The 288,358-nt window shown below is 46.3% G+C and overlaps 1 long non-coding RNA gene across 1 annotated transcript; it reads right to left on the reverse strand.

The window, feature by feature from the left end:
* Nucleotides 1–57,764: 57,764 nt before the first annotated feature.
* Nucleotides 57,765–238,941, reverse strand: LOC144819627 (uncharacterized). The gene is made up of 3 exons (XR_013607486.1): nt 238,804–238,941; nt 168,521–168,679; nt 57,765–57,895 (listed from the first exon to the last, which is right to left on the reverse strand). It is a non-coding gene; the product is annotated as an uncharacterized LOC144819627 (long non-coding RNA).
* Between the last annotated feature and the right edge of the window lie 49,417 nt (nt 238,942–288,358).

Genomic DNA, 288,358 nt, shown 5'->3' on the forward strand with positions numbered 1-288,358 from the left:
AGTTAGTGGGATTTCAACGTCCTCGAACGGAGCGTATTCATCCGGAGGTTCCTCTATTTTGTAATAGTGGAAATCTTGTGTCACAGCGTTTGCTCCTGAAAATTGTATCCACGAATAGAATACCTCTGTCTGCCGATATTCATGGGCCTCTACCACAAATATGACTGTACCACCTCTCGATGATAGTCCATTTTCTATAAGTTTAATAGTTATAGTTCTTCTTACATTGACCGGAATGATTATAGCATTCGGGTCTTCATCTCGGAGACTTGTGTCATCCGCTAGAAGTTGAGCTCCTATTTTAGCTCTCTACCTTTCTTCGTCACTTTCCGTCATTTTTACTAACAGAAAGTTTGTGTTGCAGATCAAGTTTCAAGAAAACAAAGATTAGGTGCACAATATTTTGGAACACTGTATCCTTCAACGTTGACTAAACCAAAAACTAATACATAGGAATCTCTTCCTACTAAGTTCCGGCGGATATGAACCTTTTACCCACTCCAGACGTCTATTGGAGTTTTTACGGGAAAAAGGGTCTGTGTGAAAAAGCACGACTGAGTTACTCTAATGTCTTGCGTTAGATTATCGCCTTACCGAACGTTGGGCGCCATGTAGTGTAGTTCCTATATTCCCAATAGGCTCTGCGCATTGGAATAATATAAACAGCAGTTTAGACGTAGGACTGAGGTCATCTAGGTCTCTACTGACTATATTAGACTTAATTAGATTTGCCAGCTAGCTCAGAGGTCACTAGAAACTTTCTAGAATGAACAGGAAGGAGTTAACTTTCCTGATTAGACAAGAAGGGATTAGCTTCTGACAACCGCATAAACATGACAACTTTGCTCCCTCAGAATAAAGAGTATATCTCCAGAGTCGTGTGAAAACAATAGACAGTTATTTCACTCAGTCAATCGTGCATACTTAGTTTCACCAGAGTGCAGAGAAATAGAGAGACAGGCGTTTTCAATAAAAGGTGTTATTTATTGAGCAATCTTCTTTCTCATGCAAGAGAAGTGAGTTGCCACAATTGCAATACTTGTCAAGAAGTAAAGTGCGTACAGTAAAAGGAGTATAATAAAATAATACTGTAAAAGCATTGATATGGTTTCTGAGCCATATGATACTTGAAAATGGATAAAATATATACATACATAAAATCATTGACTAAACGTACTCAACTGGTGCTTCTAAGATACGCCTACCCCGGTGTACCTGACCTATGCCTAATACGTGGGAAGGAGTAAGTAAGTTGCAGTTTAAGTTAAGTTAGGTTTTTGCCAAGAATCTGAATCAAGAATTCTCTTAAGGTTTTAATCAGCTCCATACCTTGGTTCTAGAATGAAGGAGGTCTTGTATCTCTCTCTCAGGACTCGATCTCCCAGAAACCCGCAAGGGTGACTGTAAACACCGGAGCTGGAATTTCTCGGCAGGAGAAAAGACAGCGTCTCTCTTAGTGCGTCAAATGGGAGGGTCGGCTTCCTTCGGCACTCGCATCAGCTGGGCGTCGGGCAAGTAGATAGCCGCTCTGCTCCAAACCACCGTGTGTTTGCTTAAGGCAATGTTGGTAAATTTATACCTGGAAGGTGCCGGGTTTGATGTAAGCTTGGACATAAGACGTCACTAAGAACTTACAGTTCTTTCTGGACTCCAGGAGTTCTTGTGCAAATCAAAACAAAAGCAGGGGGAATTCCCGGGCTGCTGGAGGCTTGGTTTGTTGAAAGAACGCGTTGTACTTTCTAGGAGTCTATGGGAGTAGCCTTGCCGTATTTGGACTGCATTGGCTATTACTAAATATGGACATGATTCTTATGCCTTTATAAGGATATGTTTCGCTATAACCACATAAGGGCATGAATCGGGGATATTTAATTGGGGTCTTAGATACATTCACAACAAAGTAAGTACCCAACTTGAGCGCTTGCTCACATGTGCTGACGGACCCTGGGTCGCCACGTAGAAAGGGGGGCGAACTAGGCGGGTCCCGGGACTTCGACGCTCCCTCCCGTTCCCCCCTTTTGCTTAGGACTTAGTCCGTTTACGTCCGCTGCTCCTGAAGGGAACCACAGAGTAGCAGGGGGCGGAACCTGAGCACTTGTATGAGCAATGTCTTTCCCCAGGGGCACGCTACTACTTTGGGGACGGGGCAGACTCAAAAGGACAGAGCGCGTGCACTTTACCAGTGACTAGCTCACAGTCTTGGGACATGGGGGAGCAGCCGCTTACCGTGCGCTGGTAATTGTACTAATTAAACGCGGGCCCAAGGTATGGGGTTATGTTCCTTGTACAATGCTACAGGGAAGAGGCATTTCTCACTTTTTCTGGAAGTATTTAGAGCAAAAATTCCTGCAACTCTACTATATGGAATTGAATTAGTGGAGTTGAAACAATGGGGATTTTTGCAAAAGATGGAAGGAAAGGTATTAAGGAAAATTTCTTCCCTTAATACTGCATGTTCTACATCCTCATGCAGGCTGGAATTCGGACTTCGAAGTTGTTGGGTACAGGGGTTGGTAGCCCTCGTAAGATGGGTCACCTGTCTGGCTAGAGGTAAACCGGGTTCCCTACGAGAAGCCATCAAAAAGGAACACTTGGGCAATTTTAATGAGTTCTCCTCGTTAGTAAAAAACTTCAGAAAAGCATTACTTTTGCTAGAAGTGGATGAAAGCACTTTATTTCTACTTTCACCTTCTGAGCTAAAGTCTACATTAAAATGTGCATCTTGGGAACTCTGTTATAAATTGGATATACTTGCCCAACCCAGACATAAAGAAAGGGAAACACTGGTAAAGACATATATCCCAAAGCTGGCCCAACAGTACCTTACCTGGAATATCCCTCATAGAGTCCGTAGACTATGGTACCTTTTAAGACATGATTTGCTTCCACTAAATCTCCTTTTAGCAAAATGGTATGGGGTATCCCCAATATGTAATTTCTGTAATAATGCTGTACAGGATCGTAACCATGTCTTGTTTATTTGTCCCGTATTGCGCCCATTGCGCTATAAATGGTTAAAACCAATTTGTCTACAACTAGGAATTCTAAATGTAAGAATGTTCTTCCATGCACTTTACTGTCCTCCTAATGAAATGTTCTGTTTTAGAGTTTTTAATTTTTTTAAAGGGTTTTTAGATATTTATTAATGATGTACAGGGAGATGTTTGATGATCGCTTGACCAGTAGATAAGTAGTGTTCCTTTTGTCTTGTTTTGTGATTCATTCGTTGTGAATATTGTATAAATTGTGTGTTTATTTTTATGTGGCCCTCACGCAGAGCCAAAACATAATAAACTTTTGACTTATGCCTTTATAAGGATATGTTTCGCTATAACCACATAAGGGCATGAATCGGGGATATATAATTAGGGTCTTAGATACATTCACAACAAAGTAAGTACCCAACTTGAGCGCTTGCTCACATGTGCTGACGGACCCTGGGTCGCCACGTAGAAAGGGGGGCGGACTAGGCGGGTCCCGGGACTTCGACGCTCCCTCCCGTTCCCCCCTTTTGCTTAGGACTTAGTCCGTTTACGTCCCCTGCTCCTGAAGGGAACCACAGAGTAGCAGGGGGCGGAACCTGAGCACTTGTATGAGCAATGTCTTTCCCCAAGGGCACGCTACTACTTTGGGGACGGGGCAGACTCAAAAGGACAGAGCGCGTGCACTTTACCAGTGACTAGCTCACAGTCTTGGGACATGGGGGAGCAGCCGCTTACCGTGCGCTGGTAATTGTACTAATTAAACGACCAGGGACTAGCTCATAGAAGGTGGGCACGGGGCCTATCTAGTTACCAGGCATTGGCAATCAACAGGAACATGCTGCAGGGCTATAGCTCCAGCGTATTCCATTGCACCCTGTGATACGCAGTCCACAGGTGATTTTCTGAATGCATGGCACATAGCGGGGGATCCACCTAAGCAAACAAACGCAAGGCTGCAAACATGAGACATGCTCCACAAGTCCTAAGCAGGGGAGGGCGTCAACAGCAGAGCAGTGCTCACAACCATTGACAATGTAAGGCCTGTTCTGGGTAAAAGAGCCACAGCGTATCTGAAACCTCTCAAGACCTCAAAAGGGAAGCTCATCTCGGGCAAACCATCCCTTAAGAAAAAGCAGCTGAACCCTGTACCCCAAACAGGTCCTTTAAACCTCAAGAAGAATATGGTCCCTGTGTCCTAAGCAGACCCTTTAGACCTCAGCAAGAAACCTGTGGTCCCTGAACCCCTGACAACTCCTTTAGATCTATCTTTAAAAATGTTGCTAAGCAAGGGAATGTTCCCTCTACCCCAGTGCTCTCTAAGAACCAGCCGACTGCAACGCCGGTTGCGGAAGCTCTGTTACAACCCCAAACCCCTAAAGTCAACAGGCTTTCAAGAAAATATCTTAAGAATAAGCATAGGTTAGAGGCATTAGAAGTAGAAACACCTGAAGTGTCCTTAATCAAACCTGGTACACCTCAGACCCCTTCTCACCCTCTGAAACCTTCGGAAGTTTCAAACAAACTAATGAAGCCTGCAGAGGAATGCCCCATAGACCAACCCCCAAAAACTTCTATAGTCGCTCTTGCCGTATTTAGGGACAACGTGTCTGAAAATGGGTGCCCCTTAGGAGGAAGTTATACTGACAGACAAAGGTGTCTCAAGACGGTGACAGGGTCGGTAGACAGCCTTGATGGACCCTCAGAAGCAGCGTACGGAGGACCTTCTAACACATACAACGGGGTTTTGCAGATGTCTGTTACACATTCACCCACCCTCCACCGTGACAGGGCCTTAGCCGCTAGGACCCTCAATTATTGCGACAGTCACTTACACTCACCGTGCCTTATGTCACCTATCACCCCTTCGGAAGCGTACGACCCCACCACCCATGTGATCAGTGTAAACCACGTATCACCCCCTGAAATACACACCCATAACAGTACGGGCTGGGATGACTGGGCAAATCATAGTACAGAGTGTTCGCATTGGGATCCTATTTCTATGATCCCCCCAGGCCCGCAGTTACAGAATGATGCTGGTTTTGAAGGACCGAGAGAGGCCCCTGGGGTGTTAGAGGCTGTTATACACCCAAGCCATGTATTCATCCCCAACCTTCCACAATATGACTCTGTAAAACCAACACCGGTACTAGATGCGCATGTAAAGGATATAAAATTGGCGATCAGAAAACTAAAACGCCAAGCAATCACAGCAACCTTTAAACTGGGGCTGGAGGGTAGCGGTGGCAGGTCCATGGTGGAGGCACAGCAGAAGATATTGCATAGGGTTGACCTGTGTAAAAGAGTGATCCTCCAAACGTGCCAGGAAGCAGGATCTGACATATGGTTTGTACATACATGACTAGGACAATGCCATCTCCTAAAGAAACGCCAGACCCATGGTGTTAATAAAACACGCACCTCAAAATATAGCCGTAAGGTCCAAACACTCCTGACAAAATCCCTGGGTTTCTTACACTTACGCGGGCATAAAGAGTACATAAAGCACCGCAAACAGCTTCATACCGTTTCACAAGCTACATCCGAACCATATAGAGCAGTACCATCCACACACCAGTACATAAGTTCAGGAGAGGACAGACCAGTTGATGAAGGGCTTTGTTGTTAGAGTACCAACACTACCCCTTCCGGAACCCCTAGAGGAGTCGCGGTGTGGGTCTGTAGCAATGGAATCCATGAGTACGCCACACATAGGTACAGCCCATACTGTTCTGATAGGCATGGGGTTCTGTTACCAAGAATAACCTGGTCCCGTAAAAAACAAAAGTGGGCTAATAGCGCTAAGCACCGGCGGCTTTTAATAAGTAAACGAAAGAAAGCCAGAATATGCGCTACCCAGATGCTTAAAAGACACCCAGAACCCTTACTAAACCAGAATCCCCAAAATGATACAGCAGAAAGCTCCCCATCAAGTCAAAGACCTCAAGATGAGGATTCAGAGGCCATATATTTAGAGACCATTGGAAGCTACAGGAGGGATGTAGAGAGCTTTAATGCCACCAAGCACTACGAGGAGTTTAGGTTTGCTAACCTTCACCAGATAAGGTCCTCCAATCAGGGTGTTTTAGCTATACATCAGGCGGTGCAAACGCTCATAGAAATGTTATTACGTGATGTGGGTCCTAATGATTTTTTCCAACTACGTTTCCACGGGCAGGGTTTTGACAGTCCTTTGTTCACCAAAAGGAGGTCCTGAGATGCGTTTGACGCCGTGGAATTTTTAGAATACCTTTCGAGGCTTTTACAGAGCAAGGCTTAACTAGTCGCCTATGGCACTTTCCGAGTCATAGCCCTCATTGTACAGGGCCATGAGGGGGGTGTTTACTGACTTTTAAATGAGCATTCTATACAGCAAGATAATTGGTAAGAAACAACGTTGGCTGCTCGACTTTAACAACAACACATCCAACACATGTCTGGCGGCCAGCATCGTAGGGTTGTTGATGGGGCACAACACCACTGACGCGGCCATCCTGTCTAGAGCGGCTGAAGCCCATGAGGTTCTTGAAATACCTTCAGACCGCCTGGTCGGCTTTGGTGACATAAGTCTTTTTGAGAACTATTTCGTTGTGACTGTGAAAGTTTTTTATCACAACAGCTATTGGAAGTACTTTACAACAGGGGCCCGTGTGGGAAACAAGACCGTATATGTCCTTCATCACGAAAATCACTTTTACGGTATCTTGAACCTTAAAGGTTTTCTGGGAGTCAAGTACGTGTGCACACATTGTGACCACATATACAGTAGTAAGGAACGCCATCAGTGTGAAATGCATTGTAAGATGTGCCAGAGGGATGGGTGAGTCGTAGACGCAACCCTGAAGGTGAGGTGTCGCACCTGTAAGATTTTTTGTTGCTCTCAAGACTGTTTGAGCATCCATAGGAAAGCTGTTATATGCAGCCCTAAAATGGATTGCTTTGAGTGTGGTCGGTATGTGGCTGATGATCACAAATGCAAGGGCATGAAATGCCCCCGGTGTCAGGCGTCTTTTGAGGCGGGTACCAACCATTGGTGCTACATGGTTAAAGGCAGACCCCAGACCAAGACTGAAGCTTACATCATGTTTGATATAGAGTGCACACAAGAGACGGGAGTACACCAACCTAACTATATTTACGCACACCATCTAACTTCTGACGCCAGCTGGGAGTTTGAAGGTAGAACATGCGTTGGTGATTTCCTTAACACTTTCATTCAAACCGAATTCAATAGGTACACCATGTTGGCCCACAACTCAAAAGCCTATTACTCATTCTTTATTTTACAAAATATGATTCGTGAAAAGGTACAAGTAGAACTCATCACTCAGGGTTCCAACAGCCGGTCAGTTACAAATAAGGTTTATAGACACCCTGAAATTTCTACCCATGAAATTGAGCAAGCTTCCAAAAGCCTTTGGATTCCCTGGGTGTAAAGGTTATTTTCCACACTTTTTTAATACCTGGGCTAACCAGAATTATGTGTGCCCCATGCCACCTCCTGACAGTTACGGGGTTGAATAGATGATGCCAGCCGAGAAAGAGAACTTTCTACAATGGTACTCTGAAAACCGTGAAAAGGAGTTTCATTTTCAAACAGAGTTGAAAGCTTATTGTCAGGCTGATGTAATGATCCTACGACAAGCGTGCAACCTCTTCAGAGAAGTTGTGGTGGAGATGACTAAGAAAGTCAAGATGCTGAAACCCAAGAAGCCTCAAAGGACAAAGAAAGTTAGGGCTTTCAAACCCATGAAGCCTCAATTGACAAAGAAAGTCAGGCCTTGAAACCCAAGACATCTCATATGCTAAAGGAGGTCGAATACATCGACCCTTTTCAAAACATCATTTTGGCCTCCATGTGTATGTCCATCTACAAACACATGTTTTTAAGACCAAAAAGTATTGCTCTAGTCCCTCCAGACCTCTATAATGGCAAACAGAAACGTTATTCAACCCCCTCTATCCGGTGGCTCATGTACATCTCTGAGAAGGAAGACATACAGATTCAGCACGCCTTACAGGGTGTCGAACACCGTGTGGGTCCCAATTACCTGGACAGGTTCGCTTTAATCAATGGAGTACCGACGGCCTTTGAATACAACAGCTGCCCTCAATGTTAAAAGCTTCACGAGTGTAACAGATTGCTGGGTGCCAAATTTGAACACTTACACAGACAAACTCTGTTGAAGGCCCAGTATGTTGAAAAATGTGGCTTTGCTGTGAGGGTTATTTGGGAGCACGAGGAGTTAGAGATGTTAACAAATGACACCGAGCTCTGCTCTTTCCTTCAGAGTTGTGATTTACCAGAACCCCTGGAACCTCGCGACGTCTTATTTGGGGGTCGTACAAATGCCATACAATTGTACAGGGCCACGGGTGCGGGTGAGAAAATACACTACTATGATTTCACCAGTCTGTACCCATTTGTGAACAAAATGAAGGTATACCCCTTAGGGCACCCCACCATCATCTATAGAGATTTTAAGCCCATATCCGAATACTTTGGGCTAGTCAAATCCAAAATCTGTCCGCCGAGGCAGCTTTACTTTACTGTGTTACCATACAGAGTCGATGGTAAACTAATGTTCCCCCTCTGTCGAACATGTGCTATGTTTAAAGAGGTTGTCTGTTGTAGACACACCGACGAGCAAAGAATGCTCACAGGGACCTGGTGCAGCATCGAGGTAGAAGCGCCCTAGAGAAAGGTTACACGCTCGGGAGGATACACGATGTATGGCATTTTAAGAGGACCACTACACAACTCTTTGCCCCGTACATTAATCTGTTTCTCAGAGACAAGCAGGAGGCCTCTGGGTATCCCCAATTGTGAAATGAGGGAATGGATAACTTTATTGTTTGGTTACTCAAAACCATTACATTAAAACAAACGTATAAAAAGTTACAAAAGTTAAAACGGGAAATGTGTTAGCAAAATAGTCTATGCATCTACGGAGTCTCTATTCATTTAAGCCCTGAGTGGCCATCAACTTGGACCGTGTCTCTTGAATGAACTTGCCAAATGAGGCCATATCTTTTACTGTGGACAGTGTATATAATTAATGGACCGCCTCCTTTGCGGTGCGGGTCCCCGCTTGTCTTAAGATGGGCCTAAGGTAAAGACTGCGTGCTGCGCGCAGAGCCGGGCAGCAGAGTAGCAGATGAGCATGGGACTCGCGTTTGTAATTGCAGAGCCTGCATTCCAATACACCCAGTTCTGCCCGTTCAACGGCATATAGTTCTTTAAGGGGCAGAGGGTGTAGTCTGTAGGCTAGAATCTTATGGAGAGCTGTGCGGCCCACAGCCTGCGTAAGATGGTGTTTGGGATTATACACAGTGTGCGGCAGGCATAGGGTCTCGTGCAGGTCTCTTGTCACTAATGACTCCAAATCCAATTCGCGGGAGAGAGCCCGAACTTGTTTCTTAATTGCGTGTTTGATCGCCATGTAGTTAACTAGTTCGGGGTCCCAAAGCTCAGTGGCCAGGTTGAGGTGAACTTTTGCCACGATAAGGGTGGCTGACCAAGGATTCCCGGGTTCCATAAAGATATGTTTGAAAACTGCCTTAAGTGTCTTATCTTTTGCAGCTGTAGCGAGATAATAGTACTTACTTAAGGCCGCCATCTCTTCCAGATTTTGTAGGTTGAGCGAGAATTCTGGGCGGATAAGGGTGTTTCTAGTGCACTTCGGTAGATGAAATATTCTCTTGTATGCTGCAATGGATTTTTTCAAGTTCCTTATTGAGTTTGCCCGGGTACGCTTGCTGAGCGTAGTTGAGGGTCGGCATTAGTTTAGCCTTTAATACTCTTCGAATGGCAGTTGTAGATGGGCTGTGTAAGGTAGCTTGTAGTTTGCAGAGTGCATAAGTGATGGTTTTCCCTTTGCCTTGGATTTTCTTTAACTGGGCACCGGAGAGACCTGACTCGTGGTAGCAGACTCCCAAGTAGGTATATCGCTGTGTGCTTTCCAAGGAGAGATGACCAAGATTCCATTTTGCTCGTTTTTTATGTGGGTAGTGCCCAAAAAAAACTATTTTAGACTTGGAAGGATTTGCCACCAACCTGTTTTCGTTGTTGTATATTGCCAGGGCGGTCAGCACCTTTTGTAGTCCTATTTTAGTGTGGTCCAGGAGTACCAGATCGTCTGAGTACTGCATAAACTGGATTTTGATCCTCCCAATCCTTGGGGTTGCTAGGGCTGCCCCCAACAGGGCTGTCTCCATGTCTGCTGTATATAGATTGAACAGCAGTGGCGCTAACACGCACCCTTGCTTTAGACCTCGGTCCGTGTCGATCTTCTCAGATACGGAGTCACTCGAGAGTTTAATTCTCACCCACGTTTTTTGATAGAGTGACTGAATCGCTCTTAGCAGGGTCGGATTGATGTTCCATTGTGCCAGCTTTCTCCATAAAATTGCGCGGTCTACCCCATCGAAAGCAGCAGAGTAATCGATGAAGCAGGCGAATAAAGGGAGGGTTTTACGCGACGGAGCTTGATAGGCCAAATAGGAGAGTGCAGTGATGTTATCCACGGTCGAAAGACCCGGGTCTGAAGCCAGTTTGGCAGAAAGGCAGAAGACCTTCTTCACACGCCCAATCTGCAAGGTCCGTCAATATTGCACTAGCATAGGCTTTGCCCTCGATGTCCAAGAGGGCAATCAGTCTGTAGTTGGACGGGTCTGAATTAGGCCCCTTCTTATGGATTGGGTGTAAAAGCGAGCCTCTCCAGGAATCTGGCACATCCCCCAAGAGCCAGCATTCGTCATTTAGGTGGGTCAGATTTTCGGACCAGAATTCGATGTTCGCTTTAAACAATTGACCAGGAAGATCATTTGGACCCGGTGCGCCATTTTTCCTGATTTTTTTTAGGATTTTTGAGACTAGCAATTTACAAGGCGGGGCCTTCTTGTCAGTGGTGAAGTATTGCTCGTCTCTTACTATGAGTCCATTGTTTGACTGGGAGGCCGGTTTGTCTTCGTTGTTTAGAGCTTTTACGTGGGCTACCCAAGTTAAGGCCTCATGGGAGTTTTCTCTGTGATTAGTACCTCGGCCAAGATTACTTAGGTAGCTCCAGAACTCTTGAGTTTTCCCGGGGCTCAGCAGGTCAAAGATCTTCAGCCATTGTCCATCGCAGTAGTCGCGTTTTGCAGCCCACACTTTCTTGGAATGGCTTTTTGCAGCCTCTTGTAGTTGTTTTTTATCTGAGGCTGTGCCATTTTTACGGAAAGCTTTTAGTTTCATATTCAAGTGTTTGGAACTATTTTTGATTACCCGGTTGAATCCGAATGTAGATGGTGGGTGCCAATGGGGAGTCCTGTTTGAATCCTCTCGAAGTATCGCCGCTAATGTCCCAGTGATGCCATCCCATGTTTTTATAGTGCCCTTCTTCTGTTCACACGGTGGCCAACCCGCCCATGAGTTTATCCAGTTATTAAATTTGGAGGTCGCTGCGTGCCCCCATTTAATTCTTCTGGGGAGCTTTATCAGTTCGTCTCCGTCAGCAGCCCCCTTGCATTGCAGCCTGTGGCGTATTTCTGCTGTCAGGTTCAGAGTGATTGTTAGGGTGGCATGGTCGCTGTCACTGCGCGGATGGACTGTATAATCTGACATTAGGGGTTGCAATTTGTCGCTTAAAATGATATAATCGATCGTCGTCTGGTTATTATACGTGGGGGCGGCAAAAACCCTTGGATTGTTGTTTATATGGACTGAATGTGCTGTGGCCAGTTTGTAAGATTTTAATAGTTTGTTCATTGCCTTAGTAGCACCAGACTGGTGGTTTTGTGTAGTCAGGACCGCTATATTGTGAAAGTTAAGGTCACCAAGGATAATGCAATCTAATGCCGGAAATTGTAGCAACAAAGACTCTAGATGGTTTATTAGCATGGGCGGGTTTGCTGTGTGCCCATACGGGTTATGATAGATGTTAATTACTAGAATTGAAGATGTTCCATTTGACGGGTAGAGGCCTTTCAGAATGCCCGCCTGGAGCGTATTTGGTAGATTGTTTATTTCCGTAAATTCTAGTTTAAGCGAGTGCTTTATGTAGATGCATGTCCCACCTGATGGTCTTCCAAATATGTTGGTCTTTGTTGCTGCTTTGCCATATTCTGCATATCCTCTTAATGAGAGTGGGTTAGTCAGCCAAGATTCTTATATACAGATTATGTCCGCCTCCTCCAGAAAAGTCACCGCAGCTTGATTATGTAACAGCTTTTTTAAACCTGCAACGTTCCAAGTCATGATTTTCAGGGTCTTTGTGGTTCCGGCTTTATTTAAGAGTTTCACCTGCTCGTTGGTCATGCGTTGGTGTGCGTGACCTGTGTCTTCAGGGAGGTGCCTGTTAGGAGCGGGGGTTTAATGCTAGTGGCAGCCAGGACCAGTCCTTGTTCGCGCAACCCCTTGTTACGCATGAGCGTTTTCCTTGGCTCAAATTTGTAGTTATCTTGATTGGGGTGCCGTTGATTAGGCCTGTGTTCATGCTGCCCTTGGACCCTTGAAGAATAGACGCTGCATCTTGGGCGTGGGCAGAGGAAGCGTTCAAGCATGGATGCCCCCCGACGTGCTGTTCATGATTTTCCAAGTAGCAGAGTGGATGATGAGCTTTTAAAATTGAGGGGTATTTTTGTACTGGCTGCTGCTTTATTTTTATGCCCCAGTTTTCCAGTAGCGTTTGTTGGCTCTTCAGTGTCTCCACCATATGTGGGCTGATGAAAGTTATCTCCGTGGTTTCATTTTTCTCCTACGGGTCTGGCGGAAGGAAGGAGATGGTCTCAATGTCTGTGGTTTTTGTCCCTTCCAGCCCTGGGATATTTGCGCAGAGTGTCAGGAAGTTGCTGCGGTTAAGAATGTCCCACTTGCCCTGAGAGGCATAATCAGGATACATCCTTATTTTCCGATCCTGAGTTGTTATTTGAGTTGAGTGGTGTACGGAATCCACGTCTTTCTGCTTCTAAGACTGAGTGCCAGCGAATAATGACTGGACCATGCCGGGCCAATGAAGGGTTGCCTGGTTTGATGGCCTTGTGGTTTGCTGGGCTACCATCACACGGGGGGGCTAAGCGGCTTGGTGTTAAATGGCCTGTTCTCTGCGTAGTCGAGTGTGGGGGCCAGAGTCCCATTAGAAGGGCGCTGGGAGGTTTCCATGATTGCAATGGTCACCAAGGGTTTTTTGGCGTCTGGTGACACTTGCGTCACTCTGCTCGATGTGGTCTTTGTGTGAGTGGGTTGCTGAAAGCTTATTGGACAGGGATCGCGGTCGCTTAAAGGGGCATGATTTACTTCCCCATTGTTTTGTCCTTGCGGGTCGGTTACTTGGTTTTCTGTTTTCAGAGCAGGAGTATGCCGGAATACTGCCAGTTGGACCGGCGTCATCGGATCTGTTGCTGAGTTGGTTATGTACGGAGCTTCTGCGACTGTCGCCTTTTTTTCTGCTGTTTTAGTAGTAGCTGCCAGTTGGATCGTTTTCTGGATCTCGATGTGACCGGGAGTCTGTGTGTCAGGACATAGCCAATGCCGAATGGAGCAGGTAGCAAGTGATTTGTTTTTGTTCGCCTTGTTGAGTTTTCTTAGTTTTTTTTTATTCTTCCGGGATAGATTTGGGCATGCTGGGCTATTCAGTTTGGGGTTATGTTGAGAGTCATGGTTTTCAGCCTGATCCGGGATAGCGTTAATTCCGCTCCCAGTGAACGTCGCTGGGGGCACCGAGCAGGCGGTTTTTTCACTTTTGTGGGTTTCTGTGCTACAAATTTGATGTGTTATTATGCCTTTTGTTTTTGAAGATGCCTGGACGGTGTCCTGTACGGGCGGTTTCTGGTGCTTGCTTGCTTCGTTCTTGAGATCCTCGACTAATGTAGTCATGATGTTTGGTAGATTTTCTAGACTGTGCAGAATTGGGATGCAACCACAAGGCTCTAGATTTAAGTTTGTTCTATCCTGTACTCTTCGAATCAATGAATTCAGATTGTCCAATTTGGAGTCTATCCCGGCAATCAAACTTGCAACAATTTGCAGGATGTTGATTTGTGCGTCAAGCTTGTCTGCATGCATTATGGCTGCGCCTGTCATTGAAGTGAGGGTCTCATTGATCAGTGATAGATGATTAGAAATCACTGGTGTCTTCTCCCCCTTATCCGCGCGGCTGCTCGCAGACATTGGAGACTGGACCGTTTTGACGTGTTCTGGAGTGCTCCATCTTGACAAATTTGGGGGCTGTTTTTGTAATAAGCCAGGTGAGTTTCGAGTTCCTCCTTCGTTTGCTGCATAGATGCTATCAGGCACATCGGGCATGATTGCTTCATTTGCAGTGGTTCTTCCTTCGCTGACAGCGTGTGTGCTATCAAGCTCGTCAATCGTGGGTTCTCCGTTTGGGGTAGGACACAGCTGAAGGCCCTCCAGTTGTTGATGGGTCAGGGCTGTGGTAATTATATAAGAAGGCTTAAGTAAATCTGTGTTCGAAGCTGCAGATTTGGAGAGTGTTCCGCCCCATTGCATGGTTATTGTTGGTGAAAGAGGAATGCCAAGTCCCCGGGAGGCTGTAGGTTTTGAAGGCTGCCCGTCCTCTGTTGCCCTATTGGTGGGTGGGCTATTTTTTGGAATCCGGTGGGATTCTGCTGGGTTGGATGCTTTGAGGTTGAGAAAGTCTCTTATGTCTCTGTTGCCTGCAGTCCCATTAGGAGTGTCTTTCACGCTGGGATAAGGCTTGTGAGCAGATGGCTTAGGAGTCCTCCATGGTGAAGCTGCTTGGCCCGGAACTGAGAGTTCTGCCGGTGCTCCAGGGGACGTGGGCGTTGCTCCGGTTGCTCCGGCTATGCCTGTTTGTTCCCCGTCCAGGGGCTCTGGCCCTAGCCCTAGGTAGGAGCTCCCTGTTCCTGGGGGGTAGAATAGCTTCGCCTTCTGTCTCCTGGCTGATCTATGGGGGCGGAACCTCTCCTGTAGTTGTATTAAATTCGAGTTTCTGGTCCTCATGGTTTACCAAGTTGATTGACTTGCCCGATTCAGCTGGGCGCAGTGCCTTCTACTTGATGTGGTGGGGGCGGTGGGAGCGGTGATGAGATAGTGAGTGCTGGGTGACCAAGTCAGTCTCCCCTCCAGTAGTGCCGAGGTCTTAGTGTTCTCCTTGCGGTGGCCAGCGCAGGTAGGCAGAGGGACCTCTACATGAGTGATGGAACTTTCGCACCCCTCCTGTAGCTTGCCTCACGCTACTGCTGCTGCTGGTATGCTGGTACCGATGCTATTCTCTCCTGTGGAGGGGCAGGATGTAGTCCTTCCTGCGTTTGCCTGCGTTGATTATCTTGCCCCTACTCCCAACTCCCTGCAAAGGAGAGTATCTTGCTTTGATGAAAATGAAGGTGGCGATCGGCTCCTGCCGTCAAATCGCCTCTGTGCCTCTACCACGGGTTGTCTCTATCGCCCAGGTGCCCAGGTGCCAGCAGATGCCAGCAGCTCCGGGCCACAGCTGGTTACAACTGGTGTTGAAAGGAGATGGTGGCTTCACTTTTTCTCCTTGCTTTTGTTCTTTGCACTGTGAGCTACCACTGCGGCTCTCGCCTTCTGCCACTACAGCTCCCTTTGCTTAGGCTGGGCTAAGGCAATCCGCTGCGGCACCCAGAGCCCTTTCCCAGTAGTGGGCAGTAGCGCCGACCCCCGGGCCCCCCAAACCCCCCGAGCCCTCAAACCGTGGGATGCCTCTGCCTCTGGAATACAGCCGAATACGGCAGAATGCGGCCGGGAGCAGGGAGCCGGGAGTCGGGTGAGAACGGAGCAGTTATTCACCGCTCACCCACTGTCCAGACGTACCGAGCCCACTCCACTGCACCATCAGGGACCGCACAGAACAGAGCCCGAGACCGAACCCACCTCACCTGCGAAGCGGGGAATCGAGAAGCCGCACGGGGAGTGGCCGGGCGGGACGAAGGCTGCGAGTGGAGCAGTGCAGAAATTCTTCGCGTCACAGGGCTCACAGTGATCTCGATGGTTTTCGGCTGGCTTGTTATGGCTCGTTGTGGTTCGGTTACGACAAACAGAGAGCTGGCAGCCCGATTCTGTAGCTGCCAACTCGTAATGGAGTCTCAGGCATTCTGGCGTGCTGGAGCTCTGGTGACCTCTGCTGGCTACAACCTCTGCTGAGAATTCTAGGATGAGAATAGCGCTTTGAATTAGCAGGGTCAGGGTATCCCCAATTGTGTACTAGTCAGGATGCAAAGCAGAAATACATCGATGACTACTACGTTCACAAGGGTATCCATTTACGACCCCATTTGATAGAGGTCAACCCAGCACGTCGACAGTTAGCCAAACTCTGCCTCAACTCCTTATGGGGGAAATTCGCACAGCGTACAAATCTGTCAAATACGACCTTAATAACACAGCCTGACGAGCTGTTTAAGTACCTATTTGCCCCTTGTTACGAGGTGTCCAGCTGCAAGTTTATCGGTAACGAGACCGCAGCATTGTGTTGGAAATACACAAAAGCATACCCCACAACGTGTAACAAAATAAACATCTCCATAGCATGCTTCACAACCGCCCACGCTTGTCTAGAGCTTTATAGGGTTATGGATAAACTCCAAGACCACTGCTTGTATCACGATACCGACTCTGTGATTTTTCTGAGTAAACCAGGGGATGAAGAGCCTACTCTTAGGGATTATCTGTGTAATTTGACCAGGGAGCTCGATAAGGATGAGCGTATAATAGAATATACCTCATCCGCACCTAAGACATACTCCTACCGCACAAACGAGAACAAAGTGTGTATGAAGGTCAAAGGCATAACCCTAAATGTCAGCAACACCCTAAACACCCTAAAAATCAATTTTGACAGTCTAAAGAATCTGGTGCACGAATACGCGGCATCAGCCGATTGTGAAAATGCTAAAACCATAGCTGTAAACCAGCCATGCATAGTCAGATCCAAAAAAGAATTGGGAAATTACAACACAGCCCTTACATAAAACCTTACGCGTTGTTTTTAATAAAAGGGTCCTGACCCCTGACTATAAAACACTGCTGTATGGTGAATAGCCCCATTAGAGAGACAAACCCCACACCATGGACACCAGATTACAGCATCCATTCTTCTGCATGTTAGAAGGGCGCTCGAACTGCGGTAAGAGCTATTTTATTAAAAAGCTCTTAGAAAGTGCTGCCACTGTTTTATCCCAGACCCCTAATAACATTGTGTGGCTTTATTCATGCTGGCAGCCTCTTTATACAACCTGGCCCTTAGTTTCCCCCATATCAGATTTATAGAAGGTATACCAGATAATTTCAACGATGATGAGTTACTGCCACCGTCCCGTGTAAACATGATAATTGTCGATGGCCATATGCGTGAAGGGGGCGATCATCCGGAGTTAGAGATAGCTTTTACTCAATATTCACATCATCGCAATCTAAGCATATGCTATATTGTGCAGAACTTGTTTTACAAGGGTAGGAACAGCAGATCTATAGCTCTCAACGCTTCATACCTTGTTTTATTTAAAAATCCCCGTGACAAACAACAAATATCCGTCATAGCTAAACAAATGTACCCCGGAAACACCCACTTCTTCATGGAAGCCTTTAACGAGCCTACAGCAAAACCCCACGGTTACCTACTAAAAAATGAAACTATAGAAAACTATAGACTGAGGGCTGATATTTTTCCCCCCGAGCTACCAGTCATTTACACCCCAAAGACCAAGCCCTGGTCCTATAAAAAGCAGCTTTGAGGACTTTTAGAGACATTTACAGCCAGTCCCCTATAATACAAGGTGTTGGCCATGTCGGGCAGTCTACGACGTAATTTAGCTCTCCTGAAAATGCTTGTTACAGCTAGTCCCCATTACAGAAAGGCCATCCTGTGTGCTGCTTCTGACGACTTAGTGGCTGCCATTGCAGAAATAGCCCTAAACACCCTAAAAGGCAAAATCCCTATATCAACGAGTCAGTTACAGGTGCTGAAGGAGAAGAGGGATCTTATCAAGAAGCTCAGTAATAAAAGGGCCTCACTCATTACCAAGAAGAAACTGGTGAAACAGTCTGGGGGTTTATAGGCGCTTTGCTGGGTATAGCTATACCTGTAATTACAAGCCTCCTCTCGGGACGGTGATGGAGCATGCCACAAAAATGTATTTGGTTCCTAAACAGCTAATGGACCAGCTGGGCTCATCCGCGGACAACGCCTGGGATATACGCAGAAATGAGACTCTGTGACTGGATGCTGAAATTAAAGACATTTTGAACCGTACTGATCTAAACCCCTACGACAAGGCTAACCTTTACACCAGCAACCTTAAAAACTTTTTAAGTTACTACAACCAGTGGAATACCGAAAAAAACAAGCTGACTCTATATACCCCGGACTCTGAACAACCAGAAGCCCCTACGAATGTCCCTCAACCCCTGCAAACACCGCCGGGCCTTGCGCCACCCTCAGATGCCTTTGTTGACGACCTCTTAAAAAATATAAGTCAAAGGCATAGAGGGGCCATGCAAATGTTGATGAGTAAACTATCCGCTTCTAAAGACCTAACAGCCTGGAATGAGCGAGGAGAATTTCTCTACAAGGGACAGCCGGTTGCCGGGTCGCACATGTACGATCTAGTCAAAGGTCTAACACACCCCAAAATCCTAACACCTCAAAATGCACCTCGCGACTGGGATCAGTTTCTTCGAGCCGCTGCTGAACTCAACATCCCTTCCACGCTCGTAGGTAATAACGATCACAGGCTTGAAAATCTAAAGACATCCCTCCCGCCATCGCCTGCAGGCTCTGACGCTCCACTGTTATCCCCCTCTTGCGTACCCCTCTGGCGCCATCTGTACGGCAAAAAAGACTGTTGTCCAAAGCCCATACATGGATTCATCCTTAATGTTTTAAAAAAAATAAAAAATGTACCTATTATGTGTATAAGTGTGCCTAATTTTTCTTCATATATTTCTCCAACCACGTTTGTCAATGTAATGCGCAACCTACATCCATGTTTGTAATAAACACTTTTATAACTTTTCAACCCATCTCACGCGTCTTTTTAAAACATTTTTTAATTATGGTGCATGTATAAGCAATAAAATACAGAGTCTGAATGCCTGTTTTTAAAAACAATGTCTTTATGTTTAAACGTTCATCATTAAACACATACACGTTATAAGACCTTACAATTTTGACAAGCTACATATTCTGTTTTCACAGGCCTGACTGATGCCCTTGTGTTTTCTTTTTTTTGAAAAATATTTTTATTGCGAAAACATAGAAGGCACAGGTCCTCATAGCCTCTTCGACCGACCAAGGGCAAAGATCATTTACATGCAAGGTTCAGGACAGAACACAGCCATATGGGCCCACATCCCGGAGGTTGGGCGGCGTAGGTTCAGAGCATGTCTCAAGTAATCACAGCCATACATGAATAATATGTATACATCATTGTATCCGCTGGGTTTCATATATATACACTCTCTCCCATGTCCTTCATGCAATCCCACTCCTATCCCTCTGGATAGCTACACTTTTCAATAAAACACAATTTCAACATAGATCAAAAAACAAACCCCCCGTGCGTGGCATCAGTGATAAAGTGCGTGAATAAGTCAGGCTATCCATGTGAGGCCCGAAAAGGCGCAGACATCACATCTAGAAGTAGACCTTCGGGAATCTAAGCAAATCACGGCTATATACAACAGGGAACATTGGCGTGCGTCCAGCAGGGCACTACCCCGGACCAGGGCCCTCCAACCCGTCTCCCTCCCCGTCACTCTCGGAACCAGACCCCCCAGGGGTGAACAACTCGGCACTGGTGGCATCTGAATCATCATCTGTCAACCCCTCTAGACACATCAACCTCCAGGCGAGCAGGTCATCCTGAAGTTTCTCATCACGGCGAGTGCGCTGCATATGCGTCTCCTCAGCCAGGGACCACTCTCTAACATCCCTCAGCCAGAGGGATATCTCGGGAGCCCTCTGCCCCATCCAAGTTATAGCCACACGCCGCCTTGCCAGCACCAACAATAATTGTAAAAACTTGTAGGACAAGTTCCTCTTCTTGGGCTTGGGTACCAGGGCCAAGAGACAATGGAGCGGATCCAAAGTGATCCTGAGTTTTGTAGCACGACCAATATGGTCTACCACCTCCCTCCAAAAGGTACTGACCTGCGGGCACTCGCAGGCCAGATGGAAGAATCCCGCCCTCTCCGCCCCACACCTAGGGCAGTTGTGTCGCCTATCCGCAGAAATGCGATGCAGAGAGACCGGGGTCATATAGGTGCGGTGGACAAAGTTAAAATGTATCAGCTTGAACCGTGCATTACACGAGACTTTCCGGGTCAGGAGCCCAATCCGCTTGCGTGTCCTGGCTCCAGAGCCATCCCCAAGTCTGCTTCCAAGGCCGCCCAGGACGGCGTGGTCGGCGGGGTCGAATCCCGTCGCATGGCCGAGTACAACAGGGAGACCAGCCTCCTTCCCCTACCACACGATAAGAGGATGTCGAGGGTGTGAGTCAGCGGAGGAGCCTCCGGGAACTGAGGCCACCTTGTTCTAGCTACTTCCTCGAGCCCTCTGTAGTGCAGGTACTGCCCCCTGCTCAATCCGAAGGACTCCGTGGCGCGTTCAAAGGACACAAAGGAGTCATCCGGGTAGAGGTCCGCCAAGGTCTCACATCCGCCGTCCCGCCAGTCCCGGTAGGACACACTTTCCTCCATCCGGAGCACCAGGGCTAAAATCCACACTGGCAGCTCTCTATGGAAGGGGGCCCATCTTAATACCTTCTCAACAAATCGCTGCCAAATTTCCGCTGTGTGTCGTACTACATAGGGCAAGGCCTCATCCGCTCCCTCTCCCTGCATCAAAGCCTCTCTCAGAGTTCTCTCGTTAGCTCTGCCCATCAGTAGTTGCAGCTCCCAGTTATCCTCATCAGCGAACCACCGTGCAGCCGGGAGGAGATGCGCCGCATAATAATAGAGGTCAAACCTCGGGGCCTCCAGGCCTCCCTCCTCCCAACTCCGGACCACCGTGCACAGAGCAACTCTGCTACGCCCGCCTGCCCAGAGCAGAGATGTGAGGAGCGAATCGAGCGTGCAAAATATTCGAGAAAGAAGTGGGCACAGGGTATTTTGCAAAATATACAACATCCTAGGGAGCATCACCATCTTGGCGACCGCCAATCGTCCCATAAGGGAGAGAGGAAGCGTGCTCCAGAAGGACACAGACTGGTGAAGAGTCCGGAGCATGCGGTCGGCGTTGTGAGCCAGTAGGTGCTCGTCGATCGAGGCCACCTGAATGCCGAGATAGCGGAACGCCTCGCGCTCCCATCTGAGCCCCAGATATGGGAGATCTACGCCCGGGTCAGCAGCACAGTCCGCCAGCGGGAAAATCAAAGATTTACCAAGGTTGACGCGCAATTCAGAGGCTGCGCCAAAGCGGTCCAAAATCCGCATCAATGCGGGAAGCGAGTCGCTGGGGGACGTCAAGTAGAATAAAGCATCGTCGGCATAGAGGGAAACCACGTTTACGGTATCGCCCACCCTGATGCCCCACCGTGCCAACTCGGCGCGAACGGAGACCGCCAAAGGTTCTATTGCCAAGGCAAACAGGAGCGGGGAGAGGGGGCACCCCTGACGAGTGCCCCTCCCCAGGGACCATTCTTCCGAGCGGGCCGACCCAAGCCGAACTCTCGCTCGGGTGCCCCATAGAGCACTCGGATCCAATTACAGAACACCGGCCCGAACCCCGTCCTCCGGAGCATCTCCAGTAGATACCCCCAGTTAAACGTGTCAAAAGCCTTAGCCAGGTCAATTGACACCAGTACATGAGAACCCTCTCTCCCACGCACCTTGTGAAGGACATGATTCAGGCGCCGCAAGTTCATCGCCGTATTACGGCCGGGGATAAACCCACATTGGTCCGGGTGGATCAAATGGGCCATATGTGGGGCCAGGCGGGTGGCCAATAGTTTAGTGAGGATCTTTGCGTCCGTATTGATCAGGGTGATAGGCCGGAACGCTGCGGGGTCACAACTGTCCCCGCCCGGTTTCAAGATCATGCAGACCTCTCCCTGGTTCATAGTAGGCGGAAGAACGCCAGACTCCAGGGCTTCATTGTAAACCTGCAACAAGAGGGGGGCCAGGACATCCCCGAACGAGTGGTAAAATTTGGGCAGGAACCCGTCGCCGCCTGGGGTCTTAGCACGTGGCAGGGCAGCTAACGCAACGCTGATCTCCCGGAGCGTCAACCCCGCATCTAGTTCCTCCGCCGCTTCCCTCGAGAGGGTCTGGAGACCCAAGTCCTGAAGATAGGGCTGATAGGAAGCCTCCATGATCGAGGGGTCAGCTGCATATACAGTCTGCAAGTGAGCTCGGAGGACCTCCAGAATAGCAGACTCCGAGTGCACCACAGTACCATTTGGGGCACGTAGGGCAGCTATCCGCTCAGGTGCGAACTCCCGTTGAAGGATCCAGGCCAGTAGTCGGCCAGGTTTGTCACCCTCGCGGTGAAGACGCTGTCTGTACTGGCCAAAAGTGTATTTATCGAGGCGGGTGAGAATGTCATGCACAGACATCTGGGCCGCCTTCTCCGCCTCCTGATCCGAAGTGTCAGGATCCGGTCGAGTCTGGCAGTGCCGGAGCACGTCCTCTGCATCCTGTAAGTTAGATAATAGCTGTTTCCGGACCCCATATGTGAGGCCCATACAGGCTCCGCATACCACCGCCTTCAGGGCATCCCATCTGGTGGAGTAGAGTAAATCACCACTCCCCCAGTTCAAATCTATATAATCCGATAGGGCAGTCGCCACATGGTCTCTTCCCACCTGGTCTTGTAGGATGTCCATCGGCATCCGCCAGGTACGGGGACGGGTAGCCTGATCAGCCCACTGTGCCGTGCTTGACACCGGGGCGTGATCCGACAGGTACCAGGCCTGGTGTGTAACCGTCAAAGTAAGAGACGGAGTGAGATTGGCCGCAAGGACGCGGTCCAATCTACTATGGGTTCTGTGCATCGGGATATAACAAGTATATAGCCTCAGTGTGGGGTGGCTCACAATACATTGGATGCCAATAACATTTTCCGCACTTATCCCAACCCACCCTCCAAAAACCCTCAAACTCAGAACCCCTTCAGAAACACTCCCCCCAGCCCCACCCACGAGCAAGAGGACAGCAACAATCAAAAACGTCACCCCGCCCTTCCCTTGCCAGTGCCAGGACGTACACAGTCACCCCATTCAACCCACTCAGCACACACTCACACACAACCAAACCAGTTCCGCCCACCCTCCCCTCCCAGCTCCCCAAGGGACCCAGCTTTCCAGGACAGTCACTAGGCATGTCTGCCGGTATCAGTCTCAGGTCTGGCCGATCAGCCGTCCAGGAAATGTGGACCCCACTCTTCATACCTCTGTCCAAAGGGATGCAAGTCCTCCGCTCTACCCAGCCATCCAAGGACTCCAAGCACAAGTTAGGAATAGCAGTGGGCCAGCAATAACCTAACAGAGGGCCCCCCAAAGCGGAGGGCATCAAACCATTAACAAGACAGTACCTCAAGGTGGAGCCTACTCCAGCCGTGGCTCGGAGAGGCCAGTTTCCGGGATCACCGGAGCCGTAGAGTCTGTATCCGGCCGAGTGTCTTGCAGGGTATCCGGGACCAAAACCTCCCCAGGGGCGGATGCCCCGGGGGACTCCGGGGCGGCCCCCATCGGTGAGGATCCCATGCGGAGGGCACCATCCGCTCCTACTGTAACTCGAGGTTCCACGGAACCCCGGGATCCGGAACGGCGCCTCCCTCTACCCCGACGTCGTCGCTGGGGCGGGTCCCCCATGTCTCACGGGGACCGCCGCGCTCACCGGGGGGCAGATCGTCCCCCCTTATCTCCAGCCACTCCCACACTTCCGCCGGAGATTCAAAGAAGTGCGCACGGCCTTGTGAGAGCACTTTGAGCTTGGCCGGGTATAGGAGCATGTATTGGATCTTCATTTCCCGGAGTTTTTGCTTGACTCCCAGGTAGTTTTTCCGCTGCTCCTGGACTTGTTGGGTATAATCAGGATAGATGGACACTCGGCTATTCTCAATTGTGAGAGACTCCGCTTCCCTTGCAGCCTTCAAGATACAATCGCGATCTTTATAGTTCAGGATCTTCGCGATTAGAGCTCTAGGGGGTTCACCTGGGCGCGGAGGGGGGACCAGGGCCCTATGCGCCCGCTCGATGACGAAAACACTGGACAGGCCATTCGGGCACAGCTGGGTGCGGGTCCAGGTCTCTAGGAAGCGCTCAGCATTTCCCGCCTCCAGCCGTTCCAGTACTCCCAGGACCCTGATGTTGCTGCGACGGGCCCTACCTTCCGCGTCCTCAGCCCGTCTGTCCAGCGCTCGCGTAGTGGCCGTAAGGTGTGCGACCGACTTCTGCAAGGAGGCCACCTCCCCCTGCAATTGAGTAATATTACCCTCAGCGTCCGAGACTTTGTCCGCCACCTTTCGGAGATCCGTTCGTAGCAGATTGACATCTATTGATACCGTCTCCATCTGCCTCTCTAGGGTGGAATGGGATCCTTGTATAGCCTTCAGGATCTCTGCTCGGGACGGCTCTGCTGGACCATGTCCACCGTGTTCCGGATCCGTCTCCCGCGTAATCCTCTGTGAGGGCAGGCGCGGAGTAGTATATTGCACAATGGTGTTAGGCTGGGAAGACTTAGAGGTCCTATCCTTGCGGGTCGCCATCAGGAAGAGTAAGTCACGTAGCTGCTCAATACGTCTCAGAGGGCTCTCCCCAGTCACTACTGGTCCGGTAATCAGTGTAAGGACGCCCCGAAGATGGGAATGGCAGGTGATATGGCTTTGCCCCAGGTAGCTTCAGGCAAATGCAACCTGGGAGGCGTCTAGACTATTCAGAGGGTCAGTAGGGTCAAGCGAGGGCGGAGGGGCAGTCCACTCCTCTTAGTATAGCTGCGACTGCAGGCGCAGGAGTCCAGCACTCCAGCTAGCGCCCAACGAAGGAGCGTTCAGCGGTGTACAATCCACCCGATGGATCTGGCGGTGGGAGCCCAAGCAATCCGGCTGATATAGTTGGCAAGGTCCTCGCGCCGACTGGGGGGCCCGGAACGTCGTCGCTCACCCCCAAGAAGCAGCAGCACGACCCATTATACTCCAGGGGCGTCCTGTCAGAGGGAGCGCCCGATGATAGTGCGGTGCGGGCCAGCGAGCCTCCAGCTGGTGTGCTGCCACGGCGCAGGGAGACAAGCGCCACGGCGTCAGGGCAAGATGGCGGCTCAGTGGGGGAAGGTCGCCGATCCAATCGCGCATGTCCCCCGCTGTCCGGCACCTCGGCCCGTCTCAGGCCGCTCGCCAGCCCCCCAGGGCCCCGGAGAGTAGATGGAGGCTCACCGCATGGGCGCTCTCCCAGCGGGAGGCTACGGTCCAATATAGCGTCAGGGGGAGGGGTGGGCGCTGCGATTCCTCTGCACGGGAGTAAGGCACTCCAGATCGCCGAGGCCGCCCGGTGACACCCAGCCGCAAACCAACGCTCGCCAGACGCAGCCCCAGACGAGAGCAGGCTCCGCCGAGGCTGGGCCCGACTCTGGGCTAGCTGAAAGGCGCGTATGAACGGGACGCCTCTGCTGCGACGCTCCGGTGTAGGACCAGACCTCGGCCTCACGTAGGTCACTCTGGAGCCCTCAGAGCGCCCACAGGATCTCCGGTGCAGTTTGCGGGGATTCCGCGATCTGCCCCCCTCAGCGCGGGGGCCCCCTAGTATGAGGGAAACTTCAGATTCGTAAATCCAGGGAAAAACAGCCCAGGTAGGATCTATGTGAAGGATAACTGGGTCCTCGGACTGCTTGGCCACGCCCCCCTGCCCTTGTGTTTTCTTTTACGTATTTCACAACTATACTGTCATTGTTAACAAGGTCCCTCGAATAAATAAATTTAAGAAATTTCTAAACGAAACACCCTCTGACATTTTACTGATAAAATAAATACAGTGTTCCCCGCATGTCATGGGTACAGAATCCTGTACCCGCACCTTATTATACACCACTCGCTCTGCACCTTTTTTCATCACAAACTTGAATATGGGTTGGGTATATTGACGGTGTTCAGGGAACTCTTCTGTACTGTCAAACACTGTAACCTTATCATTATCTAGAAACACGGCCACCCAGTGTGTTCCACCCTTGTAATGCGGATCGGTGTTAAGGACTAGGGTGCGTGGTCTTTCTGCCCCTATTTCAGCCGGTAGCCCATCGCTAGGGAAAACACCTAAAAAAGTATTTCCTAGCTTGGAGAAGGTAGTAGCACGCACGCGCGCTATTCTGCTGATTTATAATCCTCAGCGCTGCTATTATTTTAAAATACCGCTTTTGTATTTGTGTTCATCTAATTTGCATTTGCCCTGTTTTTAAAACCAATCTTTGTCAGCCCTCTCACCTGCACCTTAAATTGGGCCCCCCACCGCGCTTTTCGCGGATCTGTCACACTTTCCCTTCAGCCTTCGTGTTTGGCGCTGGGCGCCATCTTGGGGGTGTTGTGTTGCGAGTGTGCCACCTGTTTGAGCGCTCTAGCGCTCACTTGGAACACAGGTGAGCCCTATTTAAGGCGAGCTAGGCAGCAGCTCTGCCTTGGAGAAGGTAGTAGCACGCACGCGCGCTATTCTGCTGATTTATAATCCTCAGCGCTGCTATTATTTTAAAATACCGCTTTTGTATTTGTGTTCATCTAATTTGCATTTGCCCTGTTTTTAAAACCAATCTTTGTCAGCCCTCTCACCTGCACCTTAAATTGGGCTCCCCACCGCGCTTTTCGCGGATCTGTCACACTTTCCCTTCAGCCTTCGTGTTTGGCGCTGGGCGCCATCTTGGGGGTGTTGTGTTGCGAGTGTGCCACCTGTTTGAGCGCTCTAGCGCTCACTTGGAACACAGGTGAGCCCTATTTAAGGCGAGCTAGGCAGCAGCTCTGACTTGGAGAAGGTAGTAGCACGCACGCGCGCTATTCTGCTGATTTATAATCCTCAGCGCTGCTATTATTTTAAAATACCGCTTTTGTATTTGTGTTCATCTAATTTGCATTTGCCCTGTTTTTAAAACCAATCTTTGTCAGCCCTCTCACCTGCACCTTAAATTGGGCCCCCCACCGCGCTTTTCGCGGATCTGTCACACTTTCCCTTCAGCCTTCGTGTTTGGCGCTGGGCGCCATCTTGGGGGTGTTGTGTTGCGAGTGTGCCACCTGTTTGAGCGCTCTAGCGCTCACTTGGAACACAGGTGAGCCCTATTTAAGGCGAGCTAGGCAGCAGCTCTGCCTTGGAGAAGGTAGTAGCACGCACGCGCGCTATTCTGCTGATTTATAATCCTCAGCGCTGCTATTATTTTAAAATACCGCTTTTGTATTTGTGTTCATCTAATTTGCATTTGCCCTGTTTTTAAAACCAATCTTTGTCAGCCCTCTCACCTGCACCTTAAATTGGGCCCCCCACCGCGCTTTTCGCGGATCTGTCACACTTTCCCTTCAGCCTTCGTGTTTGGCGCTGGGCGCCATCTTGGGGGTGTTGTGTTGCGAGTGTGCCACCTGTTTGAGCGCTCTAGCGCTCACTTGGAACACAGGTGAGCCCTATTTAATGCTCGCCTCATGCGCGCAGCGGTGACGCGCAGCGGTAGCGCCGGACTCTCGCCGGAGTCAAGCCAGAGTCCTGCCCGTCTGCGCCCGTCAGCGTCCCGGAGGCGGACGGTGCGGCGGGTGGGATTCTACCACCAGGGATGTGTCCCCCAGGGACTCCTGTCCTGCATTACTCCCCTTTTGAACTTCGTTCTCTCATCCCTCACGGCTTAGGCTGTCGCACCGTTTTTCCCGGACGTCATCTCGGGAAATCTTGCTGCCCGGGCTGTGGCTGGCGTCCGACCCGCTCGCTCTCTCCACGGCAGATCAATAACACCCTTAGCGTGGACTTTGGTTGCATGCTATTAAACACCAGGTCAGCATGTAAACATGCGCAAGACATCTTTGAGCTGTTAGATATAGAGAAGCCACTATGTCTTATGCTCACGGAGACCCTGATGTCGCCATGGCTATCCCGCCTGATTACAACATTTTCAGGAAGGATAGAGCCAAGGGAAGGGGCGGCGGAGTGGCACTGTTGGTCAGGAAAGGCACTTTGTGCACGATCTTGCCAATAATGGACATCCGAGGCTCGGAGACTCTAGCCTTTTCTATCACTCTATCGCCGCATCAATCCGTCAAGGGACTGCTCGTGTATAGGCCACCTGGCGCACCCGGCACTTTCTTTGAAGATCTGGATTCGGTGCTGGTTGGGCTGGCCCTGAAAGCGGAACACTGTATTGTGGCAGGGGATTTCAACTTTCGGATGGATGATCCGTCCGACCCTGCTGCCATTAAACTTTCTGAGGCGCTTACCCCGCTGGGGCTGATCCCTTATGTACAGGAGCCCACGCATGAGAAGGGGCACACTCTTGACCAGATATTCTCGTCCTCCCCTCTTGAGGACATCAAGATTACTCCCGTCCTATGGTCAGACCATTTCCTTGCCAAATTTGTGATCAAGGGCATAGGTAAACCATTGCCTATCTTGGCATATGAACAGGGTCGTGTCCACAGGGCATATCACCGAGTAACCTCAGAGATGCTGGTTCAGGCAGCAGTACTCCATCCTTGCCCCCTCTCCGGCGATTTGGACAGGGATCTGCAGACCCTGCAGGACTGGCTTCTTGACAGGCTAAATGATCTTGCCCCGGAGCTGACATCTCGCCCGACACCGAGAAGGGTCTCTGCGCCTTGGTTCACCGTTGCACTGTCGGCTAAGCGGCAGCAGTGCAAGGTAGCCGAAAGAGCCTGGCGGGCACAATATGATACTGGTGCCAAGCAGACCTACAAAACGGTGGTTAAGGCTTATCACCGGGACATTCGTCTGGAAAAAAAAGCATATTTAGCCAGGAGAATAGAAGCCGCTTCGAACTCCTGTAAGGAGATTTTCTCCATTGTGAGAGAATTCACTTCTTCTTGGTCTAATTCCTCGGACGAGAAGCCATCAGGCACCTGGGCTACGGATCTTGCAGTTTTTTTTACGAGCAAGATTCAACGCATCCAGGAGGCATTCCTGATACCAGTGTCCGCGGTCCAGATTGAACCGGACTTCACCGCATCACCACTGGCTAGGCCAGGTGTGACGCTGAGTGTATTTCCACCGATCTCCGCTACCGACTCCTTGGTTCTAATGGGCAATTTAAAATCAGGCTCACCTCTTGACCCGTGCCCGGCTAAATTTTTAGCGAAAGTGGCGGAGGTGATCAATCCACTGGCCAACCCGCTGTTAAATCTATCATTAAAGCATGGAGTGGTCCCACAAGCTTGGAAACAGGCGATGGTGATCCCCTTGCTTAAAAAGCCTGGCCTTGATCCGAAGGCCCCAGTTAATTATAGGCCCATCTCTCTGTTGCCGGCTCTCACGAAGATTTTGGAGAAACACGTACAAGGTGTGTTGTCCAATTTTCTTGAAACTAACGAGATCCTGCATGCCACCCAATCGGGCTTTCGTCCCCATCTTAGCACAGAGACTGCGCTCCTCGAGGTCTCAGAAACCATTAAAGGGGTTCTGGACTCGGGGGGCAAAGTCATGCTGGTGATGTTAGATCTGTCGGCGGCGTTCGACACCGTTCCCCATGATGGTCTTCTCGCCAGACTCTTCGAGATAGGCCTTCGGGGGACGGTGTTCGATTGGTTTTCCTCCTTTCTAGCCGGCCGCCGGCAAACGATCTGGGCGCCGCCGGATTCCGCCGTGATGCCGCCTCTGGGAGTCGGGGTCCCACAGGGCTCTATTTTGAGCCCGACCCTCTTTAACATCATTATGACCCCTCTGGCGGCGCTGGTGGAGTCGTTGGGCGCCCGGATCGTATCCTACGCGGATGACACCCAGCTCCTCTTCTCTTGTACGAGAGGAGGTGACTTTGATGGGGAGAGTATTCGGGATTGCCTTGGGGCTGTTTTTCACTGGTTCCATCTGAACAGCCTCAAGTGCAATTCCGATAAGTCCGAGGTACTTTTCTTTGGGTGTGATACAGAGCCAGACTGGCAGGCCTGGTGGCCACCGAATATGTTCCCCCCGTCTTGTTCCTCTCAGGTTGCCAAGAATCTGGGGGTCAAGATGGATAATAGGCTAACCTTGAAATCCCAGATCTTGGGGGTGTCGGGCACTTGCTTCGGCATCCTTAGGATGCTGCGGAGGTTTCTGCCCCTGCTTTCCGAGGAGCATAGGAGATTGACAGTCCAGGCTCTGATTGGGTCCAGGTTGGATTATTCCAACATTCTTTACCTGGGCCTACCAGAGTACTTGCTGCAGCGGCTTCAAGTGGTGCAGAATGCCGCTGCTAGGGCAATCTATGGTTTGAATAGGCGTTCCAGTGCGTCGGGCTTGCTAGAAACTCTGCACTGGCTCCCCATCCGCAAGCGGATTGCCTTTAAGGCTCTAACTTTGGCCTATAAAGCTCTTCACAAGGGGGGAGCCAAGTACCTCCAAAAGAGACTGGTCTTTTATCAACCGACCAGGTCTCTGAGGTCGGAATCCCTGTACTTGGCAGTTGTTCCTCGTGTAAAGAAAGCGCGCCTTGGAGGCCGCTCTTTCGGATTGCTGGCGCCACGGCTGTGGAATTCTTTGCCGCTTGCTCTGCGGGGAGCCACTAGCTTGTTGGCCTTTAGAAAAGGCCTTAAAACTTGGCTGTTTACTCAGTAGCCTGTTTATTGTGAGTTTTTGTCTGGCATCTTTGTTTTCTTTCTTTTTATCTGGTGTTATGTTATTATGTTGCAGCGTTTCCTTTCTCCAATAAAGCGCCGGGACACTCTTTTTGAGTAGCCGAGCGCTATATAAATAAATAAATAACATAACATAACATAACTAGCGTATTTATCCCTGCTTAAGAAGTCACGTATCTGCACAGTGTCCATTCCACAAATGTTTTAAAGATAGTCAAACAAAATCTGTCTGGCGTCGTTGATCTGAATGACATTGTGGAATACCGAGAATACGACCATGTTCACATTCGTAGGCATCAGATTACTGAATCGTATTTCAGCTTTTAGATTTCAGTTTTTGACCAGGTTGTAGTGATCCCCGTCTGCCATGTCGGGTGTCAGGTTGAATGCGAGCAGCGTGTATCTGGCCCCATAGCCTTCTCGTGACACGGCTACACCGCAGTCCCTTAGGTGCTTCCCGGTTATCAAAACCAGCCCCTGATATTCCCGGATGTAGTTGGAGGTTATAAAACTGGGGGTGTAGGGTATTGCAGGAATCACATTGCCCTCGTGGACCAACGCAGCATAGTTGATGCCGTAGTGTTTACAATTGAAGGGGTTTGAGGCATAGGTTCCACTAAAAGCTGTATTGTCCACAAAACCGATGATGATGAGTTTGGCTAGTTGCCCCGGAAATAAATTCTGCTGTTGTGTTAAGCAGGTAAGTGCGGGGATACTGAATACTTTCAGAGCTACTCTTTCCACAGCGTACTTGGCGTTTGGTATTTGTAAAGCTTTAGTGTGCGCTAACCTGACGCTTGGGGACACTTTCACTCTCTTTACAAACAGACTCGCAGACAGTATATCCAGTTTGTACTGTTCCGCATCCCCGCTGATGAGGCAGAATGAGTCCTTGTTACGAGTGAGTTTGATCTTCAGATCAATTCCGTTGATGAGCAGTATATCTTGGAAGAAGAGGTCTGAATGTATGCGTCCCAGGAGGTCAAAGTTGCGAATGCCTACTGCCAGCCCAGCTCTTTTTACAAAACCCTTATTGGCACCGTCCAGAGCCGTGACTTCAAACTGGGCGTATGTATCCCTGTAGAAGAGACCCGTTGAAAGCTGTGTGTCAAGGGCGTCGCTGCTGTAATTTAGAATACTCTCGAGGTAGGCTCTGTAGGTGTACATGTTGTCGTTCTGTGTGATGAGCCGATCGCCCAGGGTGATGTCCACCTGATTAAACATTGTAGCTATGGGATAAGCGATTGTTGCCACTTTAGCGTCTGCTGCTATGGAGGACCCATCCGCTTTCATGATTTTACACACAAGATGCAGCAAAGTGTTGTTGAGATCCAAATACATATCCGTGGACCCTGACACATAAAACTCTATAGGGGCCAGAGGCGTCAATGCGGCTAAAGGCGATACCTCCATGAAGAAGCTGTTTTCGATGCTTGTCTGCTTTGGTTTTAGAGTGAACAAGTCTAACTCAGATTTGGCGCACTCACCAACCAGATGCGCAATGTACGAAGGCCATGGTTTAGTTTACAATGCTTTAAAAAATATTTACTTTAGAGCCGATTCTCTTCTTCTTCGTAGCTCTCTTCTGTCTTGGAGCTCTTCTTTTCTGAGTGTGTTTTGCAGAGCTCCTTTTTCTTATAGGGGGCTGGCGGGCCCCGGCGTCTCAAAGAACAACGCTTCCTTTTAACACACGCGCGCGGTGTGTACACCAACCCCGATCCTTCTTGCGGCTGTTTGTTCATGCGTTCTGCAACTGCCGAAGTAACAGACCCAACCACATCCTGGGCAATGCTCGTAGCAGCCGCCTTAACATACAGTTTAGCAATTTCACAGCATCTCCTCAAGAAGGGCATCAATCTTCTAAACAGACTCCTGAAGAATCCCCCTAAAACAGCCCCGTACATAACTGATGACCCTTCAAAGTACGGCGGCCCTCCATATCCGACTTGGTTTCTGTGATAATCCCGGTACATGAAAGGGTCCTCGTATGTTTTCTCGACCACCATGATGCCGACTTAATAGCCGCTGTCGCACCTTGGTCTTAAATTAAGCTTAACAATAACTTTCCCATATTTAAAGGCAACCGGCTCAGACTGATCATCGTAGATCATAATTGAAATAGTGTCAAAATGATTTTTAGAAACTACAATGTAGTCGGGTTTATTAAAATGAATATTGACCATCGTATTATTTTTACCCAGTACATGGACCCATCTTAACAACGGCGAGTAACTATCGCCGATCCTCTGGGCCTCTACAATATCGCTATACACATAGAGAATATAGAACCCACCTTTAATATCGGGACATGGGTGATCCTGTTCTGCCAGACCGTTCGCATTCAACATGGTGCCTAAAACCCTTTTTAATTTACCGGAGCAGTTAAACGTCGTGCCACGACCCGGGGCTTTAAGAAACACCTTCTTTCTGACGTTATCTAGTGACAGATAAATATTCGCATATCCTTTGAGGCCTGCTATGGATTTGTTGATGGCGTCGACAACACTTGAAACGGTTGGGTAGTAACCGTACGGGATGCCAGCGTGTATGTTCACATTGTCCTGCTCACGCTTTATGTAAAATTTGCTTCGCGTGATGTAAATGGATTCCAATTTCTAGGGTATTGAATTTCTGTTAGGGCCACCTCCCAATCCCCTTTCAAGTTGACTGGCTTTGCCAATTTCACCTGCTTGTAGACAGTCCTTAGCTCACACACCCTTCAGCGAGGTGGCCAACACCCAACTGTTAAATTTCTCCTCCCCTCCATTTGACATATGCCTGGTTGTTAACCCCTCTACCTTTCCTTTTCAGAACCTTTTCGACCCTATACACGCGGTTCGGGTCATCAAGTACCAGTTGTAACTCTTACTTGTAAAAGATCCCCGACACCGCTTCCCCGGCGTAGTCCTTTAAATATTTAGTCGCTAAAAGTCTGTTGGTAGCCCTTCGTGACAATACCTTTCAATTTTGAAATTCTCACGTGTTCTCCTTTTTTAAAAATAGGCTTCTTCACCTTTGTAGCAAAATTACGCCCATACACCGTTCTCCAAACATCTAAAGAATTACTAGGAGTCACCTCTATGGGGATGTTTTGATAGTCCGGTGATAGCTGGCATTATATACATCTAAAAAAGCCTTTAGAACATCGGCGTATCTGTAGGTGTTGTTGGCCGTAAAATACCGCCGCATCTTAGACTTTAAAGTTCTGTTAAACCGCTCTACAACCGCAGCTTTTACCTTCGTGTGTGATACAAAATGCTGAAAACCGTGGTGGTTTAATAATTTCGAAAAATGCCTTGTTTAAAAATTATTTACCAGCATCTGTTTGTAGTTTTTGTGGAATTCGGCCCTTCTCGAAGATAGCTTTAAAAGCGGCTGTGACGCTCGTCCCACTTCTGCTTCTGCGTAGGCATACTTGGACAACACGTCTATAACGATTAATATATAATGTGCGCTGATGTTATGTTTTGCTATATCTTGAAGGCTAATGATATCAGTCTGCCATTGATAATCTATTTGCGCATTAACGATTGTAGGGCGTCTCTTAAAACGTCTTCTGCCGGGTTTATGGAGTGAATACGCCTCTTCTCTTGAGAGCCATTTCTTGACCAGGGCTCTGGTTACAGGTCGTTTTTAGCTACAGCTCTTCTATATAGAGCTTCGGTGCTTCCCAAACTACCAACTCCCCCTTTATCGTAATAAAATGTTCTTAGCTGAGCCCCATGCATGTTATCTTTCGCTACACCACAGGCAATGAATGACAAGTGTTCTACATAAGGCCATTTTATTAAAAATAAAGAATCTTAACAAAACATAAACAGAAGGAACTTTACATTTTCAAAGTAAACGGCGTAACGACTGATTAAACCATAGTCACCACTAGGTGTAACATTCTACTACTTGGTTCTAACTACACGCTATCATGTCACGTTAAGTAAGACATTATTTATTTAAAATAGTCTTCGGGCCCAGGGACCCTATTCTTCTATTTTTTAGATACAGCTTACACATCCGTCTTACTACAAGTCTTTCTATCATCTTTCTTTAATTAGCCGTGCACCCCCCGCATACACAACAGTTTTAAGCCCGGATGATGGGCGTGTTGGACTTTCTCGAGTGTCACTGTCAAGATCTTCAGCATATCAGGGTGAACATATTTCTTGTCAGCGGACAACCCGTAAACTACCCATAACAGTTTATACACCTTGTACGGGTCTCACAAACTACATATATAACGCATTACCCGGTCTCTGTATGCAACGCCCAAACACTCATGCGCGTCCTGCTGAGGATCATTCATCTTATGCCCGTAACAAAGGCCGTAATAGTCATGCTTGACACAAGCTTGTACCATAGCCACTGCGTAACCTTTAACAGCCTTCATATCCCTCATAGGATACTGCTTGAATTTCTTGTACATCCACGTCGCTCTTAGAGACATAGTCAAGCTTCACAGGAACATCAGCACTTTGACTTGTGGAACTTTCAGTCTGTTATGCACAACATAGACAGTACAAAGTTACGCTGTCCGCTTTTGTAGGAGGCTCCAGGGCCTTAGTTCTTTTTGGGGTTGCTCCCTAGGAGTAAAAGAAGAAAGATTGACAGGCCGTTAGTTTAGTTGGAGAAATAAAATACACCAGTATGTAACAGCCGTATCATAACATTTTCTTACTAACATCAGCATTTTCACCGCTCTCTGCGGTGGCTCTGAAATCTTGAGAGTCGCTAATGTCCTGCGAAGCCCCATCATCTTCGAGGCTTGTACCCGGCTGTTGCAGAACGACCTTCTCAGCAGTCGTATTCTCCTGAAGGTCCATGTCTTCATAGACGGATGGGTTAGGCGGTGCTACAGCTTTTTTAACATAGTTTATGAAGTAGGTGCATCCAGCTGAGGCTGCTCTCTAGGGTCAAAAAGAAGAAATATTGGCATGTCAATAGTTGAAGACATAAAAATACATCAGTATGTAACTGTCTATGCATAACATTTTTACTAACCACCACATTTTCACCGCCCTCTGCGATGGCTCTGAAATCTTGAGAGGCGCTAATGTCCTGCGATGCCCCATCATCTTCGACGCTTGTGCCCGACCGTTGCACAACGCCCTTCTGAGGAGCCGCTTCCTCCTGAAAGCCCAGGTCTTCATAGACGGGGGAGTCAGGTGGAACTATCGTATCTTCCAAACCATCCAGCCCCACAAAACTGAGTCCTTCATACGCGCTGTCATTACACGCTGCCTCACTCCCTCTGCTATCACCCTTAATAGGGGACATACAGATTGATTGATTGATAAAAATTTATAATGCGCAGAACAATGACCCGCAGGTATCAAGGCGCCTAACAATAAAATCAGAAAGTTTGAACAATTCATCCTTACACATAGGCTTGCAAAAAGAGGCGAGTTTTAGTCAAGTCAAGTCAAGTCAAGTCATAACATTTATATAGCGCACTACATACCCAGAGGGTTTCAAGGCGCTTAGGAAGGGGAGGAGGATTATTTGTCAAATATCCACGTTTTAAGCTGCTTTCTGAACGCTAGGTGATTCTGGGTGAGGCGAAGGTAAGCGGGGAGTGAGTTCCATGTTTTGGCAGCCAGGTATGAGAAGGATCTGCCTCCCATGGTGGTCTTGTTGATGCGAGGTACAGTGGCGAAGGCTTGGCTGGAAGAGCGAAGTTGTCGGGAGGGGGTGTAAAAGGACAGTCGAGAGTTGAGGCAATCTGGTCCGATGTCGTAGAGTGATTTGTGTGCGTGGGTAAGCAGTCGGAAAGTAATCCTCTTATTGACGGGTAGCCAGTGGAGGTCTTTAAGGTGACCAGAGATGTGTTCGTAGCGTGGGATGTCTAATATGAGCCTGGCTGAGGCGTTTTGGATTCGTTGTAGTTTCTTCTGGAGTTTAGCGGTGGTACCTGCGTAGAGGGTGTTTCCGTAGTCCAGTCGGCTCGTGACTAGAGCGTGGGTGACTGTTTTCCTTGTATCGGAGGGGATCCAGCGAAATGTTTTTCTGAGCATGCGAAGAATGTTAAAGCAGGAAGAGGATACGGCGCTGACTTGTTTGTTCATTGAGAGTGAAGAATCCAGGATGACGCCAAGGTTCCGTGCGTGGTCTGTCGGGATGGGTGCATTTCCGAGGGCTTCCGGCCACCAGGAGTCGTCCCATGCAGAGGGGGATTTACCTAAGATGAGGACTTCTGTTTTGTCTGAGTTCAGTTTCAGACGGCTTTGTTTCATCCATTCGGCGACTTCTTTCATTCCTTCGTGTAGGTTAGTTTTGGCGGTGCTGGGGTCCTTGGTGAGAGATAGGATCAGTTGAGTGTCATCCGCGTAAGAGATGATGTTGAGGTTGTGTTGGCGGGCGATGGCCGCGAGGGGGCTCATGTATACGTTGAAGAGGGTGGGACTGAGTGAGGATCCTTGTGGTACGCCGCAGATGACTTCGGTGGCCTCGGACTTGAAAGGTGGGAGGCGGACTCTCTGGGTTCTTCCGGTGAGGAACGAAGTGATCCATTCCAGTGCCTTTCCTTGGATTCCGATGTTTCTGAGGCGTTGTAAAAGGGTGCTGTGGCAGACTGTGTCGAAGGCTGCAGAGAAGTCGAGGAGGATGAGGGCGACTGTGTCTCCATTGTCCAGCAGAGTTCGAATGTCATCTGTTGCTGCGATGAGGGCGGTCTCAGTGCTGTGTTTGGCTCGGAAGCCAGATTGTGAGGGGTCGAGGGATTTGTTGGCTTCGAGGAAGGCGGCGAGTTGGTTGTTGACGGCTTTCTCGATGACTTTGGCCGGGAATGGAAGAAGCGAGATGGGGCGGTAGTTTTTGAGTTCGGTGGGGTCTGCTGTTGGTTTTTTCAGAAGGGCGGTGAGTTCAGCGTGTTTCCAGTCTTCTGGGAAGGTAGCGGAGTTGAAGGAGCAGTTGATGACGTCTCGGAGGTGCGGAGCTATGACGGAGTCTGCTTTGTTGAAGATGTGGTGAGGGCATGGGTCTGTGGGGGATCCAGAGTGGATGGAGTTCATCAGGCGGATGGTGTCCTCAGTGGAGATTGGCTTCCAGGCGTTAAGGGTGTTAACGGGGGGAAGATGGTCAGCTGATGGTAGGGTGGGTTGGCTTCCGGGTTGGTTGACAAAGCTGTTGTGGATGTCAGCAATCTTGTTGTGGAAAAAAGAGGCTAGGGAATCGCAGAGGGTTTGAGAGGGGGTGATGTCGTTGGAGTTGAGTTTTAAGGGCACTGCGGAATGTCTGTAGCGATGGCAGGGACCTAAGATCGAGAGGGAGATCATTCCACCACTTGGGAGCTAGAGTGGAGAAGGCCCTACCACCCCATTTGGCTCTTCGTATGCGAGGAGCAGACAAAAGCAGTTTCCCGGAGGAACGCAGGTTCCTTCCAGGAGTATAGTGGGAGATGATGGAGCCCACTCCCGAGTCACTGTTTTTTTGTGATGGCTCTGTATGTCATGCATAGGACTTTGAACCGTACTCGGCATTCTACCGGAAGCCAGTGCAATGTTTTCCTGGCTAACGTGGCCGAGCTGCGTCTGGGAACATCCAGGACGAATCTGGCTGTGGCATTCTGAACCACCTGTAAGCGCTGCAGGAGGCTCCTGTTTAGCCCCGCATACAGCGCATTACAGTAGTCTAGGCGTGAGCCAATGAGTGCAACAGCTATTTGTTTTCTGGACTGTAACGAAAGGTATTTCCTGATCCTTCGCAGGGTATGGATTAAGCCCCAACAGGTGGAAATGGTTCTACTCACCTGTCTGCCCATATCCAGGGCAGGATTATCATCACCCCAAGATTTTTAGCAGATGTTGTGGGGGAAGGGCACACTCCAAGCGAGTCAGGCCACCAGCTGGCTGACCAGATGTTTTCGTTCCCTCCAAACACCATCACCTCAGTCTTCTCCCCATTCAGTTTAAGAGAGTTCTGAATCATCCAGTGACCAACCGCCTCCATACAAGATCTAGACTTGGAGGCGGTCTGCACATCTGAATGGGAGAGAGAGACGAGTATTTGGGTGCCATCGGCATAAGAGACTACCTCCATCCCGAAAGTTCTTCTTAGTCTGGCCAGTGGGGTCATGTAGATGTTAAATAGGGTCGGACTAAGAGCCGACCCTTGAGGGACCCCACATAGCACAGATCGGGATGGAGATAGAAACTCACCCAATTTGACTCTCTGTTCCCTCCCAACAAGGAAAGAGGTCAGTAGATCTAGAGCTGCGCCCCTCACCCCCACATCCCTCAGACGAGATGTAAGTACTGAGGGGGAGAGGGTATCGAAGGCCGCAGTTAGATCCAACAAGACCAGGAGGGTGGTCTGGCCCCCATCCACTGTCGTGCGGATGTTGTCAAGCACGATGGTGAGGGCCGACTCGGTACTATGTTCCCTCCTAAATCCATGCTGGGAGGAGTCCAAGCAGCCCGAGCATTCCACAAAGGCCGCTAGGTGCTTGTTCAGATGTACCTCAAGCATCTTCGCAGGGGCGGGAAGCAACGAGATCGGACGGAAGTTTTTTAGGACCTCCGGATCAAGGGAGGCCTTCTTTAGCAGAGGTTTAACTACTGCTTTCTTCCACTCCGAGGGGAAGACACCTTTTCTTATAGCTAGATTCATTATTTCTAGCAGCGGTGGTAAGAGGGTCTCCCTACACTGCTTGAAGATTTTCAGAGGGCAAATATCCAGGGGGGAGCCAGATTTGATCTTATCAGTCAAGATTTCTAGATCTTGCAGAGTCAGAGGTGGAAAGGAGTCCAAAGTGCCCAATGGGGAGACGTCGGTGGTAGGCAAATTCGTCTCAGCCAAGACAGTAGACACACTAATACAGGCTCCTTGTTTCTCAAGAGCTAGGTGGATATCCTGTATTTTAGTGTGGAAAAAAGAGGCAATCCTATCACATAAATCCTGCGAAGGTGCGACAGGGTCAGGGACTTGTAGATTGATTAAGGAATCTACGATTTTGAAAAGCTCCTTCGGTGAAGCCAACGAGGTTGTCAGGGTTACAAAGTAGTCTTGTTTAGCCTGCACAATCTCAGCCTTATATTTCCTAATAAGGAGTTTGTGAGCTTCTTTATTCTTAGGGTCCCAACTCGAATGCCAGAGCCTCTCCTTCCTTCTCACTTCTTGCCTGAGCAGCCTGAGAGAATCTGAGAACCATGGGGCAGATGGTCTCTTTCTGGCTCGACGGCCGGTCTGCATTGGGGCCAATTCATTCAAGGCCTCCGTGATAGTCTGTTCAAAATGGCCAGCTGCGGTCTGTACACTGTCCATACCCATAGTACAGAGGCTGGCAGCCCATGGCGCAAAGGAGTGGCTGTTGGTGTTCCTGAAGTTTCTAGCCATTTCCATTATGTGATTCCCTTTTTTGTTTCCATCCTCCCTGTAATACTCCAAGTGGAAAGGAACTGCAAGGTGATCGGACCAGGATAGATGCACCGGGTCTTTGATGGTTAGGCGACGGTCATTAGAAAAAATGCCATCTAACGTATGACCTGCCCGATGAGTGGCCCCGCTGACTAACTGCGTAAGTCCACAGGACGCCAGAGCCTCAATGAGACTTGAAGTATCAGAAGCATCGTGCCGTTCTAAGTGGTAGTTGAAGTCACCCAAGATGGAAAAATTCTCTCGGCCAAAGTATGGTTCCAGTGCATGAAGAAAATTGGAAGTAAACCCAGCCCGTGGGCCTGGTGGTCGATATAATAAAATACCATTAAGGAAGGGGCACTGTGCTTCCTTTATTGTGAAATAAAAGGCTTGGAAGCAATCCGGGGAATCAGGAATAGGTACAGTATGACATTGCAAGTGGTCTTTGTGAAGGATCGCTATGCCCCCTCCCACTCGACCCTGTCTGTCAAGTCTAACCAGGCAGTACCCTTCCGGGACTGCTTCAATTAGATCGGGACCAGACGAATCTTTGGCCCATGTTTCGGTAACAAATACAAGGGCAGGCTTTCTATCTAAGACCATCTCCCTAAACATTATCTTGTTTTTAACAAGGGAGCGGGCATTGACCAAAATGCCTTCTACTCCCTTAGCCCTAGATCTAATAGTATCGGAGTAGCCAAAGGGAAGAGGGTGAGAGGAATTGATTAGCCTAGGCTTGTGATGACAGCCACAGCGTAAAGGGGTGAGAAATGCATCAGGTTCAATAGAATGCATACAACCTGATATACGAGGTTTCAGGCGCAGCATTTCCTGTAGGGAATAACTAAAGGGGGGTGCTGTAGTGTCGTCAGAGTCCAAAGCCCAGCCGCCCAGCGCGTCCTCAGCGCGGACGGGCGCAGACGGGCTGGACTCTGGCGTGACTCCGGCGTCACCACGGCGTCCACGATGCGCGTACACGCTGCGCGTCATATCCATACAATTATAAAGGGCTCTAGCGAGTCCACGTGATTGGGCTCAGCGAATGGCTGAGGAGCAACTAGCTCGACCCACCCAATATGGCGCCCCAAGTAAACAAACCGCGGGGACCGGCCCGCCAAAATGGCAGTGAATGCGGCGTAATACCACTGTGCAAGGATGCGGTCCGTGAATAAGAGCACAGGTAGGGGGACTATGAAATTTTTAAACAGTTCTAAAGTACATTTAAAAACAGGGGAAAAAGGACAAAATCAGGTAAATAAAACGACAAAACGGGACAGTTAAAATAGCCGGTAGCAACAAGCTTCTAACGAGAAGCGCTATGTGCACAGCGAAATTTACGCTTACAGCGTACAGCATACGCAATCCTTGAAACTGTGAGCTTCCATACACCGAAACCAGTCATCGCCAAAACCCGTAACGTCGCAGCCCATATCCCTAGGTGTTTCTTGTTGAGCATTCTCATCCATCACCAGGGGTGTTAAGCTGCGGTAATATTTATCGATAGTGGTCTGGGAGCCACCCCACATTGGGCTTTTCATGACTGGGTTGTATTTTGTTGCTGTAAAATCCTCTTAAGGATGCCTTATATGTATCCTAAACAGATCCTAAAAAGAGGCGTGCCCCTCTACCCACAACAATGACATACACGCGTCATAGGGCTATGGTTCGCCGATGTCTCTAAAAGAAGCACCGCCCTATGCAAGCCCCTTGGTGTTAGGGGTGCTACTGGTCGTCTTACTTAATCTGGTGTAATTTAAGTTCAGTTCATGTTCAAATTAAACTATCAGTTCAATTATTTGTTAGTTTGAAACACAGGAATAGTTTTATGTACGTAATCTTTTATTTTCAGTTAATGTAATTAGCTGTTTAGGAATTTGCATTAGACAATGCTTGTTGAATTCTAGCCTAAGTGTTTAGTCCTTGAGTTTAATCTGCTAGAATGTGCGCTCATGACGAGAGAGGCTCGCGCTGGCTCTCGTGACTGGAATCTAATTGGAGAGAGAGCTCGCGCTGCTCTCGTGACTGTGTTTGCCTATAAATAGATTTCTCTCCCAACGGTTTGGCGCTTCGTCTCTCGTTGGTTTGCTGACGAGCGCTTCTGTCCTTGAGTTGCTGGATCGAGTAAACGATCATTTTACCCTTTTTAAAATGCTCTCTGCTGGTCCTTAAAAAACTAATCACTCAATTCCCAGCCCCTAGACGAGTCTTTCCAAGCAGTTGGTTTCCTGCTGATTAGTGGCTTCGCTGAAACCGAAGCTCCGTGTATTTCCCTTCGAGTCGGCTGGAAGATCAAGTTTTGTTTTCTTCACGCCGGAAGGCAGTTCGAGGCTCCAGTCACCGCGTCAAAGCTAGAAGGACAGTAAGATTTATTGTTTTCAGCAGTTGAGAACTGAAGATAAATAGCGCAACCAAAGAACAAACATTTATTATTAGAATCAGAAGATCTACGCTGTTTAAATGTAAAAAGGTTTATTATTAGCAGCCAGGGAAAAAACAAACCTTGGCAAAGACAAGGATTCATTTGAAAAAACAGAAGGGTCTAATAAAGAGTCTACAAAGTACTTTTAAGGCAAAAGACAAGACTCCTGTGAAAGAAGCAAGCCTTGGCAAAGGCAAGGAACAATTGTTATTAACCTGTAATGCCTGAATTAATGTGTTAATTGAAATTTGTAAAAGATTCAGGAAAGAAGGGTTTATGTTACAAGTAGTTTGCTGACTTTTCAACTAGATTAACTTCTGTAAAGGAGTAGGATGTTGTATTCTCTTCTATCATCCTACTGCAGATTTTCCATAGATTTGAAGAATTGCTGAAGTCTCCAGGTATGATTCTTGCATGAAAGAAATCAGTTCAGTTCACTAACCTAATTAACAACTAACGTGTTATTAGGAGAAGTTTTTTCTGACTTATAACTTTCATTTTAAAGGAGTCTTGAGATTGAGGCAAAGCAATTTCTGATACAAATTGAGTGTGAACAAAGGCCACAGAAATCTATGGTCAGTAAATGGTGTGTTTAATAATTTTTAAGTTTGAGAAGTTAGCTAAGAAGAATTATTTACTGTAAACCTTGAACTACAGAATTGCGTGGAACCTGAAGCGCATCCTAAGAAAAGGTCAACGGCCTGGAACACTGTCAAGAGAAACAACAGCAGAAGCCAATGTTTATTTATATGTTGTTAGTTTCTCTGTCCACTTCCCCTTTCCCTTAGGGGGAAGTTGACTCAGCCAGAGTTGAATTCCTGATTGAGTTGATTGATCCTTGAGGGAGTTGGGAGTTTGCAGCTTCAAGAGGAAACGTCAGAAGTGACTCTCAGGACTTTCTCAACTTTCTTAATTTGGGGCCAGATGGCATCTACAGCCATCCTGGGGGGCTTGAGGCCTGTCACTTTTGAGGACACACAGCTGGCACTTTCAAGGACACACAAACATGTCACTTTGCAGCCACACATGTCACTTTTAAGGACCCACTATAGGGGCCGGGGCCTGCGAGGGGACCTGTCACTTTTAAGGACACGAATGGTGATTAATGGTATCTGTTCTTACTACTCAAATTGTTCCGAAGAAGTCAGAGATTGCGTGAAACCTAAGCTAATATTTTATCACTGTTTCCATACATTTGTAATTTGTAATTTGTAACTGGGTTTTGTATCGCGCCAACTCACCGACAGGTCTCAAAGCGCTTCTGACAAAGTACAGCAACAAAAGTAGAGGTGAAGGATGTTAGCGTAAATTACGGGAGTGTGAACGCGTCCTTGAAAAGCAGAGTTTTCAAGGTTTTCCTACAATGGAGAAGATTGGATTCTCTGCGAAGCACCTCCGGTAGCTTGTTCCAAATAGTAGGGGCTTGGACTGAGAAAGCTCTGCCTCCTTTTGTTGCCAGTTTGAAACGAGGACAAGATAACAGGAGGGAATCGGAGGATCTCAAAGCACGCTTGGGTTCATAAATTTTGAGCCTATCTTTTATGTAGGCTGGCGCCTGACCATGAATTGCTTTATGGCAGATGCACCTGCTCTTGAATTCGACTCTTTGTTTCATAGGGAGCCAGTGCAGCCTATAAAGAAGGGGAGATGCGTGGGTCCGCCTGGGTACTCCGAATATCAAGCGAGCTGCGTCATTCAAGGTGACCTGTAGACGGTTAAGGGAATTTTTTGGGAGGCCTAGGTATAATGCATTGCCATAATCGATTCTAGACACAATAGTGGCTGAAACAATGGTTCGAAGCATATTTCTTGAGAGTAAGGGGGCGAGCTTGCGTAATTGCCTAATCAGGTTAGTACATGAGCCGACCACAGCAGATACTTGGTTGGTCATTGATAATTCTTGATCAATTTTAATTCCGAGGCTCTTTACACTAGGGCATGGTTTTGGGGTAGGTCCAAGTTCTTGTGGCCAGAATAAATCATTCCAGGGGGAAGTAGCGGTTGAGACCACAAGGACCTCCGTTTTATCTGGGTTGATTTTCAATAGGTTGAGAGACATCCAGTTTACGGTGAACCGTAGTGTGTCTTGGGCCATGGACTGAGCCGATGTTGTGTTATCGATACTCAGCAGTAGCTGAGTATCATCGGCATAGTTAAAGATTTTGCAGCCCATGTTTGCCAGGGATTCTATCAATGGTTGTAAGTATAAATTGAATAAAAGTGGGGAGAGCGCGGACCCTTGCGGGACTCCACAAACTAAAGCACCCTCTTTGGAGACCTGATCGGCCAACTGGATCCTTTGCGTCCTCCCTGATAAGAAGGCTGTCAGCCATTGGAGAGCTTGTCCTCTTATCCCGGATCTGGCCAATCTGTCCAGGAGCAGTGCATGCCTTCTTCTTAAGGCCTGTTTTTCCAATAAGCTTCTATAAAGGTAAATTCCTAATGTATAGATTTAAGGCCATTCACATTGTACATATAGGTCCCTAATACTGCTTTTATTTATAGCGCCTTGGCTTTAATTACAAGGCACTTGTATTATTTTTTTCCAGAAGAACTTCCCTTTCCCTCCTCCTCCTCTCCTTCCTTTATGCTCCAGGTCACTTGCCCACGAGCCATGGAAGGTAGTAGGTGTTCCTCTTGGCGGAGTAACAAGAATTCTGCCAGTCTTCACCATACTCCTATTTGTGGTCTGTCTCTTCGGCATCTTAAGTCTCCTCAGTGGCGCACTCTTCTCTGCAAATCGGATTCTTCCCTCTTATCTTGGGTTGGTCCTTTGTGCAGCATGCCTAGACTCCTCCTTCACAGTTCTTTTGTTGCCCATGAAGTGGGTGTTCCAGCTTCCTTGTTCCAGCTACCTCGCAGTCATGAGTGATGAACTCTTTCCAGGTCTCAGCATGCTTCCTCCCCTGTGTGCTTACCAGTTTTTCTTTAGTTTTTGCTTTTAAAACCCATAATTCTTCCTTTTTCCTGTTTTTTATCTGTGTTTCTTCCTGTTCCTGTTCTTCCCTGTCTATTATACCTTTCTCCAGTCTTTCATCTGTAATTAAATTTTGTATTTCTTTTCCTTGATCTGCCATCAGATCCCCCGAAATCATGTCCTTGCTTCTGGATGAAGATAACTAACTTATAGGCCATGATGACCACCCTCCATTTAATCTCTTTAAGATACTTCCGGTGATTTTAACATGCTTTTTCTTTTTCTTTGTTCCTCTCCACTTTCTCACAGATGCTTTCCATTTTTACCACTTCTCTCTTTCTGTCAATACACCAGGGTTGAAGTTGGTACAGGCCTTCATGCTCTTAGGAACAAAAATGGAGATACACCACTGACTGTGTTAGTTGAAGTGCGGTATCCTCATTTTATTTTGTGAAAGGCTTACTTATCAGAACACTATTCAACTGTGCTACACTGCAAGCATTCTTGATCCATTCTATTTATTCTTTCAACCAACCCATTTGCTCTCGGACAGCAAAGACTGACCTGAGATTTGTTTTTTACATTTCTCGACAGAAGCCTTTCATGCACTCTGAGGTTAGCTATCCACCGTTATCTGTGATTAGAATCTCAGAAATACCTTCCTGGTAACCATCCATCTATTATGGTAGTCTATTAGAACAATGTTGAATTTCCTCTTTGCTCCTAGACAAACATACTGTTCCAATGATGTCAAGAGATAGCATACTCCAAGGTTTATCTAACAGTCTAACAGGTAAAATGGAGGGAGAAAGGGTGTGCACACCACTCTGATCCCAGGCTGCACAATAAATGCACAATCTGAATTTCTGTTCTATAAGCGAATCCATTCTTCATCACAATACCGTGACCTAACTTTATTCTTAGTTAAATTCCCCTCTGTGTGTCCTCCATGAGTAGGATCAGTAATATTGTTCATTGAAGTTGTTGGCACTACCTTCTGCCCAGGGAGCACCTCCTCACTGTCTAAGCTGAACTCATCCCTTACCTGCCAGTAGCACATGAACATCCATTGGCACGTTATCTTTACCAGGCCGGCAATTTTTTAACCCATTCTTTAAAAGTCTTTGAATTCATATCTGCCTCTTCGCTGGCTTCCCCTGTACACTCAAAAATCTCTTTGAGAACCACGGCCAGGAGCACATCATTGATAGACTTGTCCACTGTCACTGGTAATTATAGGCATGCATGACAGGCAGTCTGTGGCAAGGTTACTTAGCCTATGCAACTGTTCAATCCACAAATTACAACAACCAAGCCACACACTGGGTGGTTTGTTCAGCACCTTTCATGATGAAAGCAAATACTAACTCTTTGTATTCTGCACATACAACAAAATGTAAAAACCGCAGATACAATTTAAAATTTTATATAGCCCAGAAACACACCAAAGCTTCAGGTTCAGGCTATCGATTCTCCATGAAGTGGGAACTGTGAATAAAACCTGTTTGACCTTAGAGAGTGCCACGTGGCAGCTATCTGACCACAACATGCGCAATGTTTCTAAGAACAGCCCAAAAAAGTTCCCCAAAGTGTTTAAAACCTTTTTAAAAATGTTAATACTAAGGTAAGCCTAGAACGATTTAAGCTTATCTTTATCTGCAGGAGAACGAGCTTTCCCAAAAGCTTCAACCAAGTCAACTTATGCCATCCTTGAATAAAGAATGGTATAAATAAGACACAGAACACATATCAATCTGGCATTAATCCTCCTCGACGCAAGACCAGCCTTCCTATGCTTTGCCTAAAGTAATGTAATGTTGGTCAATGTCATCCCTATAAACCGGGATGTCATCCCTGGAAAAAACACATTCAGGAGACCTTCAAGAATCTTCAGCATAATCTGTTGCAATACTGCTGCAGCTAGGCCAACACGAACAGCATTCAACAGAACCTAAATACTTCTAAAGGTGTTGTCAGATACCATTCTGGTGGCACCAGGGGCTTACTTGGCTACAGTTGCAGGGGCTGGAGTCATTTGCCTTCACTATTCCGAAGTTGGATCTACTATGGCTCTACAAAATGTGCCAAGTAGTACAACCAGTTCAGCACTTGACTCTCAGCAGGCTTGAAAGTGATCATCCACAGGCTCCTCAGGCAGCTTAATGTGGAAGTACGGCAGGCTCAAAATTGAAAAATGCACCTAGCAGCTCAATAATGTGATTGCCCAGTCCAGTGCTTCTCTTAAGTAAATAAAAGTACTTTATTCTGCTTAAGGAACAATACCACACACAACCCAAGAAGGTATCAGATACCCTATATACGGGTGCAAGTCCAATAGGCTTCAAATTGGTCATTGTTCACAATTTACCCTTCCCCATTCTGACAGTCTTTGGTCTAGTAGCATAGTAGCTAGTACATGTTCTGACCTTCCCCTCTGTTAGCATGTAGTCTCTCTCTAGCTGGAAGAACCAATTAGTGTCTGGCTGCAGAGGATCTTCTGCTCAAAGTCTGGCTCACTGGAGTTCTGCTGAGAAGAAATGCTCCAGGCAGGCAGGCACAGGCAGCTTGGCACAATCCTGAAGACATCTGCGGGAGTGACTGGATTCTGATGGTGGCCCTGTTCTGTGCTCTTGGTGGACAGTGACAGATGGGCCTGGCAGATACAGAGGTCCTGGTTACTCCTATCTGATCTGATGAAACTCAATATAAGCTGCACTTGGGCTGACTGGGATGTAGTGATGTCACAGTCCTCCTTCAAGGTGCAGAACTCTGTCAGAGATTTAAAAACATGAATTGCTTAGGGGGCACAGATGTCCAAATCAGATCGGCCACAGCAGCCACTCAGTGCTTCGGCACAGTGTCCCTCAAGGCAGCACCATTGCTCTTTAGAGTGGTGAAGTCCATTCAGCACGCTCTGGATCAGTGCAAGGCTAGCTACTCAGGCAGGTCAGCAGGGTACCCAGGCGTGGGCTTCAAGGGTTTGCAGGATTCTTCTTGGGTAGACAGCTTGGGCCAGGGTCAGTTGGTGCCATGGTCACATCAGCCCTAATTATAGATGCAAAGCAGGAGCTGCAGGACATCCTCAATCTCTTCTTCAGTCTGGAAGACCGATCTGACACAATTGGGTAAGTACCATGGTTGCGACTATGGTAATAATAGCAGAGACTACTAGGACATGATCCAGAAGTGCTGTGATTCAGCTAAGGAGTTCAATGACTGGCTATCAGGCTATAGTGTACCAGTAACATGAGCTTTGAGTCTCTGATGAAAGGACCACAGCACAAGGGTCCATTTCGCCTGTCCACACCACTTATGTAGGGTCAGTTTTCTCCTTCCCCCTCACTCAGGCAGGACTCCTCAATCTTCCAGGACAAGCAGCACATCTTCAGATCAGACACCAGGTGATGTCCCATCACCTTTGGGAAGCTGGCAGTCAGGCAGACCTCAGCTCTGTTTGCACAGTAGTATTCTGGGTACTCTGTGAAGCTCTCCCCCCTGGCCCAAAAGAACATGGGAATGGACCCACTAGTCGGTCAACACGTACTCTTATAAACGAATGGCAGAGGATGTGGATTCTCTGTCTGCCCTTTCAAAACCAGTTTGGGACAGATCTCTTTTCATGTGTCCTTGTCAGGCTGTCTACCAGACTCCAGAGAGGTAAAAGACTGATGTTCAAAAAGTGACATTCACACTCTTACTACAGGACTTACAGTCAAAACCCCTGTCGCTAACATATGCCAAATGGCAGTCTCAGGAAGACTAATTAGCAGCCCTCTGTATTGTAAAATACTTAATTGTAAGTAAGGGGAGAACACTGTCTCACCAAAGGAAAATCAGAGCAAATTGCCATGGTCACAGTACCTGTAATACCCTTATGATTGATAGGCATGACAGTAAGATTTTCTCTCAATGTCTTCTTCCTTGTATAACTGGGTCACAAGTCCTGCTGGCTCACTGGGCACAACAAGAACAGTCTATAAGGGAAGCAGAGAGAAGGAGCTGGAAGAGGACAGGGTAAAGGGGAAACAGCTATCACTGTATTATAATAAAGGGCTTTAGACCAGCTCTCTTCATCCAGTGGTCTGTTTAACTGTTACTTACATCTTGCTTCTTCTGCCCACCATGGCATACAGCATGGGGCAGTGGATCACTCCATTTCAGCAATTTAGTTCTCTTGCACTGTGACCTGATTACATGTGCGCATCTGCCTAAAAAGAAGTGTGCTTCAATGCCAGGGCTGTTTGGTTGACACACTACATTGCCAGTGCATTTTTCTTTCCATTCGTTATCCTTTTTAAACTTTCTTTAACCAATAGTAACTTTTGTTTACACCAATAAGAATCCTATTTTCCTGTGATATGCAATAGAAGTCAAAAGTATTTCTACACTGCCTGAGATCCGGGAAACAATATGGCACATTCTTTCATACCCTGTGGAAGTGCCCCGACATTCAAGTATATTGGGGAAACCTACTAGATGAGCTAACCAAGATCCTTTCAGCACCCCTCCAGGCAGACCCTAAATACATCCTCCTTGGCATTCCTACAGAGGTAGATCTCCCAAGAACCCAGCTTCTCTTCTGCAACTTAAGTTTGGTGGTCCCAAAGTGGAATCTGGCCAAACACTGGGGAGCCACAGAGCCTCCACGCTACAGGAAGGGAGAATGGGAATGGACCTCTACATGGCAGCAGAGAAAGATACATATATGATTAAAGGTTCCACAAATACGTTTGCTAAGATCTGAGGTCTTTGGTGAAAATACCATGGAATGGATATAGTTGATGGGGATAATGTGCACTCAATGGAGTGAGTATAGTCTTAACTGTGTAATCCTATGCATGGCTACATGTTTTACTGCTTGTTAGAATAACAAGGATTTTTGTGCACTGCACCGTACTGCTCTGTGTGCTTATGGATTACTACTGACACACTGTAACTGTTTGTTATGGTTTAAAAAATAAAATATTTATTTCCTAAAAAGTGTTTAAGTCGGGGAGGGCGGAATGTTTCATTCCACCCATGGAATTGGTGGAATTTGGCAATTGGAACTCAAGCCAAATTCCTCCACTAGCCACGTGATTAACTTTTTACCTACAAGGCTCCAAAAATGTGTGTGAGATTTGGAGTTCCCTAGCACCATTTTCTGATGCCTACGGTCGTAAGCTTTTGCAGTAGGAGGGCTGCTTCCCGAGTGCATTTGCAGTGCTCAAGTAGATTTTCTACTCGAGCAGCATCAGAATCAACTCACTCAACAGTTTGTGCTGATTTTCAGCACTGCTTGCACTAGTGGCGCTAAATTGGCATGTATAATTCCACTCATTGGCGGAACGCCATAGGTTCTCGCAGAGTTTTTATGTAACCCAACAGAATTCCGCAGAGTGAAACTCCACAAGTAATGCCCACCCCTAGTTTTAAGTATGCTTGTGTTGAGAAGCACCCATATTATTCTATTAAATAACATGTAATGGTATTTTTTTTTACTTTAAAGTTTTTATTTTAAGAATGGGGCTTTCATGATTAGGCTGTAGCATGTGTTTTCCTTCTTTTTTTGAGGCGTATGATTGCGTGCAAAATATTTTTTTAATTCAGCAGCGCCAGTAGGCAAAAGCAAGACCCTATTGGCTTTGAAAATGATTTTTTAACTAATAGTTTTGGAAGAGGGTTCTCTTCCAGTCACCTAAAAATTCTGAGGATAACTCCCTAAATGATGCAACTCACATGTTACTGCTTGTAAACCATCAGGGTTGCTTTACAACTCCTTTAGTTTAACATTCTTACTTCATAAACAAACCATTAGCATTGGCAGATGCTTGTTGATGCCTCTTATAAATCATACATGTTAAACATGCTGCATCCATGCCTTTCCCCAAAATATTGTTTAACTAACATTGTCTAAGTCAATAGTTGTGTTTGTTGTATAGTGAAAAGGTTTTCTAATGCTTGACTGCAAATGAAAGATATATTATGTCCAGGGCAGCACCAGTGCACTGTCCTCACAACCACAACAGAAATAGTACAGGCAGAAGCAATGTATGGCTCCCTCAAACAATGAATGGGCAGGCATGGTACAACCCAAGATTCCCACGCAAACACTAAAAAGATACAGTACAGACAGGAGAAATGTAAGCTTCTAAAGCAGAGAGAGATGGTACAGGAGAGAACGTGTGGCACAAACACACAATTGATACTATGTTGTAGTAGCAATTAAAGCTCCCCTCACAAACAAGTGATACTGCAGGGCAGAAGCACCACAAACTTTTCTCACATTCCTAAAATGGCACAATGAGGAAGCTAAATTTGTGTGACGTGTTAAGACAACCCTGGGATGCCTTGTAAAACTGATTAACACTGGTTCGGATTTGATCAAGGCGTTCTATTTGATGTGGGATAGCAAATTTGATATGTTTATTATTAATTTTTATAATAATAATTTCACGTCTGTGACTAACCCTAATCTTATCCAGCTTTTTGATTTTGTTGATAATTCTATTGATGGGCATGTTAATACAAATAGGGGGTCCAATGTGATGTTAGCTGGTGATTTTAATGGTAAGCTAGGTAGTGAATCCAAAATCTTTGATGAAAGGCTGTTTGAGGAAGCCAGCCTCCAGGAACAAGACCATTGTGGAAGCTGTCTGTCTCTATACATCTCCAAGTTTGAATAGTGTAATGCTATGGAGCTTATAGGTTACTCATATCATAACATCCTTACCTATGCTTCTGGTGACCGCCAGTCAGTGATTGACTATATATTTGTCTCCAGGCAACTTGCGACCCGGTTAGTCGATGGAGCAATTGAACTCAGTGTGCACAATGACCATAATCAACTAACAATTGCTGTGGTAATTCCAGTAGGGAAACAGCCTGATTTGAAGGGAGGCTCGAGTGATCTGGATACCAAAGACATTGGCAGAAGATTAATTTGGAGGAGGGTAAATATGGATGGGATTCTGCTTAGACTCAGCACAGCGCACCTGATTCTTATTAACAGCAGGTTAACACCTAATTTAGAGGGCCTGCAGTGGGTGTCGGGATATAAAGTTGAGTCAAGTTGTCAGACCTTTAAATGAAATCTGCCAGTGGTCAGGTGGTAGGGTCCCATCCTGGCTAGAGGATAGTTGTAGAATGGCTGGTGTCCAACTCCACTGGGCTCTCCAGGCTGAACCTAGGGTTTGTGTTTCTATTCCCAGGTCTAGGAAGGAGTATACATCAAGTCTGAAGAAAAGAAAACTAGAATTCCAGTGTGATGAATGAATGAATGATTTAAATGAATGAGGGGTTTGTAGAGCGCTGAGCTCACCCCATCAGTGGTATCTTCACGCTAGTAGTAGATAGCAGCGAGGAGGTAGTGAGGGCAAGCATTCTTTGAAAAGTTCTGTTTTTAATAATTTTCTGAAATTAGCCAAGTTAGAGCACATACGCAAGGCACTGGGGAGCGAGTTCCAGAGACGCTGGGCTACGTAGGCAAAAGATTTGCCCCCAGTTTGGAGTTTGTTGACCCGAGGCACTACTAACAGGGCCTTCCCACTTGAACGCAGGGATCTACAGGGTCGATTGGGGACAAGGCTTTCAGTCATATACTTGGGCCAGCTATCGTTGATGGTTTTGTGAATCAGATAGCATATTTTAAACTTGATTCGGCCACGGATGGAAAGCCAGTGAAGGCCTTTCAGTAAAGGCCTTCGAAAAATTAGTAAACACCTGTAAAATGAAAGATGTTAAACTACTCTGGCATACTGCTAATAATTCCAGACTGTCGAAAGGTGGTCACAGTACACTAGATGTTTATATGAGCCCTGATCAGTGGGATAGCCATTTCAGCAAGATTTATACCTCTGGTGAGTTAAAAAAAATCCAATTTGTGCACAGTTGCTGCCACTCTGTCCTCTTGATATCTAATTTTCTTTGAAAGAAGTGATTGAGGCCATTAATATTAGTCCAGGAAAAAAAAGTGCATGGGCCTGGCGGGGTCCCAATGGACCTATATATATCCATTTTAAAACTGGTTAATTACAGTCTTGGAAAATGCTCATCATAGTATCAGTCTTTAAAAAGGGGAAGCCCAATGATACAAGCTGCTGTAAGCCAATATCCCTTTTAGATTCTATGGTCAAGATCGTAAGGATGATTGCCTTTGAAAGGCTGGTCACTTGTGTTGAGGATATGTGTGTACTTTTGAAACTGTAGTATGGGTTTGGAACCGGTCTATGGAGATTGGAACAACTGGAGACTATTGGGGTCAAAAACACCTCCTGGGATTCCTCTGGGCTCTCCATTATGATCTCTTGGCTGTGGTGAGATACTGATAAATAAAAGTAGTGCACTGACCTGTTAGGCATAGGTCAAGGGGGACACCAAGTGTGTGTGCTCGTACCAATTCCTTTTTTTATGATATGTCACTGGGTTGGAGAAGGCACTGACGGCCAAGGCATAGATGCCCTAGCTTTAAAAACAATGCACCGATCTCACTGCTAACCTATGCGTACAATGCCGTCTTGATCTCTACGACACCCCAGGGGCTCAAAATCCTAATAGTGAGTTACATTGAAATTTTGACTAATCTGAAGCTGGAGGTTAATGACAATGAAACTTACATGATGGCATGTCATCTGAGGAGTGCTAAAATGAGGCCACTGTCTATAGACGATAAGCCCCTTCTAACATCATGTGAGTTTTCATATTTGGGGTCACCAGTGATTCTCTAGGTTCTTTGTCCTCATGTATCTCCAAGTCTGGGTCACATTTTATGCACAGAGTTGGGTTACTGACCAACTTAGTTTCCAGTATTGGCAAGAAGCTGATGGCCCCCTTTTAGAGGTTTACAGGAGAAATTGTATTCTGGTTTTAACATATGGGTCAAGCATTTGGGTTTTTCCAAAGTCACCAGGCAGAGGAGAACAGGGTCTGTAGAAGAAGACTACTTGGCCTCCCGCCCAGCTGCTTTCCTATATATTGCACGAGGAATTAGGGCCTGAGTATGTCAAAGACCATATAAATCTCGTTCTCTTTTGTTGTGGTGCTCTGTCTGGAGCAATCACCCATGCTGTGTTTAATAGAGAAAGTATTGAGGATTGCTTATCTTGTGCCAGGGGCAATTTCATTCCAGAGCTAGAATATATTAGGAAGACATGCATTTCTCTGGGTCAGGCGAACTACTTTTTTTAAACCGGAGAACCAGCCTGAAGATGAAAGACTATGGATAGAAAAGCCTTTAAGGATCTTAGACAGCGAGAACAGGAGTCGGTTGAATTAGTCAATACCCAAAACAATGAAGACAATTGATTCCAAACTATCCTAGGGCTAGAGCCCTATCTAGATTCTACATTTCACTCTTGGGATTGGATTCTCCTTATTAGATTCCCATTTGGGTTTATTAGATGGCAGCTGTGCTTCTCACTTCAGGCATCCATCCTCCCTGCTCGGGTGATGAATGCTCTCCACAAAACCTTCTCCATTTTGTATTTTTCTGTAGATTTTACTCATGATTCACCAGCCATTTTCTAATTCCTGTCTTTTAAGGGGCTCAGTATTGTTGAAGTGTAAATTGGCCTTAGTGTACTTACAGAAGCAGTGCACCCCAGTGTTTCATGACACTGTCTGTTTCTTAAAAATTGTTTACGTGTGAGGAATTGAATGTGTTTTTTTAAATGGGGTAGGGATGATGAATGTAACATTTTAATGCACTTGTTTTTTTATGATTTTCATTTTTTATTGTGGTTATTTTTTTAACAAGTGTTCTTGTAATGTACTGCTATTATGATCATTGTATAATGTTCGAAAAAAGCTTATTGTAACGTGTGAAGTATGTGACCACATTTCAATAGGGTCCAAATGACCATTAGCAAGGATAAGGGTCACGTGCCTCTGCTTCTTTGGTGTTTGGATATTTTTTTTTACCAAATTGCAGCATATTTACTTTCACATTTCTCCGGCATTGACATAACACAGAGCAGGTACAGCACCGATACTAGCTTGAACAGAGCATTTTGAATTCAACAGAGCCCCATACCTTCTGCAATACTTAAACGTAGATTTCAGCCATACTGCCCAAACAAATCCATTTAGATGGGATAATTATTGGTATTTACTGGCCATCAAAAGGGTAATGATCGCCATGTAGCATGAACAGTATACAATACAACCAAAGGACATGGAAAGGAGCAAAGCAAGAGCTATTTGCTAAACTGCCATAAGATAGTTGGCTTTAAATTACGCAATCATGCTAAACAGCAACAACTTCCGGTTTGTGAAGTATGAGTAGGCTGTCCTGTTATAGGTTTAAACCTATAATAACTGATAAAACCCCACCGAAAGGAAAATAGCCCTCACCAGTGTAAATATATAAACACTGAAAAAACACCTTCGCCACCACAAACTAAATACCATTCAAAGAGAGGAAAAGGTGAGTGAAAGAGTCATTTGTATTGCTTTCTGAAGGGGCCGATACAATGCAACTTTGTTATAAAAGACAGCAGCAAGAAAGACTGGGCTAACATTATTCTGCTTAAGTTTTGTTGTTTAGGGATGTCACTAAAATATTGTTGCTTCTTCCTTTTGCTTTTTTCAGTTTTGCGATCTCTGGTCTAAAGATGCAGAGATTAGAAGCATGCTTTAGGTCTTATTTATTTTATAAACTGTAGAGAATCTGGAAATATCAAAATCATGTTTGATATTTTGACTAGTTTGATTCTTTCACTGCTAGGTAAAATGGCTAGTTTCATAAGAATCTTTCCCAATATGTAGCATCACATTTACCCACATACAGAGTATGGGTAAAACCCTTGATACATCAGTCCCCTTTTCCAGTGAGTTAGTATTAATAGTAGGTAAATTGCCAAACACCCCATGCTTTAAACATTCAATGCAAGGTGTAATGACCAGCCGCGGCCCTTGGAGGGAGTTGCGGTGGGGCAGGCAGGCAGGCGGGGCGGGGCAAGGGCAGGGTGGGGAGTGATAAACACTGGAATATGGATGATTACAGGTAAGTAAACAATTAAATTAATAAAACGAATTTGGTTCCGTGCCCTGCATCGCAAAATGCAATGCAGGGTGCGCTACGAAATTTGTTTTATTAATTTAACTAGAATGCAAATATTTCTAATTTTGTGCTTTGTGTAGCATCAAAGAAAAGAGTCATCCCTAGCGCGTAATTCTGCTTGTGGTTCTCAGTCCTAGAGGCCGTGAATGCTACATTATCCATGTGGTGATGACTGTTTACAGAGTTTCTGCTTAGTGGTGATGCCAAAGGCAAGAAATGTGAGGATCATTGGTTCCATACTGATAGTAATGTAAAAAAAGTACACTCTACTGCATTCTTAGATTTCTACAGGAAAACATGACTGCTGTAGTTGACATGATCAAAAAACTAGAGTCTGAAAACACCCTTGTCTACCAAGCATTCATTGCAATTGGTGTAGATTGGAAATATCTCCTTGAGAGTAGGCTGAGCGACACTTTTAGTGACTTTGGCACCGCAACATGTTCCATGTTAGAATTCTTGCCACTTCGGAAGCAAAGAAATGTTGAGGAGCAATGCAGGGGATTTTATTTTACAGTGCATGAGAAATGGTGTGCAATGATGCCTAGACATGCCCCTTCACCAACCATGACATTTGAAGTCAATAACGCCTCACTAAGGTATTCTGCACAAGTTCTAGATCCCTTCCATAAAGGGGAATTTTTCCCAGACTTTGAAAAGTAATGCTTAATTTTTGACTGCTTTCATAACTGAGGCACATGTGCTTAGCTCAATGCATATGCTGCAGAACCTGTCCCAGAGAATTGCAATCTTCAGGTGCACCAATATTGGCAAGGGCTATGTCAGTGGCCAGAGTTAGAAAATTGTGTACTGGCGGTTTTGGCGTTGCCCATCTCAAGTGCCAAATTTGAGAGGGCTTTTTCACAGATAAATGTTTACATGGGAAGGAAAGAGCGAGCACGCATGGCCGAAGACTTACCAAAGAAGTACTGTTTGTGTACTACAGTAATTTTGATTTGTAAAAATATATTTGGACCTCACATACCCCTGACTATACACGAGCACAATCAGTGCAGAAAGCAAGCAATAACAAAAGCAAAACATTCTATAAACATTGGAAAAACACTGGTTTTGTTTTTTTAAATGCCGCGAAAATGTGTAACCACTGATAACCACTGTTTTTTTTAAAGTATTGAAGAAGATGAAAAACCCCCACCAGAATTGACCAATAATAGGAACTGAAAACAGGAACTATGACCTAAAAGATCCATTTAAATAACTAAAATAAAAATTCATTATAAACTTTTGATGGGGGTAGAGCTATAGGATTTATCTTCAAAAACACTCATTCTCATGCTTTTAGTGTACTACCAAGGATGAGATTAAATAAACCTACCTTATAAACTGACCTGTAGGAGAGTCTGGTGATGATGCAGACGCCATCTTCACTAACTAGGCTGATGTCTTTGTGCGGGGTTTCACTTTTTAATCCACTAGCAATATATAGCCAGACAGGCAGGGGTGTCCGGTTTACTGACAAATGCAATACAATCATACATGAATAAAAAGGTCATTTTTTTCTTCCAGTAGAATTTGCAATACTGTAAAAAGATACACGTGGTGTAAATACTTTTAATGTAATTCTATCACAGCTCACAGGAATTAAACTGTATGTATATCTTTCATAGTATGTTAAAAAAAAATACTGCATACCTGTAACTACTGGTATCATTTATAAATTCGCCTGCTTTCATTATTCATTGCCATAAGACTGCTGTAAGCACCTGTGAAATAATAGGCAACAGTGTTTCGTAGCCTATCGACCACATTGTTGTGTATGCACTTCACCAACGATGAGCAGGGGCTAGAAACACCACCTTGAGAACATCAAACCTTCTTTTTCTCTAGTGCCCACTAGGGGATAGATCAAACCCTCGTAGAAAAGGAGAGGTCGCACATGAATCTTTCAATGATACAATAATAACATAAATCAGGAATAAGTGGGATGAAAAAACTGGGGGGATGTCTCTCAAAGGGGTGTGGCCGATGTAATCAGGGGCGTGGCTTAAAACACATAGGCTAAAAAACGGTTGGCTTAGCATAGAGTGCAGCCCAACTGGTAGTTTGATGTTTCTGTAATTGCATCCAGATATATGACACAAGTAGCATTATAAATACAACACGCCAGGACTATTAGCTTTCTCCATGGTTGTTAGTTGCATAAGATAAATAAGCAACAATGAAATGAAATGTAATGAAAACCAATTTTATTAAGCGCTAACAGCTGCCCAGAGGCGTCCAGGCGCTAAGACTACAACCAATGCCTTCAGAGAAAAAAGAACAGGGAGGACCCTATTAATTAAAAAGGAAAGTTTTGAGCTATTTACGGAAGCTCAACAAGTTGGAGTCAGCTCTGAGATGGAGGGGTAGAGCGTTCCATAGTTTAGGGACTTTATAAGCAAAAGATCGACCTCCAGCCCTTGCTCTATAAATCCTTGGAACTTGAGCTAAGAAGGCATGTGAGGAGCGGAGGGCTTTAGTGGGTTGATATGGTGATATCAGAGAGTGGCTAATTTCTGGGCCAGATTTCCAGTAAGCTTGATGTGCAATGTTCATAGATTTAAACTTAACTCTCTCTCTAATGAGGAGCCAATGCAACGCTCTTAAGCCAGATTTTATTGAGGTTCTACGAGGAATGCCAAGCAATGTGCGAGCTGCACAGTTTTGGGTGCGCTGTAATTTTTGTAAAGTGTACTCCGGCGCCCCCAGGTACAGAGCATTGTTGAAGTCAAGGCGAGATTGAATTAAGCCCTGTATAACTGTCTGACTGGCCTCAAAGGGAAGAAGCGGAAGGATTTTTTTAACCATCCTCAAGAGGCCAAAACAGGTCGCTGAGACTTTAGTTGCCTGCATATCGAAGGTCAGTGATTTATCCATCCACACCCCAAGGCTTTTGATGTTGTCTCTTGGGGTGGGGGCTGTGCCCATGCTCAGAGGCCATGCCAGCTCTAAGGTGGAAGGAGTTGGGGGGCCTAGGAGCATGAGCTCAGTTTTATCCTCATTGAGCTTCAGACAGGACTTTGTCATCCAACTCTTGACCTGTTCCAGGCATGTAGTTAAGTTGGGCTGTGGTAGTGGGCTGCTCTTTTGCACAAGGGAGACCACTAGCTGGGTATCGTCCGCATAGGTAATGATGTTAATGCCATGCGGACGGACAATCCCAGCCAGCGGTCTCATGTAAGCGTTAAAGTGCGTAGGGCTCAATGAGGAGCCCTGCGGCACCCCACAACCCAATGGCTTGCTAGAAGAAACCGATGTACCTTCAAAAACCTGGAAGGTTCGATCACTTAAAAAAGACCTGAGCCATGCCAGGGCTTCTCCCGATATTCCCAAGTCGAAGAGACGGTTTAAGAGTATTTTATGATTAACCGTGTCAAAGGCGGCACTCAGATCAAGGAGGATCACTGCCACTGACCCTCCCTGATCGAGGATCCGCCTTGTCTCTTCTTTCACCGCCAGTAGGGCAGACTCCGTGCCGTGTTTGGGGCGGAAGCCTGTCTGGGAGACGTCGAGCAGATGGTTGTGCTCGAAAAACTGAGTTACAATGATGTTAATATGTTTCTCTAAGATCTTGGTTACCCAGGGGAGAAGTGATATCGGACGATAGTTATTAAAATTCGTCGGATCAAGAGTGTGCTTTTTCAAGAATGCTCGAACCATGGCATGCTTCCAAGCCTGTGGTACTATCCCACTTACCATGGAAGAGTTCAACAACTCCATAAGAGTGGGAAGGATGACTTTATTGGCTAGGATTAGCGTGCCAGGGGGAGCAGGGTCACATGGAGAACCCGATTTTATTTGATTTATTAGGGGCTCAAGAGTGTTAAGATGCAACATAGGGAAATGGTCCAAATAGTTTTTTTGAGGGGAGGCCTCTGGCTCTAAAGGGAAGTCCGATTTTTGAGTGGACAATTCTACATCTGGATCTGAAAAGGAGAGATAAATTGTATTTACTTTCGAAAAGAAAGAATTAGCTAGTTCCTCACATCGAGAGGATGAATTCTCATTACCTATCGACGGAGGTGGCAGCCTGGTCAGTGTTTTCATTATCTGATAGATCTCTTTAGGCTTAGACTTGGCCAATCTAATCTTTTCAGTGTAGTATGTAGACTGTGTAATTCTTATTTCATTTTTATAAGTCCTAATGGCTTCCCTATCAGTCGCTTTGTCCATTGAATCGTAGGACATGCGCCACTTCCTTTCTAATCTTTTGCAAAAACGTTTTTTATCCCTGAGCTCTTCTGAGTACCAGGGCGCTGTTTTTTGCTTCCTCTTTGTGCCAGAGGCACGAAGAGGAAGTGCGGAGTCCAAGGCGCTCGTTATCCAGTTGTTAAAAAGCCTATTATTAGTACAAGGGTCACAGGAAAAAGAGGGGCTAGTGGTAGTAAGAATACTGGTCCATTTATCTATATTGAGCTTAGGCCAATTTCGAATTGTACGAGAAGAGGGGGTGGAGAGTGAAGGTTTAGAAGTGGTCCAGATTAAGGGGATCAAAAAGTGATCAGTCCACGGAAGATGGCTAATACTGCCCACTTTTAGATGTTCGCTATTACTAAATACTGGGTCCAGAAGATGACCCTTAATATGCGTTGAACCCAGGACAAGTTGCTCTAATTGAATAGCGGCCAAGCTGGCAATCATTCTTGTGGTAATAATGTCTGAAGTATTATCGAAATGAATGTTAAGATCTCCGAGTAGTGTAAAATTTGAGGGAGACATAACCAATTCTGCCACAACAGACGGAAGGTCTGTTAAAAATTGTTTCATAGGACCGGGGGGACGGTAGATGAGAATGCCGGAGAAGCTGTTATTAGGTGAAAATTCAATAACAAAGGGGAGACTTTCACAGTCAGCAATAGACTCCGTCAGACAGCGACATATATAGATGTCCTTATAAATGATCGCAAGCCCTCCACCTTTGCCCTGCGGGCGATCTAAACGGGCTATCTGATAGCCAGGAATAAGTGCTTGCACTAAGTCATACTGGGAATCTTGGGTCAACCAGGTCTCAGTTAAAAAACTACATCCGGGGTGTGTTCCTCCAACAGCAAAGATATCTCTAAACTATGTTTAGGAAGAGATCTGCAGTTTAGAAGAAACATATGATAGTCCTTTAAAACCGGATGGGTCGATGGATTGATTAGCTCAGATTTACAGTGAGGGCAAGAATGCGGGGTCTCCAAGGGGTGATAGTGGTGATGGCAGCATGTCGTTGTAGGGGGGCACAGTTGGTGCAGTGAATCCTTATTATATATTAGCCTCTGTTGCTGAAAACGAGCAGGGGGGTGGCCCCTGGTCCCGGTCAGGCGGGCGCAGACGGGCTTGCCTTTGGCGTGCCGCCGGTGCACCTGCTGCGCCCGCCCACTGCGCGGATGTAGAGACATGTGGAATTTATATGGTGCAGAGGAGGGTGGGATGCGTCCTGCAGCTAGGCTGCAAACCCCTTAGCCCTCTCAAGATGGCGGCTATGAGCGGCTGTAAGCCCCTGTCTCTGTCCCTCAGCGCCAGCCCCTACTCGGCTGCGCGGGGATCGGCTTGGAGGTTTGGTGAGTTCCACAGTCTATCATAAAAATTCCCCACAAGTAAGTAAGCTGCTTGTAAGAAATACGACGCAAATGTTAAAGATTTAATTTCACAGATTAGTTCAAAACAGGTCGAAGAAAGCAAGTAGAGCCCCCGGCTTCCGCCTCAGGGATGAAACAGGCACGATAGTAATCAAACGTGCTGCAGGTTGTGACGATTTAAATACCGCGGGAGGGGGGAAGCGTCCTGCAACTAGGCTGCAAACCCCTTAGCCCTCTCAAGATGGCGGCTATGAGCGGCTGTAAGCCCCTGTCTCTGTCCCTCAGCGCCAGCCCCTACTCGGCTGCGCGGGGATCGGCTTGGAGGTTTGTCGAGTTCCACAGTCTATCATAAAAATTCCCCACAAGTAAGTAAGCTGCTTGTAAGAAATACGACGCAAAAAATAAAGATTTAATTTCACAGATTAGTTAAAAACAGGTCGCAGAAAGCAAGTAGAGCCCCCGGCTTCCGCCTCAGGGGTGAAACAGGCACGATAGTAATCAACTATGGCTCTATAGCTTCGTTGTATATAATATTGAAAATGCTTCAGTTCTGAAATGATGAGACTGCGAAAGAACTAAAATGAGTCTCTTTGAAGTTACCTCAAAGGCACTGAATGGCGGTACTGCTGCAGAGTTAAGATTTTTTTTCTACCTGAGGGCGAGGGCAAAAATGGAGAGGCTAATAGCGACCCGTCTCAGCACCTGCTTTTAAGAACTGCCTGGTGCTGAGTACTGGCAGGACCCGGCCTACTTAAAGTCGTGGCTGGCATTACAGTTAATCAACTGTTTCTACTCCATCATTACATTTCTCATAGATTCAGATGCTTTAATTATGAGTACCAAACCGTACAAGGAGACAGGGAAGGTGGGAATGACTCTTCACTTTAATAAAAACAGATTTCTTATTAATGCGAACAAACTAAGTACTCTGCCTTGGGCTGCATATTCAAACAGTAATGCTGTGTGAATGTGGCACATATTTATTTAGCTTGCAGCTTTGCACATTTCATAATGCTGTACTTTGTAAAGAGTGGCTAACTGACTTTTTATGACAGAACGATGCAAGCCACACTCCATCATGCTGTTTCATGATAAGAAACAGTTTGCTTGTTAGCACACGCCGGAAGATGATCCAACCAGATTTGATTTCCTGAATTTAAACTTGACTGGAAACGGCAAATCCTCAGATTTTTTAATGATTATCCACTCATCAGTAGAATTTTATCCAATCATACTATCTCTGTGGCCCGGGGAATTCTGCCATAGATAGTCCAGTGGCAAATATGTTCTTCCAAAAATGGGCACAGTCACCTTTTTTCGTCGTTAGTACGTAGTATTAGGAGTAAAACCTGTGATCTCTTTTCCTTGGAGCCATTAAAGAGCATGACCAAGATATCATTCTCCGAAAGACATCAGGTGCTTGTAAATATTGTTTGGAAGAGGTGGCCGTGTTCTTTCAATGGATTCCGGTGAGTGTGTGAATTCGAAAAATCCAAGACCCATCTGTCTCATGGATATCCATGTCTCCAAAAGATTCAACATGCCCCTTCCCACTTGCATAACAAGTCTGATGACGGGGAGGTGAGTGTGGCAATTGCACTATCCATCGCTGTCTCTATGATAGTTTAGTAATTTAGAAAAAATAATGGGGCGACTCGGTGTCTTTCAGAACCTGGGTATAAGCAAAACAAATGGTTCTGTCGGAAATCTCAATGCTTTTAAATGTTCAAGACACATATGGTTTACATCAAAATAGAAGGAGGCTCCCCAAGGGATTCTAATTATAGGCAGGAACAGGGGGGTAAGAAATATACTAAAAGAAGAAATACCCTGCCAAAATATATTCAAGGGGGGTCCTAAGTGAGGATCCTAACAAATAAACGAAGCACACAACCCGCCACAGTGAGCCAATACAAAACCTCATTGCATAATATTTGGATGTTTTTATTATCATTTATTGTTTACTCTTCATTATTTATATATAAAAATAGACATGTAGACCTATACACACATGATTTTCACAATTTCATGAACTTGATTTCCAATGATAGGGATATAAAAACACACATATTCATAAAACATCAACAATAAGACATATACAAGGGCTGACCCAGTCCCACCCACACCATGCCATTCACATTTATATCATCATATATTCGGGGAAAGTCATTCACTCGATCTTCTATACAGCAAAGATTGGTACAAGGCACCACCCAGAGAATAAAAAGATGGTCAATTATTCATAGAGACAAGGGGATGTAACGGCAGAGACAGATGTCAGACAATGGGACTGATGGTGGAATAACCAGTCCACTCTGCCAAAAAGCGAATCACGCTGACGCGCGTTTCGGTTTCAAGGTCCTCAGGGACCACACCTTCGTCAGGGCAACGGTGTACCATGGAGAGGGGGACAGGACAACTAAAAATACAAAATATACATGTCACCTATCTAGGTATTTATTCAATCACATATTTCATGATACATAGAATCAATTACATCGACATTAGTTTTGCTCAGAGTTAGGGCGGAGCTTCCCCAGACTTAATCTAGAACATTTGCAGTCAAGATTTAACACTAGGCTAACACATGCTAGCTCACGGGTTTGGAACCAACAAACCTACATCCGTCACCACTCATACGTGTCTTTGTCTCTCATACATCTTCCAAACTGCATAAAAGGGGGGCAAAATCCTATTTCACGTATCTTGGACCTCTATATAATGATCTGCCAAATTTTTTCTCTCTCTTTCATGGGGACAGGTAAACTAATCCCCTTGCTAGGTTTAAAAGGGTGGAGAGAGAGGCGGCTTAAGTTATCTCCGATTTCCTCGCTAGGTTCTAACATGAGGCGGCTTACCCAGATTAGCTTGTGACTGCAGTTGGAAGTAGATAAACAGCGTGAGTAACGAGATTATATCCTAACGTCTCTCTTCTAGCGCAGCTATCTTCAAATTATGCAAGAAGGTCTCTTTTCCGATGCCCATGTAAGTAAAACCTTACTCACAAACCAAAGTGATCTGGGGAAGACAAAACGGTCGTTCGTTTTTTATTTCTTGATAACAGTAGAGGGATAAGGAAAAAGGGGGGGAAGGAAGAAAGACGGAAACAGGGGAGAAGGAAGAAAAAAGACCAGGACCAATTGGTCTGCATCACAAGACACTCTAGTCTGGATCATAAACTGAGACAAACCATAAATTCTAACTGGCACCTCTTGAACCTAGGGGAAGATAAAATACCGCTGCGTAAACCCATTTTCGCCTTCAAACAAAATAAAAACTTGAAAAACTTTCTGGTGAAAGGCAGCTTGCAAAATGCTTCACCCCCATCCCAAACAGCCATAACTGGCTCCAACCCCATTTTTGGGAACCATCGTTGTGGCAGTTGCCACGCCTGTCCACATGCTATAATTGGAGAATCTGTAACCACGATCAAACGTACCATATGGAGAAGTGTGGCTCAATGGTTAGAGCGGCAGACCCTGATGCAGAGGTCTGGCCCGGGACCAGGGTTCAATTCCCGCCTTGGCTGGTCTCGGTGGATCTTGGGCTCATAATTCCTCGGACCTGATTTCTCGCCTCGGTGCCTACTCTAAGCATGGGTCCCACGCTGCAACTCTGGGCAATAGCTTGCTTAGTCTCCACAACGGCCCCCTACAGCACTAGGGGGGCCTGGTTGCACCCTGGGGATGCCCAGGAGTGGACATTTCACGGGGAAAAACCAGGAAGGGTTCCCTAGCGGTATGAGTGCAGCGCCAGGACACTCAGGAGTATCAGTGCGCTTTACAAGTACGGCTACATTTACATTTACATATCGGTGGCTCGGAACAAAAAACTCACTAACTGCAGTACTTGCAATATTGTTTATGTTCTACTTTGCCTGTGCAACCTACCATATGTCGGTGAAACAGGAAGAGAATGTCGCCTGAGAATTGGCGAACATAAGTCTAATATTCGGAATGGGAAAACGTCGGCCCCCATTGTCACTCATTGGTTGGAAAATAACCGCACCGAGAAGGAATTAAGATGGTTCATACTGGAGAAAATCCAGGCCAAACCTGGGGTCAATCCCACGACCCTCCGGAAAAAAAGAGAGGTTTTTTGGATTTTCTACCTTGACTCTGTAAAAGGAGGACTGAATGAAGAATATCCCTGGTCCAATGCAATCATATAGCCTGTCTTCTGAGATTATACCTTGATGGCAGACGTCATAATTGCTCTATTCCCTATGAAAGATTGGCCCCTCTATTCTTAGGGCCCCGTTTCAGTTCGCAGGCTATCGCTGTTTGCGGAAATCTGGTCAACTTCTGATCCTGGGCGATGCCCCAGTTGTTTCCACATTGAAAAGCCTACTATCTAATCTAGATAGAATTCCCCTTCTAAGATGGCCGCCCGAAAATCGAAAGGAGTCACTTCCTAGTCCCTTGTGTATTTCCGCGCAAAAGCGAAGTTGAATTAATGGGCGGAACTGCGCTCACTAACTGCTTAACAGAACTTGGAAAGCTTAGTTGCCCTCTGGCTTACCCTCGAGACGAAGTGCTCGCGTGCCGCTCCCCGCCTTGGTCCCTGGAAGTATCCACTGCCTTATCGTTTGGTAAGAGACCTCGCAACTCTAACCTTCAAGTAGTTTTACTTTTATACCGCTTATTTTATCCGTCGGGCTCCGATTCATGCGGTATAGTTCAATGTTAGATCTTCTATCTGTAAGATGAAGACGGGTTAAAATCGCTTAGAGAAGGTGGTATTGTGAACGCATGCCTTGTTTCACCCATGCGTTGTTCTATCTCCTCCTTATAGATCAGCACCAGTGGACCGGCGGGCGATCCCCCTCCCGAATTCCCTATCTTGGGCTCGGGAGGCTTCTATCTTTGTGATTCACATGCTCAGGTATTTGGTTTTGATTAAGCCACCTGCAGTGTTTTTGGATTTTTACCTTTACTCACTGAGAGTCACGCTCCCCTCTTTTTTTGTATGGCATGTATTACCGATGGAAAATCTCCATTGTATTTTGGCAATTCTTGGAGCTTTCCGCCCAGTTTGCCTACATCTGTTAACCCGCCCTACACCTTTCCTTTTCCTTTCTACCGCACCCCTACCTTTTCCCTTCTGCTTGTTTTTTCTCTTGTACCTTTTTGAGTCCTGCCCTCTTAAAATTGTCGAAAGGAAGTATCAGTTTAAGTAACAAGTGACAACCTCTTTAGTAACCATCTAAAAAGGATTACGCCTTATCCTTGTTTTCTAGTTTCCCATCCTATTGAATTCCGAATAAATCAAGGAGACTCGCAAAATTCTTAAAAGAGTGTGCTGTTCCCAAAGCTCCAAGAGACTGCCCCAGGATACCGATGTAGGTAAGTTACATCGATAGATGAGCCGCTCGCCTTAGTACAGCCTAGACTGTAGCCCCAAGGAGGGTGACACGCTATTGTATACATCCACTCTTGGTCCCCCCTCTTTTTTCTTCCTTCTCCCTGTTTCAGTCTTTCTTCCTTTCCCCCTCCCTTTCTTTCCCCCCCCCCTTTTTCCTTATCCCTCTACTGTTATCAAGAAATAAAAAACGAACGACTGTTTTGTCTTCCCCAGATCACTTCGGTTTGTGAGTAAGGTTTTACTTACATGGGCATCGGAAAAGAGACCTTCTTGCATATTTTGAAGATAGCTGGGCTAGAAGAGAGACGTTAGGATATAATCTCGTTACTCACGCTGTATCTACTTCCAACTGCAGTCACAAGCTAATCTGGGTAAGCCGCCTCATGTTAGAACCTAGCGAGGAAATCGGAGATAGCTTAAGCCGCCTCTCTCTCCACCCTTTTAAACCTAGCAAGGGGATTAGTTTACCTGTCCCCATGAAAGAGAGAGAAAAACTTTTGGCAGATCAATATATAGAGGTCCAAGATACGTGAAATAGGATTTTGCCCCCCTTTTATGCAGTTTGGAAGATGTATGAGAGACAAAGACACGTATGAGTGGTGACGGATGTAGGTTTGTTGGTTCCAAACCCGTGAGCTAGCATGTGTTAGCCTAGTGTTAAATCTTGACTGCAAATGTTCTAGATTAAGTCTTGGGAAGCTCCGCCCTAACTCTGAGCAAAACTAGAATTGATGTAATTGATTCTATGTATCATGAAATATGTGATTGAATAAATACCTAGATATGTGACATGTATATTTTGTATTTTTAGTTGTCCTGTCCCCCTCTCCATGGTACACCGTTGCCCTGACGAAGGTGTGGTCCCTGAAGACCTTGACACCGAAACGCGCGTCGGCGTGATTCGCTTTTTGGCAGAGTGGAATGGTTATTCCATCATCAGCCCCATTGTCTGACATCTGTCTCTGCTGTTACATCCCCTTGTCTCTATGAATAATTGACCGTCTCTTTATTCTCTGGGTAGTGCCTTGTACCAATCTTTGCTGTATGGAAGATCGAGTGAATGACTTTCCCTGAATATATGATGATATAAATGTGAATGACATGGTGTGGGTGGGACTCGGTCAGCCCTTGTATATGTCTTATTGTTGATGTTTTATGAATATGTGTGTTTTTATATCCCTATCATTGGAAATCAAGTTCATGAAATTGTGAAAATCATGTGTGTATAGGTCTACATGTCTATTTTTACATATAAGAAATTAAGAGTAAACAATAAATTATAATAAAAAATACAAATATCATGGAAGGAGGTTTTGTATTGGCTCACTGTGGCGGGTTGTGGGCTTTGTTTATTTGTTAGCATCCTCGCTTAGGACCCCCCTTGAATATATGTTGGCAGGGTATTTCTTCTTTTAGTACATATGGTTTACATGTAACACATATCAATGATTCTAGTAAAGAAAAGGGTATAACACACACCAATTTGAGAATTCAAATGATATATTTAAAGAATACCAAATATTCAAGGCTTTCTCTATGATAGTGGCAATCATAACTGCCCTTTCTTCAGTTGTTTTGCATCCTCTCTTTTCATGTTCTGGTTACCAAATTAATGAAGGATGACAAATTATGACCATATTTGACTACAAGACATTTCTATGGTACTAAGATGACCAAGACATTGAAGGCTTTTGGGGACTAATTTTCCTAGTCAGGACGGTTTTTGTCAAGGGGAGACTGGGCTTCTCAGTAGACATGCAGGAGTCCAGATCCTCATTTCTTTTTTTTTTCATCTGATAATCGCTGCTGAAATACTCAATATTATGACTAGTGCCTGCCCACCAATGGGTAGATATGTTCTGGGGTGGATTTATTTGTTTTTCTTGTTTTTTCTTTAAAGTTTTACAAGAAGCCTTTCTTCTCTGTCGCAATCATGGGCAAATCAAATTTTCGCCAGGGCTATCATGGGCAAGTCGAAAATTTTGCAACAGGTCATTTCAATAGGAAATGGAATGCAGGGGTTTCATCTGGGGATGAGTTAACAGGTGGCAGCTATTGTTTACCCTTATTTAGGGCAGCATAATCCTCTCACTCATTGTCCAATATTTATTTTCGGGTTCAATTTCTTCATGGCACTTTTTGGCTACATGCATATCACCTTCCTCCTCTTAGTGTGGTAAGGATCTTTGTCTAAAAGTCATAAAATATACCTGAACCTAAATGGATAGATCCTGGAACTCTAATAAGAGTGTTGTCTATGAACAGGTTAGAACCATATTTTATTCTCTTCTGCACAATAGATTTCCTCCTCATGGATGAATCTAAAATGTATCACTTTCCTGAATCTTGTACTCTTCTGTAAATGAAATATGCCAATTCTTTTGGTTTTTCTACCAGTAAGATTTGCACAGTAAGCTGTGATGGAATCCTGATGCATGACGCCCATGTAACTAAAGGGATTGCAGATTGCAAAAGGTGTGTGTGCAGATCTGTATATTAGTACGTGGAGGGGTCATCATAGAGAAAATGCATTTGAGAGGTAGTGTTTCCTGCTCATCGATGAGGGGTTACCAAGGTCCTTACGCTCATCAATGATGTTTTCATCGAAGAGGTGGAAGCCCTTGTTTACAAATGTATTGTGGCATTAATGGTTGGCTTCAACAAGATGATAATGAGGATTTCCTTATGAAGGTAGTATAACACAATAAGCAAGTCACTTTCAAGCAGGTTTTGACAGAGATATGGTTGACAAGGTGGATGTTGCTTGCTGATAAGTATTTACAGGGCTGAAGTGAGAACCCAAAGCAGCCCTGGCAATTTTCTCGCACCCGCCCTGGGGAAGCACTGCCTGGTCCTGGGAGGCTGGAAACGTTTGTGTGGTGCTTTTGTTACTGGGGGCTGATAGCAACTCTGCTGCAAAACCAGCCCCCAGTAACAAAACCAGCACCCACTGCTGCAAAACCGGCCCCACCCTTCCAGTCTCCAGAGGAAACGCCAACTTGGCCCGAGTATCCACCTATTTAAAAGGATTCTATAGAATGGGAAGTCATCAAAAAGGTTTCGCGCTTTGGTGACAAAGGTGGGGTTGGCGATTTTTAATACATTCCTATGCTTCATTTGAGAAGTACAAAGTAGGCAGTAAAGGTGGAAATGAGCAAACACTTTATTGAAACACACTGCTGACCCCACCCTCCACACTGTGCACACTGCCTTAGATTGCACTTCCAAACAGTAGTGCAGTATGAATTTGGCACATCTGCTACATTACAGCTTTGTTTGTTTCAGAAAGCTGCAATTCAGCAAGGAGGGAAGCAGTAGGAGAGCCTGTTACTCACTATTTTTTGTAGGGCAACCTGCAAGTCACACTCTATTTTGCAATTCCACTTTTGGAAACTGCTTGTCTCTTATTTAGTATGCAAAACAGTGATGGATGGAATGCTTTAATTAATCTCAGCCACTGGTAATCGCTCGGACCGCATCCCCATCCATTGTTATTTTGCAAACCATGTCACCTCCATTTGGGCCTACCTATATGCACATCCGTCTTGACCCTCCTCCAATAGGAACAGTCCAGCCTGACATGCCAAGCCAGGTTCTCACTAAACTGGAACACAAGCAACCCAGACCAGTTTTGCCCTGGTTATGGGCTTATCAGCCGGCTACAGCCTGGTTCCAGTGGCACAGTGTACATGGGATCCACATCTGGGCATGTTTCTCCTACTTAGGGCTACTTAATAAGTATACAGAACAGGGATGGGTGGAATGCTTGAATTAATCTCAGCCACTGATAATCATTTGGGCTGCATCCCGATCTGCATCCCAATCCATCATTATTTTGCACACCCTGCCACCTCAGCGGCCCAGAGTTGCCCACTGGGTGGTAGGCACTCACCCGGTGGCCATATGGTCCGGTGCACACATGGGTGAAATATGGTCCTCATACCCTGAAGAAATTGCCAGTAATGTGAAAGGTGGAAATGAAACACGTCGGCTGTTCTTCTAAAAATGATCTAAGCATGGTATGCTATTTTTTTATCATGGGTGCAGGCATACAAATAAAGACATTTCCTAAATGCCACACACAACTCATTTTTCATTAATTTTTTCTTGTGAGGAATAATTTGCTCCTCCCTACATGGGGACCTAGGGGGGCTTTATTTTTTTTTTTAGATGTGTGCTACACACAGTAGGGTTATATAGAAAACACACACATACAACATTCATCGGAACTTGTCAGAGTGTTGGCTCCTCCGTATATATAAGATAGCTGCAAATTGGTGACAACCTGCCAATTGGCTCACTGGTGGTTCCTTACGTGAGGCACTTCCTATATTTTTATATACATTTTCACTTTCAATTTGTTTCACTTATGCTTATCCCTAGACGCAGGACTTGTCTTTTAAACATAATACACATTCTGGGGGTGTTCCTAGCTTAATGCTAGAACCCTTCCGGTACTAAATGTAGAATAGGGAGATCCCAATGTATAGAGAATTAAGTGTGTAAGACGTATCATTGACTTTTGTTATTATTATGTGCGGAACCAAGATATGTACTTTTCACGCAAAATTAATTTAAAGTCAGTCATGCGCTGCTTTGGTTATGTTTTCCTCAAAACTTTGAAACTGGATGGACGTGCACAACCTTTGCTTCTCTCAACAAGTTCATTAAAATTTCAAACTTCAATTGTGTTTTAGAGGGCTTTCCTTGAAAATCACGATGAGCAAACCTTAATGCTCGTGAACACTTTGGTTTATGTTTTTTATATATGAAGGGCTGCTGCCGGGAAAAGCACTGTATCTGGACAGTAATACTGTAGTGGTGCAGTCTAGTCGTTGCACGTCACGTACTGACGTGACGTGCGGGCGGCCATGTTTGGGGGCTGCGCGGGCATCGGCATTCAGTGGCGCGAAAAGCCGAGAGAAGCAAGTAGCGGCTCGGCGCTCTTTAGGAAATCAACATAATAAATACCTGTTAACCTACAACGCTGCAGCGTCTTCATTAGGGGCAACAACTACATTACAATGGCGACGAGGGTGGGATAGTAGACCCCTACCCCCACAGAGAACGAAACCACCACGATCAAGCCACTGAGGGAAACAGCATCCAAACCGGTGGGCAGAAGACACGCAGCAAAGAACAGGACCACGGGACCCGGTGGCCAGAGGAACAAACGGTCGAGAAGAGACCAACAGCCTCCACACAAGTACCACACCCTAAAGAGCGTGGCAGAGCCCAGTATCACCCAGGAGGGGTGAACAATCGACCCAAAGGGGGGTACACACCCCAGAGACACTAAGCTAAGCGCGCCTGATCACACGACAACCCAAGTGACAGGGAGAACCGCGCTGGATCCTTCACACAAGAGCGAGGGGACTGACGAAGGTAGTCCCCAGGCTCACGCAAGTAAGGAGGAGCAAGACAACACACCGGGAAGTCCCAGAAGCCAAGGGAGCGCACATCCCACGATCAAGAGTGAGAAGATGAGTGCGCAAGGGGGCTACGCAATGGCGCCAGTGCAATTTCTGCCCAGACCAGGAGAACCGCTAATGAAGTGGGTGGACTGGAGGGAGTACATCGATAACTTCATAGGAGTCTTGGAGGATGAGAATGAGGAACAGTTCAATCCCAAGAGGAAGAAACGCATCTTGTTGCTCAACCTGGGCCCGGAAGGTCTGAGGATTTACAAGAGCCTAGTGCCAAAACAACGAGGAAGCACTGACGTGGACGTGTATGCCCACGCCATCGAAGACCTGAATGAACACTACAGACCGGCGGTGTGTGTATCAGTGGACAGGTTCAACTTCCAGCAAAGGAAACAACGCCCAGGAGAGACGGTGGAAGAATATGTAGCGGCCTTGAAGAGACTGGCGTCCACGTGCAGATATGACAATTGGGAAGAGGAGTTCATCAAAGATCAGGTGGTGATGCACACCACAAGCACAGCAGTGCAGGACAAGTTGTGGGCCAGCGGGGACACCACTCTCAAGGAGGTGATGGTCATCGTCAAAAGAGCAGAACTGGCGCGTAGGTGTGCGGAGGCAACGAGGAAGGAGACAACCCCCAGCGCCATGGTAAACAGAGTAGACGATGAAGAGCCCCGCAGGGACTACAAGTACAAGGGGTCGTCGGTGAAGGGACCCAACAAATGGCTAGGCAACCCAGGCCCTCCAGGAAAACAAGGGGGAAGTAACAAGAAATCATGCTACAGGTGTGGGAGCTGGTCCCACGAGGCGCACGACAGAAAGTGCCCAGCGTTCCGCACCAAATGTATGTACTGCGGCATAGTGGGCCACTATGAGAAAGTATGTCGTAGAAAGGCCTCTAAAAGCATGGTGAAGTACATCGGACAGGAAAGTGAGGAACAAGAAGAAGGCGCAGAGGAAGAGGTTGTCACGGTAATATACATCGATGATCAGGTACTGAGTACGGACGGCCAAGTGCTGAGCGCGGACGGTAGGAGAACGACGAAACCCGTCCTGGAGATGTCGATAGGGGGAATACTGATAAGCGTAGTGGCCGACACGGGCTCGCCATACACCATCATCCAGAGAGCGGTGTGGGAGAAGAGTTTTGCACCACACCTAGGCCCAGAACTGGAGAAGCTGGACATCCGCCCAGTCACATACATCGGGGACCGCAAACCCATGGCTGAATTCAGACCGTTAAAATTTGAGTTTAGAGGTCGGTCCGCTTTCTGCAAACTCTACATTTCGGAGAGAGGACCCTCAGTCCTAGGGTGGCTAGACCAAGGCGACCTGGGCATCAAATCGGATCCAGGGGGAAAAGAACAAATACTACTTACAGAGCTGGAAAACTGGCCAGACCTGGGCAAATGGAATAGTGAGTACCCCAAGGTGTTCGGAGGCACGGTTGGAAGGATGGAGAAATTCTCACACAAGATAATCCTGAAGGAAGATGCAGTACCGGTCGCTCACAAAGTGAGAAACGTACCATTGGCAGTAAGAGACGCAGTACAAGAAGAACTACAGGATCTAGAAAAGAAAGGGATCATTGAACCTATCACGTGCGCGGAGTGGCTGGCGCCCTTGGTGGTCGTGATGAAGCCAAACGGGAAGGTCAGGCTATGCGTCGACCTGCGCAAACTGAATAAGAACATTGTGGTGGAAAAGTTCCCCTTGCCTAGGATTGAGGAGATGCTGGCCAGCACCAGGGGAATCAAGTGGTATTCGACCATAGACCTGACCTCCGCCTACCACCAGATTGCACTGCACCCGGAAAGCTGCAAGCTATCGTCGTTCATCACCCCATTTGGGTGCTATCAGTTCCGCCGCATGCCGTTCGGGCTGGCCTCAGCAGCTGCGGTGTTCCAAAAGCTGATGCACCAACTGTTCAAAAACACGGATGGAGTCCAATACTTCCAGGACGACATCCTGGTAATGGGACGAGACAGACCTGATCATGACGGCAAACTCAGCAAGGTTCTAAAGATCCTCGAGGGTAAGGGCCTCACAGCTGAATGGACCAAGTGCCGGATAGGAATGGAGTCCGTGACCTACTTAGGACACGAAATAGGGGTGAGAGGGGTGACCCCGAAAGCAGACAACATGAGAGCCATTTGTGAAGCGCCACCGCCCACCAACAAAGAAGAAGTCAGATCATTCATTGGAATGGCGGAATATTATAGCAAGTTTGTGCAGCACTTCGCCTCTAAGACCCATCACATGAGGCAGCTGACGAGAGACAACACGGAATTCCGCTGGACGGAGGAAGCGCAAGGTGAATTTGAAGTCATCAAGAAAGAGGTGGCAGGAGCAGTACCACTCCAAGGATACGACCCCCAAGGGAAGACAGTGCTCACCACCGATGCCAGCGACAAGGGGCTGGGCGCTGTCCTGATGCAAGACCGAGGTCAAGGAAGGATGGAGACGCTCAGCTTCGCATCCCGCACACTGAGCGAAACGGAAAAGAAGTACAGTGTAATCGAAAAGGAAATGCTGGCAGTCGTGTGGGCCATGACCAGATTTAGGCAGTTCCTATGGGGCACACGGTTCCAATTGAAAACGGATCATAAGCCCCTACTCAAAGTACTTACATCCAGCGGACATGCTAATGCGACGCCCAGGATCTCCAAAATGACTCTAAAACTGCTGGAGTTCAGATATGATGTAGAATACATCCCAGGCAACAGAAACAGAGTGGCGGACTATCTGAGCAGAGCGGCGGCCATGGAACCGAGTGGGGAAGGCCAAGCAGGAGTAGAAGAATTGGTAGCACTCACGGAAGACCAAGAAAGAACCATAGGGAACCAAGAGTGGAAGGAAGCGTACGATGAAGACCAGACCCTAGAGGAAGTGAAATCATACATCACAAAAGGATGGCCAGACAAAAGACAGACCAGGGAAGACCTCAAACCCTTCTACGAAGTCAGGGAAGAGTTGTCGATGGACGACCAAGGAGTATTTGTGTATAGGGGAGAGAAAGTCATCCCCCCAGCAGCCATCATCCCCAAACTATTAGACATGCTCCATTAAGGACACTTGGGGATTGGGAAATTGAAGCTGAGGACCAAGCAAAACTACTGGTGGCCGGGGATGGATGTAAGGGCCGAGAGGCACGTCAGGGACTGCCCACAGTGCCAAGGGGCAGATAAAACACTCAAGCCACTACGCCCAGCCCTAGGCAAATTTGACCCCCCGAGGAATCCATGGGAGGAGTTGTCAGTGGATATTCTGGGCCCCATCCTGGATATGCACGGTGTCCAGAAGTATGTATGTGTCCTCATGGATAGGTACTCAAAATGGCCTGAGTTGAAAATGGACGAGGCGATGGACACAGAGACCATTATAAAGTTCCTGGCTGACACGTTTGTGAGGGAAGGCATCCCGAAGTCCATCCTAAGCGACAATGGTCCCCAATTCAGATCAGAGAAATGGAGCAACTTTATGCAAAGAAATGGGATTCTAGCCAAACACACGTCCATATACCATCCGGCTGGAAACGGACTTGTAGAGCGATTTAACAGAGTGGTGATGGGCTCGGTCCAGGCTGCCATCTCCAACGACAAGGACTGGGAAAGGGATATAGGACACATGGTGTGGGCGTACAGGATCACCCCCACAGGGACAGGTTACAGTCCTTTCCAAATATTGAGAGGCCGCGAACCATTCACCCGGGACAAGCGCGTTTGGAAGGAAAAAATCATAACGAGCGAGGGGTCCCCTGCAGTAGTGCGAGCCAACTTGGAAAAGGCGCAAGCCATTTACTCAAGACACTACAACAACCGGAAAAATGTGAAAGAGACAGAGTTGGAAAAGGGAGAATGGGTACGAGTAAAGTTGGCCACGCTACGTAGGAAAGGAGACAGCAAGTACAGTAAGCCCATGCAGGTCAAGGAGGTGCTGGGTAGAGCGGCCCTGCTGAGCGATGGCAACGTGTGGTCACAGGACCGCATGGCAAGATGCAACAGAGTTCAACGATGGGACCAAGGCGGAGCAGACCTAGAAGACGTGGAAGAAGGGACAAGGAGAGAGGACTGATGATGGGAATCAGGGATCAGTGAGTGAAGAGGGAATGAGTAGACGAGATGGAAGCGCAGCCGCGCTTGAAAGTGGAAGACGGAACGAAGGGATTCAGGAAGGTGTGACCCCACCTGTCCCAATGAGACTGACACAGAGTGGAAGAGCGGTGATAAAACCTGCAAGGTTCCGAGACTTTGATATGAACGACGGACTGTGAGTTAACAGTTTCTGTTTGGGAAAAAAGGGGAGATATGTAGTGGTGCAGTCTAGTCGTTGCACGTAACGTACTGACGTGACGTGCGGGCGGCCATGTTTGGGGGCTGCGCGCGCATCGGCATTCAGTGGCGCGAAAAGCAGAGAGAAGCAAGTAGCGGCTCGGCGCTCTTTAGGAAATCAACATAATAAATACCTGTTAACCTACAATGCTGCAGCGTCTTCATTGGGGGCAACAACTACATTACAAATACAAACACTCACTTTCTAAATACCTGACACCTCTCTCATAATTGATGACTTTTTTTTTCTTTTTCTATATACTCTAAGGAAAGCATCATGCATGGTACTATCTTTCATCTGAATTACCCATGCCCTGCATTATTTTTTTGAAAATCTAGTATGATCTTGCTCGATTGGGATATATTTTTGTTTGAAGGGATGATGACCAAGGCACGACAGGCGCCAATTATATTTATGTTTTTGCATTATTTTGATTGCTGCTGGCAGAGTTAAAAAATGGACGCATGCAAACCAGGACAGTCCATGTGGAAAGGGACAATCACAGGGCCTGGCTGTAGGGCAATAGGCACTTTTTCACTGGACTCTGAACTACTAGCTAATTGTTGCGGTGACCTGTGGATATTCAAAAAGATTGCTTTTTGAAAATGTTATTGCTGGCTCATGATACAAGCTGCAAATCGTGTTTCTGCACAAGGTTGCATCAATTGTATATACTTTGTTTGTTTTTCTCCAATTGTTTCTTTTGGTGTAGGTGATGGGGGCAGTCAATAGCTTGTTTGTTTTTTGGGCCATGGGGATGGTCGTAGAATTGTTACCAAATGTATGATTTTTTTGTTTCATAAGGCCAACCCTAAGAGGCAGTGTTTCTGACAGAAAAACCATTTATGAATACTTCTGCATTATACATTCCATTGTTATGTTATGTACTGAATACAACACTAGCATGTCAAAGTCTATCAAACTGCTTTCTTATTTCTCACTATGACTGTATGCCATTAAATCGACGTTGGCTTGCTGTGAGAGCAAACCACCATGTCTGCAATTTCTTTTTAATAAAGGTTTTTTTAATGCATCCCGTTTTCCTTAAAGGAAATGGACCTACGTTTAAAAAGAAAAAGATGCGTATTCTCCAACATTTGTTTACACTCACAAATGGGAATGCGTCCCCGGAGGAAGTGGTACCAAAGCAAACCCTTCTCTATTGTGAATGTGTTTCCATTCCAACTCAGGAGTCAGTAACTTTTTAAGTTTCTGTAACCAAACTACAGTCGCAAAACACTGATGCCATGAGTATATAAAGGAAATATAATAAATCACCATTTGGAAAGAATGTCAAAAATACACCCCTTCCAAACAGTGCTACATAATGGGTTCTAAATACATTTTGCAATGTAGTAACCTGTTACTGAGTCACAAAATGAGTTAGGTACATAACGAAATAGCTATTTTGGAATTGCAAACCTTGTGATTTGCGAACTGCATTAATTGCTTCGGTAAAATGGCTTTGGACATAAGGCCCCGAGTCTCTAAGCTTTTCTAAGCCTCGCCACTTCAGAGTCGGGAAAGGCCTGGGCTCCTCAACCTGCGCACCAAGAGAAACATGACAAAAGAAAGTTGCAGGAAAACCTGGTTGCCAGTGCCACAAGTGAGGACAGTGAAGAAGATGTATCTGTAATTGTTGAACAGAATGGCACTGAAAGGGTGTACGGCACCTTTCAGAGAGCAGCACCTAAAATGCCTTGGCTTAGCCCTTTCAAGCACCAGCATCATGGGTTAATCTAGCACATTTTAATTTATTGTCTTACCGCAGAGGCTGCAATTTTCACACTTATGAACCAATCTCTGATAATACTTTCGCAATTAATCATTGCAATTTTTCCTTGTCAGGACTCGCCTAGGACAGTATATGTGCTGTCTGTTGCGAGACATATTGTTATCTTACACTGGGGTAAGACCCTGCCCATTGTTTACCATTGGTTGGCTTTATTGTTTTTGTCATTAGCTTGCTTCTTATTTGTTAGTTGTGTGGGCTTTCCTTCCTCTTTTTGTGTTTGTCTCGCCCCTGGAGAATGGATTCCTTCCTACATCCTTCCCCACCACGCCTCTTCAGGCACTACTTTTTCTTTTTGTTTAGGCACTCTATGAGAGTGCATGTGTTTTCTCTAGGCCTCCCTCGTGTGCTTCTCTGAACCTTCCACCACAATTGTGTTTCTCTCTTGCCAGTGTGCTTCTCCCTCACTACCTCCGGTTTCCCTTCTCGCCCCTGTACTTTCTCCAAGCCTGCTCCAAGTTGTGCTTGTAGGAAGGTGGATACCCGACTATGGTTACCCCAGATTTTTTGCCTTGTGTTAGCTGGTTTTCAACTTAGTTGACCTGGGATCCTGCTAATCAGGGCCCCAGGCGATCTGCTCTCACTGTAAAATGGACTCCATGTACCTTAGGTACATCACCAATTGGATTGGGTCACCTTATGAGCCCCTGTATAATGTACCATAGGTACCCATGGCATAGCTGCATCAAAGGCCTACCAGGGGCTGCAGCATATCTTTTGCCACCCCTGGCTGGCCATCCTAACTGACACAACTGGCTGATCACTCAGCTGGGGCAAGGTCGTGTAATCACCCCTTGCTTAGGTGTAGTATTCCTATACCTACCATTATATATAGACACATATGCACCTATAAGTCACTCCTATGGCAGGCCTTAACAATCCTGAAGGCAGAGTGCTTGGTTTTATGTGAGATGAGGCTCTAGCATGAGCTGAGCCTGTCTGCAGCTTTCGGAACCATGACCTTATAACTGTTCCATGATATAGCCATACCATATACTCTTAGGTGCATTATAATCCTCGCGGTTAAATGCTAACTTTGGTTTGGCTTTATCAAAACATGTAGTGTAAGGTGTCATACGCTTTGGAATACTACCCCCTCATCAGTTCTGGCGACGGGGGTAGCATCCCACCCTTCTAGAGGGAGAAGACATGTTGTTCCTACTAATCCCGGTTAAAGTTAACCAGAGCCTCAGCATCACAAAATGGATGCTGCTGCCACAGACACAAGTATGACCTCCTGCTGCTGGGAGTCCTTCCAGCGAGGGAGGCTTGGACAATAGGTTTCCTGTCTTGTGAGGTGCTAGCACCACCCCAGACAGGCCATAGTGTATTGGGGCAGGGAGGGCTGAATGAAATGAGACACTGCCTGGGGCACACAAGGTGTCCCATGCATAGTCCGGTTCAAACCGGTGCTGGGGCACTCCAGCCCCAGCTCCGGCGCAAAACTGGACAAAGGGAAAGGGGTGTAACCACCCCCTTCCCTGGTCCCACCCATAGGAGGGACCTAGCAGGTAATCGAGCCCACCAGATTAGTATATAGGTAGGAGCTGAGTCTAGAGACTTTAGATTTATCCTGAACTGAAACTTGAAACGAAACTCTGGACCTTCGACGTTCTACTTGAAGATAGAAGACTGAAGAATCTCCCTTGTGGTCAAGGAGTGACCACCCTGTACAAACAGGCACCATCCAGCGATCAGCGGTTTACGTTGTCGACACTCCTGCCGGAGCCCGAGCACAGAGTCTGACGAGAGCCAGACTTCCAGACTTCTCTGACCCCGATCCACAGTCCCTGCAAAGCTGAGACCCGTGGAGGCGACGAGAGACGTGGGACCGGCCATCTTGAAAAGCCTGCTCCTTACTACTTGTGCAGCTTCTGAGGCACCCTCGAAGTTGTGCATTGGGGATTGAGAAGGCTGAGAATGGGACAGCCCCATTCAGGCCTTCAAGTGGGTTTAACCAGAGGTATAGGAGGGAGAGATCCCACTCAGGGAGTCTCTCCACTCCAATGCTTCAAGGGGTTCTCAGAGGGGAATGACAGCTCCCCAGAGAAGAGAACACCAGGCTAGGATGAGGGAAGTCCAGCTCAGAATTGAGTAACAATCGAAGGGCTGTCAGATGGGCATACATACTGGAAAGAGAGGACTTATTGGCTAACATTTACTGTACTTTTGCAAACATATTTGAACTATATTGTCCAGTTAGATGTGAATCTGGAGAATTAATTAAATTACATAAATCCCTTTTTAATAAATTGCTAGACCTTCTTACAAAAAGACCAAAAAAAGGGACTGGCACAGTAAATGCAAAACCAGTAGGTAAATCATGGTACAATAAGGAATGCCGTGATGCCAAAACCATTTTGATCGATGCACTCAAAAGAAAAGGTCCTATAGAAATTAAGGATAAAAGGAAATCATATAATAAGATAATGGCAAAAGCAAAATCTTCTTGGGATGAGGAACTATGCTCCAGCATGCTATCTGCAGCTAAAATTAAGGACCAGAGGCGATTCTGGGAATTAGTAGCCATGGGGAATAAACGTGAGAAAGGCTCTAGAGAGGTTTTCCTAGATGAGGCCACGTGGGTAAAACATTTTACTATGTTGTACGCAGCCCAAACCTCTGAGGAAACTCCTCAGGAAGAACACATTTCTATCCAGCCAGAGAAAGCACACCCACTGGTAGTCTTTGACCTGCAGGAAACTGAGTTAGCAATTGCTTCAGTTAAACAAGGGAAGGCGCCTGGACTTGATAAAATTCCGGGCGATCTTTTTAAGCACAATATTGATGTTTGGGCACCCTACTTAAATCATTTATTTAATGTTATTGCGGCTGGTAACAAAATCCCGGACACATGGGATGGTGCAGAAATTATCACAATTTTTAAAAAGGGGGACAGAGGCGATCCAGCCAATTATCGCACCATCAGTCTTTTAGACATAACTCAAAAGATATATGCCAGGCATATATTAAACCGTATTAACACTTGGTTGGATGAAAAATCAGTTTTATCAAAATATCAGGCGGGGTTTAGGGAAAAAACTGGGACCATAGATCAGGTATTAAGGTTATGCTGCTTGTATTGGAAATATGTCATCATTCGCAAGGGCCACTTGTAAGTGACCTTTGTAGACCTACGAGCAGCATTTGACCTTATTCCTCGTGACCTACTTTGGAAATCTCTGGAAAAGCAGGGACTTCCTGGAGAATTATTAAATTTGGTGATGGGCCTGCACCAGAAGAACTATGCTAAGGTTAGGTGGGGCCCAAATGGGGAACTTACAGATCCAATCCCCATAAAAAGGGGAGTACGACAGGGATGTGTACGGGCTCCCACACTTTTCTCCCTTTTTGTTAATGATATTGCAGCTTATATGGAGAATTGTGATAATGATTCGCCCCGATTTGGGGGGGGGAACGAGTACCGTCCCTCCTCTTCGCGGACGACACGATCCTCATTTCACAAACTCCTCGGGGCCTTCAGATTCTACTAGATAGGTTCCAGCAATATTGTATTTTAAAAGGGTTAGAAATTATATATAAAAAAAACAAAATATATGGCACTAAACCCGCACAAAATCTTTAAAAGAAACCTAATGTTAAATGGTCACAAACTTGATTATGAACAGAGTTTCACATACCTAGGGGTATTACTAGATTCGTCACTGGGATGGAGACCACAGCTACAAAAATCAAAAATAGTGTTCAAACAAAACTGTCTTCCGATACTAAAAAGACACAATAAATGTGTGAACAAGGCAGTTACCCCAGCAATAGAGATTTTTAGGTATAAGGTCCAGTCAGCTGTTTTGTATGGGGCAGAATTATGGGGACCAGTATGTAGGAAGACCTTCGAAATACAGGAGAACAAGTTCATTAGGGGATTATTAAAAGTACCCAATAACACTCCATTGATACCACTATTTCTAGACTTAAACATTAAGCATACTGACCACCATGCAATGTTGAGACCATTATTATTATGGGTTAGATTATGGAAAACCCCCAAATTGATTGAATACAAAAATGGGTTGAAAGAAGTATTGGACCTAGATAGTGGCAGTAAAATTTACTGGTTCAAGCACGTAAGAGCCTGGTTAATTAAACTAGGACTAACCCATTTTTGGAGTGAGCCGGAGTCTCTAAGCATGGCCTCTAAGAAAATTGTTAAATTGTCCTTTTGGTCTTACGTGAGCCATGATTCTGCATACATAAGAGCGCACGGCCCTTTAACTGAAAAATTTCTAATGGTTAAAAATGTGACCCATTTCGAAATGTTTCTTGATGAGGTCCAGCCACCATTGGCCAAAACCCTGTACTTGAAATATAGATATGGAATATTGAGAACTATGGCCACTGAGAAAAGCTGGGGGAAGATAAATAGTGATCACTGCACCTTATGTATAAACAATATAAGGGAAGATGTTTTACATATATTGTTTTTTTGCCCTAGTTATGGTAAAGCAAGGAAAAAATGGATAGTGCCATTATGTCATAATATTGGTTCTATTTCCCATAAGGAAGCTGGCAGAATCTTAAATACGGATACTAGCCAAGTGATCGTGTTTGGAATTAGTAGATTTCTTTTGGCTGTAAACTACATTAGATTGAAAATGTCTCTTCCTTTTTAAATTGTGTACCCTGTGGATCTGTTCAAACCACCAACCATGTTTTTTTTTCTCTCTCTTTATGCCTTGGCTGTTATAAAATTTAATGACTTTTTAAATTTGTAATAATGTATTTTAACCTTTTATATATATTTGTTTAATATCCTGTGACAATTCTAAACCATAACAATGTGTCCCAAAATGATGACGTATAGTATTGACTATTGATTTTTGGCATTGTACAATGTACTTTTTATTGTATATCTTTTATGTTGCAATAGCAACGAAATAAAGATTATTGAATTGAATTGAATTGAGAGGGAAGAACTTGCCCTAGCCAAACAGAAACTTGCTCTTGCAAGAGAGCAAAAGTTAAGTGGACTAGAGTCCACTGGTGGCAGCAATATCCCTAAGGATAAAGATAGGTCCTATGATCATAGAAACCTAAGTAAGATTGTGCCCCCCTACAAAGATGGGGATGACATCCACAAATGGATAACTGCTTTGGAGAGGGCTTGCAAAGTACAGCAGGTACCCCAAAGTCAGTGGGCAGCAATCTGTGGCTCTCCTTTTCAGAAAAAGGTAGAGAAAAGCTCCTCACAGTTAGTGATGAGGATGCTAAAAACTACTCAGCCCTGAAGAGTGCTCTGATTGATGGGTTCGGTTTAACCACTGAGCAATATAGGTTGTTGTTCAGGGATACCCAGAAGATACAGACTCAGGACTGGACTGATTTTGTAGATTGTGCTACTAAGGCTCTGGAGGGCTGGTTATTGGGCAGCAAAGTACAGGACTTTACAGGTTTGAATAATTTGATTATGAGGAAGCAGATCCTTAGTAATTGTCAAAACCAGCTTCTACACCAGCACCTGGTGGACTCAGATCTGACCTCTCCACAAGAATTGGGTAAGAGGGCAGACAAATGGGTCAGAACCAGGATTAGGCCTAAAAATCAGGGTGGTGACCAGAAGAAAGATTCTACCAAGCCTCAAGAGAAAGTGGGGACAAATCAAAAGTCAAGTCCTCTACAGGGCCCCAAAACTCCAATGGTGGGGGTGGGTCCCAAAACACTTCCTCTAACCAAAAGAAACCTTATTGCCATGTCTGTAAAAAGCCTGGCCACTGGAAGACTGACAGCAGTTGCACAAGGGCCAACAATAAGGAAAATATTCCCCCAAGTACTACTCCCAGATCTCCTTTTACTATTAGTAGTAATCCCCCAGGTGGTGGGAGTGCCCCCAAGAATTTGGCTGGGTTTACTTTGGGAACTCATGTGGACTCTGGCCTAACCAGGTCCCCTACCATAGCTACTCTTTTCTGTGAAGATGGCATGGGGTTTGCCAACTTTTCCGCGTGTCCCAACACTTTGGGCAAGTACAGACAGGAGCCCATCATCAATGGCCAGAAAGTTGAAGCCTACAGAGACACAGGGGCTAGCATCACTATGGTGACTGACAGTCTAGTCCCCTCAGGACAACTTTTACCTGAGTTCACCTATCAGGTGACCAACATTGATGGAGTGCAGAAAGATCATCCCATGGCAGTAGTAAATCTCAGCTGGGGAGGTGTCACTGGCCCAAAGAGAGTGGCAGTGTCTACAAACTTGCATGTAGATTGTCTACTGGGAAATGGTCTAGAGATCTCAGCCTGGGTAGAACAAGAAACCCATTCCAAAATGGTAGGCCTTCCAGAAAAGGTTAGTGGGGCTGTGATGACCATAGCCCCAGCTCAAGCAGAATTCCTTCCTTTTTTTTAATTCTTTTTTATTGAGACCAGACAATGAATAACACAAGTTCCTACTTATACAGCAGAATTGGTTTAGAAATACAAAATAAAAATATACAATCCTTAAACAGGTTAAGCAAACATTAAACAAAAGCATTCCTGAAAATTAATACTGAAGAAAGCGAAGCAAGGGCAAATAAATATAATAGCACAAATATGTGGCCTGGACATTCGTTTTTCTTTATGTAATCCATTCCGCCACTGGCGCCCAGATTCGGGTTGCAAGTTGACGCCTCCTCCCCGCTTTACAAGAAAACACAGAGAATTCTGGCTGATATATAGCTAATAATCTTGCGTGCCACTGTACAAATGTTGGAGCTTCCGGAGAGAGCCACTGAGAGGTTATGCACAACCGGACCTGAGACATAGCAATGAATATAAGGGCGGATTCATTTGCAGCATAGCTGCCAGATAGTGTATCCCCAACCTCTACCCCAAAAATCACAAGTGCCGGGGTCATTGTACATCTAATCTTTAGTGTATTATTGATAAAACACTCAATATCATCAAGAAACCCTCGAAGTGGTTGACAGGAAAAAAACATATGTATTGAATCGGCTGCCAGCAGCCCACAACGAGCACAGACATTTCCCTTTATGGCACCCCATTTTGCGATCTTAGCGGGTGTGTAGTATAAATCAAACATTGCCATATAACTTTGAGTCTTAAGTGAGCCCGACACAATAACCTGCCTGGCGAGTTCTAGCACCGGAGATAAATCAACATCAACAATTCCTAATTTCGATTCCCACTTGGCACTTTGAGCTGTCAAATCATCCGGAAATTCTGAAACTATATATTGGTACAATATCCCAATTCTACTTCTTTTCTTGATTAGATCAATAAGTGGCAGTTTCTCCAGCATGCCAGGTGTTTTCTTCAAGCATTTTTGAATAAAGCTTTGGATCTGTAGATACCTAAAAAAAAAATGTGGAGATAGCTGAAATGTATCTCTAATGTCGCTGTAAGTTGAAACTACACCATCCTCCACCAAGTCACCCAGCCTGCAGATACCTTTAGTTTGCCAGCTGTGCATAATGTGATCCTGGAAGATACTAGGAAACATTTGAGTGGCCTTGAACGGCACATACAGATTCATATTGGGTATAGCTATTTTCCTCCTAATCATTCGCCAAATAGTCCATGCAGCTATCAAGACTTTGCAGCGAGTTCTCTTATAATAACTGGGTTCAAGGACCTTTTGCGGCAGACCCCAATCCAATCTCAAAAATAGTCGGACTATTACATACTGGAACATTCGCTTTATCCCCACAGATCAACACGCCCATTACTTGAAGCATTGCAACCCAATAATACGTAACAAGACTAGGAACCGACCAGCCACTTGGATCTCGGGGGAGACGCATCCATTTGGCAGCCCTACGAGAGCGCCTGTAACCCCACAGAAAGCTGTGGCAAACCCTATCTGCCTTAATTTGACTTGTTTGGGAAATCAAAAGAGGGACGGTCCTAAACAAATATAAAAACGTAGGAAGGACTAGCATATTAAGGAGACTACAACGTCCATATAAAGATAGAAACAAGCTGTCTAGTCGCTCTAATTAAGTGTTAACATCATCTATAACCGGAAGAATATTTAAATCCAGGATATTATCAACTACCAAGGTTATACGAACCCCCAAATACGTAGCGACGGGAACTACTGGAGCATCCGATATTGCCATACCGGGTGTCTGAATCACCTGGGTCTTCGAGACGTTGAGCTTGTATCCCGATACTGCCCCAAAGTTCCCTGCCAATTCCTTAAGTTCCCTGAAAGCAGATGAGACGTCTGATGTTATAACAACTATATCATCTGCATACGCTAACAGATTATAGGACGAGTTACCTGCTCTTATAGGTATTATACCCTGATTAACCTTAATCTTAGAGAGAAAGGGATCTATATAGACGGCAAGCAACAGGGGGGAACAAGGACACGTCTGTTGTGTGCCCCTAGTAATAGGGAAGGCGCTGGTCTGCTGGCCGGAAATACGAAGTTGAGCTCTCGGGGAAAGATACATCACACAGAGCGCCTGTATGAACTCCTTAGGAAATCTCTTCCACTTCAGGACGGCCCACATAAACCCCCAGGAGACCCTGTCGAACGCCTTCTCGGCGTCCAACAGGTTCAACCCGAGGGGAGAGCTCGTGACCTGGGCCCAGTCCAGTAATGCAATAGAACGTCTGACGTGGTCAGCAGTGTCTCGGCCCGGTATGAATCCATGCTGATGCATAGAGACCAAAGGTGTAATTACCTGCACTAATCGGCCTGCCATTATTTTTTAATACATTTTCGAGTCGCTGTTGATTAGAGAGATCGGCCTGAATGATGATGGTAACAGCTCCTGTTTGCCCTTTTTTTTAAACAAGACTATGGTAGCATTTTGCCAAGATTCCGGGACTATACCCCTTCTGGGCTGCTCCTAATACCTCAAGAAAGACTTGGGCGATTTCGACTAAGAACACCTTATAAAATTCTAATGGGACTGCATCAGGGCCAGTGGCCTTTCCATTAACCAGAGATTTAACAGCGATCTCGACCTCCTCCCAATGAATGGGGGTGGCTAGGAATTCAGCCTGTTCAGGAGAGATAACGGCAGTCTCAAGACCTGCTAAGAAGTCTTCCGCGGCCCTCTCTACATTTAACCTAGAAGTGTCTTCTTGATACAGACGGGAGTAAAAGCCCAAAAAAACCTCATTAACCTTTTCCTGCGTTTCATGTATTATTCCTCGTTCGTCTTGGATTTTAACTACCTGATTCTGAATGCTTCGTTGACGCAGTCTCTTGGCAAGGACCCTGCCCAAGTTCTCCCAGAACTCAAACATCTCTGCGCGATATTGTAGATACTTTGACTTAAGATCCTGTCCAAAAGACTCCAGCAGACCAGCCTTAAGAATTGCTACCCTTTGAAGACATGGGACAATATCATTGCCATCCTTAATATTTACAGTCAATTCCATTTCTGCCTCTCTAAGCTCTCTAAAGCCGATACGCATCTGCTCTTGTTCTAAATTCCACCTATAGGAAGAGAAGCTTTTGGTCTCACCCCGAAGCCCTACTTTCATCGTGTCCCAGACCACTTGATCTGAGGCAGAGCCCCTGTTGATATTCAAAAACTGAACAATCCATTTTTTTAATATGTGAGCGGTACCCCTCGTCAGATAATAACTTTCTTTCAAACGTCCAATCTCTGGGTGGTTTCCTAATTCGTGGCCAAGGGCATTCAGCGATAAGTGGGTTATGATCAGAAAGGAGCCGTGGCAAACAAAAAATAAAACTAACAGCTGCCACCTGTTTGGACAGAAAAACATAATCTAGCCGAACTTTTTTCTTATGGGGTATAGAGTAGAAAGTGAAACCATCCTCTGTTTTCTTGTGGAGAAACCATAAATCTACAAGGCCATGCTCCTGAAGAAGAGCCTGAAGAGCTCGAAACACTTTTGGTTTTCTCCCCACATAATTAAGAGTGCTGGCGAGATCAAATCAATTGATATATTAATGTTCATATCTCCACAGAGAAAAAGCGGACTAGGCCATGTTGCTAATTCAACATCTAAGTATTTAAAAATATCAGGATCATCTAAATTCTAGCCATATATGTTACAGATTGTTAATAATTTCCCACCTATGCGCAATTCCACTATAGCCCACCTTCCCATTTCATCCCCCAATGTCCTTTTACACAAAGCAACACCAATCTTTGAATATATAGCAACCCCTCTGATCATAGATGTCTGTTTAGAACAGGCTAGCAACTCGAACCCAGGCAACCTTAGACATTCCCTCTTCCCCCATGGAATGTGTGTCTCCTGTATACAAAGAATATCAACATGCATGGAATTTACTATTTTAGAGAAAAGGGCCCGCTTTTTAGCATCGTTAAGGCCACAAACATTCCAGGTACCTATAACCAACTTATCCTGCCCCATCAAAGGAAAAAAAGACAAAACATGAAAAGGCTTTCCTCAGCCTATACAGTACATAAGAATACCTGCCAACCTTTATGTGAGCACTCTGTACTGCCAAATCTGCAAAATAAGTCTCAGCTTTTTTAAATTTTGAAGCAACCCCAGTAACCCACCCCCACCCCTGTCCCCCCTCTACAGCGCACACCCCCCACCCCAAACACCCCCACCACCCAAAGAGAGGCTTAAGGACTATGTCCTCGGTGATGCTGAGGTGCAGCAACCGTATCCCCACCCCATCAAATTCCCCACTACACACATGTGACACTCTCTTGATCCCACTCTAGAACACAGTTATTACTCCTCATAACAGTATTGACGCATTTTTTGGTATCAAAGTCTTGATCACGAATCCCTAAAGATTATAAACATCTTGAAAAAAAAAAAACAAATAAAGTTTATAAAAAAAAATAAATAAATAAATTTAAAAAAAAATAAATAAAAATAAACTAAAAGAGGGGGGAACAGGGAGAATTCTCCTATTCCACCGTAACATATAGACTTATAGACATATTAGCATGTGCACAATTGAAATTACAATAAATGGCATTGTCATCTGTAAAGGAAACTTTTTGGTAAAATACCCAATTATATCGTGAACATAAACCAAGGAGTAAATGTCTTTGTAGAGAGAGATACACAAATTGATATTACAAAATGACGAGTATTGTGATTAACCCTACCCAACACCCAAGATACCAAACATCTTGAGAGCAAATGATGAATTATAGGTTCACAAAATCATGCTTCCAGCCCCGCTCCCAGATAAACCATTCCCCCTTTCTTAGCATTTTTAGCATTTTTATCCTTTTTTAGCATTTTTTTAGTTCAGATAACTAGTCTTGCGCCAGCCTAGCAGATGTGAAAAAACGTGTTTGACCATTAACAATGACCTTCAGTTTGGAAGGATTGAGAAGGAAAACCTGGGCCCCTACTACTTGAAAGGGAGCATATAATTTCTGCATTTGCCAACGTTGATTGACGGTTGTCGGACAAAAGTATGGGCGAACAAAAAACTCACACCCCATACCAGTTTGTTTTTTACCAGGCCGTGCAAGATCATAAAGAGCTTCTCTCAACAGATAGTTATTCACACAAATTAATATTGCCCTTGGGTATGAGTTTTGATCGCCTGGTCTGTCTCTCCCACGCTGTCGCACTGCAAACGGGAACCTGTGAGCGCGAATTACTTCTTTTTCCCAATTCCATGTGGTCAGTTCTGGAAATGCCTCTTTAAATAACTGTGCAACTCTTGTTTCTGCAACTCCTAGTACACGTAAATTATTCCGGCGTGATCTATTTTCTAGGTCCGTGAGCTTCCAGTCCACATCATCTTTTGAATTCTGTAGAGAATCTACTGCAATCTGCTGCTTTGCCAAAGTATCTTCTACAGAAGAAACTCTCTCCTCTACTTCCACCACACGTGATGTAACTTCGGCACAGGATTTAATTAAACGCCGTACAGTATTCTGTAATTTCCTTACGGCACCTTGCGTTTGCTGCCCCTCCATTTTGGTTTCATAACGGTGTGTCATAAGAGTCTTATAAATCAGGGCCAACGTAATCGAATCCTCATCCAATTCCTCATCCAAGTTAATCTGCACGAGGGGTTGTACGAGGTCTCGCTGTGCTCCTTCCCTGCCATCCTTACTTTTCTTCACTGTATCCTGGGACTGAAGCAATTCAGGATCGTCACCCTTCTTCATCATCCGGAAGGTCCCCCCAGTCACCAAGATTGCTGGCACTGTCCAGTTCAAGTTCCTTATCAGATAGGGTTGTCAAGTCAGACATTGAGTAAAATTTTCCATCCATCTCGGGTTCAGGCTCCTTATCCAATGCCTGCGCCAAAGTGGGCAGTTCCACATTCCAGCCGGGCAGGGAGATAACAATGTCTTCACCCGTTGCCAGAGTAATTACCTCTGTCTGAACTGTCCGAACTGAGTTTCCATTTATGACTGAGGAGCCATCCTCCCTACTGTGCTCCATATCCTTGTTTTTGACAGAAGGCTCACTAGTCGGCACATTAAGCTGCACCAAATTCTCTTTCGGCCTGGCACCGCGTCTTTTATGGAAAATCGCAGCAACTGTTTTTTGCTTACTGGGTGTCTCTTGAATCTGGTGGGCTACTGAGTCTCTATACTGACTCTGTAAAACTCCTAAAGCGCCTTGCCCCGCTCGTGCTTGTGATAGCAAGACCGCCACTGACTCAGATTGCGTTTTCACACTATGACCATTAGCAGTTCAGTGCTTCAAGGAAACAAAATTATAATTGCAACAAAGTCTCCAAGCCTCCTGGCCGTTCAACTCAGCAAACGGGCCGAACACCGCCAGCAGCCGCTCGCAGAATGATGCAGAGGGGGAGGCCACGGGAAAAGAATTCCAAGCTAAGCTGAGCAAGAACTGGCCAGTCTCTGCCTCCAAACGCCGCTGACGCTCAGCAAACAATCACGCCCAGCTGGAGCCGTTGATACCGCTCTCTCCACGAGGAACGCCCGTAGCTTGTGAGCAGCGAGCAGCGAACCCAGTAACCTCACGATGAGAAGCAGAACGCCGGTCCCGGACCTCCGGAGGCGTCAAGGCACGAACAGAAATCAGGTATGCGCAACAGGTAAATGCCTGGGCTGGACGAGTAGGGAAATCAACACTAGAGGGGAATTTGAAATGGGGACATCAGCGGAGCACCTCACACGGCCACAGTTGCGGCGGCCATCCTGCCCCAGCAGAATTCAATTTCAATTTTTATTGATATATGATATGGAACTCGATTGAGATCTACATAAAACATGACATAAAAAGCACTAAGTACAAATACATAAAATCTGTAAAATACACTCTATTGACTCAGAGAACAAGTAAAAGGTTCATGTCCATTAATATAAATCTAAGAAACATTTAAAGAAATTAAAAATTCTATAACAGAACATTTCATTTGGGGGGTTATGAATAGCTTCTACTAAAGAATTGGAAGATAAAATACTTAATTTTAAGCAAATTGGTCTCACCCACTTTCGGCGGTGAGCCATCAAAGCAGGGCATACGAATAGAACGTGGGTAGTATCCTGAATCGAATTATTAAACAAGTTGCACTTTTCGGAAGAACCATACCATCTAGCTAATAATTTATTCAAAGGGAGGAGATCCTGTCTCAAGAGGAACCAAAAACGCCGTAAACCATGAGGTAGGTTCCAGGAGGCATAAGGTTGCATACGTATAAATAAACAAGAGTTAATAACAGAAAGAGCACCTTTCTTTAAAATAAGGGATTCTCTATCCGTCCCAAATCTTAAATTCCAAGTTGCAAGTTTTAGGGTGGACTTTAGCTGATGTGTGGAAAGCAAAAAAAGAGTTGATTCTTCCAATTCAAATAGTGCAACGGCCCTTCTAAAGTTCTTTATAAGTAGGGAATGTTCTTTTAGGGGACCCAATAATTCTTTTTGGAAGAGGAATCTTAAAGTGGCCGGTTTTCCCTTTACCAGACAAGAGACCCATCGTATTATTCCCGCCAAGCCCTGAACCCAACTGCTACGTATGCCAAATTCAATCCTAAGGGATGCCACGGTACAAGCGTTGTTGACCGTAGTTAAGTATCGCAATAGTCTGCCCTCAACAGTGTCCAAAAAGCCCCATTGCCCCAAATCAAGAAGTTCAATGCCATAAAGCAAAGAGGCCGGGATTTTTGCCCGAAAAGCCTCTAACAAATAAACAAAATGTCTTTTGCCTGTAGCTTTATAAAGAGCACTTAAGCCTTTACCCTGTGTCATGGCCTTCCGGATATTACTATCTATATGGGCCTTTTCGCTCAAGTTGCCACGTACTATCTTCCCTAGAAAAACATAAGATTTTACAATTTCCAGCCTGTGACCACCTAAAAACCAACTAAAATTCCCAAGTTTCGGTTTTTTTCTTCCCATCATACACATTACTTTGCTTTTTGAGATATTAATCTTCAGATGATGGGACTCGGCAAATACATGCAATGCCTCCAGACGGTTATTTAGACCTTTTGGAGTAAGGTCCAATAATAATATATCATCTGCATACATCAAGCATGTAATTGGTTTGTCCACCAGAACCGGGGCAATGCCTTCACTTAAAGATAAGCTCTGGGGGAGATCACAAACATAAAGGGAAAACAATAATGGGGCCAATAAGCAGCCCTGTTTGAGTCCATTGGCCAATGGGATGGCTTGAGATAAGCCTCTCTCCCCTCCCAATAATACTCTACACCAGGTATCAGAGTGGAGGTCTTGAACTAAGTCTAAAAGCTGGACTGGCATACCTAAAGCCGATAGTTTCCTCCACAGCAAAGGACGATCAACTTTGTCGAAAGCTGTGGAGAAGTCTATAAAGGCTGCGTAGACTCTCCCCCCTCTGACCCTGATGTATTTATCTGATATTACTTGCAGGGCTGTTAAATTATCCAAGGTGCCATGGCTCTTACGAAATCCCGTCTGCTCTAGGGGTAGTATATTACTCTGGTCCACCCAATCATTGATTAATTTCAAAAGACATTTTGCAAAAACTTTGCCAATTGCATCCAAAAGGGCAATTTGACGATAGTTTTGAGGGGACTGCCGGTCACCCTTTTTAAAAAGGGGAACCAGGATACTCCCCTTCCAGGAAGGGAGAACCGTTCTGCTCGAAAAACAAAGATTAAACAGCGGGCAAAGCAATTTGCTCCATTTTACGCTGCTTTGCTTTAAAGCAGAAATGGGGAGTTCATCCGGTCCCATTGCCCCAGAACAACGCATTTCCCTAATAGCCAGTTCAATAGCCTTTTCAGAGAGAGGGACCAAAGGCTGACTGTCCTCACTAGAACTTACACGGGGGACCACTATTCCATTACTTGCAGAATTCCTTCCTAAAGAGGTTGGAAGGGCTGTGATGGTCACAGCCAAAGCTCAGGCAGACTTCCCTGAAAAGGTTGGCCGGGTTGTGTTGGTCACAGCCCACACACAAACAGAGTTCCTTCTTGAAAAGGTTGGTAGGGCTGTGATGGTCACAGCCCAAACTCAAACAGATTTTAGTGTTGTGAAGCATGAAACTATGGATCACTCCACTCAGACAGAGAGTATTGGGGAGGAAGAAATCCCTCCCACCAGACATTAGGTGGGAGTCAGCCTCCTCAGGGAACTGACCCTACCCCTTGTGAAGAAACTGCCCCAGAGGTATTCAGGCCTAGGCTGGCAGAGCCCCTGATGTCAGTGGACCCTTCCAAGGTGGGACCCAGTCTGGAGCAGGTAACCTGCCCCTCTCTACCCTGCCTCAGTCAGCCCAGGGCTGTAGAGGTCAGGGAGGCCAGTGGACCCCAAAGGGCCCCCTGTCCACAAGAACATCCCCATCAGCAGATTAGGGCCACCAAAGCTGGCAGCCCTAGCAAGGTGAACATAACAGACACTCCTGAGGGATCTCCCTTACTCTTAGTTAGGAACCTCCCCCAGATGGACTCTGTTGGGCACAGCCAAACCTGGGCCCCAAAGGCCCCAAACCTGACCTGTCCCTCCAGTAAGCCAACAACAGGGACCCAGCCTCCAGCTATAGGCAGCCAGAGGTTGACCCTGAGAGCACAGTGCAACTCAGTCATGGAAAGAAAGGCATGTATGGTGGATAGTGATTGGAGGAAGCTGAGCCCTACATTAGTGGAGCCTCACTTCAGTACTCCATCTCAACACCAGCCTTTTACTTTGCCAAAACACACCACAGGTAGAGATTCCCTATGGTGGAGACCCTCTGATATCCCTAGGGTGAGGGATTGCTTAGTGGACCATGAGACAGGGGGTAACCATGCTAGTGCAGTTACTTCCTTATATGGCCACTTAGGCAATATAGGCTTACCTGGTCAAGGATAGCCTTATCTCCTTTCGTTTGGGGGGTTGTGTAGGAAGGTGGATACCTGACTATGGTTACCCTAGATTTTTTGCCTTGTGTTTAGCTGGTTTTCGACTTAGTTGGCCTGGGATCCTGCTAATCAGGGCCCCAGGTGATCTGCTCTCACTGTAAAATGGACTCCATGTACCTTAGTTACATCACCAATTGGATTGGGTCGCCTTATGAGCCCCTGTATAATGTACCATAGGTACCCAGGGCATAGGTGCATCCACGGCCTACCAGGGGCTGCAGCATATCTTTTGCCACCCCGCGCTGTCCATCCAAACTGGCACAACTGGCTGATCACTCAGCTGGGGCAAGGTTGTGTAATCACCCCTTGCTTAGTTGTAGTATTCCTATACCTACCATTATATATAGACACATATGCACCTATAAGTCACTCCTATGGCAGGACTTAACAATCCTGAAGGCAGAGTGCTTAGTTTTATGTGTGATGAGGCTCTAGCATGAGCTGAGCCTGTCTACAGCTTTCGGAACCATGTCCTTAAAGCTGTTCTATGATATAGCCATACCATATACTCTTAAGTGCATTATAATCCTCGCGGTTGAATGCTAACTTTGGTTTGGCTTTATCAAAACATGTTGTGTAAGGTGTCATACGCTTTGGAATACTACCATCTCGCCAGTTCTGGCGATGGGGGTAGCATTCCACCCTTCTAGAGGGAGAAGACATGTAGTTGTAGCTTTACCCGGTTAAAGTTAAACAGACCCTCAGCATCACAAAATGGATGCTGCTGCCACAGAAACAAGTCTGACCTCCTACAGCTCGGAGCCCTTCCAGCGAGGGAGGCCTGGACAATAGGTGTCCTGCCACCCAGACAGGCTATAGTGTATTGGGGCAGGGTGGGTTGAAAGGAATGAGACACTGCCTGGGGCACACAAGGTGCTCCATGCATAGTCCAGTTGAAACCAGTTGCTGGGGCACTCCAGCCCCAGCTCTGGCGCAAAACTGGACAAAGGGAAAGGGTTGTAACCACCCCCTTCCCTGGTCCCACCCATAGGAGGGACCTAGCAGGTAATCCAGCCCACCAGATTAGTATATAGGTAGGAGCTGAGTCTAGAGACTTTAGATTTATCCTGAACTGAAACTTGAAACGAAACTCTGGACCTTCGACGTTCTACTTGAAGATAGAAGACTGAAGAATCTCCCTTGTGGTCAAGGAGTGACCACCCTGTACAAACAGGCACCATCCAGCGATCAGCGGTTTACTTTGTCGGCGCTCCTGCCGGAGCCCGAGCACAGAGTCCAATGAGAGCCAGACTTTCAGACTTCTCTGACCCCGATCCCAGTCCCTGCAAAGCTGAGACCCGTGGAGGCGACGAGAGACGTGGGACCGGCCATCTTGAAAAGCCTGCTCCTTGCTACTTGTGCAGCTTCTGAGGCCCCCTCGAAATTGTGCATTGGGGATTGAGAAGCCGCAGCCCCGAGCATCATCTGCACCGAAGATCAGTCCTCCACACTCCACGAGTTCTGCGCGGGGCTCTTCTGCATTTTTCTGCTCGACGCGTCTGTCTGGTCGCTTGCCCGTTGGCTAGTGGCCTCTGTGACGACAAACCTTTGAATCTACACCACCTGCCTGTTTGCTCCAGGTGGGCCCCTGCTTCCCTGCAAAGGAGAAGCCCCATAGACCTTGCTGGTCTATCCCGAAGCGAATATTCGATTCCTGCGTGGGTTGCATTTGCCAAGGCCTGTTGACTCCAATCCGGAAGCCGACGCTGCCAACAGCGAGATCCTTCGTGGGACAGTCCCTTTCCAGCTTCTGGTCATCGTCGACGCCTCCTGGTCCACGTGGCTGCAGAGTCAAGCTTCACGACATTACCTGATTGCTTTGCGACATCGCCTGGTTCCTTTCTGGTCACTGGCTAGTGACCCAGACTCTGTCCCCTCTGCTTTCAGGTACTCTTCATCCTCGATCCGCCCTTGGATCCACCCGGACACTTCTCTCCTGGTCGCCTGCAGCATCTTTCTTCAAGGCTCCATAGGAATCAGCGACGAAACCTGACACACTTTGACACCTATGCACCCGCTTCCTGTGGGTGAGGTAACGCGAGTACTTTGGTGCTCCTGTGGGTATTGACTATCCTAGTGTCTAAGTTTTAAGTAGCTTTCTCCTAGTCCATCCGGAAGTGTCCCAAAAGAACTAGTTTCCAATTCTTTCGTTCCCATTCTAACTCTATGGTAACTCGCGTGTGTGCAAAGACACTGCACACGCATCCCGTGGGCCTCCTGCTCCCTAACTCTCATTAATACAGCATAGCCCCAGCGATTCCCTAGGCCCTAGGCCTATCCTTTGTCCGTGACGTGGTTCTTAAACCACTATTTTAGTATATGGTTTTACGTGCCCCTAGGGCTCTACTGTATTTTGTGCAACTTATTGTATGATAATTGAGTATCTTGTTATGTGCTTGTGCCTCTGACCTCATAAAGAGTTCAGAGGGTTGTGTTAGTAATAAATACATATATATTTTTTACATATAACCTGTGTGGTGTCCTTTCACTTGGTATTAAAGGGGTTATATATGGTAAAACAGCTGGCTTTACATGCCCTCTTGAGTTTAGCCTAAGACTGCTTTGTCCATGGTACCACTAGGATAGCTGGTCTATAAGGTTGACTTTACAACCATCACCATAAGGGTTGTTTGGACTGATACAGGGTGCCCACTAGAATAGTGGACATCACATATCAGGCCAACTTCTCACAGTGCTCTTTCACTCATTTGATTCCCCCAACGGTGCCCCCTGGGTTGCTTCCACCACCAGCTCCTGTTGTGTTGCTTCTGACACTCGTCCCCTCCCATGTTGCTTCCCACCACCCATGCCCCTGTGTTGATTCTGCCGCTTGTCCCTTGTGTTGTCTCAGCCCCCACCCCATGTTGCTTCCACCCCACTTACTTTAAATAAAAGAACGAGTTGCAAATTAGTTTTTTAAGTACTGAATTAACTACGATCATAAATAAAAATAAAATGAAAGAGCTGCGTCATTTTGTAGGTGCATGCATGCATGGTGTGGGAGCCCACAAAATGTTGCGATCTACCACAACAAAAGAGTTGTATTTAATTAATGTTGCCGTGTGCCACAGCATCAGGGATGCTGTGCTGCATGGCTAAACCCATTGGCAAAGCCTACAGATCCCAAAGGCAAGGCATATTAGCTTTGCCAATGCTTGTTTCATGATGCTGAAACCTTTGTCCCTACTCCTCTTCCATTCATACTGACTATGCCAATCCTAATGCCTTGTTTGGCACATGCACATCAGTGTTACTCTTGCAGATACTGTTGCTTGTTGGGACAGTGCTTCTGAGAAGTGGAAGTTCCTTATCAGACAGCAGCAGCATGAGGGTCAGACCTGAGCACCTCCATTCTCAACTGCAGTCACAATCTCCTATGTTTGTCAGTCTGGGTCCCGCTCATTAACGAGGTTAGCAGTTATGCTACAGCCTGCACTGGTAAACACGCCCTCGCTGCCACCTAGTTCATCCAGTTCAGGGCCGTATTCCTCCCTGACGATGGGCTGCTATAAAAAAATGTTTCCAGAGCTCCAAGTTTCCTATGCCCATGCATGAGAGGCTAATGCAGTCCAGTTTTTATCATAAGCCTTCAGGGATTTGTCGTCCTAGTTATTTTGTATGCATTTATTTAACTTTTTTATTTTATTGATTGAGGGTTTGAATCCTCCGGCATCATAAAATCAGTACAGATACATCAAAATCCCAGCACACTACAATCTTGGAAAGTAACAGTAGAATGTGGTCTCAACATTGTCTACATTTAGCAAAAATTGTAATGGAAAAATATTTATAAAATAAACAATACCTCCTTGACTAGAAAGAATATACTGACAACAGATATCTGCACCAATGCTCTTTACAGTGCATTTAGCGGATTGAAATGTCCCAATAAACAAGTCATAAGAACATAACTCTATAAACAAACCCTCCCTCCCGGGTCACATAAATAGAATTCTCCAACTTTTGTCATCTTAGTTATGTAATGAAAACAGCACATTTCATAATGTAACGGAAAAAATAGGATTGGATGAGCTCCTCAAACATGTAAATAGGAATCCTGTGAGCTGTGTATCTTGGGAGTCGGCACCCACTATTGTCACATAACGGAGCTCAGCTGAAAACTGTCACACACGTGAGAACGAATTATATACAAAACCTAACCTTATGTGGTGAAGGGAAGGCAGGTAGGTGGGAAGTGGTCAACACCAAGGAAAATAGAGGATATGGATTGGGCCAATGTGTAACCTCCATACATTATTGCCTATTTAGGTACAGTAACGAACCAGTGTAGAGCAACATTATGCGACATTCTGGAGAGGGGAAGAGCACTAAGGGAGCACACAGGAGCCAGACATGAGGGTGGGCTGGAGGGGCCTCGACAATAGCAGTACACTAACACTGTTAAATGGTAACGTACACAGTTATGGGTAACTTTCAGGAACCCCCGTTTTTAGCTAACAACACTAAGCATACTGGGACTTAAAGGTCATAACGTGCTTAGTGATGTTGGCTAAAAAACACAGTATTGGCTGAAAGTCATCTTCAAATCATGTGGTCACCCACGTGGACGAGAACTGCAGGACAACAGATGGAGAGAATCGGGCAAGCTTGGGGGACCATTGCAGGAGCCTGAATGTGTGCTTCAGCAGGATGGAGAGAATGCCTTCAGGGTGTGGGGTGAGCCCAGCAGCAGCTCAGAGAGGGGGGTGGGGGGGGGAGCACCACAACGAGCCTGAAGGGAGGCAATATTGCCTGATCATGACCAGAGTACTTGCTGCAAACATCTGGAGTGAGGCAGTCATGGATGTCATTTAGGTGTGGTTTGCCCTTCGCTACCCCTAGCACTGCCTTTAAGACCCCTGGCAAATTTAGTGCCAGAAATACAGGGGCAGCTGGGGCTCTACTCTCTTTATTTTCTGTCAATTGTTTATTACACTAATAGTGTCAGTCAATTTGACACTAATAGTGAAAATATAAATATAATATTCACTAATAGTGTTCTGAAAATGGAGTATAATAAATTGGAATATGCCCTCCCATGGCAGACGAGGTAAGTAAACAATGCTTTTAAATGTATGTTGTGTGCGTGCTTGTGGGTGACGGTGTTTATGTGTGAGAGAGTTTATATGTGTGAATTTGTGTGTATGTCAAGTCAAGTCAAGTCAATAAATTTATATAGCGCGCTACATACCCAGAGGGTCTTGAATAAGGGTGGGGAATTACTTGTCAAATATCCACGTTTTAAGTTGCTTTCTGAATGCTAGGTGGTTCTGAGTAAGGCGAAGGTGAGTGGGAAGTGAGTTCCAGGTTTTAGCTGCCAGGTAGGAGAAGGATCTACCTCCCATGGTGGTTTTGTTGATGCGAGGTACAGAGGCAAGGGCTTGGTTGGAGGATCGTAGCTGGCGGGAGGGGGTGTAGAAGGACAGTCGTGTGTTGAGGCATTCGGGTCCAATTTCGTAGAGTGCTTTGTGTGCGTGGGTTAGGAGGCGGAAAGTAATCCTCTTATTGACGGGGAGCCAGTGGAGGTTTTTCAGGTGACCAGAGATGTGTTCTTTACGCGGGATGTCCAATATAAGCCTGGCTGAGGCGTTCTGGATGTGTTGGAGTTTTTTCTGGAGTTTGGCGGTGGTACCGGGGTAGAGGGTGTTTCCGTAGTCCAGTCGGCTCGTGACCAGAGCGTGGGTGACTGTTTTTCTAGTTTCGGTGGGGATCCAGCGAAATGTTTTTTTGAGCATGCGAAGAATGTTGAAGCAAGATTAAGAAACGGCGTTGGCTTGTCTGTTCATCGAGAGTGATGAATCCAGGATGACGCCCAGGTTCCGTGCGTGGTCCGTTGGGATGGGTGCTTTTCCAAGGGCCTCTGGCCACCAAGAGTCATCCCAGGCGAAGGGGGAGGTGCCTAGGATGAGGACTTCTGTTTTGTCTGAGTTCAGTTTCAGACGGCTGTGCTTCATCCATTCGGCTACTTCTTTCATTCCTTCGTGTAAGTTGGTTTTGGCAGTGTTAGGGTCTCTGGTGAGTGATAGGATCAGTTGAGTGTCGTCGGCGTAGGAGATGATGTTGAGGTTGTGTTGGCGTGCGATGACCGCGAGGGGGCTCATGTATACGTTGAAGAGGGTGGGGCTGAGAGAAGATCCTTGTGGTACGCCGCAGATGACTTCAGTGGCCTCTGACTTGAATGGTGGAAGGCGGACTCTCTGGGTTCTTCCGGTGAGGAACGAGGTGATCCATTCCAGTGCTTTTCCCTGGATTCCGACGTTTCTGAGGCGTTGTAAAAGGGTGCTATGACAGACCGTGTCGAAGGCTGCGGATAGGTCGAGGAGGATGAGGGCGACTGTGTCTCCATTGTCCAGTAGAGTTCTAATGTCGTCTGTTGCTGCGATGAGGGCGGTTTCGGTGCTGTGCTTGGCTCGGAAGCCGGATTGTGAGGAGTCGAGGGATTTGTTGGTTTCGAGGAATGCGGCGAGCTGGTTGTTGACCGCTTTCTCGATGACTTAGGCCGGGAATGGAAGGAGTGAGATAGGGCGGTAGTTTTTGAGTTCGGTGGGGTCAGCTGTGGATTTCTTCAGGAGGGCGCTGAGTTCGGCATGTTTCCAGCTTTCTGGGAAGGTTGCGGAGTTGAGGGAGCAGTTGATGACGTCTCGGAGGTGCGGTGCTATAATGGAGTCTGCTTTGTTAAAGATGTGGTGAGGGCATGGGTCTGTGGGGGATCCTGAGTGGATAGAGTTCATCAGACGGATGGTGTCCTCCGTGGAGATTGGCTTCCAGTCATTGAGGATGTTCCGGGGGGGTGTGGGTCCTGCAGGGGGTTGGGTGGGTTGGTCTTTGGAACGGTTGTCGAAGCTGTTGTGGATGTCTGCAATTTTGTTGTGGAAGAAAGAGGCTAGGGAGTCGCAGAGGGCTTGAGAGGGGGTGATGTCATTGGAGTTGGCTGAGGGGTTGGTAAATTCCTTGACGATGTTGAATAATTCCTTGCTGTTGTGGGCGTTGTTATCTAGTCGGTCCTTGAAAGCGGCTTTCTTGGCATTCCGGATAAGTTGGTGGTGTATGCGGGTGGCGTTTTTGAAGGCGTCCTTGGTGCTGGTGGTTGGGTCTTTTTTCCAGGCCTTCTCAAGGGAGCGACAGAGTTTCTTGGATTCCTTAAGATCATCGTTGAACCAGGAGGCCTTCTTGCTGCCTAGTTTGATTTGTCGTTTTTTCAATGGTGCTAGGATGTCTGCGCTGTTGGATAACCATTGGGTGAGGTTGGTGGCTGCTTGGTCTGGGTTAGAGGAGTGGGCTGGGGGGTTTTGAAGGAGCGATGAGGCGATCTGGTCGATGGTGATTTTGTTCCAGTTTCTTTGCAGAGTGAGTTGGGGGTGGTTGTTGGATGTGGTCTTGTTGTAGGTAAAGTGAATGCAGCTGTGGTCAGTCCAGAGGAGAGCTGTGGTGTGGCTGAAGGAGACATGTTTGCTGGAGGTGAAGATAGGGTCGAGTGTGTGACCTGCGATGTGGGTGGGGGTAGTGACAAGTTGTTTAAGTCCGAGGTTGGCAAGGTTGTCCAAAAGGGTGGTGGTGTTGCGATCGTTGTTCTTTTCAAGGTGAAAGTTGAGGTCTCCCAGAAGGATGTAATACTCGGAAGGGAGCGCGTGTGGAGTGATGAAGTCCGTGATGTCTTCACTAAATTGTGCGCGGGGCCCTGGTGGCCTGTAAAGGAGGGTGCCTCTGAGTGTGGTCTTGGGGTCGGTGTGGATCTGGAAGTGAAGGTGTTCAGAGTTGGCGAGATTGACGTCTGAGCTGGTTGAGATGCGGATGGATTTCTTATGGACGATAGCGATGCCTCCTGTGTGTGAGCGAAAAGGGAGGTCAAAGGGTGTGTGATGTCACTCCCGCTAATCCTGGCATTTCGGTGAATTGACGTAGATGGAGGTAGTCCGTACTAATAGATGGAGTGCATTTAGAAGCAAACTGAAAAAAAACACCCTGTTATTTAGGCTTGGAAGGAGGGAGTGATGACGGCTGGCTGGAGTGCTAGCAGTGGATACCTGGTGCTGACACTTGCTGCTCGATGACAGATTACTGCTCATAATTGGGGAACGTGAGAGCCTTTGAGTAGTCTACTAGTTTTGTGCCTTCCTCTCAGGTGTCAATTTCCTGATGGGTATTTTTCTGGCATAGTTTATTGCAGTGCTTGGGTTTAATCAAACACACTTTTTTGGAAGAGGTGTGGCGCCGCGGCCAGGGCGACTGACGCTGGAATCTGGGGACCACGGTTCGATCCCCGGCTCCGGCGGCAGGTCAGCCCAGCACCATGTGACTCTGGGCAATAGCTCGCTTAATCTTCCCGACGGCCCCCCAGCGCCTAGAGACCCTTACGGGTGATTGTGCGCTTTACAAATGTGGACTTTACTTTTTTCGAGAAATAGTACTGCTTGGGCTTTTGCTCCAATTTGATCAGTAATTTAATTTGTTATGAAGTGACACTTGAGGATTTACAGATAATAATTAAAACCATCACACATAATCGCATTGTAAAAACGGAATTATCACACAGTTGATGCTTGGCCGCTCTGTCGGCCAATTTGCTCCAATTTTCTTGCTACAGAAAGCGAAAACAGCAGGAACAAACTCCACCTTTATTGTGACTGCGCACAGCCAGACGCTGCAAGTCCACCGACCATTTCAAAGTGCATCGTAGGAAGTGGACAAACATCTGGGCACAAGGGCAGCTGATCCACTTGGAAGGCAGACTTGCATGCTAATGAAAAGACCAATGAAAGACAAATGCTTATTCAGCTCCACAGTCCACAGTGCCTGGAGGAGATGATGCTTCTGATGGTGTAGTGCACGAGATGGCCCTGTTCCACATCCACATGCAAGGAGCAAATGAAACCCATCTGCCCATAGGGGGCCTCCATTAACAACCTGTACCTGGATGCCACTGCTAGTGTCTCACACCCAAGCACCGCACCTAACACGAAAGTCATTTTTGGTACTGCCAAAAAACAAACCTCTATTACTTTTTAGTTCAGGCAGGAACAAGAAACAAAGTACATATGGTTCAATCAAACAGCTTTTTCATATGATGGGGAGCTGGCTGGCTACAACGCTGCCACTTCACTTACACCCATTTTCTTTGAGAAATGGTGGAGGATTTCTAGAATCTGTGATGCCAGAGGCGCTCGTGCACTTCACCCACTCAACAAAAGACATGTGGAGCAGTGGTCATGTAAGAGACTATATGTGCATCACTGCCATCTGAGTCACTTCCTATGTGCTTGAGTCTACACCACCATCAACATTGCAACGTTCTGAGTGGAGTAGAAGCATACAGTTGTCAACATCCTGAAATATTTAAATTCCAAAGTGTCTCTCTAGTTTCAGCCTTTGGGGCCGATTCACAAAGAGCCTCCGCACTCATGGCAGAGGCCCTACAGGTGTGGGGGGCGCACTCTTGGTGGGGGAGCCCCAATGGATAACTGGAGTAGAGAGGTCTAGCCATGACTGCAAGGCCTGCACCATGAGTGAGGAGGCCCTGTGTGAATGAGCCCCGTAGTGTTTCAGTGTTGGATCTGCTGCCTCAGTCAATACGAGTCTTCCAAGTGTTAAGAGGAGTATTATCCCACCACTAATGTATGATTTAGAAGAATTTAAATTTTGCTTTTCTGATTTGTTTCCCTCTCTTCTTGATGTTGGATATTACTATTTTGGTTAATTTTTACAGTGTCACAAACAAAATAATTTCTTCAATCATCCTGAATGTCAGAGAGAGGATGGAGGAATGGATTAGGCAATTTTTCTTATCATCAGTTTCTATTTTCTCATCACTCTAGTGTTTCTTCACAAGCTGAACTGAGATTCAGCATGAAGAAGGAGGAAGTGCTGGTCGTCAAGGGGGACTATTTATAAACTGCTGATTACACAGCTGGGAACTTACACTATCTATGAAAAGGCTTTCTCCGTAGTGCAGTTCTCGGTTTACTGAATTGTTTTTCTTGTTGATACTAACTAGTTGCTATGTAGAAATAAACAACATGAAGGAAACATAAGCATAATTTAAGCCACTGGTTTGACATAAAATTCCATACATTCTATTTTACCGCTTGCATGAACCTCATTTTGAAAAACTGCCTCAAAAATGGAACATCAATTTATGACACTCTGGTTATCGATTGCAGAACTTTAACCTATTTTATCAATATTTAAAGCGAAGAAACAGTGGCATATGCTTCAGCGTGGTAATAGCCTACCGATAAATGATCCCATGTAGAATGTAGCATCCATACTTTCTCTCATTGAAGCATGTAACAGGAGCTACATGCTTCAATGAAATTATAGTCAATATAAGGAATACTCCTGTTTCTCGAGTCACTGTATACGCTTTGAGTCCTATTCACAATGGTCAATATACACATGTATGTTTTCTTGCTTGTATATTTGCAATTATACCAATGTCTACACTTTTTTGCATTCACAATTTCCAAGTCTAGATTTACACCTAGGTATAGGTTTGCACGTCTCCACCCCTGCAAATCAGGAGGTGGAGCCTTCTACAACATGATTGCGGAGTGTAAAGTCAGCACTAGTAACTTTTCACACATGAGAGGTGATTTCTGACACCATGGTGGAGCTCTCCCATTGGGAAAATATTAAAGTATGTTATTTTATAAAAAAGAATAAATATATATTCTAATGTATACTATACATGTACATTAATAAAAAAAAATGCATAATTAACCTATAATAAAATAAAATGGTACAGCACATTAACTTATGAAATTATTTTTTTTGATAACCTATCATATTGATTTCAAAACAATGTAGTACATAAAAATATAAAGCACCATGCGTCAAACAACCACACACATCATGGCACTGGACACGGATTACGGACAATACCATCTGTGCAGTTCCTTGCAGACTATAATGATCCAACCACGACCCCATATACCTTCATATTTGTGTGGGCATCCCCGTTCCAAATACAAGGGTTCCTCCCGTGCAGCGCACCAATCCATCCCTTTCCTCCACTTAGCCACCATTGGTGAAGGAGCCAGTTTCCACTTACGGGAAAGTCTCTCTTCGTCAGTACAGCGGCAATCCCAATAAGATGCCTTTCCCCTATGGTATTGCCAAGCTTGTCCATAATCCCTAGATGGGGCTCCCTCAGTGTCAGTTTGAGTGCATACCCCAGAACCTAGGACAAGGAGTGGGCTATACATTTACAATATTCTGTGATTATGGGACACTACCACACCACGTGGAAAAAGTCAGCATTTGGGTACGGGCAGGGAAATCATGTGAATTTAATTGAATTAGTAATAACCAAGAGACAACGCTATCTCAAGGGTTGCCATGCGAGCCACTTGCCAATCAGCTTCAGCCCTGGGACCCAACTAAACCTCTCACTTCCTTCTCAGGGGGAGGAGCACATCAGGAGCATTGTTAACCAACATGCAGTAAATGCGGCACAACCCTCCCTTCCCCAACGCTCCCATCAGCAGTTGCACTTCCAACAGACTGCACTCTGGAAATGCTCTAAGGCCATCCTACTGCACAGCCAGCGCTTGCCTAGTTTGCAGGTACTTATGATATTGGGTTTTAGAAAGGGTGTATTGTGCCTGAAGACCATGAAAGAACTTAATATGGTCCCCTTCCCGGATGTCACCTAGGGTCGCAATACCTATACAGTCCCATGCCTGGAAGCCTTGGAGGCTGGATATATGATGAAGTCAGCAGCCCTGCCACAACAGGGTCTGCTGGGTGAGTGTGTTATGCCAACACATAGCTCGCAATGCTGCTTGTAAGGTTAGGAAAAATACTTTTGTCACTTCAGGAAGGTATTTGGGGATGGGGTCTCCGTAGATCATCCCCATGACTTTATCCAGGTTTAGTAAGGCTAGTTTGGTCAGATACCCAATATTGTCTCACCTCCCAGGCAGCCAATCGTTGATCACCAGGAGTTGTGTGGCTCTGTAACACATTTGAAGAGCCTCCATCACTACCCCTCTGTCGTTAATTATCATCCGGCATTTGGTCCAAGCAATGTGGAGCAGCTATTGGCCAACAAGAAGGCCCGGGCTACGGAGGGGAAGTCTCTAAACCACCAGTCGGGGATTAGCAAGAGGAAATTTTGGAAGCTGTATAGGCAACATGGGAGGACCATTATCTTAAAGAAGGCTATGTGACCCAAGAGGTTACGCGGAAGGTGTGCCCAATGCTGCACGTCCGTCTTTGCCCAGGTGAGGAGAGGAGGCATGTTACGGCTCCAGGTCAGTTAAGGAAAAAGGGAGATGTGTATCCCCAGATATTTGAAGATCAGCATCTCTCAGGTATAGAGGCCTACCAATGCATTGTTACAGAATCACCACGAACCTGCACTAGTAGTGATTTAGTTGCATTCACCTGCAGGCTGGAAGTCTCTTCATAACGCTCCAGGATGCAAAGGCATCTGGGACCTGTTCGACCGGGGTCCGCTAGGTACAGGTGAACATCATCGGCATATAAAGCAATTTCGTCCTCCGACGAGTCCTCTAAGCTCCACCCTCCCAGGTGAGCATCACAACCCACTAGGGGGGTGAAGGGTTCGATTGCAAGGAAAAACATAAGGGGTGACTGTAGACATCCCTGGCGAGTCCGTCTGCCAATAGGTAAGGGATCTGATAGTACCCCATTAATCAGCACCCGGGCCGTGGGTTGGGAGTACAGAAGTTTAATATATCTATGTATTCGGAGACCGAAACCGATTTTGACCAGTACCGTCCACATAAAGCCTCAGTCCACCGAATCAAAGGCCTTCTCAAAATCGGGAAGCAGGAGCATGCAGGATTCAGGTATTTCATGAACTCGTGCCAATGCAATCTGCAATGATTGTATACAGTGCTAAGTACCCCGGTTGAGCATGAACCTGAAATGGTCTGGATGGACCATGTTGGAGATAACCTGTCAAAGTCCAGTGGCAATGCTTTTTCATCTCAGTATTGATGAGGCAGATAGGGCAACAGGAGCTTAACCAAGGTGAGGGTTGGCTGGTGCTAAAATCACTCCCTATAATAGTTGGACATACAAGAAAGGCTGATAGTAGGTCCCTAAGGGCCTCATAAGTTTGGGTCGGTAGGTGTGGTGGAATGTAAATGCTGAGGCTATTGCTGGGGCATCCCTCTAGCAGGTCCTCCACTCCCACATATCTGCCCAAGGGGTTAGTAATCGTCAAGTAACTGAGAAAGGGAAGGACTTATGCAGAAGTATTCCCACCCAACTGGAGCCCTGGGTGAACTCAGCATGAAATACCCTGTCATACCCAAATCGTTTTAGGATTAGGATAGGGCAGTTCAAGCCCAGATGGTGTGTTTCTTGGAGCACCAGTAGCGATGGACGGAGGTGCTTGGGGTACCACAGGGCTGCTGTCCTTTTAATATGGTCTAGCAGGCGGTTAACTTTCCAAGGGTCTTATGGGTCTCCATTTATATATAGTGTATTGGTCATGTTCCATGTCCACCCTTGAAGGGGTATCCAATGAGACAATGGGTAAAGGATAAAATGCCTCCACTGGGGAGTGGACACTGGTTGTGGTTGTGTGAGTAGCAATGGTGTAGTCAGCAGGTGGGTTAAACAAGCTAAACAAACCAATAGAAATGAGAAACTAATCAGTCTTTAATCCCCCAACTCTCTCCATCCCATACTCGCTCCCCTGAAGTTTCTGACACTCAAAAATCCCAAAACTCAACAGTCAACCCAAAAGAAAGGAAGCTGGTCCTTAAGGTGTCGCTAGTGGTAGCTTTTCTGGCAGCATTCATTGACACATGATTGGAAGTTAATCATTCAATCCCACCCACTCTCTCACCTGTGGAATCACCAGGCAGGTTCCTCTTCCTCTGTGTCTGCCCCCATCATGCGGGAATCCCTGCAGCGATTGCTGAATGTCCAATTGACTGTGCTCCTGGATCTCTGTGTCAGAGGAGTCTGGGGAGACCTCTAAGCGGCCGTGTTTTCGATGTGACCTAGCATTCCACTGCTGCCTAGATTTTAGAGGCTGAGGTCTCAGTGATGCTCTTGTTTTGAGGGATGTCTGAGGGTCCATCCTGGGGTGGCCTAGGGGCACTCACTAGGCCCCCCACTCCCATTCCTCCACTGGAGTGTCAAAGAAATGACAGTAGCCCTTGTGTAGGACCTTAAGTTTTACCTGAAAGATGAGCATGTATTTAAGATTGATGGCTCACAACTTCTGTTTCACCTTGTTGAAGGATCTACTCTCACTGGTGCAGACTGGGAACATCGTGATCCGTGAAGCGTGAAATGTCAGCATCCCAACTCTTCATGGCCTCGAGTAAGGTGGAGTCGCTATCTTGGTAATAAAGCATCCTTGCAATCAGCAGATGCTGGGATGCCTCTAGCGGGGGGCGTTGGTCCAGCGACCTGTGGACCCTTTTCATCACAAACCACTGTGAGATAGCTTCTTAGGGTAGCCAGGACTGTAGTCAGTCACACAGAAAGTCCACAGGGTCTGCGGATTCCGATTCCTCCAGAAAATCCATGAATCGTAAGCCACTGATCTATCCTCGGCATCCTATGCGTGCTGTTGCATGCTGTTGGTGAGGTATAGTAGATGGCCACTTTGGTTTTGAGTTAATTTATGTTGTCTTACACTGTTGAGATCCTCTCCTCCACAGCAGTTACTCTATGGCCCATGTTCCGGAGGTCATGCTGGATGACTGAAATGTCCACATTGACCACACCTATCCTTTTTTCAACTGCCTACCCAGATGCCTGGATAGCTTGCAGTATGGCAATGAGATCTGTGGGCTCTGCCACACACCAGTCAGAGGAAGAGGCCCTCTGCCACTCGAAACTCACCTGCGGGGCCATGGCAAATGTATCCATCATGGTTTGTGCGTGTGTCGATGGTCCTATGTCCTTCCCCATGGCATGGAAACCTGGCATTAAGGGCGGAAGCCAGATGTCGAAGTCAGGGGAAGCAGGTCCAGTGGTTTCCCACATGGCCTGCTTGCTCTCAGATGTCACGAGCAGCATGAGAAGCTGAGGGTCCCAGCAGAAGGGGCAAGAGGCCCTGGGGCCCAATATCCAGACATGGCCATCCGCAACGTGCATGCACCTCAGTCACGGACTGCTAGGCTGAGCAACAGATGTGAGGCAGCATTGCTGCCAGGGCGTGCCCACCCAGGAGAAGGCCCAACAATGACGTCTCACGGGCACAGAGTCTGGATAGGGTCAGGAAGAGATGCTAGGGTATCACTGTAGGCCCAGGAAACAAGTGTCGACCCAAAATACAAAATAGCGGAACACTCCTCACAAATAATTATCTGCTGTCATAATAGTCCAAGTCAGTTTACATATGCCTTAGTGCATCATAGTATACATAGCATTTATATTGTTTGAGTAGTATTATAAAACTGTCTCATAAAACAACTTCAGACATTCAGGTATGTGATATTTCCTTTTTACTTGAAATCAGTATCACAAAAGTGTTACACATCATATCATCACTCTAAATTCAGTGGTTTGTTAGTCATTTAATTATACACACAATATTTTAATAACAAATTACGTAAGCATTGCTGTTCGTTTCCTCATTTCACAAGTACAGTTTTTGTAGTGACCCTTTGTGGATGTGTTACTGTTGGTTCCAAATGGACGATCTCAGCTGACACGTGTTTTGTCCTTTGTTGGACTTTTTCAAGGCTATGTCCCAGTATGTTATTTCCAGACCATAAGTATTGGTCACTCTCACTTGTGGCAAATGCACAGATAAAAAAAAAATCCCAGTTAAATTAATCTAATTTCCTTTGAAAACAAAGTATGACTGTAAGGGTCCTGGCTGTGTCGACCCCCATGGGCCCAAGCAGCCAGGCAAGAGAGACCAGCAGTGCCAAGGGGAGAGGCGACCGTGCCCCCCTGCCCGGGGAGGCCCATCAGCTCCGGTTGCAGCAGGTCCAGGTCCCCGAGAGACGGAATGCGGAGTGGAATCTGGCCTGTCACACTGAGCAGCAGGGAGCAGCGTCCAGACCAGCAGCAACCAACCCCTGGGGAGCTGTCCAGGCTCTCGCAAGTCGGTCAAAAGTTAAGGAGGGAAGAAAATCAAGGGGGTCTCACTACGGCCCAGGTCCCCATATCACTCCCTCAACAGCCTCAAGGTATGACTCACCCGGCCGCCCAGATGAGCAGGCCACGAGGCTTCAGAATGGGGCACAAGGAGTCAAGCCACGGCGACAAGGTGGGTCAGGAATGGCTCGTAGCCAGCACACGTCGATTTAAGATAGGATCGGCCAAGAGTGCGCCTAAAGTGTGACCGCCATCTTGCTTGGCTAAGCCACACCCCAACTTATCAAATTACGTGGGTATTAAATAATTAACTAAAATATATGACATTAATTTATAATTAAGAAAATATTCCCACTCACTAATATTATCCATAACTTAATAAATGTTGTTAAATGTTGTGTGTTAAAATAATTGCAATCATATTACATTATACATTAAAAATAGTAATTTATATTTCTATTGGGTAGGGTATTACATTTTAAATGAATAAAATATTTAATTAATACGTATTTACATTCTAACACTAGAAATAGATATATTAAATTTAAAAGTCGTAATACTTGAAATTATGTAACACAATTTCCTATGTGGTGTTATTTTATTTCCCTGCCTCCATTATATTTTAATGGAGTTTGTCTTAGTAACTTCGAGTGTCCACATGTGATGCCCATATATGATGCTTGACTTATACCAAGTCAGGGTAGGAGTAAATGTGTCCCTGTTTTGACACCTTTACTCCTATAGTAACTTTAGAAGTGTAGTTTGTGAATAGCAATAGTCTTATTCTTGTTTGTGGGTGGGTGTTTTTTTATTAGTATGTTCATCCCTTAACCCCTCCTTTAGCTTTCACAAACCTTGTATATGCAAGATGTTTGATAACATCTGAGACGCCTTGGTAATGTATAATGTGCATAACTGAAGAATAAGGATTTGCTGTGAGAACAATATTGGAGTACAAACACTGAGTCATTATGTAGGTCTCTCAGTGTAGTGGAATATGAGAAATACTATGAGGTAGTTATTTCTGGAGAGGTATCCACCGTTCTTAACTAATGAAGAGAAGACACGTTGCTTTTGTTGAAGTTGCACATGTGGTAAACCTTGATTGCTACTCATACGTTGCAAATTTACTCCATGTTTTTCTAAACATAATTATACTGTGAGCTGTACCACATTTATGAAAAGAGAAACATTAAAAACGCAATAAGAGGTTTAAATGCCACCTGATATAAGCGTAGGATTGTAACTTGATCCACTGTCCAAATTTGCCCACCAAATATATATTCTCTCTTGCTTTACAATATATTTGCAACTTTTCCATTTACCTTACTCCACTATTATCAATCAATTTGTCGTTTGGAAAACATGAGGGAGGTCACTCTTGATCTGCTCTTTTGGAAAATGTCATGACTCACAATGGTGTGGTCTCTCGGGTACAACAAGGAGTTTTCAAAGGATCATATTCAGCTGTCAGGAGAGTTCTTTCGGTGATGCGGCACTCGGATTCAATGCAGCGTGTATTTAGGCACCTTGGCATTTGTGGTGACTGAGGACATGGAGACTGGGAATAGGTCTAATTCAAGCTAGCTAGGGGTACCACTGAGAATAAATGTCACCCCAACCCACAATGGTGGTCATTGTTTCCTTTTTTTTTCAAGGAAAATAGTGGAATCATAAGAACCTGTGAGATCAACAGGACTGTGACTGGTAACTAAGTGTACTTGTAGGCTTTCTGTTCCTCACTCCAGTTCACACCAGTCTCCCCTAACTTACAAATGAATTGTTTTCATGAGATGTCCAAAGGTTTTGCCTCTGTAAAAAGTGTTTGTTTCTTGTTATTTGTAGTATCACTCTTTTTTGGCCTATACGTTATCTTGAACTGCTTCGGCTACCTAGAATCATTGATAGTGAAAGTCTGCCCTAACTTGGTGATTGATGATACCACACCGTACTAAGATTACTGATTTAGTATTAATATGCACTAGTGTTGTATCATATATTGTAGGAACAAAGCCGACCTTCATGCTGTTCCTTTAAAATGGTAGACTTAAATACAACCATCCAGTGTTCCATATTCCTCCCTTGCCCTCTCTTCCCTGATTCTTCAGGTTCTGAATGCTTTTATATATCATCTGTACTACCAGCTTGTGTTCAATCAGGGCCACTGAGTTTATATAGCAAGACCAGCTCCCATTCTAAAGGCCAAAAAAGGACTGTAGTATTTTTGAGCTCGACATTTGGAAACCTATCCAATATAATGTGTATTTTACTTATATATTGAGCTAGATCCAATATATGCCCATATTTTATGTTTTTTGCTTAGGGTCAATTAAAGCTTTGGGCAAAAATGACAAATATATATTGGCAGATGAAAATCCTGAATGACTGCACATTTTATATAGGGAGAGATCAGCTGTGCACTATAGCTGAAAATGTATTTTGTATAAGTGGAGTGTATGTAATGCTTCAAATTAACAAGGGCTACGAATGGGTATTAAATACTTTACAACATTATAATGTATGTGAGTTGATACCAATATAAAAACAATAAAACATTTAGGCTGAATGTGGGAAACTGTTCAACCATGCATGTTTTACAAACTACACCTTTTCCCACAACAGGAGTCCCAGCATGGGTTTTGTGACAAACTTACATGTTTCAGCCTCTGCTTTAATATTCTTTCTGCTTAAAATTATTTTAACTTGTTTTCCTTAGCGTTCCTGCACTAAAGAGGAGAGTAACTGAGCTGTAATCTTCTTCCACAGTCAACAAATCTTAAAATTGGTGGGGCAGAAGTGGCATTAACAACAGCAAACACGTCCAGGAGGACTTGGAAAATGAAAAAGCATAAGCAATCTTTTACACAACTGCCACCAGGCCCCGAAAATGTTTATTTTATGGTTAATTAAAACTTTGACAATATGAACATTCAAAAGAGACATGTTATACGAAAAGCAGTAGAAAAAAGCAAAACAGTATGAAACCATCTGAAGCGAACAGATGTATGATATCAGGAGAGAAAGCACGGTATTGAAGAACAATTGTTTAACGCCTTAACCGCAGTGGTTTTTTTGCCACGGTGCGGGGGTTCTATTGAGTGGGCATTGAAGAACAATTATTTAACGCCTTAACTGCAGCTTTTTTTCGCCGCGGTGCGGGCGTTCTATTGAGTGGGCGGTGCTCCGTTGGCCGTTGGCCGACGGCAGCACTAGGGAGGGTGTGCTCCCGTCAGCCAATGGCCGACGGGAGCACGGAAGGGGTTAAAAAAAAACAACTATAGTTGACATAAAAGCTATGTGGTTGTTTCAAGTCAATTGAAGGTAGAGTCAAAGGGCAAAGTGCATGTTTTCCAAAGAGCAAAGATGTGTCTTGAAAAGTTACGCGTTAATGAAAAAGTCCGGCAGTCGACGATCTTCTCTAGATTTTTAAAGAAGGTCATTCACCACTTACATTTGCCTATTCTTGGCAATTCAGAAGATACCGTGGTGCTGAAAATCTAGTTTGTGGCATTGTTACAAGTCCTTATGCCATTAGTTAAAAACAGTGGCTTTCGGGGGGAGGAGCCATGCTAGCAACCAAGATGGCCGCGTAGGCTCCCGGCTCCGCCGACCTCCGACTCCCGCCGGAATATCCTATCATTTATCCTGTTCTTGCGCCCAGCCACCGTGTGTATGAACCTGCCGTGAGATTAATGGTGCTATCCCGAGATTTCTACCGGTTCGGCTACCGAAGATATGCCGAGTGGAAGTTTGCGGCCTAGATCTGCCCAGAAGCCGGGGTCTCGAGTACTGGCCCATCCGGGCTTCAGTTCAACAACATCGGCTGTGGTAGTGTGATTGGGTCCGGTCTACCGAAGTCGTGATTTTTATTTTTTCGATTTCTCGGATTGAGGTGGATGCCGTTTGGCTGCCTTGGTGAAAGTCGGAGGAGGGGAGACAGCCCAACGGTAGCATCTGTGGGCGGGGGTCCTGCCCGGTGACCCAGTAAAGGGCCCGCTGGTGTTCGCTGGGTCGGGGTTTCCGCCTGCGTGGGCAGACCTAGGATATCATCGGACTAACTGATAAGTCTCCCTCTGCAGTCGATCGTTCCCGACTCGCCCGTCCCCCTCTGAGAGATCGACTCGCTGGGGGAAGCAATCATGACTGTCACCGATCAAAGAGTAGTGGAACGGACCGGAAGTGACCCGTCGCTACGAACTGTGTTGGCAGCCATTGAGTCAATTCATGTGTACGTTGAAGGCCGCATTCAGACGATGGTGGCGCGCTTGTCTGAGATGGTACGAATTGGACCGGACCCTACTCCACTAAAAGAAACGGTGACGACCGAGACACCCAAGATGGCCACTCTGATGGAGGAAGTAGACCCCATACTGTGTGAGGTGTCGGAGCCTTTGACCAGTGTTTTGGACGATGAAAACAAACTTGATGCCACCAATGGATTGTTAAGCCTACGATCGTTGCCGATTATGGAAGGACTAATTGATGTTCCCACTCCAGAGACTTTTGATGAGAACTGTTATCGGAATGAAACTGCGTCACTCCCCTATACATCGGAGCCGCTAAGATGGCGGACGACTCAACGCTGGGAGTTCATACCGGGGAAGGGAGTCTCTGGACCTGACGGTGTTCACAGCACTTTCGTTCTTCTACTTTGTCCTGCATTGAGTTCTATTACATTTTCTTTGTACTCGGACTGTTCTGTGGAAGAGGTGGCTTGTCCGGAGGGGACTCATGTGTCTGATCGGAGGGGGCAAGGATGAGTTTGAAAGACTGGGTTTGACTTACGTATGATGGACACGGGATTTGTTAAACTTATGCTTTAGGAAGGCTGCGCGGTGATTGAAGTTTCCCTTGTAGAGACATATATTTGTTGTCCGATAGATTTCTTGACTTCAATCTGGGGATTCATGGTTCTGGCGGGGGGAGGGGCGACCGGGAACCCGTACGAATATGCCCTCCTCCACTTCTCTTCTCTACTTCGGTAGAGTTCTTCTTTTAGAACCTAGTTAGTTGGGGCGACAGGCACGCTGCTACTGGGGGTTAGGCGATAGCCGTTTGCAGGGGTGCAGGGTGGGGGGATGGGTTTATTGTTTTCATTTTGTTATCGCCCATATAATTTTTCTCTTTTTCAATTTTTTCTTAGTCTTTCCTTTACTCGTAATATTGTCGAAATATCCAAACTCTAATCCTTAACTTCTAGTGTCAGGTTGCCATGATTCTCCTGCTGTTTTGATGTATGGGTGAGAGGGTTTTGAGGATCCACTTCTAAACTGTTTAGCGATTATACTGATGTCAATTTTAATTTTGTGCTTAATAGTACGGACCTCTCGAAGAATTCTTTACTGCTCTACATCTCTCCTGTTTCTGTACCAATTCACCCTGTTATCATTGGATGTGTATATGGCACCGGATATGTCTGTTTATTTTCTTTGCTTTAAAACAATAAAAATAATTATTTAAAAAAAACTGTGGCTTTCGTAGTGACAGCCTGAAGTAGAGCAGCAAATGGGTGGACTTTGCAAAGTTCGCCCATTCACATATTTGTGATTTTTTTAAACAAAAAAAATGCAAGCTTTGCAAAGTGTAGAGCTTTCGATGATCTTCTTTTTATTTACAGAAGTTTTTCATTAATTTTGAAAGATAGGAATTACATCAACAATCAGTAATACATGTATAGCACATAAAAAATATGCAGCTCCAGGAGGTCTTTTTTTGGCGAGGTTGCTGAAATAATACTGTTTGCCAGAATTTGTCAATGAAAATAAAGTGAGAATACTTTGAAAGTTCGTCGAGCTGGTATTACTGAAGAACAATCATAATATTCCAATAGGGTAATGAGATAGAATATCAAGGGTAAAAAATTCAACCTACAATAATATTGAGTTAAAAATATTGTAGGATGGAAATATTGTGTGCACGAATATCGTTGTCAAGAATATCGATTTGAAGGTAAGTTATTTTGATTTTAAAAATAAATAAGTTATTAATATCTTTTGAAAAAATATAGTTTAAAATATCGATTTTTTTAAAATTAGTGTTACGTATTGTAGTACATATTCAAAATGTATGTGATGTATTTTGTGTATAAGTATCGTTTATGTTTTTTAATGTGTGTAATTTTTTTTGCAGTTTTTCATTTTATTTTAATTAACTTTTGTGTTTTTTAGTTCCGTACCGGGTTGCCGGTTTAGAGGGGAATAGGGTGGGAAGTAATTTAATTATATTAAATTAATGAATATTTTAAATTTATTAATATTTATTTAATTGAGAATTTATAATGTTAATTGTGTTTTTAATTTCATTTGGTAAATTTTAGCTGTGGGTTGTGGGGTTTATAAAGTACATGGTGGGAAGCAATTCATTCCTAATTAAATAATAATTAGTTGTTAATTAACATTAATTGACAATTATGGTAATTGTGTAATTAATTTTAGGTGCATGTTGTGGGGTTTATAGGGGAAGGGTGGGAAGGAATTTATTTTTAATTATTTAATAATTAGTTGCTAACTAACATTAATTAATTGACAATTAATTATGGTAAGTGTGTAATGAATTTTAGGTGCCGGTTCCTCTTAGCTCGTACTGCGGTTGGCCTTCAGTGGCTCTTGGATGCCTTTGGGGCCTATATGCACTCCTTAGATTTGGTAGTAAACATCGGAAAATCACATGTTATGTCAATAGGGAATAGACCGAAAAAGGTTAAATCTTTTTATTGCAATGAGCTGGAAGTTACTTCAGTGTCCTCTTTTACTTACCATGGGGTCCTATTTGATGATAGGTCCTCCTAGATACCGCAACAAAATGCTAAAAAAAATGCAGTCATTCGTTCTTCCCTAGGTCTTTTAAGGTTTGCACAGCGCCTGGGGGCCAGACCCATAGAGGCCATTTTAAAGGTTTATAAAGCTAAATGTCTGGCCATTGCGGGCTATGGATCCTCTCTATGGGGTTTCAAAGAGCAGGCTGGGGTACAGACAGCTGAAAAAAAGTTTTTACGAAGTCTGCTGTCTGTTCCACAATCTAACCCAATGTACGCTATACATCAGGAACTGGGGCTAGGCTATGTCTCTGATATTTTTGGCACGGCGCCATTGCTTTGTTGGCTCTAAATCTGGCTAAATCCCGAGCTAACCCTGAACTAGCGGATCCTGAGGGACTGTCTTAATTTAGATAAGTCTCCCAAAATTAAGTGGCTGTCCGATGTTAAATGTATGTTAGCAAAAATAGGACGCCCTGAACTGTATGAGGCTCCCGAAAAGATTCAGAAGGAGGATGTCCAGTGGGTGAAATTGAATTTCAAGAATTTACTAATGTTGGAGCTAGAAGAATTGGAGCTTTCCAAACCTCTAGTTAGGGCTCACTACTTGTTAAAAACAACCATCTCTATTGAACTCTACTTGGTCGTGGTGAACAACTCTTTCCATCGCTGGCTTCTAATTAGGCTCTGTTTCAATTTGAACCATTTCCTATTGGGGGATTTATCGGGGTGGTGCAAACCTGAAGATGCAGAACCCTGTCAGTGTGACAATTTCTCAACCCAAGATGCCTTACATTTCATGATGTTTTGTCATTTTTATTCCATCATTCGAATGAAATTCTTGGTTCCTATCTTGAGAGGAATGGGTTTTGTCCAGGTCAGACCAGCGTTAGTTTTGTTACAGACATTGTGCAACCCAGGAGATATTTTTAACATCGCTTCTTTTCTTGCTGCTGCTGTAAGGCTAAAAAAGAATAGAAACCAGATCATGAATTTTGTCTAAATAGGATTATATAGCTAATATGACATTTTTAAAAAATTGTGAATATTTTAGCCAGGACATTTTTATCTGTATATTGTCTTTTATATTTTGTCTAAATGTTTTGTAATATGTCTGATGTGTTCTGTACTTTTATGATTTTAACTAATCGAATAAAGTGGATTGACAGACTGACTGACTGAGGTGCCGGTTTTGGCTCTAAAGTGGTAAAGGGTGGGAAGTAATTTATAGTTAATTAACCAATAATTAGTTGTTAATTAACATTAATTAATTAATTGATAACTATGGTAAGTGTGTAATGAATTTTAGGTGCAGGTTGTGGGGTTTAAAGGAGTAAAGGGTGGGAAGTAGTTTATATTTAATTAATTAATAATTAGTTGATCATTACTCTTAATTAATTAATTGATATTTAATGAGGGTGATTGTTTATTTTTTGTGTGGGTTTTACTTTTATAGGGGTAAAGGGTGGGGAGTAAATTAATTTTACTTACTTTATAATTAGTTGTTTAATACTATAAGTTTTTAATTGAAAATACGTTTTAATTGTGTAATTATTTTTTTTACAGTTACATTTTAGCTGTGGGTTGTGGCAATTATAGGAGTAAGGTGTGGGAAGTTAATGAATTTCTATGAGTTTTAATTTGTTTTTTAATTAATAATATTTCTTTAATTGATAATTATTTTGGTAATTATGGGAGTACTTTTTTAAATTTAGATGCAGGTTGTGAATTGTGTGGTGTTATAGGGTAGGGAATAAAAAAACTAAATTTGTGTAATAGTTAATGTTTTATGCTAAATATTTTCTAATTAAAAATATGTATTTGTTTTAAAATGATGTTGTTTATTTAATATAATATTTATAGGTATTTGTCATATGTATTTAATATTTTAATATGTTTATAAAAAATATTTGTTTCAATATATTTGTATTTACATTTTTAACATATTTATATATGTTGTTTATTTATTTTGTTTTTTTAAGTATTTTGTTGTTATTATTTTGTTTGTTTTTAATTCTGAACTGACTGGAGTGGGAATATTAATTGTTACCCCTCCGCAATCACTTTCCCTACTGTTAACCTTATTGGAGTGGGAATAGTAATTTTTTTGACCTCTGCTATCCAACACTTTCCCAAATGTTGCCCTCACTGGAGTGGGAATGGTAATTTTCACCCCTCTGCTATCCATCACTTTCCCTACTGTTGCACTGACTGGAGTGGGAGTAGTAAATTGTCTCCCTCCGCTATCCAAAACTTTCCCTACTGATGCACTCACTGGAGTGGGGATAGTATTTTTTACCCTTCAGCCACCCAACACTTCTATTTGTACATTTTTATATCATTTTGAAACTATAAAATAAATCTCAATTAATCAATTATTAATTGTTTTAAAGTAAATATATATATAAATATTACCTACTGGCGGTCGCCAGTAGGTAGTTATAGTTAGGACCTATTTTCCATAGGAAATCTGCAACATTCTATTTGGAATAACTTTGGCGCCGGTCGAAGAATCCTTGCAGATTTTTCAAAACTTATGGCCAGCTCCGGTCCGCTCCTATCCTGAAAGTCTTGGGGTGATTCGTTAAGCGGAGGCCGAGAAAAAAGGGGGTCCCAAAACGTGTTTTCCCCATGCAATTTTCCATCGGAACCTTTAATCGCAGCTACAGCCCGAACTGCTGAATGGAATTACACCAAATTTGGCAAAGAGGTAGTTCTTGGCTCAGACTCGGGCCTTTTGGTTAAATCGTGTAAATCTGTATTGTAGTTTTTTAGATATTAAAGGAAAAAAATAGATATATATATCTGGGCGGAGCCTAACGACACATCTCGTCGTGAGATCTGATTGGCTGTCAGCACCTCATCCAAGAAGTGTTGGCAGCCATCTTGGGACCAATATACATGATAGCACCTCATTAAAAAGCATTTCAGTTAATAGAAGGCTTTAAGACTTTAGTTACATTATAAATCATTTGTTGATGGTACCATAGTCATTTTAGGAATTGTGGTGTGTTCTAAGGTGATTTTACCATGTAAAAAAGACTTCTGCTGGGATATCATGAATCATGTTTGAGAGAAAACTATTTTCTCATGCTTTTCCCACAGAGGTTTGGAAGGTGATCTTTAAACTAAATTGAGAGCATATTTTCTGTAAATTCACATTATCATTCTCAGTCATGTGAGAATGAAGTCTGACATTCTCAGTAAAACATGTACATCCAACAAGGGCAGAGGCTGTCAGTTGATTCCTTTGTGTTCTACTGCTGCTTTGCAGAGTGGTCTAAAGAACAACTAGAGTGCTAACAGCCTTACTTATGACAAAAGTATAGCACACCTGAAGCCATCTTGATTGGAATAAAGTGGTAACTCTTAAAACATTTAATTTAAAAAGGAACAAAGTGAGGGGGTTCATTTCGCCACAGAAAGTATGATTAGTGCTGCAGAAAGAAAAATTAGGGCACATTTTGAGTGACTTCTCAAATCCTCATCTATTTCATTAAAAAATTCTGACATGCAGACTGAAACATGTACTTTCAATACCAGCAGCAGACTTCCCTTGTGAGCAGTAGCTTTATTACAGTGATCTAATGAGCAACTAGAGTGCTAACATTCAGAATTTATTGCAAATGTGTGACACATCTAAATGCCTTCTTGATGGAACCAAAGTAAAACACTGAAAGTGTTTCCTACTGAGGAGACTGTAGTAAATGAGGAAATTAGGAAGCTTCATAAAAAAATAAGTCTCCCAAGATGGCCACCAGAGACAAAAGAGCCCAAATGTAGCACAAATATCACCCAGATGTAGCCCAAGTGTAGCCCAATGACAGAATGTACCAGAGATTCTAAAGAACAACTAGAGCGCTAACAGTCTTACTTATGACAAAAGTATGGAACACCTGAAGCCATCTTGATTGGAATAAAGTGGTAACACTTAAAACATTTAATTTGCAAAGGAACAAAATGAGGGCCTTCATTTTGCCATAGAAATTATGATTAGTGCTGCAGAAAGGAAAATAGGGCACATTTTGAGTTCTCAAATCCTCTTCTATTTCATTAAAAAATTCAAACATGCAGACTGAAACATGCACTTTGAATACCAGCAGCAGACTTCCCTGGTGAGCAGTAGCTTTACTACAGTGATCTAATGAGGAAATAGAGTGCTAACATTCAGAATTTATGGCAAATGTGTGACACATCTGAATGCCTTCTTGATGGAACCAAAGTAAACAAGCATTGAAAATGCAATAGGTCTCGCCCTCGTTTAAGTTAAAGCAATTCTGTTTGTAATTGGGTTGCTTTTTAGCTTTGCTTTTATTAGTGTTTTTCAAACTTTCATGTACATAACATGCACATGTATGCATATATGTATATGTATGCATGCATTTATATTTGTATTTATATAGATATGCAGATTATATATATATATATGTTTATATATGTATGTATATATATATATATTGATATATATATACATATATATAAATGCATATATTAAAGCTCCGTAGTTGGAAAACCAACAGGAATCAGCACTCGCAGCAGGTTAAACCTTGTTCTCGGTTTATTCCACAAAATTCAAACAAACATGCATATATGTGTGCATATGTGTGCATGTAGAGAGAGGTAGAGAGGCTAGAGGTGTAGAGGTAGAGGTGTAGAGGTAGAGGTAGAGACGTGAAGAGTTAGAGAGTAGTAGAGAGAGAGGTAGAGAGTAGAGAGTGAGTAATAGAGAGTAGAGAGTAGAGAGTTAGTAGTAGAGAATAGCAGATAGTAGTAGAGAGTAGCAGAGAGTAGTAGAGAGTAGTAGAGTGAGTAGTAGAGAGTGAATAGTAGAAAGTGAGTAGTAGAGAATGAGTAGTAGAGTAGTAGAGAGTGAGTAGTAGAGAGTAGTAGAGAGTGAGTAATAGAGTGAGTAGTAGAGAGTAGTAGAGAGTGAGTAGCTGAGAGAGAGAGTAGTAGAGAGTAGTAGAGAGTGAGTAGTAGAGTGAGTAGTAGAGAGAAAGTAGTAGAGATTGAGTAGTAGGGAGAAGTAGAGTGAGTAGTAGAGTGAGTGGTAGAGTGAGTGAGAGTGAGTAGTAGAGAGTAGTAGAGAGAGAGTAGTAAAGAGTGAGTAGTAGAGAGTGAGTAGTAGAGAGTGAGTAGTAGAGAGAGCGTAGTAGAGAGTAGTAGAGAGTGAGTAGTAGAGAGTAGTAGAGTAGTAGAGAGTGAGTAGTAGAGAGTAGTAGAGAGTGAGTAGTAGAGTGAGTAGTAGAGAGTAGTAGAGAGTGAGTAGTAGAGTCAGTAGTATAGAGTAGTAGAAAGCAAGTAGTAGAGAGCAAGTAGTAGAGAGTGTGTAGTAGAGAGTGAGTAGTAGAGAGTAGTAGAGAGTGAGTAGTAGAGAGAGTAGTAGAGACTGAGTAATAGAGAGAGTAGTAGAGAGCGAGTAGTAGAGAATGAGTAGTAGGGAGCAAGTAGTAGAGAACAAGTAGTAGAGAGTATGTAATAGAGAGAGTAGTAGAGAGTGAGTAATAGAGAGAGTAGTAGAGTAGTATAGAATGAGTAGTAAAGTGAGTAGTAGAGAGTAGAAGAGAGTGAGTAGTAGAGAGTAGTAGAGAGTGAGTAGTAGAGAGTGAGTAGTGGAGAGAGTAGTAGAGAGTGAGTAGTAGAGAGTATTGGAGTGAGCAGTAGAGAGAGTAGTAGAGAATGAGTAGTAGAGTAGTAGAGAGTGAGTGGTAGAGAGTAGTAGAGTGAGTAGTAGAGAGTAGTAGAGAGTGAGTAGTAGAGAGAGTAGTAGAGAGTAGTAGAGTAGTAGAGGGTGAATAGTAGAGAGTGAGTAGTAGAGAGTAGTAGATAACAAGTAATAGAGAGTGAGTAGTGGAGAGTGAGTAGTAGAGAGCGAGTAGTAGAATGTGAATAGTAGAGAGTGAGTAGTAGAGAGTAGTATTAGAGAGTAGAACCGAGTGATTAGTAGAGAGAGAGTAGTAGAGTGGGTCTGTGGCTCTAAAGCAGATCTGCTGACCTGGTTCTCTGGCTCTAGAGCAGCTCGGCTGCCTGGTTCTCTGGCTCTAAAGCAGCTCTGCTGACCTGGTTCTCTCCCTCTAAATCAGCTCTGCTGACCTGGTTCTATGCCTTTAGAGCAGCTCTGCTGACTTGGTTCTATGGCTCTAAAGCAGCTCTGCTGACCTGGTTCTCTGGCTCTAGAGCAGCTCTGCTGGCCTGGTTCTCTGGCTCTAAAGTAGCTCTTGCTGACCTGGTTCTCTCCTCTAAAGCAGCTCTGCTTACCTGGTTTCTCTGGCTCTAGAGCAGCCCTGCTGACCTAGTTCTCTGGCTCTAAAGCAGCTCTGCTGACCTGTTCTATGGGTCTAAAGCAGCTCTGCTGACCTGTTCTATGGCTCTAAAGCAGCTATGTCCACTCCTACAATCTTCCTGACAGAAGCATGTCCTTATCTAATCACTCTGCTTAAACATAAAAGCTTATAAACGTATCCTGCTGTCAACTACTAGCACTCTAGGAACCCAGTCACTGTCTATGCACTTGCAGAATGACTCAGGCATTGAGACAAGCAGTGGTACAGTCAAATGTGCACAATGTATGCGGTCCCTTAACCCCTGCAGACTACTGAGTCAGTCCTGCAAAAGTCCAGATAATAGTCATGCTTGTCTGGAATCACACTGTGAGTCTGTGCTCACTCCTACAATCATCCTGACAGAAGTATGTCCTTATCTAATCACTCTGCTGAAACATAAGTCCTACTAAACCTTATCCTGCTGTCAACTACTAGCACTCTAGGAACCTATTCACTGTCTTTGCACTTGCAGAATGAATCAGGCATTGAGACAAGCAGTGTTACAGTCAAATGTGCACAATGTATGCGGTCCCTTAAACCCTTGGAGACTACTGAGTCAGTCCTGCAAAAGTCCAGGTAATAGTCATGCTTGTCTGGAATCACACTGTGAGTCTGTGTCCACTCTTACAATCATCCTGACAGAAGCATGTCCTTATCTAATCACTTTGCTGAAACATAAGTGCCTATAAACTTATCCTGCTGTCAACTACTAGCACTCTAGGAACCCAGTCACTGTCTATGCACTTGCAGAATGACTCAGGCATTGAGACAATACCTAAGCACTTATAAATTAACTGAGCACTCTGTTTGCAGCACTGTCATCATTCTAGTTACTAGTGACGTTCTTATAGAATTACCTAGGCACCAACACAAGTACACGTACAATATTCTGTACACAATCCCAACAAACCTCTAAGTAGATACATACTATTGGTACACTCCACTAAATACTGAAGTAGTACTCATGCAGCCTAGGATATCTCCTGTCAGTCTCATGCAGTTCGTCAATCAGCCATCCAGCACTATGTTCTTATTGTATCACTCTGCCAATACCTAAGCACTTATGGGGCAGATTCACAAGCCCCCTGCGCCACCAGTACGTCACTTTTTGTAACGTAGTGATGGCACTGGGGACTCCTCCATATTTACAAGAAGCGGAAAAGCCACCCTTCGTGGCTTTTCCTTTCCTTGAAAATACGACCCATTCAAATGCAGCACTTTGCGTTGAAGGGGCGTTCCATGGGTGTTGCTGTCTCTGCACACAACACCCTTGGAATAACACATCTCAAGACTTACAAGAAAGTGTAAATCTGTAGATACATGTGAATGGTGCGTCACCCTAGAGGTGGTGTAGCGAGGCACAACAAGGAGAAATGTTTTCACTTCTGCTCATTTTTTCCTCTTTCAATGCATGATGCATTCCACAGCACACATTAAAGGAGGAAAATGCCTTTAATTATTGTTTTTGTGCAGGAAGTAGTCCCTTCCTGCACAAAACAATCTCCCCAAGACACAGATATCCTTGCACCAGCGTGCAAGGGTGCCTGTGTCCCTGCATGGCTGCAGTTTGTGTGCTAGTGCAGAGGGAGCACTGAATCGCGACATATTCATGTAAATATGTCACATCCCTGTGCTTCAGAAGTGCCGCAGCACGGTGCAGCTAAAAGGCTTGCAGTGTCACGCTGCAGCACTTCCTCATAAATCTGCCCCTATAAATTCACCATACAGTACTAATGCATTCTTTCAGTCAATCATGCTCTACACATACATTCAACCAAACTTTCAGACATTACCATGCAATTATAGTTCCTTTTTTAAACCAGATAAGGTAGTTCTGAACTTTTTTTTCTTCTGTTTTTTGTTTTCTATTTTTTTGTATTTTTTAAACAATTTTTTACTTTTTTAGTGTTTTTTAAAATTGGAAACTAAGTAAACAGTTATCTTTTGGAATTCAACATCATTCCAAAAACAAAAAAATAAAAAAGAATTTTCATTTGTGGTTCTGTTGAGCTGCACAAATAGCGTCCACTGACTGTTCACCATAACAGATGATGGTTTTGCACTTAGTGCAGTGCTGCTGCAGAAAAGCTAATTCTGGACGAATGTCTACTGGTGGTGCTGAAGTGGATGCTCCGGAGGTGCTAGCAATGCCTGGTGGTGGATTTTTTGCTGCACGCCTCATTTCTTCTCGTGCCAGATTCTTCGGGTGGATGGTCCGCAGATGTTTACATTCTTGTCACTGTCTCACGACAGGACCCTGTCACACAGCAAGCATGTGACTTTTCTGGCGTTGACCTTTTTTTATCCGGCAGGAAAGGTGAAAAATTTTCATACCACTGATTCAGGCCTCTGCTTGGGTGGATCTTCCTCCAAGATATCTTCATCTGAAGAATGATGGGGATCTTGCGAATTCCAAAACCAGTTCTGGAAGAAGAAGAGATGTCTCTCATCAACTGCTCCAAGCAGAATAATTAAAATGGGTGGGGTCCTTCAATAGTTACAGTGAGTAGTGTTATGAACCAATCAAATCTTTTTTTTTTGTTAGGTCACATGGGATCCGCGCACCGTGCGCTCACGAAGCGCGCACCCGACACGACTTCGCAAAATTATATTTAAAAATAATGTACGCTTATTACAAGTAGAGATATATTATTTTTATGAATACCTTAGATAATCTTTTGCCCTAATATGTACATTAAAGACACGTACATATCATTTTAGAACATACAAAATTTCACGGGAGTCACGCACCCAGTGCGCCCCAGCATGTATATGACGTCACGTGGGGCCCGCCACCGCGCAAGCGTCGCGTACCGTAATATGCATGTGTCGCGAATGCGTAGGAGCAGGAGTCGCGGACCAGTCGCATACCGGTCGCGCACACCACGAAACGTTGTACGTATGTGACATAACTGAAAAAAACAAGCACTCGTCGCTCAACATACGCGGATCCTTCACGACTTTTCCAAAATGGCAGCTAGAATACACGGACCCGCAGAGGTAGGTACACTCTGGGTACGCAATTCCCCCCAAAAAATTGATAAAAATGTTTTAAAAGAAAATTATATAAATATATTAAAATACAAAAAAAATAAAATAATTACCAATATTTCAGTTTTACATTTATTTAAAAAATGTTTTTGCAATTTTCAGAAAAATATATAATGTTGTTTAATAATAAAATATTTATAAATAAACAGTTAAAAAAATGTAGAAATTCAGTACAAAAAAATAGGTAAAACTACTATTGCACTGAAAAATTAGCATTTAAAAAACCTTTGAAATTCACTGAAAAAACCATAGGTTTCAGAGACGTTATAGTTAGAAATCAGCATTTAAAAAACCTTATAAATTTACTGACAAAACCATAGGTTTCAAGCAGGTTATAGTTAGGAATAATAATGCAAAAAACCTTTGAAATTCACTGAAAAAACCGTAGGTTTCAGAGACGTTATAGTTAGAAATTAGCATTTAAAGAACCTTTGATATTTACTGACAAAACCATAGGTTTCAAGCAGGTTATAGTTAGGAATAATAATGTAAAAAACCTTAGAAATTCACTGAAAAAACCATAGGTTTCAGTGGTGTTGCAGTTAGCTGGACATTTTACTTGTACAAAACCATAGAAATTCCTCCGTTATGCACTGCTGATGATGTCACATATTACATCATTCATGACATGGTCAGTGACGACACTGATGACATCACTGATGACATCTCAAATTACATCACGGATGACATCACTGATGACATCATCCACGTGACAATCTGATACACCTCATCACACACTAGTATAACCTTTGATCACTCACTGTAAAATACAGAGTACCATATTTGAAAGCATTGACACACACATACCAGTTACTACATACACACTCACTGATTCCTAAGTCTACACACACAACTGTCCATCCACCCACAGAATCACTTACACATGCAGTCACTGATCAATGGTAACACTATCAAATGTACTGAAACAGCTATATAGACATTGACACATCAGCAGTCATCCTAGTCGGTTATGCAGTGATGCTACTCACTCATGAAAAGAATCAATCACACTTACATTTACTCACCTACACAGTTATACACACAACACATGATTTATACTTACACATAGTAAATCATTAACTATGTTAAAAAATCACTATTACAATTATACATTCCTTCATACAGTTACTCTCACAATCACTGACTCTTAAGTATACTTATTTATATAACCAACTCTCATATACAATGCCTTTTATTTTTCTACTTTATTGGAGATGTACCACTGACACATATATTCACTTACCAACACACACATAAACACACTCAGACACCCAAACAACTGTTTCCAACACTCCTAAACCCATATGCCTAGACAATAAACCACTCACACATCTATGCATAGGTAGAACTCCCCCACCCAACCACAGATACACTCAGTCTCCCTTACAAATACTCAGCCAACTAATCAATAACTAATATAGACACTCATGTAGTTAGTGACCAATTAATGCAGCAGGTTATACAACAACAGAGACAGTGATACACACATTCACATAGTTTGGTTACTAACCCATATTTTTAGTGAGACACATTTAATTACTCAATTACTCACTTAAACAAACAGTCAGACAGCTACTAAATCCTCCATCCAGACAGTTATATATCCACTCAATCTTCAATACAGATATATATATATATATATATATATATATATATATATATATATATATATATATATATATATATATATATATATATATATATATATATATATATATAATAGATATTTAAATTTCAAACAAAACCACATTCACTGGATGATGTCATCAGTGATGTCATTTGAGATGTCATCAGTGATGTCATCAGTGATGTCACTGACCATGTCATGAATGAAGTAATATGTGACATCATCAGCAGTGCATTGTGGGCGCGTGAGTTATAGTTAGCACAACTAACTATAACGGAGGAATTTTTATGGTTTTGTACGAGTGAAACATCCAGCTAACTATAACACTCATCAAATTAATTATTACTGCTCCAAAGTTGCCCAAAAAACGAAGAGCAGTCTGCAACAGTATGCTTTAATAAGCCTTTATTAAGTATGGGCGACCTCCCGCCTGCCGATAAAATAGACAGAGTTCCCATCATCGATGCCTTACGCGTTTCGAAGTCTCTTCTTCTTCAGAGGGTAGAATGGTGACGTGCAATTCGAGACTTCCACGATTTATATGCTTAATCAAACACTCCTAATGGGCATCCAATTCCGTGTGATGCATTGTGGGCATTGTAGTGCCAGAAATGATTTCTCCTTGTATAGTTGCACAGGTTTACCCTGTATAATGATTCGAAAGCCCGCTAATGGGCCTCTGCAAGCCGGTATCACCCTTTCCCTACTGTTACACTTACTGGAGTGGGAATAGTCATTTATAGCCCTCCGCTATCCATCACCTTCCAATTGTTGCACTCACTGGAGTGGGAATGGTAATTGTTACCCCTCCGCTATCCAACACTTTCCCTACTGTTGCACTCTCTGGAGTGGGAATAGTAATTTTTACCCCTACGCTATCCAAAACTTTCTCTACTGTTGCACTCTCTGGAGTTGGAATAATAATTATTACCCCTACGCTATCCAACACTTTCCCTTCTGTTGCACTCTTTGGAGTGGGAATAGTTATTTTTACCCCTACGCTATCCAACACTTTCACTACTGTTGCGCTCTTTGGAGTTGGAATAGTAATTGTTACCCCTACGCTATCCAACACTTTCCCTACTGTTGCACTCTCTGGAGTGGGAATAGTAATTTTTAGCCCTCCGCTATCCAACACTTTCCCTACTAGTGCACTGACTGGAGTGGGAGTAGAAAATTGTATCCCTCCGCTATCCAACACTTTCCCTACTGTTGCACTCACTGGAGTGGGGATAGTGATTTTTACCCTTCCGCTATCCAACACTTTCCCTACTGTTCACTCATTAGAGTGGGAATAGTTTTTTTTACCCCTCAGCTATCCAACACTTTTATTTGTACATTTTTATATCATTTTGAAATTATAAAATAAATCTAAATTAATCCATAATTATTTGTTTTAAAGTAAATACATATATATGTATTAATTATTATGTATGTGTGTTTACCTTTTTTATTTAAGTTTCTTATATTTGTCAAAATGTATAATAAATGTAATTATTTTGTTTACTAGTATTATTTTTTAATATATCTAATATGTATTAACATTATTTTACCTATATACAAATTGGTATTTTGTACAACTATATTTTTGACATCAATATTGTTTTCAATATTTTTGTACTCACCTGCTTAAGTTTAGGGAGTTGATATTTTTGCGTTATATATTTTTACCTCAGCATTTTTTTCATCTATATTTTTGAGGTCGATATTCTGTCAGTGAACCCTTCCAATAGGAAAGCTATACCGAAAGAAGGGAGAGAAAGGTGACTATAATAGGGCCAAAAAAGAGCTTTAATAAACATACAGGGGGAATTGAAGGGAAGGTAAGGGTGGGTATTTTGTAGGAGATGATCGTTTGGGTGGTTATGTTGGGGTACCTAATCGTAACTTCCATCAGAGGAGCTTGATAGGGTGTGGTGTAAAGTTCCTTGGTGTTGTTTGAAGTTTTTTTTTTTTTTTTTACGGGAGCGGTCTAGCTTGTTCCACAATTTAGTGGAAGCATTATGATTGAAATCATTGCCCACCATGTATGGAAGGACAGGTCTAATCTTAGACAGTGGCTTGTGTGCCAGGGGTCAAGGGCAATGGTATGCTGGGTATTAGGAAATTAATTTGGGAGACGTTATTAATTGTTTGATCAATGTTCCAGAGCAATTTAATGTCTTTGCTGAAGAAGAGCATATGCTCTAGATCCGCTAGCTGAGCTGAGCAGGTCATACATTTAAGTGATTCTATTATGGTCAGTTTAGCAAGTTTCTTTAGGGACCAAATGACTTGTGAGGTACCCATAGCTTGCATTGGTATTACAGGGGGGGAGGGGGAGGATATTTTGCATTTAATTGAGTTTTTAAGGATATAATTCTAATCTTGATCTGTTAGAGATGTAATGTTTGAATTATGGAGAGAGCTATGCCATTTATTAGGTGCTCCAACACATTGCCTTGGGGTGACCTGCTTGGGGGAACCTGTGGCAGTGCCTGTGACAGAGTGAGTGGAGGCCCTGCGCCTGGACTGCAGCGGACACCCTGATTGTTGCCGGGGGCTCTGGAATTCTAGTGCGGGCCAGGCTCTTCCTGACGCAGCCCCAACGGTCCACTGTGCCCTTGTGAAATAAGTGTGGGAGCGCACGGGGGAGCAGAGGCTGAGGGCCTTAACGGGAGTCCCTTTGTGGCTGGTTCTTGGCCTCCGACAGCTTTATCCCTAGCACGCTGGATCCGACCAGGGACCTCTGTTGGTGCTGCCGTCCATTAGAGACCTGAAGAAGACCATGGGAGCTGTGCTGCAAAAAGTGAGGCCCTGGATCGTGGCCAGGCTTTGCACTGCTGGGGGCGCTTGACAGCCTCTGCTGAGGTGCTGGACTGGGCTGCCTGGGGCACTGGCCTGGCCATCAAGAGATCGCACCTCAGCCGGAGACGTGGCTGCTCTCGGGCCGCCAGGGCTGGAGTGAGGATTACCTTGGCTGGATTGGTGGCGCCAATTGGAGGAGTGGAAAGCCTTGACTGGGCCCATGTCCGGTAGGTCTTTCCTTAGGGTGACCGTGGTGGGGGTACCCTGGGAGAGCTTTGACCTTGTGCCTGACCAGGGGCTGTCATGCACAACAGTGAAGGCCTGCGCACCTGTCGGTGAGACCCTTGGGGCAGCGGTCACTTATTCGTGTTGCTGGGGGGTTGGCTGCAAGGTCGTACTGGCCTCCCCCCTCTTCTACTGTGGCCTTCTGAACTATCTACAGTGACAGGGAGTGGCCAATGTCCTGAAGGTGGGACTAGGGTTTGACACGTGGTCCATGGCCGCTATTCGGGGCCTTCGCCCATTGCTCTTCTAATGCTTGCCTCGGTAGCTTCTATCCGCCAACCACTCTGGCTTGCTGATGGTCCCTGCCCAATTGATGGCCCTGGCGTGGGTTCCTTAGGAGCCTCCACCACGCCTAATCCTCCACACAAGCCCTGTGCTGGAGCTTCATCATCACAGCACCTCTCTGTTGAGGGCCTGTCTCTGCTGCATCTTCATCACTAACAGTGCTGAGGGGATTTATGGTCTGTGCTGACTTGCTTCTCCTTGGCCACATCATGGGGAAGGACAGACATTAGTGGCACCAGCAGCGCAATAGCATCCCTCAGTATACTACCCCGTGTAAGTCTACTCATAGATTCACTCATCAGGAACCCCCGGATACTCCGGAATGCTCCCCAGAGAGACAAGAGGAGCCTTCTCAATCCGCTTTCCCTGAGGCTATCCACAGTTCTAGAGGAGCAATTGAGGGACAAATAGCGGGGGTCTCCATTGACGTTAACATGTTGCGATTTGACCTCATCAGGGTCGCGGACAGATGCGGAAACCAATATTACGTCGCTGTAGGCTGATGTGCATCTCCTAAAACAACAAGTCTCACAGCTGTCAGTCATCTCTAAAACCTTGGAAAACCGTGGGTAGGACGTGGAGAGGCGTTCACACTGAAATAATGTGCGTCTGATGTGTTTTCCTGAAAGGGTGGAGGGCTAGCGATGGAACGGCTCCTGGAAAACTAGGTGCAACACTTTGTGTCATTGCGGCATGGGATTCACACTTCTTTGAGCGCCCCGAGGAGGTGTGGTCCTGATTGGAAATGGCAGACAGGATTCCAGTGTGCCCCTTGGGGGATGTAGACCCCTTCCACACCCACACTGGGTGGTGTGCGTGTAGACCTGCAGGTATAGGGCATGGACATCCTCCAGAAGCTCAGAGGTTTGCCTGCATTGTGGTCCAGGACGATGTCACCATTGACTCTGCAGCCGCTGAGACATTCCTGGTGCCTGAGACACTGGTAACTCGAATCCCAGGTATTTCTGTGCTTGGAGGGTCTTTTACCTGCTCTGTCACCTCCTAGTGGGTGGGTGGATAGCTTGGATCCTGGACACATGGGGTTGTCTCCCCTTATCACTGTGGAATGGTTGGCTGGGAGGTTGTAGTCACTCCTAGTCCTTCTGATTGTTGGGCTACTGGGGCCTGCCCTTTGCCCCTGGTGTCATCGGAATCCTCTCATGAGGATGGTGGATTTGCTGGGGTGGAGGCGCTAAGCTTTCATTTCTTTTTCAATGTATTGTGCATGGAGACTTGTGTTTTCTTTGCTATTGGGGGGAGGAGCTTTCCTGACTTGAGTTGGTACTCGTTGGTGTCCCTGGGGGTTGGGTTCCGATAGTGTACGTCCTGCACATTGATTCGTCTGGGCTTGTAATGATGATATGGTTCTGTTTAACCTGTCATACTGGATAAGACTGGAGCTTTCAAGCTCATCTGGAATATGCTGGGCCTGGGCAATAAACAGAAACGCTATAGGGTTATCTTCTTTCTAAAGAGACATGCTGTGGACATTACCTGCTTGCAGGAAACACGTCTCTGATGCTGAGGCTTACAGACTGCCCAAACATGGAGGGGACAACTCTACCATGCTGACAATTCAATATTCTCATAGGGATAACTCTGGTTTGCCCTCACATACATGGAGGCGGACATTGAGGAGCGTTAACTTCTTATCCCGGGTAGACTAGAAGGTGTAGATATAGCCATTGTTGATACCTATGGCCCAAACACTGATGATGGGCAAAGTTTCCCAAGCGTGCATGATGTACTTTCTCACGTGCTGGACAGCCATGTTCTCTGGGCTGATGACTTTAACTGCATCCTGAATGGGGTGCTAGATCAAATTCCCCTTGACACAACACTAAGACTAGGATGACTTCCTCCTTCAGGGAGGTCACTGCCCATCTGCGATTCTGGGATAGTTGAGGGATATCCACTCTGCCTAGAGGGAATTGACTTGCTATTCTTCAATGCATAGTATGTACAGTAGATTGGATCGTATCTTACTATCCACGTCGCTGGGGGAGCGGGTCCTCGCGGTGGCCCACCTGTCCAGATGTTTTTGGATCATGCCCCTGTTCTCTGTGGGACTGGATGGGGGACAGTGACTGGTCACCCCTGACCTGGAGGTTGATGTCAGATTTTTCAAGATGCGGAGAGCAGGGTGACACTGGTGGAGGTGCTGTTGGTTTTTGTTCGATTCATTGGTCCTCGACCAATCACAGGTCCACAGAATGGGTAGCAATGATGGCTGTCATCAGGGGGCATTGTGTTGGATTCTCCTGTGGGATTCAATGCACATTACAGGCCGACACAGGCCAAACTAATTTGGAAGGAGGAAGAACTGGCACAATTGCAGCAGCTTCCTTCAGGTGCTATGGTGAAGAGGAGGAGGGAATTGGTGGTCCAGCGGCAGATGGGTGGCCTGAGTGACAGATTGGACAAATTTACACTGAGGTCCTATCACCAACTTCTCCATAGGGAGGGGAACAGCTCTGGGAGGTTATTTGCTTGGATTCTATGGTAGGAGACTCCTTGTTCTCCCATACTCCATCTTAGACCTCCCCATGGAAGGGGCATACACACAGAGGGGAATTGTGGATGTTTTTAAAGCTCACCTGCAGCTGGTGTACCGCAGTTCTCACCCTCCTGACCAAGAACGCATATCCACATTTCTGACCTCTTTGATGCTCCCTCGGTTGGAGGAGTCCCTTGTTTTAGAAATCAAGGCAGATCTCATATTAAAAAAGATTCGGGTGGCGCTTCAGCATTTGACCAAGGGGAAGGCTTCGGGTGGCGATAGCTCCCCAGCTGAGTTTTAGCGGATGTACGTCAGTACAACGCTATCTTTAAGATCGCGGTACTTGACATCGCAGGTTTTACAACGCAAGTCGTTACAACGACTTGCGTTGGAGGGCGCGGATTTAGGAATTTTTTAATTTTATATTCCAACACCAGTCCCCGTAACAGTAGGGAAGGTGTTGGACTATAAAATTAAAACATTCCTTGTCCCACAGCGCCATCCAGCGCAAGTCGTAGTAACGACTTGCGTTGTAATAGCTGCGGGGAAAAGGTTGTGCGGTGTAAACACCGCGTTGTTAATGACGTTTCCCGTTTTAGCAGACCTTTTCCCACTCTTGCCCAGCATCTGCTGGAGGTTTATTTTGAAGCTAAAGCCACAGGGGTAGTCTATGGGTCCATGCAGGAGGGCTGCATTTCTATGGACCGACAAAAGAAGCTGGCTCTAATCTCCATCAATATAGCCAAGGCCTTTGACATGGTTGACTGGCAGCAGGGTGTGGTTGCTCTATACAAGTACCATAGCTAGGGTGTGGGTTGGTAAATTGTATGAGATAGATGGCAAGGGAACGCTGCCAACTATCTCCCCAATGGTGAGAGGATGTAGCCTAAGGGTTACAGCGGTTGACCTCCAATCTGGGGAGCCAGGTTCGAGTCTCAGCAACAATGCTCAACATTCTGTGATTCTGGTCAAATCACGTAATCTCCCAGTGCCTAACAAAAAAGAATGTGTCCCTATGTAATGCAACTGGTGCTCATGTAAAGCGCTCTGATACCGGATACCTTTAGGTCAAGTTCGTGCTATATAAAACTGATGGGGAATTAGGGTGGGCAAGGCTACTCACCTAGTGTATCTTTATATAGATGACACCCTTTTTCATCTTATGGCCGCTAGATGTTCACTCCCACTCCCGTTGGGGCACCTGGATACTGTTGGCAAGCTATCTGGGCTCTGCATCAATTACAAGAAATCTTTGGGGTTCTCCTTGTGGGCACCTTTTTACCGAGATCCAGTGATGTTGCCGGAATTGCCCCTCTAGTGGGAGATGGACGGTTTTTGCTACCTGGGTGTGGTGGTGGTGCACACGAGGCAGAAATGCATGCAGTATAATATTTGCAGGGTCACAGAGGGCCTCCGATCTTATATTCAATTCTGGACTATGCTCCCCCTTTCCCTTATGGGACCAGAGCTATTTCAAGAATGGTGTTCCTGATATGCTGTCTCTACTCCATCCATCATTCATTCGATAGCCTTCCGCCGGCTGTGTTCAGGCAATTGCATTCCCTACTCACTTTCTTGATCTAGTTGGGATGTAGCAGGGTGGAGAGGGACGTTCTATTCCTGCCGGTGGAGGAAAGAAGACTGGCAGACCAGAATTTGGAACAATATTATCTGGCCTTTCAGATATAACACGCCACACATTGGCTCATGGAGGGGAACAACTGGGAGAAAAGGCTATGGCAGGGCACGGTTAGTGACTTAACCCTTCTACGGATTCTAATGGCGGGGGGAGAGATGTTGGCCAGGTGTCATATCTCAAAAGACACAGTGCTTTGTGATAGCACACTGTGAAAGTGGTCCTGAAATGGCCCCCTTTGCCAGGGACTTTGTGCTCTGGGACCTATTAGCCTTTCAGGTTCTTGTGAATTCTGTTGACGTGATGCCTTGGCACAAGGGTGGTTGTGAGAGACTGTGGGATTTCTACTCCAAAGAGGAATTTATTTCCTTCAAATACGCCCAAATACGTCCTATTAGCCTTTCGGGTTCTTGTGAATTCTGTTGATGTGATGCCGTGGCATGAGGGTGGTTGTGAGACACTGTGGGATTTCTACCCCAAAGAGCAATTTATTTCCTTCAAATACACCCAAAGCAGTTTAGGCTTGGGGACAGGGCAGCTCTTATGATACACTAGTTTTACAGCTATAGTTAATTGAATATGGACTTCATTCCCTGCTGCTCAAGGAGCGTGGCACAGATTTCAGGGTTTGTTGGGGCAGAGGGGTGTCTACATTTGTTTTTTTTATTCTATAAAGCCATAACAGCCGATTGGATACTCTCATCCCACCCCTTTTGGACGAACTGGAGGGCAAGCTAGTGGTGTGGAATGCGGACATGCAATTGGATAGAATATGTGACTTAGTGAAATCTGTATCGTCTAATGCCAGATTTAAACGTACTCATTTGCCTTCCTCCACCACACATACATAACATAGGTGCTCTTGCATAAAATGGATCCCAATAAACCAACCGGCTGCCTCCAATGCCACCAACCCGTGGCCTCTTTTCTACATTTGGCGTGGAACTTGTCCACATGTGCAGACGTTCCAGGTTAGTGCGGTGGCTAGAGTGCAAGCGGAAGTGTCCATCCCATGTCCGCTGGAACCCTCGATTTGTCTGTTGGGTGACATTCAAAGTCCAAAAGGTCAAAAAACAGAATTTAAGTATTTACATTAAGGGTTATTGTTGACTAAACTTTGTGTGGCGATCACTTGGATGGAGCAAGTGAACCCAAGATTTGAGCGATGTATGGGCGATGTGCCTGAGTGGGCGATGGCAGAGAAGGTGCGGCTGAGGAAATGTAGGCATGATGATAAGGTGGGTGATGATCTTGACGATTGGGGTGAGTTGATCGCTGATTTATTTTTTGGACCCCGCAAATTCCCAACAGGTCTCATCTGGTAGGGAGTGGGGTTCCTCCGATGCCCTAGACACTTGAATGTTTTTCGGGAAGCAATCCTATCAGGCTTGGCATACTTGCATGGAATCAACTCGGGCTTCCGTTTATTGCTGTTAAATGTCTTATGTACACTCTTCCAATACAGATATGCTGATGTCATGTATGCATGTTGTCTCCTGTGACACAGTTATTGATGGTCTTAATTGATGTGTTCATTGTTATTGTACTTATACATTGTAAACACTCAAAAAAGGATGTTTTAAAAAACAATGTAGTTAGCTTGGACCTTCCCATCTGTACTTCTTCAATGACATGGTAGTATTTCTTCTTTCTATCTAGGTCTTTAATTTTCTTCTCCAAAGAGGCAAGGGTGGCGTTCAGGACTTTCTTTCTTATGGGCATGATATCTATCATTATACCCCTAATTGTCACCTTCATGGCATCCCACAATGTTTCTGGGGATATTGAGGGTGATGCACTCTCCTCAATGCATTTTTATTAATGAGGTTTTAATAAGAGCTTTTGTTTCTGTTTTATTTATAATGTCTTAATTCATTCTCCAGGTCTTATCCTTAGGTGGAGCTGTTTTAGGGTCCAATTTTAAGGTTATTCAGGCATGGCCAGAAGTGATGTTGGATTCAATTACTTGATTTGAGATCTTTGGGCATTAACCAAATATTGGATTAAAGGTAGTATATTCTCGTAAATGAATCGTGGCAATGAGTATATACAGTGAAATCACTAGCTTTTGGATTGTAGAGGTGTAATATATCATTAAGTGTCTTAAGTAAGTTCTTAAGTAAGTTTAACAGTTGTTTATGAGATCTGTTTGGGCGATGTCTGCAAGTGAATAGTCTGTCCAGGGCTAGATCTGAAGAGAGATTAAAATCCCCCCCAAACAAAATGCCAACATTTTAGGGGAGGTCTGTAAGAATTTATTTTAGATCAATCCAGAATTTGGGTTCATCTGATGTGGGAGCATTAACATTGATTAAAAGGAGGTTGGTATTGTTTTTATTGATTTCTGAAATAAGCCAACTCCCCTCTGTATCATGGGTAGAGTTCTTGCTTACCTATGATATTAATCTTTTTCATGATTGAGCAACAACTCAATTTCTTTGATGGCTGGAAGGTAAGCAGTTTCCTTTATACCTGGTGTTAGAAATGGGGATCTCTGGTTGTCTAAGGCTTGCGCCAAAGCCAGGCAGAGACCACCACTCTAGTCAGGGAAAGGGAGTTACACGCCAAAGATAACCCCTGCTCACCCCTTGGTAGCTTGGCACGAGCAGTTTGGCTTATCTCGGTGGCGATGTGTAAAGCATTTGCACAACACATACAGTAACAACACACTAGGCACACCACAAAACGAACTCCACACAAGGTTATATATAAAAATAGCCTTTGTAACACATTAGATAGTAATCATACAATATACATTGTGCCAACTGGCATGGGCAATATTTACAGGGGATTATTTACACATGACAGGGCCACGTGGGCCACTGTCAGAATTAGCACTTGGTAAAAAATAGTAAAAGTAAGAATATATCAGAACTTAGGACACAGCCAGTAATCACTGGCAGACACTATACTCAGCATCAACCTGTAACACAAATCATAACAGGCACAGCATCATATAAGGCGAGAACTCTATTCTGCGCCAACCTCATAAGTCTAAATATAGTAGCCCATAATCTTCTAAACATAGCTTGCAATAGGAAATACACTTAATAACATAACCTGCATTAGGGAGAAAATGAAACCTAGACCACAGTAGAGAATCACAATAAAACGTAAGACAGTAGGTAAAACCTAATAATCATAAATGCACATCTATAAGTATAAATCAAGGTGCATAAAACATACTACAAACATTACATTTCCTAGCACCTATAAAAATCACACTAGGGCCTGGCGCCCTATAAATCTAATAGTCCCCAGGGCCAACTGGCCATCTCTAAGGGGCTCAAATGCCCTCTGTCCAAAGTTAGGGCATGCTGCCAATGACAGTCAAGGGTGCGCACTTGGCGCAAACCTAAACGTTGCAGCTGCCCACTACTTGCTGGGCAGCTGGGACTCTCAAATGAAGGGCCTAAACGTAGCAGCTAGCACTAAGTGCTGGGCAGCTGTGCAGGCAAAGGTAGGGGTGAAGGAGTGCGCCTCACTCCTGAGTTAAAAACATGTCCCCTAAAAGAAAGAGTAACTTAAACGGTGCAGCTGCCCACTACTTGCTGGGCAGCTGGGAAGTAGAAATGCAGCATGGGCTCTCACTGGCCCTTAGAACCAATGTGCAAAACGTTGGAGCCATCTAGGCTCTAAAAATAAACATGTGTCTCCTAATGAGCTGCGGGGAAAGGACACGAGCCTTTAAAATAAATGTAACCCACGTTGGAGCCATCTAAGCACTAAAACCAATTTAGGCTGTAGCGGGAATTCCGTTCTCCTACAGAACTGTGCATAGAGATTTGGAACCTCAGTGAATTAGGGTGGCCCAAAACTCACCTCAGTACCCAAAATCCCCTTACCGAGCTAGCTACAGTGTCTCGTTGGTCAGTATAACTTCCCAACGTTTAGACAGACCAGAACATGAACTTATAATACCTCAGGTATCGTGGAACACATGAACACTCTTTCGTTATGCAATCATTTCAAACCAGAACGTGGAGTAAAAGAGGACACGTGCACATTTGAAATATTTATTTACTAATGCAGGGTTCTCAAACGCAGTATCTTAGACAATACAAGCAAACATATTATCAGAAGTAAAGTTATCAGCATAGTTACTAATCCAGAGAAAGCGAATGGTGATAGCATACTAAAATGCTGAAATGAATAGGAATTAACAACACCTATTTCTCACCCTCCCTAATTAGCATAGTATATTATATCTATGAAGGTCTCTTTGGGTTTTAGCAGGGCGGGCCCATACCTCAAAATCTCAGTGGCAGAGGATCACATCATCTTCCACCAGCTCTCTGCATGCGAAGCACCATCAAGTGTGTAATTTGTGCTCTAAGCAAAGCAATATAAAACGCGCGTAAAGCCAGATGTTGGCAGCAGCTGCATTTATGTTATGTCTAGGAAGGTGCGAAGATCAGACCTCACAACAACACTGTGTCAAGTTATCCTTGGAGGCTTCAGCACTCACTGTGCAGACAGTTTACAAAGCAAAGCTGATATCAGAGCAATAACATATTATTCTCATGTAAATCACAACGCTCTTCTAGGTTGAAAGCTAAAATAACAATTATGTGTCGTGTGCAAAAAGCAGCAAAAGGAAAAAATGGCGTTTAAACATTTAATAAGCTCATGCTAACTTAACACGGTATACAGGTAAGCAGTAACTATATGACACCCCCCCAATGATCCGAGCACGGACAAGATAAGGTAAGGTAAGACCAGAATAGGGGCATATCATGAAAGAAGAGTTCAATAATAACGAGCTAAAATCTGGCAAAAAGGCTTTATAGAGGTCAATATAGAGGCCTCACTCTCACTCAAGTCAATAGGTCTGGGTTTGTAGAAAAAATTGTATGGAAAAGGTCCAAATATTTCATAATCAATAACTGGCTAGTATTAAAAAGTCTTGAAGGCTTCTAGGACAGGACTGAATATGCAAAATATGCAGCAACAGCCTCCAGCATGAAATCACTGTCATCATCCGAAAACAGTTCAGCCATCCAATTCATTAGTGGGAAAGAACATACGTGCTTCTCCAGCACCGGAGCCTCTAGCATCATCAGAGGACAACTCGGCGGGTTCTCAATATAGCTCTGTGCCAAGAAATGTTGCGCTGCTGCGAGTATGTTCCAATGACCCATAAGTCCATGCATCGCTGCCAAGGCCATAATCCTTTCGCCAGAACAAACCAACTCGTGAGTAACTACGGGACTCATCAGGTGACTAAAATCAACGTCAGGAGACACCGTCTTGCAGAGACACAAATCAAGGGCCCAGTCGAAATCGCAGCTCAGGCAATGAAACACAGGCTGGACACATGTGAAATAGGAAAATCGAAACGATAATTCATATGCCGTGCTTAAGGTCGCAAGCGGCAGTGCGCCATAGTATTCAAGCATCCGGTTGCGAAACAGAGCAAGGGGGGGCTGTGCCGCTTCTAACACAGGACGGGCATCCATTTTTAACAAAACAAAATATCACCAGAACGGCTGCAGCCAGCGTCAGCAAAACCGGAAAGCCACCAAACAGGCTTGAAAATATAGAATGAAAGAAAGCAGGGATGACTCCAAATATTTTCTTGAAGGAAGTCACGAGACCACCGCTAACTATTTTTAAAAAGTGTGCGAGGCCAGAAGTGAAGGAGGCATTAAAGATTTGATGAATCAGCTTGCTGAAATACAATGGCAAGTCAGTATTCAATAGCGCCTGCACCTCTGTGCGCGTGTTAGCTATGTGAAGGACAAATGTTTCACGAGCCGAACTCAGGGCCACCTCTTTTTGAGACAAAAGGGCTCTTATTCTACTCATACCATTGAACTCTGCCGTCAAGGTTGGGATTCGCGGCCAGATGGAAACATCTGAATTCCCATGTGTAGGAGGATACAGAACGTTTTTGCAACACACCACACGTTCTGATACTGTTACCACATAAGCGATACCTCCAATTAACCCACAATAGTCTTTCGCAACACCACCGCCCTGCTGGAAAACCTCGCCAACCTCGGACTCAAGCAACTGGTCAACACCCCCACCCACTACGCCGGCCACACGCTTGAACCCGTCTTCTCTTCCAGCAAGTACATCACCTTCAGCCACGCCACCGGACTCCAATGGACCGGCCACAGCTGCGTCCACTTCAGCTTCAAAAGATCCACGACCCACCACCACCCGCAACAGGTACCTCACAGGAATTGGAGCAAGATCACCGCAGACCAGCTCACCACCTCCCTCAGCCAGAGCCCACCCGCCAACACAACGGACCCCAACGAAGCAGCCCGCAACTTCACACAGTGGCTGACCGCCTGCGCCGACGACCTCGCGCCACTAAAGAACCCTCCCAGCAGACCCAGAAGCAAGAAGGCATCCTGGTTCACCGACGACCTCAAGGACTCCAAGAAGACCTGCCGCACCCTCGAGAAAGCCTGGCTCCTCGACCGGACCACCGACAACATGACCGCCCTCAAACACGCTACCCGCAAGCACCACCAGCTCATCCGCACCACCAAGAAGAAATCCCTGAAGGAACGACTGGACAACAACGCCCACGACAGCAAAGAGCTCTTCACTATCGTCAAGGAGTTCTCCAACCCCAGCACCGGCACCAACGACATCACTCCGTCACAAGACCTCTGCGACTCCCTCGCCTCATTCTTCCACCGCAAGATCGCCGACATCCACAACAGCTTCGGCGCCCCACCCACGCACCCAACCGTCGAACCAACGCCCCCCACCGCCACCCTTCGCACCTGAACCACGGTGACCACCGAAGACACAGCCCGCACGATGAACACCATCCACTCCGGATCACCGACCGACCCCTGCCCACACCACGTCTTCAACAAGGCCGACTCCACCATCGCACCCCAACTCCGGAACATCATCAACGCCTCCTTCAACACCGCCACCTTCCCGGAGAGCTGGAAGCACGCCGAGATCAGCGCCCTCCTGAAGAAACCAACAGCGGACCCCACCGATCTCAAAAACTTCCGCCCCATCTCGCTCCTCCCTTTTCCTGCTAAAGTCATCGAGAAGATCGTCAACAGACAGCTGACCGCCTTCCTCGAGACGAACGGATCCCTTGACCCCTCGCAGTCCGGCTTCAGAGCCAACCACAGTACCGAGACCGCCCTCATCGCAGCCACCGACGACATCCGGACCCTGCTCGACAAGGGGGAAACAGTGGCCCTCATCCTCCTGGACCTCTCCGCTGCGTTCGACACGGTCTGCCACCGCACCCTAGTCCAGCGCCTCAGCAACATCGGTATCCAAGAGAAGGCACTGGAGTGGATCATCTCGTTCCTAGCCGGAAGAACACAAAGAGTCCGCCTCCCCCCGTTTCGCTCCGAGGCCACCGAAGTCATCTGCGGCGTCCCGCAAGGATCTTCACTCAGCCCTATCCTCTTCAACATCTACATGAAACCTCTCGCAGCCATCGAACGCCAGCACAACCTCAACATCATCTCTTACGCCGACGACACCCAGCTGATCCTCTCCCTCACCAGAGACCCCGACACCACCAGAACCTGCCTACACGAAGGGATGAAAGACGTCGCCGAGTGGATGAAGGACAGCCGCCTGAAACTGAACTCGGACAAGACGGAAGTCCTCATCCTGGGATCTTCGCCCTTCGCCTGGGACGACTCCTGGTGGCCCCCAGCCCTGGGCACCGCACCCAAGCCAACCGACCACGCACGCAACCTGGGCTTCATCCTGGACCCCTCCTTCTCGATGACCAGACAAGTCAACGCCGTCTCCTCATCGTGCTTCAACACCCTGCATATGCTTCGCAAGATCTTCCACTGGATCCCGACCGAGACCAGGAAGACTGTCACCCAGGCACTCGTCACCAGCCGACTGGACTACGGAAACGCCCTCTACGGCAGAACCACAGCCAAGCTACAGAAAAGACTCCAGCGCATCCAGAACGCCTCCGCCCGACTCATCCTGGATGTCCCCCGACGCAGCCACATCTCCAGCCACCTGAGGAACCTGCACTGGCTCCCCGTCGACAAGAGGATCACGTTCCGGCTCCTCACCCACGCACACAAGTCTCTCCATGACCTGGGCCCCAAGTACCTCAACGACCGCCTGACCTTCTACACACCCACCCGCCAGCTACGGTCCACCAGCCTCGCCCTCGCAGCCGTACCACGCATCCGAAGAGCCACCGCCGGAGGAAGATCCTTCTCTTACCTGGCTGCCAAGACTTGGAACTCCCTCCCCATCCCCATCCACCTTCGGCTGACCCAGGACCATCTCGCCTTCAGGACAACTCAAGACCTGGCTGTTCGAGCAGTAGCATACCCCTCCCCCAAGCGCCTTGAGACCCTCCCGGGTGAGTAGTGCGCTATACAAATGGCACGATTGATTGATCGATTGATTGATTCAAAAGTAAATAACTGCCGTTTGCCAGTAATGTGAAAGTAGGAACGATTGCGGGAACTGGAGTACCTTTCAAAACACAGGCTAAATTTGGTCGGTCCTGGTTACAAGAACCGTGCAATTGAAAGTGTCTACATATTAATGAGTGATCCGGTGTTTCTGTGCACTCCTCCCCTTTAAGATAAACTTCCTTCTCATCTTTTAGGCATCGATAAGTGAATGGAAGCGACCATGCCTCATGGAGAAAGAAACTACCTAGTGGTTCATATCTGCCTATTGTGATATATAGCATACAATTTGTTAATTTGTACAAAGCAAATGGTAAAGTAATTAACCCGTGGATAAGCCACGTCGCAGCAGTGGCTTCTGCCACAGAGAACGGTAAAGACTCTAACTTTTCAATGTGTAGCATGGAAAAAGAAGCATCCCGCATTGACAGCATGCGCTGCTTGTCAGTCAAATTAAAAGGGGAAAAGAGGGAGGACACGTTCATGTAAGACCAAGGCACCTTACCAGACTTAAGCGTCTGCAGGGACCACGCAAATTGCATAATGGAACGCAATTGATTTGGACCATGGTACAACACAGACACTTCATCATGTACAATAGAAGACACAATATTATTTAACGTGTAAATGCGTGAAGAAAGCATGTTAATACTGTTATCTACAACTGCAAGCACTTTTTCTAAATTAGCTTGATCAATAGCTCTAAGGTGTGTTGCAGCCTCAATTTGCGAAGTTTTCCAGATTTCATTGTAAATCGCATAAATCCATCTTTTAGATCTACCACTAGCCGGGCCTTTAATGAAATCATTCACATCCACACCATCAGTCAGTTTGGATAGATGTAGTTTAACTGCAGCCAACGTAGAATGTTTAGCCAATTCTGACATAATTTGCCTATTGAGTAAGTGGTGACAGAATGGTCAGTATCAAAACGGGGATCAGGCCTGATTTGTGTAAATCCATCAGTTAAACCCAGAAAACGACGTTGGCACGAATCAGAGCTTCTGTGCCACATCAGCCAACCTTTTGGATCCAAACTGGATATATTAAAGGACGAATTTTGCAATAGAGTTTGCAATTCCCTAATGGAAAACTGTGTAATATTACTCCATCCAGAATATTCCTCCAAATCAGGGACGGTAGGTGTATTACATTTTTTATAAGTAGCCAATCCAAAGCATGTAGTTTGTGAAATGCTAGAATTAAAAAACAACATATGATTTGGGATGAGACATGCATGGTGCAAAGCCTCAGTGCCTTGTACCTGCCAACTTTTAGAATCCCAAACCGATTTAAGGTCAATGTTTTCCTTCCATAGCTCGTAGCCTTCTACAGCCAATTTGTCTAGAAAGGACTTCGAATACAACAATTTAGTATCGGTAAGTCTAACCTTGGACATGGACTTCTGTGTCATTTTAAAATAAAAAGACTCGGGATTGGACTGATTGAAATCGGTAAAATAAGTGTACTTTTTCAAAAAAGTACTCGAACTGCCTTCTAAAGGGGCTGGGCAATGTTCCCACTGTGTGTAATTTACAGTATCCCTTTTGGAACTCGGTTTATGCAGATAATGGTTGCCAAAGTGTTGGAAGCAAAATAATTCACCATAATTAGCAGAATCTAAGTATAAGTCTTCAGCATCAAAGACAGCATAATATTTTAAATCAGAAAACAACGCTTCTACGGCCTGAATATCCCAATCATCCGAACGTATGTTTTGTTTCACCACATCCCCCATGGTTACCCTGAGCACATTAGAGACATTAACAACTTCAGTAGGGTCATGGATTTGAAATGTAACCGCATCCCACACAATCCCATCAAGAACAGGCCAAGCAGTGATGTTAACAAAATTCAAGTCTCTCTTCAGTCTGTGTGCTGAATGTGACGAGGAAAGAGGGGCCAAAGTTCCATTAAGATGTCGAATGTATGTTCTCTCCTCGACATAGTGTCCATCGACAAGACGGATAAAATAAAACACAAAACCAATTGACATAAAAAGGTAAATTGAAAAAAGCACCAGCCAAATATATGTCCAAGGGGCAATCAAAAAATGTTTTTTAAATAATGTGGCATAAATTGCAAAACGTGAAGGTGTTTTCGAATTTTGTGAAACAATGTCAAAAGAGAACCTGGATTCTGTGGCCAAACGTGTTTGCAAATCAGGCATCGATAAGTCAGTTGGGTAAGTGTAATCAAGTTCATCGACATTATCAACAGGTAAAGTACTTAATAAAGGACTGGAAACTGCAGGCATCTCTAGGGCCACCTCAGGAATCTGATTAGAAGTAGTGGCCAATACAGAATTTCTCACAATCGAAGGACATGAGACTGCCGGAGTCATACTATGAAGAATCGGCCACTCTGTGTATCTTGACATTGTCAATAGAGATAAACCTGTTTTCCTTACGACCTGGAAGTGGTGGTAAAATGACTGCTCTTGTGCCCTTCACTCCAAGCACAGGAACCGGAGCTCGATATGAAGGACCAAATTCTTTCTTGTTATCGATCTTCTCTCGAACCAGTTCTCCAACTTGGGGTAGCCAGCCAACTACCGGGATCTGCAACGCATCATCCGATGTGGAGGGCAAATGTTCCTTTGCAAGACTGTCTCTGGTCTTTTGTAGATCCTGTAAAACATTGAAATATTCATCTACGTCAAAGGTTGTGGCTTTGGCCATGCCGTCTAGACCGTCAAGGTCCGGGACAAACATCTTGATACCAAAGAGCATTTCGTACGGGGTCCGCCCACCCAGAGACCTTTTAGGGAGATTATTAAGAGCACGCTGCACGCCATTGAGGTGGGCCAGCCAGTTTCTGCCAGTGCCTATAACTCGTGCTGTCAAAGATTGCTTTAAGTCACGGTTCATTCGTTCCACTACACTGTTACCCTCAGGTCTGTAGGGAGACGAAAACTTGACTTGGACCCCCATCGAAATCATGGTATCCTTATACGCCTAAGAGGCGAAAGCCGGACCCTGATCCGAATGGAAGGTGCCACAGGCAAAAATCCCTACAAAGACACGCAAATCTCTTATGACAGTCCGTGAATCTGCGCTGCAATGGGGCCATACCCACACAAAGCGTGTGCATGAATCAACTGCTACTAAGATGTACTTATACGCAGTATCAGAAGAAAAAGGACCGCAGTGATCTAAATAAACACAACCTAGCGGATTATTAGATATGTACAACTGTGTCTGTGGTGGACGCGCAGCAGTCGAAGGTTTAATCTGCTGGCAAATGTCACATTGAAGGACATAGTCGCGTGTCTGTTTGTACAGTCCCCGCCATCAGAAACAAAGTTGTAATTGAGCTACAGTGGCCGAGACGCCCGCATGCGCAGACGCCACACCTTCATGCGCCGCTGTAATCAAGCTAGCCCTGCGATCCGAGTTGGGAATCAAACGTTCTCCAACTTCAGGAATTTTCACAAAAGGAACCTTATCGGGACTTAACTGGTATGTGTACTTCGAAGGGAACCCCGTAGGATGTTTACTTCCCTTCTCAGTGGCAGCTACTGCCGCCAAGATGTCATTATAAATCTTACTTTTGGACCTTGTAACTGCTGCAACTAAATATGTAGATACTGCTGATTTTGCTGCTTCATCAGCAAGCGAGTTACCTACAGCGTGAACTCCTACACGCTGATGGCCGAGAGTATGAATCACAAACACGAGTTGCAACTGCTCTTTGAGCTCAGCCACTCGAACCCAGATCATTTATAGTTACTGCTTACCTATATACCGTGTTATGTTAGCATGAGCTTATTAAAAGTTTAAACACCATTTTTTCCTTTTGCTGCTTTTTGCACACGACACATAATTGTTATTTTAGCTTTCAACCTAGAAGAGCGTTGTGATTTACATGAGAATAATATGTTATTGCTCTGATATCAGCTTTGCTTTGTAAACTGTCTGCACAGTGAGTGCTGAAGCCTCCAAGGATAACTTGACACAGTGTTGTGAGGTCTGATATTTGCACCTTCCTAGACATAACATAAATGCAGCTGCTGCCACAATCTGGCTTTACGTGCATTTTATATTGCTTTGCTTAGAGCACAAATTACACACTTGATGGTGCTTCGCATACAGAGAGCTGGTGGAAGATGATGTGATCCTCTGCCACTGAGATTTTGAGGTATGGTCCCGCCCTGCTAAAACCCAAAGAGACCTTCATAGATATAATATACTATGCTAGTTAGGGTGAGAAATAGGTGTTGTTAATTCCTATTCATTTCAGCATTTTAGTATGCTATCACCATTCGCTTTCTATGGATTAGTAACTATGCTGATAACTTTACTTCTGATAATATGTTTGCTTGTATTGTCTAAGATACTGCGTTTGAGAACCCTGCATTAGTAAATAAATATTTCAAATGTGCACGTGTCCTCTTTTACTCCACGTTCTGGTTTGAAATGATTGCATAACGAAAGAGTGTTCATGTGTTCCACGATACCTGAGGTATTCTAAGTTCATGTTCTGGTCTGTCTAAACGTTGGGAAGTTATACTGACCAATGAGACACTGTAGCTAGCTCGGTAAGGGGATTTTGGGTACTGAGGTGAGTTTTGGGCCACCCTAATTCACTGAGGTTCCAAATCTCTATGCACAGTTCTGTAGGAGAACGGAATTCTCGCTACAAATGGCGCCAATACGTTGGTGGTCTTATATCATGACACTCGAGTAGTATCTCATTCAATCATTTGCAGGCTTACCAAGTGCCCTTGGACGGCTTGGCTGTGATATTGGTGGTGAGTGCGGATGCAGCTTACCCATACAAACTGTTTTATTCGTGGGTGACGTTTCCGGCTGTGGACGCTACTTCTGGTGTGTTCCACACTTACACTCCCTCTCCTGTGCCGAATGAATATACTCCGTACAGGGCACAGGAAGTTCCTATTGATAATTGGCAGTATCGCGTTTGGTTTGGTGGCGCCCTACCCCATTCTTTAACCGCTCCGAGGGTAGGTCCTTTGTCCATTCCAGGCGCAAATTGGCCTGTTTTGGCTGGATTTACTCCTCATCCTCAACACGGCAATTGTACCCTGGTGGAAGTTCGTAGACTACATGTTGTCTCGATTGCCGTGATTCGAGCTTTGGTACAATACATAGCCCGTAATCTTCCGGGTGGGCCCCCGGGTGGTGCGGCGCTTCCAGACGGACAGGGCGGATTGAAGCTCAGTCCCATGATGGTCAATGCTGTAATGGGCAAGCGTCCCCAGGAGAAGGATGATTTTCCTTTCTGGCTTGCCGAGAAATTTGACCAGCTGGAAGCAGTATTTCCTAATACAACTCCTGGTGACAAACACAGGATTTTGACAATTAGTTTACCAAAGGATTTGGCCCCTGAACTCGGTGACTGTGAGACCTGGGGTAAAACATTTGCGGCGGTCTATGCGAGGTGTTATGGCACTCCGTCTATGGCTGTCCTGCCTACGATCATTAAACGTGTTCAAGAGGATCACGGACCGGAGGCTGCGGTAGAATTGGGTATGCGCCTATAGTTTGCGATCTCATTCTTGCTAATGTCAAGGGGGATGCAGTGAACTTTCAGGTAGCCAATGCCTTGGCGGCGATTCCCGATGCCGAGAAACACCAACAGTTGGCGAGGATTATTGTGGCTGCTTATAAAACCGTGGGTCGCAATAGCAAGGGTCTAAAGCCTTTTTCTGTCAAAGAGAAAAAGCAACCCCAAGGGCAGAATTCGGAAACAGAAGTTCAGCCCAAGTCCAAGAAACAAAATTGGCCTAAAAAACAAAAACAGGGTAAGCAACAGCAACAACAGCAGACACAGGAATCTCGTCCTGCGTCTCCGTTACCTGCGCAAACAGAATGTATTTGTGACTTGCGCGATCGCGCAAAGATTAAATCACCTGATAGATTTCAGGTTTCTGATCAACGTTCTCCTCGTTCCTTTCAGGAATCATCGCCTCGGCGACCGGTGGAGGAGGAGGTGGAAGAGGTCGGGTGGCCAACAAGGACGTGACCAACCCCGCCCGAAAGACGGTGCAGGAAGCAGGACGGCTCAACGCCGAAGAGACCGCAGTTTGCCAAGAAGAAAGTCGCAGCTTTAACAGCGCATCGATATGCCACAGATAGTGAGAACACGGCTTCAGAATCTGACATGGGCTCTGACCTTGCTGGACAGCGCGGAGGAGATGACCATTGTGAGAGAGGCCCTGCGTCCACTACTGAAGGTGACAGCGACTGATATTTATGTTGTGATAGAAACAGCGGATACAAGAGTTGCTCCCCCTGATAGACTTTATGAAATTCTCCTGTTAATCAAAGGTGACATACAACGAACCATAAAAGGGGTATTTTGGGAAAATCTTTCGTCTACGTATGACATTTTGCTTTTGGAGGCTGACTGGCCCCCACCTTTTGTTCTCGCAGCACCGCGAGGGGAGGAGGTAATCCTCCCCAGTTTCGCGAACACAGTCTCGAAAGAGCATGCGCTGCATTTTGCAGAAGAGTGGGCTGAGGCTCTGGCGCCGGCTCTGTACCGCAACCAATGTGGTTGGGATAAATTGTCCCCAAACCACGAAATTCCTTTACGGTCTCAGCCGCAGCCTCAACCTTAATATCCCTTATGGCGTGAAGCGAAGGCTTCCGTTGCGGCGATCCTTGAACGATTGGAATATCAGGGTGTAATTGAAACATGTGTGTCACCAATGAATAACCCTCTTTTTACTGTGACCAAGCCAGACGGTTCATATCGTTTGGTGTTGGATTACCGGCATTTAAACTCGCATTGCCGTAACTGTGCAGTACAGAATACTCACGGCTCTGCCCTAGTGAATAGTCTTGTGCGTAAGCGTTTTAAGACCACGCTTGACATTTCCAACGGTTTTTATGCCCATCGATTGGATGGTCTAAGTTCCCAATGGACCTCCTTTACTTGCGGCGGTGTCCAAAAACAATTTCGGCGTTTACCAATAGGCTATAAGAATAGTCCTGGGATTTTTACTGCCCGCATTGTCTCTCTTTTGGAGAGAATCGACCCAGATGCATGCTCGTATGTAGATGACATATATCTCACAGACGACGAACTTTGGGAGCATTTGTGTCGAGTAAACAGCATAATTTGTAACTTTGCAGACATGGGTTACAAATTTAACTTTGCAAAATCGCACATTGCGGAGTACACAGTGTTTTTCTTGGGCTATGAGCTCAACAATGAAGGTAGAGGTTTGGCTCCTCACTTCCTGGAGAAATGCGCACAACTGTGCGCTCCGACAACGCTGAAAAATTACAGTCTTTGCTGGGTTTCTTAAATTTCGGAAGGACATACATTCCGGATTATGCCCAGCGTATCAAGCCTTTATATGCTTTGATACAACCAACTTTTTCCAAATCATGCTGGCTGCCTGAGCACTCAGCCATTTTGCAATCCTTGCAGGCTGATCTGCTCGCTTCTAAATTCTTACTGACTCGTGATAATCACACCAACTTGGTGATAAGAATCATCCCTGGGACGGTGGGTTTCACGTACCTTACTTTTAATGAAGGAGACACAGTACCTATTGCTTACAAGTCACACTTGTACACTTCGGCTGAAATGCGATTTTCCACTGTGGAGAAAGTTTTAACGGCTGTGCAGATGGCAATTCTTAAAGAATGTGCCCTGTCACAGGGAAAGCGCATGTTGGTTGTTACCCCGTGTCCTGCCTTGGAGGCAGTTACGAAAGACAGTGTACCAAACTCTAAAGCTTTGCACCCTTGGTGGATTCAATGGGCTGCATCCTTGTCATCGCAAGATGTCACGTTTATTTTTTACGCCACATTACGGTCACAGGAGTATTTGCAGTATGAATTCGTTCATCCGGCTCCTTTAGCAATGCGACCTTTGGAGGATTTCCATTGCATCATTTACACTGATGGTTCGGCGCAGGTTGCGCATGGCTCTAAACACGCCTACGTTTCCGCATGCGCCATTGTGGTCGGTGCCATGGTGAACGATGAGTTCAAGTCCAGAGTTATGCACACGCAGACTCTAGGGGACTGCACCGCACAATTGGCAGAGCTTCGTGCTCTCTTACTAGCGTTGGAGTACGTAGATCCTAGTGTGACGACTCTTGTTGTGAGTGATTCCAATTGCTGTGTCCAGTCTTACAATGAAAACTTGTTCTTTTGGATTCAAAATGACTTTCGTGATTCCAAAGGTAGCACAATAAAACATGACAAGGCAAATGTTGGAGCCACATGGGGCTTCTGAAAATACATACTGCACATGTGGAAGCCATCTGGAAACAAGGATGCCCTCTGTTGGAGCCACGGAGGCTCTGGGATAATGAGGCCAATAATGAAAACACTTGTCACGTTGGAGTGGCCCTCTAGCTAGCGGGGCCGGCGCTCAGGAAACAACCACGGTGCCCTCACTGGCACTTTAAACAACACTATGGCAATCGCGGGAGAGCGGCCCGCAACGGTGGGCCCGCTCAGGATGCCCTAAGCACCAGCAATGTGCCTCAAAGGCACTGACAGCACTGGAGAAGCCCCTACTCACCGGGCTGCACTCGAAGGCGTCTCTGCGGCGTCCTCCTTCTCCACTCTGAAGGTGTCACTTCCACCCGGGCGGCCGCCAGGGAGCGGCACACGGGGCTCTCTGCATTACACCGGAGCCCGGTCAGCGAGCCTTCGTGCCGGCGTCTCCTCACTTCACCCGGGCCCACTCCTGGGACCTGGGACATCACAATGGGAGCCCGTGAGGCTCCCGGACTTCATCTTCCTTGTCGAAGCCCCGCCCCTAGTGAGACGGCATGGTGCCTCACTTCCGGGCCGCAGTGGTGGGCTCTCTTGAAGCGGGGTGGGCACCCGCTAAGGACATAAATCAAGATTGCGGCCATGATGCGGGGTGGACACCCGCTAGCAATAATAAATTAAATAAAATGTGGCCATGACGCGGGGTGGGCATCCGCGAGGTATTAGCCACAGCAGGGGAATCCCTACTTGGAAATGAGCACAACTCCGCGCTGCAGGCTGAAAAGGGGTGCGCTCCGTGAACTAAAGGAAGAGCTCTGTAATAAAGATAAAGCACTTCTCAGCCGATTACAGTCACAGCGCTGTTAAGAAATAAACAGAAAGCGCTCACAGGGTTCAAAGTACAGTACTTCCAAAGCGCTATAATCCAGGTCCAGGTAAAAATTAAGCGCTTCTGGAGAATCTTCTCCAGAAGTAAGGCAAAGTTCCAGGGGGGGCAATGCAGAAGGGTCCCAAGGAAGTAAAGTCTTTAAGGCACCCAGGGGCAGGGCAGAGCCCAGAGAGGCAAGTCGTCCCCTGAGCCCCAGCAGCAGCATGCCCCTGGTAGATTGAAGTCACAAACAAGAACATTTACTTGGGGTCACAGCCCCTCCATTTATACAGCTAAATCCTTTGTTCTAGCAGTGTAGGGCATGGGGGGAACCAGATACAACTCGTTCAGGAGCACTTTGTTTTGCTCAGCTCCCCCCTCTATTCACAGGACAGGCCAGGGACATCAGACGTACCACAGGAGGTGGAGCCAGCATTGTGGAGGGAAGGCACAGACCTATTCAGGTCCCAGTTGTAACTCCTCCCTCCCATCTACATGTAGATCTCCCTATTCACCACCGGGTAGACTCATCCTGGCTGCTGGAGCCAACCACACCAGCCAGCCCCTGTCACTCACAAGCCAGACAGGCAATTCACATCTCACAGCACACAGAAATGCCAACTTCTAAATGTGGCACTTCTCCACTAGTCACAATAAATCTGCGCACACCATCGCGCAGCATTTATTCTCACGCGTTCGCACATACTAAACTTGACCCTGCACTCCACATATATCAGGAATTACCATGGACACACATATCCCCCATACATTCTTATGGGAGGGCAGGCCATCTCACCACATGCACTGGGCCACCGTGCAAAAGTGCGCAGAGGCCTAAAATCACTACCACCATGCCAGAGGCTAAAGGCAAAAAGTCTAGGGGTGAACCTGCAAAAAAGGCCCAAGTCCAACACCTGGGTTTTGATGAAAAGGGCCTCTTTAATACTGATTGTGGTTTCCTGTAGGAGTATAATGCCCCCTTATGTTTATAACAATAATATAACATATTTTGGGCCAGATGTAGGTCATTTTCATTTACCGATTCTTAAATACTGACTCATCCCGAACGGTATTTCAGAATCGGAAAATGAGATGTAGATAACAAAATCGGTAAAAATTACCGATTCGGAATCACTCGGTATCTGAAATCGGTATTTACCGAATCAGTATATACCGACTCTGTAAAATCCGAATCGGTAAAACCCATACATTCCAACGGGCCCATGGCCCATAGGAATGAATGGGTATTACCGAATCGGTAAATACCGAGTCGGAAATTTGAAATTGACAAACCTGTGAGCCTGTGAACCAATCAGGAACTCCAACCACACCCAATCCCAAAGGTACTGGGGAATCAACCAATCAGAAGCAAGCACCCCTCCCCAGTACCTGGGACTGGCCACGCCCATGCAGGTGCAGAAACCAACAGTCAGGAGAGCAGGAGGACAGACTGAGGAGCAGGCTTCCCTGAGCTAACCTGTACAGCACCATCGAGAGTCAGGATGCACAGAGGGATGCTGCTGAGCGCAAAAGGAAGATGAAGTTCAGCCCTGAAGAACTGCAGGTGCTTGTTGCAGAGGTCGTCAGACATTACAGCAAGATCTTTGGGAAACAATCACTGCATGTAGCTGAGTCCATCAAGCGCACCACCTGGATTGACATACAAGGCAAGGTAAATGCCATTGGTGTCACCCACCACGAAATTGACGATTTGAAAAAACGGTGGTATGATCTCCGCATCATCACCAAGAGGAAACTAGCTGCCCACCGCAAGGAATGTGCTGTAACAGGGGGAGGAAGAAACCGAGCCCCACGACTCACCGACATAGAGGAGCTGGTGGAATCCACCCTTGAGCCAGAATCCATCCACGGCATCGGGGACGCTGACAGCTCTGCAAGAGCTGCAAAGAAACAAGGTAAGATGCAAGTACATTGTCATCACCCCATTTACCTTTTCCCCCCACACACTCTGTGTGCCTACATCATACTCCAGAACAGGTTTTACCAATGTCCTGCAATGCATCATGGGAAATGTAGTCGTGGGTAGATACCTTTAAGCAGTCAGCATGCCATGCAGCAAGGGAAGCAACAGACTACTAGCATAGGCTAATGAGAGACAGGCAAATGTGCTATAGTAGTGTGTTTAACCCCTTCCACGCTCATGACGAGCTGGGCTCGTCATGAAGTAGCCTCCTCGCACGCTGATGACGAGCCCAGCTCGTCATGAAAGCATGAAGATCCAGGAATCCCAGCACAGCAGGGGAATTCCCATAGCATTCAACGTGTTAATCAGGAGACACAGGTGAACCACTCCACTGACACAATGTCCATGTCTGTCCACAGGAGAGTCAATGCGCAGCACAGCAAAGGATAGGGAGAAGAGGAGGGAAGAAGCTGGACCCAGCACATTACACGGAGGGAAGGACAAAGAGCAGGCAGCCAAGTCACCTGAGGAGCCAACACCACCACAGCCACAGTCCCCTTTGTTATTTGGGAGTCAGGAGTCAGGAGCGGCTGCACAGTCCCCCACCCCCACAACTCCATCCCCAGTGCTGGAAAGGGCAAGGTGCCTTGATGTGCCCCCTCCCCGCATACTGGAAACATCTGAGGAGGATGAGGGTGACATGGCCATCAACTCACAGGATTCAGCCGACGCTGAGCAGCTGCCCACTCCCAGAGCTGTGCGGGCCAGTGTCCGAGGACGAAGGCCACGGGAGGCTGATGATGTGCGTGACGATCAGGGGGTCTTCTGCGGACTGGAGGCCACCATGGTCAAAGTACAGCGCCTGCAGGCGAGAGCAATGATGGGGGTTCAGAGGCAGGCATGCACAACCAACAACAAGCTTGTTGAAATAGGCAAGGGCATTGGAGACATATCCGAGAGCATGCAGTCAATGGCATCTGGCATTTCCGACATCACACAGTGCATGACTGTCCTGTGCGACAAGTTGGACAGGGACCATCTTGAGAGACGCAAGGCTCGTGTCGATGTGCGGCAGCAGACAAAAGCCCTGAACAGATTTGCTACTGCAACCACCGTGCTGTGCAGACGGTCAGTGGCGATGCAGGATGCCATTGTGCAGTGCTGCACCAATTTATCAGTGGGAATGGCCAGAATGACCTCTGCAATGGAGCTCATGCTCGCACAACAGACTGCCACTCGAGGTGACACATGTGTGGGGGAAAGTGAGGAGTCCACCAGCAGGAGTGGCGCAAGCACTCCTGTACAAGAAGTACGTAGGAGCGGCAGGCGTCATGCAACTGAGACAGGCCACACCGAGAACATTAACACACAGCCACAGCAGTCCCACCCTGTGGTCCGTGGCCGTAAACATTGACTATGCCCTCCACCCAAGGAACAGGTCACGGTGGTGTTAACCGTGACAACACAGTAATGGACATTTATATATCTTCTAACCAATGTGTGGTATCATTGCGCTTGCGTAGTGAAAATAAAACTACGTACGTCATGAACTTTGCCTGTCTGTGTCTCATTACTCACTCAGAAATATTGCTGTGTGACCTCTGCCCGTCTCGGTCTCCCATCTGTAGCCGCTGCTGCTACTGTACCATGGGGCTCTGCCAGTTCTGTGTCATCATCAATGTCCTCATGATGTGTGATCTCCACCTCTGTGCCTTCCTTGGTGGCGAGATTGTGTAACATTGCACAGGTCGCAATGATTTTGCAGCACAGGATTGGGGTGTACTGGCGTGCCCCTCCACTCTTGTGGAGGCAGCGAAACCTGCTCTTTAGGAGTCCAAATGTGCGCTCCACAACGTTGCTTGTAGATCTGTGAGCCACATTGTACAGCCTTTCACTCCTGGTGGATGGGTTGAGGTAGGGGGTGAGCACAAAGGACCGCAGGGCATGTGCACTGTCGCCTAGGGGGGAGAAAGAATGACATTAATTGCATGTACATGATGCATTGTTCTGCTGTGAGTGTCATGGTGTGTCAATGTCATTTACCTAGCAGGTATCCGTTTTTGCTAGTTCCGCTGGTGTATCAGGGAATGAAATGTAATGCTCCATCCTCTGCATCATGGCGTCAAGGAACCTCCTGAAGAAGCGGGACAGGCAGCTCTGGGACACACCACCCACTGCAGCTATCACACTCTGGTAGCTCCCGGAGGCAAGCAGGTGTAAGCTACACAGCACCTGCACATGGGGTGGGATGGCGTGGGCCCTGGGTGTTGGGTGCTCCAGGAGTGGATGTAGGTCCCTGATCAAGTCCTGGATGGTTTGGGGATGTAGCCTGTACCTGTGGAGTATTTCAGGCTCTGTCAGTTGGAACAGTGTTATCCTCTGCCAGTACACTTGTTCCTCCATTTGCCATTCTCTCTCTTCTGCTGCCTGTAGTCTTTGCCGCCTTGCAATGATGTAGAAAGCCGCCATTATGGTTCCACAGGGGCATTTTGGGACTCTTTTTATGGCCTTCACATGGTTACCACCTGCATTCAATCCATGGTAAATACCGACTCATAAATACCGAATTTCAGTGAATTCGGTATTTTTGAGCTTTCCTACATCTCCATGGCCATTTTTTACCGTTTCTTATTTACCGATTCGGAAAATAAGAAATCAGTAAATATGAATTCGGTATATTCCGCCTCGGGAAAAATACCGACTCATATTTACCGAGTCTGAATTTTACCGACTCATATTTACCGAGTCGGAATTTTACCGACTCATATTTTCCGATTCGGTAAATAATATGCTCCTACATCTCATTTCATGGATACCGGTCAGTAACGGCCGAAATTACCGATTTTTGGCCGTTACCGACCGGTATTAGGCTACCTACATCTGCCTTCTTGTATTTTAACAGGATGATTGAGGCTTTTAAGTTTAAAGTATTTTATTCAGCACAACATACAAGGACAAACATACATCATCACGGAGCAGCTTGTTAAGGCGGATGGAGCCCCATCCCCAGCTGGAACTGTCAAGTGCAGTGTGTGTGTACCAGTCCACCATAGCCATACATGGTATGCATTGTCTCAGTGTGAGGTAACATTTCCATTGTAAACGCCCCCCCAAAAACCCCCGACATCCCAACTCCCGGATCCCAGCCCCCCCTCCCCCCTCCCCACCCTACGTCCAGTGCACAGACTCTATCCAAAGTGTACACCAAAGCCACATCCTACAGGGGAAGCGGTTCTCCCACCGAGTCACGGAGCCTGTGCTGCCGGGCTCGTGAGCCGCATGAGGCGGAGGTACTTGGGACAGGTTATTTCTTTAAATTCTGTTAGCAGCAAGTCATGAAATGGCTGCCAAAGCTCATTAAATTGCGTTATATCCCCCGCCACTGTGAGCGACAACTTCTCCATGCCCAACACGTGCCACAATCTATGGAGCCAACCCGTGACAGAGGGCGTCGTGGCAGTGCGCCAGTGTATCAGGATATTTTGAACCGCTGAACCTAGCCCAATGGCAATCTGCCTACCCCTACGGGATCTGAGGGGGTACATTAGTCCATTCGGTAGCCCCAGCAATGTGTATGCGGGGAAGCGTGGTAGTTCAATGCCAAAATGGGTATCAATTTCATCCAACACTTCCCTCCAGTATGTTTCCAGGAGTGGGCAATCCCATAGAATGTGTGTAAGTGTGCCTCGGTGCCCACACCCTCTCCAACAAGAGTCCTACTTGCTACGGTCAAATTCGTGAACCCGTTCTGGTGTGTAGTACCAGTAGGTGGAGACCTTAGTCAGTGTGTCAGTGAGACCCATGTGGTACACCAAATGCCTTGCTCTATAGGATACGTGCTCCCATTCTTTAGGGCTCAGTGTCCTCCCCAACTCCCTTTCCCAGCGTTCCCTCCCCGGGTGATAGAGGTGTGTGGAAGGCGGTTGTAGCAACTTATAGAGATCCGTAATCAATTTTGAGTCCGACGTACGCGTTAGCAGCCACTGTTCATATGGTAGAAAGCGCCTATCAGCCGACTCTCTCACCTGCGGTTGAAGAGCCCAATGGCGAACTTGCATATAGCGGTGCCGTTCAGCCTCAGGGAGTGAAAACTCCTGGCGAAACTGCGTGAAGGGGATAACCCCCTCCGGGTCGTACATATGACACAGGGCTCTACATCCTGCCTGTCTCCAGTGTGTGAATGCTCCCCGTTCCATTCCCGGGGTGAAGTCTGGATTGTCCACTAACGGTGTGAGTGGCGACGGGAAAGAGGTGAGGCTGCACGTAATGGCAGTGGCATCCCAGACCCGCAGTGGCACTCTTGTAACAAAGGAGGCGTACAGATTTTTGGGCCGGTGAATCCGGCGCAGAAATGGGATTTCCTGCAAGGGCCTACCCGCCACTGCTTGATCCTGGAAAAGCCAGTGCTTGTCGGACTCCCACCTACTCCATTCCACGAGGTAACGCAGCTGCGCTGCCCGGAAATACCTACGAAAGTCAGGTATCCCTAACCCTCCCGCCTCAGGAGCCAATAGTGAGAGGGCTCTACGCATTCTGGGTTTTTTCCCTTGCCAGATAAAGCGCGAAACGTCCGTCTGTAGTTGCGGGATCCACCCGACCGGTGGCTGGAGCGGTAGGGCCCGAAACAAGTAAAGCACCTGCGGCAGAACCGTCATTTTAACGGCGGCTATCCTGCCCAGCCAGGAGAGGGTGCCGCAGTTCCAACGGCTCAGTTCCTCCCTGATTTTTGCACCCAGGGCCGAGTAGTTGGCCGATACCATGGCCGGCAAGGTGGGAGCTATCTGGATCCCCAGATAGGGTACCACCGCTGATGACCAAATCATGGGGAATCGGCCCTGTAGATAGGTCCTAGTGGCCGGTTCAAGGGAGACATCTAGAGCCACCGACTTTCCCATATTCAGTTTAAACCCCGCGACTGCGCCGAAGGAGGCCAGCTCCTCGATGCAGGCCAGTAAGGCCGTCCGGGGCTCGTCAAGCGACAGGATGACATTGTCAGCGTAGAGGCTTATAGCGTGTTTGAAACCTCCCATCCGTACCCCCGCCACCGCTGGGTTGCTCCGCACTCGTTGGGCGAACGGCTCCATATAAAGAGCGAAGAGCAGGGACGAGAGTGGACATCCCTGCCTAGTGCCCCTTTCGATGTTAAAGTCCCGAGAGGTATACCCATTCAGGCGCACCACAGCAGTCGGCCGTCTGTAGCAGTTAAAGATCATGGAGCGGAATTTATCCCCTATGCCCGCCTTCACCAGCACTTGTTCCAGATAAGGCCAGTGCACTCGGTCGAATGCCTTCTCCGCATCCACCGCTAACATCATCCGTTCCCCCGGAATCCGGGATGCTTTCTCGAGCAGGTGGACGATCCGTTTTGTGTTGTCAACTGTCTGTCGCCCCGGGACAAAACCGGCCTGATCAGGATCTATAAGACCGGATAAGTGAGGGGCTAAGCGGGCGGCTAGGATCCCCGTGTATAATTTTAGATCAACATTCAGAAGAGATATCGGTCTGTAGGATCCACAGTGCTTCGGGTCCTTCCCAGGTTTGGGGATCACTGTAATTGAAGCCCGTAGAAGATCAGGCGGGATGGCCCCTGGTGCAGCAAACGAGTTGAAAAGACGAGTAAGGATAGGGGCCAGCGACGTGCAAAACGTTTTGTAGAAGAGTGTGGTGTAGCCATCCGGGCCTGGCGCTTTGCCATGTTTAAGCCTGGCGATGGCAGAGATCACCTCTTCTATCCTGATATCCCGGTCCAAGTGTTCAGCCAGCAGGGGGTCTAGGGAGGGCAAGGTGACCGAGTCTAAATATGCGGCCATGGCCGGTTCGTCCGGCGGCTCCCCTGTGTAGAGATCTTCATAAAACCCGCGGAAGACGGCCGCAATATGAGCGTCATCCGTCTCCACCGTCCCCGTAGGGCTAGAGATCTCCTTCACTAGCTGACTCTGGCGCGCCACACGGAGTCTGTTGGCCAGTAACTTGCCACAGCGGTCCCCCCATGTGTAAAAGGTGTGGCGCAGCCGGAGTGCAGTGTACTCCGCTCGGTCCAAGTCCAGGGCCGCCAGGACCTTCCTCGCACCCTTGAGCTGCCGCCATATTCTAGGGGCCCCTGTCCGGCGATGGATCTGTTCAAGCTCGCGGACCCTATCGGTGAGTTCTTCCCTCTTAGCCTGCCTCTCTTTATTTTCAGCAGAGGAGATTGCTAAAAATTCCCCCCTGAGGACCGCCTTCAGGGCTGCCCACTGTGTGGCCCGGGCGGTGTCAGAGTTGTCGTTGTGAGTCTGGTATTCCCGGATCGTGTCCCCAATACGGTCCACCACCACTTTCCTGTGCAGCAGGGTGTCACGGAGGCGCCACATCCTGGGGGGAAGAGCTGCCGGAGGCATACACAACGTAGCATCGACCGGGGCATGGTCCGATAAGGACAACACCCCCATGTCCGATCCCGAGACCAGCGCTCGCACCGGAGACGTGACCAGCAGGTGGTCCAGCCTCGCGTACGTCTTGTGTGCGGGGGAGTAGTACGAATAGTCTCGGTCCGTGGGGTGCAGGTGACGCCAAAGATCAAGGAGGCCCACCTCCACCAGCCACTCCTTACAGTCGGCCGAGAACGCCCCGACCTGCGGATAGCGTTGCGCCGACCTGTCCGTAGCAGAATCAAAGACCATGTTAAAGTCCCCTCCGATGATAATATGTCTGTCTTGCGAGGCAGTAATATCCTCAACCGCCGATCGCAGGAAACGTTCCTGTCGTTCATTAGGGCTGTACAGAGACCCAATTGTAAAAATAAGACCCCCAATCCTAAACCGATATGCTAACAGTCTGCCCCTCTGTTCGGTGAGCTTGTGGAGGACCTCCCCTTTAAAGCGACTGGCCACCAGTATTGCTACCCCCGCCGTCTTAGTGGTGCATGATGAGAAGAAGTGTGACGGGAACTTACGGGAGCGGAGCCTGTGTGTGTCTTGCGGCAGCAGGTGCGTCTCTTGAAGTAGACATATGTCTGCGTGTGTATTCTCAAGGAGAGAGAGCCCTGCCCGCCGCTTGACAGGATTATTCAAACCCCTGACGTTCAGGGTAACCACTTTAAAAGTGTCAGGGGGCATAAAAAGGAATGTGGCAGAAGGCGTGAGGGTCCCGCCCGTATAAGGCGGGGTGCATGGGCGCCCATAACGTTACCAGAAGCAGCAAGGCAAAGAAGGAAGTGTATGTGTGCGTGCAGCTTCCCAGTCTAGGCAAACTAAGGTCTATGACCGTCTCTAGAACATCCAACAACCGTACCGTGCACTGGACGACCCTCCCCCACCCTCCCAACTCCCGGATCCCTTCCCCCCATCCCAACTCCCCAACCACTCCCAACCCCGACCCGCAACCAGAACCACCCCAACAACCCCATCCCCCCACCCCCCTGGTTCGCCAACAGTTCCCGAGATCCCATTGTCCCAGTCTGGTCCTCAGCGGACAAGTCTGTGGAGAGTTACTAAAGTGGACGTCCAGCCACTACGCACCCCCCCCCCGAGCCCCCAACCTTCATTACAGTTGAAGCGATGTCGATCTCCCCCCGGAGTTCTCCTCAAGCTGTCAGTGCAACCTCGCCGGACGCCGTGTCCCTGGCCACTCCCCGCACTGCACTGTCCATCTCAGCTCGAATAGTGGGCGAATCTGGCCGCGCGAAAGAGGTAGAGGGCCGTCGACCAGGGACCGATTGCCAGCCATCTCTGGTGACGCGCCTTCGGCGCGGGGTGGCTGCTTCTTCGTCTGTTGCAGTGATTCCCAGCACCCCATAGGTGTCCTGGAGAGAGCGTAGCTGATGCAAGGTCCCGTTCCAACGGAAGATGATGCGGAAGGGGTGGCCCCACGAGTACCGAGTGTCATGCTCCTGCAGGAAGTCAGTTGCGATTTTGAAGGCCCGGCGTTACTGCAACGTGACCGCCGACAGATCCTGAAATAGGGCCACCCGATGACCCCGGAAGTCCAAGGACGGCTTCGATCGCGCTTCACAGAGGATCCTTTCCTTCAGAGGGTAGTCTGGCAGGAAGGCTAGGATATCAGGAGGAGGTGCCGAAGACCGGCGCCGCAGGCCCACTCTATGCGCCCTATCTATCCGGATGGAGAAGTCGGACGGCTCCCCCAGAACCTCCCTAAACAAGTATCTCAGGTATCCAGGCACGTCCTCTTCCTCTGCTCCGGAAGGAACTCCCCGGACCCGAATGTTGTTTCTCCGGGACCGGTTCTCAAGGTCCTCGGCATGTGCCTGAAGATCGATTTGCTGGTCCCGCAACCGTGCCATCTCCTGCTGCAGCTGCGAGATCTCTTCATCCCGGGCGTGTCGGCCTCCTCCATTGTGGTCACCCTCTCACCCAGGCCGTCGACCTCCCTCCGCACCTCTCGCACTTCTCCAGCCACCTCCTGCTTCGATGTCTGAAAGTCTTCCCTCAGGGAGCTGAAAAGGGATTCCAGGAAAGATCTGGTGACCGGAGGCTCCCCTCGACTCGCTCCTTGGGAGCCACCCGGTGGGCTCGAGGATTGCTGCCTTCGATCCTGTCTCGCATTGCTTTTGCTCAACATGTCCGGCAAAGTTCGCTCACCCTTCTTGGTCGCCTTGTTGCCGGCCATTCCGCGCGGGATAGCGCACTCCCGGGCTGTCTGTGATGTCGTCGGTCAGTCGCTGTCGCACACCTCGCCCCTGGGGCACCACCAGGCCGGCCGACGCCACTCTCCAGGCTGCGCAGCCCCTCAACCACGTGCACAGCGTCCCGCTCACCTCCACTTCCAGGCCGGGCACTGCTTCTGAGCCCCCAGTCCCGGTACCGGGCCGGCCCCAATAGCACCACGAGAGGAGCCCCCCTCCGTCTGCACCGCCCGCACAGTGGTCGCTGGGCTCTCAGGCGCTCTGCTCACCAAGCTATCGCCACCAGCGCTCCAGCCGGTCACCAGCCCCAGGGCAGTTCCCCCGCCGTGCCGGCCTCCTCCAGCTCCGGCCGACTGCCAGAGGCCCTCCGGTGTTGCAGGTCAGGCGCGAGCAGCACGCCTCCACGTTTGATGGCGATCACCTAGGGGGGTTGTCCACACCACGCTGTCCGTCCTCCGTGCCTCCCCACCTATGTAGGCAACCGCTGGCGGGCCCATTCAGCGCCGAACTGCCCTCAGGCCTCGTCTGCCCAAAGCATCGGCACAGCAGCCAGGGTCGTGCTCTATGGCGGGGAAGCCAAGCGGACCCTCTCTGCTTCAATCGATGAGGTCCGCCAGGCCGAGAGCCATCCACGAAGCGACACCAGGATCCGAAATATAGGCCGCAGCCGCGGCGTCTCGTGGCACCACGCGACTAGCGGTGTTGTAGTCCCTGATTAACCTCCCTGGGTGTATGCACCGTCGCCGGAATCACCCGCTGCTTCAGGGATGCTGCAGGCCCCCTCCTGGCTCCTTCAGTTGCGTGCGGCAGGCCGAGGGCGCTCCCGAACCCCACCAAGGTCCGGCGCATAGGCCGCAGCCCCGGCCTCACGTAGCGTCCCACGCCGGGGCCCGCACCTCAGCTCCTCCACTCCCGGGCGCCGGTCGCCTCGGGCCTCCGAGACCTTCCGAAAGGTCGGGCTGGCGCCGCCGTCACCGCCAAGCGGCCACGCAGGTCCAAAGCACCTCCAGGCAGCGCTACCGCCACGAGACAGATCCCGTCTCCGGCTCGCGCACAGGGCCGCCACCCCTCCCGGCAGTACCTCCGGAGCCTTTCACCGCAGCCATGGGATCCGCAGTCGACCCAGGCGACGTCGCTGGAGTCCTCCTACCTCCCGCTGCTAAGGCTCAGCAACGTGGGGGGAGATCAGTTCAAAATAGCAGTCTAAGGGCCCAGGCTTGGAGGAGCTCGCGGAGAGTGCGACCACTCACTCCGCCATCTTGGCCACGCCCCTGATTGAGGCTTTTGGTATTAAATGGAAATTATTTTCTGTGATTGATCTGCCATTACAATTCTGAATTGCAATAGTGGATAAGTAGTTTGATGTGGCCCAGGCCAAATGTTTGATGATCGGCCAGTAGTAGAGTACTTCCAATAAAAGCCATTGGTTTAGATAATTAATTTAAAAAGTAGGAGGGATGGGTGGTGTGGGAAGGAATGGGACTGAGGTGGAGGAGTGATGAGGAGTAATGGGGTAAGAGAAGAGATGGTAAGAGAAAAGAAGGAAGGCTGGAGAATAGACAGAAAAGGAGAACTAACAAAGAGTTCCCAGTCCTCTTGTCCTCCTCTGACCCACCGCGCACCTTAAAAACAAGAAGAGAGCACTGGAGGCCTTGAGGAGTCATTCCAAAGGTGCTCATATAGCACACGGAGCATTGAAATGTGGTTTCCAACATTAAACACAAACATGACTATGCTAGCTTAGTATTAATTAATACCTGAAAGTTCGCAGATATTTAGCACCTGGTATACAGACAAGGCGCTATGCAAATATTCATAAAAGCTTAAATCAGTTTAACATGAAGACCCATTCCTAAAGGATTGGATTGTAGCAAACTGCTTCTGATGCATGTTTCTTAATCATTTGATAATGCATTTAAACATGACAAAATATATTACAAACTAGTGGGTAGATTATACAATATAACATTTGAACATCTACTCAGGTGCAAAAGTTGGTTTCCATATGTGGTAGGGATTGATAAGTAATGAGTGAAGCATGGTTCCCTAGTGGCCTGATAAAAAGGATAACTTATGATGTATATCTTTTTCAGCTGTTATTGGTGCAATTATGTGTGGAGGAGAGTTATTAAGTAGAGAGTTTAATTAGAGCTGAATATGCATTCTGTTAGCTGGAATGTTAATATCAAAACAGGGAAGCTAATCCTGGGTTAATTGGGTTAGTGAAAGCATCCACTGCCTATCAGTATGCCTGAGAAAAAAAACAGGCAAGTAAGTAAAGAGTCAGTCAATGAGTCATTTGGAATTCCTGTGAGATTTTGATGTATTTGTCCAAATTAATCAGATCATGAAAGATTGCATTTTCAATTCATGATCAATTCTCAACTTTGATGGTCCTGCAACTTAAAATGTTATGCTTAAGGATTTCAGTGTTGGACTGAGGGCAAGAACTCTCTATCTTTTTATCGCGGTTAATACCCATTAAAAGCATTTATAATCTTCTGCGCTACATCTCTAAAATCACTACAATAAAGATGCATGCAATCATTGTTTTAAAATTCAGACAATATAAGTCAAATACAACATGGTAGCAGCCTCAATTGGTTAATTTCATGCATATTAAAATGTCAGAGCAATCTTTTCTCGCACAAATCCAACTGCAAGCAGATCTTTAATCAAGCCGAAGACTATATAAGGAGTTGTGTCATATTTTAACACTCTTAGAGCTTCTAGGTATTTCCTGTATCCCATATTTCTACAAATTGCAGATCCATTTCTTCCTGAATTTGTCATAAGCTGTGCAAAAGAACTGTATGTGTGAAATATTTTCAATACAAACCAAAGTGCACAAAGTGCAAATAGAATCTTCATTGGAGTTAGTGTGTGGCTTTCAGTCTGCAGTAAATGCTTTGGTTTGGAGAGTTCCAAAGCAAGATTTCATGTATAGTTTTTTCGCCATGCGAGGTTGGACTGTATCTAAGAACTCTTCAAAGCATGGATTGGGCTTGACAGCAAGAAATTGTGTTAGAAGCCTACCTAACCTGAGGTTTTGGTAGAGGATGTTCAAAACATACGTCAGGTATATTTGGTTCAGTTTTGATTTTGGTGTTAGTGCGTGTGGCTTGCTCCAATACGAGAGTAAGCCTAATTTGCCAAACTAAGTTTGGCTGTGTCGGAGCAAGGGAAGGTTACAGTTGTGTCACACTCCAACTGTTCGCTAAGTGCTACAGGCTTGGTAGTTTGGGCTGGACTGCTCCCCTAAGGAACAGGGTCAAGAATGATTTGCATATGGTCTGTATAAACTGGGGTGGTGAAGTGAGCTAAAGAATGATGATGGATTCAACCTAGATCTGTGACTGGGAGTGAGTGTCTTAAAAGTTTCAGCCCTCCGTCCATCATCTCCTTGTGCTTGCTTTGTTCACCCTAAGTTGGCAGGGTATGCCCAGACACGGGTCCCTTGCTTGCTTTGCCACTGGATTCAAGCTAGCCTAGCTGATGAGGGGTGTTTTCCCGAAACAGGTCCCAGGATGCTTGTTTCCGGTCTAGGAAGACCTGGAAAAGTTTCAGTGCTTCTTCATCTCCTTGTGTTTACTTTATTAAATGTAAACACCTAATAAAGAATGTCTTTAAACATGTTTTATACACTCAAGTGCATCTATAATATAATCAAAATATAAAAACAACTATTAAAACCTGGACCTAAAAGGTGATCAAAGCAGAATATGATTCATCAAATGTACCCTTTAACTATTGTAATCAACATTATCCAAGTGAATAGAATCAATTCAATTGGACACAACATCATTAATCATTTGTTTTCATAATTGGAGAAGATTTTCTTAATCTTTTTCATTTACTCCATTCAGTAAAACCATTGTAGTCAAATAAAATTCAGCTATATAATAGTGGTCAGTTACAATATAAACTTCATGATTCAACCCTCTGTAAACAAATATTGCATTAAAGGAATCACTACAACTATCACTACATTCATTTTGTTTTAATTATGTCTGTTCTCTTTGCTATACAAATTGACTGTTGTTAAACAGCAAACCCGCCACTTACCTGAGAGATCATGCCTTTGATATATCCATTACGTTTATCCTCTGTGGCTGAAAGCAAGGAGCCCTTCATTTAAACTACAAAACGTTCTTTGTCATATCTGATAATTTTCAAAGGGCATCAAATTGGTCTACCGATGTAACGCCATTATCAACAGACTGTCTGAAAAAATTGAAATACAACTATTTGGACCAGATCATTAAGTTTTCATTAAATTTCTAGTCATATAATAATATAAATCAATTAATAATATTTACAATATTTTTACAGGTTACCTCATCATTCGTTATGTTTCCTTAATCATAGCAAATGTTCCTCATAGGTTTAAATGAATTCATTAAATTTGGAAAAATACGTCCGTCTGCATTGACTGACATGCAATGCCATTTATTGTGCGCAGACCTAAAATCGTAAAGTCCTTACTCAAATTGTTCCAAAACCCAAGTGTGCATGCTTTAGCAATCAACTGGAACAAACGCTCCTAATGAGTTTAGATGGATGGAGCGGATTGGTAAAGAAATGTACATCTGCTTCCATGAATGTATGAAACACTGCGTCTAATGGCTAGTTTGATAACACAACCAGAAGTTGCCATGATTGACCACAAGAAATCAATTTCCTGTTTTATTTCAGTATTTCACAGTATATTAACTGGAAAGCGGCTCACTTCACATTATGTACTCTGATAGTGACATCTAGATGCAGATTCCTTAACTTGTGAATTCTCCCGAGGCATCAGACTGTATACGGAAATTATTCAGCAGTACCTCTGCATGCTAGGGGATGGCGGCGTACGGCTACGCCATGACATCGTCTCCGTATGCCACGCCAGTAGTGCCATATACGTTCCTTCAGTCGCGTGGACGTCAGTTTCTTTTCCATGCAGCAACACAGATCCGGAGAAGCGGTTCCTCAGGCTATTTATATTTTTGGTCTACTTCGATGCCTTTTTTGCAACAGGGAACAGTGTGCTTGGGTTTTGAGTCGTATGAGTCAGATGTCGGCTATGGATCCCCATCCCATCTGCATGTGGTGCCTAGGAGAGCACCACGACTCCAAGGAGTGTGACGCCTGTAAATGGCTGAAACCTAGAGCCTTGCGAAAAAGGCAGATGAAGCTGTTGGCGGCGCGGCTCTCCCGGTCGGAGTCCAGGCAACGTCAGTCTCCTTCCCGCTCTGAGGTTTCAGTTCGGGCCCAATCAAGGAGCCGTTCCCATGAGCATCACTCACCTAAATCGCAACAATCCAGGCACAGGGGATCAAAGCGAGGCAGCCTTCAGCCTCATCACATCGTGACGTGGTCTTTGCTAGGTCCTCCTGTACTTTAACGGAGGACGTCGCACAAGAGTCGACCCTGTATCTCCCTCCTTATCCTGGAGCCGGGGCGACTATGACCCAGCTACGGGCAAACAAATATGCTTAGCATGGCTTTTTTTTGTGTCCATGCCTCCTCTTGGATCGCCTTTGGGCCCCAAGGAGGTAGGGGGTACTCAGACTGAAATCCCACCGGCGGGTTCAACCTCGACTCTGTGCTTGGGATCATCACGGCATCCGAGCACAGCCCAGAGAGGCTTCCAGTTATGACGCCGGCCGCGACGGATGAGGTGGTGCAGGAGGTAGATATGACGCCGTCCTGATGTCGGTCTACACTAGAGACACTGCTCATGACACATGATGATACAATGACGCCCCGATGCCGATCTGCACCGGAGAAGCTGATCATAGTCACTGCTTTTCCAGTATCTTCTTTACATTCTGAGGACAAAGCTGGCTCTGTTGCTGTTTCTCCAGCATTGCAAGGTGGCTCAGGTGACGCCGGTGACGTTGACTGCTTGGTCTGGTTCAGCTTCATTTGGGAGGTTCTTGGGCTCCATTGGGTGAGAATAGTAGTCTACAACCCTCTCCTAATTCTGATCTGTTTCTCCACCACAAATGGCGCCAGATGCTAGTGCAGCTTTTGCTAAGGTTATAAAGAGAGCTGTTGTCTTGAAAATGCAGTTTCCTTCGGTGCCTTTGTCATCTGATCCCTTATTGGATCTGCTTCATCAGGGTGTGACAGGTGTTGAACCCTTACTGCCCTTATGGAGAGTCTCTATATGATACACTTTTGGAACTTGGGTGAGGCCAGTGACCAGAGTCTCTGTTGATTGTGCCATTTCCCATCGCCATCGTCCTGCTCCTGACGACCATATCTGTCTTTCTCGACACGCTACTGCTAAGGGGATCATTGTGCAAGCTGCTACGACCTTACAGAATACAGATATCTCGCCTTTACTTCCACCAGGTCGAGGATCTAGGTGGTTGGATCGCATATTTATCCAAGCTTCAAAGTACCCAACGTGCAAGGAGCACTCAAACGACAACATGCTCATGAAGAGCCTTTATGGTATACAGTCCGCCAGCACAACGATAGCTTTAAGCAGTTAAATTTGCTGTGGATGCCCGACGCGTTTCGAAGTGTCCACACTTCTCTTCAGGCAATTGAAAGCACATAGGACACCTCCCTCATTTAAATGCTTCAATGCATGCCCTGAATGTGTTGCCAGATGCAATCTGTGAAGTTGTCGATTTACTGTGGAGACATTGTAATGTTATTTCCATGCCAAGTGGCTAGGTTCGGCTTTTTCCTGTTAACAAATCCCTGCTATGCGATGCGGTTGTAGAATTACGTTTCTATCTCATGTTCAACATGTGTCAGCTCGTTATTCATTATTCACAAGCAACAATGTAGTACCTATTCACTGTATAAATGTCATAGTGCGATCTCATCAGAAGTGTGGTACCCCGACTCGGGGTTGCTACCTCTCCTTCGTCTTTCCCAAGTTTTTACGACAAGTGTCATAGCTCAATATTAACATCATTCAAAAATGTGAGAGAAATAAATAGTGGAAATAATTGGGAAAGACGAAGGAGAGGTAGCAACCCTGAGTCAGGGTACCCCACTTCTGATGAGATCGCACTATGATATTAATACAGTGAATGGGTACTACATTGTTACTTGCTAAATGCTTGTGAATAATGAATAATGTGCTGACATATGTTGAACATGAGAAAGAAATGTAATTCTATTCGAAAACAAGCATAAACAACCGCACCAAATAGCAGGGGTTTGTTAACAGGACTTACTATCAAATTTTATTTGTATCACAAGTGTGGTCATATGTGCCAGCAAGGATTCATTCTTGTGTGGTTTCTTTTTAATGTTTTGCTGCACTAATAGGTGTAATATTGTAAAGTGATTTTCAACTGATTTCTCAGTTCTGTTTAGCTATTATGTATACAGAGTATACATGGCTGTGTGCTTATGTGTTACACATATTTGGTCGTCGATACTTTATAAAAAAAAACACAGGAGGAGGTTTTAATGTTAGATGTAGTTGCTTCTCTTTTCTCGTTTGGGTTGGTGCCTCGAGCATGTCCACAAATCAAAGTCATGTTCAGACTGTCGGACCATGGCACTGAAAGCCATAAAAGGGCAAGCTTTGTAGATCCTTGCGGTCCAGCAGTAGACATTGGACAACAAAATTTCATGAGCTGTCTGGCCACTCGGAGTCTGGTGATACACATATATATATATATATCCATATATAGAAGTCCATATATACATCTTTATGGCAAAATTTTATACCGCTGGCATAATTGAGGAAAACCTATACGAAATTCAAATCTGTTTGGTTCATTTTATCTTCTTTACAGTGCATTATGTAATCTTTGAGTGGTCATTTTGTTCAAACAAAATTCTTTATACCATGAAGGTATTATTGTTTCTCCTTGGTGATGACTCCAGTTTTGCATTGATGTCCATTTATCTTGGTATCATAGGAATGTGTTCTGAGAGCCCTTCTTTTGGGATTGTGTCAGGACCATTTTTTCTGATATTTCTCTATTGTCGTGAAGAATGCAGATTGCATGGCTTTTGTCTTGCACTTGGCCCTTTTGGTCAACGAGTTATCTTTCCCCTTGGGGAATAAATAATGTCTGATGACTGTAAGATCGTTGTTTAGGGTTTACTACCTTTTTCCTCAAGGCCCTATTATTTCAGGCCTGTAGGGTTGCTTATTATTTATATGTTCTGTGACAGTGTTGATGGATTCTATTAAGAGCCAACATATTGTTCTGCTAGTCCTATGTGGTTGGTTGTTAGTTATGACCGGCTGGTTCTGTTTGAAAACTTTTGTAGGTTTTGTTCGCTGACCCTCCTCCAAGGGGTAAAGCTGTGGTATTTCATACACAAGTTAAGGAATCTGTGGCTAGATGTCTCCATCAGATGTACGAGTCACATACCTTCGGTAATGTAATATCTAGTAGAAACAAAGTCTAGCTGCAGATTCCATAACGCCCTGCCCATCCTCCCCACTCTGTGAACGACCTATGAGGTAAGGGTTATACCATTTTTCAATACTGTTTTTTTATATCTGTGATCACTGTCTCAACTAAGGTTGGGACACCACAAAACCATTTGGTTTTGCCACATAGGTTTGTTTAAATGTTGCCATACCATCCATTTCCAATGGTGGGTAATCAGTAGAGTGGGGGTGTTTTCTGTTTTACACTAGATTAAACACCAGTGAGCAGTGTGGATTCATTTGGTTCTTTATTTGAAAGTCTTTGTCTAGTATCATCATATCTTGTATTAGCACTGTCACTATGTCATGTAATGCTGTGATTTCACAAACAGCTTGGTGTCGTCTTTATAGGTTTTGCAGAAAAATTTCCAGATCCACTCTGACACCTTGGGAGAATTCACAAGTTAAGGAATCTGCAACTAGACTGTATCTCTAGCAGATATTATGTTACTGAAGTTAAGTAACTTGTAGGTTTAACCGAGACTGACTGCAGAAAATTGCAAGCGTAGTTATATGCACCATACCACACTAAAAAACAAATATTTAAATGATTTTAGGCTACATAAGTCATCCACACAGTCCCTAACGTGAACTTGCATCATATGTTTAAAGACTTTCCCATGTTGCACATTAATCTTATATGCAAATAGAACAAATCATTGACTAAACATTTATCAAACCTATGATACATTATTGTCTTGCTGTATTTTCCTTCAACTTAAACATTAGTTTTGTCACTCACCTACTGACTGCATTTTTTAACAGTCAAATTACATTGTATGATTGAACACAACAGAGAAAAATCAAATTTGCAATCCTCCTTTTTTCAAAAGAACCAATTTTTAAGCAATTAAGAAAGGAAAGCTATTACTCCCAACAGAAAAAATCCCATTCATTTTATTTATAACCAAAAGTCCAAAGTAGTTTAAGCCTGACCCGTGTGCACCTCTCCATTGGATTCTAGCAGGTAATCTGTGCTGGGCCCATTTTCAGACACATTAAGGCAAATTTCTTAGGGCCAGATTTCAACTTTGGTGGTGCTGCACCAGCTCTGCACCGCCAAAACCGTGCAGGGGACGTCTGGCAGATTACTAGTAACACTTGTGTCTGGTGGGCTTTTCTTTTACATTCCCATGGGAATGCGAAAGAAGTTCCAGAAAGGCATGGACTGTGAAGTCCATGCCGCATTGGAACTTGTGGTGCATGTAAACAGGGGGGCACAAGTAGTGCCCCCCCCCCCCGAATGCATCCCCTTGGCGGCGGAACCATGGGTAAAGGGACTCTTTATTTCCCCTCCACCAGCATTTTCATGGTGGTGAGGTTACCATAAAATGCTCGGTGGACCGTGGCGGTCCAGCCTTGTATATCATATATGCTCTCTGCGTTGCGCCACCACCTGGGAACATGTAGTGCCCCCCCCCCCCCGCACAGCCAGTCAGCGCATCTGTGGCCGGTCCTAAAAGCCACCTTATCGATACACCACCACGCATCTAGCGGTCCAAGACCGCCAGACTCAAAATCGGACCCTAAGTATTCATGGAAAATGCTCCCCCAATCCAAAGCCTTGTTCAATACTTGGCCTACATAGGTAATTTGAAACATTTACTGAGCTTTTTGCATTAGGTTTTGTTACATCCTCAGATATCTTACTGATTTTCAGTCATTTACGTATCGACCACTGTAGATCATCCTCAGAATGAACTTTCACTTGTTTCCACTTAATCAGGGAAAAGTTTCACGCATCGTATTATCAAAATATTTTAAAGATAACAGTTAATATTTTCCTCTGTGGCCAGATGAATATAAATCAATTAATTTTTACATTTGCTTATTTAAAACACAGCATTTGCAATGCAATAGGTCTCGCAATTGCGAGAGTTTAAGCTATTGGCATTGTAAATGACAATGCCTTTTATTTATGTGTTTTGAAAACCAACACATAAATAAAAGGCATTGTCATTTTTTTATTTGTTATCATTATTTCTGTTTATTATCCAGCTTGTGACAGATAGGTACATAGCCCCAAATGGGACCAAGCAAATCAGTTGGTACCAATGGGCACTACAAGCATTTTACATATAAAATAATCCCCAAACAGAACAGAATCACCACACTCCCCAGTCCCCACCCCACACACCGGCACGGAATGAGTTATCTTAGCCCCGTGTTGCGGATAACCTTCGACACAGAGAAGTCCTAGATTGTGACCCCAGTCCCACCACATCAAACAAGTGGCACATCATTACAACTGTCTACGGCAGATCCGGATTTCCAAGCAGGTACCCTGAAAGTGGAGCCCAAAAGTCCTTAGGCCGCGAGGCCTCAGGCAGTTCCTCCGCATAAGTCCCCAATTGGTCGCTGCAATACAGTAAGCCTCAGACCCACTTTTTCATGTCTGGAGGGTTTTTGCCCCCCAGCATTGCGCCAAAGCCCGCTTGGCAAATACAGTAGAGACAGCCACCGGTCTCCAATTACACGGCTTGAGGTTCTTTACCCAACCCAAAAGGTAAACATCAGGCGCACATACCACAGTTTCTAGCACCACCTCCGCGAGCACTCTTGTGACCCGAAGCCAGAAGGCATGTATACCAGCACAGTGTCATGCAAGGTGCATAAAATCTGCATCATCCTGCCCACACCGCACGCAGCAAGCACTCTCTCATAGTCCAGATCTACGCAATTGAAGGGGTGGGTAATATAGCTGGTGCAAGTATTTGAAGTGTATAATGCAGAGGTTACAATTTGCAGTCAGGTATCCAGTGACAAGGAGGCCCCTAATACCGTGTTCCATTTATTGTAGGAGGGATTTTCATGAAGGTCCCGCTCCCTCATGGATGCATTATACAATTTGGTTATCAGCCCCTTACATGATTGACCCACTAGCCCCGCCTGCAGTGCCAGTAGTGTTTTACGCTCTGCTGGATAGTTGGGATATATAGCTCGGACAGCCTGCCTTATATGCACATATGTGCACCCCAGCATCATGTCGTAATTTCGTCCGCCCTGTATGTCGGAAAGAGGTCGGAACTGACCCTGGTTGTAGAGATCACCCATCTGTGCAATCCCCACTCTTCCCAAGGATTCTAGTCTAGTTGCGTTCTTTTAGCCAGAGCCTTCCATGCCCCCGCAGTGCAGTGGACTGGGCAGATCTCGGTCCGCAACCCACCCTGTCCACCCAGCAGCGCAGCTGCCACCAATGACACAGGTAGCACCGAGTCTGCCTAAACGGCAATGTGTGGCTAGAACCGCTGCGGGAAGAACCAGAAGTGCACAAACTGAGCCTGAGCGCACAAGTAGTATAGCCTCATGTCAGGCGCCTTGCTCAAATGGCTGCACCAGGACATCCCAGCTGCATCTGGCTTCTTACCTCCGCATACAAAAGAGAACAGGGCTGATTGAAGCGTATTAAACAATGCGATATTCAGTCGAATTGGTATATTAATAAATAAATAAAGAAGTTTTGTGAGAATAGTGATTTTGACAGCTGCAATTCGATCCGCCAGTGAAAGCGGTAGCCTAGCCCATCTTGCCGCCTAGTCAGAAACCTTGAGTAATGACACGTCCATAGTTCGTAGAGATCACCACATCGGCGTCTCTATGCACCCAAACACCCAGATACCGTACCAGGTCATTGGACCACGTCAGTGGAAAGTCCAACTCCACTTCACGGGTACCAGCCGTCAGCGGGAGATCCGTCGACTTTACCCAATTTATGCCTAGACCTGATTACCTTTCGAACTTCACATATTCGCGGAGTAATTCTGGTAAATACGTAGCTGGCTCACGGACATACAGCAGCATATCATCCACGTACAGCGAAACCACCAGCGGCCGCTGGCGGAAACGCAATGCCACCTGAGCATGCCGTTGGCGCAATTTACAGGCCAAAGGCTCCAATGCGAGCGAAAAAAGTATTTGCGACAAGGGGCAGCCCTGCCGCGTGCCTCTATTGATTGGGAAAGCTTCAGACACCCAGCCGTTCACTCGTATCCGCGACACTGGCGCATCATATAGGAGGTAGATCAACTTGAGAAGGAAAGGTGGCAGGCCCATGCGCAGCAACACAGGAAACATACACTTCCACTGTAAAAAGTCAAACGCCTTTGCGGCGTCAGGCAGCACCGCTGCTGCCTAAAAATCCGACTCCAAGTAATGTAAAGTGGCAAAAACAGTGTGCAAGTTGTGTATCGTCGGCCTGGTGGGCAAAAATCCAGACTGGTCCGGAAGTACCAAGTTGGAAACAAGGGGCTGAAGCCTGCAGGCTATAATTTTTGCCAAGATTTTGGCGTCAATATTAATCATGGAAATTGGCCTATAGGAGTCGCGCACATTTGCTGCTTTGTCCGGTTTCAAGAGCATGACAATAAGTGCCTCTCTAAGTGTGGGAGGAAGAGTTCCATCCTCATACGCCACCGCAAATACATCCAATAATCTAGGGGCCAGGTCTTTCGGCAATAGCCTTGCAGAACTCGCTCGGGAGTCCATCAAGGCCTGCTGCCTTGCATGTCGGGAGGGAAGAGATAGCAAGTTTGACGTCTTCGATATCAAATGGCTGCGTGAGGTATTCTCGTTGGTAGACCGACAGCCAACCGAACGCGATAAGAGTTGACGTCATCTGCCGGAGCATGAGCCTGTTTCCCGTAAAGATCAGAGTAGAAGTCTAGCACATCTTTACTAAACTCTGGTGTGGTGAAGTGTGCCTCACCCTCCTCATCTAGCATTTCAGTTATGTACTCCTGACTCTGGGGTGCCGTCAGCCGCTACGCAAGCGACTGGGCCATCCCCCCTCCCCATAGTAATGTGCTGTGCTTCAACGCAATCTATGTACCATCTCCTTGTCAACCATCTCATTGTGCTCTGAAACAAGGTCCCGTATATTAGCTAGCTTTTCTGGGACCGGATCCCGCTCATAGTCACGCTCCAGAACAGATATTTCCGTTGCAAGCTTACTAATTCTGCGACGTAAATCTTTCAAAACCCCAGCTTGCGCACCAATCCACAAACCTCTTATTGTGACCTTAAATGCTTCCCATGGGACTCCCACGCTATCTACACTGCCATCATTTTCCTTGAAAAGGTTACTGATCGCCTCACCCACAGTGCACCTAAAAACTGGATCAGTCAGTGAACCCTGCTGCAATCGCTGCGTGAACGGGGGCCTCTCACCTTCAGGAACACGCATTTCTAGAAGTACTGGGAAATGATCCGACAGAGTTTTCGCTAAATAGCTAACATGAACCACCAGGTACAGGCAACCTCGGAGATAAGCCAGTAGTCCAAACGGGACCACGTGCCATGCACTCTAGATATAAAGGAACTTTCTCGTGTCTTGCGCCCTATACATCTACCAGTCCCCCTGGTCAACTGACCATCTCCAAAGGGGCTCCAATGCCCTGTATCCAGAATGTCAGGGCGCGGTGCCTAGGCAGCGGAATCCAATTGCGCCACTGCGCCAACCTAAACGGTGCAGCTGGCACTAAGTGCTGCGCAGCTGTGTCAGGGGCAAAGGAGCGCAACTCACTCCTAGTCAGACATGCCCCCGAAGTCAAGAGAGACCTAAACGTTGCAGCTGCCCATTACATCGCTCGCTGTGCCCCTCAGCTGCGCTCTGGACTACCGCGCACGGCAGCACCTTTTAGCAGCTTCTACCTTCTCCCTCCTGCACGCCACCCAGAGCGCCTCCCGCTGATCGTCTCCTCCTGAGACGGGCGAGTCCTCCATCTTGGGCGGCTCTGGGTCAGCGTTGCAGCGTTTGGGCCCCTTCCCCCTAGCCACTCTCCCCCATGTGTCCCTATATAATGGTTGGCCAGTCCCGGCGGCGCAGCGGACGAGCGCAGCGGGCGCGACAAAGGCGCGCCGAAGTTGCGCCTAAGTTAAGCCCGTCTGCGCCCGTCCGCGACGGGCCGGGACCAGGGGCCATAGACCCTGCCCTTCCCCTGGTGTACACCTCTGCCCAATTACTATCCTTTTCTGCTTCTGCCCCCCTTCCCCCCTCTGCAGTCCAACACTTAATTTCGCACGGTATCTATGCCCCCTATTCTCTTTGCTCTCGCCCTGTCTCTCCCAATTTCCTCTCCCTTTACCTCTCCTATGCCTTCTGTCACCGGCCCCATTTCCGGCTCCCCAGCTGTTTCTGCTATTCTCCTTAACACTCGTTCCGCCGTTAAAAACCAAACTGCCCTATTCAATCTTTTGGATACCGATTCCCCGGATCTCCTTCTTCTTACCGAAACCTGGTTTTCTTCCGATTCACTCCCGGACCTCCTTGCTATTCTCCCCAACACCCACTATGCCCTTAGCTCTGACCGCCCTGACGGAAAAACTGGTGGGGGTGTGGCGATGATTATTCGCTCTTCTATGAAATTCCAGCTTCTTCCGCACCCCCGCATATCCAGTGTTGACTTTCTGGTGGCTCGCTCTCTCAATCTCCCGGTACCTCTCACGGTGGTCCTTATGTACCGCCCCCCTCAAAGTATGCCATCATTTGTGTCTACCCTGCAGGATCTCTTGGCCACCTTGGCGGTAAATAATTCTTCGCTGCTCCTGCTCGGTGACTTCAACTTTTGGCCGGGTGATCCGAGGGAGGACTCCTCATCCAAAGACTTCTCTGCTACACTCCAGTGCCTTAATTTTTTACCTCACGTTTTGGCCCCTACCCACATTCACGGTCATATTTTGGACCAAACCTGGTCCCTCCGTTGTAATCTCTCGCCCACTTCCATCCTTCCCGTTGTTTGGTCGGATCACTCTATGATCTCCTTTTCCATCCGTTTGGGTCAAGCTGACAAAGCCCCCCTGCCTAAAAACATCTTGGCTCGAAGCTGGAATAAGACCGATCTTAATGATCTTTCTTCTCTATTGCTTTCTTCTGCTCCTACCCTGACTGACCTATCTTTGGAAAGTCAGGCGGATGCCATTAGCACTTGGCTTTCTTCTGCTTGTGACCAGGCCGCCCCACTAAAAAAGGTCAAATCAGCTCGCCCCCATGACGCTCAAAAGTGGTTTTCCAGTGACCTTAAATCCCTTAAACTAGAGCTTAGGCGCTCGGAGCGCCATTGGCGACGCACCTACTGCCCTACCCTTCGCCTCAAATATAAAGCCCTCCTCAATAACTACAAAAAAGCCATTTTAGCGGCCAAATCTAAATACTTTACTGAGAGAGTGGCTCTCTCGGCCAATAAATCCCGTGAGATTTTCTCACTAGTTCACAGTCTTGCCACCTCTGATCGCGCCAGTCTCTCCCCTGCCCCCTCTCAATCTCTCTGTCACTCTCTGAATGACTATTTCATCAATAAAATCATCACCATTAAGGCCAACATTCCCATTGTGTCTCAACCTGAACTTTCTGGTTATTCTCCTCTGTCTCCTTCTGTCCTGGATCACTTTGAACCTATTTCATCTGAGCTTTTCCTCGACCTGCTTGTCAAGGTCAAGTCCGGCTCCCCTGCGGACTGTGCTCCCGCACGGATCCTCAGAACTCTTTATATTAGTTGTCCCGTCCCCCCCCCGTACTTTTCTCAACACTTCTTTGGCTTCGGGTTGTGTCCCCTCTTCTTTTAAATCTGCTATAGTTTTTCCTATTTTGAAAAAAGCCAACCTCGACCCCTCCCTCCCATCTAATTTTAGGCCGATTTCCCTTCTTCCCTACCTAGGGAAGATCCTCGAAAGCCACGTGACATCCTGCCTCTCCTCTTACATCGAGGAGAATCATCTCTTGGCCTCCCATCAGGCTGGCTTCCGTCCCGGTCACTCTACTGAGGGAGTGGTCCTCGCGGTCCTGGATGAACTTAAGGGGAAGGCCGACAGCAACCTCCCCCAGGCCTTGGTCCTTTTGGATTTGTCCGCTGCGTTTGACACGGTCGACCGTGCCATCCTTCTCGACCGTGTCAGCGCAGCGGGCATCCAAGGCATTGCCTTTTCCTGGATCGCGTCCTTCCTTCAAGGCAGATCACAGGCAGTTCACCTCTCTGATTTTTCTGCTCCCCCCCTTCCGGTCACCTGTGGGGTCCCTCAAGGTTCCTCCCTCTCCCCACTTCTTTTCAACCTTTACATCCGTCCCCTCATCTCCTCTCTTCTCGAGCTGGGGGTCTCTGTGTATAACTACGCAGATGACCTCCAGCTCGTCTTTGACCTTTCATCTCCAGCTGACTCTCTCCCTAAGTTTTGTTCCACTCTTGTTTTCATTTCTCAGTGGATGTGCTTCAATCACTTGAAGCTCAATCCCGATAAGACAGAGCTTGTCCTCACCGGTGGTTCGTCTAATCCCTGGTCCCCAGCTCACTGGCCCCTTTCTTTTGGCCCTCCTCCCTCCCCAGTTTCCTCCGTCCGGACTTTGGGCATCAAGATCAGCAACGATCTGTCCATGCACGCCCAAATCAGTTCCGTTGTGTCTTCTTGTTTTTCCTCCCTCCGTTTAATTCGCAAGATCACCCGGTTCTTTTCTGTTGATGCTCTTAAAACCATTATCACGGCCCTCATCACATCCCGCCTGGATTATGGAAACGGCCTGTACGTAGGTATTCCTGCCTACGAAACTCGCCGTCTCCAGGCCATCCAAAACCAGGCGGCCCGCCTTATCCTTCGTCTCCCCAAATCCTCCCACATCACCCCTGCTCTCAAAACCCTCCATTGGCTTCCGGTTCATTTCAGGTCTCATTTCAAACTAGCTTGCTTGGCCTTCCGGGCGCATGCTCGCTCTGCCCCGCTTTTCATCAACTCTCTAATCTCTTCTCACGTCCCCAGCCGTACCCTCCGCTCTTCCTCACTTTCTCTCCTTCACGTCCCCCGCTTCTGCAAATCCCGCACCGGGGGCACCCGTTTTTCTGTGCTGGCCCCCCAGATTTGGAACAATCTCCCTCTCTCCATTCGCTCTATCCCTATTTTTTCTCACTTTCGTAAAGCTCTTAAAACTTTTCTTTTTCTTCAGGCATTCCCCGGCTAAATTCCTTGGGTTCCTCTGTAGATACTGATGTGCCCCCCAGCGCCAGGAAGCCGCTTGGCCGCAGTGCGCTTTAGAAATCTCTTTTTCATTTCATTTCATTTCATTACTTGCTGGGCAGCTGAGAACAATAACATGGGGGCCTAAACGATGCAGCTGGCACAAAGTTCTGCGCAGCTGGGGAAGGCATGGCACCTCTGTGCCACTTCTGGGGCTCTCTCAAGTCACTGGCAAACCGTTGGAGCCACATAGGCGCTGGAATTATGCGCACGTTGGAGCCATCTAGGCTCGGAATCACCTTGTCCCCTGAAACGTGGCAGATGCCCTCTCGCAAGCCGGGCAGCTGTAAATTATATTAGGGAACCAGCACACAGTGCCCTCTGGCCCCCACAGGGCTTTTGAATAAACTTAACCCATCGGTGGAGCCACGTAGGCTCTGAAAACAATTGCCACGTCGTTGGAGCCATGCACCGGCCCGGGAGGTAATTCGGGCCCCCCGAGCGTTAGAGCGGCCCGCTGCCAGATGGGTCCGCTCTGAAGGTAGGGCCACCACGGAACTCGGGCCCCCACTGGGGCCTATTAATTCACCATGCCCATCACGTTGGAGCGGCGTGCCCGCTCAAAAAGAGGGGATTCCGGTGCTGTGCCTCACAAGGCACCGCACAGGGCAAAGGGAGCCCCCCACCCAAGGGGACTCCCAACTTCCCACAAGGCTGCCACCCCCTCCTCAGCACTACACACCGAGGCAGGATGCGGGGCTCCGTCTTCGTTCCAGGAGCCCCGCTGGGAATCCTGCTCCAGACTCTTCGCCTGCACTGCTCCTTCAGCCGGGCCCCTCCTGGGACCCGGGGCTTTTGCGTGCACCGGCAGGGCTCTCACCAGCACACGGGAGCCCTGCTGGACCCGGCGCCGCCATGTTGGTTGCTCGCCTTCCTCTTCCGGTCCTGCCGCGGCCCGCCCACGTCACAGGCGGTCTTGCCTGACTTCCGGGGTGGCCACGGCAGGACTGTAGTGGCAATTTCGGCAACGTTAAATGAGGGGTAGGCTCAGAACTAAAAATATAAAGCAGGGTGGGCTCCTGCTGAACCACTGGCACCCAAAACGGGATGGGCACCCGTGACTAAATAATTAAATAAGCGGGGTGGGCACCCGCAGCTGACACGAAGGCAATCTCAGGGGAATCCCTCGCCGGGATTCCCTTTCCTTGTCAGGCAGTGCAGCGCTGCCAAGCCCACGCATTCCTCCTTTCCTGGGGCATTTAAAATACAGCGCTCTCAAGGCGCTTAGGCTATAACAAGCCTTGGCAAAGGTAAAATGAAATGGTCCCAGAAGCTTTTGAAGTATTCAGGGTCAATGCAGGGCCCAGTGAGGCAAGCCCTCCTGGCAGCCCCCACTGGGCCCCAGCAGCAGCACACCCCGCTGGAACAGCACACACCAAGAACTACACACCATCATGGGGACACAACCCCTACATTTATATGACATTTTCCTTTGTTAGAAGGTGCAGGGCATGGGAGAACCAGATACAACTGGTTCAGGGGATCTCCTGAGCACTTTGTTGGGCTCAGCTCCTCTCTCTTATTCACAAGACAGGCCAGGGACATCAGACGCACTAATCCAGCATTGTGGAGGTAAGGCACAGCCCTATTCAGGTCCCAGGTGCAACTCCTCCCTCCCATCTACATGCAGATCACCCTATTCACCACCGGGTTGACCCATCCTGGCTCCTGGAGCCAAGCACACCAGCCAGCCCATGTCAATCACAAGCCAGACATACAATTCACATCAGGCAGGCTGACACTGCACACAGAAATCCTGGGGAGAGTGTTTGCGGCGCGGCCCACGAAACAGCACCCCCATAGAGGATATAATTTCTTATCACGAAGCACAACAAGCGTTTTTCCAGCGCCGCTGCTACGTTTGACACCAATATATCGAGCAATATTAACCATCACTAGAAGAATTATTCATATATGTTTCAAACACGGAGCGTCACTGTCTCAGAACAGATTTTCGGAACCTTGGGGACTCAGCCGTCATAGATACAAATTAAAGGCAGTCGTTGTCCTCTGATTCGCAGTTCGTGAAAACTCTCAGGAATGCTAAGAAACAACAGCTCACGAATACTGTGAAGATCGCTCGCAGGTCCGTCATAATCACAGAATCGAACAAACTAGAAGACTTATTGAAATTTTTTTAAAAAAACAATCCCAGCCCAGCTGTACAGGAATCCCTTCCTTTGTCTACTAATATATGTGTGCTTGTATATTTTGTCTTATGTGTGTGCGAAAGACGGTCAATTGACGAAGGCAGAATGCCGAAACGCGCTTAGTCCTAATTCACCGCTTTGCCTACTTTATAAAGAACATTGACCGGTTTTACTGTCATTTGCTGAGTTAATGTATTGTATGTGTGTATATGTATATATATATATATATATATATATATATATATATATATATATGTTTCCATACATATGATTTTTGATTTATGAAAATTTAGTTGAAGAATAAATTACCATGTCTTTTTAAAAAATTGTATACATACAAAAAAACTATGACAAAGGCAAATATATACTAATTGTTATATGAAAAACATTTTTTATTTTTTTCTCATAAAAGAAAGAAACCTTGACTTTAATCCTATACATAATTTGTGTAGTCACAATTCTCTTTGGAGTATGAATAAGGGAGAGCTTTGGCAGTAATTAACTGAATGTTTTGCTATAGTTTTCACTTTCCTAACGCGATACTATTTCCCTACGTATAGCAAACTATGTATTTGTAGGGGTCTCCTGTTTTCCAAAATATAACTGCACACAGAAATGCCAACTTCTAAAAGTGGCACTTGTCCACTAGTCACAATAAATCTTCGCACACCATCGTGCAGCATTTATTCTCACGAGTCCGCACATACCAAACTCGCCTCTGCATTCCTCTCACATCAGGAACTACCAGGGACACACATATCCCCCATGCATTCCTATGAAAGGGCAGGTCAGTCTCACCTCACATACACAGAGAGCGCACGCACTCTACACTGGACCACAGTGAAAAAGTGTGCAGAGGCCTAAAATCACCAACACCAGGTTACAGAAACAGGCTAGGAGAACGCAAAATGTTTTGGGGTGAACCTGCCAAAAGGGCCAAGTCTAACAGTTCTGCATTGTTGTAGGCGAATTCTGCCATTCAAAGTAATGTGTACTAATCCGTGGTGTCTGGTTAAGACGTCTGTCTTTCCATCTGTCTGGGTATGGTAACTGGTAGACAACTTGGCTTAAACTCATGGTTTCGCATAGGGCTTTCCAAAAGCGGTAAGTGAACTGAGTTCCACGGACTGTGATAAGAACGTTCGGAATTCCGTGAGCTCTGACTACATGCTGGAGGAAGATGGTGGCCAATTCGGAAGAGGTGGGCAAATGCTTCAAGGGGATAAAGTGTCCCATTTTAGTCAAGTGGTTTACGACAACCAGGATGGTGGTGTACCCATCACAGGGAGGCATTTCCACAATAAAATCCATAGACACGGTGTGCCAAGGCTGAGGAGGAATGGGCAATGGACGAAGTAATCCTGTAGGTTTCGTATGACTGGATTTCCCTTGTGCACAAATGGCGCAATTCTTTAGGTATTCTGTTGTATCTTTTCATAGCGTGGGCCACCAAAAGGATCGTTCTATGCAGGAAATGGTTTTGTATTCCCGCAAAAGTAGTCCTAACGTTGAATCATGTGTCCAAGCCAGTACTCGCAAGATGGCATCAGGAATATACAAAGCATGATAATGATATAGCAGATTTCCGGTTTCTGTTCTGTGTTCTGGGTCTCCTTGTTTCCAGGCCTGAACATCCAAATCTGCTAAGGACACCTTTAAGTCCTCCAATAAGTCTTGTGATGTAATCAATGCAATAGTTTTACCTTGAAATGCTGTTTCAGTGAGGATTGTGTGCAGTTCTAGAATATCTTCCTGTGTACTCCTTTCTAGTTCTTCAATACGTGAAAGGGCATCTGCTTTACCGTTTTGGGGACCTCGTCGATACTTGATAATGAAATCAAAATCAGAGAAGAAGAGAGACCACTGCAGTTGTCTAGGTGTTAGGGCTCTGGTGGTCTTTAAAAACAGCAAATTACAATGGTCTGTATACATTTTGACAGTGTGATGTGCTCCTAACAAGTAATGCCTCCATTCCTCACAGGGTCTTTTTATGGCTAGCAGTTCTTTGTCGGTGATGGAATAGTTCACTGCACAGGGGATGAGATTCTTTGAAAAGTAAGCCACAGGATGCAGCTGTCCTGTATCCGGATGTCTTTGTGATAACACTCCCCTATGGCGTACTGAGAGGCATCTGTTTCTACGACAAAGGGAAATTGAGAGTCAGGATGCCGCAAGATAGGAGCCTGAGTGAATCGTTCTTTTAATGTTTGAAACGAATGGTCTGCTTCTTTGCTCCATATAAAGGTGTGTTTTTTCTCATCAAACTGGATACAGGGCGTATGATCTTTGAGAAATCCTTGATGAAACGCCGGTAAAAGTTAGCAAAACCCAAGAAGCTCTGTACGGATTTAACATTATGAGGAGTCTTCCACTGCGTAATTGCTTCTACTCTGCCCATATCCATCTGGAACCCTTGAACATTGATAATGTAACCCAAGAAGGCTACTTCTTCCACATGGAAAAGGCACTTCTCTAGTTTTGCAAATAACGAATGTTGATGAAGTGTATCCAAGCCCGCCTTCAAATGGGCAACATGTTCTTGGGGTGTTGATGAATAGATAAGAATATCATCGATGTAGACAAAAAAGAATGTAGGCAGGGTGTTACAAAGGGCATCACTTGATACTCATGTAGTCCGAATTTGGTTTGGACGGCTGTTTTCCATTTGTCACCGTCTTTAACTCTCACCAAACGGTAGGCACCCCGTATATCCAATTTCGTGAAGATTCAAGCACCCTTGAGCTGGTCCAGAAGCACAGTTATGAGTGGTAAGGGGTGCCGATTTTTTATGGTGATCCTGTTGAGCCTCTGTAATCGATACAGGTCCTAAGATCGTCACAATACTTTTTCAGAATGTAGAAGAGAGGGGATGAGGCTGCAGACGAGGAGTGCAGGATGAAACCAAAGGCTAGGTTCTCTTCCAGATAGTTTTTTAAGTACTGTGTTTCTGGCTTGGTAAGGGCATACACAATGCTACAGGGAATAGCTGATCCAGGCATCAAATCTATGCGACAGTCATAGGTCCGGTGAGGAGGTAACTGGGTAGCCCTCTGTTTATCGAATAAAGGTTGTTATTCCTCATAGACGTTAGACAAGGTAGTGGAACAGCAAAATTGGGTGTCCTCGCACCCAGTGACCAAAAGACCTGCCTGAGTATCGCAATTAATTTTCTGGTGAACGTATTGCTTGGTGCAATGCTCTCTGGAATATTCGGAATTCAAGGTAATGGTGCGAGCCGCCTATCTAATGACAGGATCATGTAGCATCAACCATGGCATCCCTAGAATAAGACGGATTTGTAGGGCATCTATGAGGTCAAACTGGATGGTCTTGAAGTGGTCAGTCCCGAATTGCATTGTTATGGGCATAGTATGGTATCTTACTGGACCTGACTTCAATGCCGTCCCATCTACCGTTTTCACAGGTTCAGGGGACGTCTTTTTCTCACACAGTACCTCAATGTTTTGAGCGTACTTCTGGTCTATAAAGTTCTCAGTTGCTCCTGAGTCCAGCAAGGCAGACATCTTTAGTGGTGTTTCTTCGGTAATCCATAGAGTTATGCCCACATTCAAATGCGCCACTGATGATTGTATTGTTTTGGCTATTGCTGATGAGATCTTTCCTTGTTCACCACCCGATCCAGAGATCTCTTCCTGGCTCAGGCTCTTCAGTTTTCTGTCACCTCAATCCTTTCAGATTGCTGAAGTAAAGACGCTTGTGTCAGTTGAGTATTTGATTTTTCCTGAATTTTAGTTCTGGCACTCTTCCCACAATAAAGACACAATTTTAGCTTCCGTCTTTTTTCTCTTTCCTCCGTTGTGAGGGGTCCTCGAATGCCACTGATCTGCATGGGTTCGGTTCCTTCTATTCCTTTAGTATGTTCTTCAGTTACGGGTTTTGACCTGGGAACAAAGAAACGGTTCTCTCCTCGGGTTCTGTCCCCTTTTCTTTCTTGTAATCGGTGGTCCAGTTGCACCGTGATATCTATCATCTCTTCACAAGTCTGGGGTAGTTGCACCACTTGAGACAGGATGTCTTTTAGTTCTCCGCGCAGTCCCTGGTAAAACAGAGTGGTGTGTTTTTCCTGGGGCCAGTCAGTTTCCACAACAAGATGATTAAACGTGGTTATATATGTCAATAAATCCTGAGATCCTTGTTTAAGGATTATAAGATCCCAATCTAGAGTCATCGTGTGGGATTTACAATCAACCAACTTTCTCATCTCCAAACAAAAATTTGTGAAGTTGTGTAGAATGGGGTCATTTCGCTCCATCAACGGTATAGTCCAACTAGCAGCATAGCCCCCCATGTAAGAAGTCATAAAAGCTGTTTTGGCCGGTTCATCTTGAAAAACCACAGGTTTACATAATAAGTTCAGGAATGTTTCAAACTTTTTTGGGTCCCCAAAAAAGCGTTCAGGGGGAGCCGAGGGAATCCCTGTATTTGGTAATATGTTGACCGTGGGAAGAATGAGTGGATACTTGAGGCGCAGAAAAGAACCCTGTTCCCTGCGTCTTTCCTAGAGGGTGTGGTTGATTGGCCTGTATTGGAGGAGGAAGAGTCCAATCTTTTATGCAGGCACCTGCCCCAGTACTATCGGGTTTACCCTTCCAGGTTAGGCCTGCTACTTCCCTGCGTAACATACCCATCTCCTTCCTCAATGCCTGGTTTTCTGATCGGAAAGTTTGCACCTCCTGCTGAAGAGACGATAGGCTCTCCAAGAGGGAGGTCAAAACGGCATTAGTATCCATCGCCCAGGCTAGGCTATAGTCTTGGGCTTGACAAACTGTCAGGATGTGTCAGCAGCGCCAAAACAAGTAATGCCACCAACCTTTAGTACCACGGCGGAGTGTAGAGAAGCACCCCTACTCCCCTAAGCACAACCACATACAGAGGAGATATACACTACTATGTAAGGAAGCAACCGGGGGAATAGGGAAAAGGGATAAAATAATAAACTCTGCTGCTGTGCTGGAGTCTTCTTACACCTTAAGTCTTGTCTATGGCTCGGTATAACTTCAGAAGTCACCCCACAAACATAAGATGCAGGTGAAAGAACAGAGAGGGATATGAGAAATAACTCAGGGATTCATTCATACAAAACAACTGGATGCTCGTATAGTCAGATACTCACAATATGACAAGCAGCAATACTCTTAGAGAAGGTTCTGAGACTATCCAATCCCAGAGAGATCATATACTGAGAGACAATGCACTAGAATGCCAGGGAGTTTATGAGCTCACTGAACCAAAGGATGATTTTAATCAAAAAACAAAGTCACGGTAAATGGTGCCTTAAGAGGACTATGAATAGCACCATAAAGGAGCATAAGAACGCTGTTAATAGCACAGCATAGTAGCGAAGGAATACAGTTGTGCACACAATAATCACAAGCTCAAGTTCAATCCCATTGAGCAATTGTGTGCCCAACCGCTGTTTGCAAGCACAGCGAAGATTGTAGGCACAGGCTCCAAAAGAGAAGACAAGCGTGGAAATAAGTACAAAAATAAACTATCTCAAAAAGCAGAAGGAGCACTCCAGCACTTCCTTTCCGAGTGAGGCTAAACACCTTGCGTTTCCAACATCGGGAAGAAACAGAATCCTCTGACCTTTAAAGCAACCCTTCAAACACTTCGGAATGAAGACATGTCAGCAACGGTGATTAATGTGAACCAGCTAGAACACTCCTCAGAGAAAGCCCAGGCCTCGCAAAGCAATTGCCTTGCTTGACGAAAGAGCTTCAGCAGGAAACACTGAATCCAAACCAGAAATCCAGCGGAGAATACCATCCGCTTACTCAAACTCAAAAACAGGTGAGATTGTCAAGCCCCGACCCCAGGAAGGGGAGGGGCTTTATAGGAGCGGAAATCCAGGCATCTCCTTACCCATTTACCAGAATTAAGTCCCAAGGGCTTCTGGGACATGTAGTCCACCGTGCGCCATCTGACAATAGACCTGGTGACATGCATACAGGCGAAAAGAGCCTTAACTGTTAGTGCAGGGAAACCCATCTTTCCGGGCCTACGCTGAAGAATCGCGACACCATCACAATCAAAAACATCCCTGAGCTCCTCCCTCACAGTGAGGGTGTTGGAGCCCGGACTGCGACCAGATTCGCAGTGCGAGGAGATCGATGATGAAGCATCCATACTTAATATTATAAAGAGAGAGCCCAAACCTTTGAGGCGGGTAATCTCACTAACCACAGCACCAATTACAACACCCAATACAGCGTTGGAAAGGGCAGTTGCAGCAGAAGGACATAGGCTATGCAGACGGCCACCATATACATTTTTATTTTATTTTTATTTTTAATTGTTTTTATTAACTTTTCAAGAAACAGTGGTGTTCATCACAATCATACAGTACAAGACATACAATTGTACCATAGGACACCATATACATTTAAAAGGTAAAAGAAACGTGCCAGCAAAGTAGTCCCTTGTGGGCGTGTTTGCATTGTGCTGTGGGCGTGGGCTGGGGGCGTGACTAACGCTGGGGGCGTGTGGTACGGCCATCACATCGTGGGCTGTGGGCGTGTGCTGGGGGCGTGACAAACGCTTTGGGCGTGACAACCGCTAGGGGCGTGTGTCCGCCCTTCATGCCATGTGAGTTGTACATACAAGCGCCAATTACGTTGCTGCGCAGCATCAAGGGGCACGCTGGGGGCGTGACACGCTTGGGCCGGAGAAACGCTGGGGGCGTGTGTCCGGCCTTCATGCCATGTGAACGCAATTGCGCCGCATCAAGGGGCACGCTGGGGGCGTGAGAAACGCTGGGGGCGTGTGCTACAATCAATCAAACAAATTTGTATAGCGTGCTACTCACCCGCTAGGGTCTCAAGGCGTTGGGAGGAGGGGGAATCGCTACTGCTCGAACAGCCAGGTCTTGAGTTGTTTCCTGAAGGAGAGATGGTCCTGGGTCAGCCGTAGGTGGGTGTGGAGGGAGTTCCATGTCTTGGCCGCCAGGTAGGAGAAGGATCTTCCTCCGGCGGTGGCTTTGCGAATTCGTGGGACGGTGGCGAGGCTGGCGGATCGGAGCTGGCGGGTGGGTGTGTAGAATGTGAGGCGGCTGTTGAGGTATTTGGGGCCCATGTCGTGGAGAGCCTTGTGTGCGTGGGTGAGGATCTGAACGTGATCCTCTTGCTGACGGGGAGCCAGTGCAGGTCCCTCAGATGCGCAGAGATGTGGCTGTGACGGGGGATGTCCAGGATGAGTCGTGCAGAAGCGTTCTGTATGCGCTGGAGTCTTTTCTGGAGTTTGGCTGTGGTTCCAGCGTAGAGGGTGTTCCGGTAGTCCAGTCAGCTGGTGACGAGGGCCTGGGTGACCGTCTTCCTGGTTTTGGTGGGGATCCACTGGAAGATCTTTCGGAGCATGCACAGGGTGTTGATACAGGATGACGAGACGGCGTTGACTTGCTTGGTCATCGTGAGGGAGGAGTCCAGGATGAAGCACAGGTTGCGTGCATGGTCCGTTGGCTTGGGGGCGGCGGGAGAGGATCAGCTGGGTGTCGTCAGCGTAGGAGATGATGTTAAGGTTGTGTTGGCATGCGATGGCTGCAAGGGGGCTCATGTAGACATTGAAGAGGGTGGGGCTGAGCGAGGATCCTTGCGGAACGCCGTAGATGACTTCGGTGGCCGTGGATCGGAACGGGGGAGGCGGACTCTCTGGGTTCTTCCGGCGAGGTACGAGATGATCCACTCCAAGTCCGGGCTTGGATTCCGGTGTTGCTGAGGCGCTGTATCAGGGTGCAGTGGCATACGGTGTCGAAGGCTGCTAAGAGGTCCAGGAGGATGAGGGCAGCTGTTTCCCCGTTGTCGAGCAGAGACCTGATGTCGTCGATAGATGCGATGAGGGTGGTCTCAGTGCTGTGGTTTGATCGGAAACTGGACTGCAAGGGGTCGAGGGATCCGTTTGTCTCTAGGAAGGCGGAGAGTTGTTTGTTGACGGTCTTCTCGATGACTTTGGCAGGAAAAGGGAGGAGCGAGATGGGGCGGAAGTTCTTAAGGTCCGTGGGGTCCGCGGTAGGTTTCTTCAGGAGGGCGCTGAGCTCGGCATGTTTCCAGCTCTCCGGGAAGGTGGCGGATGCGAAGGAGCTGTTAATGATGTCCCGGAGTTGGGGTGCGATGATGGAGTCGGCTTTGTTGAAGATGTGGTGTGGTTGGGGAGCCGGAGTGGATGGTGTTCATCGTGCGGGTGGTGTCTTCGGTGCTGACCGAGGTCCAGGTGCAGAGGGTGGTGGTGGGGGGGTGCTGGTTCGGTGGTTGGGTGCGTGGTCTGTGCGCCAAAGCTGTTGTGTATGTCGGCGATCTTGCGGTGAAAGAACGAGGCGAGTGAGTCGCAGAGTTCTTGCGAGGGTGTGATGTCGTTGTTGCAGGCGCTGGGGTTGGAGAGCTCTTTAATGATGCTGAAGAGTTCCTTGCTGTTGTGGGTGTTGTTGTCCAGTCATCTTTGAATGTTGTACTTTTGGTGGTGCGGATCAGCTGGTGGTGTTTGCGGGTGGCGTTCTTGAGGGCTGTCATGTTTTCTTTTGTCTGGTCATGGCGCCAGGCTTTCTCGAGGGTGCGGCAGGTTTTCTTGGAGTTTTTGAGGTTGTTGGTGAACCACGAGGCTTTATTGCTGCCGGGTCTGATGGGAGGATTCTTCAGTGGTGCGAGGTCATCGGCGCAGTTGGTGAGCCACTGTGTGAGGTTGCGGGCTGCTTCGTTGGGGTCCTTTGTGTTGGTGGGAGGGTTCTGGCTGAGGGAGGTGGTGAGCTGGTCGGCGGTGATCTTGCTCCAGCTTCTCCGGGGAACCTGTTGCGGGTGGTGGTGGGTCGTTCCGCCCTTCATGCCATGTGGGTCGTACATTAATCAGAAGATCTCTGCTGGGGCCGTGTGCTGGGGGCATGACAAACGCGTTCAGCTGGAGGCCTGGTAAGTAACATTACTGCAGCCTCTCCTGCGCGCTGTTACTGAACTCTCTCATTCAACGAAATTAGACGCGCCTGCTACCATCAACCAGGACTCCAGCCGGGCTCAGGCGGCGGATCAGTACACTAATTACACGCGCCTGATAACATCAACCAGGGCTGCAGCTGGGCCTCAAGCGGGGAAACACGCGCCTGTTAACATCAAACAGGCTGCATCTGGGCCTCAAGCGGGGGAACACGCACATGAGCGTGTCTGCGGGGACAATTACTGCAGCCTCTCCTACTCGCTGTCACTGAACTCTCTCGTTAAACGGATTTACCTGCGCCTGATAACTCTCTCATTCAATGACATTACACGAGCCTGCTAACATCAACCAGGCCTGTAGTCCGGGCTCAGGCGGCGGATGACTACACCAATTGCACGCGCCTGCTAACATCAACCAGGGCTGCAGCTGGCTCTTCTCCGTCCCTATTCTAATGAAACAAAAAATTATGTCTACCGCAAGATTTTAAAATAAATTGCCCTTGCCACATACACACATTACACACATTCTATTTCATAACCGGACAACGTCGGGACGGGCTGCTAGTATATATATAAAAAGGTACCCCCTTGCACTCCCCTGTTACTAGTCCGACCCAGTGTGGCTTGTTTCTGTTGCCATAATCTTTATTCCAAACAGAAATGAAAAGAAACTACCTTTTTTTGTTCTTTTTTTAGCATGTCCAAGTATTGACAATGAGAGTGTCAACTAACTCATTATTTGTAAGATAATATTTGTTTTTCACTACAGATTATATGTAATCCAAAAAGGGTTAAAACAACTTGTCAATTAAAGCAAACAGAATAAACAAAACAAGACCACAAGAAACCTCAAAGGTCGCCAGGTGCTGCCTGGCACACTGTGCATGGATGTTTGGGGGACAACACATGTGCCCCCCCATAGCAGAGGCCCATAGGGGACGGGTGCCCTGCTAGGAGCCCCCAAATTCCCTTTCCAGCTGTCTGTTCATGGCGGAGGGACCGCCATGAACAGGCCGTCAGGAAGGGATATCCTAATCTCTAAACTGATGCCTGCACAGGCATCACCCTATTGTAGGGATTAGGAAGTTAACCGCCATTCCGACGAGCTCCTTGAGCCTGTCAGAGGCGTCGTTCTTCCTGCCCACCTAAGTCGTTCTGACTTCTGGAATCGTAATCCCACGGTCGGACCGATGGCATACATAGATGTCTGTGGGACCGCCACCTACATCCTGTTGGTGGTGGTCTGACCAACATCATAATCATGCCCTTGCATTTATTAAGGAGGTGGTGAATGACATAAAACAAAATCTGTTTCATAAAATCGATGCATGGAATCGTGGGAGGTTGTGAGGTGATATCCCACTCCACTTGTCCAAACATATTTTCTGTGGGATGTTTGAACTCACATTTTCTATGTTAAATTCTTGAGCAGGTACCTCAATTGTTCCAGAAAGGGGAGCATTAAATGTGACATATGGTGTTAGAGTATTTTTGAGGAGTATGAGGGGGAAAAAAGGATTATAAAGTCACAGCACCATATTATGAGGATGTTTTTTAGCCATCCTTGCTTTTTAGACCAATGGTGCTGAGCATGCTGGATCTTGCAGTACAACACTTACAATGGAACAACTTCCTTAGAAGTGACTATTACACAAGATAATATCAATCAACATGAATTATTTTACATTTATATTAAACCAAATCTTTGGAGAGGCAATTGCCACTGATTTTGGTAAGTTACACACTGCATTTGTTTGTATAATGTGATTTGCCATGTCTTTGGTGCACAAGTCTCAGCTGTAGTGCACAACAATCGTTCTTTATCACACACACAGGGGAAATAAGAAAGAATATTGCTTTTCACCCTTCATTGTCATCAGTGTCTCCACCTGGAGCCTGAAGATATTGAGCAGGTCCTCTTCTTACGTGGGTGGACTGCCTAACATTCGATCACCTACTATTGGGTGCATGCTATCCCAGAGATCCTGGTTCCATTAGAGGATATATCCACTGTCTGACATTAACCTGGTCGCTATCTCGTAGAGGTGCTTCAGCATTCATAAAAGCAGTGCTGTTACCTCTAGAAAGGTCAGAAAGGTGCATGATGGTACTATGTGTACTTTTGGTATTGGATTGAAGGTGCATCCATATAGGATTTATAACGGACCTTGACTCCAAAGGCTACGTGCGAAAATGATTAATGCAGCCCATTTGGGCAAACGATTATGGATAATGGAACACAAAGTACCATCATGCACCTTTCTGACTCTGAAAGCCCATGAAGAAGGTAAATGAAACGCATCGGCGTTACGAGTCAGGTGCTTGTAATTAACCTTTGTTCTCATGTGCCCGTACCAATAAAGCTAATGGGGTAAAGCAATTAAGTCTCGGTTGCAGCTCGTGTTTTGGACACTCCCCACAGAGCGTTTTATATATATGATACACAAATGTAAAAGAACACATAAAAAAAGAACAAAAATAAAAAAGGGATAAAAAGGTTGGGTGGATGCGACAAGAAAGCAGTTAAGGGTAGGGAAAAAGGACAAGCATTCACGAACAAAAAATCCAAAACAGTCTGGAAAAACGCTGTTACTCCTGTATTTGGATCATGTGATACACAAGTAACTTGTGGGCACTTTATGTGCGAGTGGATACCTTCCCAAGCTTTTCCTGGCATGTGACTTGACAATTGTGAGGGTATGGTACGTTAAATTACAATCCCATGTAAAATGTTGAAAAGAGGAAATACGTGCTACTGTAGTTTCAGGAAACAGTTAATTATCACACAAGTGCAACCATAAATCTACAATCCTACTCCACTGAAAGAACATTTGTTTTTTATTATTTTAGTCTGCTATCAATGACTGAGTAGACCTTGTGACTTTATTTTTTTTTTTATTTTTTTTTTTATTGTATTTATTATGAAAAAGCACAGCACAATGTATACGCAGTCACTTGCCTACAACCCATCCCGGGCCGGCAACAGGTCTCCTTGCGACAACAAGTACAAATACCATGACACATTAACATCATAGAGTCCAGTGTGAAAGTTCGTTGGAGGTCTGCCGGGGACGGGCCTCCTCCGTGGGCTCGGACCATCTGCAAAGTAGTGTGCAATTCAAATAAATTGGCAAAGCAAAACAGTTTTATATTTCCCCCCCCCCCCCCCCCAACCAACCCCAACCCTCTGAATGCCCCCCTCCCCTCAACTGGTCCCTCATTCGTGCTCCCCGAGTCGCCTGTGGACGTCTCTATCACCTGTGGTAGCTAGTGCGGCCTGCCGCCCTCCCCCTGCCCGGAATGCCTCCCCCCTGTTCTCACTGCTAGTAGGATGGAGAATCCCCACCATTTACAGTACATTAGTCGTGCGGAGGAGCACCCTAGTCATGTGTATCCGATGGCTCTTGCACGTCACTCCCTCTGTCTCCCCCCTCCCCCTCCTCCGAGACTTCCCCGTCCAGCCTGGAGGACAAGTAGGTCTGGTACAGCCCCCAGTAGTTCTTGGGGCGACTCCCGGGCGGTAGGAGCTCACTGTATGTGTCCGACTGCGTATTGCAGTATTTCATGTCGCTAACCCATCGCTTGAGCGTAGGTAATGGCCCCCTCATCCAGCATAATGCGACCACCCTCTTCGCTAGGAGCAGTCCCACGCTCACCAGTTTCCGAACCGCGACTGGGATCGATTTTGTGTACCCCAGTAGAGCAAGGGCTGGGTCCATTGCTAGGTCCAATTCCACTATGGCGCTCAATTCAGCGAACACGCTGGCCCAATACCTCTGGACTCCCGGGCAGCCCCAGGCCATGTGCAGGAAGTCCGCAACCCGAGCCCGGCACCTCTCGCAGTGTGGGGTGTCACGGAGACCGTACCTATGGAGCCTCTCCGGTGTGTGGTATACCCTTTGTAAGAACTTAAAGTGGATCAACCGGTGCCTCCCGTTCAGGGAAAGGCGCCTGGTGGCCGCACAGCAGTAGGCCCACATGCTGTCATCGACGTGTGTGTCCAAGTCAGTCTGCCAGGCCAGTCTCGCCCTCGTGTAGAGCAGGGCCGTGTGCTCGTGCCCTATCCTGTATAATCTAGTAATCAGCTTCTTTGGTGAGACGGCGTCAATGATATACACCAGTTCCGGGACCGCAGGGGGTTCCTCCATATCGGGGCCCAGCAGCTCCAGCAGGGCGCTACGGACCCGATGGTACTGAAAGCGTTGGAGCAGTGTGGGGCTCTCCCTCCGATGTGAGATCTGTGCCCACGTCTTCACCTGTCCATGCTCGAATAGGTCCCCCAAAGTAAGAGCACCCAATGCGTGAAGGGCCCTATGGACTCCCGGTTCCGCCAAGGTTGGTAGCCAGAGCGCCCATTGTAGAGGCATGTTGGGAGCGTACATTAGTACTTTATTTTGCCTCTGCAGAATAGAATGCCATGCATGGTTGGTAGACAGGAGGGAGTCTAGTACGCCAACTCTGCGGTCTTGCGGGCCACAAATGGTAGCAGGAAGCGGAGTAGGGTCCGCGAACAGCCGCTCCAGTATCACGTGCGGAACATCACGGCTGCCATGTATCCAGGTGTGGAGGTGGGAGGCCTGCGCTATCCTGTAGTAGCGTTCCAGGTCCGGGGCAGCTAAGCCCCCCTGCTCATACGGTAATTGCAGTACCTTCCACTGCACCCTAGGTTGTTTCCCGGCCCACGCTAGTCGCACCAAGAGTTTGTTCAGGGTTGCAAAGAAGGCTTTCGAGAGCACAATCGGGAGATTATTGAACAGGAACAGAAACCTCGGGAGAATGACCATTTTCATTAAGGCGATCCTCCCCATCAGGGATAACGGGAGTTTAATCCAGAGCTCCACGTCATCCGCTAGTTTGCTGTAAGCAACCCCGTAGTTTTCCCTCAGCATAACTTCAGGGTCCGTGTGGAGCATGATGCCTAGATACCTTATCGGTTCAGTGGACCATTGGAGCGGGTAGTCCATCTCGAAGGGGACCGTGACTGGGGTTAGTGGGAAGGCAACTGATTTCGCCCAGTTAACCTTCAGTCCGGAGAGCGCGCCGAACCTCACCACTTCCCTCAGCACCGACGCGAGGTTATTGGCCGGGTCCCTGACATAAAGCAGGGTGTCGTCCGCATATGTGGAAATGCCCATTTTGTAGGTGGGGTAGTTGATGGCTTCATACGAGTGGTATTCCCGAATCGCACACGCCAGTGGCTCTGCCACAAGGGCGTAGAGTAGCGGGGAAAGGGGGCATCCCTGTCTCGTGCCCCTGGTGATGGAGATCGGCTCCGAGACTGCATCCCCCAATCTGACTCTGGCCGTGGGCTCGTGATAGAGGGCGCCCAGCAGTTGGAGGAAAAGTCCTCCTAGCCCCAACTTTTGCAGCACCTTGCGCATGAAGGGCCACTCCACAGAGTCAAAGGCCTTCTCCATGTCAAGAAAGACTGCAATGGCTTTAGTGTCATGCCTAGTATGCTGCATGGCTCCCATGACCGTACGGATATTGTAAGTGAGATTCCTGGCCGGGATAAACCCAGCCTGCTCCGGGGCTACCAACCCCGGCGCCACTAGTGCCAGCCTGGTAGCTAGCACCTTTGCATAGAGCTTAGCGTCAACATTAAGAAGGGACAGTGGGCGGTACGAGCCTGGCTGGTCGCTGGGCTTACCAGGTTTGAGTATGGTGACAATCAGCGCCTCGCGCATGGAGTGCGGCATAGCGCCGTTCTCGCAGATTTCGGCAAAGAGGGTGGAGAGGTGGGGTAGCAACTTATCCTTATACGCCTTGTAAAAGGCCACCGTCAGACCATCTATCCCGGGGGCGCTATCCGCTCTCATGGTGGCCAGTGCATCAGATATCTCCTCACGTTGTATGGGGGACATCAGAAATTCCCTCTGCCAATTCTCAAGGAATGGCATCCTGATATAGTCGAGGTAGTTGTCAATTTGGTCCTCGACCCCGGAGATTTTAGTGGTGTAGAGCTCCTCATAGAATCTCCTGAATTCCGCCAGAATGTGTGTCTCCTCCGTGAGCGTCTCCCCCCCTGAGGTACGCATTTCCGCGATGATCTGTTTGCGCCTAGTGCCTTTCATAATCCTGGCAAGCAGTGCCCCCGGGCGGTCCCCTTCGCCATACGCGCGCGCTGTCGCGTATTTTCCTAAATGTCGCACTTCCCTGTCAGCTTCCTCGTGGAACTCACTCAAAAGGTCTTGCAGGGTCTCATCCCCAGGCAGGTTCGGGCCAAGCAGCTGGCGGCGTTCGTAGTCCGCTATCTGCCCCTCCAGATATTTCAGCCTGTTTCTAATTGCCTTTAGTACCCCTGAGTGTTTCGCCATGACCACCCCCCGCACGTACACCTTAAATGACTCCCAAACCGTCCCAGAGCTGTCCACTGATCCCAGATTAGTGTCGAAGAAGGTGTCTATGTCCTCCCCCAGGTCAGCCCTGAAAGCCTCATCCAGCAGCGAGTAGGGTGGAAAGCGCCACGTGAATGGCGGGATTCTCTGCTGGGGAGTACGCAACGCCAACAGCACCGGTGAGTGGTCCGACAGAGTGCGGGGAAGCACACTGCAGCCCCTGACCATGGTGAGCAGGTAGTGTGAAGCCAGCCAGTAGTCAATCCTGGTATGGATATTGTGGTAAGCTGAGTAATGCGTGTACCCCCCCTTGGCGCTATTCCTATCCCTCCACACATCTACCAGACCCAGTCTCAGCATTTCTGCCTGCATGCACTGCGCAGCCGCCGCCGGGCGCCTGGCAGGGCCCGCAGACCTATCCAGCTCAGGGCTAAAGGTGAAATTGAAGTCCCCACCCCAGATCATAGTACCAGCGGCCCATTCAGTACAATGGTCCGCAACCGTTGTATAAAATTCAGGGGAGTCATAGTTCGGGCCATAGACATTCATGACCAGCAGGTTAAGTCCCTTGCCCGTGCACTTGCTTAACAAAAACCTCCCCTCCGGGTCCGCCTTTACCAGGGCGAGGGATAGCTTGGACTTCGGATTGACCCAGGTGAGGACCCCTCTGGCATGGGTGGTGAAGCCTGCGTAAGTGGAGTGACCCTGGATCCCCCTGTGCATTAGCATCTTACTGGTGTTGGGCAGATGCGTTTCCTGCAGCAGCGCCAGGTCTATGTGATGTCTCTGTAGATAGTGTAGCACCTTACGGAGTTTCCGATAATCATTCAAACCCCTCACATTCCAGGTAAGAGCCCTGAGGGACTCGGTATCGCTCAGTGTGTCTGCCTGTGGTGTGTCAGCCATTAACAGTGAAGGAGTACAACAACTGTAGTGCCGCGACAAGGACCCCCCCGCACCAGTGACAGCAGCCGCCCACCCATCCTATAGAACAAAACATTGTAGAGCACATGTCGGACCTTTCCCCAAACATCCCAAACTTCCCCGAACTCAGAACCCCCATCGCCCCCCACCGCCCACAGTCAACCAACCCCAACCTGGTATGACCGAAATCCCTACATTCACCCCCCCCACCCATCTTCAAACTCCCCCAAGCAGTCTCAAGTAGAGCCGCAAGCACTATGAGCGCCAGGGCAGAGGTAGCACGCTCAATGTCTCAATCGACCAACGTCCGGTCGTCGCTTCTGCGCAATGTCTTTTGGCCGCCCCTACGCCAGCGCCCCCATTTGCCAGTGCGGCTTTTAAGTAACAAGAGCAATATCGTACCCGCCTTACCGCCCCCCCCCCCCCCCAGACCCCATCGAACCCTCCCTGTCGTGGGCCGTTATCAACACCACCCCCGGGCAGGCTAGTTGAGTCATAGAGAGTGCCGCCCACTACCTAAACCCGTGTGGCCCGTACAGATCTCACCCGTGGTACCATGTCCAGATGTCCGCTCACTGCAGTGGAGAGCCCAGATTGGGCATCCCCCGGGCCAAGAGTCTGTGACCATGGCAAGGCCTCAAGTGGCCAGGTCCTCAGGAGAGACCACTGCGCCCCTCCGTCACACTAGCCCTGCTCATCCAGATCCTCGTTGTCAGCGCCCTCCTCCGCAGGCGCCGTCCGGCTCTCCTTATGCTCCTTAATCCACTGCTTCAGGGATTTTTGCAGCTCCTTCGGGTCGGTGAAGAAATGTGAGTGGCCCTGCCTATTGATGCGCAGCCGTGCCGGATACAACATGGCATAGTCCAGGCCCAGGTCTCTGAGCTGCTGCTTATAGGGGACGAATCTCCGTCTCTCCTCCTGTACCTTGGAGGTGAAGTCAGGGTATAGCGAAATGTTCATTCCCTCGTACTGCAACTCCCCCTTCTCTCGAGCAGCGCGGAGGGCAGCATCCCTGTCCCTGTAGTTGAGGAGTTTCGCTATTATCGGCCGAGGGTTCGCCCCTGGAGCGGGCCTCGGGCCCAGGGTACGGTGGGCTCGCTCCACTATGAACATGGGAGAGAAGGTGTCGTCCCCCAATAGAGTTTTAAGTAGTTTCTCGACAAATAGCTCCATTTTCCCTGTCTGGGTCGACTCCGCCACGCCCGTGACGCGTATGTTGGACCGCCTGGAGCGAGCCTCTAAGTCCTCCGACTTTTCTTGTATCACCTGTAGTAGCCTCCCAAACTGCTTGCGGTCAGCGTCCCACGTTGTCTGCGCCTCCTCCGCCTCCGTCAGCCTGCGCTCCGCCATGTCCAGCCTCTCCGCATGCTTATCCACCCTCTCCGTCATGCGATCCATTCGATACGCCAGGGCGTCAATCTTGGTGCCGATGGCCGTCATGCCCTCCTGTAGGCCTTTCTCCATCGTGTTGAGCATGCCTCTGATTTCTGTGCACAGCGCGGTGTTCGTGTCCGCAGTTGCACCCGGGGACTGGGCCGCCGGTGGCTCCAGTGCCTTCTGTCTCCTCTGGTCAAACGAAAGTTTCGTTTGCGTCCTATCGCCCTTGCCCATCGTTGCTGCTGATAGGGAGGCCAGTGTTCACAGACCTTACAGTGTCAATTGTGTCCCAATGGGACAATGCGGGAGCTGACCTCGTGCACAGACCGGCACCGGAGGCCACGTGTTCAGTCCACTGTCGCGTGTAGTCCTGCGTGCCCAGTAACGCCTCAGGTCAGGGTAGGCACTCGCCTCTTGCTGTCCCCCTCCGGGTGCCTTAATGTCAGGACACCCCCAGTCAGCTCGGGGGTGCAGTGCTCGAGAGAGCTAGGCTCGTGTTGGGTGGTCTCCGTCCCAAAGCCGCCCGCTGCTCCGCGAGGCTCCTTCCAGGTGTTCAGGCCGTCAGGCGGGTCCCCTCCGCAGCATGCAATGGCGCCCGTGGGAGCGCCACGTGTGTGTTCCCAGCCGGGCCGTTTCGCCGCCGGCTCTCACTCGGCGCCTCCGCTCCTCTCCAGGGGTTCAGGCGTCACAGCAATGGTCCGCAGTGCAATCGCGGAACGCTGGATGGGCTGCAGCTCCCGCCGGTCACGCCGCCCGCACCACAGCAGGGCTTCCTCTAGCCGGGGCCGCACGTCGGGTGACGCAGCGCGGCCTCGGCGTCCAGGGCAGAGCGGGGATCCCGGCCTGGTCCGCGGCTCTTCGGTCGGCGACGGCGCCGGGGGAACCGGTGCACGCAGCCCCTCAAGAGTCACGCCGGAGGTCCGCAGGGGGTAGGGGAGGCAGCCCCCGCCGGAATTTCGCAGGTTTTGCCGCTTTGGAAGGATATTGGACGGATAGTCGGTAGCGCTAGCGCAGAGCTCCGCACTTAAGCGTCCACCATGAACGCCGGCTAGCTCCGCCCCCCCCTTGTGACTTTATTTATGAAACAGTTTGGATAAGCAGATAGAATCTTGCAGACAACACAGGCTTTACCCTTCATCCTTATTTTAGTACTAGCTGTACCCGGCCACGCGTTGCTGTGGCTCAGTCTGGTTAAATGGAAGAGAAAGAAAAGAGTAAGCGCACGTTTCTAATATGTTTAATTTCACAATGCTTGGGGGTCACAATATGTTTTTATGACTATTGTCTCTATGCGTCCTTTGTAGTTGTTGCGCAGCAAGCAAATCGATAGGGTCTGTTCGACATTTTGATTAAAAACACGAGCGTATTGTACATGCGAGTAATCGAATCCAACGTTGTGTATATATAACAAACGCTAATGTTGCAAAGTGAACCATCTCCGCCCCGCTCCCTCCACCCACTTCCCGGTCTGCCATCCTGACACCAACTGTCCATCCTAATATATGTAGACTATTGTCTCTATGCGTCCTTTCTTAATGTTACAAAGTGAACCAACTCCTCCCCACTCCCTCCACCCACTTCCCGGTCTGCCATCCTGACACCAACTGTCCATCCTAACGTATGTAGACTGTTGTCTCTATGCGTCCCTTGTAGATGTTGCGCAGCAAGCAAATCGATAGGGTCTGTTCAGCCTTTTGATTAAAAGCACGCGCGCATTGGACACGGGCGTATTCGAATCCAACGTTGTGTACATATAAACACGCGCTGAATCGAATCCAACGTTGTGTCAAACTTTCAAAGCAATCGGTGAAGAACTTCCGGAGATTTAAGTTTTTGAACAGACGAAACTTGTCATTTTTATGTGTCTGTTCGGTCTTTCGATTAAAAACACGCGCGTATTCGACATGCGCGTATTGGAATCCAACGTTGTGTATAAAAAACATGGGCGTATTCGAATCCAACGTTGTGTCAAAATTTTAAAGCAATCAATAAAGAACTTTCGGAGATTTGCGATTTTGAACAAACGAACATTTACATTTTTATTTATATAGATATATTTTTTTCATGTCATTTTATCTGGGAACTAAACTTTGGCAGGCATATTGAATAGATTCATTGACAGTTGCAATAGCAAACACATTCAATATAATATTTGATATTCTACACAGGTTTTGGAATACAGAACAGAATCTAAGTATTATTTCTTAGTACATCCTATACAATAGGCAGGCATGATACAAAACTGAATAAGATACATAAATGCTATCAATGCCCCTTTCAGAGGGCATCTGTGCAAGCAGGAGTTACTCGGCCCAGCCATGGAGGCTGAGGCTTTTTACTCCTGATGTCCCGGGGCTGGCCTATTTTGGATCCTAAGCAGCTGGGTCAAGTACCCCTTCAGCGCTTGGCTCGCAGTAAAAGCATTGGTCGACAAGTCCAAGGCTTCTCGGTATGGTTGAGGGGTGAAGGCATAGTGGACACAGGTTCACAACTCAAAATATGCATAGCAGCAGCAATAAATGTTTTTGCAGCCAAATACTAACTAGTTTTTATGAAAAAAGAAGAATTTTATTTCACCCCATCAACACAAAGTGAAATGCGGCATTCAAAAACAATTTCGATAGTACTCTGAGTTTAGTGCTGGAGTGTTTCATTAGGAAGCTACCTGAGTCCTACTCCCTCCTCACACAATTGTGGTTATTCCCCATTAACTATAGGTGAAGCCTCACTAGTAGTCTTGAGTCTCAGGAGCCCGACTATGTATTTAAAGTCAAATTGTTCAAGCACTGCAGCGTTATCTGGCAAACAGTGTTTCCCCCAGGGCCGACTGGCTCAAAACAGTCTTACCTGCACCTGCAGAATCGGAGCAGCTAAACTCTGTGGATATGCCCCCTGCACAGGCACAGGAGCTTCCGTGGCTGTGTCCAGTAAGTTTTCTGCACGCATTCCAGGCAGGTTGCACTAGGTGGTCCTCAAATTCCTCACATGTGGTTGTGCGGGCAAAGCAACTGGGGGTTGTTTGTGCCTCCTCCAAGCTGGGCACGTTTATAGGTCCTTCCCCACGGCGAGTGGTGGGGACTTGGAGTAGATCCAAGGACCTGACACGTGTCCTCATTCACAGTGATGGTCTGCAGAGGTCGCCACAGAGGCCTCTCTCATCTCGTGACAATCCCGATGAGGTCACATTTCTTGCTTGGTCTTGGTGGCCCCGTCTGGCATACAGGGTCACAGTTTCTCCACTGAACATGGGCTCCGACCCAATCGCATGAAAAGTTTCCTCCTGGTGGCCCCTCCTGTCATGCGGGGTCACTGGCTCACCACCGCACAAGGGATATGGCCCACTCAGCATAACAATCTCTTCATGTAAGCTCCTCCTGGCATGCAGGGTCACTTGTTCCTCACTGTATACGGGCGATAATACTTTTAGCACAGAAACTATCATGATCACATCCCGGTGGCTCTCCTCTAGCATAAGAGGGTTGCTGACTTTCCCTGCGCATGGGCAACGACCCGATCGGTGCAGCATCCATCTCCTCACACCTCACGAAGGGAATTCACTTGAGAGGATTCCCCGTCGGACCTGACTTCCACTAAAGCTCTCCTCATCCTCAAAGGGCACACTGGTCTTGGCAACCACTGGTGAGCCAGGCTCCAGGGCCTGTAGTCTTAGATTCCCTGGGTGATTTCCCCTAAACCAGCTGGGAAACTAACAGCCCTTGGCACCCAGTCCTGGTTACGGGCCGACGTCTTGCAGAACTTTCCCTTTATGCACAGCAAGACAGGCTGCTTGACAGTTGACAATTTGTGGGGTCTTAAGCTCCCCTTCTTATAATGCATTTCCATTCACCAGTAGTGATTTAGAGTCTCAGTTTTTGAAGTTTATGTTGGGGGTCTATTTACTTTTGAAGTGCCCACTCCTCTGCCATCTCTTCCTCCAGAAAGCAGTATGTCACAGTAGGAGCAATTCCATGTACTTTGCAAGCGTTCTAGGACAGTGTTCACTCCTGAGATGATCAAATTCCCTGGTGGATTTAGTGGGTCCTTGTGGATTTTTGGCAGTATGTAAATTACTGGTGTTCTGGAATTATTGTTGCATATATATTCTTCCTTTTTTGGGAAACCATCCTTAAAGCTCGCTTTCATTAATGAACTTGTGATCTTTCTGGTGATCATGGGGCTGGGGTCCTCTTGGACCTTCTTTTGGTGCTCTTCATTCTGCAGTTTTTGCTTTATTTCCTGTTTGTATTTCCCCCTGTCCATGATGACTATAGCGCCACCTTTATCTTCTGGTTTTATTATTATCTCATGGCAACATTTGAGGTTTTGTAGAGATCTGTGTTCTTCTTTAGGCAGGTTATACGTTGTGTATTTCCTTTTCCATTCAATGAGGTTGATATATTGTAGGACTGTTTTTTTAAAGGTTTGCAATTCTATGGGCATGTTCATGGTAGTTGGATAAAAGCTGAAATGATTTTTTAATCCTGAAAAATTCCTCTCCTGCGTTGTGCTGTAGTCTGAGAAAAAAAAAAATTTAAGCACATTTTCTAGAAAAACTGGAGGGTTTCAATTCTGATTTGCAGGCAGTCAGGTCATGAAGTTGGGATGAAGGGTAAACCTTTGTTTAGTAATCTCATGTAGCCTTGGTCCAGTTCTCTCCTTGAGAGATTGTAGAAAGGAATTCTTTCTGGTACCCCCATCTGTATGTTTGTCATTGGGTTGGTATTTCCCCTGCAAGCTGGTTTTGGTTAAACCATTGCTTGCCTCTGTTCCTCTCTTCTTCTGCCTCTGACTACAAAAGAAGACAAGCCTGGTTGATCTTGGCCAGTACTTGTCTATGGTTCTGAATCACTCGAGGTGTCAGAGTGTGATAAATTGTCTGAGAATGAATTTAATTTCCTCTTACTTTACCCCTAGAATAGAGACAGTGCTTGTGTATTGTCTGGATGCTTGTAAAAGTCAAGTTAGGGGTACATTATTACTTAAGTGAAGTTGGTGATATCCTTTTGCCGTCTTTCCCTTTTGAAGTCTTATTTGTTGTTCTTGAAGTTGGCAGTCTCTCTTTCTATTTTACTCAAAAGTGCTCTTGCACCTTCGATCGCAGCGTTGCGCTCTTGCACCCTCGATCGCAGCGTTGTTCAATAATGCTTCCTCCAGCTCATTGATTAATTCTAGTTCCTTCTTGCTGATTCTTTCTGCAGTTTTTATGGATAGAAACATCCAATAACTTGAGCATTTAATCCCAATAAAGCCGAAATCTCTGATGTATTTTGGGACATCAACAAAGATACTTATAGTCCTAGAGGTATTGTTCCTGCTCGCAGGTGCTCTAGTAAGTCCTTGCCATGTAGTGCAGTTCTTATTTGTTTCTTCTTGAGTCTGGTGATTTTTGCATGTCAGGCTGTTGAGCAATGTTCTGTGCGCTGGTGCCTAATCTGAAGGTTAATGGTCTTCTTAGGAATTCCTCTATGTCTTCTTCTCTAAAACGTAAGGTTTTGGGGTCCAACATGCTCTAGTGGGGGATCCGTTCCACAGTGTGTAAATTTACTGTAAGTCCCACCTGTTGTTTCCGCAGGAACGAGGTGCAAGGTTTTGATGCTGGATCCCAACTCCCACACCCACCAGAGCCAGCCCAACAATGTCAAAGCCAGCACAATGGGAATATGGGAAAAGGGGGTAAAGGGGGAAACAAACAAGAAAAGGAAAAGGAAGGCATGTCGCTGATGCATATCAGGTGCAGATATTCTCGTGTAGTGGTCTGTATGTGGTTCCTGTAATGGAAACAACGTTACAAGTGTTCACCAAGTAAATGTGTATGGGGATACCCTTTACCAGCAACTAATGTTACTCTACTAAATATAACTATAACTACCTGGGTACACTTCCTCTTTGGTATTAGCAGTATACAGGATAGTAGAGAACAGATACAATTTGGATTTATCTAGAAAGAGAAATATCCATTGTTAGGGAATTTACTCAGTGAAACAGCAGGATACTATACTATAGTAAGTAGTGTAACTTACATAGAATATATCAGTGAAACCTCCAATCAGGCCAAATAGAATTATATCCAACATATTAGGAAAAAATAAATATTTTCCCACACTTGATAAGAACAAATAAAAATAATACACAAAAAGGTGCAGGGCCAAGTACAATAACAATCAGCTCCTTATGTTATCAGGAAACTAATATCTATTCTTTTGTCCTTACAGCCATCAAGTAATGCAAACAAAGAAGCCGGATCTACAAAGCACCTGAGGAATTATAAATCAGATAAGTACTTTCGGAAAGGTCAATAGCAAAGTAAAATGTTACCTCATTTTGTAACATTTGGATTCTATAAAGCGTGATTGCTTTTTTTCCTTGTGTCCTTAACAGGAACAACGATGGGATCCAACAGGTGCTGGATGTTTTGGTAGCCGGAAATTCAGGGAGAGCAGACAATATATGCAACCAGACGCCCGCCGAGGGAACGCAGCACTAAATACATACCCGGAAGGACTCCAGGCCAGAAACTGCAGGGAGCCAGAACAAGACGACAGATGACCAACGCGAGAATGCCGGAACACGTTCGAATGCAGCAAGGAAAATCAGTAAAGTAATAGGAGGGGGCCGGGCGCCATGAACGCGCAAGTGTAACTGACCGCAAAGTGTGTTCTCAAACTGCTCTGCCTATTTATCTGGTTTGGCTCCGCCCCACGCACAAATGCGATTGGGAGTGAAGCAGGACCAACAGTACACCCCCTAGATCTGCCCCTACTGGTTTGGGTTTATCAGGATAACATCTATGAAACAATCGCAATAGACGAGGGACAGGAACATGCTCAGCGGGTTCCCATGTACCATCTTCTGGATCATACCCCTTCCAGTGGATTAAGTACTGTAATTTGCATCTAACTCTGCAGGAGTCCACAACAGCCTCTGCTTCATATTCAGTTTCCTCATCTACCAATGCAGGGGGGGTTGGACTTGTAGAGTAGATCCGGAAACCACTGGTTTTAGTAATAAGACATGAAAAACTGGGTGGATATTCAAAGTAGACAGTAAATCCAATTTCATGGCCACAGGGTTAACCACCTTTAAGATGGTATAAGGTCCTATGAAACAAGTTTTGAATTGACGTGTGCCTTTCACTGCGATGTTTTGTGTCGACAACCACACCCTGTCTCCAACATAGTCAGGAGATGGTCGGCGATGGAGATCCGCACAATTTTTGTACATGCTCTTAGCTTTGTTTAGGTTATGTTGTGTTGTTTTCTGTGTCTCATGAAGGTGTTTACAAATTCTAAAGTTGCAGTGGTAGATGTTGTAACATGAGTAGATAAGAGTAGGGAATGAGGATTGAGACCATAATTACAGAAGAAAAGAGAATAGCCTATAGAAGAATGCTTCCTCTTATTATAAGCAAACTCTGCCACCCATAGAAATGTATCCCAATCATCAGAAGAAAGAAGTAGCTGATACCTTAAATATTGCTCTAGGTTTTGGTTCACTCTTTCCGTTTGCCCATCTGTCTGAGCATGGTGTGCGGATGAGAGACGCACATCAATGTGTAACATGGACACCAACCTATTCTAGAATTTGTACACAAATTGGGGACCCCAATAAGATACAATGACAGACTGGAGGCCATGTAATCCCTCTATGTGCTACAGAAATACAGTAGCTAGCTCTTTAGAGGTGGATAGATTTTTCAAAGGGATGAAGTGTGACATTTTTGTCAGCATGTCCACAACAACTAAAATGGCTATGAATCCTTGAATAGTTTGTGGTAGCTCTACAATAAAATCAATGGAAATGGAGAGCCATGGAGTACGGGTGTTGGCATAGGAGTCAATAAGTAATGATTGGATTAGGGGTAAAGGGTATCTGTTTTTTATGGTTGTCGTTGAGGGCGAGATAATTGATGCAACATCTGAGACCTCCCTCCCATTTAGGGATGAAGAAGAAAGGAGTAGAAGCAGGTGTTTGTGAAGGATGAATAAACCTTATCTTTAGCATCTCGTCCAGATATTACATCAAATAGATGTTTTCTTTTCCTGTTGGAGCATAAATCCGACTACACAGGATCTTTGCTCAAGTGACCAGGTTGATACAGCAATTGTACTATCGTTGTGGTGTCAGGACAGAAGCCTTTTCTTTGTCAAACACCTCCCGTAGATCATATCAACAGGTAGGCAACTCAGGTGGACTGAGGTCTACTAGTATGGCAATGTCTTTAGGTTGTGTTGATCTCTTCAAGCAATGAAGCTTGCAAAACTCGGAAGGAAAAGATATGGACTGGTTACTCCAATCAATGTCTGGATTATGATCTATGACGAAAGAGATACCTAGAATCACTTGGAATTGGAGTGAATAAATTAGATTAAACTAAACTGTATCTCTATATTGGTCATATATAAAGAGTTCTAATTCAGAGCAGTAGCATGAATGAGGGACCGGATTTTATGCTACTCCCGTCAATGGTTTTTACTTTGTCCACCACAATTTTAGGTATAACTGGAATTGCCATATACTTGACCCATTGGATGTCAATAAAGTTTCCTGTTGCCACAGAGTCAATCGTAATCTGGATGTCTACCGATTGATCTCCCCATTTTAACAGCACATTTACCCTGAAATAACGAAGGGGCGGGGGGGCGTGATTCTGAGTCAATAGTTGGGAGACTATAAATCCTGACTTGCCCGAAGAACTTGTCTCCTTAGACCTCAGGCTCTTCAGTTTCCCGACTCACTACACCTTTTAGGTTTTACTGGGCAATCTTATAGGAAGTATTCTTGTTTTCCACAATATAGCATTCCATTTAGCCTCAGGTCATCCTGCCTCAGCCAATAACCTGTTGAAACTGGAGATGCCCTCCACTAACGGAATATACCAAGTGGCAGCCATTTCCCCTAGATATGATAATACAAATGCCACTTTAGCTTGTTCAGTGGGGAAACAAGGTTAATGAAAGTGGCAAACTTAGCGGGATCTCCTAGAAATCACTCAGGAGGAGCTAAAGGTATAGAGGATGGAGGGGTTACGTGAAAACCCAGATGACCTGCACTAGATGTGGAGGGTAGGGAAACAAACAGATTGTAATGTGCCCCTTTAGTAATGTCAGCGGAGGACGCAGGCAGGTAGCCTTGCTGTAAGGCATCTACCCAAAGCGTAAGGGCTTGGGTTTCTTTCTGTAGATTCCCTATCATTTCGGCAATGTCAGTTAATGTGATTTGGCGGTTTTCCATCTCACTCAGGCGAAATGTAAACATGGGATTCGGGTTCTGTAAGGCTTACCTGTTGTTTCCACAGGAGCGAGATGCAAGGTTTTGATGCTGGAACCCAACTTCCCATACCCACCGGAGCCAGTCTAACAATGTCAAAGCAAGCACGGTGGGAAGAGGGGAAACAAAACAAGGAAAGGAAAAGGGAGACATGTCACCAATGTGTTTCTGGGGCAGAAATTCTCTTGTAGTGGTCTGTATGTGGTTCCTGGAATGGAACCAAGGTTACAAGTATTAGTAAATAAATGTGTATGGGGATACCCTTTACTAGCAAATACTGTTATTCTACTAAATATAACTATCTGGGTAGATTTACTCTTCCGTATTAGCAGTATACAGGATAGTGGAGAACAGTTTCAATTTGGATTTATCTAGAAAAGGAAACATCCATTGTTAGGTGATTTACTCAGTGTAACAGCAGGATACTATATTATAGAGAGTAGAGTAACTGACCTAGAATATATCAGTGAAAACTCCAATCAGGATCAATAGAATTATGTCCAACATGTATCAGGAAAAAAACATATTTCCCATACTGGATAAGAAAACATAAACATAATACACAAAAAGGTGCAGGGCCAGGTACAATAACAATCAGCTCCTTATATTATCAGGAAAATAATAGCAATTTTTTTGTCCTTACAGCCATCAAGTAATGTAAGCAAAGAAGCAGAATCTCCAAAACACTGGGTAATTATAAATCAGATAAGTACTTTAGAAAAGCTCAATAGCAAAGTAAAATGTTACCGCATTTTGTAACATATGGATTCTTTAAAGCGTGAGTGCTTTTTTTCCTTGTGTCCTTCACATGATTAACAATGGGATCCAACCGGTGCTGGATGTTTTGCTAGCCAGAAATTCATGGGGAGCAAACAAGATATGGGAGCAGACGCCCGCTGTCGAAACGTAGTACTTGACTGTGACCCGGAAGGACTCTAGGTCAGGAACTGAATGTCTGTCAAATAATCTTTGCAATTTCTTTTTGAACTCACCATAGTTGTATGAGGGGTCGTTGCAAAGCAATGGACACCCAACGTGAGAATGCTGGAGCACACCTGAGAGCGGCAAGGAAAATGAGGTAAGTGATGGGAGGTAGCTCTCATACTTTGTTGCGATATCTCACGCATACCCCGGGGCGGGCTCGCGCCGTGGTATAAATAAAGAAAGCGGAAGACCGCTCGGGGTCTTTCCGGCTAACTTACACTGACCGTGTCTACGTGTGTTATTGTGGCACTGATTACCGCGTGCAAGGCCCAACACCGGCCTCTCACATTGGCGACGAGGCGGTCTGAATCCCGCCTGCCTGCTCGCTGCCCTGTCTGCCGTGGTGCGACGCATCACCAAAAGCCCTTCGCAACGCTCAACACGCCCGCGCCCAGGCTCGAGACCCGCTCACGCGCTTTCCCGTTGGGAGCGCTTTTGGCTGGCGGGACTCGCCGGGCCCTGCAGAGCGGTGGGTTGAGTCTTGCGCTTGTGCCCCCGCGCGCGCTTCAGACTACGCCCCTGAGCCGGTGGTGCTCCCCGACGGCGCGAAGACACATGCGCGCCCAACCGCGGCACGATCCAGCTGCACAGCTGAGGCCCCAGAGGGTGGGGCGCCCCGATGCGGAGCGCATCGCAGCATCCCAGGCGTGGCGAGCCGGCCCTGTTCTCCTCGCAGGCCCCGCGAGCGTGAGGAGACTGACAAAGACTGCGGCTGAAGCACGGCTGCAGTGAGAACAGAAAAAAAAAAAAGGAGAAAGGCAGTTGGCCCATCAAGCATTGGTTCAACCAACACATCAAGCCAGCCCTCACCCACACAGCTTGCGAACAGCCTCACACAGCGCATGGTCGCTCCCAAGCCCCCGAAACATAGGAAGGGAACAGTGAAGTACCAGACGTGGAGAAGGGGCCCGCATAAACAGACGCGGAATATAGTCAGCGCGCGCAGAGCCACGCGTGGAAGAGCCAGCCCAGCACACTGCCCTAGTAGCCCCGGGAAGCTGACTGAAGAGGAGGGACACAATCATGTCTGTCACAGCACCGGGAGCTGGTCAAGCGGGAGGAGGTCAGAGCCAAGCCGCGCAACCTGCGCCACCGCCTCCGGCCCTAGTTCAAGTACCCGCCCAGAATCAAGCTGCCGCAGCCGCGCTGCCGCCACCAAGCCACCTGCATGTCGGCGCTGCTCCGATTCCACCATTCAGCGAGGCCGCAGATCCAGCTGCAGCTGCGTCGAGATGGAAAGCTTGGGTAGGAAGGCTCAACTTCTACTTCAAAGGCACTAGGGAAAACGATGGGACAGTTAAGAGATCACTCCTCATCCTATATGGAGGCCCTGAGATATATTATCTATTCGAGACACTCCCCAACACAGGGCGGGAAGATGACTATGACGCAGCAGTCGCTGCGCTTGACGCACACTTCGACCCACAACTCCACCACGACTTCGAAAAGTTTAAGTTTAAAAGAGCTTGGCAGACGGACTCGGAATCGGTGGACATGTTCCACGCAAGACTGCGCCGGCTGGCACGCTCATGCCCGTTCACCAACCCGAGAGAAGAGATCAGAGACCAAATCATAGTGGGGTGTCGGTCGAAACTATTGAGGAAGCTCATACTCCGCCAACCAGGAATCTCGCTAGATGAAATCTTGGTTCTAGCACACTCCCACGAACTCTCGTACGCAAGAGCGGAAGAAATGGATGTGGCCCTGAGGACACCGGTGGCAGCACCAACCCAAACCCGAACACAGCCGACGATCAAAGAGGAAAAGGTCGAGGCAATCCAAAGGAGACCTACAGGGAATCGCCAGCGTGCCGCAAACACTCGAGGAAATCAGTGCGACTACTGCGGCGAAGACCACCCTGCGACGGCAAAGACATGCCTGAAGTGCGGCCGGCTGAATCACTTTGCAGTAGTGTGCCGCGGTGGGTGATATCGGCCAGCAGGCCCGAAGTCCAAAAACATAATACGATGAGTCCGACAACTGTCGATAGACCTGGAGCCGTATCCCCCGGACAACCAAGCACAGGAGAGACGACCGAGGTATGAAGATGACAGTGATGATGAAGTGTACGTCATCTCGTATGTCAGCAGGGTGTCGACGCGGAAGAGGCCGCCCCCCATGTGCTCCGTCTCCATAGAAGGCACTGAAGTCAGAGCTCTCATAGACACAGGAGCATCGGTGAATGTCATGGACTCGGACCAGTATGACAGGATGATGCCAAAGCCCCCTCTTGCGGCCTCCAATGCTCGGATATACACCTACGGGGGGGGACCTGCTCCCACTGAGAGGAGTCATAGAAACCACCGTTGTGAACGGGGAGTACTCGACTAAGACCCGCTTCCACATCACTGAAGGAAAGAAGGGCACTCTACTGAGCTGCCACACTGCAGAAGACTTAGGACTGGTATTCTTCGCAAACCAGGTGCATCAGGCACATGCAGACACTCTTCTGAAGGAGTTCCCGGAACTATTCCGCGGACTGGGGAAACTAAAAGGAAAGAAAGTCAAGTTTCACATTGACGCGTCAGTGCAGCCGGTGGTTCTGAGGCATAGGCGAGTACCCTTCAATCTGAGACCGCAGGTGGAAGCAGAACACCAGAAGCTGGAAGACCTGGGGGTAATAGAGAAGGTGTCGGGCCCGACACCGTGGGTATCCCCATTGGTAGTCGCACCTAAACCAAAACAACCAGGTGCTATCAGATTGTGTGTAGACATGAGGTTACCCAACGCAGCCGTAAAGAGAGAGCGACATATCACTCCAACCATGGATGATATAGTGGCCGACCTGAACGAGGCCAAGTGGTTCTCGAAATTAGACCTCAACTCGGGATACCACCAACTCGAATTATAGCCCGCGAGCCGATACATCACCACGTTCTCCACCCATGTCGGATTGCGTCGGTACAAACGACTGAGTTTCGGGGTGTCCTCGGCTGCAGAGGTATTTCAAAATGCCATACGTGAAGTGCTGTAAGGACTGAATGGAGTGATTAACTTGAGCAATGACATTCTGGTCTATTCTGCGACCCTCGAGGAACACCATGCACACCTGAGGGCAACCCTAAAGAGACTAGTAGACAGCGGCCTGACCCTACATCAGTCGAAATGCTCCTTCTACCAAGAGTCCATTGATTTCTTTGGATACACCTTCACAAGAGAAGGCCTGAGGGTCGATCCCAAGAAAGCCGAAGCAATCAAGGCCGCCAGCACTCCGCGGAACCCCACTGAGGTACGGAGCTTCCTGGGCATGGCCACCTACTGTGGCCGCTTCATCCCGAACTTGGCCGCTCTGGCGGAACCCCTAAGAGCACTAACAAGACAAGATCACAAGTGGGAGTGGACAGTAGAGGCCAACAAGGCATTTCAAGACATAAAGGCAAGCCTTCTCGATACAGCAGTGATGGCCTACTTTCAACCGCGCCGGAAGACGGAGCTCATAGTTGACGCCAGTCCGGTAGGACTGGAAGCGATACTCCTACAAGAACACGGACCGGAAGTATGGAAACCCGTGGCCTACGCCAGCAAAGCTCTGTCGGACACTGAAACCCGATACGCGCAAATCGAGCACGAGGCACTCGCGATAAAGTGGGCATGCCGGCATTTCCACTTATATCTGTGCGGTCAGGAATTCAGCGTAGTGACGGACCATAAACCTTTACTGCCTCTGTTTGCGGGATCTGCCAGGCTTGCACCCCCTCGGATAGAGCGCTGGGCTGTCCAACTGCAAGGATACAACTTCAAGATCATCTATCGACCAGGTGCACACAACCCCGCTAACTATTTCTCCCGACACCCAGATGTTAATAGCCCAATCCGCCCGCTGGAAGATGGAACTGGAGCTGAGGCGTTCATCCACATGATCTCGCATGCTGCGTGTCCAGAGACAATGACACTGGCAGAAATTGGGGAGGCGACTGCACAGGATGAAACGTTATCCAGAGTCCGGCACGCTCTAGAGGGAAATAGATGGTCACACTTCCTGGATGGGGTACAAAGCCTGAGAGCAGAAGTCAGTCACGCACGCCAACAACTATGGCAAATCAGGCATGAACTGAGTGTGGGGGACGAAGGAATCATCTTCTGTGGACATCTAATCGTAATCCCCGAAGCCCTCCAGACCAGAATCCTAGAGTTCGCACACGTGGGCCATCAAGGAATGGCCAATACAAAAGCACGCCTGAGAAGCATGGTTTGGTTCCCAGCCATGGACAGCAAGGTAGATGAGATGGTGCGGTCGTGCCACGCCTGCACCATTACCGGCAGCGATCCCACACCAGCGCCGGTGAGGACGGAGGAGCCCCCCCAGACCCCGTGGACTCACCTCAGCCTTGACTTTGGGAGCTTCCCAGATGGCCGACACACGCTCGTCCTAGTGGACTCGTTCTCAAAGTTCCCAATTGTGGAAGTGATATCATCCACGGCGTTTCCCCACGTCAAGAAGGCGCTGAATCGCATATTTGCTGTTATGGGATTTCCTGAGGAAATCAAGTCAGACAATGGGCCACCCTTCCAGAGCAGGGACTTTCAAACCTATCTCCAGAACCTCCACATCACACACCAGAAAATCACCCCGCTATGGCCCCAGGCGAACGGGGAAGTGGAAAGACTGATGAGGACCCTCAATCGGGCTCTAAGGATTGCGGTGGACAGTGGAGAGGATCCTGAAATTGCCCTCGATCAATTCCTGGGAGCCTATAGACCAACGCCACATAGTACCACGAAGTGCGCCCCAGCACACATCTTATTCCAAAGAGCGCCTCGTGACAGCATCCCGACGGACCGCACCTGGATACCGGAAGGCAGGAATGAGGAAGCGATTCAGGCACGGAGGCGAGAGATGAATCGAAGAGCCAGTGAGGCAAGGCATGCCCAAGAACCGAGTCTACGAGTGGGCGACTCCGTCGTGGTCCGAGATCGACACCCAGGATGGAAGTTCAGAACCCCGTATGAACCAGAGGTATGGTCGGTGGAGGAAGTTCGGGGCACCATGGTCACAGCACGACGGGGTGGACAGGTGGTCACCCGCAACGTGTCACATTTCAAGAAAGTGAATGCTCCCGCTGAAGCCCGAAGAACGGCTGGAGGACTGGGTGGATCCGGATCTGGAAACATCCCCCTCTGGATCGGCGGAGCCTGCGCGAGATTGAGACAACTTGCCACTGGTGATAAGCCGAGATAACAGGAACACCCCCGATAGACCCCGCGTGGATGGCAGAGATGAAGGTCTGAATGTAACCCCGGCCGGGGTATTGACATCCCCATGCACCCGCAGTCAAAGGTACAACCTACGGCCCAATCCAGAACCTAGCCAAAGATTTCGAGACTTTGCATGGACATCGCCGTGAACCTCAGGCTCGGTTGAATGGACAGACTAAATGGAAGGAGGGATGTAGAGAGCCACCCGGCCTCTTTCATACTTTGTTGCGATATCTCACGCATCCACGCATACCCCGGGGCGGGCTCGCGCCGGTGTATAAGTAAAGAAAGCGGAAGACCGCTCTGGGTCTTTCCTGCTAACATACACTGACCATGTCTACGTGTGTTATTGTGGCACTGATTACCGCGTGCAAGGCCCAACACCGGCCTCTCACAGGAGCCAGGCGCCATGAACGCACAAGTGTAACTGAATGCGAAGCGGGTTCACACACTGCTTGGCCTTTTTAATTTGGTTTGGCTCCACACCGTGCACACATGCGATCGGGAGTGGAGCAGGACCGACATTTACTATGTGGTATTGATAGTGTGTGAGGACATCTGAATAGGAATACCTGGTGTTACTACCCATTGACTACATCAGAGAGACAATAGAGGTTTTCTTTGTCGAACAGAAGAAAACTCCCTTGTGGGTTAGCACCCACATTAACTGTGTATATCGTGACGGGGAGTGATCCTGCTGTGGTCATAGGAGACAGGATCCTATATTGTTAGTATACAAAGTTATACCCCTACACAATAGATTTGAGTAATGATTGTATAGGTACCGTAATTATCCTGTGTCTATACTAACCAACTTCCTTTGAAGTATTATTTAAAGTCTTCTTTATGTGTATCCCCACACTTTTATATCTACGATACTTACATAACTGACATCAAGACACACCGGGACACAAGTAATGCACAATGTTTTTAACCAATTAATAAAACCTTATGTACACAAAGGTTCAGTAAAATATTTTAATGTGCACACAAATGTAAATTTGTCAGACAGTACAAAACATCATCAGGTAGCTAATACTTTGAACAGAAACAGTGAAAACAATCACATGAATGACATAACTTGTAACTACATATATATTTACATATACATTTGCACTTATTTCATAGTGCTACTGTTCTCAATAATCATAAGTGTCCAACAAGTATCCTTGTGCTTCGACGATCAACCATGAAAAGTGCCCAACACACCAAAGTGCCCAACATATATAGGGCCATATGTATCAAGATACCACTTAGCGAATCGGTAATAGCAATTTTTAAGAAATCGCTATTTCAGAATCGCTAAGTGGTATGTATGAAGGCAATCGCAAAAAAATTTGCGATGACTTACAATTAGCAAAAATATGTGCGACTCCTGCAATAGCGATTTTTTCCGGTAAAAAATCGCAATGTTGCGATTCCTTAACGGAAAACATTTTCCATTCAGCAAATCAGAAACACAGGTGCATATTGATGACATCACAACCAGGAAGTGAGTCTACCCATGCTGCACCTGTGTTACTGATTGCCAGAGTGAAGGAGTGTTGGAGACAGAACACTGCAGTGCTTTGTAAACATGCAGGACAAAGGAGACATGCCCAGCCAGGACATCCCCCAGCAGCAGCAGCAGGAACACCAGAGGAGGAGAAAACAAAAATTCTCTGAAGCAGAGCTTGAAGTCCTCATAGAGCAAATGGTAACAAGCCATGAACTGCTGTTTGGGAGGAAGTCACTGAGGGTCCCTGAAACAAGAAAACGGCGCTTATGGGCAGACATTCAGGATAAGGTGAATGCAGTTGGGGTGACGCATAGGAGTGTGGAAGACATCCGCAAACGATGGTATGATATGCGGCAGCGCTCCAAAGAAAAGGTGGCTACCAGGTTGGAGCAAGCAAGGAGGACCAGTGCAGGGACTTCGACTGCCACAGAATCAACACCATTCGAGGAACTTGTGGAGGCAACACTACTGCCAGAGAGCGTCATAGGAGTGGCTGACCTGGACAGCTCAGACCCCCCAGGAGCAGAACAAGGTAAGAGGCATGCTTTCACACCCCTGACCCATCCCCAACTACCCCCACACACCCAGCAGCGACCCTTGGGCAGTAAGAAAGTAGTAATCCAGTGCAGGTATACAAACACACACTGCAATGCATTATGGGAGATGTAGTCACATGCACATTACATTAGTAGTCTGACACCCAGCCATACCCCAAAAGCATATGTGCATCAGGAAAGTGAGACACAAGAAATGTGTAATTCACAAAAGTCAAATTTATTTATTTACAAGGGCAAATCAGAACAGAAATTAAATGTATGCCTTTATGTCCACAGCATCTAATACAAATCAGGCAACAGGCAGTGGGAGACAGGGCAAGTCCCCTACCAGAACAGCAGCTGCGCAGGAGCAAGAAAGTGAGGACGGGGCTAGTCCAGTCAACCCCCCAAGAGCCGCAGGAGGATTGCTGTGAGACCTCTAACCCCTTTGGAGGACGAGGGCCAGGACACTGATGGGGATGGCCAAAGCAATGACACACAGCCTGAAACACAACAGCACTGCCATGCAGAGCCAATGCAGGAAGTCCGAAACAGGCGCAGGTCCCGTGCTGCAACAAGTGCTGTAGATCCCGGGGATGGGTCGGTGTTTGCCGGGCTTGAGCTCAATATGTTGCAGGTCCAGTGCCTGCAAGCCAAAAACATCAAGTTACACCAAAGGGAAGTCAGGGCAGGTTTCAGGAGCTTAACATGTGCCATGGAGGAACTCTGTGGCGAACTCAGGGCTGACCGTGCAGCCAGGCGTAGGGAGATGCAGCGTCTGGACCTCTACACACGTGCTGTGAACCGCCTGGCCTCCTCAAACAACATACTAGCTAGACGCTGCATCAGTATGCAGCGCGAGTTTGCGCACCATAATCAGGACGTTGGAAGGGCCCTGCTACAAATCTCTACGGCTGTAGATGAACTGCGCGCAATCCGCACCACAGGACCAGGAGTCCTAACTCCAAATGATGATGATGCCCTATCAGTAAGGAGCAGCGCAACCCCCCCAGTAACCATGGATAGGCGCCGTAGTGGATGCAACTGTAGGGCGACTGATATGAGTGAAGGAGGAAATGTGCATCCCCAGACAGGAGCTTCCTCCCGCCCCCACCGCTAGTAAGGACACTTCAATGGAGCCAGTGCATTGATGCAGCTAACCACTGTGCAGGGACACTTGACCATGAATGGATACATGCACTGTGCATCAACATGTGCTGGACATTATGAAGGACATTGTTTCCCAGTCAGTCTGTGTGTCTTTTACATTCCTGATGTTAAGGAATAAACACAGTATGTCAATTGTAAATTTGCATTGTGTCATTTTTCTTACCTAGAAATAGTTGCGCGTAATCTCATTCCGCCTCTGACGGCCAGCAGCTGCACCTGCTACTCCGGCAGGCATGCGTCCTTGAGCTGGGCCCTCCACATCAGATGTGTCATATTCACTGACCTCCACCGGTGTGCCTTTCCTGGTTGCAATGTTGTGCAGGATGGCACGTGCGAAGACTATTTTGCAGCATGTTTCTGGGCTGCATTGCAATGCCCCTCCACTTTTGTGGATGCACCTGAATCTGCTTTTGAGAATACCAAAGGTCTTCTCTATGGTGCCTCTTCTTGCAATGTGTGCCCTGTTGTACCGCCGCTCTGCTGCATTTCCTGGATTGAGGTAGGGCGTCAGAATTAAGTCACGTACTGCTATGCACTGTCACTTGAGGGGGGGAAGGTATATGGTTAGCCACTGTCCAGCACATGCAATCCTTGGCAAGTGTGTATACTGTGCAAATGCATTCACCTAGCAAATAGCCATCGCCAAAGTCCCCATTGAGGAGCCTACGGTGTATCCCACTGTGGCGGAAGATGTAGGAGTCGTGCGTGCTGCCAGGGTATTTTGTAACAATGTCCGTTATGATGTGTTTAGCATCACACACCACCTGTATGTTCAGGGAATGGTAGGATTTACGATTCCTAAACACGTACTCATAGTGGGAAGGGGGGATATTGCAGCGTGCGTCCCATCTATGCACCTGATGACATGGGGAAATTGGGCCATTTGGTAAAAATCCTGTTTGGTCTGATGCAGTTCCTGTGGGGTTCGTGGAAGGTAAATGTGGTGTGGCATCCTCTGTACCATGGCGTCAAGGAACGCATGGAAAAAACACGAAAGGGCACTTTGTGAAACCCCTCTTGCTGTGGCTATCACCCCCTGAAAACTACCTGAGGCCAATAGGTGTAGTGAACAAAGGACCTGGATGTGAGTGGGGATGGCTTGTGTCCTGCGTGTGGGGTGTTCTAGGTAGGGTCTAAATTCTTCTATTAAGTCATCAATACTGTCTTCATCCAGTCTGTAATGGGTAAAGATATCCTCATCAGTGCGCTGGTCCATGGTGACGCGCAAACGGAATATCCTCTCCTGGCGTCTCCTCCTCTGGGCAGCAGCTCTCAGTCGCATCCTCCTGGCTATCAGGTAAAGCCCTGCCATTGTGGAAAGAAGTCTGTTGCATTCTGTTGCACCTGGTTATCACCTGCTCCTACTTGGTGGTAATTGCGATTCTTTAAATTGCGAATTTCATCAAATCGCAATTTGCGATTTTTTCATACATACCATTGTGATTTCTAGTTTTGCAACTTTTCAATTGCGAATTTCGCTAAGTAAGAAATCGCAAATCTAGGTATTCGCAGGTAAATCGCAGATTTTTCATTATCGCACAATAAGGAATCGCATTTTTTGCGATTCCTTATTTTAATACGTATTTTCCTACATACATACCTTTTTGCTAATTCGCATTTGCAAAGGCCGAAATTCGGCCTTTGCGAATGCGAATTTCAATGATACATATGGCCCCATAGTGCCCATAATCAGATTAAGCATACGGATTTTCTGTCACTAGGGATATATAATATTTTCCTCCAAATGTAAAATTCTTCCAATATTATGGGGCCCTCTGTGTTTGGGGCACATATACTCTTCCTAATGTTCCAGACTGTATTGAAAGATATTTCATTCGCTTTCTGCAGATATGTGTTGCTCATGGTTACCTACGCCGAGGGGGCCTGTTAAATTAGTGAAGGTCTTCCTCAGGGTTGTGTGCTTTTAAGGACACTATGAAGGACATTAAAGGTACCAGGATTATTTAATGTCATGTATACTAATAACGGTGCACTGACATCATGTTGAATATCATTAAAACCTAAACCAAAACCGAACAGATACTGTGCATGTATTATTTAAGAATTAGCTGGTATATGATGCAGGAAAGACAACAGTCATCCGTAGGGGGTTCTTCCCCCTTTTTTGGATGGAATCGCTAAAATAAGATGTAAGGCTTCAAATTACCCAAATAACTAGGCACCCAACTTGCTGAAACAAATAAAGTATAGGGTCTTACTTATGCTATGGGGCTGTGCCTTGTGTGTGAACAGGCTTTATATGCCAATGGTTGGGGCACTGGAATTAGATTCCCTGTGGATTAAAGAGCCATGCTCTCAAAATCCTTACAAAAGCCGGTAGAGTTGCTATATGCATGCACCAAGTTCTGAGATATAGTTAAGGGGTCAACTTTCCATGTCTCTCAAGAAACACCATTATCAAGGAGGGGCACTGCTCCTGTGCTGACTCCTGTGTGCTTCCACTCCCATTGCTAGTGGGGAGACATGTAAATAGTCAGGGCATGTGTGTCATGTGAGCGAAGCAGCTAAACTCCTGGTAACGGCAGTAGACTATCGCTACTAAGAGGGTATCAATTTGGGGGCCCTTCCCAATCCAACAAGACCACAATCCATAAGACATGGCTTTGTCATGGCACACATGCATGATTTGTGTTTGTTTATTGTAGAAAAGTAGGATCTGTTTTTATGGTTACCCCCACTTTTTGCTTGATGTAATGCTGTTTCTGACTATTCTGACTGGGATCCTGCTAATCAGGACCTCAGTCTCTGTGCTTTCTCCCCTAAATTGGTATGGTAAGTACACTTATCATTCCTTAGTATAAGGTAATAAGGTACCCAGGGCATAGGTACACAAGGGGTACCTCATGGGCTGAAGCATGTATTTTGTCACCCATGGGAGACCACTCAATTTGTAAGTACAGGCCTTCCATTGCAGTCTGTGTACGCTGGTGCTGACACCGCTTTTGAAAGATATGGGTTTCCCTACATCTAAGGTCACTGCACTTAAAACCTATAATTCATACCTAAATCAGGCCTTTCAATCCTGAAGGCAGGGTGCTCAGTTCAAAGTGTGAGGGTGCCCCTGCATGAGCAGGACACCCCTACAACCTACGGAGTCCATTCTCCCAGGTTGTAAGTAAGCCAGTCATATGACACACAGAGAGGCACCGTGTCATTACGTGATGACCATCTTGAAACTGGCTATAACAGACCGTATCATGTTTGGAAACATATTCCCACACAGTAAACTGTGTAAGAGTTTGATTCCATGTACTGCAAAGCTCCTCCAGGAGGCCCTCAGTGCTTCCGGTACCAGTCTTCTAGTCCCAGACAGCACAGCATGGCTGCTGTCGACCAGAGACACGATTCTGCCCTCCTGCTGCTGAGCCAAGCTCGAGCAGGGGAAGGCGAACAATACGTATTATGTCAAAGGGAGGTGTGACCATCTCCCAGACAGGGTTTAGTGTATTGGGGCGGGTGGGAGGGCGGGTGGGAGAGCTTGTTAGCGCCACTCAGTCTGCTTGAAGGGCACACTTGGTGCCCTCCTAGCATAGTCCAGTTCAAACCAGATCAGGGAGCCGTTGGCTCCCGCTCTGGTGCGAAAGTGGACAAAGGACATGGGAGTATCCTCCCACTGCCGGACCCACTCACCTGGGAGGGAAACCTGAATCGTCCCAACCCGTTCCTTAGGGTACTTAGGGACTTACCTAAGGGTGGGTCCCTAGATTCGTCATGGGACAAGATTCAATTCAAGACACGACTTCTTCAACCATCAGGGCACTCTGGTCTTCGCTGGACTTCGCTCTGGGTATCAAAGCTGCAACTGGAAAGACTCCTGCTGCTCCTGATCTCATCACCCTGCTTTTCTGCTGCAACGTCCGTGCCAGTGCACCATACATGAACCTTCCTAGGCCTGTGGGCATCCAAGACACTTAAAGGAATCTCCTTGAAGTGAAGGAGTCACTCCCCTGCATCTGCAGGAACAGCATCTAAGCTGACCGGTCTGCTGATCCTGGGCTCCCACTGAACCAGCAACACAGGTGGTGGTTCTTTACATCCCTGAAGGCTTTCCCTCTCCTCTCACCAAGTTTGAGGCCAGTATCCCTCGCCAAGCTGCAGAAATCTAAACCTTGTGCACCGTGTTGACTTGCAGTTGCAAAGGCTTGTTGGCTTCCTTCCAGCAAGATCTTCGGGCTCCAAGTAGCCCCACCCTCAAGCTTCTCCAATGACCAAGATCTTCGTCCTCACCGCATAACTTGCATCTTTGGTGAGCTGCTTAAGGTCCTCTTGCGATTACAGTGCCTCTGGACCTCCCTGGTCCCGACACTGCTCCTTCTTTGCTTTCCACTTCGTTTGCACTTGCCAAGGCTTGTTGGTGCTCCAGACGGATATTGACCCCTCAACTCCTGACATCCAATGTGGGACAGCTCGTAAATGGCTCTTGGTCTTGCAAAGCGTCACCTGGCCCTCACAGCTGCAGCTCCACAGTCACCACCAACACTCCTTCAACACCCGACATCGATGGACATTTGTCTCCCGTGCCTCCTGGTCACTCCTGGTTCCATTAAACACTTTTACCTTCTCCAGCAGCAGCTTCTTCCTGAAGTCCTCCATTGGGTTTGACTGCGGTTTCCGACGCCACTTCATACCTATGCACCCGGCTTCCCTGGTGTAGGTATCCTGGTTCCTAGGGTATCCACAGGTGGGGTGGCTCCTTCTGTCTTACATGGGGTTTCTTCAGAGTCCACGGGGAATGGTCCTTCTTCTTTAAAATTGCAACTGTGACTTATCCATTGATTTGTATTGATCCTGCGGTCGGGTTACCACTCTGCACACGCCCTCCGTGGGGTTCCTGGTTAGTTACCCTGGGTGGTTCCTTGGGTCCCCAGCACTTTTACGTCTTCTGGGTATAGTCTTGACTCAAGTCATGGTTCGCATACCACTATTTTAGTATATGATTTGGTCTCCCTCTGGCTACCACTGTGTATTCCATGCTACTTACCTGTTTCTATTGAAAAGCATTGTGTGTATTGTGTATATCTCTGGCTAGGAGATATCGGTATGTGTTAGTAAGTGTCTTATAATAAATGCATATTTTTATAAATACATCTGTGTGGTTCTTTTTCACTTAATCTGTACCTGTAAGATTATGTTCTGTCTGGTAAAGCAAGCTGCTTTACACTCCTTTTGGACTAAGCCTGAAGGCTGTTCTCCACAGCTACCACCTGAAGAGCTTTCTAAGGTCGTCTAAGACCACTAAATCACCATAAGGGTTGTCTGGATTGGTGCAAGGTGCCCACTTACATAAGTATACACCATATACCACGCCAGCTTCTCACATCTAAGACACAAAAAAATCAACATATGGGATCCAGACATCATTTCAGTTGAGGCACTCTGGGCAGGGGTGCACGACCATTACTATGAAGAGAACTTTTCCATCCCAACAAAAACATAGCATCACAACTTCATAAGTAACCCACAAGGTCACAGGTAAGCTTTGCCTTTGAAAGTATTAATCCTTTTCTAGACAGTAATGTGAACAATTCAAGCAAGAACTTAACTTCTGTGCCACCGTTACCAATAGAAATCTAGTTGCAAAATGTAATTACAGTAGTGTAGCTAGTGTAGCATCTGAAAGAGGCGTTTCTAGAGCAAATATTGGTACACTTTGTAATGAAACATAAGCATGCACATGTATTTATCCATGTGCATTTTAATGTGTCAATACAGCAAACTGCTATCTTTACCAGCTCTAAATCTGCAAAGCAACTCTTGGTGATTTTAGTCTTTTAGATAGATCTATGTGAGCACATGACTAACACAGCCCAAATGCACATTATGATTCAACAGGTGTGGAATATATGAGAGAGTCCATACAGCTGCATGCCCCAGGTGGTGGGACTCTACAATAGAAGAATATTTCTTCCCTAAAATTAAGTAAAGGGAATTTGGAAATGACAGTCCATATCCTCAATTCTTATGCGAAAAATGTCATCTTAATGAAAGGGGGTTTGAGCTTCCGAATAACACACTCTGGCTTAGCTGCAAAAACTATAAATGTCTTATAAAGGTTTAACACAAAGAAGGATTACTTCCCCATTCCCTCTAACACCCCTTTGGTTTATTTATTCTTGTGGTTCTGTAATATTTACCAGGTACCTGTCCGGTCTGCACACTCTAGGTATGCCTAAACCCAGCTTTTCTTATCATAACTTTCCCTACTGAGCTAAGCCACGTACCATACACTTTCGTAGTACCAGAAAAACATTACACTGAGGTATTATTTCTATCTCCCTTACCTCAATACTTAAACAACCATGTTAAGGACCACTGACATTCTTACACCTTTACATGGTATACCTGGCAGCATCAATATCAGGCCTTGTTGTGGCAATTAGATTGAACATGTAGTTGCAGTTAGTTCTACTTCAAATCTGTATTTGCTAGGGCCATGTAGTTGTTTTAAGTTATTTTCAAATAGCGCATAGACTTTTAGCAACATTACAAATTGCAAAGTGTGATGCATAGCCCAGCCTATGGCCATTCTTGTACTGCGTGGGAATTTCCCCTTGGCCTGATTGGAGTGTTCCCTAGCCACTCCAAGGCCGGCCAAATACTTGCAATCTGTTAAAAATGTCAGAACACTACATCTTGAAGATATACATGTCCATGGCCATGGGGTATTTGTGTTTGCAAAACCAAGCTTAAACACGGTCCAAAACATGTTTGAAACGTTCTTAGTATCCCCCTTTCTGAATGTTCTGAAACCATTAACTTCAAGAAAGTTCCAGTAATTCCGTTCAGTTTCTTATACAAGATGGAAGAACTTTCTTTTGACAACTTCAGGTTTGTTTCTGCAACGTAAAAAGAGCTTCGGAACTGCTTCTTCTTGCGTCGCAATGAGGTCCTGCTCCAGAGTTCAAGTGCTCTACTGAAAATAGTGTTCTCCAGTTCGCTGTTTTCTTCAGTTCAACCTGAACTACATTCTTGTCAGCCGGGAAACAGCAGTTACAGCGGCTGCATTACAACGCATACTTTTACCCCGCATGCCGCTACAATGCAAATGGCTTATTGCGGGGGGTATAAGGTGTTGGATTTAACTCCAACACCTTCCCTACTGTTGCACACACTGGAGATGGAGGTGAAATTGTAAATTATACTATTCAAACATCCAGCGCAACCCGACAGCAAGTTGGGGTAAAAATGTGTGTTGTAACGCCATGCGGGGTAAAAGCATGCGTTGTAATGTCATACAACCCTGTCAGCCACAAGTAGTGATTGCCTGCTTCACACCAAGCACCGTCTTCCTAGACCAGGAGTGTTTTTGCCCTGCGGCTTTCTTCCCCTTTTGGTTTTCCTCCACGGAGGCACTTCACTCCTCCACATTTCATACAGTGTGGAGAAAAAGTGACTAAAGAAGGGCGTTGTCCAAACCTCATCCCGGCCTAGGCCAGGAAGAATATTCCAGTGTCCAGTTATTGACAGGCTACAATGCCAGAGATGAAATTCGGGTGAAATACCTATAGATCACAGTCTTGATATTGCTTCAGTATTGCAACATTAAAGTGAGGAAATTGACCTCTTGGCAGAGAATGCAGCATTAAAACAGGCCTTGGCAAACTGAGAAATGACATTCCTACAGTTGGTTTAACCCCTTCGACGCTCATGACGAGCTGGGCTCGTCATGAGGTAGCCTCCTCGCACGCTCATGACGAGCCCAGCTCGTCATGAATAATGGGTTTTTAAAAAACTCAGCGCAGCAGCAGAATATCGACCGCACGCATGCGGTTAAATGCCTTGTGCTTTTCTGGGGATCCTACTAAGCTACAATAATTTACAGTTTACTTGCCAGGTCAGTTTTCTTTTGACACAGCCAAGGTCAGATTCTTGATAAGCTTAAGTGGGGCATCCTTGTCTTGAGCTACACCTTTAATGTCTGCAGATTATCCCAGTCTAAATATGTATCCAGTATTCCTTACTCTGTTTAGGAAGATCATTGAAAGGATTAATGGGGAGTCTTTTGCTGAAGAAGGCTTATATGATAATACACAGGAAAGTATGAATGTCCTATCATAGTTCACCTGATTACGTCATCTTGCTGCTGAAACGACCTGGGTTAAGAGAACACTTATAGGTCATGACCCTGGCTCACAAGGGATTGGAGGATGAAATTCAGGATACATTGGTGAGGTCTTCATGATCTAAGACTTTGCTGGAGCTATTCGAGTTGCCCATGAAGATTGAGCACTGTCTGAGTGAATGAAAGCCCAAAAGAAGAAAGGCCAAAAGGTTTGCATCTGGAATAGAACCTCAAACTATTCTCTCCAGATGTCCTGGTCCAGTAAGTTCTACAGTTCTTAGTTCCACTGAGTAGCCAATGAATAATGGTACTACTTCCTGATGTTGAGAAAGAGAGAAGAAGGAAGGGTGTACTCTGCTCTGTATGCATTACAATGATCCAAGGCACTTGGTAAAAGATCGTCTAGTTTGTCGTGTCGGTAGTCAGGAAAACACCGACTTCCATCTGTGGAAGGAGAGCAGGATGGATATACAGCAAATCCCTTCCCTTGGTCTAGCCTATTTATTTATTTGCTGGGTCTGCTTCACAATTGTTTTTGTTTTCAGTCAATTCCATTTGCTTGGCAAGCTAAAGGAAACAACTACTGCTTTACTAGATTACAAAAGCTTCGGGGCTGTTTCTGGACAAAGACTCGGTTCAGTATAAAAAATTCCTCTTCGACCAAATTTTCAGAACAGGTTATGACTGATGATGGTTCTCTCATTCCTCTGGTCCAGTCAAGAAGATATATGTGCCTATGAAGGTGCTGCTCAGAAATCATTCAGAGAAAGTCTCTTTTGTGGTGATTGCTCCACCCCCCCCAATTATCCAGTCAGTTTAGGTTACCCTGGACAGAGCAATATATCCTATATATAAATTGGTGAACTGGAAAAACGTAACTATAGTCTCAAGTCTTCCATGTAAATTGTTCTTCTGTGGGAGGTTATTTGTCTCCTCTAGAGGAAATCACTGACAAAGAGAACAGGCAATCAATCATCGCAACTGAAAGTCCATGACAGAAAAGCATGGTGGTGTTCCATATTTTTTCAGAAAACCATGGAGTTTGCTCTTCCTACCCACTGGGAATTTGACTATGCCATACTAATTATTCCTGATCACCCAGTACATTTCTCCTTATTCTAATCAAAAAAAGAAGACCGCAAACAAAATCTTGAAGAGAATCTTCAAAATTGACTCATTGCTCCAACTTAATCACCGATGGTGCTCCATTATTCTTTGTTTCTGAGAAACAGAAAGAGCTAGTTCCTTGAATTGACTATACAGGCCTAAGTAAGATCAGCATAAAGGATCAATATCCTTTGTGCCTTACTAAAGATATTTTAGAGTCAGTAAGAGAAGAAGTCATCTTTATGAAGAGAAAGTTACTTACCAAAGGTAACGCCCTTTCTGGTAGATACTCTTTCTAACTGCAGATTACTGAACTTGTGAATTTCCTCCGATGCCAGACTGGATCAGGTAAACTCAAAAGCAGTTCTTCTTTGCGCTGTTACTTAGCACCGTGCAACTCCAAATCAACACATTGTACTCCGGAATTGACGGACAGAGCCACATATAAACATGAACCATGCACGCTAACATAATTTGCTTTCATGAACTCTTTCGCAGTCTCAAATGCCGAGCCCTTCAGCGAATTAAACAAACCATTGTGCAGATTCCTAAATATGGATTATTTTAGATGGAAGATACCATACCACAGAACGGGGAGGTGGGAGGGCAATGAGAAATCTACAGTTAGAGTATCCACCAGAAAGTGTTACTAAAGGTGAGTACCTTGTTCTTCTTAGGCCTTCTGGAGGCTGCTTTTTAGCTAATGTGCATAGGATATTCATACAGACTATTGATCGAGAGATGGTCCCTTTCTGCACCACCTTGACCTTATACACCCCAGAGAACCCCATAAACCGCAGATCATCCACAGTGTACTTTGATATGATCAATGTAAACACTGAGTGCTTTCTTGGGGTTCAAACAATGGAGTCTTATTTCCTTTGTCAAGGGATGAGGAGGAGAAAAGAAGGTTTGGAAGGACGTTAACCCCTCCGGTAGGAATTCAGCTTGAGTCCTCAACATCAGTTTGTCCAGGATAAAAGTGTTATAGGGAGGTTGTACAGCAAGGTCTGAAGTCCACTCACCTGGCGTGTGGATGGTAATGCAATCACAAAGATCAATTTTAGAGTGAGGAGGTGCAATGGCCAACTGTACTGTAATTTAAAAAGTGGCAAATGTTAGAAACCTGAGCATATGATTACTTAAGTACCACTGTGACATCATGAAGGGCTTATATGGAAACACATGCTTATTATATCTGGTTTTCAGTTTCAACCAAATACCGAGAGTAAAAATACACTGAACAGAAATTCAGAAAATGTAAATTCTCAGTTGAAACCATTGTCACCTCTAGATGCAGCAGAGCATAATTGATCTCACAAGTAATATACTGATAGCGGCTTTTTAAGGTTTGCCCTAAGGCAGTGTTCGATGATGAGAAATGTATGATGTTGCAGCAGCGTGAAAGGTCCTAGTTTTCTTTTCTAGTCATGCAGCTCATGCTGCAGAGCACAGGGCCCATGGCCTTCAACTTTACCCTCACACTTGCTCCTAGCATGTTCACCTTTGAATACACTCTTTTACAGTCTGGATTAAAATCACACCTGCTGGTTCTATAATTTCCATATTGTCCACTATTCCACAACTGGGGCGGGTTCAAACACAGGCGACCCCAGGGGTTTTGGTAAAGTGGCAAAGCACGGTTCATATGGCAAGTTACTTAGTTTTATGTCTAAAATGTACCCACTAGGGAATATACAGTGGAGTGGGTGGTGGCGTCTGCCCGCCCCATCGACTTCCCTACTGCTTTGGGGTCCTGTCATACATTTTTTGAGGCGCACAGTACGTTAAGAGAGCTTGTTTCTAAGCAGTCTGCTTGCAGAGAGTGGTATCTGTGGTGGACATGACTGTTTGCCTTTGGTGTCTCATAGCCTAACATACTCTTACATTCCAATTCAATAACAAAGAAGGTTTGCTCGCGTTATAGATGGCTCTATTATAATATACATGATATTGGATCAGTTACTCTCTTTTTTCTAAAGTCTGGAAAAACAACTTCTTAACAAAATGTTGGAGTGTTGAAGTGCATAAGCCAGAGGTCGTCCAACTGTTGGCCATGCCTCCCCAGGGGGTCACAGCATTATCTCTGGGGGGTGCGCCTTCCACCTCATCATTTTTCACTCTTTCTTGTTCACAATGGCATAAGCATGTTTTCTTTCCTTTGTTTTCTTTCCACTTCTCAAATGGGACTGGCTGTCTGATTGTAAAATTCAGAAAAAGCAGCAAATCATCAAACAGTACCGTCCGCACTGACTTTTCATTAATCACAGTGACAGCAGCACAGACGAAAATAGAAATGCTGCAAATTTTAGGTTCATAAAACCCCAAAATGCTTACTGCGTTGCTGTTAGTGTCGCTTCTTCATTGCTGCCTGTCGCCTTCTGGTTGCTGCCAACGTCATCACTTCTGCATTTCACTGCTTTGTTGGAAAGGTTTACGCATCAGATGTCTCCTGCCACTTCTGGTTTATTTATTTTTTATTTTATAGTATTTGTAAGGCGCACAGCTACCCACAAAGGGTTTCCCGGCGCCGGAGAGAGGATCCTTAAAGGACAGAAGACAGGCAGGCCCCTTTTTGGAACAGCTTTGAATTGATGATTACATTTCTTCACCTCTTTCATGCCCTCTTTGGCCAGGTCACTGACAGTGCACAGGCACACTCATCCAAATTCTAAATATGGTTACATCCAATATTCAGGGATAGTGAGGTGAGTTTTCAATATTGTAACACAGCAGTGGCTCACTAATATTACTGCAAATCTTCTCTGCAACACAATCCCATTTCTCATATATCCTGCCCTGCTTTGATCTACAAAAACTTTTATTAGGGATGTTGCTTGAAATATGAACACAACATTTCGCTGAAAAATGTCTTTAATAGAAGCATATACATCACCCACATTAAATATAAATTAAAGGAAAACGGTATTTAAAACAATCTGTTTAAGAATGGTTCAAGGTCAATCGGCCAAGACTCTCTGCAGAACAAAGCTGGCTCTATCAGGGGCCACCTGAAAGGCTGGAGACCTGGGTCATGGCCCACTTTGCCCATGCCTTAAAAATGTCTCCGTTCCATCCCATGAGCTCTGTAATTTACTAACTGACCTCTCTTTTCCTTTATTGCTCTTTCTTGACCATGCACCCCACAATTCCTCACGATGACTTTATGTTAGAAATGGGATTTCTGATTGGCTAGGGCATGCGGCAGAGCCAGGCAGAAACCACCACTCTAATCAGGGCAAGGGAGTTACACAGTGAAGATAACCCCTGCTCACCCCCTTGGTAGCTTGGCAGAGCAGTCAGGCTTACCCAAGAGGCAATGCGTAAAGCGTTTGCGCTACACACTCACACAGCAGCAACACACCAGGCACACCACAAAAGAATCTCCACACAAGGTTATATAAAAATAGCCTTTGTATTATCCATGAAACACATTAGAACATATTACATATGTACACAGTGCCACCAAGCACTTGTCATGTATTTAGAGGTAGTACAATAAATTACCAGGCTAATCAGGCAACTGTCAAAATCATCACAATTCACAGTTAGTGAAGACAGGCAGTAACTACTGGTAAGGGTGCACTTAGCACACCACCTTCAGGTATAACATATCATCAGCAGTGAATCATAGTAAACATGTATCAGGTGCCCGCATCATAGTGTACATTAGTAAATGACTTTGCACCCAAATTGCCCACCACTCATGGTGCTGCTGCCATGGTAGCTGAAGCGGGGTCCCGCTTTGGACTCTCCCCTCGATACCCAGAAGAACAATAGGAGGCCCTTAACAGGGCACACAACTACCAGCTGCTGCAACTCTTCAAGGTGCAGCTGCTGGTGCCACGCTCGTTGGAGAACTCTCTGGGTCTCATACACTCGAAGTCGGGGTAGTCTCCACAATACTACAAAAAGGGAGCTCAAAGCCTCTTAGGGCAGGAAGACCTCACTTGGCCTCCCCCTGTGAAGGCAACTCCTTCACTGGCAGCTGCCCGCGATGCCCGGACTCACCCTCACTCCGGGTGAGCCAAAATTTCAAAGACTTCTACACCCTGAGCGAAGCCTCCGTCGGTTTCCCTTCCCCACCGGACGGCTCGAGGTTGTGAGTCCCGCCCACAACCAGGCAACAGCCGCCTGGCTTCCGGTCAAGAACAAGGCGCACAGCGTGTCTTCCCCTGACAAGGCTTCTGACTGCTCGGGCAACACCCGGGGCCCCCTGCCTCATCTGGGGTGCAGACACCCAGGACCTCCAAGTGCTCACCCCGTTTGGGGGAAAGAGCAACAATCCGCGCACCGGCTGCTTCTCTTGTGGCTGCATACAGAGCGAGTTCTCTGTCGAGTTCCTGGCTCATTCTTGCTGGCGGCCGTGGGCACCGCACACAATCAGGCCCATACGCTGCCTGACTTCCAGCAGCTTATTTTCCACGGCGCACGTCCTGGACGAAGTTGGAGCCCCTTTCTCAGGCTCTGAACAATGAAGTTATAAGCGCCCACCACGTGCTTACCCGGCCAAAGCGCTCCTGGCAGATGGCTCAACACAACACGGGGTCACAGGGGGGGGACAACAGAGTGCTCACCACACGCTGTCATAAATCCTGGTAGGGCAAGCCACAAAGCCCTGGGGACCACAGGGGCACACCAGCAAAGTCTCCCCTGGAAGGCCAGCACATGTAGTCTTTTAGGGAGCGTGGCAGTCCCCCCATTGCCCTAAAAAGGCAGCAGGTCAGTGACCGAGTCCCATGGCAGTTTCTCCAGCTCCCATGCAGTCTTCTGTTCCAAGCAAGCACCCGTTCAGTAGGTTCAGTAGACATGGGGTCACAGCACCAATATTTATAGTACCAAGTGTCTTTGTTCTTCCCCCTGGCACAGGGCTCTGAGCCCAGTCCAAACCAGTTCTGGAGGGCACTTACATATAACTTTTCAGTGCACAACACTCCCCATTGTAACTGTCGGCCCTTGCCCCAGACACACCACAGGGGGCGGAGCCATCATTGTGTAAAGCAGGCACAGCCCTCTTCAGATGCAGGTGCTACTCCTCCCACCACTCCAAATGCAGACCAGGCCAATTCAGTCTAGTGCTGACTCACCCAGACTCTCTTCTGGAGCCACTGTACCTCTCCAGCCCCTGTCACTCTAAGGCCAGCCAGTCAATACACAACAGGCAGGCACAATGACATATAGCACACAGAAATGCCTACTACTAATAGTGACATTTCTAATTAGTGATAATAAATCCGTGAACACCAGTACGCAGCATTTATCACCACTATTCTAAACATACCAAACTAGATCACGCTACCCCTCTCATGTCAGGAATTACCACTGAAGCACATATCAGGGAATTTCCAATGCATTCCTATGAGAGGGCAGCCTCACAGCAGTGAGAAACCAAATAGGCTGTTTGCCAATACCAGGACATGCCACAGAGTTAGGGCACATGTCCTACCTTTTATCTACACCGCAACCTGCCCATAGGGCTAGCTCAGGCCTACCTTAGGGGTGGCTGATATGTAGCAAAAGGGGAGTCACAGCCATGGCAACCACTTTATATGCCACGTCACAGCGATAGTAAACTGCGCATGCAGGCCCTGAGTGGCAGAGGCCTGAGACAGGTTTGAAAGGCTACTTTGATGGGTGGCGCAAGCAGCGCTGAAAGCCCACCAGTAGCATTTAATTTACCGGCCCTGGGTATATGAGATACCGCTGTACAAGGGACTGTTAGGTAAATTAAATATGCCAAACAGGTGTAGACCAATCTTAGCAAGTTTACCATAGAGAGCACATGCACTTTAGCACTGAACAGCAGTGATAAAGAGCCCAGAGTCCTAAAACCACCAACAACAGATCAGAAAAAATACCGGAGGAAGGCAAAAAGTTTTGCGATGACCCTGTAAAAAGGGCCAAGTCCAACACTTTACATGACAAAATGGATTGATTTAGGAACAATGACTGGCAAGAAAATTAGTTACAGTAATCCATGTCAGCAATGTAGTTCCTGTTTACATTACACGTTTTACTCAAGCTTGCATTCCATTCCATTGTTTGCTTTTGACAGGATGTTATGTTGTAATTGTTTTTCATGCAGATTATTAGTTATGTACAGTGTGTATCACGTCACCTCCAGGTGTTTGTATGAGTTGAAGTTGTGGATGGATATTTAAAATGGACCACAACTGAGAACTCTAGAGTTGAGACTCAAGGTAGTACAAGTTTCTCACAGTGCTAGTCAGTGGGTCATAAATGTGTTCCGAATAAATGCTCATGCAATCCTTGGCCTCTCTGAAGAACACACATTGCAGCAGTCATGTGAGCCAATTGTAATGGGATATGAAAGTGTGTGAAGAAGATACAAAGCTTTTGAAATACTGACAATAACGACAAGGTTAAAGTAAAAGAAAACACAATGCTTGCAAATGATTGTGTGTGGGGGCATAGTGAAGTGCAGGAGAAAATGAAAATAGGGTGTTGAAGAGGAAAAAGATGAGGTATGAGATATGCAGATGGAGGATCTAAGAAAGGTGTAGGGAGAAAAAAGGGCATAAGTGTCCAATAACGTGAGAGATTGTGGTGTGAAGGGAGGAACACCAATAGACATTAGTAATGTTTCATTCACAATCAAAACTGATATAATTTAATTTCTAATTATTGACAACAGTATTGTTGTTTCTCATGTATCAGATACTGCTAATATAAAAAGGCAAATCCAATAGGAGTGGCGTGTTTTAGGCGCATGTCTGTTATTTTTGTGATATGTTCTGATTCAATAATACTAAGTTCACAAGAAGCATGCTTTTTTCTTGCCTCCACTTGCCTCCTCCTATGAGATGGGGAGGTGGTGAAGGGGGTAAGGCCCTGCCCATTACGCTCCTTCTGCCGCAGTACTGATCACTCTTAAACTCTTAAACAGGATGTGTTGAGCTGTCAGTGTACCCACCACTGTCCACTTGCTTTTAAGAAGTGAAAGCACCAACACACATCTCCCTCACCTGCTAGCACTTGGTATCCCAGGTCCATTGGTATCACGGTGGATGGAGATTTACTTATGGAGGAGCTGTATTCCTCCTACCCCGTTGCTGGACTTCTGGCATGGGCTTCAACTTTTACTTCACAGAGAGCCTTTAACATTGCCGGTTTTCACTGTAAAAGCACAAGGGCCGGGCTCTCACCATTTACCTTTTATTTGTAGAACTCACCTTGCTGTGGTGTAAATTAAACTCCGGCAATGTAGCACAGATCAGTTTTCCAAACTCCACAAGCCTTCTTGAGAAGTCTGTTAAGGCAAGCTGAACAATGCTTGCCTTAACCACGCATATGCCTATATGTGGTTTGTTAGTATACCTGCCGCTACCTTTGCGTGTACACCGCCCCCGCATTCCCAATTTATTCTCACTGCAAAACGTTACACTTTCGTTTTAGAGTCATCCCGGAAGACGCTTCCCCGCTTCCTCACCACGGATCTACTTATTCATATCCGCGTATCCTCCAGGTATGCCTACTCTTGCCTTCAGCTTGGTCTTCCCCTCTGTATCCACACACCTCCCCTGCCTCCTCATACCTGGCCACCCCTGTCCTCCTCTCCTTGCCTTACTTCCACATCCCGCGTCCCTTCCTGGACATGCACACAGCCATCAAGCGCAGTCCATGCCTTGCGCTCACATCCCGCGCCCCCGCCGGGCACCTTCAACGCCCACCCTTGACTCACCCCGTCCTGCACACATCGTGCTTGTACCGCCCATTACCCTGATAAGCCCTTTCATCGCCTCACACCTCACCCCCCACACCAACCCAGCCCCCCCATGTATCTTGCCAGTCTCACGCAGTCCATTATCCTTGGTTTTGTTCCTGCCCCCCGCGCCCACCACCCTCCCCTTCCCGCCTTTACCCTTTCCCTTCCCCCCCTGAACTGTCCTTTTCGTCCCGCAGCACCCTGAAAACCAGACAACCTTGTTCTGAAGACGATCCCAATTGATGAGGATCGAAATGCCGTCGACTTTACAGCGCAATACTAGGCACATCTTCTACTTTGGCTCAATACAAATCGCGAATCACCCTATACAGTCACTTCAATTTGTTATCATTGTTGAGCCACCCACTGTATAATATTTACACTATTGTTCACTATGCGCCGTTCACGCTGTTCACCTTGTCACTTGCGTCGCCACGTTTTTCACTTGTACATACTTGGGCACCTAGTGCTATCTGGTTGTCATATGATTTCTCTCATACAGTGCTGCTATAACTGTATAAACTTGACTCTATATAATTTTTGTTGAAATATAAGATGAATAACAATCTAAACTTAATAGAATAACAGTCTCCTTTATTTCTGCACTTGTAATGCTTGCTGCATACATGCTTAATTGTCTACAAAATATTACCTGTTGGGATATTGTATGATTTTCTACTATATGTGGTTAAGGCAGTCAGATTCTGAGGAGGTGGGGAGAGGAACCAGAAAGATCGCTGCAGAAAGGACCCAGATGCTGCTTGGTAAGTTGGGATGGAGCTGGGGGTGGGGGGCGTAGGTTTTAGGGGTGAGGGCAGGTTTTAGGGCTAAGGCGGGGGGTTAGGGTCGGGGTAGTATCTAGGGCAGGGGGAAGGGGTAGTTTTCAGGGCATGGGGCAGTTTTTAGGGTCCAGGATGGGGGATTGGGACCGTTTCATAGGCAGAAGCAGTTTATAGGCCTCAGGGTGGAGGTGCTCGGGTTAGCGTAGTTTTTTGGGCTAGGGGGCTGGGTTTAAGGGCTATGGGTAGAGGGCGGGGTAGTTAACAGGGCTGGGGTGGGTAGATTATACAGCAGGAGGAAAACATTTTAGAACTCTGGGCAAGGAGGAGGGAGTGGGATCTTTACCACACATATACCTTTACTAAACATACCTCTACAACGAAATTTGTTGTAAAGGCATGCATGGTGAAGACATGTCATTGTAAGGACCGCCTGGTTAAGGCATGCCTGGTTTAGGCATGCGTGGTTTAGACATGCGTGGTTGCGTCATGCAATCCATCTGTATATTTCTGCTTACAGACAGCCAGATCTAACGGATCCTATCTGAAATCAATGCGGGGCTTTCAGCAGGCAAAGAGTCATGTTGAGGGCACCAATTCTACTTCTTTCAGTCAGGTTACCCGCAGAAATAACAGACAATATAAAAGTGTGTGGGTGTGTGTGGGGGGGTCATGACTAAGTACAGCATGTTGCACTAATTAGCAGTGACTTTTCAATTATAATAACTTTTCTATATAGTGCCTCATTTCTGCCTTTTCAATAAAATGTAACTAATAAAAGTTACTATTACACAATCTAATGATGCTCAGTTCATCAACCTTGGAAGGATAAGTTGACATTATTCAAAGTCTTAATTTTCAAATCATACATACCTTATCGGCACTCAGGGATTCAAACTCAGAATTTACTGTTCATTACAGGTAATTATAAAGTCATGTCAGGCACTGTGATTTCGGGGTTGGGGAGGCTTATTTTCTGATGTTGCAGACAAGAAGCGTGAAGAACATACAAGAAGCAGTTTTTCAACTTTTCTTTTCATTTCAAGGGAAAAAACAGAAGATCGTTAGACAGTTCTGCCATTAAAGGACATCAGAGAGAGTGAAATACGATTTGCTTAAGGTATTACAATAAGCAGGTACACATTTGTTTTTGAGTAATTAGTGAAAGGGAAAGTGCTTGTGCATCCCATTGCTAACCTTTAAAAAGGTAACTTGCACAATCTTATCAGTGATATCTGCCTATACATACTGCAGCAGTTTTGGGACCACCCACTTAAAGCCTGGGTCAGCTTACTATTCATCCACGTACTATGGAACTAATATTTTATCTATGTTTTATTTTTTATATATATTATAAGAAGATATTTTTGTAAAGACTTTTTTTAAACTGCATAGTTTAACACCTTAGCTGCTTTTCCCCCTAGAATGATAAACACATTTTTGTTAATTTGGGTACTTCCTGCTTGCACCTTCATAACTTTTTCCCACAAAAGCTATCCATGCCAAATTTGTGTCTTTTTTTCCAACATTCTGGGAATTCTAAAGATATCCAGGGTTTGTGGATTCCCCTGGATGGATGGATGGAACCAAGAAAATTGTCACACTATAGCTACATATTGTTTTGGGGGGAAAAATGGTAAAAGAGTGCAGTGCAAGAAAGCATGTGGTTTTTTTCTAACAATTACTTCAATTAAATGTTTGGTGTACTAGGACCACCATCATCTCAGATTTCAGAAAAAACATAGTTGCATCAAAAAAAATGTTACCACTGTTTTTGTATTTTTCCAAGAGGAAATCAATTTTTCCAAATGTTTGCAGTTTCACCCTACTTTCAGCCTGTGGTGGAAACAGGTGCAAAACCCACAGGTGATTCTGGAAAGCTATACATTTCTGAAAATTAGACAAAATTCTGAGTTCAGCAAGGGGTCAATTTATGAAGATTGTTCAGGGTTTTTCAAAGAAAGTAACAGTTGAAATAAAAAAAATATGAATACAGGTAAGAAAAAAAGCTATTTGTGACGTTTTCATCTGTAACGTCTAGTTACGATGGCCAATTTACTAAAGCAATATGCTGTTACGTCAGATAGACCTTTCTGGTTGTGAACTGCACCTTCCAATGGTTTTTTATTATGTACCGACTATACAGCAGTTCATATGATAAAATATAAAGAATTAAAAATGGATATGAAGGTAATCGATGTACTTCTGAAATGTACACAAGATATTCAGTTTAGGAACTGTGGATAGTTGTACACCTCTGAATTTGAGGTTACCCATACTATGGTGTTATTCAGAGGGCATTTTTGCTAAATGTTTTCTTTCTTGCACACTGGCTTACATTTGGAATCACACGCGTAGAGAAATTCAAATGCCAATTTATTTATTTTATTTATGTCATTTATAGAGCGCTTGAATCACCCCGGTTGGGGTATCTCCGCGCTGTGGACGTGTAGAGGCAATGATATTGACTCAAGAAGAGCAAGGTTTTGAGTTTTTTTCTAAAAGGCAAGTAGTTAGTACATTGACTGATGTCCAAAGGTAGTTGGTTCCAGAGTTGCGGGGCTAGATAGGAGAACGCTTTGCCCCCTAATCTAGCATGTTTTATGCATGGGACAGTGAGAAGGCCTTTGCCTCTTGAGCGGAGGGTATGTGAAGGTGTGTGTCTGACCAGTTTATCCGTCAGATATTATGGTCCCATTTGGTTAAGGCCTTTGAATACCATACAGCAAATTTTGAATTGAATTCTTTTGCGTATGGGTAACCAGTGTAGTTTATGGAGAAGGGGGAGTGAGGGAGATCGGCGAGGTGCACTGGTTACTAGGCGGGCTGCTGTGTTCTGGACCACTTGTTTGGCTGCTCAGGAAAGTTTCCTTGGCAGACATCAGTATGGCATCGCTGAAGTCTTGTCGGCTGAGTATCAAAGCATGTACCAGGGTTTTACGCGTGGAAGGGGGAAGGAAGTGAAATACCTTGCGGACCAGGCTTTGTGCATGAAAGCATCCCCGTTTCATGGCGTTGAGTTAGCTATCTACTAGGACCCCCAGGTTCTTGACCACTGACTTTGGGGAAGGGGCAGGGCCTAGTTCCACTGGCCACCAGCTAGGTGACCAGCTAGTAACTGCATCTTTAAATAGCATTATTTCTGTTTTTCCTGCGTTTAACTGAAGGAAGTTGGTGCTCATCCACGATGTAATGGTTTTCATGCCCTCTGCGAAGATGCTTTTGATGTTAGGTGTGTCTCTGTCGAAAGACAGGAGGAGCTGAGTGTCGTCCGCGTAGGAAAGGTGGATAAACCCGATGTTTCTTCGGAGAGCTGTAAGCCGGGCGACATATACATTGAATAGCAAGGGGCTGAGGCAGGAGCCCTGTGGTATACCCTTGGACACCGTGGTGATCTTAGATTTAAAGGGACGCAGGTTTACCGTTTGGGTTCTCCCCTTAAGAAGGTCCGTCAGCCAGTTTAGTGCAATGTCACAAATGCCTATAGTTTGCAATCTTTCCAGCAGTATCTGGTGGGAGATGGTGTCGAATGCTGAGGACAGGTAGAGCAGTATGAGGGTTACTGCTCGGCAGGCATCCGCATGCATTCTAATGTCATCTATGACATTGACCAGGGCTGATTCCGTGCTATGCCTTGGGCAGAATCCTGACTGAGAATGATCAAGGCAGTCAGAGGATTCCATGACTGTGAATAGGTGTGTATTGATGTGTTTTTCCAACAATTTGCTGTGGAGAGGAAGTAGTGAGATGGGACGGTAGTTAGATATCACGTCAGGGGGCAATTCGGTGTTTTTCCTGCTGGGCATAATCTGGGCGGCTTTCCATTCCGTGGGAAGCTTACGTTCTTTGATTGAGCTGTTGAAGATAAAGCAGAGAGGTGCAGCCAGCACTGCTGCAAGACTTCTGGAGATTTTAGCTGGAATTAGGTCTTTGGGGAATCCGGATTTGGAAGATTTTAATAGGGATTCTGTATCTTGGATGGTGAGCAGAGGGAATTCTTTTAAAATAAAAGAGCTTGGTGGGGTTGGGGTGGGTTCAGCAATCGGATTTTGGCAAGTGCTGGTGGTAGAGGAGGTTATCTTATTGTAGATGTCGTCAATTTGTTGTGAGAAGTAGTCGGCAATATTATCACAGAGTGACTGGGTAGGCGTGTCTTCCGGATTGCAAGCTTTGGGATTTATGAGGGTGTTGAGTACTTGAAAGAGGACTTTAGGGGTATTATCTGTTTGTGCAAGTTGGTTGGCTATGTAGTTTTTCTGGGCTATTTTTATGTTTTTATGGTAGGAGTCCAAGGCAGTTTTGAACTTTCCTTTGTCAAGGGGAGCCTGAGTTCGGCGCCATTGACGCTCAATCTTTTTGCATTGACTTTTTTCTGTCAGAAGGGCTGCTGAGTATCAAGGAGTCTAGGCACGCTTAGGAGCCGCCAATGATCTTTTTAAGGGGATCAGAGCGTCTATGGTGGAATTAACTGCGTTCTGGAGAGCAGACAGGCGTATTTCTACCAAATCTGATGTAGACAGGTGAGGGGGGGTGAAGGTGTCACAAAATAGTGTGGGTGTTAATTTGTGCCACTGTCTGTATGTTCGTATTATTGGTGCTCTCTTGGCTGTGTGCTCAGGGGGGTCCGCTAGGCCAAATTCGATTATGGAGTGGTCTGACCACGACAGAGGATTAGCATATTTATACAATGTGTGGGGTGATTTGGAGAGAACTAGGTCTAGAGTATGGCCTGCGATGTGCTTGGGTGCATCATTGATTTTAATAAGTCCTAGCGTTGCCAACTCAGTCAGAAGGGTTGGAGGCCTCTGGGTCCTCGGTGTTCTCACTATGGATGTTAAAGTCTCCCAGGAGAAGGAATTGATTAGAGGATATCACATGAGGGGCAATCGTATTTAGTAGATGAGGAATGGAGTCGGAGAGAGGTCCGGGAGGGCGGTAAAACATGTTCTACAATTTTCTGTTCCCACGTCTCCCCAGAAAAATGGTACCCTGCTCATGTGGCTGGGACTAGCACTTGTGACACAATATACCCCTAAATATGATCTGGGGACATCATATTTCACCAGCAGAATCCATGCTTTTTGTACAATGTAAGTAGCTGTTGATTTTGGGTCCTAGCTCATTCGCCACTTAAGGAAACCTACCAAACCCAGACATATCTAAAAATGGACACCTGGGCAAGTGCAGAGTGGTGCGCCTCATGTGGTTCACCCAAAGTTTTAGTGCCCACAATGCCCAGCAAACATCAAACTATTTTCTAAAATCATGCATTTTCCTTTTTCAGGGACATAAACGTCCAGAATCCACAGAGATCCACAAATTCATACCACTCATCGTCCCCCCACTTGTCCAGATAAAAATGGTACCCCACTTGAATGTCTGGGCCTAGTGCCTGTGTCAGGCATGGATTAAACCAGGGTCAATGGAAGTTAGAAAGCTTTCTGAACATAGGGCAAACACGGGGAAGGTGAGTCTTTCATTGGCCATGGTTTGTTCTGTACTTGTAGCTTATGGTGGGGGTATGGCCCAAGTCCAGTAGGCTTTGTATCCTCCCGGTGGCAGACTAGAGGCTAACTACCCAATCTGAACAAATCTCCTATCAGCACCCAGGGAGACAAAAAGGCTCTATTACCTCTTATAGATTAGGGCTATTCGCTTGATGAAAGAGTAGGCACTCCTCCACAGCCATCTAGTAGGATTTCTGTTTCTCCGCGGGGTTGATTGGAAACAAAAACCTCCTATCTGCCCCTCGGGGTTGGGGGGGCGCAGAAAGACTTATCAGTGTTACACTGCTCATTCGACTTGGCCATCACCATTAATGGCAAAGCCACCACTTCCCTTAAGAATAAATGTAAATCTCTACTAATGAAGGGGTATAGAGCACAATGGCAGGGAGCTGTATATTGTTAAGCAAAACATATAGGTTTATATATGTCTTAGCAGCAAAACCCTTAAAGTTGTTTTTTCGCTGAGGAAAAGTTAGTAGCCCCATTGGTTAACAAAGAGTTACTAGATGGCATCACAGCATGGCTAATTTTTTAATGGGAGTACCTAACTGAGTACTGTAAGGTATCAAATCAAATTACCTTAATGTTTATTCTGTGTATCAATCATTTTATTGGCAGAAATCAAGTACCAAAAAAGAAATATCCGCACATTCAATGACATGCAAGTCCAGCCTAAAAAAACAGTAAGATACAAATACTGTTTGTGATACATGTACCATATACATGTATCTTGTTTCTTCCTGTCTTATATTTTAGTAAAGTTTGGAATTAATCTTTATTCGATCTCAGGGGAATAGATCATAAAAGATACATGATAAAATACAACATTACACTTTAGTTAAAGGCAGATATAACACTAAAAGAAAACAGAATATAAAAACATACGATTCTTCAGCACATATCAACAAAGTGACTCAATAAAACAGCATTGATTTATGCAAACAAAGAACATTCCTTAAGAAGGAATTAAGTGTCTTACAAGTGGAGGGTCCTTCAAGTTATTTAAAAAAATCAACGCAACTCTGCACCAGCTAAACTTGTGCATGCGTAATAGTGGAAGTAAAAACCGTTTGGTAAAGGGAGCATAAAAGGGAGCATAAAACTTACAACATAGTCTATAGTGACAACTCATCGCAGGGACAAAATAATATATCCGAAGGGGCAAACTGACCCTGAGGAAGCACAAAAGCAATCTAATAGATCTTGTTCTATAACGCGTTAGTAACTTCCGTTCCCATGTATTCTGTACGACAGTTAGGTAAGGGGCTACCACTTTGGTGGTTTGAAGGAGGCAATAATCTCACACTGTTGGTTTCATTACTTCCTCCCCCTATTTCTATGCCCTTCTATGGGATAGGAAACAATCATTAATCCACTCTGGGGCCCAGCTGGTCCAGTGGCTTGCACAGGCACTGGCCAACAGACAGATTGCCGCCCACCTAGGCAGACGTGTGACCAATTCCCAGGCTTAGGAGCAAAGGAAACTGCCACAGAGTGAAATGTGACTTCCTCTCCCAGGAAGGTCACTAGGAGTGTTAGCTTAAAAGCTGAGCTTCAAAGGAGAAGCCCCCTTTGAAGGGCCACCAGTGATAACACTTCTGAGCAGGCTGCATTTTGTTCATGTAAACTATTTGGAGACAGGGCCAGAGAGTGAAATCCCATCTCCAAACTAGTTTTCCAGCGGGTGTGCAACCATAGGTAGCCACACCACTGAACTGGGCTACCAAGCTCCTCACAGTCGAGGGAAGGTTCAGACATCTTGAGAGAGGCAAGAATATTGCACTCTTGGATTGCCAAATGACACACACCATCAGAACTTTGTAACCAAAGAGTAAGGGAGCTACTAACCCATTGGCTAGTGACCGCATCATCTCGTCAGGCACTTTTCCAGGATATAATGGGCACCTCTGGCACCCTGAACCCGCTGTACACAATGGATTTAGAGAAAGGACTGAGGAAATACTGTCATGCTGCCCTTGAAACTACCCGAAGAGAGGCTGCACCATCGGAAGGACGGCACCTGCTGCACTATGCCTGTGGCTCCTAGCTTTGGGAAAAGTTGATCCACAGCCCCAGATCAATGCAGTGACTCTACGGGTCAGTTGGCTAGCTGCCTGGAACAACACCAGGTACATCAAAGCTGGGAAAGCCCATACCGGCAAAGCAGTAGCCACTTCTGCGCAGTTGCCTAGTGACAGATCCGAGAAACCCAAAAGTTGTACATGAGTCTGCAGAACCCAGGAGTGATATCCAAGTCCGAATTTGTCACCCAAGAGAGACACTAACCCCCACCGAGGATATTAAGCGGAACTGCTGTATTGCGAGACTGGTAGCCCAACCACAGCTGGCCTTCTATGGTCGCAAAAAGGACAGCGTCAGGCCCCAGGTGCAGTGGTCAAAGTTGTCTCACCTCATCCATGGACTGAGGGATCACCTACAATTCAACCCAGTTGACAGCACAGTTCCAGGAGCATCTTTGAGCATGCTTTCATCCTGCATCCCCAGCATCAAGACCACTCCATTGTCGTCTATGGAGGTTGTCTTCTAAAGGCTGGAATTAGACTAAAAAAGACTATTGTGGCCAGGTAACTAACCAAAAGTAGCTCTACTGGACTTCTAGAACTCCGCCCTTTTAGATTTGGTCATCCAAGTTAGGCCACAGTTGCCGAACTGATTTAAACTTTTCAAAAATCAGACCAGTGCTTGGTTGAGGTTAAATTAAAAGTTATTCGATGTTTTAAAAATCCATATCTGCGGAAACCTCTCGTGGATTTTGATAATTAAGGATTCTCAAAATTCCTAAAAATTCCTAAAAATATGCTCTATTTTTTAGAAATTAGTGTTGAGTCTTTTAGTTGCTGTGTGACTTTCTTATTCCACTGTTTGGTGTTGTTAAATGAGTTACACAAAGTTTCTTTCTTAAGCCTGGCTGCTCGAAGACACAGCTACCTAGGGTTGAGCTAAGGGTTGTACAAACGAGCCTGACTGGACCCAAGACAGTTTTTGTGAGTGCATTCCTTGATATGACCCCACAGCCATATCATATAATACACCCAAATTCTCACAGACCTTTAGGGAAATTTGCGCTTGAGCTGTCATAACTTTTTTCACAAGTCAAATTTGTGTTTTCTCCCACGTGAAGGGGATTGCAATGGTACCTAGGGTTTGGGATTTATCTAGGAGGTGCTGAAAAAAGTAGCAAAAATATTCCAAAATGTAGTTTGTTTTTTTCCATGCAAAATTAAAAAATTGCTGTACAAGATTTTTTTTTTATATGGCATCAGCATAAAACAAAAGGTTCTGTGCTACGATCACCATCTTTCCAGCTTTTAGAACATGCAATATTCTCCACGGTGGTCAATATTTCCTCTTTTCATGGTTTCTACCAAGATGAAATTTATTGGCAAAAGATGCTAAATCATGGGTTAACCTACAAAGCTGCACATTTCTGACTAGTCGACAACATTAGGGGGACACTGTTCCAAGGCAAGTAGTGCAAACAGTCACTATCTTACTCCAGGGAGAGAGGAATAAGAAAAGGAGACAGGAAAAAGGGAGGTCTCCTAGGTCTGGGACTCAGTGGGGAAGAACAAGTCTTGTCTCTTGTAGCCCTTACAAACCCTGAAGAATGTCATGCTTCATCATCGGGCAGTTGCTTCTCGTCGAGCCGGCGCTGCAATGCCCTAAGGGTCCCCTGAAAGGTCACTTTGTCGGAGGTCTTTTGAGAACTGTCTTTGGTGCATGTCACAATGGCCTGCTAAAATAGAAGCTGACACCAAACGCTTTGCACGCACCTTGTCACCCTCCACTTAAGACTCACTCCAAATGTCAAATGTCAAATGTCAAAAGCTTTTATATAGCGCAACAATTCACCAAAAAGGTCTCAGGGCGCTTGGCAGAGAAACGGCAATTGACCATTGCAGGGAGCAAAAAGTGGGTGAGAGGGAGATTACTTAGGAAAGAGCCAGGTTTTCAGGCTCCTGCGGAACGCTAGATGGTTAGAGAGAGACAGCAAATGGGAAGGCAATTTATTCCATAGCTGCGGTGCCAGATAGGAGAAAGCCCTGCATCCATTTCTGGAGGTACGCGCCTTAGGTTAAACAAGAAGGGACTTCGAGCTTGAACGTAAAGTTCTGGACGGTTTATACCACGCTAATTTCTTTGCCCGGTAGGTGGGGCCAGTACCATAGAGGAGTTTGTGGGTGAGACTTAGGATTTTAAACTGACATCTTTGCCGCACTGGGAGCCAGTGCAGTTTTTTTAGGCTGGGTACAGAGGCAGACCTCGGTGGTAGTCCCAGTACCAACCGGGCTGCCGCATTCTGTAATATTTGGAGTTTAGTAAGCACACATTCATTGATTGACACAAACATGGCATTTCCATAATCTAGACGGCTGATAATAAGCCCCTGAACCAGAGGTTTTCTTGCCTCTAGAGGAAGCCATTTAAAGATTTTACGCAGTTGTTTAAGTATACCATAACATATGCCTGATACTTGGTTAATATGTACTTTCATCGAAAGAGTGCTGTCTAGCATAATGCCCAAGTCACGTACCACTTCTTTTGGCTCTGGGCAGGGTCCAAGTTCGTGAGGCCACCACTCCTGGGACCAAATAGTTTTGGCTGAGCCAAATAGCAAGATTTCGGTTTTGCTATAATTGAGCGCTGGAGCTTATTATCACTCATCCATCTGCTAATGTGAACCATGCACTGCTTGAACCTTATACATGTGTCCGGACACTGAGAATTGCAGGTGATTAATACCTGCGTATCATCGGCATAGGATACTGTGGAGAAGCCATAAGATTTTATGATATTGGCCAGTGGAGTCACATATAGATTGAACAGTAGGGGGCTAAGAATCGACCCCTGAGGTACCCCCACAGTGAGAGGCCTATTTCCAGACACATGGGTGTCCATTTTGAGATAGGTATAGCGGCCGGTGAGATAGTCTTCGAACCAGGCTAAGGCATTGCCCCTGACACCAATCTCCCACAGTCGATGTTTCAGAATGCTGTGGGAGATGGTGTCAAAGGCCGCCGATAGATCCAACAGGATCAGAATGGCTGACTAACCTCTATCCAGGGAGAGCCGAATGTTGTCCACTATCTCAATGACTGCGGTCTCCGTACCATGAGCGGCACGAAACCCTGACTGTGAAGGATCAAACAAAGCATGTGTCTCAATATAGGTGGTAAGTCGTTTATTCACCAGATGTTCCAGTACTTTCCCAAAGAATGGTAAGAGGGATATAGGCCTATAATTGGATAGGGTGGAGGGGTCAATGTTGGGCTTTTTGAGAATAGGCTTGACCTGGGCTAACTTCCAGCTGCTAGGAATGGAGGCACTTTCAAAGGAGTGGTTATAGATGTTAGTCAACGTGCCAGCCAAAAGCGGGAATATCCCACTACATCTAAGAGGAGGTAATAAATCGGTGGGGGAACCTGATTTAAATTTTTTTAGGGCTTCTAACACTTCATCCGAAGTGGTAGGCTCAAATTCAGTTAGAGACGGAGGGTAAGTGATGTCAGTGAAAGCCATGTTCTCTTGAGATACTGTGCCTGACATGGGCATATCCTGATTAGCTGCTGGGAAAGAGGAGTAGATTGACTTGATTTTGTTGTCGAAATAACAAAATAGTGAGTTTACCCACTCTGAGGTGGGACTGAAAGTGGAACGCTCCACTAGTGGGGCAGTGAACTCCTTCAAGATTTTATACAGTTCTTTGTTTGACTGGGCCGCTTTATTTATTCTCTGAGAAAGGTAGTGTGTTTTTGCTTTCTTTATGTTTTTTAGATAGTTGGAATGAGTGAGTTTATATTTATCGCGGTCTACTTGCGTTCAGTTCTTCCGCCAGCGTCTTTCAGCTGTTCTACAGGGCGCTTTCTCACGCTTCAGGTCCTCAGTGAACCAAGGTGAAGCAGTGCTCTTAGCCTTAACAGAAGTTTCCGGGATGATTTCATCTAGAGTGTTTTTTATGTATGTTTCCAGTTGGGTTACCATAAGTTCGATGTTCTCATGGTTGTTATTGGGAGGTACGAAGTGAGACGAAAATGCCTCAGGGGTTAGTTTATGCCAAGGACGGATAACTACTATTTCTTTCTGAATGGTAGTCCTTGACCCTGGTGGTATAGGAAATTTAAAATGTATTTAAAAATGGTCAGTCCAGGTCATAGGCATGGGTAGTTCACAAGTAAAATTAGCAATGTTAGTAAAAATTAGATCAAGGGAGTGGCCAGCATGGTGGGTGGGGCCAGTTACCCTTTGTGTAAGACCCAATGTGTCCAAAGAGGCTATGAGATTACAGGAATCTGTGTCATGCAATTGTTCTGCGTGATGATTAAAATCACCAAGCAGAATAAAATGATCAGTCGCCAGTACATGCGATGCTAACAAATCTAGAAGAGTGTTGGCGAATTGTGATTTATCTCCCGGTGGTCTATATACCAAAGCAGCCCTACCAAAGGAGTTAGTGTTTAGTTTTATAGTGATTATTAGAATTTCTATCGATTCATTAGAGAGTGACTCGAGTTTGATCATTTCAATAGGAGCTTTTGCCGCAATGGCAATACCTCCCCCTCTCTTTCGTATTCTATTGTGTCTAATAATCTGGTACTCATCAGGAAAAGCGATAGCTATATCCGGTGAAGCCAAGTCATGTAGCCATGTTTCAGTGAAGAAACAGATATCAGGTTTTTTATTGTCCAATAAGCTCCAAAGCTCAAGGGCATGTTTAGGGATGGATCTGGTATTAAGGTACAGAGCTGAGAAAGTATTGCTGTCTACTTTCGTACTGGTGTTAATAGTTAATTGGGTGTTAGCAAACGCTTTCATGTGCGAAGCCCTTGATGTTACAGTGGCCGCTGCCCCGAAGGGTTCCGTGGTGACATTGATTGCCTTAGTACAACCTGGAGGATTAGCTAATCCACTGTGCGGATTTAAAGATAGAAGTTCCTGCCGACTGTAACAAATCATTATAGTAGTACAAGCAACACCTCAGCTGAAATATAAAAGGAAAAGAGAAGAATTTACCAGGGGTTTAGGCGGGAGGCGGTGTCCAGGCGCGGACGGGCGCAGACGGGCTTGCCTTTGGCGCGCCTTTGGCGCGCCGCTGCACGCGTCCGCGCTAGTGGCAGGAATATGTAGGGAGGAGGGCGGGGCAGCTCTGATGACGCTGCAAGTGTGCCGCTGCTTCCTGTCCCTCCGCACAAACGGCACAGGCCGCGGCGGAACGGGGACCAGCAGGGAAAGGCAGTAAGATGCAGGTAAGACGAATTAAAGTGCAGTAGTAATCATCGCACACAATTTAAAACATAGATGACAAATGTAATAGTTAAAATATTACAGGCGATTTAAAAGTAAGCAGCCTTTGTTTTCATTACCACACACCCACATGCACCAAACGACAGTTCTCAAAAGACCTCCGACAAAGTGACCTTTCCGTAGGGCATTGCAGCGCCGGCCCAACGAGGAGCAACTGCCCGATGATGAAGCATTACATCCTTCGGGGTGTGTGAGGGCTACAAGAGACAAGACTTGTTCTTCCCCACTGAGTCCCAGACCTAGGAGACCTCCCTTTTTCCTGTCTCCTTTTCTTATTCCTCTCTCCCTGGAGTTAGATAGTGACTGTTTGCAGTACGTACCTTGGAACAGTGTCCCCATTTGTTGTGTACGTGGTTAGCTTGGAGCACAGGCACTGGACCATTAACTAGCTCCTGGTCCCACCCCCCCCCTCTTTTCTTTTTTAAGATTATAGTAGACAACATTGTCAATTTAGCAAGGGGTAATTTGTGTATACTGATCAAGGTTTTCCCAACTTAACTAATCATTTGAGTCTGAAAATAGTGAATGTATTTGAGGAAAAATAGAAATAGGCAACAGGTTTTTAATCTGCAAATTTTGCACTGTGGGTTGATCTACAAAAGATATGTCCTCCAGGCTTTTCTGGTTGTAGAGATATACAGTGTTAGTAGGTTGTCTAAAACCCTGTGGTGCGCAGAGCCATCAACTTGGCCGCCGCTTACAACTATTTTCATTGTGTAACTAGCATGCATCACTGACACTGAAAAATCTAATAAATAAAAACTGGCGATGAAGGAAGGTAATGTGTTTTTGGAATGTACCCTCGAACCTGAGTTTAGGGATAGGTGCGTGTTATTTGGACCACTTCGAATTTTAGACCACCAAAATTGCCAGGTGCTCCGTCCAAGATGCACTATCTATTTCTACACATTCTCTCACAAAAATGCATCCCACATGTGTGGATAGGCCTATTGGGACAGGAAAAGATTAAAAACTTGACTGTGTGAAGGAGATAGATATTATTGGGGTAAGACACTTTTGTGGTGGAAATTCCCAGCATTCTTTTGACCTGAGGTCAACCAAGGTAATCTACCACCACAGACATTTCTCAAAAATAGAGATCCGTGGGAGTCCAAGGTAGTGTTATAATTTTTTTTTTACCAAGAATGCCTTTCCTTCAGAAGACAGAATTTCCTCACCTTTCTATGACAGATCTCAAATTTTTGGGACATGAAAAAAGTAACCCTGGGTGGAGTTCGAGTGCCATGGAGTTGTCAACAAACTCCGTGGAACTCTAACGAGAAATGCGCATGCATGGGCGTGCGAGCATGCTCAGTTTTCATATCAGTATTTCTAATGGTGAAGAAGAGGAGAAGGGCAGCTCGGGGATGCTGCGGTTAAAAGGTAAGTCTTTTTAACTTGCTTTAAAGTACTTTTAAGTTGGGCAAGATGGCGGACGCATCAGCGTCCGAGTGAGCAGCAGTGTAGCGGTCTCGGCACTCTCCGCTCCTTAGATTGAATGCGGACACGTACAGATCCCGCTGTGGATTTTTTCTATCCACCAAGACTCTTTGCGGATTAGCGGATTAGCGGGTCCTGGTAATTGTCCTCTGTGGTATCCGATGTGCGGTGTTGGTGCTGGCGGTAAAGCGACTCGACCTGTGGAGCTGCTTCCAGCGTAACCTACGGTTGGTGTGGCGTAGGTCTCCGTCGGCTGTTGGAGGGATCGCCGAGCGGAGCTGGTCTTGGGAACGGAGAGGGCGGAACAGAGGCCAGCCTTCTCTCCCCTCGAAAACCTGCAGCCTCACTTTTGCTGACGGGCAGCAGCGGCATCAGGGGAGGAGAGAACTGAGGAGCGCTCGAGCGAGGATGGCGCCCAAACCACCAAAGCCAAAAACGCGTGCAGCAACAGCGGCAACACAAGACTCAGCGCTAAACGGAGGAAGCGCTGCTCTAGCCCTAACGGCAAGTAAGTCTAAAAAAACTATTGCCAAAACAACAGTTGATTCAGATACTGTTTCGAACCCTCCATTGAAAGCTATAGAACCCATTCAGGAGATAGCACCATTGGTGCATTCTGGGATATGTAGTGCAGGGGCTGGTGCTGTACCGAAAATTCCCACGATGTTTTCAAAAAAGACCTCTAACACATCTAAAGATAAAGATAAGGATGACAAAGCTGGGAAAAGTGACGATTTACCCCCCGCACATCAGCAAATACAAGTCAATGATGCCGTTCCCACTAATGCTAATGCTAATGGGCAATTGGGGGGTCCAACAGCGAATTTACAAATTCTGGCACTGTTCGGATTACCGCAGCGGGAGAACCCAGCTTTTTGAATATTCAGCTACAGGGAGAGCTCGAAAGTACCCCTTTGGTGACACAGCAAAACATAATAACTCATAACCCCCCTGCTCTGGCTGAACAATCATACATAACACCAAATGGGGTGACTCCGGAGAAGAGTCTACAAGAGGTTTTGGAGCCTTCCAATCTTTTGGAGGATGTGGATTCTATTGACTCTGCAGGTCAATTTTACTCAATGTCAGACTTATCCACGGCTCTAGAAACTGGAAGCTTGGATGAAGGGGTGGAGAAGGAGTGCGAGTGGACGGACGATGAGAGCAATAAGAGCCTGAATACCTCGATACATGACTCTGAGAGTGATATAGATAAATCTCCTGAAAGACCAGATTGGGAATCTGATGAGAACACTGTTCTTGCCATGCAGGGTGCTAGCACTGTATATTCATCTACTCCTCCAGTAAACGGCACTGAGGGATCACCAATTCCTGAAATCACGCTAAATACCCTATATCAAGTGATGTTACAACATCGGAAAGAAACAAGAGCGGAGAATCTACGTACTCAGGGTGCGGTACGTCGACTACAGAATAACTTACGCCGAGTGGGAAAAACCTGTAATGAGGTCTCTGCTAGAGTGGGTGAGGCAGAAGTCCGGATATCAGCAATTGAGGACTCTATGACTCAGCAAAAAACACAGATATCATCATTAGAGGGATTAAGAGAGGAGATCAACTGGAAGCTGGTGGATCTTGAAAATCGTTCACGGAGGAATAACCTACGAATTCTAGGCATTCCTGAAGGGAGTGAGGGGGCGAACATCAGACAATTTGTTATTGAGCTTTTTTCAGAAGCCTTTCTAGTAGTTGTACTTTGATAATACTGATGGTATTGACTGTGATTTCTCATATTAGACCGGCTTTCTTTTGTTCTTTCATCATTTTTTTCTCACTCATTGTCAATGGTTTAAAGACATATACATATACAATAATTGGTCATCTTATAGGAGAGGGAGTCCCGAGACACAAGTTGCTTCTCACATCATCGATTTGGGGGACCTCACAGTCCCTTTGCCCGATTGTGGGGAGGGTTGGGGTGTTGGGAGGGCGGTGGGGCGGGTGGAGGGGTTGAAGGGAGGGGGATTGCGGGGGGGCAAGCATAGTCAGGAAAAGGTTTTGAATTGTGGTATTGCTGAGAATAATTTGTTTCACGATATGATTTATCAATTGAATATGAAGACTAATATTAAATGGATGATGACCACAATCAGGAATGGCTCAATCTGTGAACTTGGAGTCACACAAGTGGTGTGGGACAGAAACAATAAAGATGGGGTGTCCTGCCAGCCTTATATTCTAGATTAACATCATGCTGAGAAAACTTAGAATTTGTTCATGGAATATATGTGGCCTCAATAACAGAAGGAAAAGGCTGCTATGTGCTCAAATGATACAGAGTATGCGTATAGATGTATTGTGTTTGCAAGAGACACATCTCCCCTGGACTGATAGACACATTTTTAAAGATCTTGGCATGCATCTATTAGGATGTACTCGCCAAGGTACTACAACTAAAGGGGTGGCAATACTTATAAGAAGAGGGCTTGGTCATCTTAAGCGTATTAAGGCTGATCAACTTGGTAGATGGTTGATTCTAGAGATTAACATTGACAATAAAGCCTGGACAATCTGCTCAATCTATGCTTCTAACTCAGATGACCCAGATATTCGGAATTTTTTGAGTTTAGAATTAGTTCAATGGCCACCTTCTATAATATTGTGTGGGGACCTTAATATCCATTTAGGAGGAGGGTTGGATATTCGTAGTAACTCATCATACTCTGGCCTTAAGAAAAAGACTTATAAGGCACTAAGAGGCTTAGTTTTAGAATTTGGGCTCTCCGATGTTGGATATGTTACAAATCCCGCCATACCTGGATTTACTTTTTTTTCAGCGCCTCATCAAAAGTTGGTGCGGCTGGATTATTTTTTATAACCACTCCACTCATTAATCACACTTTGTATGACATTTTTCCTCGTATAATTTCGGACCATAACCCAATATTAATAGAGGTGAAAATAGAGGCTGGCACTGCTGCTAAGTCTATATCTTGGTCTTTTGATCGGAAACTATTGGCCGACCCAACTTATATTCAATACATGGGGAAATGGATAAGTGAGTTCTTTGAATTCAATAGAGGAAGTGCATCTTCCCAAATAGTATGGGATACTTTTAAGGCAGGGGTGCGCGGAGAGACATTAGCTTATACGATTAAAAAGCAGAAAGGTATACGGAATAAATTGGAGTCTTACTATAGAGCAGTACAGGAGTGGGAGGAGAAGCTGGCCTTGGCTATTTCTTTAGCTCAAAATACAGAACCTATCAAGACTACTCTTGCTATTCATAAAGCAAGGCTCCTTGAAATATTTGCAACAAAACTGGCAGAACAGGCGGCAATTTTCAGAACCCAGATTTACGAAATGGGAGAGAACTCTGGCAGGATTTTGGCAAAAAAGACCAGGCAAAGATTGGCGTCAAATGGTATTGAAGCCATTCAGGATGAGGCAGGACGAATATATACTAAAGCTGAGGAGATTCTGGAAGTATTTCGACAATTCTATTCTAAGCTATATGAGCAGGAAGCCCTGGATTATTCTAGTGAATCTTTTTTGAACTTCATCACCTGCGATAATGTCTCTAACTTATCCACTGAGCAGTCTCAGATTTTAGATTCCAATATTACTTGGGAGGAAATAGAGACCGCCCTATTATCTCTCCCAATTGGTAAAGCAATGGGACCTGACGGTATCCCGCTGGAGTTTTTTAGGATGTTCAGAAATCTTTTAAAACCTGATTTATTGACTACTTTTCTGGAAGTCCAGAAAGGGCAGGCCCCACCTTCTTGGGGGCAATCAACAATAATGGCATTTATCAAAAAGGATAAACCCCCCCTTAATCCGGCATCTTACCGCCCGATCTCACTTATCAATGCTGATAGTAAAGTGTTTGCAAAAATGTTAGCGTCACGCATCTCTTCAGTAATCTCTAGCATAGTATCAAGATGGCAACACGGGTTTATTCCCAAACGTGACACTGCCGACCATGTTCGGAGAATTATCGCGTTGCTGGATTGGGCGGAGGGCACGAATACAACTATCGGGGTCACCCTGTTGGATGCCGAGAAGGCATTCGACAGGGTGGCCTGGCACTATCTGTGGGATGTACTGTATTTTAAAGGATTCGGTCCCGTTATGAGATTGGCCTTAAAAGCCTTGTATACAACACCTACCTCGTGTATTAAAATAGGGGCGGATAAATCCACCTTATTTTCTATCCATCGAGGTACAAGACAAGGCTGTCCTGTATCCCCGCTCCTCTTTGCTATTTATATAGACATCTTCCTTAATGAATTGAATTATACGGAGGACATTATACCAGTAGTGGTGGCAGGTACCCCCTATAGGGCACTGGCATACGCGGACGATGTGGTGGTTACCACCTCGGACATTGTAAAAGCCATCCCAAAGATAGAAGAATTGGCCAAACAGTTTGGAGCCTTTTCGGGCTACAAATTAAACATGTCTAAAACACAAATTTTAGTAGTTGGTCAGAATCATCCCGTTCTTTCTAATATAGTCCCTGTTGCAACCTATCTAGGAGTGAAGATCACATCTCCAGTGTCACTGATCCCAGAACTAAATTTCAATCCTATTCTGGAAAAGGCTAATTCTATGTTGGAGAGAATTGACCACTTGCATTTGTCTTTGCACGGGAGGAATAATGTACTGAAAATGTCAATTCTACCGAAATTTCTTTACCTTTTCAGGACCATTCCCCTTGAGTTTCAAGTGGAAAGGATGTCAGGGAGATTTTTGTGGGGATATAAAAACCATCGGAGAGCTCATCAAAAAATGATACTTCCAAAAGTTAGGGGGGGGTTGGGGCATTCCACACTTTTTTTCTACTATTTGGCTTCAGTATTGCAATTCATAACCCCCTTAATAATTGGCGAACGGGCGCCGATCCTGGATGCGTATTCCCCGTCAATTTATGAATTCGCTCTAGGGGTAGAAGCTCGGGGGTGTCTTTTAAAACATGTTGAGCCAAGCTACTATAAAAAAACAAAATTTAAGATACTGAAATCAGCATTCCGGGCTTGGAAGTCAATTAGGCGAATTGCTAGTATTCCAAAAATCACGAGATATACCCCCCTTATGTCTCAATCCATTTTCCCATCTGTTTTTAGAGACACAATCATGGGTAGTTGGCGTCACCGGGGTATTAGTTACCTGGGTGATGTATGGCTAAATAGCCATATTTGTATCTTTTTCAGAGCTAGCTCCAAAGAAAGTTTAATCTCTCTAATACTGATTACTTTAAATACATTCAGGTGCGCAGTTTTCTTAATACCCTAACGCCTCAGGAAGCAGCTAGGTTACAGCGGATCCCTCTGATGGATTCCTTTTTTAATCAAAGAAAAATTGGCTTTTTTTACAATTTATTGCTTTCTTTTCTTCCAGATGATTTAGCCTACATGCAATTAAGATGGGGCGAGAAGCTGGGCTCTAATGATATTAAGATCGAGGAGTCCATATATCTGGCTAATTCTATTCTCTTTTCCGGTAGAAGTCGGGCGCAACACTACATGGCGTTGTATGATCTATATTATACACCAGCCAAAATTTCTAAATGGGGAGTCTCAGTCGGTACATCATGTAGTAGATGCGGGCTGCATGCGGCAGATGCTGTCCACATGTTTTTTTTATGTCCACAACTATCTGCATTTATAGCGGATATTCAAACTTTTTTAGCTCTGATACTTGGTATGCCAGTAGAATTAACACCGGAGCTTGTACTAATTGGAGTCTCCCCTGTTGTAGTACCTGTGGAGAAAAGAAAGCTGATTTTTAAATTCATGGGAATTTTGCGCTCATGTGTTACCCAAGACTGGATTAGCCCAGATCCACCATCCTTTCACATGTGGAGGTTTCGCCTCTTGGCTATGTATTATGTTGAACATGCCATATATAGAACGAAAGGCAAGAAAAAAAGGATAAGTGGTATGAAAATGTGGGCGCCAGTCGAAAGGTGGATTGAGGGGGAATTGGGGTAATTGATGCTTTGTCTTTTTCGGTTATCCTCTATACGCTATTGTTTGTTTTTATTCTCCTCAGGCCAATGTATGCTTGCAATACTTATTTTTCAAATACATGATATGCAATGTATTACGTTCTTCTATTTATTCTCTGCTGAAAGCCTGTATAAAATCTGACTTGCTTGCAATAAATAAAAAATTCAATAAATATATTAAAAAAAAATTTAAAAAGTACTTTTAAGTTATATTATTAATACGGGGTTGGAGGCGGGCGGTGGGCAGCGGGCCAACTCCGCTCCGCATTGTGCTGAGTTTTGCCTACTCCGCGTTCTCCGTGGAACATGGAGTAGGCAAAACTCCGCACACTCGCGGGCGGATTGGAGTTCGCCCATGGTTAGAAAAAAGCCTTACCATCCAGCGTTCAAATGCTTCTCCAGATAAAGAAGGTAACCCACATATGTTGGTTGACGAAGTGTATGGGATGGGAAAGACAACACTGCTAGCAAAAAAGGAGTTCAATCTTCCTTTACAAAGGAATTGTTCGGATGTGGGTAGCTGCTGTATTTGGACTGGTCATCAGCCGGCACCCAAGGAAACCTACCAACTTCAGCCATTTCTGAATACTAGAGACCCACATAAATACAAAATGGTGTGGCTTTCATGGATCCCAGCCATTCATGATCCACAATGCATTTAAACATCTAACTATGTGTCATAGAATAGCATTTCCTCATAATTCTTTGATGGAAATGTTCAGAAATTGCAGGTAATTACAAATATCTTATCACCCAGCTTTCGCACACTTTTCAAATAAAAAAGATATCCCAGCGGCATGGCTGGGACTTTCACTCAAGACAGAAAAAGCTCAATAAGAATCAATGACAGAAAGCTAATAAATGTTTTTACCAGGATTAGACTGACTTTTGGGATGTGGGTACTGCTGTTTTTGGGCCAGGATCACGCAAGACTCAGGGAAATCTAATAATCCTTAAACATTTCTGAAAATGTGTTGGAACTGTAAAATCCCCCGCATGGTGATAGACGTGCAGTCCTGCCCTGAGCGTCCCAACTGTAATGATATCTGGGTCCCTGATGCTGATCTTTGTTGTCATGGGCAAACTCGGATCCTTCCTGTGCCCACTGTCATAGGCCTGTCTCAGGGATTGAAGTCTTTTTAGAACAAGAGGGGTGCCAAAAACACTACCCTCATACTGGTGAAAGGCTATTGACTTTTCAGGAGTACAGCAGCACAAGCATGGTGGTGGCAGCATACTGTGTATTTGTGAACAGGACTTTTTACCTGTTTCACTGGAGGGAGGCCTACAGGCTCAACTATTTATAGTTTAGCTGCTGTGTGCTCACTCACCCTTGGCCTACATCAGTATAGTGTGCAGTTCTGCTCAGTGCCTGTGTGTTATACATGTACTGAGTGAATGTGTGCCAGTGAATGATACAATATAGGGATGCGTGGTGCTGTGCAGTGCATGCATGTTAAATGCTTTGTAGTGCAGTTCCTATATTCCCAATAGGCTCTGCGCATTGGAATAACATAAACGATAGTTTAGACGTAGGACTGAGGTCGACTAGGTCTCTATTGAATATGTTAGACTTAATTATGAATGCCAGCTAGCTCAGAGGTCACTAGAAACTTTCTTGAGTAAACAAGAAGGTGTTAACTTTCCTGAATAGACAAGAAGGGATTAGTTTCTGACAACCGCATAAACATGACAACTTTGCTCCCTCCAGAATAAGGAGTATATCTCCAGAGTTGCGGAAACAATAGATAACTATTTCACTCAGTCAATCGTGCATGCTTAGTTTCACCAGAAGCGCAGAGAAATAGTGAGACGGGCGTTTTCAATAAAAGTGGTTATTTATTGAACAGTCTTCTTTCTCATGCAAGAGAAGTGAGTTGCCACAATTGCAATACTTGTCATAAAGTAAAGTCCGTACAGTAAAAGGAGTATTATGAAATAATACTGTAAAAGCATGGTACAGTTTCTAAGCCATACTGTGTTTAAAATAGATAAAATATATCCATACATAAAATCATTGACCAAACGTACTCGACTGGTGCTTCAAAAATACGCCTACCCCGGTGTATCTAACCTAAGCCTAGTACTTGGGAAGGAGTAAGTGAGCTGCAGTTAAGTTAAGTTAGTTTTTGCCAAGAATCTGAATCAAGAATTCTCTAAGGATATAATCAGCTCCGTACCTTGGTTATAGAATGAAGGAGGTCTTGTATCTTGTTCTCAGGACTCGATCTCCCAGTAACCCGCAAGGGTGACTGGAAACACTGGAGCTGGATTTCTCGGCAGGAGAAAAGACAGCGTCTGTCTCAGTGCGTCAATGGGAGGGTCGGCTTCCTTCGGCACTTGCCACAGCAGGGCGTCGGGCAAGTAGATAGTCGATCTGCTCCAAACCACAGTGTGTTTGCTAGGGCAGCTATTGGTATATTTAGACCTGGAAGGTGCAGAGTTTGACGTAAGGTTGGACATAAGACGTCACTAAGAACTCGCAGTTCTTTCAGGACTCCAGGAGTTCTTGGACAAATCAAAACAGAAGCAGGGGGAATTCCCGGGCTCCTGGAGGCTTGGTTTGTTTAAAGAACGCGTTGTGCTTCCTAGGAGTCTATGGGAGTAGCCTTGCCGTATTTGGACTGCATTGGCTATGACTAAATATGGATATGATTCTTATGCCTTTATAAGGATGTGATTTGTTATAACCACATAAGGGCATAAATCGAGAATACATAAATAGGGTCCTAGATACGTTCACAACACCCACTCCATGTATAATGTCCATCATTACTAAACACTAAGCAATATTAAACATATACCTATGCATGTGTTTTCCAGCCCACCCCAAAATACATAAAATGCTTTTGAAATGGTATGTACAGGAAAAATGAGTAGTATACTGTACGCTTTTCAAGCAATGATATCATTCAGATTATGCATATATTGTACATTGGATAATGACAGAATGAATCACGAAAATTACATTTATGAAATGGCTCTTAATACAGAAGAGAAGGTCGAGACCATTTCATCACATATTTATACAATACTGTACATGTGCTAGAGGCTGAATCAAAATATTGTCTCTAGAGTTTTAAAAATAGAAATCTTGTTCTCTAAGAATAGTTCTACTTTAAGCAGAGTACCATGTGCCAAAAAAAGTAAATATTTTGGGAACAGGAAAAGAATTTCGCTTTCGGGGCAAAAAAATAGTTCCAATAGTTTTTTAGGAGTTCTGTTTATCAAAACTGAAGGCCGAATTCAGAGTTCAGGGGAACGCTGTGTGCTCATGTTTTCAAAAGTTATTCAAAAGTTATTCTCGCTGCTAGGAGAGAACATTAACTCAGATAGGCTGGAAAAGAATTTGTCTACAACAGTAGGTGAAAGTTGGACCAAGTCCGAAAAAGTAGATATAGTGCATATAAGAGAAGCATTGCCATCTTCGGTGTCTAGATCAGGTCACAGAAGGTTGTACCTGTGTGCCGCTTTCATCTCGTACCTCACCGTCACCTAATCGTAATTGTGAGGTCTCAACGAATGCCGTCATCAGAATAGGTAGCCACTGTGGACAACACGTTGCATGAGCCGTTACCGAACCAAGCAAAGTATCGATATCAATAGGTACTGCTGATGGTAGTGTGAGAAAAACGTCCAACACGCATTCTTCTCCGCATAGCAGGCATCGTAGAACAGGTAGGAAGCAATCTTGCCAGATTGGTCTGAATGAAAGAAACCATGTGGTATTCAGATCTCTTAGCTGAGCTAAGCCGAGTACTTTAGTTATTATTTCTGGGTATCTCATCGCTAAAATCGTTTCTTCCATGGTTGCCTGAGTTTTGTTTGTGGCTGGATTTGCCATATCGGAGCAGAAGGAACAAAAATAAAATTCCTGCTACGAGTCCCAAGATGAGAGGCAGGCCGCCAAACACAGAGTGCACGAAATTCGGGAAGATGCTCAGGACTGCTTCAAACGGTGCTAGTAGTCCCGAAAAAATTGTCTTAAATACATGTGCGATGCCACTGGTATCAGACATGTTTAAAAATTGACCTAACATTTCTGCAAAATGCACGGGGCAATTGGTTGATAATAATGTATGTATCTCTGCTGCTGTCCTTGCAACTTGCAGATCATACGTCTCTTTGGACGAGGTTAAAGGCACAGCTGTTTGTAAAAGAATAGACTTCATTCTGCTTAAAGTATCAATTCGAATAGAAGAGATATTCGGAGATGGCCATATCGTTGGCTCCTTGTCTGGTTTGCTGTTTGGATACAATACTTGCATACAGCAAATGACCCTGGAAGTAACATTCACGAGATAGGTCGTTCCTGGCACCATGCCACAACAGCTGTGGTCACTTATTATAACGTAGCTGCCATTGGAAAGTTGTCTGAAAAAAGGCTCTATCTGTGTAGCAGGGTGCCGTGCAGGTGACATGAAAGGTTATTTGATGAACCTTCGCAGGCTCCATGCAAGTTAATACCTTGACACAGAAGTGTACCGCTTAGTGAATGTTTACAGTTGTTACCACTAAGAAATACCTCTTTTTTCCCTTCACTATAACATCTATGTGTATAAGGTAAATTCCAGGTTGACTTGATGTATACTTTACCCAACCTTTCATACAGGCCTGCTGGTATATACTTTTGGCAATATTGAAACTGAAAAGTCGTTATCGGAATTGTGATTGTGCCATGTATTATCCATTCAATGACTGGTCTTTCAGAGACTGTCAATGGCAATTTATCTAGTTTTTCAATGCTCAGCACCGTATAGTCTGCTCCTTTTTGTGCCAAAGAGATTTGTTTATCTGTAAGGTTAAAGATAGAAAATAATGACGTTGTGTTGATTAGACGCCATGGCACGTAGCCTGAACGAAGGTTTTGCAACGTCCAGCCCAATTGTACAATAGAACGTAATTGGGACTGGCCATGTTGTAACATTAGCATATCCTGTTCTATTATATCAATAGCAGATGATACAATGCTGTCCAGTGAATAAATTCTGGAGGACAGAGTCGTTAACCCATTGTCCACTACAGACAGTGATTTTTCCAAATGAATACGATCAATTTCTCGTATTTTTTCAGCAGTTTCAATTTGCATTACTTTCCAAGCTTCGTTGTAAGCAGCGTATATACCGGCGTATATGAAATGTTTTTGACGCTGTTTGCGAGGTCCCAATATGAAATCTCGCAAGTCAGCACCTTCTTTAAGTAAAGTTAAGTGTTGCTTAATTTCAGGCAGTGTGGATCTCTGTAGCCATTCAAGGCATAATTTCCCTACACTGCATGTTGTAATTATCCCTGGATGTTGTCTCTGGGAATATCTTGGGCCTGGCCTGTTCTGTTTGAACCGCTGTCTTTTATTCAGGAATCTATATTGACAGTTATTAGTGTCTGTGGGCCAGATCAACCATTTCCTCCAATCAGGATTCGTTCTGTTTTGGTGTAAAATATGGGATACGTCTATCTCCACATCTGTAGTGCTATTACTATCAGATATGGGCTTTGGTATAGACAGTTTGTTTAAGTCCTTTATCTTGGCTAGGCCAAGACAGGTTGTTTGTTGAATGGTGTCATTCAGGAACATTATTTGTTCTAGGATCATACAGGCTCTAAATAATGATTCTAGACCTTGTACCTGTCAATCTTTTGTACCCCAAATGGTTTTTGTTTCAATGTTGTTTTTCCAAAATTCAAAACCAAATGTAGACATTTTTTCATAAAATTTTGTAGAATAAATCAGTTTAGTATTCGTCAACATGTTTTTCATTCCTGCCTTATTTAACATTTTAAAATAAAACGTTTCTGGATCTGTGTTGTTAAACCCTGAGAAGTATGGGAATTTCTCATAAAATGTTTTCGAGCAGCCTTTTGGCGGTGTTGGACAATGTTCCCATTGATTATAAGTAAAAACATTTCTAGGATTAGCAGATTTATGCAAATAGTGATGACCATAATGATTATAGCAATACATTTCTTCATAATTTGACAAGCCTTCTAAATAATCATGCTCTGTGAATTTTGCTGACATTTCTCAATCTGACATCATATTATTAATATTTTCAAAGTCCCAATCATCAGAGAAAGTACTCGGTGATACAAAGTCACTTAATGAAACCTTGAACTGATGTGGATATTTCAAGAGTTCAACCGGGCCATAGATTTCATAATCAGTTGTGTCCCATGCTACACCACCAGGTATAGGAATGGCTGTGATGTTCACTGATGACAGTTCTCTTTTTTCAATGTGAGAAGATCTGTGAGGCTTTAGGACCAAGTTGATGTTCTGACTTGCTGTGTCCATTGTACTATATTTTTTATCAATGAATTTTCCCAAGCTTAAAACCAAAATGAGCCAGAGTAGGAGGAAAAGTACACCTAACACAATCCATAATTCAATCCATGGTGAAATCAGATATGTTTCTTTTAGTTGATGAAAGAGTTCAGTCATTTTTTCTTTGAAAGTTTTAGTTGCTGGCGTTTCTTCATGTTCACTTGGATCATCAGAAAAATCATCAAAATTGATGAAGTAGCCAGATGCAGTTCTGTCAATTGTTGTAATTTGGGTTTCAAGAGGCACAAGTTCCATGGCTTTGTTGCATAGTCCTTTTTTATTCACTGCAGGTTTATCAAATGTGATTAGTCTCTCAGTTTGAACCTCTTGAATTGTAGCAAGGTTGGGTCTTCTGCTACTTCTTGGGAGTCCACTGGGCCTACTACTTATTATTGGCCACATGATTGTGGTTTTACCAGGTCGATTGATACAACTCTGTTCTCCTTTTTACCAGCATGGGGCGGTAGTACTACTGATCTTGTTCCGTTGATAGCTAAGACAGGTACTGCTTTTCTGTAAGAAGGCCCAAATTCCTTGTTCGCCGCGATCTTTTCTCTGACCAGATCCTCAATCTTTGGAATCCAGACAGGTCTTGCTGGGACAGGTGGTTTTTCTTCAGTGGCCGTTGGCTTTAGCTTTATGTTACTTAGACTTCTACTTGTTTCATTTAAGTCCTGTAAAACAGCCAAACGTTCTTTGATATCAAAGGTTTTTTGTTCCACCACTGAAGTCTGACAATCGAGGTCACTGATGATCATTCTAGTACCAAACAAAAGTTCATACGGAGTGATTCCCCCAGAGAATTTCTTGGCAGATTGTTAAGACTACGTTGGACACTTATTAGATGTTTGACCCACCCGTCACCCGAACCTAATACCCTCGCTGTTATAGATTGCTTTATGTCACGGTTTTTTCTCTACACTACCGCATTTCCCCCGGAATGGAATGGACTAGAGTACCGCAATGCAATGCCCAAGCTGGCCATGGCCTCCTTGTAAGCTCGAGAGCTAAACGCAGGACCCTGGTCAGAATGTAGCATGCCAATTGCGTATGTGCCGATAAAGACTCGCAAATCTTTTATAACAGTTTTGTCGTCAGCCGAGCGCTGGGGCCACATCCAAATGAATCTCGTCTTAATAATTATGGGATCGCATTTTTCCTTCTGGATGTCTGCATATAGATAGCCTAATGCTGTCTAATAGAGGTATCTGGGCTGGTGTCTGGTCCGGTTCACAACTGCAATCTCTATTGCAGTCTTGACAATTAATTGCAAAGTTGTAAATTTGCACACTCATCCCCGGCCACCAGTATTGTGTTTGTAATTCTATTAGAGATTTCAAGATCTCTTGGTGCCTCAGACCCATTCCCATGTGTGCTTCTTGAATCAAGTAAGCTCTCCGGTTCGTGTTTGGAATTACCCTATCCCCCACTCCAGGTATTCGAGCAAACGGAACAGAGTTCGCATCAATTATGTATATATTTCCGAGTGGATAATTTAGAGGTAACGCCGCATAGTTGCCTTCCATTGAGGCTTTTACTGCTAATAGCGTTTCTCCATCTATTTGTTTTTTAGAATGCTTTTTTGTAGCTACGGAAGCTGGTTTGACAGCTGCCGCTGTGGCTCTGTTAGCCAATGAATTCCCCGCAACGTGAACGCCATCACGTCGAAGACTCTGAGTATGTATCACGTGAGTCTTTTGTAGTTCTTTCTGCAAAAGAACTTCTTGTTCCCAAAGTTTTTTATGCTTTATTGTGGCACCTGTCTCATCTTTGTAACCGTTTTTGATCCAGGTCTGCATGTCATTGTTGTAAGACTGGACGCAGTAATGCGAATCGCACACTATTAGTGTGGGGAATTCGCGATCGGCATTTTCAAGCGCCATCTTTAAAGATCTTATTTCAGCTCGCTGAGAGCTGTGAAAAAAGAACTAAGAGATGAGGAGATACAGTATTCCTTACTCTTTCCAGCTAAGCTGCGAGTGATCATAGATGGTTTAGACCCAATTTTTTCAGACCCCCGACGATGCTTGGTCCTGGCTGGAGTCGTACAGAGCTGGAACTGACCGCAGAGGTAAAGGAGAGAGTGCGAGACAAAAACCTACCCAGGTACGAAAGTCACAACGCATCCGAAAGCGGAACAGACTTAAGAGGGCAATGCAGGACGGCCTATTGGCGGCGGACAAGAAGGGGGCTCTGTTGGCAACTGCGGTGATAACTGGCTCACAACGAGAGGAGCAGTTGGTGGCGTCAGAGTCTGATGGAGAAGAGCGGAAATCAGGAGGTGACAACTCGGACGTGGACGGCGCTGGTGGACCGCTAGTCACCCCCCAAACGGCAGATGGGCTCTTTAATGAATGATAATTCTGGATGTGGTCCACGCTAACAGACTATGTTGGGATTGTTGGCCCTGGTGCTCTGCGGGGCAGGAGGTACAGTGTTGGTCCATTATATGGGATCGTGGGCGTGGGATGAGGGCTTGGTCTGCCCCCGGTTGGCTCTGGGTCGCCCTCCCTTTGCCCTTAAGGCCGTCTGTAGTGGCTACTGCAGAATAGAAGATTGGGTGTTATGTTTGATGTTTGGATGGGGACTATGATGTGTTATTGGGTCCTGTTCTGGGGAGGTGGGGGGGAGTTTTAGTGGGTGTTTGTACGGGGGTTTTGGTTGTGGGACTGTGCTGCAATGATGTGGGCGATCAAGGGACACTGATGGGGTGGTTGATTGTTGCTTACCATGGGGACGTTACCTAATTTGAAATGTCTCACATGGAATGTCCGTGGTCTTCGGACTATGTCACGGCGCTATAAGGTACATGCTTATCTGGTGAGGCGGGGTATCCAAATAGCGCTGCTGCAAGAGACCCATTTAACTAAACAGGAATGCATTGCCTTGCAGAGGAGATGGCATGGCCAGGTATTTGGCACATCCTATTCGGCGTTTGCAAGGGGAGCTTTGGTGTGGGTGAGAGCGGGTGTCCCTTTTCAGGCCACGAACCATCGGGTAGATCCTGAAGGTCAATATGTGGTGGTGGAGGGGAGGTTGTACGGCCGGGATGTGGTTTTATGCAGTGTGTACGCCCCCAACATGGATCAGGCTCGCTTTTTTGAAGGGCTATCTGGTTCGTTGGCTCATTTTCTTGCCGGTCCCATAATATTGGGGGGAGATTTTAACTCCATTACGGAGGTACTGCTGGATAGATTGCACCCTCCGCTGGCAGATTCCCCGGTGCGCAGATTGGCTGCACACAGGAAGGATTGGCAGGAGAAGTGGGGCCTCATGGATGTGTGGCGAGAGCAACATCCTGATTCTAGTGACTACTGCTTTTTCTCGGCACTACACGATCTACATGTACGGATAGATGCTGTTTTGTGTAGTGGTCCGTTGGCTGCCATGGTAACGTATACGGAGTATTTAGCCAGGACCATCTCAGATCATAATCCCCTGTTGGTTTCTGTTCAATGGCAGCGAGTGAGATCAGCGGTCCCCACATGGAGGCTGCGGCCTGATACCCTGGAGGACCCGGCATTTAGCGATACTGTCCGCCAGGGCATTGAGCGTTATTTTGATGAGAATGAGGGTACAGCCACTTCTAGATCAGTAGAATGGGATGCTATGAAGGTGGTGGTACGGGGCCTCTGCATAGGGAGGTTTTCGAATGTGAGAACGTCAGTCCTGGCTGATTTGGAGAAAGCGGAGGGTGCACTAAGGGATCTAGAACGGCAAAGGCCTGAACGCCCGGAATTGCAATCCAGGCTGCTGGAGGCGAGGGAGTTGGTTGCAACGGAAATGGAACGATTGAGGTGCTATGATTATAAGTTGTATGCCTCCAAGGTACATGCTGAAGGGGATAAGGTGGGCACACTGCTGGCGAGACTTGCAAACCCAGAACCTAGAGGGAACCCAATCATGAGTATAAGGAAGGGGACAGGTGAGGTGGTATACTCACAGGCCGACATCCAGTCATGTTTTTTTAATTATTATTCGATTTTATATGAAAGTCGGTTGCAGGCCGCCGCCTCTGATATTGAGACTTACCTAGCGGGCGCTCGACTCCCGGTGCTGACTGAGGATACTGCGAAGGACTTGGGAGGTGATATTACGATTTCAGAGATCAGAGTAGCCATTAAACAAATGGCTAGGAACAAGACGCCGGGGGTTGATGGCCTACCGATTGAATTCTATGCCAAGTATACAGATGTCTTGGCACCCAAGTTGCTGGGAGTGTATTCCGAGGCCCTGGAGAAGGGATGCCTGCCCCGATCAATGAGGGAGGCGCTGGTGGTCCCACTGCTGAAACCCGGCAAGGAGGCTACAGATGTTACATCATATAGACCGCTGTCTATGCTGACGGTGGACTATAAGATCCTAAGTCGTATTTTGGCCACTAGATTGCTGCCGCATATGACGAATCTCATACACACCAATCAGGCGGGGTTCGTTCCCACTAGGAACACCTCCGATAATGTTCGCCGTTTGGTGCGGGTGTTGGAGAGCCAACTGGAACCGGAACAAAAACCAGCGGTGCTGACGGTTGATATCGAGAAAGCCTTGGACTGCCTAGAGTGGGTGTACCTTGATAGAGTACTTGAGAAATTTGGCTTGGGTGAACGATTCGGCCGCTGGACGAGAGTTCTCTACTCTTGTGCGACAGCTAGGGTGAGACTGGGTTCTGTGATATCCTCTGATTATCGGGTGCATAGAGGGATGAGACAGGGATGCTCGCTGTCTCCTCTGCTATTCGCATTGGCAATGGAGCCGCTGGCGGCCCACGCTCGTACAGGGGAGATGTACAATGGGATTGGCAATGGTGGAGGGCTTCACCACATATCATTGTATGCGGACGATTTGTTGCTGTACTTGGAGGACACGGGAGCGGCGCTAGAAGGCGCAGTAGCGATGTTATCAAGCTTTGGGAAACTGTTGGGCCTCAAGGTAAATTGGAACAAGACGTGTGTTTTTCCGCTGCGGAAGGATGTGCCTTACCCGCCGCCAAAGGTGGATGTTATATGGGAAGGTACTTGCTTTACTTATTTAGGGGTCCGCATATATCACAAGGCTCTAGATCTACTGGAAGGTAATGTGGGACGGTGCATTAGGGCCCTGAGGGGCTGCATGACTTTCTGGGCGTCTCTCCCACTTTCGGTACAGGGCCGGGTGGCACTATTAAAGATGGTGGCCTTGCCCAGGCTGCTCTACTACTTTCGCACCTTACCGGTGTGGGTCCCCCAACGGTTCTTTAAAGAACTTCGGACGATGGTTATTGACTTCCTCTGGGGCCATGGGAGGCGCAGGGTGGCCTTGAACACGCTGATGAGACCCAAGCTTGAAGGAGGGATGGCGGTTCCTGACTTCGAGTTGTACTACCTGGCGGCACAGTTGCAGGTACTAACCCAACATGTAGCTAGGGATTTTCGGGGACCAGACCTAGTTAGAGGGACAGGCATTCAAAGACACATTCTATCGTATATGATTATGCAGCAGAAACTAGAGTTGTGGGGCTTGACCATGGAGGAGAGGACATTGCAGCTATGTTGGCATAGGAGCTTAAAGAGGGCGAAAGCAGCGCGCCCCTATGCACCGGAGATCCCTCTGGGGATGTTAACGGCGCTGCCACATGGGGGAGACTGGTCTCCACTATTGGAGTGGGAGGACTTGGGCCTTCAGGTGGTAGGAGACCTATATGTTGATGGGGTCTTGGTCCCCTTTAGAGTACTTCAGGAGCAGTTTGGACTGTCTGATGGGAGTTACCTGTTGCATGCGGCGGTAGTGGCAGCAATACAGAAACACTGGAGAAGGGGATTGGCGGAGCCCGACACGACTATGACCTGTCAGTATGTGGTGATGGCCGCTGGAACGATCAAGGCGGTTACTTGCCTCCACTCTAACATGCTGCAGGAGGGGCTGGAGCCTCTTTCGGCCCTGAAAGAGAAGTGGGAAGAGATCATAGGGAAACCCATACCGGACACGGTCTGGAGCCAGATTTTGGGACGGACATGGAAGGGGTGCAGAAATGCCCGCTTTCAGCAGGTGCACTTTTTTACTCTCCACAGGGCCTATTTGACCCCGGGGCGGCTGAGGAGATTTTTCCAAGTGCAGGACGCGGCATGCCCGAGATGCATGGCGCTGGAGGTAGAGTTGGACCATTTGCTGTGGGGGTGCCCGAAATTAGGTACGTATTGGGTGGAGGTAGGGGAGCTTCTCAATGCAGTGACAGATCGACAAGTGGAATATGACATGGCAACATGTCTGCTGCTCTGGTTTCCCCACACGGCCAAAACGAAACTCACAAGTAAATTTATTGACCTCGGGCTCATACTGGCCCAAAGGGAGATCACCTGGCACTGGAAATCAAAAGAAGGCCCGTCACTTCGGAGGTGGACGAATGAGCTACAGAAATGGGCCGGGTGTGAGGGTGTGATTAGGCTGAGGCAGGCCACTCAGACAGCGAATGAGAAGGGTCTGGAGATGGCGAGGGCCTGGGAGGTAATGGTGCAGGCCCTGAAGGATTACCTGACAGAGGAGAAAGTTTAAGTCATGAGCCGGGCAGAGGGCCCCATGGGACGTGATGGAGTGGATATGTAGACCCATAGGTAGCACAGTCTCAAATTGAGAGGAGTTTCTTGCCCGCATCAGTCGCAGCTGGGGGGGAGGGTCATTGGGAGGGTTGGCCATGGTCCGTTGCAGGGAGTGGAGGGATACCAGTGACAGGGAGAATTGGATGCAGACATGGGGAGAATGCCCGTAGACCGGGCTCCGGTTGACATATAGATTGGCACCCAAAGAAAATTAGGAGCCCTGGCACGGGGAAATGATGGGATATGACTGCAAGGTGTGGGAGGTGTAGCTGATGGTAGTGCTTGTACCTGGTGAGAAGCTGTAATCGGATGGGGGTACGGGGACGGGGTGTGTTTTGGAGTTCCTAGAAAAGCAGATATTAAATGTGGGGTTGACTGGATACCTCTATGAGGTGGCTTCCTGGACATCATATAAGGACTGAACACGTACGCCGCCCAGCCTCCGGGATGTGGGCTGAATGGCTGTGTGACATTTTGTTCTGGTATTGTGTCTTTTGGTGCTCAGGGGCGGGAAGGTCGCCTAATTCACTGTTTTGTTTATAAATCTGCAATACAAATACTTAAAAAAAAAAAAAATTCAGTTCGCTGAGCTGTACAGTTTCTGAGTGATTACGTTTTGGTGACCATCGGTCTGAATTTACCTAAGCGCCAGCGACCTTTAACAATCGCGCATGCTGCATTGTAAACTTGTTTTTCCACAACGTAGTGTTGTGCAAATATGTCCGTGTATATTACACACGAGTACTGTTCGAGAGGCAGAATTTCGATTGACAGAGGACATTCATGTTCGTATTCCAGATCTTCTAGTTTTTTCATTTTCAGATCAATGCGTGTTTCACGTCTGTTGCAGTGAGAGAATTTTCCCATTTTATCCATTTTGGATCTAAAGCTTTAGCATTCGGAATGCTTGGTCTTGTTACTGCCTCAAGGGCTGATACTGCTGTTAAAACAGATATACTTTTCCCTTGTGCGAGGGCTCTTTCTTTTGCTACAGCAGTTTGAACCGCAGTCAGAATTTTTTCAGTAGAACTGAATTTCATTTCAGCTTGTATGTACAAGTGTGATTTATAAGCTATTGATACCGTTTCTCCCTCATTAGAGGTCAGGTATGTGAATCCGCATCTTCCTGGGATGACTCGGATTACAAGGTTGCGTTCGTTTGCGCGTGTTTGCAGTTTTGTGTTAGTTAACATGTCTGTTTGTATTGATCTTAAAATTTTTGTTTGATTTTGTGTCCAATTAATTGGTTTGAAATCAGGTTTTATTAATTCGTAGAGTGGTTTAACCCTCTCTGCGTAGTTTAGAATGTATGTTCTTCCGAAATTCAGGAAACCTAGAATTGATTGTAAGTTTTTCAGCGTTTTTGGAGCTTGGAGTACTGCACACTTCTCTAAGAAGTTGTCTGCTAGGGTTTTGCCTTCACTTGATAACTCATATCCTAAAAATAGGACAGTGAGGTCGGCAATTCGTGACTTTTTAAAGTTGAATTTGTACCCTTCAGCTGCGAACCCAAGTATAATGGTGTTCACTCTTTTCAAGTGTGTCTCCAGGTCATCGTCTGTAAGATAGATGTCATCGACATAAGATATTGCCTCATCATCATACATTTGTAGTAATTCTGTTACCCTGGCTGAAAATAATCCTGGGCTATTCTTGAATCCCTGTGGGAGACGACAAAATTGCTTTTGGGCCCCCATACAGGAGAAAGCGGTCAAATAACTGCTTTCCGGTGCTATATTTTGACAGAAGAAACCATTTGAAATATCTAATGTCGTTTTATATTTTTTCCGCACGATGTTATTCATTAGTGCTGCACTGTGTGAGTTTTGTACTGCAAATGTTTTTCAACAAGAGTTTAGGTGTCTGTAGTCCAAAACTAGACGATATGAATCGTCTGGCTTGGAGACAGGAAACAAAGGATTGTTCATTTGTGAGTTGCATGTTTCAATCACCCCCTGGTATTCAAGTTGATCTAAGATCTCCCTGATTTGTTTTTTAGCTTCTTGCTTAACAGGATACTGCCTCTGTGCAGTAGGTTGATTTTTTAACTGAATTTTATGGTGAGGAGAATCCTCATCCCATCCTACATGATTTTTATATAATGCAGGGGCTTGGGCCACTGCCCATTTTCTAGCATATGTGTATCTTTTATAAATTGGAATGTGATTTGAGAAGGCAGGCATAATCAGTTCTTCGCCATGTGGGCACTCCCTGACAAACTCTGGTGGCCAGTCTTTCTCTGCTAGAAGGATATCATAGCCTTTTGATAGGTTCTCCCAAAAGAGACCTCTTATTTTCCTAGTTTTGTCCCCCTCTATATGTAATGTTATTTCATATAATTTATGGGGTACACTAACTCTGGTGTCTGCAGTTTCCACCTGAATGTATTCATTCGTGTCCACTGTCTCCAGAAGATTCATCAGGATCTTGCGAGCTATGGTTACTTCTGCTGCGCTGTCTAGCATTGTCTGGGCCCATTCTCCGTTCTTGAGTTGTGTCCTCAGAATCCTCGGCATGTTTTATTTTAATACTAGCTACCTTCTTTTTTGGAAATTGTAATTTTTTACTTTGATGAGCAGGTTCCTTGTCTTTGGACTTGTGTTCTGACCGTTCTCTTTTTTCCGATTTCTGTGAGGAAGTCTGAAAAGATCGAGAGGGACGTGTATCAATAGCTTGATATCTGTCAGGTTTTTTAAATTTATCCCTATCTCTAAGGTTGTACCTTTTCTCAGAGGGCTCCCGTTGTGGAGACCTGCCTCCCCGTTCAGGAGATCTATTTCTCCGTTGGGGAGACCTTCCTCTGGACTGGAACTGTTTTTCTCTGGGAGTGGTTTGTTTGTTACCCTCCCATTTCTTTTTTGGAGTAATGAGATTATTTTTAATAAAGGTTTTTTCAGGATTTTCAGTTAGTTGGGGTTTTAGTGGTTTCCCACCCAAACTATCTCTACCTAATTCTTCATAGGATATTCTGGCAAGTTCAAAAGGTTGTTAAGCTATATCTGTCTCTTTCAATTTTTGGCGGATCGTTGTACCGTCAATTGTCAATTGAACTAATTGTCTATATGCTTTTGTTAATTTCTGTAGCTGAGCAAAAAGTTCTCTGCTTGACATTTTTCAATGTCAGGATGTGGTGTATAGCTGGCTATAACCGGCCATGTGGCTCCTGGTCTACCTAGTGGACCGAGCCTGGTGAAGTGATTTTGATGTTTTAGGGCGCCATTAAACCAGAGCTGGTGCTCTTGGTATGTTAGTGGAATTTCAATGTCCTCGAAAGGAACGTATTCTGTTGGAGATTCCTCTATTTTGTAGCAGTGAAAATCGCATGTCACAGCATGTGCTGCTGGAAAATGTATCCAGGAATAGAATACCTCTGTCTGCCGATATTCATGGGCCTCTACCACAAATATGACTGTACCACCTCTTGATGATGCGGTCCGATCAAAAACATCTTCTCTTAGTCCCTAGAGTTAAAAGGGCTAGGACAGGCGGGAGAAGGTTTTCAGTTCACACAGCAAAGCTCTGGAACTCGCTTCCTTTTGAATTGCGCGCTGAGACTTGCACACAGCGATTTCGCAAAGGCCTCAAAACCTACCTTTTCCCTGCTTGATTGCACCAAACTTACCGTTTATTAAATGGGTCCTGAAAGCGCCGGGATGCCCAAGGGTAGCTGCGCGCTATATACAATTTTAATAATAATAATTTAATAATAATGATACTCCATTTTCTATAAGTTTTATAGTTATGGTTTTTCTTACATTGACTGGGATGATTATAACATCCGGGTCATCTTCCGGAGACTTGTGTCTTCCGCTAAAAGTTGAGCTGCTATTTTAGCTCTTTCCCTTTCGTCGTCACTTTCTGACATTTTGCTGAAAGAAAGTTTGCAGAGCAAATATCAAGGAAACAAAGATTAGGTGCACAATATTTTGGAACACTGTATCCTTCAACGTTGACTAAACCAAGAACTAATACATAGGATTCTCATCCTACTAAGTTCTGGCGGATATTAACCTTTCACCCACTCCAGACATCTATTGGAGTTTTTACGGGAAAAAGGGGTCTGTGTGAAAAGCATGACTGAGTTACTCCAGCATCTAGCGTTAAATTATCGCCTTACCAAACGTTGGGCGCCATGTAGTGTAGTTCCTATATTCCCAATAGGCTCTGCGCATTGGAATAACATAAACGATAGTTTAGACGTAGGACTGAGGTCGACTAGGTCTCTATTGAATATGTTAGACTTAATTATGAATGCCAGCTAGCTCAGAGGTCACTAGAAACTTTTTCGAGTAAACATGAAGGTGTTAACTTTCCTGAATAGACAAGAAGGGATTAATTTCTGACAACCGCATAAACATGACAACTTTGCTCCCTCCAGAATAAGGAGTATATCTGCAGAGTTGCGGAAACAATAGATAACTATTTTACTCAGTCAATCGTGCATGCTTAGTTTCACCAGAAGCGCAGAGAAATAGAGAGACTGGCGTTTTCAATAAAAGTGGTTATTTATTGAACAGTCTTCTTTCTCATGCAAGAGAAGTGAGTTGCCACAATTGCAATACTTGTCATAAAGTAAAGTGCGTACAGTAAAAGGAGTATTATGGTACAGTTTCTAAGCCATACCGTGTTTAAAATGGATGTATGACGTTACAACGCATACTTTTACCACGCCTACCATTACCACGCAATTTTTACAACGCAGGATCCATTACAACGAAGTACCATTACCACGCATGTATTTACAACGCATATACCTTTACAACGCATACAATTACAACGTAAGTATTGGTAAGTATATAATATTTTTTTTAATGTAATTTAATTAAAATTAATATAATGTAATTTAATTTAATTTAATTAATTTAATTTAATTTAATTAATTTCATTTATTTTAATTTAATTTAATCAATTTAATTTAATGTAATTTAAATTTAATTATATTTAATTTTTACCCTGTACCCTTTTACCCAAAAACCCAAAACTGACCCTGAACCCTAAAAATACCCCTTTACCCAAAACTGACCCTGAACCCTAAAAATACCCCTTTACCCAAAAACCCAAAACTGACCCTGAACCCTAAAAATACCCCTTTACCCAAAAACTCAAAACTAACCCTAAACCCTAAAAATACCCCTTTACCCAAAAACCCAAAACTGACCCTGAACCCTAAAAATACCCCTTTATCCAAAAACCCAAAATTGACCCTGAATCCTAAAAATACCCCTTTACCCAAAAACCCAAAACTGACCCTGAACCCTAAAAATACCCCTTTGCCCAAAAACCCAAAACTGACCCTGAACCCTAAAAATACCCCTTTACCCAAAAACCCAAAACTGACCCTGAACCCTAAAAATACCCTTTACCCAAAAACTGAAAACTGACCCTTAACCCTAAAAATACCCCTTTACCCAAAAACTGAAAACTGACCCTAAACCCTAAAAATACCCCTTTACCCAAAAACTGAAAACTGACCCTGAACCCTAAAAATACCCCTTTACCCAAAACTGACCCTGAACCCTAAAAATACCCCTTTACCCAAAAACCCAAAACTGACCCTGAACCCTAAAAATACCCCTTTACCCAAAAACTCAAAACTAACCCTAAACCCTAAAAATACCCCTTTACCCAAAAACCCAAAACTGACCCTGAACCCTAAAAATACCCCTTTATCCAAAAACCCAAAATTGACCCTGAATCCTAAAAATACCCCTTTACCCAAAAACCCAAAACTGACCCTGAACCCTAAAAATACCCCTTTGCCCAAAAACCCAAAACTGACCCTGAACCCTAAAAATACCCCTTTACCCAAAAACCCAAAACTGACCCTGAACCCTAAAAATACCCTTTACCCAAAAACTGAAAACTGACCCTTAACCCTAAAAATACCCCTTTACCCAAAAACTGAAAACTGACCCTAAACCCTAAAAATACTCCTTTACCCAAAAACTGAAAACTGACCCTAAACCCTAAAAATACCCCTTTACCCAAAAACTGAAAACTGACCCTAAACCCTAAAAATACCCCTTTACCCAAAAACTGAAAAATGACCCTGAACCCTAAAAATACTCCTTTACCCAAAAACTGAAAACTGACCCTGAACCCTAAAAATACCCCTTTACCCAAAAACCCAAAACTGACCTTGAACCCTAAAAATACCCCTTTACCCAAAAACCCAAAACTGACCCTGAACCCTAAAAATACCCCTTTGCCCAAAACCCCAAAACTGACCCTGAACCCTAAAAATACCCCTTTGCCCAAAAACCCAAAACTGACCCTGAACCCTAAAAATACCCCTTTACCCAAAAACCCAAACTTATAATATTTTTGATAAAATGATATACTTACCAATACTTACGTTGTAATGGTATGCGTTGTAAAGGTACCTGCGTTGTAAATACATGCGTTGTAATGGTATGAGTTGTAATGGATCCTGCGTTGTAAAAATTGCGTGGTAATGGTAGGTCGTTGTAAAAGTTGCGTGGTAAAGGTTGTATACCGTTTAAAATAGATAAAATATATACATACATAAAATCATTGACTAAACGTACTCGACTGGTGCTTCTAAAATACGCCTACCCCGGTGTACCTAACCTAAGCCTAGTACGTGGGAAGGAGTAAGTGAGCTGCAGTTAAGTTAAGTTCGTTTTTGCCAAGAATCTGAATCAAGAATTCTCTAAGGATATAATCAGCTCCGTACCTTGGTTATAGAATGAAGGAGGTATTGTATCTCGTTCTCAGGACTCGATCTCCCAGTAACCCGCAAGGGTGACTGGAAACACTGGAGATGGATTTCTCGGCAGGAGAAAAGACAGCGTCTCTCTCAGTGCGTCAATGGGAGGGTCGGCTTCCTTCGGCACTTGCCACAGCAGGGCGTCGGGCAAGTAGATAGTCGATCTGCTCCAAACCACCGTGTGTTTGCTAGGGCAGCTGTTGGTATATTTATAGCTGGAAGGTGCTGAGTTTGACGTAAGGTTGGACATAAGACGTCACTAAGAACTCGCAGTTCTTTCAGGACTCCAGGAGTTCTTGGACAAATCAAAACAGAAGCAGGGGGAATTCCCGGGCTGCTGGAGGCTTGGTTTGTTTAAAGAACGCGTTGTGCTTTCTAGGAGTCTATGGGAGTAGCCTTGCCGTATTTGGACTGCATTGGCCATGACTAAATATGGATATGATTCTTATGCCTTCATAAGGATATGATTTGTTATGACCACATGAGGGCATACATCGGGAATATTTAAATAGGGTCCTAGATATGTTTACAACAGCATGTGCTGGAAGTATGTGTGTCTGTGAATGGTACAATACATAGAAGTTTCTGGGTTCCATTTTGGGAGATCCCGGGATAACTAGAGAAACATGAGGAGGTAGAGGAATGTCTCTACCCCACAGACAGATTTGTGTATTGCTGCTTTCCTTGGCGCTGGGTTGGATACACTGAAGGAAGGGAGAGGTATACTTCATAGGATGTTTTTGGATTCAGAGAGAGATCACTGGAAAGGGGCCTGGGCACATTTCAGGAAAGAGGATGATAAGAGAATCATAAAGAGTAGATCTGAGGCCATGGGTAACGTTTTGCTACACATATCAATGTGGTTGACATACAGGCGGGGGCCTCCAGCCACTACGGCCTGTGTTGTTGGGCTATCAGATATGGAGTCACTCTTGCTGTGACAGAATGCTTTCTGGAGAAAGGCAGTGTAGACAGGGTACTTCAAAAGTAGCAGACCCCACCATAAACTTCAAAGACTCTGACTCTAATTTACATTTGGCGCCTGGAAATCGACTATGAGAAGAGGTACTTGAGGCCCCCAAAATAGTCAACTGTCAAGCGGCCAGGAGTGGGGGCAAGGCCTGCCAGTCTCCCAGCTGGGTGAGGGGACTTCACACAGGGAATCCAAGACCACATGCCCCTTGAGTCTGGAGCACCAGTGCCTGCCTACTTGAAAAGAACAATATACTCTTTGAGGAAGAGGAGAACGTTGGATGGATCGAGCTCCAGTGGAGATGCAAGCAACTGGATCTCTGTAACGAGGTGTGAGAAGACACCGATCGGGTTGTTGCCTGTGGGCAGGGAAAAGTCAATGAACACCATATGCCAGAGGAGGGCCACAGTGAAATTGACTGCACCGACCGGGTAATTGCCCAAATGCATATTTGAAATTAGTAATCCCGTATCCCAGGTGGGACCGACGTGAAGATTGCTGCTGTGCCAGTCAGGGTTTAGGTGGTAAAACCCTCAAGATGACGGTTTAGAGTCCCTCTTTTTAGATCCTCTAGCCTGTAGAGTTACAACTAATAGTGTAATTAAAGATTGTGCGAAAGAATTTAGAGAGAAGGAACAAGATATTTTAAATTATATTAAACCAACTGTGGCTTTATACCTGGCCCTCCCACTTCTCTCAGGCAAAATGGACTCTTACCTGACATCTGTAACAAACCCACGACATAGAATTATAATGTTAAGGTTTAGATAGAGTTTTATCCTTCACATGAATCCTTATCCATCAGGGACCAATTCAGCAAACAAACTTTCACTTTGTGTCCGTGATAACAAATCTATACAATCTAACTTACACATTTTATTCTTTTGTACATTTTACTCACGTTTTCGGAGAAAGTATGTCCGTCCACTGCTGCGAAAATATAATTTTATTCAAAGCCGTCCCGCTTTGTATGTCCTCCAAATGCTTCCTAATCCATACGTTAATTTTTGTGTTGCATCCTATTTATGCTTGGCATTTTTTTAAAGGAGGTTAGCAAAGCATTAGACTGTTTACACTGCACTAAAAAGCACTTTATAACAACTGATTGCGGGAAGCTAGGTATCTTAGGCCTTCAATATGTGTTACATGAAATATTGGATAATGTGAGATATCGCATCTAATGTATTGGCATTGTTTACAAATGTTACTGTTAGCACGATATATGGTATTCTTGTGTATTTGCACAATGAATATTATGAGCTATTGACTAACTTTTTAAAGTTTTAACTGCATCGTTCGTGATGTATTTTGTTTTTAACTATGAATATGTGTATTATGCTGTACTTTTACGATCTTGCTGCTTAAGATCAAATAAAGTTACTATTGATTGATTGATTGACCCCACCAGGAGGAGAGGAAGTCTGCTGATGTCTCTGTGGTGGAGATGTGTGGCTCGGATTGTCTTCATTTATTAGTAGACTCTGGAAGACTGTTGTATCCTGATAACTGCTTAGGTGATCTAGAAGATACGATAATGCAAATTTGGTGAACTCCTGCAGTCTTATCTTTGTGTGATATACATAAAAATTTGAAACGTCCTTCCCTAACTAATCTGTGCTTCTACCTTTACACTTGAATAACTCAGGTGCAACTAGTGCTCTAAACGTGGGAAAGTGTTACAAACATTTTTCATTTTCACAGAGGTCGTGGAGAAAGACGCAACTTATGAAAAATCATGCTTCAAGTTAATTTTCTCTAGGGTTAAATTGGCAGTAATTTTTGGCATGGAGACTCAACATGTGGGCCCTTCACTTCAATCATTACGGGTATAATTAGTAAAACATAAGTATATGATCATACTGATGCCTGTTAATGAGTTGAAAAAGATATAATTTTATAAATTATTATAATTTAAAAAATTGGGAATTTTCAGATGACTCCATAAACAGACGTAATCAGAAATATTCTGTCTAGCATAAACATGGAGTGCCAAAAGTAAGGTCACCTGGGCAAAAAGGGGAAGCAGAAAAAGGGAGTGCAGAAAAGATGCACCAGAAAGACGGGTGTGTTCTTTTGACATGAACGTTATCTGTGCTTTGAATACTTGCATATATGTTAAAAGAATACATATTTATATGCTGTGTGTTAGACTTGGGATCTTTTGGCGTGTTTCCCCTGACTTTTTGCTTTTCTGAGCTCCTGGTTTTGACTTTGTTTTTGCTGGTGTAATGATTCTGCGCACTTTGCTCACTGCCGTCCAGTGGTAAAGTGCAAGTGCTCCTGTATAAAATGTGTTATGGATTGGTGTTTCCATGATTGGTATATTTGATTTTTGTGTCAGTCCCTAGTAAAGTGCACTGCGTGTGCCAGGGCCTATAAATCAAATGCTGTTGGTGGGCTGCAGCACTGGATTGTGCAACCCACGCAAACAGCCCATAAAGTATAACTCGGGCCTGCCATCGCAGAGCATGTGCGCAGCCTGGGGCTGCTGTGTCGACTTGGCAAGTGCACACACTTGCAAGTCCCTAAACCTTCCTTATTCTACATGTGTGTCACCCCTAAGGTAGGCCCAAGGTACCCCAATGGGCAGGGTGTGTTGTATGTAAAAGGTAGGACATGCCGTGGTGTTTGTGCCATGTCCTGATAGTGAATTGCAGCCGACTTTGTTTTTCACTATTGCAAGGCTACTTGTTCCCCGTAGGCCAGAATGGGCAGTATGCTCATTACATCCTATGATCCTAACTGACTTAGGGAACATGGTAGAAATTCGAGTTTAGTATGCCTGAACTCAAAATGATAAAATACATCTTTTAGTGAAGTTGGGTTTAACATTCTGTGTTTGAAAATACCACTTTTAGAAAGTAGGTATTTTCTGATCTAACCATCCAGCCCGCCTCTGCTAGCAGGTGTATTGTCTGTCTGGTTTGTGAGTGACAGGAGCTTGGGGAGACTCCAGGAGACAAGGTGGGTCAGCCGGGCTGAATAGGCACATCTACACATAGATGGGTGGGAGGAGTAGCACCTGGGTCTGAATAGGGCTGGGCTCACCTTCCACAATGCTGACTCCACCTCCTGTGGTGCGTCTGAGGAATCTGGCCCACACTGAGAAAGGAAAAAGGTGCACCCTGGCAGAATGCACTCAAACTGGTTTGAACTAGGTCCAGGACCCTCTGCCTTCAAAGGACAGAGGAATTGCTGGTATAAATATTGGGGCTCAGACCCCAAGACTGTAGAACTCGCTTGAATCAAGAAGCCTGCCAAGAAGAAGAGCTGGAAGAGCTGCCAGGAGGAGTACTACCTCTTTGCTGTGTTGTTGCTTTGTTGGGTTGGCCTGCAGCTGCTGCTTCTGCCTTGGGCAGTGAAAGGACTGGACTGAACTTTCTCTACTTGTGCTGAGTATCTCCAAGGGCTTGAGGTAGAGTTTGCCCCCTGTTCACGAAGTCTCACGAACATCAAAGACTTCAAGCCTGACACCGTCTATGACGCCGCTGCGGACACAGTGTCCTGAAGGCACCGCAGAGAGCACCGCCGCAACGCAACCCTGGTCTCACCGATGACGCATGCTAAAGCCGCCACCGAGCCGCTGCTTGCGACCTGTGTGTACCGCACACCGCACCGCCTCGCTTCACGACGACGCCTTGGTATCCCCAGCGACGCCGCTCCATGCCGGACTCAACGCCGCTGCTTGCACCGTGGTTCGGGGCACCGCTCGTAAAGTTAGACGGCGCATCGCCCTCATTCTATGTCAGGACCGGAGGCTTCGGATTATGCTTATTCTTCCTTCGCTTTATTACAAATAGAAAAACACAGCAGCCTTAGAAAAGCTCAAAATCCATGTCCAAACTGCAGGAAAAACTTGGAAACAAACAGCTTTTAAAGTTTGTAAATCCAGGACAAACTACAGCTCCCATGAGCCTTCCAACATTAGTCCTTCTATTATGTCCAGTCCAGGTACTAAAGCCAGTCCCCTCTCAACCTTCTTCCTCTTTCTTCGCTGCTCACGCAGCAGTCAGTTAAGTGTTTTCCCTATTTTTTGATTTGGGGCCTGGGGCGATGTATTTCCCTTCGGCAGTTCGACGGGGGTGTGTTGGGCTCTGTTGACGATTCTTGTGTAAAAAACGTTTCCCTCCCTACAGAGCCCTGTCGCGGGAGCGCTCTCGCTCCTTTCGCGACGTTTGCCCCAGCGGCGGTGCGGTGATTGAGGCGCCCGCCAGAGGGCGCTCGGTCGTCTCGCCTGCTCCTCGGCGCGCTTCCCTTCCTGCTGGGGGGCCGCGCTGAGGAGCCGGTCGGGCTCAGAGCTTTGCCCTCTCCACCCCCTCTACGCCCGGTGCTCCGGGTCTGTATCTGGCCCTGTCTTCATTTCACTGACGCCCTACGGGGTCTGTATAGGCGGCTGAGACCGCGGTGACGCCGGTAGGCGAGTGCACGTTATTTACTTATTTCTGTGTGGTGCAACGCGCATTTGGGGTGGTTAGGCCCGGTCCCTGTGTGGAGGGCCAGCGCGTTGGGGGGGTTTCGTGCAGCCCTACCTTGCCAGGTTATTGGCCCAAAACGTAATTGCAGTCTAAGTGGTCTGCCCATATTCTGGTTGTTTGACACCCTCTATCAGGGGGGTACGCTTCACAGGGCTGTTTTTGCTATAGGTTGCCCTTCCCTGCTTTGCAACCATGGAACAAGATGGTTATTTTGATGTTTATTTTGATGTTTCTTTTGATGTTTATTTATTTATTTATTATTTTGATGGTTATTTATCTGTCTCCCATTTACAAGATGGTTCTTTATTTATCTCATATTTACAAGATGAGAAATTTTTAGCAAGCAGTCAACAGCTTCACATGCAAGATGGTTATTTGTTTATCTCCTATTTGCAAGATGAGAGATTTTCTCAAGCGGTCAACAGCTGCATATGTCGCTGTGCGACTGTGGTGGTGGGTCCCATGGAGGATCGCCTGTCTGCGCGCATTGTCGGGAATGCGCCGAACTGGTCCCCCTGCGCCACTCTCGGGCCCTGAGCCTGCAGCGGGTTTGGAGACCGCACCCCCCGTCCCCAGGGCCGGTCTCCCCGGACACGGTGACGCTGGGGAGTCAGTGCGCTCTTGGCGCCCTCGAGCTTGACCGCTGCGTTACCCCGAGACGGGTCCGGCATGTTGTTCCCAGATGAGATTGGACATCCGCGGCCCGCCGCCTGGGCACCGGTAGACACGGTGGCGTGGTCCGTGACAGGTCGCCTGCGTAAGACTTTGGAGGGTAGGTGGCTCTGACGCCAGTGTTCAGCGCAAGATGGCCACCTTCCTCACGAAAGGATATTGACCGCTCCTGCCGGTCGTGCTATGACAAATTGGCGCGGTTGGGTCGCAACGGGGAGCCTCAACATGGCGGAGGAGGCGTACGCCAATGGCACGGTTGTTTCCCCTGAGTTTGTCTAACTGGGCTCAGAGTGATCCTTTTTTGGGGAACGCTACCTGCTCCCTGCCCACCGAACGGCGGAGGTCTTTGCTTCTTAAGCTGGACCCGAGGTTATGTGCTTTGGCTTCTTTGGAAGCGGGGTCGGTGGCGCAGAGCGGCCCCTTTGGGGAGCCTTTCCTTTGATGTACTCGGCCAAGCAGGGCAGCAAGCCTCCGGTAGGGGGCAAGGCTCCGGCTGGGGCCGGTACCGGACCTCAGCGAACTTCGGTAATTTTTTACCCCACGAGAGGCCACCGCTTCAGCGGTCGAGGATACCGCTAGACCCCTGGACCCAACAATTCCCACGGTAAGTGTCCTGTCTTCAAACCGGGTTCTCATGAAGGGCAGGTTAGCGGCCTTTTTGCGATGAGTGCAACGCGGCATCCCGATGGGTTTTTCCTCAGCAATATCTTCTTAGTGGACAAGACGGATGGCGGCGTACGTCCGGTGTTCCACCTCAAAGGGTTCAGCGGTTGGTTGATCTACCGACACTTCAGGATGGAGGAACTTCATCTCCTTCGGAATGTATTCCTCCCACGGGATTGGGTGGTGCGCCTGGCTCTGGCGGACGCCTATTTGGTGGGGCCCATCCATCCTCCACATTGGCGCTCCTTCAGTTTTGCTGGAACTGTGTGTTCGAGTTCACCTCCCTTCCCTTCGGTATTTTTTCCTCGGCCCTTAGTGCTTCACGATGGAGTTCCTGCGGGGACAAGGTATTCGGATGATCGTTTACCTTACCGACATCCTTTTGATGGCCCAGTGTCCAATGGCCTTGGCTGGTCACCTTCAGCAAGCGGTTCTGCTTCTCCAGAGGCGGGGTTTTCGTCATCAACGAATTCACGTCGTTTCTGGTTCCGTGTCAGGACATTACGTCCCTAAGTTTTGTCATAGACTCAGTCGGGGCCTCTCTCAGTCTTCCCTCGAGGGAGATAGCCTGGATCAAACATGCGTTACGGCGGAAGGTTTCGAAGGATCGGACTTCTGTCATCCGCCATTCAGGCGCTTTTTCCCAGGGCCGTTGCACTACAGAGCGCTCCAGCGCCTCCAAGCCCGACACCTCCGAAAGGGACATGTCCTACGACCAGATGCGCCCTCTCGGAGGACGTGACGGCGGGGGTGTCCTGGTGGTTCTCACATATGGCGGCTAGGAGTGGCCGGGCGACCTTCGGGTCGGTCCCGGTCCTAGTGATGGGATCCGATGCCGGCAGGTCAGGTTGGGGTACCCGCTGCGGGGAGTTCTCCACAGGCGGCGCATGGGCCTTCGACGAACAAAGGCTACATGTAAACTGTTTGGGGCTCTTAGCGGGGTCTTTTGCGATCCGAGGTCGAGCCAAGTATTTGGTGATGTCCTGCGTCCTCTTGGTAATGGACAACGTCTCGGCGGTCCGGTACGTCGATCACCTGGGTGGACCTCGCTCCCGAGCTCTGGCGGATTTGGCAAGGGAGTTCTGGGACTATTGCCTTGCACGTCACATACCGGTGGCGGCAGTCTCCTTGCCGGGCCGAGCCACTCAGGTGACAGACTGGCTCTCCCGCTACCTAAAGGATGCCAGTCGGCGGATGCTGGACGTCCCAGTTTTTCCAATGGCTGAGTACCCGGTGGGGTTCCTTTTTCGGTGGCTCTGTTTGCGTCCTGGCTGTGCCACCAACTCCCAAGATTTTCAGTTGGAGACCGGACCCTCTGGCAGTAACCATGGATGCTTTCCTCCAGGATTGGAGTCGGGAGACGCCCTTTGCGCTCCCTCCGTTCTCAATGGTGGTGAGGACGGCGGCCCAGGTTCGCCGTCAGGGGGTAGAGATGGTGTTGATTACGCCGCTCTGGCAGTCTCATGTCTGGTTTGACGATTTTCTGGACTTTTTCTTGGGATTTTTCCAATCCTACTTCCCCTGTTTTCCTCATCTCTTGCTCAATCCGGAATCGGGAGCCACATCCCGTCGTCATTCAGGGCTCTCTCTCTCTCTCCGCCTCATGGCATGGAGACTTCCCGGAGACGTTGGTCGTTCCCGGGCCTTTCGGGTTCGGCTGAGAGCCCGCTTCACAAAGCCTGAGCCGACAGTACGGCGAATCGATACAAACCCGCTTAGCTTAAGTGGCGGCGTTGGTGTATTCGAAGGGACTTGGATCCCGTGGTCGCAGACCTTGTTTCCATCTTAACTTTTTTAGCCGAATTGGCAACTAAGCGCCTGGCTAATAGGACGATTAAGGCTATGCGTTCCGCGGTCTCAACGGGACACCGGCCTGTGGAGGGTTCTCCTGTGGGGGAACGCCCTTGCGTTTGCAGGCCCTTGCGAGGCGTTCATCTCTCTTTACCTCTGGAGCCTCGGTATTCGGTTCTTTGGGACGTCATTGTGGTCCTGAACCTATTTTTTGTCCTGGCAGGCTACCGATTATTTATCTTTAATGGAACTTTCAGCTACGTTGGCTGTGCTTTTGCGTTTGGTTTCTTACCGGCGTGTGTCGGATGTGTGCGCCTTGGACATTTCGGCGCGAGTCTTTTTCCCCTGACGGGGGTCGCTTTTACAGTGGGTCGTCGCACAAGGTCGGCGTCACGTACTATTTCGTACCCGGTTTTTGTGGACACTCCCAAGTTGTGCGCCGTGCAATGTTTGAAGGCTTATGAAGACATGACGTTGGACATCTGCCCTCCGGGCGAACAACAATTGCTAATTGCCCTGCGAAAACCACACAGAGCAGTCTCTTCCCCCACTATTGCGAGGTGGGTGCGTTGGGTCATGCAAGAGGCAGGCATTGATACTTAACGTTTTGGAGCTCACTCAGCCAGGGGGGCCATGGCTTCTAAGGCGTTCAGTGGGAGCTCGTTTAGAGGATTTGATGCGAACAGCAGATTGGTCCTCTGATTCCACGTTTACAAGGTTTTATTTTAAACCGGTGGTGGATTTGGCTCATTTGGTGGTGAGTAAGCTTTGAACTAGCATAATCCAAAGCCTCCGGTCCTGACATAGAATCGAAATTTGCCTAGCTTACGTAACGGTAAGTTTCAATTCTATTAAGGACACGGAGGCGAGGATTATCCCACCCTGGAGTTCGGCGTTGCGAACCCACCCGTATCTCAGTAAGTAAACTGTTTTCCATCTTTGCGTGGTGCATGTTCTAATGCCAGTCTTGATGATGTTCTCAACTTGCGTGCTGTCAGTGATGTTCTCGGTGCTTCTCTTACGTTGTCGTTTTTTTCCGCTAGGAAATGACGGCTCCGACCAGGACCAATGAGGAGTGTGCGTAACCAGCGCGAAGAAAGAGGAAGAAGGTTGAGAGGGGACTGGCTTTAGTACCTGGACTGGACATAATAGAAGGACTAATGTTGGAAGGCTCATGGGAGCTGTAGTTTGTCCTGGATTTACAAACTTTAAAAGCTGTTTGTTTCCAAGTTTTTCCTGCAGTTTGGACATGGATTTTGAGCTTTTCTAAGGCTGCTGTGTTTTTCTATTTGTAATAAAGCGAAGGAAGAATAAGCATAATCCTCGCCTCCGTGTCCTTAATAGAATTGAAACTTACCGTTACGTAAGCTAGGCAAATTTCGATTCCTCACCGCAACTTTGGCCTACCAATGCCGGTGCCATCGACTCCAGTTGTCAGCTGATGACAGTGCTTCAGCGACAGCAACGCCGTTGGTGCACCGTGACCAGCCAGCACCGTGACTAGCACCGCCTTCATTTCACACCACGACCCTGGTCTCACCGACGACGCTATCTGACGCCGCCACTGAGCCGATGTTCGCACCGCGACCTGAGGGCACCGCACCACTGCACTTTGCACCGCAGCACCCGATGCCTGCCAACGCCAGCGCTCCTGATTCCATCAGAGAGAACATCGACTTGCAAAGGGAGTGACAACGAGAGGTCATCGACGACCTGAATCTCTGAAAGGTACTGTTCGCAGGTCTTCCCGACACCGCAGCTGACCCACGACACCGCGGTCAGCCAGAACTGTTTGGAGTTGCTTGTTCACGACACCGTGATAGCCCGGATGGAGCTATCGACATCAAGGAACTGTGTTTTTAACACATCTTGCAACGCAACTATTTTCAGAGTACTGTACTGTGGATTCTTATCGTATTTGGTCTTATTTGAGTATATAAAAATATTGGCTATTTTTCTAAACTTGTGTGGTGTCTATTTGTACTG

Source organism: Lissotriton helveticus, chromosome 2_1 (genome assembly GCF_964261635.1).
Source record: "Lissotriton helveticus chromosome 2_1, aLisHel1.1, whole genome shotgun sequence".
Lineage (NCBI taxonomy): Eukaryota > Metazoa > Chordata > Amphibia > Caudata > Salamandridae > Lissotriton > Lissotriton helveticus.